At 41.7% G+C, this 253,107-nt stretch overlaps 1 protein-coding gene across 1 annotated transcript; it reads left to right on the top strand.

Moving 5' to 3' along the window:
* The first annotated feature begins 111,617 nt into the window (after positions 1 to 111,617).
* GLCE (glucuronic acid epimerase) lies at positions 111,618 to 235,978 on the top strand. Its single transcript, XM_036842880.1, has 4 exons — positions 111,618 to 111,824; positions 217,397 to 217,992; positions 221,242 to 221,487; positions 232,005 to 235,978. Exons 2-4 carry the CDS (start codon positions 217,410 to 217,412, stop codon positions 233,027 to 233,029), a joined length of 1,854 nt encoding a protein of 617 aa, XP_036698775.1. The 5' UTR covers positions 111,618 to 111,824; positions 217,397 to 217,409; the 3' UTR covers positions 233,030 to 235,978.
* Positions 235,979 to 253,107: the final 17,129 nt, after the last annotated feature.

The following is a 253,107-nucleotide window of genomic DNA, read 5'->3' as shown; positions in this document are numbered from 1 at the left end:
GGTCTTAGAGCCCAGGAAGCTGCTTTTGGTGACCTGACGGCCTTGGACCTACAGTTAGCTTGTTTTTGCCATTTTGTTGATTTTTTTTTTCTCTTTTCTCTACTCTTTTTTATTTGTCTCATTTTTCTCTCTACAGTTAGCATAGTCAGTATTGTTGGTATAGTTAGCACAGCTGGTATAGTTAATAGTTTATTAGCATAGTTAGTGTAGTTAGTACTAGTTAGCGCTGTTGGCATAGTGAGTATTGTTGGTATAGTTAATAGTTTATTAGCATAGTTAGTGTAGTTAGTACTAGTTAGCGCTGTTGGTACAGTTAGCATTGTTAGTTAGTGTTGCTAGGTAGTGCTGTCAGTCAGTGTAGTTAGCAGATCACCATGATGCCGGGCCTCACAGCCAACTCTGCTGACGAGGAGATTCATATTGATGACTTCGAGACCCTCCGCACCATTGGTGAAGGCACCTTTGGTAAAGTGAAGTTGGCCTGGCACATTCTGACCGGGACAGAGGTGGCTCTCAAGGTCGTTAAAAAAAGGTATCAGAGCTTCTCAAGTGCCCAGGCACTTTTCCGGGACGTGTACGGTCTGAAGGCTCTCGATCACCCCAATATTGTCAAACTGCTGGGGGTGATTGACACAGAGAAGACATTTTTCGTGGTGATGGAGTACCTCAGTGGGGGGAACATGTACCGCTATTTGAAGACCCATGGCCGTATGACAGAGTTGGAGGCCCGAGGCCTGTTCCGGCAGCTGCTCTCCGCCCTGCAGCACTGCCACCAGAGGGGCATCGTGCACCGGGACCTGAAGCCAATGAACCTCCTCTTTGATTCCCACATGAATATCAAACTTACAGACTTTGGCCTCAGCAGCAAGTGTGATGACACTGGCCAACTGGACATGCGCTGCGGCACAGCCCCTTATGCTGCCCCGGAACTCTTGCTGGGGCAGAGGCACAGCGGCCCTGCGATGGACGTGTGGAGCCTGGGAGTAGTGCTCTACGCCATGGTAACTGGGTCCCAGCCCTTTGTGGGAAAAGACTTCCAGGAGCTGCTGAAGCAAATGCTACGAGGGCGATACCCCATCCCACCTTATCTGTCTTTGGAGATAAGGGATCTATTACAAAAAATGATTGTCCTCAACCCCAGTGACAGAGGCACCTTACCTGACCTCATGAGGCATCCATGGGTCAACATGGGCCAGAAGGAGCCACTCCAGCCACCCTGTGCAGAGGACCGGGAGGTGACAACGGTGAGGACTCCGGGCTTGACTTGCGACCAGATCCAGGACACTGGGACAGGCAGTGTGAGCTCCAAGAAACCCAAGGTGGAGGTCTCCATCATAACTCTGAAGGCCTTCTCTTGCGGGAACCTCTGTGGCAGTGAACGTGAGCCTTCTCCAAGCCCTGTGGTGTCCTCCCTGCAAACCAGGTGGCTCTACCAGAGAAAAAATGTGCAGCTGCAGGAAGACCAGCAGGCAGGGCAGAAGACCGGTGAGTCTGCCTGTCCCCCACCCAGCCTGGAGTCGAGGACTGCCACCCCCAGCCCAGCCCCCCAGTGTGGCACTGGGACATCCACCTCCAGCAGCAGCAGGATTGGAGCCCCAGAGGGAACCAGCTGCCCCCTGGGTGTGTCCAACACTGGAAGGTCCTCCCACACTGGGCAGCCTGAGAGTGTGTCCTCATCCACTCTCTCTGGCCACAGCCAGAAAAAGCAAGGGGTGGCTGGGAGAATCTGGAACTTTATTTTGAAACATCTTTGTTGCAAGCTGCCCAGCATGAGGCGTCATAATAAAGTGAGCCCATGTGAACCCCATGGATGACCGAGGCAGGAAGGTCAGGCCGCCGCGCTCCCTGGGGCCCAGTCCAGTGGAAGATGAGTGTGTTCTCTGCACGGCCTTCAGAAGCATCGTATCCAAGACCCTGGCCAGCTCAGAGGATGGATGGTCCGGAGCAGCCCGGGCGACCGAAAGCGAGGCCGCCGTGGCTGCAGGTCTGCCCCTTAACCCCCACCTGGGTGAAACTTCAGAGACTGGGCTGTCATTCCCGGGGCACGTCTCCCCTCCCCTACTCTTCTGTCTTCCGTGTTGGTGGGGGAGGGGGATAGTTCTTGTTCCAAGAACTCTTTGGTTCTTCCAATTCTAGTTAATAAATTTGATGCTCCAGAAAGATGTATCACACTCTGCTTTGCGTCGTCCCTGCACAGAATTGGGGCTGTGCATTTTCCAGTTAGACAAGTGTGTAGCCATGTAGTGCCTGGAGTTAATCAGAACAACTGGTTCCCTGGTTCAATAAGCCCTTGAACACACGGGTGACTGTAGGGCCCGGGAAGGTACATTTTAACCTGATTCTAAGATGATTTGTAGTCACACTTTTTTTTTTTTAAGTTTTTTTGAGGGATAATTTACATACAATAAAATTCATCAATTTAAGTGTCCAATAAATACAATGGCATTTTGACAAGTGTGTCCAGTTGTATAACCATCACCATAATCAAAACATGGGACATTTCTATTACCCCCAAAATCTCCCTCATCTCACTTTGCATCAATACCCTCTCTCCACTTGCAGCTCCTGGCAACCACTGATCTGCTTTTGATCACTATAGTTTTTCCTTTTCTAGAATTTCATAAAAATGGAATCATAGAATATGTATGTAGTCTTTTCTAACCTCTTTTACTAAACATAATACTTTTAGATTTATCCATGCTGTTGCATGTTTCAGTAAGTACTTAATTCCTTTTTGTTGCTGAGAAGTGTTCCATTTTCTGGATATACCAAATCTGTTTTTCCACTCAGTTGCTGATGGATGTTAGAGTTATTTCCACTTTTTAGCCATTTTTGACTATGAAAGTCTCTGTGTGGACATATGTTTCCTCTTCTCTTGGGTAAAGACTTAGAATTGGGATTGCTGGGTAGTATGGTATGTGCTAAGTTTTATAAACTGTCGAATTATTTTTCCCAAATGACTGTACCACTTTGTATTTCCATCAGCAGTGGAGTTCCAGTTGCTCCACAACCTCATCAACGTTTTTTTCTTTACGTCTTTATTGGAGTATAATTGCTTTACAATGTTGTATTAGTTTCTGCTGCATAACAAAGTGAATCAGCTATACATATACATATATCCCCATATTCCCTCCCTCTTGAGCCTCCCTCCCACCCTCCCTATCCCATCCCTCTAGGTGGTCACAAAGCACCAAGTCATCAACACTTGATGTTGGCAGTCTTTTTAATTTTAACCATTCTAGTGGGTGTATAGGGATATCTCAATATGCTCTTAATTTGCAGTTCCCTAATTAATTATGATGTTGAAGATATTTTCATGGTCTTATTTGCTGTTTGTATGCCTTCTTTGTAAAGTGTCTGTTCAAATATTTTGTCTGCTCTTTAAATCCAGATAGTTTTCTTCTTTTTATTAAATTATAAGAGTTCTTCATATATTCTGGAAACAGGTCCATTACCAGGTGTACATTTTATAAATATATTCTCCCAGTCTGTGGTTTGTCTTTTCATTTACTTAAACTGTCTTTTGAAGAACAAAATTTTGAAATTTTAATGATGTCCAATTTATCAGATTTCTTTCTCTTATTCTTCATGCTTTTTGTGTCCTAACTAAAACCTTTGCCTCACCTAAAGTCACGAGTATTTACTCTTATGTTTTCTCCCGGAAGTTTTATAGTTCTAGCTCTTTATTTAGATCAGTCTCATGGTGAGTTCAACAAGGTCCAGGTTATAAGGTCAATATGCAAAAGTCAATTCTATTTCTATTTACAAACAACAAATAATTAGTATTTGAAAACCTTTAAATAGAATTTTAAGAACCATGAAATACTTAAGGATAAATTTAGCAAAATGTGGGCAAGATCTGTATACTAAAAACTACAAAACATTTCTGAGAAACAGTTTTTTTATATTTCTTGTACTTGAAGTTCATCAAACTTCTTAGACATCTGGGCTTATAGTTACCATCAAATTTGGATAAATTTCAGCCATTCTCTCTTCACATATTTTTTTTCTGTCTCCACTTCTCCTTCCTGTCACTTCAATTACACAGATCTTAGACTGTTTGATATCTCACAGGTTATTGTGAGCATGGTTGTTGTTGGTTTTTCCTCTCAATCTGTGCCTCATTTCAGATAGTTTCTATTGCTATGTCTTCAAGTTCACTCATCTTTTCTTCTGCAGTAACTTATCTATCCTTCCCATCCTAATAAAAGTCCCAGCAGGTTTTTAAAAATAGATATCAAGAAGCTTATTCTAAAATTTATAGGGAAAAACCAAAGGACCTAGAATAGCTATTAATCCTATCCATTGTAGTTTTCATTTCTCTTATTGTGTTGTTCTTCTCTAGAAGTTCCATTTGGGTATCTTTTATGCCTTCCATTCCTCTTCTCATCATAGCTGCTTTGTTTTGTTTTTACACTCTCAAGCACATTTATAATGTTTGCTGTAACATCTTTGTCTAAGTCCATCATCTCTGTCATTTCTGGGTCTGTTTCTAATTACTAATTTTCTCCTAGTTATGAATCATATGTTCCTGTTTCTTTACATGCTTGATAATCTTTTACTGGGTGGCAGGTACTGTGAATTGCATGTTGTGTTCTGGATTTTGTGGTATTTCTTTAAATAGTACTGTACTTTGCTCTGGTGCACAGTGACATTGTTTAGGATGATTTGGATACTTGCAAGACTTGCTTTTAACTTCTGTTAGGGTGAGTCCAGAGCAGCCTTTATTGTGGGGCTAATTCAGCCCCAGGGCTAAGGTGCTGCACCTCTGAGGACTCATCCTACTGCCTTGTATATTAGAAGGTCTCTGCACTCTTGATGGTGGAACACAAACTATTGCCAGCTCTGTTTGAGCTCCAGGTACTGTGAAGCCTCATGTTTTCTGGTAATTTTCTTTCACATGTGTACAGATTAACACTCAGCCAAAGACTGAGGGGGAACTTTATGCAGATTTCCAGAGCTAGTGAGCCCTCATCCTCCCTTCCTCTTTCTCTTCTTCCTTCAGTCTCTCTTCCTCTCTGCAGTTGCCCTTTTTCTAGTTTTGTGCCTGGCACGTTCTAGCTGTCCTGGCTCCCTGATCTCCAATTCCCATCTCCTCAATTCAGTGAGGCTGACACCAGGCAATTGTAAGGCTCACATCAGTGTTTCCTCCCTCAGTAATGACAGTCCTACATGACCTGTTGACCAACGTCTGGAAACCATTGTTTTATATATCTTGCTTATATTTCTAGTTGTTCAAGGTGAGAGAGTAATATGGTCCCTTTTACTCAAGCATAGATTTTTAACAGACGTAATCTGTAAGTAGAAACGAACATGTGAACAAACATATATATTTATTGGGGGGTGTGTGCTCAATATGTTTCCTGATGAGGTAGCAATCAAAAAGTTTAGAAAGTGGTCTAAGATAAAGATTATACAGCTTGGCATGTATGAATTCTTTTGCTGATGGTCCCTTCTTTTATGCGTTCGTTAAATTGGAATGTTTAAACCTCCTCCCCCCAGTCCCTGCAGTCTCCCCTCCCCACCCAGCAAGTGTTGTCTCCTACATTTTTTACTAAGCATTGCATGATAACATGTTTCTCTGGGTTATTTACTAGTCCTCATGGGACATCTCTGTGGAATACTGAGGTTTTGTACTATGTTTAAAGTTAATCTGTTAGTCATTATTTTGTTTTGTTATGTTTTACTTGCGGAAGATCTTATATAAGGAGGAATACCTCTAGATATGTTTCTAACTTCAAGAGAATTGGTGAGGTTTTTTTCTACTGTTGAGTTCACTGGAACTAGATCTTATTTGGCTGGTTAATTATCACAAGGTTGCCATGAGTAAATTCAAATTCCTATGCTAAACATAGTTTATAAGTTCAAGTAATCAGGACACAGTTTTCTACAAAAACATTCAAACACATATAGTTTACTATAAGAAACATCCAAAGGCCTTAAAGCACCAGTCAACAGTCTTTGGAAGAGAACAATTAAACCTAGATGTTGTAGTAAAGCTTCTTGCCCTTTCTGTAAATAACGATTAAAGCAAATATTATATAGCATTGACTTTGTTCTAAATGCTTTTAAGTAGATTAATTCATAAGAAACTTGCTTTTATGATGACAGCCTAAGGGAAAAGTTTAGATTTAATTTAAAGTTTCTAGTTACTGGTATATAAATATTTGCTGTTTGCTTCTTCCTAATCTGTGTAAGCAAAGGGTAACAGCTAACCCACTGCTTTGCCTTCTCAAAGCCACTTGAGTCAACAACTCTGTTACCTCAAATTTCTTCCAAGGTTTCTCATTGCAGCTGAAGCACACGGCCTCTGATTTCAACTTTAATCGTATCCCGAGGTTTGAGTTAAAGAATTTGTGGTTTATAATTTTTAATTTCTATAGCTTAAGCTTCAATTGTGCTGTTTGAGTTGAGTCTTTTACTCTATCCCATAATAGCTATAGAACCTTGGGCACATTGCTTTGCTTCTATCTCCTCATCTGAAAAATATGGATACTACTAAGTGCCTACCTCATAGGATTGTTGTGAGGATTGGGTGAGAGATCATCTGTACAGCACTTAGAACAAGGGCTGGAGCTTAATAACTGCTCAGTAAATTTAGCAGTAGTAGAAGTTGTACTAATAGTAGTAGACGTGGTAGTAGTGGTAGCAGTAGTAACTGCTCAATAAATTTCATAGTAGTAGCAGAAGTAGTAATAGTAGTAGTAGTAATTGCACCATAAATTTAATAGTAGTAGTAGTACCAGTACTAGTAGTATTTAATGGCTACGTAATGCATGGTACAGTGGTTTGCCGTAAATTATCTAACCATGCCCCTACTACCGGACATTTTGTTTATTCCCAATTCTCCACTATCATAAGTAAAGCCGCAATTAATATGCATGAGCACATAGTTTTGTTTTCCCCTTCCTTTGGATGATTTCCTTAAGAGAGTGTCCCAGAAATGGGAGGACTGTCTGGAACACGCTGTCTTGGAGAGAGCGAAAACCTCCACAGTGCCTCCTTCTCCCTCCCACTCTGATGTCTCGTTCTCTCCTTTCTTACCCCTGTGTGGGGGAAGGGGGGGGGGGCAGTGACTCTGAGGAAGAAGGGCCAGGGCTCTCTCAGGTGGGCATCCCTTACGGAACCTCTCCTTCCCTCCTGCACCACCACACTACTCAAGTTCAGTGATGTGTGAAATAAAATGTGGTGTCCCTCCTAGGGCCATTTGCATTTTAACAGTGGCTGAGATCTTGAGCCAAAGGAAAAGTGGGCTAATTGTGGCATATGAAACAATAGAGAACAAGCTGGGATGGCCTGAATCCTTTAGGGACAGAGAATCCTTTAAGGATAAAGGATTGTCAGCTCATGAATCCAACATGGTAGATGAGGCCCCGCCGTTTCTGGCCTGCATTGTGGCAGGGGTGTGGGGCAGAGCTGGCCAGTCTTCTCCCCATCACGGCACACCGGGAAAATGACAACATTTTTTTGCCACCTCTGGGAGAATGGAGGAAACTTCTTGAGCACAGAGGTGCCCACCTGGATGTACCAATTGCCCTAGAGCTGGCGGGATCAGTATCTCACAAACCTGTCCCATTGCAGGCACAGAGCTGTGGACGCTCAGGCCTCATGGGTCTCCTAGATGCCAGTCTCTGCCCTGTCCCTTCAGTCCTCTGACTCCCCTCCCTGAAATGCTCTTTTCATCTCATCATGCCCTGCTCCAGTACCCTCTCCCTGCCCCCATTCCCTAGCTGGGCATTCCAGATTCTTCACATTCTGGCCTCAGTGCGTATCCAGTCCTACCCGCTGTTGCACCCATTCAAGGATGCTCTGCTCCAGCCGGGCAGTCACATCATGCCCCACAAACTCCAGCCTCCCACCTTTGTCTCATGCTACTCCCTTCTTAGGGTGACTTCCTTCACCTCCCCTTTGAGTCTCACCCCTCTTCCAAGACCTCGCCCAATCCCCACCGTCCCAGGAAGTGGCTCCGTGTGCTCCAGCCTTCCCTGTGTATCAGTAGCATTTGCCATCTGATCCACTCACTCAACCCTTGACTCTTTGGTCTCAGTGGTCTTTCCATGTGTGCATGGCTTGTGTCCCCAACTAGGCTGAGCAGACACCGTGAGGCACAGAAGGGCGTGAGTTCAGAGACCAAGGACAGCCATGCTGCCCTGGGATTCATTTACCTTCTGTAAAGATAAGGTCCAGCTCCTGGGGTGGTTGTGAGACTTACATTAGACGATGGCTATACGATAACTCGTCTATGCCGTGCACAGGGCCTACCCAGCTCGAGCAGCTCAAGATAGCCATCTTTCCTGTCTACGGCGCTGGTCAGATGGAGGTACTGGGTGAATACGGCTGGCTGACAGTGTGAGTGCCCCTTCAAGCCCCGGGACAAGGTGGCTGGCACCCTGCCCTGTCCCCATCGTGGGCGCTGGCCCCTCAACCCTGCCCTCTCCTCTGCTCGAGTCTGGGATTGTAGATTGCACCTTTCTTTTCTGTGGGTTGGAAGTACTTGGCGTAGAACAAGGTAAAGAAGCTGGTGACAACCATGATGGTGACACCCGTTATAAAGGGCTGGGCATCCAAGGGGGAGGGCGGCTGGGATGCAGCCGGTGAGGGGAGTGCAGAGGACGAGCAGAGAGGGCCCTTGGAGTCATCTTGCGGATGACAATGAAACAAAGTCGGTGGCAGAAGTTCTCTTCAAAAAGAAGCAGCAAGCAAAGGGGATGGTGGATGAGGATGTTGAAGTGCATCTTGGGGCAGAGGGTGCAACGCAGAGTGAGGACTGAGACAGAGAAAAGACGGGACACAGGACGTCGTATTCAGGATGTGGGAGGAGCAGGGGGAAGAATACAAGAGGAAGAGTGGGACCCAGCTGTCAGCTCTGGGGTGAAGGAGGCAACCACGTGCCGTATGGAGGGCAGGAGGACGGAGAACTGGGCTCAGGGAGCCTCTCCTGGGGCTGGGAGCCAGCATATCTGGGAGGCCTTGGGTTGGGGCACTTGTGCATGATCGTGTTTAATTTCCAACCAGCCTGGGATAGGCGCCCAACTCACGTGGAGAAACTCAGACCAAGAGAAGTTGTTACCAGCTTAACTGGCAACACTCTTGGAACCCATTTCCTCCTGTTGAGTGTGTGTTTTCCCCTCGTAATCAGACTTGGGAAGGCTTGGAAAAACAAAAACAAGCACAAGAACAAAACACAACTGTCACTCTATGGAGGGTAGAGAGAGGTAAGCTAAGGGGTCCTGATGGGCTGGGGTATCTAAAGAGGATATAGCAAAGTCACGGGGGGAGTTGGCAGGGCAGAGTCTGTTTAGCACAGGACTTCACACACACACACACACACACACACGAGTCACCATTATTTCACATTTCGCCCCGTCTCTGTCCACACTGCCCTAAAACACTGGTGCCCCCGTCCTCAGTCCCTCGCTCTCTCTTTACAGGCTTCTACCGGTCTCCCACTCCTCTATACAAACAGCCAACTGTTCATTTAGAACCTTATCTTCCAAAGGGCATGGAAGCACGTGGAGGAACTTGAACCTCTATTCTAAAATGCCTGAAGGATCCACACGTGTGACTTGTAACCACGTGTGGCGAAGGCTTTCTCTCCAGACATATTCTGCTTGCCCACTGGAGGGCACTGCGGAACCAGCGATATCGGGAGGTTTTGTTTTGCTGGGAGGGACACTGGTTGCTGAATGGTAGTGAATCAGGAAGAGCCAGGGAAGACCGTGCCCCACCCCAAAGCTCCCGGCCCCAGGCAACATCTCCAGCCCCAGACTCAAGCAGCACCGTGAAGTCCAGAGACTTCGTTTTCTAGATCAGAGTTTCTCTAGCCGCCAGCCCCTTACCCCAACACACAAATGCACGCACAACCCTTGCCTCCCAACCCCCTGCCCCCATACACACACACACACACACACACACACACACACACACACCCCTCCCATCCCTGTACCCAGTGTCCGGGTTCTGGGCTTCCCTCTTTTCTGTCTGCAAGGTCAGAACAGGCCTGGCTTGGCTGGAGGGATGGAGTTTGTTGGTCCAGGCTCTGCCACCTCACATTATCATAGGTGGCAGGATCAAATATGTGGGTATACAGATTACTCAGGCCGTCCGTCTGGATGTTTCCTAGATGCCCAGATGGGGGCCCATCCTGCCATCAACCAGAAACAAACGCATCCCGATGGCTGGCTGACTTTTCTCCTTCCACCCAGATGTTGGCAATGCTGTAGGCACATCTGGGCCCAAGATGGCCAAGGTCGACACACACACACACACACACACACACACACACACACACACACACACACATACACACACAGAACAGAGAGGGAACACAGGCGAACTGCAGATCAGCGGTGGGGTTATCAGCGGTGGGGCTATCAGGGTGTGTGCCGCCCTCCTCCACCAAGCTGTGAGCTCCTGGGGGTCAGGCCTGTGGCCCCATAGCCTCCTGTAGAGGGAGGGGCAAGAGTCCTAACCGGCTACCAGCTCCCACCAGGGCAAGGAGTTACTTAAATGGAATCATCCTCGGGAAGGGTCTTCTGCCTGTAACTGTCACTTGTAATCTGGGGAACAAAAGCGCAGGCACAAGCCCACTGAACGAATCGCTTTGCCAGGAGGCTCCACGACGCTGTTCTGCTGTGATGACAGCTCTGGCAGAGACAGCAGTGTTAGTGAAACAAACCGTTAGGCCCCGCCCCGGCCAAGCCGCACAAGTGCAGTCCGTTAATACACTGCGAGGCAGCAGCGCTGTGGTGACGGGGCCGGGGGGGGGGGGGGGGGGGGACACGTGGGCGGGATGGAGAAGTGTCACCGCCTGGCAGACAAGGTGGAGGTTAGGGAGGGATTAGCCACACCAGCTGAGACTGGCTCTGGGCAAACTCCCTGGAGATGTGCCGTGGAAAGGCCTTTGCCCTCTGAAGTTGGGGCTCCCGGCTCTGCATTTGCTTCTGCCCCAGTCAGCTGTGTGACCTTGGATCTGCCCTGTGACCTCTCCGAGCTCTCACTTCCTCAATGAACAGATAAAGGATGTGTGTTTAAACGCCTGTACATGCAGAGTCATTTCCAGAAAGATACACAAAAATATATTTTATCTGTTTGCTCTGGGGAGTGGGAATGAAGAGAAAGGAAGGACAGGCTTTTCTTTTTTGGGTTTTAGGGTTCTTTCTTACTTTTTATTTTCTACTCCTCTATCGATTTTGAAGTTTCTATGATAAACATATATTAGTTTTATAGCTTTATTTTTAAAAAGAAACCCAAAGTAGAATGTTAGTTTAAAAAAAAAATTCAAGTACCAAGTTTTGATATGTTTCTATTCCATCTAACAAAACCCAAACAGTGTATGTGTATCATGCAGGAGACAAATAGATAGAAATGTATTGGAAGACATTGAGAAGGATGGACACCAAACAGTTCACAGTGGTCAAGTGTGGAGAAGGCAAAAGCACTTTTGTGGTGTTCTCTGTTCTGTTTCACGTGTTTATGTGTTACCCATGTAATGTTTCACAGCATAGAATTTTTATACCATGCACTTCATATATTACTCGTTTTTTATCTCCATGCTTATGGCCTATGTCATTTTTTAAAGAATGAAACAAAATGGAGAGATTGTCTGAGGTGTCTTCTAAAGATCCCTCCTATTGATTAGTTCTCGAATGGAAGTGTTTGGGGCATGGCTGGGACTGAGGGAGCCGTCCCTCCAGCTTGGGGGGGCCTCTCCCGGCCTCTTCTGCAGAGTGTGACTGCTACAGTGCCCGTATTCAGAATGCAAAGCTGCCGGCCCTAGATGCTCTAAGTATTCAAATAAAAGGCCCCTTCCAGGCCCAAGGTTGGTCCAGAAAGGCTGCCTCGGGTGCGCTGTCTCTGCTAAACAAATACTCATATTAACCAGTCTTCCTGACAGACTGATGCGCCTTTTTATGATCTGTCTTTACAATATGATGACTTTCTCCTTTTAAAAATAAGATTAATTCAGACAAGACATTTATTTTATGGGGAAATCCATCCCAGGGGGAAGAAGACTCCAGCTGAAAGGCAGAGATGGCTAGAGAAAGACTCGACTCTCCAGGAAGCTTCCCGCTCCCAACCTCAGCCACGTGGCAGTGGCCCCAAATGAGCTGCCCTGATCCTACCCCGGGACAAATGGGGCCACCTGGAATCATCCCAGTTGTGTGAGTGTCACCTCCTGGAGAAAACAAAATAAAATAGGGAGGGAGTTTCAGTGTGGTGGAGGGGAAAGGGTGCATTATTCTTCTGGTAAAAGAAAAAAGTTCTGAGATTCCCCCAAACTTGGTTGGATGTCTGTGTATACAGATTCAGCTTGTCTTTAAAAAACCGTGAAGTACGTCCAAGGGACATGAATTATTTGTCTCTGTGTCTCTGTGCCTGGAATAGCGCTACCATCTAATAGGTGCTCGGCAGTTGTGCGTGAATGTTTCTGTGCTATGATCCCTGTCTCAGCTGGTGGCCTATGAGGTGCCCTTGACTCCTCTATCTCCCCATCCTCAGCCTTCAGCCAGCCACCAAGCACTGTCAACATGTTCCTCAAATCCATCCCCTCCTGCATCGGCCCGGCCTTGGTTCAGTCCTTCAATCGCCTCTCGCCTGGACTATTACATCCACCTCCTGGCTGTCTTCCTTTCTCCAGTCTCTCCGGGTCTGGTCCATCCTCTGCACTGTTGCAGATCTGATTACACCCCTTCCTGTTGGATAACTGTCCTATCGCAGTCCTAGAACTCCTGAGACCGGCACACGGGCCTCCCCGCGTGAGCACTCGATTAAGATCTGCAGCCGGTATCGTGACTGGCCCTTCCTCCTGTGTCTTGCCAACATCCCTCTCACCTTCATACTCTCAAAACGCCATATAACTCAGGGTTTCCCCGACCACCGTGCAATTTCACACCTTTAAGCCTTCGCTTCTGCGGCGCCTAACATTTGGAGCCTGCTTCCCCGCCTTCAGATTGAGATCCCAGAACACTTTATCAGCTCATCTGTGAAGACTTCCTTGCTGGTCCCTCTCAGCGCAGAAGAATAGCCTCCTCTGTGTGATTGCATGGGACCTACTTCCACGAGAGCATCTGTCGCGGGCCTTGGCTTCACCTATGCATGTCTGTGAACTCCTTGAGAGCAGGAACAGGGTTTATGCATCTTTGCATCACACCCGTGCCTAGCACATAGTAGGTGATCAAGCGTTGGTGTTGGTGAGCTGACATAACTCACTTGAACGAACCCCCGTGTCTCCTTCCTTTCCCTACCTGCTCTGCCTGTGCCCCCTCAAGGATGAGCAAACTGCAATATCCCTGCAGGCAGACTGGACCAGCCTTACATGTGGATAGAGTGGGCAGCTGCCTTCAAGGTGCAACTTCAGGGGCCCTAGAAAGATCCCTGCCTCCCCCACCTCCCATCCCTCCCACACTTGCTTCTCTTCTACAAGCGGAGCTCAGGATTAATATAGAAATCCTAACGGCAGAGGTGGGCTCCACCTCCAGCTCCCCCTGTAGAATGAGGAGGTGGGGCTCAGGGTCCCGTGTGCCTCTGGGACACGTCCTTCTCTTCCTCATTCTTCTTTCTTCCTCTAACTCAAAAGAGATGAATGACTTAGAGCCGATGAATCAGAAATAGGGAAAGAAAAAAAAAAAAGAGAGAGAGAGAGAGAGAGTAATTTTGCCAAGTTATTATTCAAAGGAGCTCTCTGGGACCAGGAGCAGAGTAGCCCCATCAATCACCCCGCAGAGCTCTGGGGGCCGGCGGGGAGAGATGGCCGCGCTGCGTGTGGATGGCTCAGTGCATGAGTGAGTGGCCCAGCCGGGAGCCTGAGGCCCTCTGCCAGGCACCACGGGAGGGAGGGAGGGAGGCCAGAGGGACACTGAAAGGGGACAGTCAGCCCGAAGCCTGGGGACAAGTCTTACTGACCTGCTTTTCTCGACAGGCCACAGCCCTGGAGCCTGCACTCTGGGCTGGGCCAGCTCTGGGGAAAGCGCCCCTTGGAGCAGAGCAGAGATAGATGGAGGGGGCAGACCTCAAGCCTGGAGCCTGCTCTCCTCAGCTGCTCTCCCCAAGCCTTTGCTTCCCTGAGGGAGGCAGCCACGACCTCACCCACCGGAAGGGGGACCTACATCACATTCATCCCTGCACCCCAGGGCTTAGCTCAATGCATGCTCCTTGGATAAGTGAATGGATGGATGGATGGGTGGATGGATGGATGGATGGATGGATGGATGACAAACTTGTTACAGCACATTGTTTGCTTCTCTTTGTGTTTTTTATTACTTTACTGGAATTTTTCTGCGTAGGTTATTGCTGCTTATTACACTGTAATTATAACCCACTTGGGGGCAGAAGGGAAATCTGATTCCTCTCTGTGCACATGTTCTACATATAGGAAGCCCTTGAAAAATAAGTTTAGAAGGAAAGAGGGCAGGAGGGAGGGGCAGAGCCTCTTGAATGGCATCAGAGCCTCCGTGCATCTCCAAGGTCCCACTACATCATCATCTGGGAGATTGTTGGCCCCCAGGCTCCACATTAGAGCGCATTTTGGTGCTGTTTAGTGGATGAGTTTGTTGAATTCCTGCCGTTCTGGGTGCTGGAGTTGAACGGTGGACAAAAGAGTCAAAGTCCCAGCTCTCGGTTTCCTCATCTGTAAAATGGGAACACCAAGAATAATGGTACCTATTAGATAGAGAAATGGTAACATGATTAAATAAATAAATGTGCACGAGGTGCTTAAGACAGTGCTCGGCAGGTAGTAAGTTTTAACAGATGCTGGTTATTTCTGTCTTAGTCCGTTGGGACTACTATAGCATGATACCATAGAATGGGGGGCTCATAAACAACAGGATTTATTTCTCACAGTTCAGGAGGCTGCAGTCTGAGATCGGGGGGGCCAGTGTGGTCGGCTCCTAGTGAGGACTCTCTTCCAAGTTGCCCCTCTGCCATCAGAAGGGGTCTGCAGCCCTTCGTCTTCAGGTCCTTTATGACCAGACATATGTGGGGGCCTGATAAATGCCCTCCCCTCCCAGGAAGGACCACCCGGCTCCCAGGAGTCCCCAGACATCGCCCTGACACGTCCCCGGGGAAGCCCTGGCTAGCTGTGTAGACATCACTGCATCCTTTCCCAAACTGGCTAATCCTGGGCTGCAGGAGACACGGGAAAGATGGGAAGATCAAATCACAGGCGCTCCAGCTTGTTAGGGCTGCATTGTGAACTCGGGGGATAACGTAGGTTCTTTTCTCCCCTGATTGCTTCTGACATCTCCTGCCTGTTTCTCAGATCTGAGTGCTTCGTCGCACTCTGCTCTTGGGCTCTGTCTGTGTGCCTCTTCTCCAGAAGAGGAAAACAGAGAAGTGCTCCTGGGGAATTTCTGTTCAGTGTTGAGGTCAAGAAGGCCAGTTTCAGTGAGGCTGTCCCCGCATCACCAGGGGAGCAGGCAGGTGGGGTGGTCTTTAAGGGCAGGAGGCAGGAGGGCCTCAAGAAACAACCTGACTCCCTCGTCCAGGCTAGACCAAGGCTAATCTCCCAGGAAGGAAAGCCCCCTCCTCACACCCAAATCTCCCAACAAAATCCTATCAAGTCGGCTGAGGTTTATTATTAGAGAATCACTCACTCATTCATTCATTCATTCATTCATCCACCCCACAAGCACCGTGCCAGGTGACAAGGACACAAAGTGTGGTGCTAACACAATGAAGTAGATGCCTGCACAGGGTCTCATGAACTGCTGTCATGGCCAAAGGAGAGGGGAATCAAGGTCAGGGTGGGGGTGAGATGTCCCCTGACCTTGACCTTGGAGGAGACATGGGAAGCAGGGGTGGAGGGTTTATTTGTACGCACGAGTCTGGGCATGTGCAAAGGCACAGAGGTGTGACTGTCTAATCTCAGGGTGGCTGGAGGGCAGGTCAGGAACCTAGCCAGGGAGGGAGTGCCCGGTGGAGACAGGCCTGGAGGCTGAGCTATGAGGGGCCAAAGATGTAAAGCAAGGGCATGGCAGGGTCATGTTGGAAAGACCACTGTCCACAGTGTGGACAGTGAAATGAAGGGGAGAGCAAACGCAGGGGGAGCACCTGGTGGAAGGGCACCTGGACTAAGGCAGAGGCGGGGGATGGATTGGGGAACGGGTAAGAGGGGGAGGCAGGGATGAGGGGTGAGGACAAAGCCTTCCCACACCGTACCATTCAAGCCGAGACGCAAAACCTGTTCAAAGCAGCCCTAGTAAAAGGAATGTTGATGGTCAGGATGGAAGGGGCAACACCAACTCCAGTTCAGGATGGACCCAAGTCAGGAGTGAGACTGCCCTTTCCTTTTTTTTTTTTTTTTTAACTTTTTTTGACGTGAACCATTTTTTAAAAGTCTTTATTGAATTTGTTACAATATTGCTTCTGTTTTATGTTTTGGTCACGAGGCATGTGGGATCTTAGCTCCCCGACCAGGGATCAAACCCACACCCACTGCATTGGAAGGTGAAGTCTTTTTTTTTTTTTTTTTAATTAATAGCTACTTTATTTATTTATTTATTTTTTTAGCTGTGTTGGGTCTTCGTTTCATGCGAGGGCTTTCTCTAGTTGCGGCAAGCGGGGGCCACTCTTCATCGCGGTGCGCGGGCCTCTCACTATCGCAGCCCCTCCTGTTGCGGGGCACAGGCTCCAGACGCGCAGGCTCAGCAGTTGTGGCTCACGGGCCCAGTTGCTCCGCGGCATGTGGGATCTTCCCAGACCAGGGCTCGAACCCGTGTCCCCTGCATTAGCAGGCAGATTCTCAACCACTGCGCCACCAGGGAAGCCCCCGGAAGGTGAGGTCTTAACCACTGGACCGCCAGGGAAGTCCCTGCCCTTCCCTTCTTGAGGTCCTTTGTGGTCTCTTGACACGTCCTGCTGGGTGTCAGGACTTCTCACCCTGGGCAGTAATCTCTGCATCTCTTACTTCAGATTCTCAAGAGGGAACATCTGAGTGGCTCAGCTCACATGTCCCTGCTGCCAGGCAGTGGATTGGCTGCCTTGGGCTCAGGGTCCACGTCTGGTCCCATCAGCCATGGCTGGGGTTGGGGAAGGGCCTGGACATCATAGGACTACATGATTAGGAGCTGTGACAGGTTCCCCAGAAGGGGTGTGGGCAGGGCAGGCAGTGATCGTGCTTCCTACCGTGACAGCATTTACTTGTGCCTCTATTCGATACTGTGCATTCAGATCCAACCAAAGCCTTTTCACTCTCTTGTGGTCCCAGGTTGTTTCGTCTGTGTGGTTGTCATCTCCAGCTAGCCTGAAAGCTCCCTGAGGCTGGATCCTTTCTCTCCCACCCCTCCCATTTCCTACAGAGCACTTGGAAAAGAGCTTAGTAAACAGCAGTAAATAAAGACTTTTTGCCTGATCTTGGATTGCATCCAATGTCATTTTTAATGGTTTTACTATTTACTTAAGATTTGCAATAGGATATTTGTCCCTTTGTCAGGGCCTCGCCCTGTGAACAGCAAGGAACAAGACAACCTGACCCCGACATCCTTCCCTCTTCTCTGCAAACTGACCCCTGATGTTGTTCTGGGCAACCCCAGGTGAAAATAATGACCAGATTAATTCGTCCTGAGCACTCATGTAGCCATGTGCCTGTTCTCCCCAGTGATGATGAGAATCTGCTGGGGGTTTTGGGAAAGTTTTCATTTTCCTGATAAAAGGAACAGGAGAGGCTGGTGCCCCCTCTATCTCCTGCTTCCTGTCTTGGCCGAGAGGAATCTCGATTCCTGGACATCCGAGGGATCCTATGACCAGAAGGCAGAAAGCAATACACAGGGTGAATGGAGGACAAAGGTAGAGAGCCCTGGGCACTCCAGGCAGTGTCAAGCCTCTGCCCTCACCCACTGCCTTCTTGCTCTAGGACAGGAAGTTTGCTTTCCTCTGCTGTGTCCCCAACTCCTAGAACAGTGCTGGGCGTGAGGTCACCTCTCAGTAGTTCTCTGTGGATTGAGGGAATGTCTTTATTTTTATAGGCCACTGTTAGGAGTTGTGTTACTTACAACTAAACATAGTCCTAACTGATTCAGTATCTGTAAAAATCTGTGTATGCTAAGATTATCAATGGAGTAGGCTGGGTGGACCCACAATCTCAGGTGGCACCCTAAAATTTGAAAAAAGATGCTGTGATGAGCCAGCTGCCTCCCTGGCCCTCAACCTTTCTCTGCCTAGAGTGGGGACCACTTACCCCTCTCCCCCCTCCAACCTGCACTTGCACCCCTCCTTTTCTTCAAGGGAAGGGCAGTCACTCATTTTTTTGTGAGTCAGTGTCTTGGTGCTACACATCACCTTCTGGCCTTGTCCTGACCCCCAGAGCTGAGGAGGCAGACAGGACCCAGCCTTTCCCAGGCAGGAGACCTCAAAGCCCCACCAAACATTAGAGTGGAGGGAAGCAAAGTGGGGGGAGAATTTAAAGTCATTTCCTGCCCCATGGCTCCAGCCTTGCATTATCCCCGATGTGAGCCATTAACCTGCTAATTACCAACCAATTAGCTCTGGTGACGTTGCTGCTTCCACAGTCTTTATACTCGCCTATGTGCCCTCTTCTTGCCCAAACTAAGTTCCTGAGGGTGGTTTCTCCGTATCTCTCACAGTGAGACACCATGGTGTAGTACAGAGTGAAGGTTCAAGAATATCGCTGATTGCTTCAATCATCTATTGCTGTGTAATTCACTGCTCCGAAAGTTAATGGCTTAGGCAACCATTTTATTGTCTCATGAGTTTGCAGGTTGATTGGGATCGCAGGGTAGTTCCGTTGCCTATGATATCGGCTGGGACTGCAGCCATCTGGGGGCTGGACTGGGCTGGGGCATCCAAGATGGGTCACTCACGTGGCTGGTGCCTTGGAGGTGAGAAATGGAATGTTGCCTGCCACGTCAGTAAAGAAAGGATGTTACAGTCATCAGAGATTGCATGAGCTTGTGAGCCCTGAGGGAACTCAGGGAGGAAACACAGAATACCTGCCATCTAGCAGCCATCAAACTGCCGTCACTCCCCACGGTCAGCCTTGAGGAAACTCAGGATATGAAAACACAGGACACTGGCCCCAGATAGCTGAGGTGCATATCAAAGGAATGATTTCCACGAGCCCAGACTCTTGTATCTTCCCATGCATAGAAAAGTGCTAAATTTCTTAACTTGAGATATCTGGTTTTCTTTAATTAACAATAACCTTTTGATATTCAGACTACCTGCCTTTTGTCGCAAAACTCCTATATAACCTGGCTCCCCCCCTCACCTCCTCGGAGCAGTTCTCTCAGGGTTATTTCAGATGCCGCCTATGTGGCTCGAAGTCCTAAAAATTTCCTCCAAGTAAAACATAACTCTCAACTTTTATGTTGTGCATATTTTTTCAGTTGACAGAGGGGTGGCTGGAAGGCTGGCCTCAGTTGGGACCGCTGGGCCTCTCTCTCTCTCTCTCTCTCTCTTCCTCTCTTTCTTTCTCTCCTCCCATAGATTCTCAGGGTCTCTCCTTTTCCACCAGCTCTCTCTATACTGTCTCTGTAATGGAGCAGGACCCAATGGGGCCTTCCCGGGACAGGCCTTCCCCCATATCCTCTGCTTTAGCTCCTCTCCAGGTACTTCAGTACCTAGATAACAGTATTTAATGTACATTTCCTGAGTTGTTTTACAGATGTGAAGAATGCCCACTAAATGGAAAATGTTAACTACTTGATGGCCCAGGCCTCCTGGAACCTAAGGATTGATAATGTTAACCCCTGTGACAGCGCCCTGTTACCTCACCATCAACCAATCAGAGAATTGTGCATGAGCTGATCACATACCTTGCAACGCCCCTCCCTCACCTGGCCTTTAAAAATGCTTTGCCGGAACCCCTTAGGGGAGCCTCTTTTGGGAGCTTAGGGTTTTTGGGGGCCTGAGCTGCCCGGAGCATGAGCCACCCATCTCCTTGCATGGCCCTGCAATAAACCTTTCTCTGCTCCAAATTGCAGCATTTTGGTTTGTTTGGCCTAACATCTCTACAGTACAGAGAGACCAAATTTCTTATACATTGGCTCAAGGCCTCCCCCAGAGCACAAAGGTGGAAGCTTCCAGTGCTTCTTAAGGCTTAGGCCTAGTGTCACTTCCACCATATTTTATTGTTCAAAGCAAGTCACAGACCAGCCCAGATCCAATGTGGAAGGACACCACACAGGGCGTGACCATGGGGAGGCCTGGTTCACCGGGAGGTGTCTTCTACACTCTGCCTGCTGACGGAATGCCCAAGGGCATTTCATCGAGGCGGGGTTCTGGTTTTCTAAAGCACCAAGATTGCTACAAAAGACTCAGCTCTCTCTCCCTCAGACTGTCTTTTTATCAAGAATAAGAAACACACGCACACACACAGAGCTCTGGGAGCATTGCCATCCTAACCTGTAAAAATAAAAATCTCTAAGAGGGTGAAGTTGTATGTTATGAAGGAGAGATTAAACACTATCATTTTTAGCTGCCTATTTATGAGGTGTCTTAAATATATTCTTTCATTCGATCCTGATCTTCATCCCCATTTTAGAGATGAAGAAACTGAGGCTCAGAAGTGTTAGGTCATCTGGTCACAGTGGTGGAGCTACGTCTGTCTAACCCCAAGACCCTTCCATCATACCAAACAGAATCATTAGAGAATGGTGTAATGCTTCTAGTCTGCAGAAACAAGACCCTGAAAGGTGAAATTGGCCAGGGTCCCTCAACCAGGATCCTGATCCCCGCCTTGGAAGAAAACAGATGCAAAAGCAAGCACAGAGCCTGGTACATAGATAGTAGTTGTCAAGTAAACGCAGGGCCTGGCACACAGTATGTTTTCAGTAACATGTGAGTGCCACCTCTCCACCCCAAACCTATTTCTTCCACAGCTCGCCATCATGGGTCCCCAGCAGCAGCCACGATGCTGAGTTGTTGGCATAATTGCAGGCATAACTGATTCACTCTCTGATTAGATGTGAAGTCGGATGGCCGGCTCGGAAGGGCTCTGTCCACTCCACCTCACTCCTTTCCCCGCTTGCATTTCACCCAACAGTCCTGTGCTTTTTGAGCAGTCTGTCCCTGGAAAGCAGAGAAAAGTAACAGATTGACTGTGTGTGGCCAAGTGATTTATTTTTAATGTGACTAAACAAGACACACACCTGCCTATGGAAACGCAATCACACTGAATCATCAGAGACTCAGATGGCCATTTAGGCAAGAAAAAGACAGGAGACAGAGGAGAGAAGGAGAGAGGGGAGCAGAAGAGAGGAGGGGAGGAGAGGAGAGGAGAGGAGGTCGGGGCCATCTCCTAAAAGTTATGATTTCAACAGCATCAGTGAAGCACCTCCAATTGGGCCAGGTGTCCCCATTTAGCTTGACTGATGCCAAAACTTTCATAATTAGACTTTCATTCCTCTGGTTTAATCAAACACAGGATGTCCCCCACTGAAGTGTAAATGTAACAGGATCAGTGCATAAAACCACACCAACTATTTCTCAGTGAGAAAGATCTTTTACGAAAGCAGGGCTGTTGTTTTTTTCGGTTTTTTTCCTAGGCGGGGATGGGCATTAATGCAAAGTTTACGGGAGTCACCAGTGAGGGAACGAAAGGTCACAGAGAGGAAATTTGGGGGTCCTGGAGACTTCATGGAAGGGTTCTCTCCTTCATGGCTTTTAAAAAAAATTGAAGTATAGTTGATTTACAATGTTGTGTTAGCTTCAGGGGTACAGCAAAGTGATTCAGATATATATATGTATAGATATACATATATATTCTTTTGCAGATTCTTTTCCCTTATAGGTTATTACAAAATATTGAGTATAGTTCCCTGTGCTATACAGTAGGTCCTTGCTGGTTATCTATTTTATATATAATAGTGTGTATATATTAATCCCAAACTCCTAATTTATCCCTCCCCCTGATTCCCCCTTTGGTAACCATAAGTTTGTTTGCTATGTCTGTGAGTCTATTTCTGTTTTGTAAATAAGTTCATTTGTATAATTTTTTTAGATTCGACATATAAGTGATATCATATGATCTTTCACGGCTTTTCTTAATTGTAGCAGCTGCCCGAACCAAGCCTTTGCTACGCAGGTGCCGTGGGCACAATCTCACACACGTGTTATTTCATTCAGTCTTCCCAGCAGCCCTCTCACTCTGCAGGCGAGGGATCCGTGGCCCAGCCTGGCTTGTCCATCTCAGCACTCTAAAGGTAAGCTCTGGATACGGCGGAGTTTCTCATGGGACTCCCAGCACCGCCGACAGTGCCTGGCTCTCAGGAGGCACTCAGTGCGTCCCTATCCACAGAGTGAAGGGCCAGGCATGGAACGTGATGCAGGCACTCTAAATCCAGAGCCCATGCTCTTCGCCTTTTGCCGTAACTTTCCCCCAGGTAACCCACTCCCTCCTCCCCACTTCTGGCCAGAGTAGCATGAGAAATTCGTGAACCACGGCCCGGGGGTGGGGGAGGCTAATGTCCTCCATCATAGCTCCCTCCCCGAGGTCCCTGGGTCAGCCCCGATAACTGGACAGCCAGACCCTTCCACTTGGCACAGCTAGTTGTCTCTTTCCGGGTGCTTCCTCTCCCCAGTTCGGCTGTAATGCCTTTGAGGGCAGGCACAGCATCTCCGCGGAGACTTTTTTGGTGATGGATGTGTACTTTTAGAGTTGTATGAGGAGAGCAACATTGTATCTTTGTGTTTTCTGTTAACCCAGATTGTGGTGGGTTGTCTGATCAGTACGCCTCCTCTTGTTTCTAGCATTGGGTCCAGCAGCAAAGGAGGGAGCTGATAAAGTCGTAAGAAAAGGGGGGAGTCCATCAGATTGGTAAATTTTTAAAGATTGATAATACTGTGTGTGGGCAAGGATGGGGGAATGGATACTCATATACTGTTGGTGAGGCCTTTTTAGAAGGCAAATCATCAGTAAACAACAGTGGCTTAAACAAGACAGAAGTTTTATTTTTCTCTCAAAAATCTAAGCTGGTAGGAAGTCCTGAGAAGAAGGGTGGCTTGGCTGCATGGGGTTATCCAGACGCCCAGGTTCTTTCTGTACATCACCCCACCATCCCCAAAAGTACTGTCTTCAACACCTGGTGGAAGCTGGTTCTTACTGCCACCACCTCTGATCTCCAAACAGCCTTCTCCATGGAGAAAGAGGAAGCAGGCTGACAGCTTCTTTTAAGAGCGTGACCCAGAAATTTCACACAATACTTCCCATTGGCCAGAACTTAGTTACCTGTCCCCATGCAGCAAGGGAGCCTGGGAAATCCATTCTCAAGCTGTGCCCAGCTAAAACTCAGGAGATTCATTGCTAAAGGAAGAAGCGAGAAAATATTTACTGGGGGAAAATAAGCAGTTTTGACACATACAGGAATTACCCAAATTAAAAGTCTACGTATCACCTGATCTGGCAATTCTAGTTCAAAAAAATCTATTCTAAGGAAATATTCACACAAGTACATAAAGATTATGTATAAGGATAGGACTGAGGGCTTTCAAATATGTTTGCAAACTCTTTGACACTCCTTCCTTCAAAAGGGCTGGACTTGGTGACTCACTTCTGATGAACAGAATGTGGCAGAGGTAACAGTGTGTGACTTCTGAGGCTAGGTCCTAAAGGGCATTGCTGCTTCTGCTTGCTCCCTCTTGAATAACTCACTCTGGGGGAAACCTGCCACCATGTTGTGAGGACACTCAATCAGCCTCATGGAGAGGGCTTCATGGGGAACTAGGAACTAGGGCTCTGCACCATCAGCTATCATCCGCTTGCCAGCCCTGGAGCGAGTACACCCTCCAGCCTAGTCAAACCTCAGTGACTGTAGCCCTAGCCAACCTTCTGACTGCAACCCAGTGAAAAACACTGAGCCGGAAGCCATCCAGCCAAGCAGTGCCCAAATTCCTGTCTGGCAAAAACTGTGAGCCATATTAAATATTTATTATTGTTTTAACCCACAAAGTTTTGGGGTAATGTGTTAGGCAGCAGTAAATAACTAATACAATAGACATTATTTCCTTGCTTGTAACAGCAAAAGAAGTTAGAAATACCAGAAATGTCTATGATGAGAGGTCAGGGAGGGTGCTTGGAGGCCCCAGATGCACTCCCTGTGGTACACAGTTGTGTATATGTATTGTGTACCCAAAATTCCTTTGTGGAAACATAGTATGTACACAGTTGTGTATATGCATTGTGTACCCAAAGTGCCTTTTGTGGACACTTAGTATATACACAGTTGTATATATATGCATTGAGTACCCACAGTTCCTTTGTGGACACATATTATACACACAGTTGTGTACATAGGTGCTGTCCTCCTTGGGAGGGTGCCTGGGCTGATTCAATCAGCCCCTTGGATCATGTGACTCCTATTGTTAAATCAGTCCCCGTAAATCAGGTGACTCCCCATTGATTCAATCAGCATGCTTGTATCACATGACACCCATATATTAAACTGGCCCCCTAAATCACATAACTCCCCTTGATTAAATCAGCCCTGTTAAATATCCTGACCCCCATTAAATCAATCATCCTTCTTAAATCTCCTGACACCCATTATACCAATCAAACCCCTTACTTTTCCTGACCCCCATTAAATCAATCTGCCTTCTTAACTCTCCAGACACCCATTAAGTCATTCTATCTTCTTTTTTTTTTTTTGGCTGCATTGGGTCTTTGTTGCTGCACGCGGGCTTTCTTCTGGTTGTGGCGGGGGGGGGGGGCTACTCTTCCTTGTGGTGCGCAGGCTTCTCATTGTAGTGGCTTCTCTTGTTGTGGAGCATGGGCTCTAGGCGCGTAAGCTTCAGTAGTTGTGGCATGAGGGCTCAGTAGTTGTGGCTTGTGGGCTTAGTTGCTCCACGGCATGTGGGATCTTCCCAGACCAGGGCTCCAACCCGTGTCCCCTGCATTGGCAGGGAGATTCTTAACCACTGAGCCACCAGGGAAGTCCCCATTCTGCCTTCTTAATTCTCCTGTACCCCATTAAATCAATGGTCCTTCTTAATCTCCTGACCACCCTTAAAACAATAAGCTCCCTTAAATCACATGATTGCCTTTGATTCAATCAGTCCCCTTAAATCAGCCCGGGAAGGGTGCTGTCCCCCGTCCCGGATGCTTGGGTGGAGTATAGTTGATTAACAATGTCATGTTAGTTTCAGCTGTACAGCAAAGTGATTCAGTGATACATATACATGTATCTGTTCTTTTTCAAATTCTTTTCCCATTTAGGTTATTACAGAATAGTGAGCAGAGTTCCCTGTGCTGTACAGTAGGTCCTTGTTGGTTATCTGTTTTAAATATTGTAGTGTGTATATGTCAATCCCAAACTCCCAATTTATCTTTCCCTTTGGTTAACCTTTGGTAACCATATGTTTGTTTTTGGAGTCTGTGGGTCTGAGTCTGTTTCTGTTTTGTAAATAGGTTCACTTGTATCTTTTTTTTTTTGATTCCCCATGTAAGTGCTATCATATGATATTTGTCTTTCTCTGTCTGACTTACTTCACTTAGTATGCCAATTTCCAGGTCCATCCATGTTGCTGCAAATGGCATTATTTCATTCTTTTTAATGGCTGAGTAATATTCCATTTTATGTATGTACCACATCTTCTTTATCCATTCACCTGTCAATGGACATTTAGGTTGCTTCCATGACTTGGCTATTGTAAACAGCACTGCAATGAACATTGGGTGCATGTATCCTATCAAACCACGGTTTTCTCTGGATACATGCCCAGGCATGGGATTGCTGCATCCTATGGTAGCTCTATTTTTAGTTTTTTTAAGGAACCTCCATACTGTTCTCCATAGTGGCTGTACCAATTAACATTCCCACCAACAGTGTAGGAGGGTTCCCTTTTCTCCACACCCTCTCCAGCATTTATTGTTTGTAGACTGAGGGCTATTCTGACCAGTGCAAGGTGATATCTCATTGTAATTTTGATTTGCATTTCTCTAATAACTAGCAATGTTAAGAATCTTTTCACGTGCTTCTTGGCCATTTGTATGCCTTCTTTGGAGACGTATTTATGCCTTCTGCCCATTTTTTTTTAAATAAATTTATTTATTTTATTTATTTATTTTTGGCTGCACTGGGTCTTCATTGCTGCTCGCGGGCTTTCTCTAGTTGCAGCAAGCGGGGGCTACTCTTCGTTGTGGTGCGTGGGCTTCTCCTTGCGGTGGCTTCTCTTGTTGCAGAGCACGGGCTCTAGGCACCTGGGCTTCTGTAGTTGTGGCACGTGGGCTCAGTAGTTGTGGTTCGCAGGCTCCAGAGTGCAGGCTCAGCAGCTGTGGCTCACGGGCTTAGTTGCTCCACGGCATGTGGGATCTTCCCGGACTAGGGCTCGAACCCACGTCCCCTGCATTGGCAGGCAGGCTCTCAATCACTGCGCCACCAGGGAAGTGGTGGCACAGTGATTGAGAGCCCGCCTGCCAATCACCCTAACCCTAACCCTAATTTCCACCAGGAAATGCACCCTGCCCATTTTTTGATTGGGTTGTTTTTTGTTGTTGAGTTGTATGAGCTGTTTTTATATTTTGGAAATTAAGCCCTTGTTGGTCGCATCATTTGCAAATATTTCTCCCCATTCTGTGGGTTGTCTTTTCATTTTGTTTATGGTTTCCTTTGATGTGCAAAAGCTTTTCAGTTTAATTAGGCCCCATTTGTTTATTTTTGTTGTTTTTTCCATTACTCTAGGAGAGTAAAGATATTGCTGCAATTTATGTCAAAGAGTGTTCTGCTTATGTTTTCCTCTAAGAGTTTTATAGTATCAGGTCTTACATGTAGCTCTTTAATCCATTTTGAGTTTGTTTTTGTGAGTGGTGTAAGATAGGAATCCAATTTCATTCCTCTACATGTGTTTATCCAGTTTTTCCCAACACCATTTATTGAAGAAACTATCTTTTCCACATTGAGTGCTCTTGGCTCTCTTGTTGAATATAAGTTGACAGTATAAGCTGGGGTTAATTCTGGGCTCTTTATTCTGTTCTTGGTCTATGCGTCTATTTTTGTGCCAGTACCGTACTGTTTTTATTACTGTAGCTTTGTAGTACAGTTTGAAATCAGGAAGTGTGTGACACCTCCAGCTTTGTTCTTTTTCCTCAGGATTACTTTGGCTATTTGGGGGGTCTTCTGTGGTTCCATATAAATTTTAGGATTTTTTTTTTCTATTTCTGTGAAGAATACTATTGATGTTTTGATGGTGATTGCACTGAATCTATAGATGGTCTTGAGTATTACAGACATTTTAGCAATATTAATTCTTCTGATCCATGAGCACAGATATTTTTCCATTTGTTTTGTTTTGTTTGATTTCTTTCAGAAGTCTTATAGTTTTTGTTGTACAGATCTTTCACTTCCTTGGTTAAATTTATTCCTAAGCATTTTATTGTTTTGATGCTGTTGTGAATGGGATATTTTTATTTCTTTTTCATATGTTTTATCCTTAGTGTATAGAAACACAACTAATTTCTGTATGTTGATATTGTATCCTGCAACTTTACTGACATCACTGATTAGTTCCAACAGTTTTTTGGTAGAGTCTTTGGGGTGTTCTATATACAGGATCATATCACCTGCATTTCTATATACAGGAAGAACAAGTTTTACTTACTCTTCCCCAATTTGGATGCCTATTATTTCTTTGTCTTGCCTAATTACTCTAACTAGGGCTTCCAATACTATATTGAATAAAAATGGTGAGAGTGGAAATCCTTGTCTTATTTCTGATCTTAAAAGAAAAGCTTTCAATCTTTCTCCATTGAGTATAATGTTAGCTGTGCATTTGTTATACATGACGTTTATCATGTTTAGGTATATTCCTTCTATACCCAATCTGCTAAGGGTTTTTATCATGAAACGATGTTGTATTTTGTCAAATGGTTTTTCTGCATCTATTGAGATGATCATGTGATTTTTATCTTTCATTTTGTTAATATGTACTGCATTTATTGATTTGCATATGTTGAACCATCCTTGCATACAAGGTATAAATCCCACTTGGTCGTGGTGTATAATCCTTCTTAAGTGTTCTTGAATTCAGTTTGCTGCTACTTTGTTGAGACTTTTTGTTCCTATATTCATCAGGGATATTGATCTATAGTTTTCATTTCTTGTGGTGTCCTTACGTGGCTTTGGTTTCAGGGTAACGCTGGTCTCATAGAATGAGTTTGGAAGTATTCCCTTCTCCTCAAATTTTTGTAAGAGTTTGAGGAGGATTGATGTTGAGACATCAGAGAACTCTCTCTTTTGCACACATTGAGGAAAGGCCATATGAGGACATAGCGACAAGGCAGCCATCTGCAAGCCAGGAAGAGAGTGCTCACTAGAAACCAAATTGGCTGAACCTTGATCTTGGACTTTCAGTTTCCATAACTATGGGAAAATAAATGTCTGTTGTTCAACTTGCCCAGTCTATGGTATTTTGTTATGGCAGCCCCAGAAGACTATTATAGGTAATACTCGCATTTCTTCTCTGTCACCCTCTCTGCACTGAGAGGTCTCAGAAGGCAGAGAGACTTGGTTTTGCTTTAAGTTATGTCCCCAGAACCTAGGGCAGGGCCTGACACAACACTGTGCCCAAATAAATATATAAACATTTGAAATTAGCTATTCATACCTAGCAAAACATACAGTACAAAGTAAAACTGCATAGTTTATTCTGGCCTGTGCAATTAATTCATTTATTGCTTCACATTATTCAGCTTGTCAATGTTTACTGAACTCCTCCCATGTGCCAGACAGATAACGGTCAATATATGTTAAGTTTCCTCATGCTAAAATGGACTTGGTGTCCACCTAACTTTGCTGGAACCCTAAAGGAAACCAATTATCCTGCCCTCTGCCCAGGTGTCTGATTGAACTCAGCGTGTCCGTCATAGCCATAGAAATATCACTAGCAGGCAATGCCAGCAGGATTAGATCTGCAAAGTGTTTAAAGTTTAGCAAGAAAGCTTTCTGCAAATGTCAACACTACCACTCTGTTCCCAGCAAACCAGCATCCCAATCAGCAGGGCCGCCATTTCCGGCTCATTGAGCAATGCTGTAGAAAAGTCCCAACACAATCAAGTTCTCTAGACAAGAAACACCAGAAGGCAGAAGGGAGGGAAGAGCCATCACAGCTGCCTACTATGTGCAATGTGCGGGACGTGTGGCTTCAGTTATGTCGCCTCCGATCCTCACGATGACACTGACGGATGGAGAGCTGAGGCTCACAGGGGTCACACAGCTCCAGCTGAGGCAGTTGGGGGTCTTCCCTTCAACTTCTTTGAGCAGGAGGGGCTTCAGAGGCCAGTCACAGGAAAAGAGGAGAGCCGTGCTCCTCGTGCCCAGGTGTCCTAGGACCCTAATCTTCTCTTCTTCTTCTTCAATTCTCCTGAGTCCACATGTAGGGATGTAACGATTTTGGAAATTTTGAGCTGAAGGAGGACAATCTTTTCTTTTCTTTTAAAGGGGGAGCCGTTAGGGTGTTTGCCTATTGGGATGCTGGGATAGCACCTGGTAACTTGATGGGATTTCAAAATGAAGTTACTAATAGAAATTACACACTGGGAATGACACAATTTCCAGAGAAATTGCTAATAGAGAGTGGCTTGTGCTGGGAGATTGGAAATGTTGTTCCAGATTGTCACAGCTGTGCGCAGAAGGTATTGAGGCCAGGCACGGCGAAATGGTACAGGAGGGGTCCCCTTGCAGACTTGGCTCTGCACAGGAAGTAGAGGCAAGGAGGAGCCAAGGTGAAAGTATAAAACCAGATGCAAAAGACACCATCCCCGCGCCAGCTATCAGTCTGTCCCTGGGTGGAGATCCGAAGACATTTCGTCTTGGACACAGGCAGGCAGCCGTAAGCTAGAGCCCAATTCCTGATTCCTGGGCAGGGGGGGGATAGCCTGAGGGCAGCAAGTTCCTAATTTTGATCTCCACACATCCCTCCCTGAGACAGTGTGGAGGATTGCAGGAGAGACACTACCGCAGAGGGAGCGGCATGTGCGGGGAGGTCTGGAGTATGGCTGGGGTGAGAGCCCACGTGCTGGAAGGTGGGAGGTGAGGCTAGAGCGGGCAGCAAGCGCTACATTGTGACCCGCCTTATAAGTGACCTTAGTCTCGGGTTACATCTGTCCCACCTCCTTTCAACCTCAGAAGTGCCCTGTTGGGCAGTAGGTTCTATTGTTGCCCTACTAATAAGCCATTTTGAGACGCTCTTTATCCTGACAGCGGTGAGAATGATGGCAGGGTTTTAAATGAGGAGAGTAACACAATCAGATTTGTGAATGTGTGCGTGTGTGTGTTGGGGGGTTGTGAGGATTGCTTAATGATAATTTTTTTGAAGAGCTGACATGTTCATACAGGTCAAAATGTTAAAAGACTGAGAATTCTCCCTTCCACCCCTGCCCTCCTCCCATCCACCCACCCACTGGCCCCTACGACCTAATTTCCCTCCCTAGAAGCAAACCATGTTACCAATTCCTTGTGTGTCTTTTCAGAGATATTTAATGCACATACAAATAGATCTTCTTTGTCTTTTGTTTCTATCATTTTCTCTCTAATCCTTTTTTTATTTTCATTTAATTTTCTGACTTCCCTTATTTCTCTTGCTTTCTCCTTCTGAATTTCTATTTCTTCTCCTTCAGATTTTAGACTTCATTTTAAGAATGAAGGTTAAACAGTTCTCTTTTTTTCTTCCACTTCTTCCCTGAGCCCTGCCAACTCAGGATTCATTTCCTCCTATTATTTCACGACCTCTTCCCTGAGGTCTCTTCACTATGTTTTCTTAATTTTCTGGTTAGAATTTTCATATGTTCCGTGGCAACATTTTTTTGATGCGCCTTTGCCTGCTGTTGCTTTTTTTTTTTTCCCCTCCTTTTTTCTTGTCAAATCTCTGTATAGATGATTCATCATTGAAGCTGGTGATTTATTTTTTTCCTTGCCCGTGGACCTCCTGTATGAGAGTGGCCAAGGTTGCCTTCCAGGTGGTCTAAATTTTCCTTATGACCCAGGGTTAATAAAAGCTCACTTAGCCTTGAGTTGTCTCCAGCCATTGGTGATGCTTTTTCCAGTGCAAAGTCTCTCCTCCTCTGTTGCCACAGAGACAGACCACTTCCTACAAATATGGCTTGTCTGGGTGATGCCTCATTTAGTCCTGGTCCAGCAGAACTCATGCCACCAGCATGTGTGCCTGCTTCCTGCTATTGTAAACAAGGGCTTTCTGTATTGCACCTCCAGGTGTGCCCCTCACCCTGTGGTGAGCGTTTTGCAGGTTGTCCCTGAGACTCTGCAGTAAATTGTCCTCACTCCACCTTCCTCCTATGAGTGCCTCTGCTTTTTTTTTTTTTTTTCTCCCTGCGGTGCTTGGCTTGCAGGATCCCAGTTCCCCAACCAGGGATTGAATCCACTGAAAGCATAGAGTCCTAACCACTGGACTGCCAGGGAATTCCCTGAGTGCCTCTGCTTTGGAGGCAACTCTTCTACCTATTTTGTGTTTTAAGCATCTCCTACTTTCACTAAAAATGGAGTTTTTAATGACTCAATTCCTTTTCAGTTTTAGATTATTTCCAGTAAAAGAAAAGGGGATTGCTAACTTTACGCCATCTTCAAATGAGAAGTTCTCAGCTTAGAAAGACCATGTTGGCTGTGGCAATGAGACAGACTGAGCCAGAAAGATGGCAGGCTGGTAGACCAGAGAGGAGATTGCTCCTGCATTGGGAGTTGATGTTGGGGAGGAAGAGAAAGTGGACCCAAGACAGACTTAGGAGGTGCGTTGATAACTTTGACTGGCTGATTAGATGTTTGAGTGAGGGTAGGGGGTGTGTATCAGGAGGAGGTGGACTATTTTAGGGCAGGCTGCTGGAAGCTGCTTGTGATGTAACATGGAGCTGGGCTTCCTCTTCTGCAGCTTCCTGCCGAGTTCCAAGCCAACTCTGTTTAGGCTGGGCCCTCTGGGAAGAGAGTAGGAGAGTCCTAATGGGACAATGAGCTTCCCACCCGTTCCCTGGAAGGTCCCCTGCAGATATCTGTATGAAACTCTGATGGAGACCTCCGAGAAGACCTGAGGCAATCAGAAGCAGAGTTCCTTGCCATTCCAAAATTTCTGTCCTATTAACCCAGTCTCCCTGATGATGAGACCTGAAAATAGGGTTTGCAAGATTTTAAAAATACCTGGGCATAAAATGCTCTGTAAAATTATTGATATCCCAGTGTTTCCGGCCAAGCTCTGACTAAGGAACATAGGTTCCTAACTTCCAGTGGGTGAGGGTGGGAGCCAATTAGAGGTCCTATAGCCCACCCCGTCTCCTGCCTCCAGAAATGCTTTCTCGGTTATCGAAACTGGAAAACATGAACAGAGAGCATTGTCTTTCTCTAGGATTCTCCAGAGCAAAAAGATCAGATTTTTTTCTTTAATCAGAATGTGATAAGTCCTGAGAATTTCCTTTGCTTTTTTCCCTTCATGTGGTCAGGGTTGAGAACCAAGAGCTACACAGTCTCAGAGATGGTCAGAGTTCATTCAAAGTTAGGAATTTGCTGGCCCCAGGCCTGTCCACTCCTATCCAGTAACACAGCTGTCTGCCTGTGTCCGAGATGAAATGTCTCCAGTTCTACTCCCTGGGGACAGATTGATGGCTGTTGACACAATCACCCAGGTAATGTGTCTTTTGTATCTGTTTTTGTTTTTGTGTTTTAGGCTTTTACCTTGGCTCCACCTAGGGTATGTTTCTTGACCTGGCTCACGTGTTACAGCAGGGCTGGCGTCAACACTTTCTGCACACAGTTCAATAACTTAGAGCCTCATTCCCAACCTTAAAAGGCTGTTGCCTGTTAGCAATTTCTTTGGAAAGTCTTCAGCAGTTCCTAAGCTAGTTATTAAGCCTCATAAGGATTTACTTTAGCAAGAATAATCCTGGAACATTGACTTTCTGCCCCTAAAAATCCCAGGCTGTGCTCTGCTCTACAATGGAATGTTATACAATCATTTAAAATGGGGCTTATATATGACAAGGTGTTTAGGGAGGGTTTTAAAACTTGAGAGAATGCTTACCATATTGTGAAAAAAAGCAGGCTACAAAATTGTATAATTTCAAGTATGTTAAAAATTATGTGTGATAGGGTGAAAAGAGGCTTCTCACCCCGCCCTCCCCGCTACCCCACACCCACCCCTATTTCCTTTCCAAGCAATTAAAGCCATATGCTTTTTTGTCGAGTTAATGAAGGATATCTTGTCATCTAACCTTGATAGAGAGGGGGTAAATGTTCTTTCCACCAATAAGGTCAGGGTGTTTGCTCACAGGAAATAGAGTTACAAGTACAGTAGTAGGAAGAATATTAATTTCTTATGTGGGTCAAATATTATTTGTATGGTTGTGGGGTTTTTTTTCCCCCTGGAAGAAATTACTCTTGGGGTAGCAAGGTAGGTTCTGTTTTAGATGCGCTGTTGGGTGAAGCAGCTGCCATTTACGTGGAAGACACCCCCCATTCCCCGCCTCCCACATCTGTACCCCAGAGCACAGTGCTTCCCCTTCCTCCCCTGCACCCCACCTCCGCAGAAAAGCTGCTTCTCCTCCGCTGGAGCAGGGGCAGCCGGCAGCATAGGAAAAAGACATGGCCATTCAAAGCCAGAGGCTGGGAATGCGGGAGGTATAGGAGTCGTTTCAAGAATTCCTCATTTAAAGTGAGAGAGTGGCATGGACATATATACACTACCAAACGTAAACTAGATAGCTAGTGGGAAGCAACCGCGTAGCACAGGGAGATCAGCTCTGTGCTTTGTGACCACCTAGAGGGGTGGGATAGGGAGGGAGACGCAAGAGGGAAGAGATATGGGGACATATGTATATGTATAACTGATTCACTTGTTATAAAGCAGAAACTAACACACCATTGTAAAACAATTATACTCCAATAAAGATGTTAAAAAAAAAAAGAATTCCTCATCTGTTTGAGGGAGAGAGGTCGTTCCCAGAAGGGGGTGAGCTGGATTTCTGAGCAGAAAGAGGTGAAGAGTCAGAGGGGCAACTGGAAGAGAGGAGACGGGGCAAGAGATCCCAGTAGGAGACCTTGGGGAGGTTCACGCAACAGCCTACTCCACCTTCCCTCCCATCCCCGCCAAATAGGACCGCAGATCTGTTCTCCTTCAGTGCAGAACTGAAATCTTTCTTCAGGTCCCAGGGGCACCTCGGAGAAAGGTTGTCCAAGCCCCTGCCAGGTCGGGGGGCTGAAGCAGCATGGGTCATGCACAGCATACGCCCACTGGGGACACGCAGAGGTAGCAAGTCGGTCTCTTGACACCCTCTCCCCAGAAGACCCCAGAAAGAAGGCTTTCACAGGAGTCACAATTACACAAAAGGAAATAGGCTTAAATGCTAACCATGGTTCCCTCTGAATATCTGGATTATGGCTAGCATATCTTCCTGTTTATTTAAGCTTTTCTGAATTTGTCTTTTTTTTTTTTTTTTGGTAATGAGATAAATGCTATTTTTACAATCAGGAGGGAAAAAATGTCATGGCCATTTGCCCAGGGAGGTCTCAAGGCTGGAAGTTTCAGAGTAAGAGGCCTGAGGCAGCTTTGCAGGGGTGGGGATATGGCGGTTATGACCATGTTAGACTGGAAAGAATATTGAGAAGTCATCCAGTCCATTCCCCTGCCTCTGAGATGAAGTTCCTGAACAAGACACAATAGCTGAACCTCTTCCCCATGTCAGAAACTGCCCCTTGCCCCCCTCATCCTTCCGCTCCAGCAGAACACCCAAAGAGGTTCAACTTCATGGTAAATGTCTTTATCACTCTCACGTTTCCAGCGTTCTCCTAGATAGAAAATAGGGCATGATCTTCCTGCAGAGTCTTTGCTCCCACGTGGCTCTAGGACCTGCCTGTGGGCAGTGTCCTCTGAGAAGACCCAGTCACCCGAGGGGCAAGTGGAGTCAAGCTGGGCCCCAGGGCAGGGGGAGCTCAGGTGAGGAGGGAGGGAGCACGGTTTGCCCAGGACTCAGCAAGGAGAGCTGCTGGGCCTGGGCGAAGCAGCTGCTTCCCTCGCTTCCTTTTTTACTTCCTTCCTTCCTTTTCTCTGCAATCGCATGAGGTGCTGTGCCAGGCATGTTGAATGGACTCCAACAACAACGGAAGCCTGGGTCTTGGCCCCTGGCTTCCAGGAGGTTATAACCTGGTTAGGAGGGAAGACCCACGCGGGAGTGTTAATTTCCTAGCACAGGTGCCTGATTTCCATAAGCTGTTCCTGGGCCCTATGGCGGGGAGGCAAATACGAAACACACATGGCGATGTGACAGGCCTTGAAGAGCAAGGATGTCGCCTTTTAGGTGGGGTTGCAAGAAGAGGTCTGTGATGAGGCTTAGGTCACACGAAGTGTAGAGCGTTCTAGAGTTCCAGAGATGGAGGGATGGCTATGCTTTTTCTTTGGAGCCATACTATTGCCCCTCCCTCCCACCCCCTCCTCCGATTCTTCCCTGAATAATGCACCCCTCACACACACACCCCCACACACACAGATTCCCTGTCCTAATGCCTGGAATTTGTGAATATGTGATTAAATTAAAGATTTTGAGATGGGGAGATTATCCTGGATGATCTGGATAGGCCCAATGCAAGGATAGGCATCCTTATAAGAGGGAATCAGGAGGCTCAGACAGAGAAAAGATGTGAGGGTGGAAGCAGAGGCCAGAGAGGGAAGAAGATGCTGCACTGCTGGGTTTGAAGGTGGAGGAAGGGACCATGAGCCAAGGTGATCCCTGGAAGCTGGAAGGGGTGAGGGAGTGGATTCTCCGCACCACCCCCAAAGCCTCAGGGAGGAATGCAGCCCCGCCAACCCGCCTTAGACGACCAACCTCCTGAACTGTAAGATAGTACATTTGATTTGTTTTAAGCCACTAAGTTTGTGGAGGTTTGTTACTGCAGCAATAGAAAACCAATACAGCCCCTGCAGTCCCTGTGAGGCAATCGTTTGACCTACCTCTAGAAACAAGAAATGCCAGCATATATTTGAAATTAAACAGTAAAAAACAAGGAAAACATATTTGGAACCCATAAAGTTGACCAAGAACTGATTAATATATAAGGAGTTTGATAAGAAAAAGATCCTAAACCAGATTTCTCAAAGAGCAAAGAATATGATGAATGCTATGTGTTCAAGGAAAAGGAAGGTAGATGGCTTTGTGCTGAAATGGAAAGATTCTCTCAAATGTGTTATTGGGTGAAAAAGAATAAGCTGCAGGACTATCATACGACCCCATTTGTGTGAAAAACAAAACTGAGTCATCCATATCATATTACATATGTTCTTTTTTACTGGAAGGAATCCCAAGGAAATGTTAGAAAGATTGCCTTTAGGAGAGGAATAGAGGGGAGTGGCACTTAATTTTTTAAATTTCCTGCTGTTTGAATTTTCTAAATTTAAATTATTTTCCAGTTTTATTGAGATATAATTGACATATAACATTGTATTCATTTTAGGTATATAACATGATGATTTGATACATGTATATATTATAAAATGATGAAATAAGTATAGTTAATAATTTTTTTAATGTCAACAAAGGCTAATTTGACCAAGGAGATTATAACTCATGTTTGGTTTGTTTCTTGGTACCTCTTTGCACTTAAAAAAAAAAATCCAGCATAGGAGAGGGTGTGGAGAAAAGGGAACCCTTTTGCACTGTTGGTGGGAATGTAAATTTATACAGCCACTATGGAGAACAGTATGGAGGTTCCTTAAAAAACTAAAAATAGAACTACCATACCACCCAGCAATCCCACTACTGGGCATATACCCTGAGAAAACCATAATTCAAAAAGTGTCATGTACCACAATGTTCATTGAAACACTATTTACAATAGCCAGGACATGGAAGCAACCTAAGTGTCCATCAACAGATGACTGGATAAAGAAGATGTGGCACATATATACAATGGAATATTACTCAGCCATAAAAAGAAATGAAATTGAATTTTTTGTAGTGAGGTGGATGGACCTAGAGTCTGTCATACAGAGTGAAGTAAGTCAGAAAGAGAAAAACAAATACCGTATGCTAACACATACATATGGAATCTAAAAAAATAAAATGGTTCTGAAGAACCTAGGAGCAGGACAGGAATAAAGATGCAGACGTAGAGAATAGACTTGAGGACATGGGGAGGGGGAAGGGTAAACTGGGACGAAGTGAGAGAGTGGCATGGGCATATATACACTACCAAATGTAAAATAGCTAGCTAGTGGGAAGCAGCCACGTAACACAGGGAAATCAGCTCTGTGCTTTGTGACCACCTAGAGTGGGATAGGGAGGGTGGGAGGCAGACGCAAGAGGGAGGGGATATAGGGATATATGTATACGTATAGTTGCTTCACTTTGTTATACAGCAGAAACTAACAGAACATTGTAAAGCAATTAAACCCCAATAAAGATGTTAAAAAAAAAAACAAACCCAGCACAATAAAAGGTGGACCACATAGGGAGAAATCTGACAGAGAATCTAGTATGGTATATACTGGGTTGGCCAAAATGTTCGTTCGGGTTTTTCCATAACAGCTTACAGAAAAACCCAAACGAACTTTTTGTTTTTGGCCAACCCAATATGTATTACTTTCTTACAAACAGGAAGCACTGGGCTGTTCTATAAGGTTTGCTACTCAGGCTTTTCCTTGGGGGACAGTCAAAAGAAGTGTGATAAATCCCCAGGACCTGGGTTACCAAGGCCCTCAGATCTAAACATGATTGTGTTGTCAGCCTGGTGCCTCTAGAGCTGTGGGGAAAACAGATTTGCATTCATGTCCCGGTGTTGCCACTCCCTAATCCTTCAACCTCTGGGTAAGTCAGAGGTCTTCTCTGGGCCTTTGTCTCTTCATCTGTAAAATCAGGATGACGAGGATGTTCGTTTTCGGGGTTTCTATGAGGCTTAAATAAGACAATGTTTGGGAGAGCCCAGCACAGCGACCAGCCCAGGCAGGAACAGAAGAAAACCAAGTTTTCTTCTCCTTCCTTACCTTTCTTTCCAAGCCTGTCGAGGGCTGAAGGACGCCTTGTTTAACAAGAGAGGTAAGAGCAAGTCTCTGCCTATAAAAGTACAGCAACCTCATAGAGAAAACCAAGTCACGAAGCCACATACCTATTTCCACATTTGTGTGTCCGCCACCAGCTCGCCGTCTTTGCCAAGTCACAGAAGGTTAATAAACTTTGTGAGTTGTTTAGAGCCAAGCAGGCACATTTTGCCTCCTCCCTGACACAACTTTAACGTTGCTGCAGCAGCTGAAATCCCAGGTGTCGTTGGCCCACATGCCCACCACCCGTGACTAGGGTGGGACCGAAACAAGCACACTTAGTTCCCAGGGCCCCTGTAGAGATGCTAGTTTTCTGGTGAATTTGAACAAGAAATGGAGAAATTCAACTTACAGCTGCTCCAAGAGGTAACTGGGACCAACTGTACTGAGCTGATGGGAAAAGCTGAACTCTTGGAATCCCAGGATCTGGAGATTTGAAGGGTCTTCAGGAATCCTCTGCTTGGGTGGCCACCTCTCACCAGAGGCCTCTCTGCAACGCCCTGCCCATGGGGGGCAACCCTCCGCATGATGAGCATGGGTAAGGGGTGTCCAAATGCTGGAGGCTGCACAGCTTGTCGGTCAGAATCCCCTCCTGTTGTCCAGGCCTACAGGGAGGTTGACTCTTTCTCCTAAGAAGAGTTCCCTCACCTTTTTCTCTATCATTCATCCATTTATTTGTTCTATCCACACATTTTGGTGGAAACCTTTAAGTCCTGGGCTCTGGTCAGTGCAGCAGTGACCATGACACAGACCCTGCCCTCAGGACAAAGTCACAAGGTGTCAACTGAAAGAAAACTGCACAACCTAAGAGTGGAGAGTTATGTTTTATTCAGAAGACAAAACTGAGGACTTAAGCCTGGGACACAGCATCTCAGATAATTCTGAGGGACGGCTCTGAAGAGGCAAGCAGCGAGCCAGGATACATAGGGGTTTTTGCAACAGGGACCACGTAGTCAGAACATCAAAGAATGACTGTTAATTAAGAGAAACCAGATATCTCAAGTTAAGGAATTTAGCGCTTTTCTATGTACGGGAAGATGCAAGAGTCTGGGCTCACTGACATCATTCCTCTGATGTGCACCTCAGCTATCTGGGGCCGGGGTCCTGTGCTTTCTCATCCTGAGTCCCCTCAGGGGGCACCGTCAGGGCAGCTGTAATGTGATGGCTTGATGGCTGCAAGATCCTTTGTTTACTGATATGGTAGACAATATTTTTCATTCACAAAGGGGACGGAGGGAGCAGTGAGAAGGTCCTGCAGCATGGGGGATGGCGCCTTGGCTAAAATAGAGACCAGTGGTCACCCAGGACTTCCTGAGCACCTAACATGAGCAAGGCGGTAGGGCTAGAAAGAAGGAGGTGGAGTCCAGAGAGATTTATGGCCGGGCGCTTGATTAAATTTGGGGCGTGAGGGAGGGAAGGAGTCAGGGATGATCCAGCTCAGTGGTGATGGTGAGAACGAGGCAGGAGATAGATGGGCCCCAGGCTGAACAGCTGGAGTCTGTCCCCTGTGGACAGTACTCCAAGATGAAGAGGAGGAAGAGCTGAGCGCTGCCCAGATAAGAGACCACACATTTCTTATTCTCAAGGTCAAGGAGACCCTCCCGACTACACATGCACAGAAAGGCTCCTTGGAGGTCAAAAGGGAGGCGGCATCACCTCATAGTACGTGATGTCAACCTACCCATAGGCCTCTTCGCTGGAATCCATCTTGGCTAAGATTTGCGTGTGCACACATGGGAGGACCCCGAGATATACCAAATACAGACTCAGAACCAGGCAAAGCAAGATGATTGGCCAAAGGAAACCCAGAAGAAATGCCCCATATAAATGATTCAAACTACCAAAGCAAGATGATTGGCCAAAGGAAACCCAGAAGAAATGCCCCATATAAATGATTCAATCTACCATGAGGCCGAGACTCTCTCTCTGAGCTCCCCCCCCCTTGTGTCTAGCCACACGTACTCTTTTTCCTCCTAATAAACACTGTGCTTGTTTCACTACTTTCCATCTTTGTGGGAATTCATTTCTGCAAAGCTGACGGGCCAGGGCCTTGTCACCGGCCACTGGTCTAGTGACTAGGATTCAGTGCTCTCATTGCTGCAGCCTGACTTCAGTCTCTGGCTGGGAACCGAAATCCTGCTTCAAGCCGCTGCAGGCAGAGACCACCCGAGATGAAGCACACAAACAGGGAATCAGGTTGGGCGCCGCGGGGCTGGGGGAAGTGAGAATGAGTTGGGTTTTAGACATGTGGGGTTCTGGGCCACCTCCAAGTGGACAGGCCCAGAAGCAGCTGGAGCTACGGTTTCATGGCACAGGAGTGACATCTGGACTGGCCATGGGGATTCAGTAGTCATCAATAAATGGTTGGTCAGGGAAGGCGGAAGAGACAGCTTGGGAGAGAGAAGACCTAAGACAGCACTGTGAGGCCCCTATCCTTGAAGGATGGGAGCCCCAGAGTCTGAGAGGAGGGGGCATGGAAAGTAAGGAGGACACACGGAGGAGGTGATATCATGGTGGCCCCATGTCCATATCCCACTTCTTGAGGGCAGTTTCCTTTGAGAAGCTGCCCTTCCTCCTTTGTCTTTCATGTGGTTTGAGTGATTGGGGTGGAAGGGGCTTGGTCCTTAGGCAACTGTGTATCCCAGCCCCGCCCCCTTTGATTGGTTTAGGGATGGTGTATAAGCTCTCAGTGCCAACAGCAAGGAGGCATGGGGGAAAGGCAGGCTTTGGGGGAAAGAGGAATTCTTCTACCAGAAGAGAGACTCCTCCTTGGCTTGGAAAGAGTAGGGTAAGGATGTGAAGTCAGGCCCCAATGCAGCCATTTAAAATTGTGAGGGGAAAGCCTGGAGCTGCTGGAGGACCTCTAAGTGAGGCCTGAGTTTGAAGCCTAAATTGTAGGTGGCAGGACAGAGAAAGACCAGGTCTTAGATGACATTTTTTGAGCCACTAGATCAAGCTTCACCTGAAGCTAGCCTACTTCTAGGCTTTTCAGTTATGCAAGTCAATCACTTCCCTTTACTGTTTAAGTCAGTTTGAGCAGAGTTTTGTTTCTTTTGCTGCTTGCAAAGCAGAGTCCTAATTAATACACAAGCTGAGGAATAGACCTCCTCAGGTCAGCGGGTGGATCATGGGATGGGAGGGGAGGTGTCAGGATTTCAGAAATTTTGACACTTCTGTGTCCTTGAATCAGTATCACCTACAGAGCCACATCAGTGGATTTTCTATTTTGCAATCTCTTTACGGTTTTTTTCCCCTCTCCTGCTGTATCACCTCCCTGACAGTACAATTAACATGATTCTAAAGTTGCTTACTCACTAAAAATGAGGTGTTGTTGGAAAATAGGTTAGACTCCCCTTCTCTGTATGTTGCCTGCCCAGATACTGAAGTGCCATCCTCATCAACCAGGGTCAATGGTGTGCAATGGCACGTCCTTGAGTCTCTCCCCAGTCACATCCATCCTCCACACTGTGGCCGAGTGGGCTCTCTAAAATACACATCCCTGCCTAAAAGACACCAGTACCTCCCATGGCCTGCTGGAATAAATTGCAAACCCCTTAGCATGGTGCATGTGGTCACGTACATGGTCTAGATGGTAGGTCCCTTCCTTCTTTGGCTACCTTCACGTGATTCCAGCACTGCACCCACTGTTTGTCATCAAACTGTTTGAACATGCCATGCCTTTCCATGCCTGTGCGCCTGCATGCCCGTTTCCCTCTGCCTGGAGAGATCGTTAATAACACTAGTTCACGTTTGGGGGGCACTTTCCATGGACCAGGCACAGCACGAAATGCTGCACATGGATTGTCTCATTGAATCCTCACAACTTCCCAACGTATAGTGCTATTATCACACCCCCATCGCTCCCAGAGTGTCACCCCTGTCTCCGTGATTCAGACATGGGGGAAGATGCTGGAAAAGCAGACATGGATTCTGGACTGAGGTCAACCCTGGAGTTAGGGAATGGGTGGAGGGTCAATGAGGAAGGTTAGACAAAATATGACTGTCCAGAGGCCAGGTAAGAGTTTGAACATGAAGTGGGGAGAAACAGGTGAGGAGCCAGGGGTGATCTCGGGTGCGAGAAACTCCATCTCATTGGACACTGGGGCTCCTCCCCACTCAAGCAAGTGTCTCAAGGGACCTAGAGAATCCATATTGGTCAGGCTAGGTCCTCTGGTCTATGTTCTACCCTGGAAGCCACAGGTAATGGCTGTGTCCAGATTTCCTAGACCCTGAAGACTGGAATCTCTAGGATGTCCCTGCCAAGCGTGTGTGTGTCTGTGTGTGTGTGTGTGTGTGTGTGTGTGTGTGTGTGTGTGTGTGTATAGGGGACTATTTGCACCTTTGCGAAGGTTGGGAGCCTGCGTGACAAGTAGGGTGCCCGAAGGCCACTCCTGTCCAAGGTCCCCCCAAGGCACAGTCCCCAGCTCCCAAACCTGCCCCCTTTTCTGGTTGGGAGAAGCTCCCCAATTCTCTACTCCAGCTGCTTCCATCTTGCCACCTCCCAGCCCTCCCTCTCTCAGACAATGCAGCATAATTCCTCCGAAAATGTGTTTTCACAAAACAAAAGCCAGGAAGGGGAGGGGTGTCTTCTGGGTGCTTGGCAACAGCAGCCTGCAGCTCAGGTTCACCCAGCAACACAAAGGCCTCTGGGAACAGAACTCGCCAACGCTGGGCTTCCTCCTGTGCTGGGGGCAGTGTCTGCCGCGGGGAGAGCAAGCTCGTGTGAATATCTCCACCATCCCTTCCATTCCTGATTACGTAGTCACTTGATTAATGACCGTCTCCCGTGTTCACCACTTGAGCCTAACCTGCGTGAAGGCAGGATTTTTGTGTCTATTGTGTTCACTTTGGTCCTAGCGCAGGGCCTGGCACACAGTAGGTGCTCAGTAAGTGTGGCAGAAAGGAAGGGAGGGAGGGAGGAAGGTGACGATGTAGAGCCTGAGGGAGGTTATAGGCAGGATAAGAGGAATAGTGCCTGTGATTTCACCTTTATCCCCCCCTTTACTCAGAGCCCCTCTGATTTGGTGTCTGTAATCCCTCACCTGGAAGGGAGAGCGTGGGTTTCCTGCATGTGGAAGACCTTGGACAGCTGCCCTCTCTGGCTCCCCTAATGAGAAGCTGCCTGGCTTAGGGGGAAAGTGCACTGGGCAGTCAGGCAGGCTGGCTGTAGATTCCAGCTTAGTGACCTTGGGCAAGTTAAGTAAACTGAAACTACTTACTGTATTAAATGAGCTGCTAGTATGTAAATGTGCCTGACTCCTGCTAGAGGCTCAAGAAATGGAGCTATTATTATTTACATGGCATTTTGAACTTCATTCATTCAACTCATTCTAATGAGCACCTACAGGCCCTCCTCTCACAGAGCTTACTTTCAGGAAGTTCTACATGTCTCTTACTTTCTGCTGGGCAAATCTGGGGCACTTCCTTTGCTAAGGGCCAGGGATGTGGGCATGAAGAAGATGGAGTCCTGTCCACTGAGGGGATCACATCTTCCCCCAAGACATTCTGGCCCCTGGTTTTTCCTTCTCATCTCCTTCTCCAGTGCCCCCCTGGGTGCAGTACACTGTCCCTCTGGAAAGAAAAGGTGCTTCAGTCTCCCCCAGTCCCCTGCCAGGTGTCCTGAGCCTGGAAGCTCCTGCTGTCCTCCCACATCTCCTCACTCAGAGGCAGATGCTCACCACTTTTGTTGTTTGTTTGTTTTGTTTTGTTTGTTTCTTTGGCCGTGTGTGGAAAGAGATGCCCCCTGCTGTGCCCCCTGCTGTGGAAGCGCAGAGTCTTAACCACTGGACCTCTAGGGAAGTCCCTCTTTTGTTTGTTTGGTTTTTTTTTTTGATGCTCACCACGTATTAGTGCCCAGAAGGCGGAGGGAGAGGTCAAACTCTTCCCCGGGGTTCCTCTCCCCTGCTGTGAAAACTCCAGATCTTCACTCCTGGCTCCTCTCTGTGTACCCTCTTTTGTATTTCAGTTTCTCCCAGCTGAGAGAAGGCTGAGAAGAGCAAGGGAAATGCAGCGTCACTGAGGAGGCCTCTTTCTGGAAGGGCTTCCCAAGCCCAGACGGGAGAAAGCAATTTGGTACCACACAGGTATTGGTGATGCTGGGCCCCATCCCTCCTCACCCCCACCTTTCCCCCACCCCTCCTTTGGGGGTATTTGAATCTCAAAAAAAAAAAAAGGAGCAATGGGATCTGACAAAAGACTTGTATACAGAATATATAAAGAGCTCCTACAAATCAATAAGGCAAAAAACCCCAGTAAATATATAGGTAAAAAACTTAGAGTAGCCACTTCACAAAGGAGGATCTCCAAATGGTTAATAAGCATGAAAAGACACTCAGCCTCATTAGCCATCAGGGAAATTCCAATTAGAACTGCATCCAAATGGCGAAAATTAAAAAGAATGACAATGTCAGGTGTTGGTAAGGATGTGGATCAACTGGAACTCTCCTATGCTGCTGGTGAAAGGGTAAATTAGTACAGCCCCTTTGGAAAACAGTTCAGAAATGTCACTAAAGATGGATGTATTCATAGTTACCCCAGAAATCCAGAACCTAGATATGTATCTAACAGAAATTTGTTTATAAAGCACCAAAAGTCGTGCACAAGAATGTTTATTGCAGAGCTATTTGTAACAGTCGCAAACTTGAAACTACCCAAACTACCCTTAGCAGTGAATGGATAAATTAAATCTAGTAATGTAGACAGTGGACGTGTATGGAACAATGAGAATGAATGAACTCCTGTTACCTGTAACAACGTATGTGAATCTCACAAACACAAGGTTGAGTGAAAGAAGCCAGACACATAAGAGTATGTACTATATGATTCCATTAATTTAAAGTTCAGAAACAAGCAAGCCTTAAGTCTATAGTGTCAGAAGTCAGGACAGTGGTTCCCTTTGGGAAGGAGTGGAGGACAAAGGGAGTCTGGGGGTGCTGGTAAAATTGTTTCCTGATCTGGGTGACAGTTATAAGCTAGGTGCACTTTGCAAAGATTTGAGTTGTACATACTTCATCAAGTTTTGCACCTTTTGGCAAAAGAGTTTACTCGAAAAAGAGGTGGGAGTGAGGGAAGAGAAGTATGGAAAGACAACATGCCGCCCAAAGTGGTGAGCGGTGGACCCTGAGATGGAGTTGAGTGGTGTTGGTGAGCAGAGCCTTCCTTGGGGAGGGTCCTTGGGCTCCACGCCAGTGGGAGGGAGTGAAGGAAGGGGACGGGGCAGAGGGAAAGGTCAGGCTGAGGTTCAGCCCACGACGGCCTCAGCTGACCCCTCGGAGAAGCCCTGGAGCTTTGATCCACCCCTCAGCGTTTTCCTGACTTGGACTGCAATGGCCAGAACTTTACACTCTGTCAGTAGCTGGATGTGGGCCATGGGGGGAAAGGAGGGATCTTGGGCAGGTTTCCCTCTGCAGCTGAGGCTCTCCTGAAGGGGCTGAGAGCTGGGGCTGCTACAACCCTCCTGGCAGGTCCCTCACTGAAGGGGTATCTGGGCAGCCTCCACAGGCAGCCTGCCGCCTGGGTCGAAAGGATCTTTCGGCCCAGAAAGATTTTCTGAGGCTCTTCAGCTCCAGCACGCCCAGTTTGGTTGAATTCTTCCAGGGCCGCTGCTCGCTCACAGGACGTGCCTGGCACTGCAGCCCGAGGCAGGCTTCCCACACAAGCCCCGAGGCCTGGAGGCACTGCAGGGTCTTTGCAGTTCCCCTCTCACAACTCAGCAAAACCCTCTCCTTGGCCTGGGTGCCCTCACCCCGGACTCACTTGGTGAAATTCAGCTGTCCTTTAAGACGCAGGAGTCACCTCTTCCAGGAAGCTCTCTGGGATCCCACCCTTTTTCTAGGAAGAGTGGGCCCTTGCCCTTCTGAGCCCCCTCCAAGCATCCTGCCTTTTGTAAACCTCTGATGTGGAGGAAGGTGTTTGAGATGGGGAGATGCCTTACTGATGGCTGTACAGCGGTGACAGTAGTTCTGATGGCTGCCGTTGGCCAGTTCCTCTGATGGGCCTGGCACGGCGCTGTGCACTCACACAGCTGGATTTACTTCATCCAAACAACCCTGTGAGGGAAGAGTAGCTGCCCTGTAAAAGAGAGGCCACCACGCCCACAATCACATAATTGCTAAAAATCAGAGTTGGTACACAGACGGGAGTCAGTTTCAAGCCTTGGAGTCCTCTGGAAATGGCAGTTAGGGAAGGAGAAGGGAAGGGAAGGGTGGAGGAAGGAGAGAAGAGGAGAGATAGGAAGGGAGGGAGGGAAGGAAGGAAAGGAGGGGAGTCCTCTGTCTATGCCCCTGGGGGCGGCCCACTGGCTGCCTGTTTCCCCGAGCTGTGGAGTCCCCACCCCCTCCCGCAAGCCCCTTCCCTCTCAGCCCCTGGGATCCTGGCCTGGGGAAAATTCAGTCAGCGGTGGAGTTCGCTGGGCCAGGGCTGGAGCAGGAGCGGAGTGAGTGCACAGGTTTAATCCTGATGTTTACTTTCTTGCTGTTCATGCCCAGTTGCTCCCTTTGAAGAACTGCCTTGGGGTTTGTGTTGCAGCATCAAACAGGGACGGAAGATGCAGCTCGCATTAGCAGTTGGGAGCCTCTAAAGCAGCTTAAGTCCCTGGGGGTGCCTGGCACACAGAATCCTGCACTGAGCCTGGAGCACAGCAAGGGGCGAGGGGAGGGACTCACAGCCAGACTGGGAGCAGCAGACAGACAGACAGGCCACAGGCACAGACACACAGGCCACAGGCACAGACACACAGATACGGTCGTGCAGATGTGCCTGAGCGCACACCGCTGCTCACACACAGGGGCGCGTACATGGCCCCCAAAGTGCATCCAGACAGCATCCTCACATGCAGGCGTGCATGTATGTGACAGACATGTCGATAGACATACACGTGCACACGCAATCACTACAGAGACACACTCGGAGGTTTCTGGCAAGGAACGTAATTTTGTCCTTAGCCTCCTGCCAATGAGAGTCTACTGATTCCATCTCCGAAATGTCTCTCCTAATTGTCCCTCTTTCCCACCCTGCCACAGCCCTAGTCCTTTTAACCCCATCCTGGCTGGATCCCTGCCCCTATTCTGGTCCAGCCTTCAGTCCATCCTACACACAAGAGCAGGGGTGGCCTGGGTATCAGCAAATCTGTCCACATCACTCCCTGCTTAAAACCCTTCAGAGGGCTCCCCTTTCCTACCAGATATAATTCAAATCATTTGGCATCTCATATAAGGCCCTTTGCAATCTAGCTTCAGCTCTTGGCTTGGTGTCCCAGGCACTCAGGCTCCAGCCGGGGAACTCCAGGGAGAAGCTGCCCATGCCGGCTCTCCACATGAGAGCTACAGTATGCACTGTAGCTTCTCTGAGCTCAGCCTCCATGGCGGTGAAAGGACCCACGAACGCCTCCAGGCAGAGCTGACAGTATTGGCTGCAGAGATGCATGGAGAGAACTTTGCAGAGTGGCTAATACGCGGTGGGTGCTCCACAAATGATAACTGTGGCTGCCGTTTTTAATTTCTATTTTTATTTTCACTGACGTCCTTCCACTAGTGTTTTCTGATTTTCCATCCCTCTCACTGCCTACCCAGTTTGGTGCTGGGCTCCCAGAAGTGACTCACTGAAGGTTTGTTGTTGGATTGATCGACTACATGGCTTCTGAAGGCTTGTTTCCAGTCTGAGAATTCAGAGCTGAGGGATGGTCTTCCTCCCTGCCAGCCTTCCCTGAGCCCGGAAACCAAGAACTGTACAAAGTACATTCCTCTGCCTGTCTTCCCAAGCTGCACAGATGCTCTGTTTGCAGTTCTGTGAATTGAGCTGAGTCGGGACCTAGTGGGAGGGGAAGAGCTGGGCCTTTCTGCTCCAAAAGGCAGAATCATTGCAGCCAACCCCTCAGCATCTGCAGGCACCCCCAGGATATTGCACAAGTAGCTGGGCTTCCCATAGCAACCTCTGTGTGGGCCTGCTGTCCCTACTTCACCACAGGTCCTCCTGGACTTGTGGGAGAGGTTAGGAAGAGGATGGGGGATGAGGGCCAGACTGCCAGGAAGGTGGCATCACTTTGACATGCAAACACTTCAAGTCCTTTAATCCTCAAAATAACCCTGAGAGGAGCATGCTATTATTGTTCTCATTTTACTGACATGGAAGTAGAGGTCCAGGTTCACCCACCAACAAACAAGAGAACTGGTCTGCAGTTGTATCAGTTTGTACTGATGCACTCAGCATGGGTCAGCACAAGTCAGGATCTCTGGCTGCAAGCAACAGAAACTTTTGTAAACAGAAAAGAATGTATGGAGGGACTGTGGTGCGGTGTCAGAAAAAAGGAAAAGTGAGACACGTGATTGGAAAGAACAGGAAGCAGGGCAGCTTCAAGGGTCTGGGTGGGGGGAATGAACAGTCATTTCATCAGAATGAATAAACTTCTGTTTTTAAATCTTTTTGGCTCTCCATTTAGGACTCAGGTTCAGAAGGCCCTGGGTCCAGTGCCACCTGTTGACTGGGAGAGGGCAGGGGCTGTGATTGACAGGCCTACCAAGCCTATATCCAGTGGGGTAGGGAGAGGTCCCCCAAAAAACTTGGGATGCTGTTTCCAGAAGAAAGGGGAATGAATGCCAGGCAGGCCAAAACCCAAACTCACCTGACTGTACTACACCATGCTGGGGCAAACAATGTTATCCACGCTGTTAAGTGACCTTCCACACCCAATACACACACACACACACACACACCCCACACACTCCTATTCTCCTTAGCTTTTAGCCTTGGTTGTTAGAAAGAGCCCTAGTAAACTTCTAACATTCTATATGATTTCCTTATTATGTTTTTATGTTAGTTGTTTATTGCCTGCCTCTCCTGTCCCCTCTAGTGTATAAGACCCAGGAGAGCAGCAGTTTTCTCCTATTTGTTCACTGCTGTGTCCTCAGTGCATAAAAGAGTGCCTGGCACATAGTAGGTGCTCAGTAAATGCTGAATGAGTGTGGAAGTACCAAGCATTCCAATAGGCACTCGGGGTGCAGTAGTGAACTGAAAGCAGGATCCTGACCTCACAGAGCTTTAGTCTAGTAACACAGAAACAACAATGCAAATATATAGCAAAAGAATAAAACTAAACTAATGAAAAATTGTAATACATGCTTTAGAGTAAACACATAGTGTTAAAAAAAAAAGAAGGTGGAAAATTACTTAAGATATGGCAGTCATGGAAGGACAGAAGGCCTCTCTCAAGCAACATTTAAACAGAAGGCTTCCCTGCTGGCACAATGCTTGAGAATCTTCCTGCCAATACAGGGGACACGGGTTCGAGCCCTGGTCCAGGAAGACCCCACATGCCGTGGAGCAACTAAGCCCATGTGCCATGACTACTGAGCCTGAGCTCTAGAGCCTGCAAGCCACAACTACTGAGCCCACATACCACAACTACTGGAGCCCGTGCACCTGGAGCCCGTGCTCCGCAACAGGAGAAGCCACTGCAATGAGAGGCCCGTGCACCGCAACGAAGAGTAGCCCCCACTCGCCGCAACTAGAGAAAGCCCATGCACAGCAATGAAGAGCCAATGCAGCCAAAAAAACAAAAAAAAAACCCATTTAAACAGAGACCTGAAGGGTGAGAAGGGGCTGATGGTGAAACGTGTGAAGGCAAATTCTTCCAAGCAATGGAAAGAGCACATGCAAAGGCCCTGAGGCTGGAAAGAATTTGGTATGTTTGGGGCACTGGAATGATAAGACCAGTGTGGCTGGAGCTTAGTAAGCAAGGGCTAGGGGGGATACAGTTTGATGCTGGGGTATGTGCCAGGCACCAGGCCCCCTGGGGCCTCGTGGGACATGACAAGGATTACCCATTGCATTCTGGGGAATCAGTGCTTGACCCCATTTATGATTCAAAGTGATCCCTCTGGCTGCCGGGTGAAGAACACACTAAATCAAGGAGCAATGGACCCGTCAGTAGGCGATGTGGTGGTCCAGACGGGGGCTGAATACAGGTGGCCAAGGACAGAGGACGGTGGGACAACTTTAAGCCACCTCGCAGTTAAATTGGGTGCTACAGTCAGTCTATATGTCACCCTCCGGGACCCATGCAGTCACCACCCACCCACAGTTCACTCCCAGTCTGTGGGCGATGGATGGTTCCACTGACGATCTGGCTGGGTCCCATGCCTAAGTGACGGGTGACGGATGGGGTTGGAACTGAGTGTTCTGAGCCATGTGGCCAAAGCACTGTGCCAAGGAGGCCTTCGGAGCCAGGAGTTAATTTAAAGAAAGGAGTGGGGGAGCTCAATAATGCTTCCTCCACTGCTCAATTAGCGGAGAGGGCTGTAGGGAGCTGGAGTTTTCAAGATCCCCTTAATCATCTTCTGTCTGCCTGGCAGTGTGCAGGAGTGTGGCAGGGATAATTGCACCTACCCATTGACAAATGCAATTAAGGCTCTGGGGACTCTAGCACCCCCTTCTCCAATTAAACAGCAGATGAGGGGTCCATGGGGGTGGCCTTTGAGATGAATCACTTGCAGCTGAAAACTGAGAGGCAGGAAGTCTAGACAGAGAGGTGATTAGAGTCGATAAAATGATGATGGGGAAGGAGAGACCCTTGTCCAGTCCCCGCCTGCCCCTGCTTGAAGCCCTCCCTGCAGTTGGATGGATAGACTTTAGGACAAATTAGAAGTTCTGCTTTACCCATAGGAGAGTCCGTATTTGGAACCCACCGACCACCACCTCCAGCCAGCTGCTTCCTCTTTGCCAAAGACATACCCACAGAGTGTTTAGATTCTGGTGAATTCCTGGATAATTAATTTTGTGGGAAACAAGGCTGTCTGGCGTGTCATTGGCTGTGGAGGCGAGGGGGCGGGGAGGGGGCGGCGTGCTTGGGGGGCGGGGTGCTGGGAGGGCGTGCTGCTATCCTGTGAAGGGGGTGGGATGGAGGGAAGGGAACTTCCTTTCCCGGCCTCTGCAATATGCCAGGTCTTGTGATCCCTCCTGTCCTGTAGGCCATCTCCTTTAATTTAATCCAAATCCCACAGCCTCAGAGGGAGGCCATGTTCTCTCTGTTACAGAAGATGGAACAGAAGCTCGGGGAGTTCAAGTGCTTTGTCTAAGATCACAGAACTCGTAGGCGGTGGAGCTGGGATTTGAACCCTGGCCTATCTGACTTCCAAGTCTTCGCTCCTGCCACTATGCCAGGCCACTTTGAAATCTCGACCGCCAAGATCTTGCCCCTGTGTCCCTTCGTGCCCCATGGGATGGACTCAGGGGGACATTTCAGATGTTATTCCCAACTCTCTCCCCCTTCCCCCACCCCGGTGAATCCGCTGAGCCTCTGTGGTTCCTGACGGGGCCGAGGTAGGACTTGACAGGTGATGAGTCCTGAGGCTGACCACCAAGCTCATTTCAAGCTGAAAAAAAACAAAAGAAATCCCCCCCCCTGCCTGAACTGCCTCTCCCAATTCTCTTTATGTGCCTCACCAATTACAACTGCTCTGAATCGTTATGCATGTGCCGATGGCCATTTTCATTTAGCGTCTCCACTGAAGCTCTGGGGCCGAGGGCATAATTGAAAAGCTCCACATTTGAGTTTGCACAGAGGAGGCTCTGCTCCGCTTGACCATCCTGGTGTAAGGGTCCCCTCTGCAGGGGCCCAGATGAAGGCCAGGAGGGGACAGCCTGCATCTGCCCAGGGAGCTGGCCGCCCCAGGTGAGTGCTGCCATAGTTCTGCTTCTGCCCAGGGGAGCTCAGGGGGTGAGTGATGTTTCCTAATCCCCAACTGCCCCATCTTATTTCCCTGGGAACTTTCCTTTAGTTTCTGGTTTGCTTTGGATTTTCTCTGTGGCTTCGGTGAGGAGCTGATTCTAGACAGCAACCAAAGTCACTGGGTTGAAATAGTCACCAGGCTGTGTCAACAGGGAAGCCACCTGCCAGTTGCCCTTCCTTTGAGAACTTCCCTAATAACGCCAAGACACCTGCTGCTTTCTGGGGCCTCGAGTCTTCCTGAGCTTAGCACTCTCCCAGGTCTGCCTCATTCACTCCTGACTCAAGGGCAGGGGCCCCAGCTGCAGCCTGGCCCAGGTGAGCAGCCCCTTGCCCTTTTCAGCAGCATCCGGGCACGGGCTGACTGCTCTGCAGAGGGAGGGCTTTTGCAGCTCTCGCCCCGCCTAGGACATTGCTGCGGGTTTAGAAGGGCAACCCGATCCTCTCCCCTCCCCTCCCTTTACCTTCCCAAACGTCTACCAAATGTCCACCATGAGTCTGGCCGAGTTCCAGGAGCTGAGGACCAAGTGATAAATAAGCCAATTCTTTGTCCTGCTGGAGGGACACGCAGGTAAGCAACATATAATAAGAAGTAGAGAGTAAGCAGAAGCAGGGGGCAAAGGCCTCCCTCTGAGAGCAGAGGCGGGGATAATTGATTCCGCTGGGGGAGGTTGGCATTTGCATTCAGTCTTTTTTTTTTTTAACATCTTTATTGGAGTATAATTGCTTTACAATGGTGTGTTAGTTTCTGCTTTATAACAAAGTGAATCAGTTATACATATACATACGTTCCCATATCTCTTCCCTCTTGCATCTCCCTCCCTATCCCACCCTCCCTATCCCACCCCTCTAGGTGGTCCCAATGCACCGAGCTGATCTCCCTGTGCTATGCGGCTGCTTCCCACTAGCTATCTCTTTTACATTTGGTAGCGTATATATGTCCATGGCACTCTCACTTTGTCACAAGGCTGACTAGGGCAGGGTAGCACAGGTTTTCCAGAAAGAGGGGAAGCCTGCGCCAAGGCAAGAAAGACACAAAAGATGGCCTGTTGCTGCCATTCTGACTCCTGCTGCCTCCAAGGCCCCAGAATCATCCGGGTTTCACAGAGCCAGCCCCAAAGTGGAGGAATGGCCAGGCCTCTCCGACGGCAGCCCCCAAGCCAGGTGGGCCCGGCGTGCCGTGCCCCCATCTCCTCTCCATAAATTGGAGCTGGGTGGGGAGGCCCCAGACACCTGCGCTGGGGCCAGACTCCAGATTCAGGGAGAGCCCTCAGTCCACACACCTTGGGTAGGAATAGTCTGGCCAAGATTTCTCTAAGCCAGAGGGAGCACACACATGCATGCACAAACACACACACACACACACAATGCTGCGTGGGCCTGGCTCCCTGGATCCTCTCACTGCTCACCCGCCTCCCCCGATCCTCTCACTGCTCACCCGCCTCCCCTTCCATGAGCAGATTCCCCTTCACACCAAGCTGAGCATCACCAATCGCCTGATGCCAAACAGATGGCGGGAAAGAGCGCTTGTTTCAAGGGGGGATGGGCAGCAAGGTCACTGCTGACAGTGAGGGCTGGGCTGCAGGGCAGTGGAAAGATAACGAGTGGCTTCCCTGTCATCCTGGTGGCTCAGGGCCCTCCTGCCCTGCCACATATGTTCAGCTGGGAAGCAGAACCCACACGGTTTAGTCTCCCCACACCCACCTTCACAGTTTCCTTCTCTTTCCTCTTTTCACTTTCTTAAATTTGAACCTTCTGCATGCTTCCTTCTCCCCGCTACTCTGTCTTCTTTTTCCTTTGCGGGTGGTGGAGGAGGAGGATGGGGGATGGGGAGTGGCAAGAAGGCACGGGGAGCGAGAAAGGAAAAACCCGGCAGCCCTGACATTTCAGAAGCTGGCCTGATGCTCACAGCTAAGCCGGGTTTTACTCCTGTTAGGTTTAAATGATTTCACAGAACGCCAACCTCAGACAAGCTTACTCTGAGACCAAGATAAAATGACGTGAAGCAAGGCCACTTCACAATGTTGTCTAAGACAAAAACAGTCGCTCAGCCACCCACCAGATACCTCCTGTCTTGGCCAAAATGAGTGACTGCTACTTCTTTCCCAAGTTCAACTTTCTTTATTCTAGTCTCCCCTCCCCATAGGTGAGATTTACTGAAATAGTCATAGACGTGCCCCACTTTCTGAAGCCATCCGATCTAGAGCAACCTCATTTCCTGAGACCCTCCGCCAAGTCACCCCATCAAAGCTCAGTGCCGTGATGGGTTCTTTCTAAGACCCTCTAGTCGGCAGAACACCCCCAAGATTCCCCACGGGGACGCTCTCCCTCTCCACAGTGAAGAACGAATTCAGCTGGTTTAACTATAGATGTCTTCCTGGTGGTCTTTGGCTGAAGGGCATCGACAGAATTGGAGGTTCCACCAAGATCCAGTTGAGACCCTCACCACCTTAGACCAGGACCCTCACTCAATGCAGTAACTGCACAAATCTTTCGGGGGGTGGGAGGGTCTCCAGGTCCTGGTATTTTTTAAAGCTCCCCAGGTGATTATAATGTGCGTCCTGGATTTTGAGCAACTGGGTGACAAGTCACTTCAGGGGACCATAGTGGGCTCAGAAAAGCAATGCCTGTAAAGCACTGAGCTCAGGCCTTGCACTTGGTACTCAGTTCCCGGGAGCTTCATGTGTTTGCTTCTGTGCCTTATTCATTTTGCTATCCCTCTCAAGTTTTTTAACTTCCCTGAGCCTCAATTTCTTCACGTGCATAATGGGGATAATCTCATAGAGTTACGGTGAGGATGAAATGAGATAGTCACACATGTAGAATGCCTCACACAGGACCTGGCAGAAACAATTGATATTATCTTTGTAATAACAACTGTTTTTATTACTAGGTCGAAATCTCCCAGAGCAGGCATCTCAATTGCAGTGTGCACACAGATCACCTGGGCATCTTGTTAAAATCCAGGTATGATTCAGGAGGTCTGGGGGGGGGGGGCCTGAGAGCCTGCATTTCTGACAAGCTCCCAGATGGTACGTTGCTGCTGGTCCTGGGACCACACTTGGAATAGCAACGTTCTAGAGGGCAGGGCTTGTGTCTTGGATAACAGTATCTCTCTCGCAGAATCTGGCATGGTTTCCTGCACAGCATAGGGGCCTCATCATTTTTTAAAATGAATGCATCCTCAAGGTGGTGGTAGAAAAGATACTGCGCATAACAGCCTTCCTTGCTCAGAAGATTACACACACACCCACCCCACGCCAGTGAATCTAACCTGGCGTAGGACTGAGATTTCCCAGGGGCCCAACTGCTGTGTTTCAGAAATCAGTGCTCTGAGATGGAACGGCTGTGTGCTAACCTTATAGCCCTGATTAATTCCCTCCCTTTGTTTGCCTCATTATCGTGATTAGGTTCTGCCCGTAGCATAGCAACAGCTAATTGTAGGCTGGTTGCAGAGTGCATAATTCCCCGCTATTAAAATTTTATCGAGGCTTAATTGTGCTCCTTTTTGCCGCAGCGAAGCTTCAAAATTTCAGAAAAGAGGGGATGTGGTTAGTGGGAGCTGATGATTTTTTAATCTTAGCAAGCTCTGTGAAGCCCTGCTCTGAACTAGCATTGACCTTGAGATGGTTTCCCGTGGCCAGAGAGAAGCCCATCATTTATTTATTAACCCTCCAGAAGGTCTGCAAACAATCCCTTGTGGCCAGGCAGAAAGCATATTATGGGTCAAATGCCATTACAGAAAGCCCCAAAGGGTGGGCCGACCGAATGGTTTGGCCACGTGGGCAGTTGGGCGGGAGAGCAGAAGTTTGCATGTGCAAGTGGTACAACGTGTCGCTCCGCAAATGTCGCGTGGCCGCCCAGCGGCCTTCCAAAGCCAGCAGCAGAACCGAGAGGCTCTGAAAGCAGTTTTTCCAGGAATTCAAGTGCCAAACTGCCCCAGCCTGTGTGTAGTGGGAGGTGGAAAGAGGTGACCCCATTAGCAGGTACTTTCTACAAAGGGTTTTCAAACCCACGTGGTCACCAGCATCACCGGGAGCTCCTTAGAGCTGCACACTTCTGGGCTCCAGCCCAGATGTATTGATTGGGAATGGGGAGGCGGGCTGGAAATCACTCCACAGGTAGTGCCCATGCTGAGTCACTTTGGGAGTCACTTGCCTGCAGCTACAAGGGACTTTGGAAAATGTAAAAAAAAAGCAGCAGAACCAGCTGCCACTTGCGTGGGGGGGTGGGTCCACTTACTCTACTTAGCTCAGACTGGAACCATGAAGTCTAATGGTGTGGCATGGCTCTAAGTCAGCGGTTCTGCGACTACAGCATGTATCAGAGCTACCTGGAAGGCTGTTTAAAACACAGATTGCTGGGCCCTGCATCCTAGAGTGTATGATCCGTCAGGTCAGGGGTGGGACCGAGCCTTTGCATTTTTAACAAGCTTGGTGGTGAAGCTGCTCTAAGGACCGCACTTTGAGAACCACTAGCCTCAGTGATTCTCCAAGTTTGGACCCAATGTGTCTCTGAAAAGGACTCAGTTGTGTTTCTTGGTCCTAATGTTATAGACTGTAGCTTTACATGATGACCGTGCTTGTGTCTTGGACATCTATCTATAACCCAGAAACAGTGGTATTTGTAATCAAGCTTTGGCCTGAGGCATTATGAAGGAGGAGTTGAATCCAGGGTCCTGGATTTAAACACGTGGAATCTAGATGAATCCATACTGTTCTACCATTATTAAGTCAAGCAAGGCTTTTAAAAGGAGGTGAGATTTTTGACACTGCTTAAACGGAAGGCAAGGAATTATTTGATGAGCTGACTTCAATCTGGGAAAGGCTTTCCATAGGGTGCAAGAATGGAATTGTGGTGAATGAGTGAAAAATAACAATGTGCACGTTTTACAGAGGGGAGATAAATGGGGGGAGGGGCAGTGGTAATGGTAAAAAAGAGTAGGTTTAAAGCAGGGGTTGCAGGACTTCCCTGGTGGTCCAGTGGTAAAGAATCTGCCTTCCAGTGCAGGGGATGTGGGTTCGATCCCTGGTCAGGGAACTAAGATCCCACGTGTCGTGGGGCAACTAAGCTCGTGTGCCACAACTACTGAGCTCGTGCACCTCAACGAGAGAGCCCGCGTGTTGCAATGAAAGATCCCGCATGCCGCAACTAAGACACGATGCAGCCAAAAATAAATAAAATAAATAAATAATAAAGCAGGGGTTGCAACTCAAAAACCTTCAGAGGCCAGACGGATAACAGAAATGAGTGAGGCAGACAAGTCAAATTAGAATCTGTGATTCCGATTTGAATAAGAACATGGAGTGGCAGGGGGACATGGTGAACTGGGAAGACCTGGCCCTTCTAGAAGGGGAGCCCGTTGTTCCCCTTCAGCTCTGCTCTTGCTGTTGTTGCCAGGGAAGAATGTAGGCCCAGGAATGGTTTGCTGTTTTGAATTTCAAGAGAAGCTGGGAGTCTGAATTCTAATATGAAATTTCCCAACTTTAAAAAACTGAGCCCCAGTCAAAACACGCCTGTGGGCTATCAATTTATAACACTAGTTTAAAGAGTTCAGATTCTACTTCCTAGATCCCAATTCATTGGAATGCTTCTGCAGGAACTTGGCACATTTTTTGCTTTTTTAGGGTGAGGGTTAGCTATAAGGAGAGGAAAAGGAAAAGAGTAAGAAGGGGAAGAAAGATGAAGATCAGGGAAAACATTGTAAAAAGAAGGAATCTACTATTAGAAGTGACCTGGGGGTTTATATGGTCCTATCCTCTACATAAAGAATATATCACTTCTACAACATCCCTGGTGTGGTAGACTGTTAATTTGGTGGCCCTTGTGGAGTCCCCTCCCATAGTGACTCTGGGCTTGGCCAATGGGTCATTAGCGAGCATGACGCCGCAAAGCCTTGATAAGTCCTTGCACAGTGGAATGCTTATTCTTGGGATCCAGCTGCCATGTGAAGGCTAGCCATATGGAAAGACCATGTAGGGAGAAAAAGAGATCCCCACCCTTCAGCCGTCCCTGCCAAGGTGCCAGGCATGTGAATGAAGCCATCTTGGACTGTCTGACTGCAACCACATGAGACCCCAAGAGAGACCAACAGATGGGCTCAACCATCCAGCTGAGCCCCAGGCAACCCAGAGTCATGAGAAATAATAAAATGGTTGTTGTTCTAAGCCACTAAGTTTTGGAGTAAAGATCTTCCTTGACTTATGATGGATTAAGCATCCTGATACACCCATCATAAATTGAGAAGATCATAAATTGAAAATGTGTTTTAAATATATCTAACCTACAAACATCATAGCTTAACCTAGCCTACCTTAAAATTGCTCCGAACACTCACATTAGCCAACAGTTGGGCAAAATCATCTAACACAAAGCCTATTTATAAGAGTGTTGAATATCTCATGTAGTTCGTTGAATACTGTTCTGAGAGTGAAAAACGGAATGGTTGTCTGGGTACAGAATGGTTGTAAGTGTACTGGTTGTTTACCCTCGGGATCTTGGGGCTCACTGGGAGCTGTGGCTCACTGCCACTGCCCAGCTTCACCAGAGAATATCCTACCGTATATCACTAGCCCTGAAAATGATCAGAATTCAAAATGCTAATTAGGTTTCTACTGAATGCGTATCACTCTCCCACCATGGTAAAAGTCGAACCATCATAAGTCAGGGACCATCTGTACTTTGTTATTCAGTGAAAATTAATGGAGACACCTAGTGAGTAGTTGGCCTATGAATCAGATATGATTCTGTGGTAGAATAAAAAATAAATATTTAGTTTTTGTCCCTGGTTCATAGTATAGAACTCCGAAAACCCTTGGAATCCCCTGAATGATAATGTCTTTTGTATGCTAATGAGATGACTGGTAGCTGGGGTCTCAGCATAGCTTCAGGTTGGAGGCTGCTCACCAGGAAGACCAAGGCATGATTAGAAGGTTGGAACTTAGAACCCTAACCCACCCAGCCTCCAAGGAAGGGAGAGGGGCTGGAGACTGAGTTTAATCACCAACGGCCAATGATTTTAGTCAGTTGTGTCTACACACACACCCATACCTAACCCCACGCATCTCTTCCACTTGGCAGTTCCTGAATTCTGTCTTTTCTAATAAACAGGTAAACATGAAGTGAAGTGTTTTCCTGAGTCCTGTGAGGTGTTCTAGCAAATCATCAAACCTGAGGAGGGGGTCGTGAGAACCCCCAGTAGCTCATTGGTCAGAAGTACAGGTGGCCCAGGACTCATGATTGGCATCTAAAGTGGGCACAGTCACGTGGGACTGAGCCCTTAACTCGTGGGGTCTGACGCTAACTCCAAGTAAGAGTGTCAGACTTGAACTGTTGGACGCCCAGTTGAGGATTTGAGAATTGTAGAGATTCCGTTTGGCTGGAAGTAGCAGAACATCTGATAAACAGTGGCCTAAGCAAGTAAGAGATTTATCATGCTCATGTCAGGAGAAATAACCTGTTAATCATTGGTCAGAATCAGCTGCACCAAGGGGGACTAGGGAAGTGCAATTAGCTAGGTGCATTCACATCCCCAGTGAAATGGGGTTTTGACTAGTAAGGAGGAAGGAGGAACGGGTATATATTTTGCAGTGTTGGCCGCAGCCAGCTTCTGCTGGAAAAAGAAATGTGTATTTCACGATTTTCCCCTTCTCTACCAAATGTAGCCATTAAACCAGCCCAGCAGCCTGTACACCCAGCACACATCTATCCCATGCTCCAAGGATGAGGTCTCTATTAATTTAATGGCTCAGCATTTCATATTTGTCTGTCTGTGTTTTGTTTGGGGAGTGGCAAATTAAGCTTAGGGACTGGTTTGTCTTTGCCGGCAATTTATTTAACACAGGTTCACTGTGGGAATTATAATAATTTCACAAGCCGATAACATCCAGGATAATGTCTCTTAATAAGCCAACAAAGAAATAACACATTCCAAACAAATGATAGATTAATCACACTATTGTTCCAGGCAAGGGGAGATGACAGAAAGAAAGTCCAAATTTAGTTCAAGGTGTACCTTTTCTATGAGCTGTGGTTTCTAGGGAGAGCTGGCTTTGTCAGCTGAGAGCTGACATCCAGCTACCAGGGCAAAAATAAAAGTCTCTTGCTGCTAGAGCACGTTACTAGGGAACGGAGGTGCACCAGTGTTGACGGGCAGGCTAGGCTGCTCCAAGGGTTATCACTCCAGGGACTGTGGCAGGGTTTGCACCACTGCTTAGAAGGAGTACCTCCCTGAGGCAGGAACGGATGTCCCTTCTCTTCCTGAGACTGCCACACGGTTTAACACCTCTGCCGACCAAGAGCAGCCTGGCCACGCAGGAATGAGTGTTTCAGGATCTTTGGAGAGCTAGGTCAGCAAATGGTGGCTTTGCCCAGACTTAAACTCCCCAATACAACACTTGCTATTTATATTCTAAATGTCCCCTTGCCATAGCTGCTTCTCCACTTGTTCTTACTGATAAGCCCCCAGCAGTGCCCCTCAGCAGCTGAGCTACTAAGTGCTTTATCCACTGACAACAGATGAGATGATGACATCCTGCTACAGCTTACTTCATTCTTACATCGAAACCATTTTACTTCTAAAACCAACTTTTTTTTTTGTCTTTGTCATAAATGGATTAAAACAATTTCACTTAAGTCGTAAACAAGTGGATTGGAAATGATATCAAACCAATACACAACAGTCTGGTTCCAGGTTCGTTTGGTAAGAAGCTGATTGATCTTGAACTTGATTTAGTCCATTGACAACATCATTACTGATAAAAGATCTCAGGGCAGTCAACTTTAGATTTGAAGCAATGGCCATGAGCAGACATTTTCAAATGGGCAGACCTTCTGCAAACCTTAGCTGACTTTCAGGATGTGTGGCACAAACGAAGAGGCCATAGAAGGAGCTAAAAATAAAGTCTGTAGTTCACATAGTTAGCCTGTGGCCATTTCGTGAGTTACAAGTGGCTTGGTGGGAGTGGGAGAAAAGCAATAAAAGAAAATGAGATTGGAACTCACTCATTTTCTTTCTTTTCAGCAACTTCTTGGAGGGAGGAAATGGAGATGAATAAGACATAAAAATCACAGAACTTAGACTTGGCAATACTCTTAGAAATAAATTATCTAACCTTTCACCCAATTGCAAATAGTAATAGCTAACATTTATTTACTACATGCCAAATGTTATACAAAATAATTTACTTGATTTTTATTTATTACTTTAGTTTTACCCTTACCACGTCTCTAAAAGGTGGCATGATTTTAATGTCTGTCTTCCAGGCATCAAGTTAAGCAACTTATTCAAGGCCACAGTGAATAAATGGCTGGACCAGAATTCCTGAATATGTACTGCCTTCTCCTTAGTTCTTTCTCTCCCATCCCCTGACAACTCCAGGCTCTTCTAGCTCTCCACTCCTCCAGAGACTGGTTTGTCTTTGCCAGCATTTCTCCTCATTCCTACTTGGAAAGCTTGGTTTCTCAAACATTCCTCCACATATTAAGCTGACATCTGCTTTTCTGGAACTTGCGTCATCTGTCTGCCCACCAAAGTAACACATAAGCCAGTCTCTCTGTCCTCTGACAGTCCTTCCAATATCTGCCATTCCAGAATCATGCATCCTCTGAGCCTTTTCTTCTCCAGGCTAAATATCTACAGCTACTGTAACCCTGCCCCGTAAGACCTTCCTACATGCTGTGCTTCTTCCTCTGTGTATACTGCACTCAGACTGCAAATTCAAACTTCTACAGACACCAGACTAGTAATGAAAATAAATAGAGCAGGCCAGGTACAGTAAAATCACATGGGCTTCTCCTTCTTTTATTTTCCCACTTTTCATAGAGACACGGATCCTGAAAAGTTTGTCTCTGCAAATTTAACCATCAAAGGCAACTAGCCCTCAGTCTCGCTATTTGGGGACGACAGGGGGTGGTGAGCACTGTGGCAAACTGCGAAGCGAGTGCATGACCGAAAGAAAGCAGACAGTGTTCACTTCTAGCTGGTGCCATCATAAAGGTGGTGCCAGAGTTTCTGAACTCTTCAAAAGCTGCCAGAAACCTGGGTTTCTACTGGAAAACTTTTGATTTTTATCAGATCAGTTTTCTCTTTCTTTTTTGTTTTTCCTGCAGCGTGCTATAAGCCAAACAAAGTGTGTCTGCAGGCTGGATCCAGCGCCTGGGCTGCTGGTCTACAACTGCTCTTGAGGACAATGGGACCCTCACTTCGCTTGACCTAAACACCATGCTTCTGGGAATGCAGACTAAATTTGCAGGAGCTTTCCTAGCAGCTGTATCACATTATACTTTAAGTTCGCAAGGAACTCGTGGCTAAGTGAGTAACTTCAAGTCTTCATGTACAGGGCTGTCCAGCCTGCCTCTCCAGCCATCTTGTGCAGATTTTTTTTTTTAATTTATTTATTTTATTTATTTATTTTGGCCATTTCTGTGCGGGGGCTTTCTCTAGTTGTGGCAAGTGGGGGCCACTCTTCATCGCGGTGCGCGGGCCTCTCACTATCGCGGCCTCTCTTGTTGCGGAGCACAAGCTCCAGACGCGCAGGCTCAGTAGTTGTGGCTCACGGGCCCAGTTGCCCCGCGGCATGTGAGATCTTCCCAGACCAGGGCTCGAACCCGTGTCCCCTGCATTGGCAGGCAGACTCTCAACCACTGCACCACCAGGGAAGCCCTGCAATGATATTTTGAACCTCACTGTCTGACTTTGCGTTCCTCCCTGTTGGTCCCCATTCTGTCTTGGAGAGTTTTGTCTATTTCTCCCTGCCTTTGTATGCAGCTTTGACCAATGCTCCTTCCACGAAATCACCAGCTGGACCCAATACCCGGATGAATTCTGACCCATCTTAAGGGCATTAATTAAAATGTCGGCTAGAAATATGGAGCTCCAAGGCACCCCAAATGTCGCCAATGCGCTAATAACACCCCTTAGCTTCAGAATGGAAGGAAACTAGCCTGTGTTTGGCACCTACTCTGAGCTCAAGCCGGCCAGCTCCCTCCATCCTCACTTCCCACCCACTGTAGAGACCCCTTCTGCAGCTCTGCCCCTGTGGCCAAGGAAGAACCCCCAGGCTTCACCCCATATCACTAAGTCTGAACTCTCAGCTCTGGTCTACAATTCCCAGATTGGTTCCTGATCGAACTGTGTATTTGGCTCTGGGTCTCAGTCTCAGCTCCGGATGTCAGCCCTCGCCTGGCCGCCCAAGGATCAGTGTGGCCCCTGCTCAGCACCCATCCCAGGCACCCAGCCCTTTGCCTGTGCCTGAGACTGAACTCCTGCTTGGCCAGGGGGACACACAGTGTGCCAGGCACTGTCCTTGGCATGGCAGCATGCATGATCTCACTTAATGGTGAATCCGCATGCTCCCACTGCCATCTGGCCCACATTTTTCAGTTGGCCCTTTTTGATTATCAGGGAATTTGTATTATTCATGCTCTTCCTGCCTCCTCATTATTGTCAGTAATTGCGAGCAGGGCACCGAGCTGTTCACCAGCCTGCACAAAGCCAGCAGTACATGCTCCCTCACATTCCTTCTCTTTTTGTGAAATAGCTCACAATTCTCATCTATAACATGGGGGTGTTTTTGAGGGATCTATTAATTGATGTTAAGCATTTATAACAGAGCCAGGCATGTCGTGGGCACTCATGAATGTTAGCTTGAAGTAGCAGCAGTTGGAGAACTCATGCTGGTCACCTCCTGATCTAGCCCCCAGGCGCCAAAGAGGGGGCACTCCCTTCCCTAAGGAAATGTCACTAATTCCCTGCCGCCACCAAGCTCAGCAGCAGGCACCCCAAGCTGGTTTTCTGATGAAAGGAAAGGATTGGTTCAAGCCATCCACATGGCCCAGGGGACGGCCTCTGGAAGGCACAGGCCTAACTCCTGCCTCTGCCACTTACTTGTTGGGTAACTCGGGACCAGTAGTTTACTCCCTCTGAGCACAGGTACTCTATCTGTCAAAAGTGGGCACTAATATGTAGCTTGCAACATTATGGCGGGTGGTCGAATGAGATTTGTAGTGAAATACTAGGCACATAGTAGGCACTTGATATGGTGATGATGACACAGATACTGAGGCAGACATTGTCTTTGGCCCTTCCCAGCAAGAAAGAGCAGCCTTCCTTTTTTCCTGCCAGGTTTGCAAAAACTGAATTACAAACTTATTGCTTGGTTGTGGTAAAAAAAAAAAAAATCAAACTAACAATACAGGCATTTATAAAATAAAAAGTTGGCATCTTCTGCACTCCAATTCTACTCTCCTGAGAGAGCCACTGTTAACTGTTTAGGTTGTGCCCCTGCTGACATTTTTCTATAGACACACACATACACACATACATTATTTTTAAAGCAACGTCAGGATCATACCATACATGCTCTTCTGCAACCTACTTCTTTCTCTAAGCAGAATTTCATGGCCACTTTTCCAAGTCAGAGTACATGGAGCTAGTCCAGTGTTACAAACTTAATTATGTCTCCCAAAATTCATATATTGAAGCCTTAGCCCTCAGTGCCTCAAGATGTGACTGTATTTGGAGATAAGGCCTTTAACGATGTAGTTAAGTTAAAATGGGTCATTAGTGTGGGCCCTAATCCAATACGACTAGTGTCCTTTTAAGAAGAGGAGATTAGGACACAGACAGAGGCATCAGGCACCTGTACACGTAGGGAGAAGGCAGCCGTCTGCAAGCCAAGGAGAGAAGCTTCAGAAGAAACCACCCTGCTGACACCTTAATCTTGGACTGCTAGTCTCCAGAACTTTGAGAAAATAAATTTCTGTGGTTTAAGCCACCCATTCTGTGGCATTTGTTATGGCAGCACTAGCAAACTTATACATCCAGGCTTTCATAAAATACATAGTATTCCATTTTATAGATGGTACAAAAAATGTGTTTGTTGATGGACTTTCAGGTTGTTTACAGTTTTATGGTATTACTAAGAGTGCTTCAGTTAATATCCTAGCAATATGCTTTGTGCACATACGTGAGGATATTTGTAGGCTCTGTTCCCATATGAGGAATGACCAGGTTGGAGAATATGCACATCTCAAGCAACGTACGAATCAGTTGTACCAACTGAAACTCCAATACGTAGGCAAATTAATGCTTTCCTTTTTACCCCCAAAGCACAATTTCAAGGACTTACATTCTGTGGCCATAAAACATAACTAAACTGACAGTCAATAAAATATGACAACTTTGACCTTGGCTTTGCTCATGCTGACCACTTCTGCCTATGCCAGGGCCTTGGCCCCATCAACCACCTGCAGAAACACACAATTTTCCTGAATGGACAAAGTTCTCACCAGACTTTATAGTCTCTTCATTGTGAAGTCAAACTCGCTAAGAACAAATGGCCATACTAGAAACAGAAGCACTGATTTTAATTTTTTAAGAGTATAATTAGATTTGAATCACACATGGTATATTGGATTTAGGGAGAAAATATTTCATGACAAGCTGCCAATGTATTTGTTTCTCATCTTTCACCAAATAGAACTGGGGGTTGAAGGCTGCAGAAATGGACACAGGTTGGCTAATGCCATTCCGATAGGCAGTAATTTCGATCTGAGTTGATGTGTCTGACTGGCCTTTTGTTTGGAAAAAAATAAAAAATAGGAACCATCTTCGTAGTGAAGGTGAACTTGGAGGTGTGACAGTCCAGGTTCTTTTTGGAGAGTGTATTGGAATTTACTCAAATTGCAGGGGGTTTGCCTTCCCTCTTTTTGCTCTTACTTTTCCATACAAGCAGATGTGCAAAAGAACTGAGCATTAAAAGAACATTTGTTTTGTGAATGAGTAAATAAATAGCTGTTAGTACACTTTTTCTATTTCTAATTATTATTAATTTTCTCAATATGTCATGCATACATATCGTTCAAAATTCTGGGCTGGCCATCTCGTTGTCCGTGCTCCCTGCTTCTTTTGGTCTCGTTCTGGGCAGGGCTTGTGTTCAGAGCCAACTAAGAGTAACAGCTGCAGTTCATTGGATGCTTACTGGGCACTAGGCATTATATCTGGTACCTAATCCCACTTAATCCTCTTTTGGGGAGGGATTAATAGTGCATTTACAGTTGAAGAAACTGAGGTCAGAGTGGTTAAGTAATTTACTTGCCCAAGGTTACACAGTAAGAATCAAAAGCAAGATTCTTTTCCTGGTCTGTTACCAGAATCTGGACTTGTAATCACTGTACACTTAACCTCTCTGTGCCTCAGTTTCCTCAATCATAGCCTAGAGATAATAATAGGGATTATTTCATAAAGTTGTTTTGAGGGTGGGAGAGGAGGCAGTAAGGAGTAGAATGGATCCAAGACCGTTGCGAAAAGAAGTTGAGGCAGGTCACGGTGAATGTTTAGGGATGAATAGTGTTTCTCAAAGTGTCATCAAGAGCCACCCAGATTAGCATCACTTCAGGTGCTTATTTCACATGCAGATTTTAGGGCCCCTTCCTAGATGTCTTCAAGAGTGGAGTCTGGGAATCTGCATTTTTAAACTAGCATCCAGATTATTCTGATGCACATTGAGATTTGAGAATTTCAGGCCCTAGGCTGTGTGTGTGTGTGTGTGTGTGTGTGTGTGTGTGTGTGTTGTTGTTACTTGTAGCTCCATCCAGATAGCACTATTGTAGCTCTATACTAAACCCCTCCTCACCTTGCCTCTGTACTCCCCATGTACAAGTCATGTTTTTCTCATCACCAGCATAGTCAGTAATCCATCCAAAAGAGATTCTGAGATTCCAAACCCAGAAATCTGTGTGTGTTTCTGACTTCTTTTTGCTGTAAAAAAAAAAAAAAAAAAAAAATTTGTGATAGATGGCCCACGAATGATGTGAATCTGTGGTCGGGTGTCTTAAATGTATAGGAACCCATCTAGCCCCTGGTGTGAAGATCACTCCAATGCCCTGTGTTCCTACAGTCATTCTGGTCCCCTGAATTTTGGGGCTAGCTCTGATGAGCCAATACCTTCTACAGACTAAGTAGGTGATGAAAATTTAAGTAAACAATACTCATTAACGTTATGATCATGTGTGGCATCTTCTATTACTAAATGATCCCGGTACACAGATATTATTCACTTAAATAGTCAATCACTGTCAACAAATTGCAAGATGCAGAGAATGAAATTAGCAAAATGAACTATGGATGTAAAGTTCATTTGAAATTCAATTTAGTGACAGCATTAGCTTTCAACAAGTCTGCCCAACTGTTTGAACACCTTCCTTTCGCAAAGAGTTTTTTAGTAATAAATGCAATTAACCTTTTTACTGTTCAATTGCTGTTGGCCGTAACAATATTATTACATGGCACCTACGGTCTGGGAGTGAAATAATTAAACGATGATGTGGGATGAGGACATCAGGGCAGTTCTAGGGCTTTTTCTGGAGCTTCTACTCATGACTTAGGGGTGGGGCAAAAAGAGGGGTCCAGGAGGCGGGGATGGGTGTGCATTTGCACTGAGCCTTCCCCAGGGAGCATCTGATATTGATGCATTGTGTCTGGAGTCGAAGAGAAACCTTCTCAAGACCCATCTCACCCATCTCCAGATTCCTCATTCCCTATTCCACACACAGCAGTGTGCATTCTGCATTTCCGGCCAATTGCCCTGAAAAGCCAGCCCCTCCCCCACTACCTCATTGCCTTTCATGATTCTATGACTCCTTTTATCCAGTCACTCTAGCTGGAGAGTAGGAGTCACCTCGGACTCCTGTCTCCCCCTCCGCTCCCACAGGGCAGTGAGTCACGTCACCCCTTCAAGCCTTCTTCCCTTGGAAGCTGCCTCTCTCTCCTGCTGTCTGTGCCTGCGGCTGCCACAAGCAATCTGGGTCCCCATCTCCACTCGGTTCTCACCTCTGCATGGCTACATCCTGGCCGCCACCCCACAGTCCACCCTGCATGCCCCTCTCTGCCAAGGTGAACAGACAAGCCCCGACTCAAGATCCTGCAACCACTCCCCACTGCCCCCATGATCAAGCCCGAGCCTCCCGTCCGTCAGTCCTCGGCCGCCCTCACCACCCGCGATGGCCTGGTGGGCACGGCTTCCCCTACCTCCCCTGCGTCTGCTCCCCGCCGGTACCCAGATTGCCCTTCAAATTGCCTCTTCCTCACCTCCTAACATGCTCTGCGCTTTCCTGCCCTCACACCTTGCTCCTACCAACCACTCCATCCGAAAGAAAACAAAAACCTTTTCCATTTCTCTCTCTCAGTAAAATCCTTCTTTCCCAAGGCCCAGCCCAAACCCCACATCTGCCATTAAGCCTTCCCATCTGCACCCCACCCTCCAGAGATCCGTCTCCTTCAAACAGCTCAAGTGCTTATTGTATGGGGCGCTCCTTTTGATCCTTAATAACTTGCTTTGTGATGTCTCTCCACGCTCTCAGCTGTGTAGTACATTCCCTTGAAAACAAAGACATGCCTTGTGGTCCCTGCTTCTTGCTTAATGAATGAAGCCATCTCTAAGCCTTCCCTGAAAAAGGATGACACCTGTTTCTTTTGTGTCCTGTTTTCAGGGCTGTCTTGAGGTGGACAATTCAGATGTGCTGAGAGCGGGAAGCCCCGCCTTGGAACGGCGTGTGGCAGGCGGGCTGATGGGATTTCGGGGATACAGGCAGAGGACGTGCCCATCTGTGGGCACGGTGCTTGGCCTGGAAAGCTGTCTCTTGTCAACTGTGCCTGAGATATTCTTAGTTCTGAACCACATCCCTGGCTGTTCCAGATCACCCCGTTATTACTCCAGAGCTGCCCCACTGCTGAGGTAGGTGGGGAGTGGGCAGTGGCTCCTCCCATCCTCCCTTCACAAGGAGCTGCGGGGAAATAAGTCACATTTAGACATTAGGAAACCTCTGTCCTCTAGCAACTGAGAGCAAAATTCTTCAGAAATCTATGGAGAATCTCCATGAATTCTTAGGATTCTTCTCCAAGAATCCTGAAGGGGGTGGCCCAGATGCTGAGCTTGTCCTTTCTCAGGTCTGAGGGTAGAAAGAAACAGTCTTACTTATCTCTGAGCTATGGCTTTCCTCCCCTTGCTTCCAAAAGCCAAACCGATTGTCTCTCTATTAGCTGGCTGCCACTCATGAAGTTACCATTTATGTGCCCAGCGCTCCGCAGTTTACCCCACCTAAGTCTCATGGCAAATCGCTGAAGAAAGTTTGTTCCCATTTTAGAGATGGTAAGTCTGAGGCTGGGAGAAGTTAGCCAACACAGCTGGTAAGCAGAGCCAGGTTAGAAACCAAGCTGAGTCCAAATCCCCCTTTCTAAGCACTACCCTGACCTGACTCCCAACCCAGCATTTCTGAAACCCTTTTTCCTCTGGGAAGCCCCCCCGCCCCCAGCCAAGCTGCCTAAATCATGAGATGGCCCCAATTATCCCTCACTTGTCTCTTTACAGCCTGTTTGAAATGATGGCATCTGGTGCTCCTCCTGACATGTATGGTTATGAATTGTGTGGATTTGGTGATCACAGAACCATGTTCCCTGTGAGCTGGCCCAGCATCTGGGCTGGAGTCAGGTTGTTTACCTCCCAAGGATGAGGCATGAAATGACAGTCTAAGTGGGTTTCAGGTCACTTTGGCCACTGAGCTACCTTCTCCCCCAGCCCGCAAATTTTGGGGGATACTCTTTGAGATAAAGCCAGCAAGGCAGGTTCCTCCCGGGCCCTTTCTTGGTTTGAAGTTTTGGCTTAACACGTGCTGGGTGCCTCGGTCAAGGAGTTTAATCTCTCATGCCTTGGTTTCCTCCTCTGTAAAATGAAGACATCCTTCCCTACGACATTGTTTGATGTGTAAATGAAATCAAGTATGTTCAACACTTAGCAAAGTATCTAGGACATTGCAGGGTTTCTGCAAATGTTGGTTTCCTTCAGATCCCAAAGAAATAACCTGGGAGCCTCAGACTTCCCATCTCTAAAATGGGAACAAACTTTCTTCAGCGATTTGCCGTGGGAGTTAGTTGAGTTATAACTGTGCTTGGGAGAATATGGTCTGAATACTGACCACATCTCAGGCAGCTCTGGCCTGACCTCTGATGAGCAGGATCTCGGCTCTGATCTCAGTTCTTAGCCTCCGTTCCCTACTGCCCCCACCCTGTCTGACCATCCGCACCCCTCATCTGCCCCAGCCTCGACACAGCTCTTCCTGGGAGGCAGAGAGAGAAATGGGAAAAGGAAGACAGGATTAGCCTCCCCACCAGCACCTTGAAGGACACAAAGCCCCCCAGTCCAGAGGATGCCCCCAAACCTCCCTTCCCAGCTCATCTCGCACACTTCTGCTCACACCGATGCAAACAACTTTGTGCTTTGCAGAGAAATGGAGCAGTAATCGGGGAGGCGGGGGCAGTGGGGTCAAGGGAGGGCTTTTTACAAGATGGGAGGTACGATTTTACATTCACTGATGGAAATGGTCAAATAGAGAAAAATTGATGGAGGAGAGTCTTCCACTGAGTCTGGTTTTGCAGTATTATCTGGTTTCCTTCACTCCCCTTAAATTTTAGATTAAAGTTCCCTTTTTCATGTCAGTGACTCCCTTATACTCAATAGAGATGACATGGTCCAGTGGGAAGAGCTTTGGAATTTGGGTTCAAATCTCACTTCTACCACTTATTGGCTGGGTGGCCTCTCTAGGCCTCCACTTCCTCCTTTCTAAAATGGGAAGAAGAATAATACTTACCTCTCGAATTTGGTGTAAGGATTAAAGGAATAGTGTTTGGCCTGGAGCAGTGTTTAGTAAGAACTCAAAAATGGCCATTGCTGTTGTTACCATTCTCTTACCAAAAAGGCTCTTCCATGTCTTCCTGAGATGCACTGAGTCCCTTGCTATGAGGTAACCATTTCTTTGGCATCAGTCATGGGTCAAAGTACCAGATCCCGAGATCTGACTGTGTAATTGGAGAGAGAGCTAAAGATAAATCTAGATCTGGAGTTACATTCTCACTCTACGTATTTATCCAGCGGTTCCCTTCTCACAACCACTTTTCTGAAGTTTCAAGCTTCAGCTGGAAGAAGTCACAAAAGCATAACTGGTGTTCCCAGGCCTTTAGAACGCCTCTGCTTGAAACTCCAGACTCACCAGGGGCCCACTTTAGTTTTCCTCGAACCCTGGCTCATTTGATGGGCAACAGGAGCAAGCAATGGGTGAACGCCTGCAAAGCTCTATCGGAGCGCCCATGGTCCATCTAGAACAGTGGCTCTCAAACTCTGCTACATACTGGCACCACCTGAGGAGTCCCTACCCCAGAATTCTGATTGACTGGCAGGGGCCAGGGCATAGGGACTTTTAGAACCTCTCCAGATGATTCCATTGTGCAACAGAGTTGAGAACCACTGGACTAGGAAGCTCGCAAGCCTCCTAAATGGGATGATCTGCCGTCACCTGTGCCACATCCAGACTAAGCCAGCCCTTCACTGGGGGTCAGGAGACTGGCTTCTTCATTCATTTATTCAAGTATTACCACCTCTGACGATGCATCCAGGGCTCTGTCCCTGCCCACGTGGGTGAGCTGCCCTCATCTAACACCCCTAGTCCTTGCACTCTTGTACTTGCCCTTCATGGCATTTATCCCTCTGTGAATCACTTGTTTTTCTTCTCCACATCTGTGAATTTCTTGAGTGTAAAGACTAGGTCTTCCTTTCTTACTCCCAGTGCCTAAAATGTTTAAGTGAGGGAATGCATGTAGGAATGAATGAATGAGTGAATGAATAAATGAACAAACTATGGGAATCCAACCTTAGTAGGGAGGCATTATAAGAGAGAGCATGGCATCTGGGGAAGATAGATTTCAACTCGGATCCCAGCTCTGCTACTTAGTAGCTGTGCTGCTTTAGGCAGTTTCCTCAATCTCTCTGAACCCCACTTTCCTTATCAGGGGATAAGGATAGTAAATGAGGATAGTAAATTTCTGATAGCGCTGTTGTAAGGAGTAAATTATGTAATCCATCTAATGTGCTTTGCCTGGAACATAGTAAAAGCCCAATAAATGTGAGCTCTTATTAGAATGGGGGGGCGGGGCTGCTATTTGCACCTTCATGGGCATTTAGACGCTGCCCTCATTACCTAATTTCTCTTGATCCTGGGTTTCCTACCCCGTTAAGGAGAGTGTTCCTGGGACAGCCTGGGTGAGCAGGAAGCTCCTTCCTCTGCCCTCTGTGTGTCAGCTCCCCCAGCCTTGGGTGGGGAGCCCCGAGGGGAGCAGTTGCTCTGCCTTTTAACCTCCTTGCTGCTTTGTGTTGATTACAGGGCAGGTGGAAGCAGCTGCTGTGCCCGGACAGCATCTGCTGTGGCCTGTCAGCCCCCGTCAGACTCACCCTGAGGGCAAATAGGGCTCCAGCTGATGAAAAGCTTAGTTGCAGCCTCCGAAGCAGCCCCGCAGCTGCGGTCCTGGCCTTTCCTCTTGTTTCCCATGTGCTTCGGCAGTTCCAGCCCTCCGCACGACCAGGGCTAGAATCCCGGCACTGAGGTGCCCTTCTCCAAAGATCAAGTGACTGGGCACACGCTACGGCTCCACCTTGAAGCACATCAAAGGCTTGAGCAAAAGCAGGCTGCCCAGGGATGCGGAGGCAGCTGTCTACTTGATATGATTCCAGGGTCGCTGGAAAAAATCCCTGGAGCCCCACATATTTTCCTGCTAGAAAGTTGAAACTCCACCATTAGATACCCAATCTTATGATTTAAAGCAGCGGTTCTCAAAGTGTGGTTCCCCCTCTACCCCAGCAGCAGCAGCACCTGAGAGCTCATTAGAAATGCAAATTCTGGGGCTTCCCTGATGGTCCAATGGGTAAGAGTCTTCACTCCCAATGCAGGGGGCCCGGGGTTCGATCCCTGTTCAGGGAACTAGATCCCACATGCCACAACTAAAAGATCCTGCATGCCACAACTAAGACCTGGCATAGCCAAATAAATAAATATTTTTAAAAAGGCAAATTCTTAGGTTCCACCCCAGACTCTGAAATCAGGATCTGGGGGAGGGACTATCTGTGTTTAGACTCGGGACAGACTCTTAGCACTGCCTTCAAGCTCTGTGGGCAAATTACTCAATCTCTTCAGCTTTCGTTTGCACCATTATAAAATTCAGATTGTACAGCCAATTCAAAGGGCCGAAGACGAAATAAGATACATGAAGTACTTGCACATACTAAGTGCTTAATGAGTGCTCATATCCTCTCCTCACCCCACCTCACCTCATTTCTCATAGAGAAGTCTAGGTCAAGTGCCACGGTAGGGGAGAGGATCACACAGATGGGGATTTGTGAATCGCAATGGTGTGGACCAGGAGAGAAAGCCTATAGAGGTGGATGGGATGCTGAGACAGGGAAGGAGGAACAGAAGGCAGAATAAGGAGCTCTCCTCAGACTTCACCCTTCTGGTGCCCTCTGTTTTACAGGGGCTGGCCCTTCGGGGCAGGGTCCACCTCCAGTGGCCCAGTCTCACCACCATCCTTCCCAGATGCTGGGTGGGGAGGATTCTTTGCTCACCTTTCCCCTACTTGATTCTAACCTCTTTCAGGCACATGACTTACAGATCTAAAGGTTTCCTGCAGGGAGATGACTGGTGGAAATATAAAAATGGGGAACTTTCCTATAACTCTGGGTCATCGGGGTTAAGCAGAGAGCCAGCAGTTGATACAGAGGCCACCCTGGGGACCTGACTCTTGCACAGACACTGCCAGGGTCTCCCAAGGAGCCAAAAGGCAAGCAGCTGAGAGCATCTGAAGAGAGGCAGATGTGGCCCTGGAGAAACAGATGTATGTGTCCCAGAGCAGCCTGCTTCCCTTTCTTTTAAAGTCTTCCCATTGCCTCTTGAGCCTTTGATGGGAAGACAAATTAAGATCTCAGTCTCACTAGGCAGGCTCACGTGACGTGGTTCTGGGGTAATGATACCCCAATTTCCCTAGCTTCCCATTGCCAGGAATTCCAGAGCCAATGTTTCATCATTAATTTAAGGCATCCCTATTAGAACTTGCATCTCCATTAAGCTATGTTCTGGCTTGGGTGAGTCAGCCTCTATTCAAACCCCAGCTCTACCATTTGTCAGTAATTATGTTCTGGGTTAAATATTTAACCTCGTCAAGCCTCACTTTCTGCCTTTGTGAAATGGGAACAGTGATTATATATATATAAGTGTATGCATATACTTATAATAATTTCAAGGGTTAAAAATATGCAGTGCTGTTTGGGTTTCTCATGCGTGTATCTCTTTAAAGTTTCAAAAAGAGTGTAGGGAGTAAGGACCGAAGAGAATGGTTGAGACCGGGAATGGCTAGCAGATCTCACATGGGTGAACTTGCAGGCGCCAGCGGAACACTGTTCTATCAGGGCTGTGAAGGATTCCAAGGCGACCCCAGTCTCTGCAGACAGAGTGCGTGACTGAGTGGAAGTATCTGCTCCAATCTGGGCAAGGGACCCAGTCGCACGTGCAACCCACATTTGCCATCTCTGCTCTAGTTGCCCCCTCCCTGAAGGCAAAAAGACAGGCTGTGACTCTTGCAGATACCTGCAGTAGAATTATAGAAGCCATGACCTGGGATCTTCAAAGGCTCACACAGAAAGAGTAACTCAGCCTCTTAATTGAACACCGTCCCCCGGTATCATTTTGGAATGGTGGAGCTGTCCCCAGTCACAGCGCACCTCCTCTTGATCTTTGTGATAAAAGTCCTTGATGTCAACTCGCCAGGAAAGAAAGAGGAGTGCTCTCTCTGTAGCGGCGTTAGGCAGATGTTTGTTGAAGCTGGTTTTGTCAGGGTGGGGTGGGAAGGTGGAGACTAAGAGGTGGGTGAGCATCCCAGGGGAACTCAAACTCCAGCCCCTTGGCTATTTGTCAGATCAACTGTGGCTTTTGTGTGTTTCACAGCTGGCGGTCTGTAAGGCGCACAGGTGTTTTACATTATTAATCAGCTAGATCTTTTTTTCCTTCCTAATAATCTCATCTCCCTCCAAAGCTGTGGAAGCACTTTGAAAAGCTGGGCTGCGGTGTATCCGTGCACAGTGTTTAAGGCAAGGCAGCAGGGTGGGCCCATGGTCCCTTGGGACAGCAGGCACTGTGCCTGGGGCCCATGGGAATTTGAGGGGCCATAAAAAGGTTTTGATTTTAAAATCAGAAGAAAAAATGAATATAATAATAATGAATATAGAATAATGAATCCCACCAGGATTATATTTGTCTTAATATTTTTTATGGGAGAAGAAGTCCACAAAAACATAAGTGCCTAGGGTCCAGGGGGATCATAAAATGCAGCCCGGAGTATGGGGTATGGAAGAGATTTGAATGGGGTTTGGAGACAAAGCTGTGGTCCCACCTCAGACCTGCTGACCCCATGGCCTTGAGCAAATCATTCACCTGGGGTTGCAGTTTTCTCCTGGTTCAGTGCCTACAAGTGCAGGAGAGGACTGAGGGCCCCTCTTCTCCCCTTCCTCTCAGTCCCACCTCTAGGAGATAAGCGTGAACTGTGTGAACATGTGTAAACAGGCACTGGGTATATAAAAGATCAGAATTCTCATTACCTAGAAGGAAGGTGGGCATCCCCTGCCTGCTCCGGGGATGAACAGCTCCAGAGGACAGGTGAGTGTTTTCACGACACCCTGACGTCCTCCCATCTACCAGGCGTCACCATCTGTCCCGTTCCTGGGAAAAAACAAGTTAGGGAGACGCTGGAGGAGTAAGCTGGGTCTTGCAGTGGTCGTGGGGACTCAGGGAGACAGAAGCCTTCAGGGAACCACACAACTCTGGGCGGAGTGCTGAGCTGGCTTCTGGAATAACCCGGGGAACAGTGGGGGATGGAGAGGGAGGCAGGAGGGCCTCCAGGTGTGAGGGGCTCGGCCAACCTGCAGACCAGGGGTCGTCCTGCTCGTGCTCTGCGGGGTACCTAAGCTGAGATGAAGATCCGAAGCATCTGGAAATCGAAGGGATTTTTCAAAGATAGACTTTGGGAGAGTTAGGCGAGAGGAAAATGGGAAAGTTTGATTAGGGCCTGCTGTTCTGAGGTGTGACACAACCTGTTCCTTCTCCCCAGGGAATCACCATAAAATCCGCATGGCTCACCCCAGTGCTGGGGGTTGAGTTGTGTGTTTTGACGATATCACTAACTGCCAGACAGACCCGGCCTGGGTTCCCATAATCCGTCTGCCTCATTGCTTTTGCTCTTTTCTCCTTCCTTCCTCTCTCCCCCATATCTTTCTTCGCTTTTTCTCCCCTCTCCCCTCCCCTCCCTCTCTCCCTCCCTCCCCTCCGCCCACTGGAGAGCTCCCAGCTGTGGGAACCCCAAGCGGGAGGGTCAGGAAGCCTCCCTGAGAACAGTGGAACCCATCTTCTTTCTGAGGAGTGGAGCTCTAAATGGCTTAGTCTGACTGCAAAGTTAACCTGACTCCTGCTGGTGGCATTACTAATTTAAATACCGTTTCTTTCCTTCTCCTTACAGGTAAGTGTTTTTTCCTTATCTGTGAGAACAGGCCTCTCCCCAGTGAATGGTGGAGAGGACAGACAGCTGGACGCTAGCCCGCCAGCCCGCAGGACAGGGTTGGCAGGCTGGGGGGCCTAGCAATGCCAGAGCTTTCATCCGCAGGGGCAAACCAAGCCTGGCCTCGAGAAGGAAACCCCTTATTCCTCCTCTGCCCATGCCCTGGGGAGAGAAGAAGAAGGGGATGGCTTAGAAACAGAGGAAGTCCAGGCCTTCCCCAGGGCTGTGTGGGGAGGGGATGGTGGGCTGGGCAAAGGAGGAGGCTGGCAGAGTCCTCTCCACCTCTGAGACCTCCTCACCCAGGGCTGCTCATATACATAGTTTCAAAGCTGCTGTAATTAAGAATCAAAGAGATGGATGTTCAAATCATCAAAGGCCATTTTGAAAGCCTATCTGATGGGCAAAATCGTAAAAGTTTTTTGAAGAGTTTGCCTACTACACAGATGCTCTCAGATCCTCCTGGAAGGAAATGTGCAAGCTTTCTGGAGACAAAATTTGGAAATGTGTCACCCAAAATATACCCTTTGATCCAGGCATTTCACTTCTAAATGTATCCTAAGTACATGTATCCTAAATGTATCCTAAGAAACCCATAAATGTCATCAAGAATTACTCACAAAAATGGCCATTGCAATTTTTATTATAGTAGTGAAAAATTTGAGACTTAGAAGAGTGATTAGCTAATTTGTGGCACATTTATTCAATGAAATTCTGAATATCTATTAAAAATGATTATAGATATGGATTTAATGACATGGAAGATATTCACGATATACTATTTAAATGAAAAAGTTGTTTTCTAAGCTGTATGTATATTATGATCTTATCTTTTAACGAAAAAATATAGCATTTACAAGTGTATTAATTATCTATTGATGCATAACAAATTACTCCCAAAACTTTGTGCCTTAAAATAATAAGCATGTGTTGCCTCACAGTTTCTGTGAGTCAGGAATTCAGAAGTGGCTGCTGGTTCATAGTCCCTCATGAGGTTATAGTCAAAATGTCAGCTGGTGCTACGGTCACCTGAAGTCTTTATGCAGGTAGAGGATGCTTCCAGGATGGCTCATTCACATGGCTGTTGCCAGGAGAACTCAGTTTCTCACCCCACGGATCTCTCCATAGGACAGCTTGAGTATCCTCATGGCATGGGAGCTGGCTTCCCCCAGAGCAGGGGATCCTAGAGAATAGGACAAAGGTCACAATGTCTTTCATACGTACCTCAGTAGTCCCACCTTGTCACCTCTGCAATATTCTATTGATTATGCAAATTAGCCCTATGCAATGTGGGAAGGGACTACACAACAGCATGAATACTAGGAGGCAGGGATCATTGGGTCATCTTGGAGGGCCGTCTACCGCAATGTTTGTACTCATTCAATACATAGTTTTTCCAGGACATGGAAGCAACATAAGTGTTCATCGACAGATGAATGGATAAAGATGTGGCACATATATACAATGGAATATTACTCAGTCATAAAAGGAAAAGAAATTGAGTTATTTGTAGTGAGGTGGATGGACCTAGAGTCTGTCATACAGAGTGAAGTAAGTCAGAAAGAGAATAACAAATACCATATGCTAATACATATATATGGAATCTAAAAAAAAAAAATGGTCATGAAGAACCTAGGGGCAAGACGAGAATAAAGACACAGACCTACTAGAGAAAGGACTTGAGGACACAGGGAGGGGGAAGGGTAAGCTGGGACAAAGTGAGAGAGTGGCATGGACATATATACACTACCAAATGTAAAATAGATAGCTAGTGGGAAGCAGCTGCATAGCACAGGGAGATCAGCTCCGTGCTTTGTAACCACCTAGAGGGGTGGGATAGGGAGCGTGGGAGGGAGGGAGACGCAAGAGGGAAGAGATATGGTGATATATGTATATGTATAACTGATTCACTTTTTTGTGAAGCAGAAACTAACACACCATTGTAAAGCAATTATACTCCAATAAAGATGTTAAAAAAATAAAATAACATCTACCTAAATAAATAAATAAATAGTTTTTGAGTACCTGCTGAGTATCAGACCCTACTGCCTCTGCACTGAGGGTGCACACACAAAAAGAGAGACAAGGTGTCTGTTTCCCTGGAGATCACATTCTAGGGGAGGAGGAGGGAAGAGATCATAAAGAAGTAAGTAAGGTCATTATAAACAGTGACGAGTGAGCAAAGAGGAGTGTGGAGGAGGGGATGTCAGAGAAGCAGGCAGGGGCAGATAAAGAAGAACCTTGTAGGTCATGTACAAATTTAGCTTTCATTCTAAGTTTGATGTAAAGGATGGTTTTAAGCAGAGCAATGACATGATCTGATTTATATTTAAGAATATCCCTCTGGCTTAGTGCAGAGAATGAATTGAGGGGCAAAAGTGGAAGCAGAGAGACCAGTTAAGAGTCTGTAAGAGTACTCTGGTGATGGTTGCTTGGATGATGACACAAGTAATCTCCATGGTACAGTGGGCTTCTGGAGGGTTGGAGAGTAAGACAGGGAGGTACAGAGGTAAAGATAGTGAGATGGAACTGCTTTGGAGAAGTATCATGGGGGAGGGAAATGGAGATGGAGTAGACGCAGGAGGGCTGTAGAGGTTGTGTGGGTTGAATTGTGTCCCCTCTGGAAGTTATGTTGAAGTCCTAACCCCTAGTACCTGTGACTGTTATTTTGTAATTTAAATCCTAAGTTGTAAATTAAGATGAGGTCATGCTGGAGTAGGGTGGGCCCTTAATACAAAACGATTGGTGTCCTTTTAAGAGAGGAGAAGAGACTCAGAAACACCCAGGGAGAATGCCACATGAGGACAGAGGTAGAAACTGGAGAGGCAGCTGCAAGCCAAGGAACGTAAAAGATTGCTAGCCACTACCAGGAGCTAGGAAGAGGCAAGGAAGGATTCTCACCTACAGATTTCGGAGGGAACGTGGCCCTGCCAACACCTTGATTTTGGACTTCTAGGCTCCAAAATTATGAGACAATACATTTCTGTTGTTTTAAGCCACCCAGTCTCTGGTTTTGTTACAGCAGCCATAGGAAATGAATACAGTGGTCTGGGAGGAGATATTTATCTATTTATTTATTATTGAAGTAGAGTTGATTTACAATGTTGTGTTCGTTTCTGGTGTACAGCAAAGTGATTCAGTCTATATATATACATACATATATATATATTCTTTTTCAGATTCTTTCTGTTATGGTTTATTACAAGATATTGAATATAGTTCCCTGTGCTATACAGTAGGACCTTGTTTTTTATCTGTTTTATATATAGTAGTTTGTATCTGCTGATCTCAAACTCCTAATTTATCCTTTCCCCTTTCCCCTTTGGTAACCATAAGTTTGTTTTCTATGTCTGTGAGTATGTTTCTGTTTTGTAAATGAGTTCATTTGTATCATTTTTTAGATTTCACATAGAAGTGATATCATATGATATTTGTCTTTGTCTGACTTCACTTAGTATGATAATCTCTAGGTCCATCCATGTTGCTGCCAATGGCATTATTTTGTTCTTTTTTAAGGCTGAGTAGTACTCTGTTGTATAATATGTATGTACCACATCTTCTTTATCCATTCATCTGTCAATGGACACTTAGGTTGCTTCCATATCCTGGCTATTGTGAATAGTGCTGCTGTGAACATTGGGGTGCATGTATCTTTTTGAATTAGAGTTTTCTCCAGATATATGCCCAAGAGTGGGATTGCTGGATCATATAGTAGTTCTATTTTTAGTTTTTTAAGGAACCTCCATATTGTTTTCCATAGTGGCCGCGCCAATTTACATTCCATGAGGGGATTTTTAAACAGGGGAGAGGTTGTATGCTACTGGGAATGATGGAGAGAATGAGACCCTGAGGATGCAGGAGTGCTGGGTAATGGCCAGAGTGGAGTCACCAGGAGGAGAGAGAGGATGGCATCCAGTGCCTCAGTGGCTGGAGGGATTGGTTTTTGACAAGAGCAAGTCCACTTCCTCTGAAATAGGAGGGAAGGTGAGGGTGTGTGTACAGATGGAGAGGAAGTTCACAGGCCTGGTGGTGAGAGGATAAGAGAGTTTATGTCTGAGGGAGGGCTTCTATTTGCTCAAAGAAACATGAGGTGAGAAATGTGGGAAAGTGAATTTGCTAAAGAAATAAGGTAGGATTTCATTTGGATAGAAAAATGTTTGGAAGAATATCTCATTAAAATGAGATTTGGGGTGATTTTTCCTCTTTCTTTATTTCTAATATATAATTCCTAATTTTCTTCCAGTGAGCCTAGATTAAATATCCAGTAAAAATAATCTTTCAGTTTGCAAAAATTAATGTCCTGGTGCTGAGTTTAAAGCATCAGTCGGCTGTTAATGGGTATATATGCACTTTGGAGATGGGAGATGGGGTGAAAGGGACAAGCTGTCTCCTCACTGGCTGTGTGACTTGACACCAGTGGAAGGCCTCTCAGCTGACCCCTTACACCTGCTAATGCTCCACATGCCAAGTGTTTCCTAAATGCTCATGATCGGCCAGTTGGTTTCACTTCTGCCAGCCTTTCCTGCAGCCACGTTGAGATGTTCTGTTCCATGGCTCTCAGCCCGGCAATATCTGGACATTCCATTCTATTCTGTTCCTTGCACACAGGGCTGCCCAGCTGAGCAGCTGGAATGCTGTGCTGTCCCTCGCGGGGTGGGAGGCCTCAGCGTCTGGTCACGGCTGATGAGCTTTCATCGTATTTACCATGAGACTCGGGGCTCCCTGGGGAGGAAGAAGTTGCCTTGAGATCCTCCCTTGTAAGCTCTTCGATGAGTAGCTGCTTTTCTCTAAGCTCCTCGGATGAGAACTGTCAGGGGAGATTTCCTAGCTGAAATCTTTTACTCGCTCTGAAGCACAGCCCAGACACTCCCACACCCGCCTAGCAACTCTGACATCCTTTCCTTCCCAGCCAAGCATTTCACTTACTAGCCATGGGCCCTCAGGGAAATCTCCTCACCCCTTGAGCCTTGGTACCTTCATCTATGAAACTGGGGTAGCAACATCTGAGTTGCAGGTTGCTATTCAGCTGGTACACACCAGTGGAGGTGTTCTGCTTATTAGAACATTCAGATGCATCTGTAGCAGTTGGTGAAAAACCACTGCCCTAAGCCCCTGGATTTCCCTCACTCCCAAACACTCCAGCCACCCGCTTCTGGGACCCTCAGACGTCCATAGCATCAGTAGCCTGAAGGCCATGTCCGACACAACAGGAGCTTCGGACCCGGTTCCAGAGCTGTGGGCAGGGTCAGTTCTGAGAGTTTGGTGTCTGCGCCTTCCTGACTGTTAAATATTTTACTTATACTCTTGGCTGTGGTGATGCAAGGTAATGCACGTGTAGCACCCAGCACATTGTTTCCTGGGGCACCAGAGAAATGGTTATTTTTATAATCCTCATACTTCGCAACACTGGGCCTCCCAAGTTTGTGTTCCTCAGTCAAATCCCAGCCAAAATTTATCCTCTTTCATGCTTTCACACCACCTTTTTGTCTTCTGTTTCTTTCCCCCATTGCCTTAAAAAAGAAAAAAACACATGTATCTGAAAGAGAGAAACTTCCACTCTGTCCTTTTCCACAGATGTCAGCGAACTAGAAATTAAAGATCCAGGGGGAAGGTGACTTAAGTTGTGGGGTTCCTTGGGTCTTCCAGTCATTGGAATTTCCTCTACCCGTCCAACTGCAGTAAGGCCTCGACTGACTCTAATCCCAAATAACCCTGCTTTGGGTTCCAGGAAACTCGTGCCATTTGTCTACCTTAGCCATGGCTCTGTCACTAACTCATTGCATAACCTTGGACTGGTCACCTAACCCCACTAATCCTTACCTTCCCCAATTGTTAAATGAGGAAGTTCATTTTGTGTTTCTTAGCATTGACGATGGAAACTCCAGACATTTGGATAGCAGGCCACAAAGGGGCATCAGTGACCTGCTACCTGGTGACAGCATACCTAGATTACAGATATATTACCCAGGAAGGATGAAATAGCCTGACGAACCCAATCCACAAATACAAGTGAGGAACCCCAATTAAAAGAAAACAGAATTATCAGGAGGGTTTGCTTAGCATTTAATTTGTCCCTATCCTAATGATTTCAGGAAACCAGGTGAAAAAAAGGCAAGACTTGACCAACAAGCTCAAGAGCCATATGCTTAGATAGCTGTGGTCCACTCATCCATCCATCCATCCATTTATTGTATACCTCATCTTCTTCCAAAAATTATTTGAGGCAGATGTAACAAAACTAAAAGCTATTACTTTGTTACCGTAAGACATACAATACCTTTTACTGTGTTGGAGAGAGGGGAGGGCAGAGGAGGGTAAAAAGAAGAGGAAAGAGAAGATAAAATGACTGACAAGTAGCTAAGAGGAAAAAAAAATACCATCCCCATCCAACAAAGGTCCATTTACTAAGCAAACAACGCTTTCTATTTCTCTTTGGCTCTGTTCTAAAAAGGCCTCTGCTGAGCAGTATCGATTGGGCAACTAGGTCCCAGTCCCCCTGCCAGGCAGAATCCATCAAGGCTGCACCAGTACTCACTACTCAGGGAGCAGAGTACTGCCCTGATAGAACAGGAGCCCAGCAGGATCTTTGCTGGAGCCAGTTTGAGCCTAAGTGTGTCCCCAAGGAGAGGGGAAACCAAAGTAAGATCAAAGGAACTAGGGTGGAGTTGACATTCGCTTCCTTTGGATGCTGTGGCCCAGGACCAGGCCCCCCTCCCTTGTGAGCTGGCCCCGGGGCCTTGCGCCAGGCTCACTGGAAGGACTGTCAGTCAGCCAGCCAATCACCCGACCAATAGCTCTGTCTGTGTTGAGCACTTCTCAAGGTGTTCTGGGGAACACAATCCAACTGAAGTGCTTGATCACTGCCTTGAGGCCTTCGTTAGAGAGAAAATGTTGTCACGTGTTCTAAAAAGTGAGCCACTCTTGAAAGCTGCCCAGTGACTTTAAATATTAAAGGAAGGAAAGAGGAACAGGGTGTGAGTGTCTACACTGACAGACCTTGTTAGCAGAGCTGACTCAGTGGTAGGAAGTAAAATTCAAGGGTTCTGAAATAAAAATTTTGGAAAGCAAACTCTTCTTCTTCATGAAAAACAGAAGGAAACCAACAGTGCAAGGCCATGCCCGAGAGTGGCCCCTGAGGAAGGCAGAATTGGTGTGCTTAAGATTTCTGAGAAAGGAAAGCCCTCTATCAACAGGGGTCAACAGGGGCCACTCAAAGGGGAGGTGGGATGGAGAAGACGACGGAGGCTCTGGCATATGTGAGGGCAGAGCCGGAAGTATAAAGCATGCTTGGGGCACAGAGTTGTGGCCCACTCTGACTGGAGCCAAGCCTGCTCCATGTTTTGGGCCTGGGAAAAGTTAAGAGTGGGGGCTGTAGGCATGGAATGCTATTAGCTCACATTTGTATGGTGCTGAATATGTGTATATAGTGTATTAACTGGTGAATTCTCACAATAGTCCTATAAGGGAGGTACCATTCTTCTTCCCTTTTTACAGATAGGGAAGCCAAGGTACAGAGAGGTTAACTAGCCCAAGGTCACCCGGCAAATAAATGGTAGAGCTGACATGTGAACCCAGCATCCTGGGTCCCAGACCCTGAGTTCTTATACACTATGTGATCCTGGCTCCATCAGTATGATCAAGAAAGGGAGCCAGTGTATGAGAAGGTTGATGCTTCCAGGTTGGGACCTGTTGCTTTGAGGTGGAAGCATCCACCTGGCAATTGATGATGCCTCTTGGGGCTTCTGAGAGTGAGGGCTACTGCAGAGAGGGGGGCACCTGAGAAGGCGTTCTGGGCTATCTGCCCACCCTCTCCCTATTCTGGGGGAGGGAAGAGTAGACAGTGGAAAGTGACTGTTTTGTTTGATTGGTTGGTTTCTAAGCAGGTCTCCAGGACAAGGTTAAATATATGTATATATGAAAACAAGATGGGAGATAGAGATAGAAGACAGATATGGATGGAGGATGGAGATATATACCTATAGTCAGCAGCATATAATCCCTCCTCTCTTGGCTAATACAAAGGCAGAAGTCTTTATGCTGAGCCGATCAATGACCAGTTAGGCCATTCTTTTCATCCACGAAAAAAATCAATTAGTCAGTCTGAACCAACAAAGAGGAGCAACAGGACAGCCCAAGTGATGAAATCCAGTTCTGGGAAAGCTTATACTGTGTAGTTATTCGTTTAACCTTCAAAACAACCCCGTGATGTAGCTACTACTGTCATATCCATTTCGATAGGCTGACACATTTCCCATTGTCAAAAGCCTTTTAGGTAAGAGAAGAGTCAGGACACCGGGCTTATACATCCCACTTTGCTGCTGATGAGTGTGTGATGTCGAGTCTCAGTCTTTTCCCCTGTAAAATGGGAGTGGGGGTTGAAGTGCGGCCTTGCTAAAGCTCCTTGTGCTAAGGCTCTGTGATTCCGGTACTGCCCTCAGGGCCTTGTCTTTCCACTGGCTTCCTGGGCCCAGGCTGGCTGCACAGCTCCTGCCCTCAGCTGCCCTTCTCTCAGCAGGCACAGGGTTGTGGCTTCTGCCCAAGCTGTGCCCTCTCACCACACGCCAGGGCCTTCGGTGTGCATCTGTCGTTGCTTTCTGCTTCTTGGCGTGAAGTTGGGAGGGGCTGGCACCCTGTGGTGCCTGGCCAAAAGGCAGGGCTCTTTCCGAGCTGGCTGAGGAGCAGGAAGGAGCATGGCAGATGGCGAGCAGAGCTGCCCCTGCCCCCGGGCCCTGGGTGGCTGTCATCTGCCACCCTCACTCTGGCTGCGGTCTGGGCTGGCAACACCCACCCTGCAGCCCAGCGAGTGGGCCAAGAGCACTGAGACTTGGTTTTCTACTTCGCATCGCTTTTGATTTTTGAGTTGGCATTTTTCATCTTGTTGAATGAGGAAATTCAGATTCTCTTCTGCTTCCGACGCTCCCTGGCACTGAATCAGGATCCAGAGAGGCTCACTGTCTCTCTGCCCTGCTCCCAGGTGTTGGAAGGCCTGTGTGGCAGGGCAGAGTCCACTCCAGGGAGGAGGGGAGACTTGCCACCCGACACGGGTATTGACAGGGCCAGAGGCCTGCCCTTTGGACCTGGGTCAGCCTTTTCCTGCCCCTCTCGGAGATCAGAATGTGAAATGGGGGTGAGACGAAGTAGGTGACCTCAGGAGCTCTTTCCAGGTCTCAAACCTGTTCCTCTACATCCGAGTTGGCATATCACAGCCCATGGGCCAAACCCAACCAGCTGTCTGTTTTTTGCAAATAAAGTTTTATTGGAACACAGCCATGCCCATTTGTGGTAGCTGCTTTCATGCTAGAGTTGAACAGTTACAACAGAGACCATATGTGTCCTACCAGGACTAAAATATTCACTATCTGGCCCTTTACAGAAAAAAGTCTGCCGAGCCTTGCTCTACATAGCAATTGTCGCAGTCATAGGGGTTAGTCGTTGGAAATGCCCGCTGCTCTCCCTTTAGACAAGGCTGTATAATCATACAGGTGTAATAATAGAGGTCTCTTGTGGCCAGAGGTGTTTCAGACCTCAGAACTGTTCAGAGTTTGGTATATGAATACATACTCTGTAGTGTATTATATATCGCCCTGTGGGGTCTGAGGCAGCATGCCATAATCAAACACATTAATGTTTTTCTGTAGTGAAATATATGACTATTCCCACTACGTGGGATAAATAAGATCATCCACAGGTTCCCATCAATTCAGGCTAGGTTCTACCACTCAGTACATCAAGTCAGGTCAGATGTAGCTGCCAAATGACTTACAAAAATCACTTTGGGTTCTCAGAGCCTTAGGGATATCAGAATTGCTGCTAAGGGATTGTGCTGTAATTCTGACACTTTACTGGGCACATGTTGGGGGACAGGGGGTGGCCAGGACCACCATCCTAGGAGGGCATATGATTATCCTATTTGGTAGATTAGGAGACTGAGACACAGAGAAGGCATGTGGTCAAGGTTACCCAGCTAGTGAGGGACAGAGCCCAGCCCAGATTTGTCTCTGAATTCTAATCCTAGCCTCTTTTAAGACCCAGATTTAATCCTCCCACCCCCTGCCACCTTTCATGAGGCCTTCCCTGACAAGGCAGGTTTACATTTACCTCTGACTTTACAAATCTTTTCTTTTCTTTTTTTTTTTTTTTGTTTGCCTCAAAATCCAGCATGTTATTCTCTGCTGCGTGGTGTGGTTGTGCCTGGTGATGAGATGAGACTCGCCTCATCTCTCGGAGGGCAGAGTCTGTGAATTCTATCTTTTCTTGTCTTCTCCATGGTGATCAACCCTGGGCTGAGCGCTCAGTACATCTGTGATGATCCACTGTTATTGAAGAAAGTAGCCGACCTGGGCTGTAACTCCACTTCCTGCCCCCAGAGTGGCGTGGAATAGGGGAAGGGGGGAATTTGCTGCTGTGTGTCACGGAGCAGGGCAAACACAAGAGCATACCCTAATGCCTCTCGTGGAACCTTAACACTCCTTAATTGAAGTGGCTAGACTTGGAGATACATAAATGTCGAATTGAAGCATGTGTGTGTCGTGCTTTGTTAACCTGGAAACTGTCACAGGAAAGCTTCAGGCAGAAAATCCAGCTACTGCACACAGACACCTTGATGGTCAAGAACAGCAGGGAGTCAAAGGTGACCGGCCACCGTGGTCGGAGTCAGCAAGGAGGACAAAGACAGAGTCTGCATTTAGGAAAAGCATTTGGGTGAATCTCCTGGCAGACTGCTCCTGTGGGGCTTGGATAATGCTGATGAATATGTGCGTTTTGAAACGATCAGGAGTTAGTCTGATAATCTATCACATATAAAGATGCCTTTGGGGGCAACTAACCCTTTCTCTACTCCTGTGAAGTCCATCCCTTTATGAGGAGGGGGACCTGGTCCATATCCCCACAGTCTTTATCATTGCCAGCCATCATCGTTGCCAGGGTGAGTTACTGAAATGCCTGCTGACGTGTGGAGCTTGGATAAAACTCTGTCTGGGATAAGACCCAAATCCTCATCACCGCCTTCAATGGTCTTGTGGTCCATCCCATTTCAACCTAAGCACTAAGAGACATGGTGGACAAAGCATGGCTTCTGGTGTCTAGTAAACCTGTGCGTGGATCCTGACTATGCCCTTGGTAGCTGTCTGGCTTTAAACAAATCACTTACCTTTTCTGAGTTTTAGATTCTCATCTGTAAAAGGGATTATTAGTAGTATCTCTTTCTCAGGGTTGTTGTGAGATATAATGAGATATTCTCTGTGAAAATATTTTGTATAATCAAATCTCAAGTCCCTTCCCTTCCTGTCCACTCATTACCCTCCTAAGGCAAACAGTAACCTAGATCAGGGAGGGCCTACATTTGGCACATGTGATGCCCCTGCCCTTCCAGTGCATGTGGCAGGCATCAATAATCAATCACTGCACTGGGCTCTGTAGGCCTTGAATCCTCAACCCACCATTCCAGTCTGCATAACGAGTTAGGACCTAGACCACTTCCTGTACAACTAATATGGTTCATTCCTTGATGGTGGGGCAGTCCCAGTTTTGTGGGTATTGGGAGACCCACTAGGGCTCTATTTACATGAGGAACCAAGGAGTCTCCTGGAAAATAGTTTATCCTAAGAGAAGAGAGAAGGGAGACACAGAAGTTAGATTTAAGAATAACGGCCCAGGGTGTGGGGAGTGGGGATGTGGATTCTGCCACTCAGAATGACTTATACCCAGGTCCACTGGTCTAATGTCTGAGCCCTTTTCTGTAGGAAGAGCTACCACAAAATTATAAAAGAACAGCCTTATAATGACAGTCATAGGTGCTAATGGTCTCAGATAGCTGCTGCTTTGGGGCCAGCAACTGCTGCCGCAGTGGGAAGAGAAGGAGTGTCTCCAGCCTGGTCACCTATGCTGGGTGTTGGATATAGGCAAGTGAGGAGCATGGGCAGGTTTGGGACATGAGTGGCTTCAATACAAGTACCAGAGAGCGCCAGCAACAGCAGCAGGGCCCTTGGTGGTGCCCCCGGTGCGCCAGGTTTTGGCAGGCACCCTCTGTGGCTGCTGCACAAGGTGACTGAAGGTTTCGGCTCAGCAAGGCAGGGCCTATGAGCAGGCTGGTGTCAGGTGCCCTGAGACCCCCATAAACATAGTGTGTCACCCATTGATAACCCTCAGAACTACATGGGAAGAAATTTGAGGTGCCTGAGAATACGCAGGCAGCCAGACAAACATTTTAAAAATAGTATTCCTAGAGCTTGCCTCCAATCCGGCCCCTGGTGATTTAGCAAACTACAGAGCTGGTGTGTGATCTTGAGCCATCATGCATCTTATATTATTTTCTAGCAGTATTCTTTTTATGAGCCTCTGATATAGACGCTAGAAACAGTAGCTGGATTTTATGCCTCGTGGTGTCTCAGGTAGTCTCAAGAATAAGCTGGAGTGATAGGAGGCCCTTTAAAAAGGCTGCTCAAGGGAATGAATAAAGGAATCATGGAATGAATTGATGGATGGATGGATGGAGCACCTGGAAGCCAGTATTGGTGGTCCCCTATTACTGATCTTTATTTGCAATTTTTTCCTCCCCACCTCTCTCTCCTTTCCTTCTGCCAATATGTTTCTTACTTCCTTAGTTTTCATCTCCTCCATCTTTGTTTCCATTGTGAGCTTCCTTTCTTATAGTTTCACCCTCCTGAGAGCAGAATGAAAGGCCGGGTCAATTTCCCATCAATTAATTAATTAATTAATTAATTGAGTCAATAGCTGTTTACTGAGCTCCAGCTGTTCCCTCGTCCATTCATGCAGGCACTTGACAAGATGTTTATTGAGCACCAGTGGTGTGTGTGAAGTGGAGCCAGGAGCTAACTGGTGGGGGAGCAGGAAGATCTAAATAAGATCCCTGCTCTCTGGGGATCAACAAACTAAAGACAAAACCAACGGAAACCGGAAGCCACTGAGCTCTGCTGTCCCATCACTCCCACCCTAACTAGTTCCCCACACTCAGGTTGTGAGGGGCAGTCCACTGGTCATGCTGCTTTGCTTCTTGCCCACTTGCTAGTTGGTCTAACAGCGCTGCCTGCAGTGACCACGGGATGAATGAGGCATTTACAGAGGCAGCCAGACCCTCTCTGCTCATTACCCCCCTTCACCCTGCTCCTCTCATTTTCCCAGCGGTCTTGTCTTCAGTCCCTCCTGCTCCTTCTTTGATTTGAATCCTCAGATCTCAGAATTAAAAGAGATCTCGGATGCATGTGTTTTCCCCTTGCGCCTCCCGAGGCCGTTCCCTCTGAGTGATGGGCCTCCTGTCCCAGCTCCACTGTGGCAGATTCATATGTTGAGCGCAAGCTGACCCACTTTGTCTGGACTGCAGAAGTTAGAGCTCAGGATAATCCTGATTCACCTTTTGAGCTGCAGCCCGTCAGATATTGGAATTATAGCTATTCCGTGCCTTTTCAGGGTTTTCTTCCTGAGAATAAATATTTCCAGTTTTCTCAACTTTTCCAAATTCAAATATGAGGTCTCACAATCCTGAAGAGCTTTCTCTGGGCAGACTCTAGTTTTCTTATAGACCCCTCAAAATGTGCCCTTTCCCCTCAAATTGACTGCTATAAAGAGGTCTGCCCAGCAACTGAGGTCAGCTGGGCTACTGCCTTGTCTTAAGTGACCACTATATTCCTACTGTCAACTACTATTTGCATCCTACTGGCTCTTATTGAACTTACACCCAACTAAAACTACCAAGTCTTCTTCTTTTTTTTTTTTTTTAAATTTATTTATTTATTTATTTATTTATGGCTGCATTGTGTCTTCGTTGCTGCACGCAGGCTTTCTCTAGTTGTGGCGAGCGGGGGCTACTCTTCGTTGCGGTGCATGGGCTTCTCATTGCAGTGGCTTCTCTTGTAGCAGAGCACGGGCTCTAGGTGGGCGGGCTCAGTAGTTGTGGCTCACGGGCTCTAGAGCGCAGGCCCAGTAGTTGCAGCACATGGGCTTAGTTGCTCCATGACATGTGGGATCTTCCCGGACCAGGGCTCGAGCCCATGTCCCCTGCATTGGCAGGCAGATTCTTAACCACTGCGCCACCAGGGAAGCCCTACCAAGTCTTCCTGACTTGATAAAATGAGAGAGTTATATGTTAAAGTTAATATAAACCATAAGAATTATCTAGTAGTCCAAGCCACTAATTTTATAGGAAAGGAAACTGAGGTCCAGAGAGGTTAAGTGACTCACAGCTTATGTAGAGTGAGGACAGAATAGGGACTGCTACTGGTCAGGTACTCTTTCTCTTACGTGAGGCTGCCTTCTGATTGCTTGACATTTCAAAAAGGAAGTGGAAAGCATCTTCTGCTTTTAAGTCAGTTTTTCTCATTCAATATTTTGTGCCCTTGGGTTTTGGAACTCAGTGCATGACCTTGCGTTTAGTTCTTTTGGATTTCATCCTACTCATTTCATTCGATCTGTAAAGATAATTTCCGGCCTTGATTTGGTGTTGCATTGCTGTGGCAGGTCTTCCCAGCCTGGTGCTGGAACTTCCCATAGCTCTGGATGCCCTTCGTTCTGTACCTTCTGCCAGCCTGTTCTATTGGAAGCTTGGCAGAAAGACGCATTGCCTGAAGCCAGACTCACCATGAGCTTCCTTCTCCCCTCACCCATCTGCTTGGCTGTTGCCTTCCACAGTGAGTCTCTCTCCTCCTACTTGCCTGTCACTCTGCTATTAGGAGCCCCACAAACCCATTTCAGATTCTACTTCCAGTATGGAATTTGGGGGGAAAGCCACAAGCAGCATTTGTTGTATTTTGGGAACTAGCCTTTCCTGAGAGTCTATATGCTGTAGTGAGAAAAATCCCTGGGCCAGGCACTGGTTCCAACACGTTATGGGCTCAAATTATTTCTCTCTCCTCAGTTGGCACATCTATATAATGAGAGGCAAAGGAAACTCACAGCTAGTGAGCATCTGCTCTGTGCCATCAGCTACGCTAGGGACTTTGTTTACAATTTGCATTTCATTTAATTGTTACCACAAGCCCGCACAGCAGGCAATATCCCCACTTCAAAGAAGGGAAAGCTGAGGTCAGAGAAGTTAATCTGACAAGGCACATCCAGTTAGTAAGTGGCAGAACTTCTTCACCCCTGTTCTCTCTCTTGCTCAGTAATTGTAAAAATCAAATAATTTAGTAATGAATGTAAAGCTGCTTTGAAAAGTATAAAGCAGCTCCCAGGAGCTGTTAAATGTAAATGTTAGGGGTATTGTTAAAATGCTACTTTTCCTCACTTGCTCTCTCTCCTTCCCCTTTTCTGTCACTTCCCTAAAGTATAAGCAGCTGCCTTTGGTCCAGACCTATCAAAGAAATGTCATAAAACCATTTTTCAGAATGTCAAAGGCTTGTGTACTTTAGCCCACAGTAATTAAACCTTTTTATTTTCTCCAAGTCACAATGTAGAACCCTGGGAGCTTCTAGAATGTGCCCTTTCTCCTCCATCCTGAACTGATGGAAATCAAGGCTGAAGGCTGAGCTTGCAGGGGAGTCCACGAGAGCCCTTCAGTGCCACAGAGGCCTGGCCTGACTTTGGCGGGTCTCCAGCCTTGACTACAGAATGCTAAATAATAACAAGGTTGAATTATTTATCCAGGTGCCAAAGACTCATGATGGTGTGGTCCACTGCCAGCAGAGTGCCAGAGGCCCAAGGTCACAGATGAGTGGATGCCAGAGGCAGGACTGCAATCCTGGTCTCTAGACCACCACCCCCAGCCCCACCCTCACCCCCACGTCCACCCGTACACACCTCCTAATCAACCCACCTCGTGCACAGCAGGTAGAGAAAGAGCTCAGTGCCCGGAGGGCAACTAACATGTCAATGACATTATAGGGTGTTTACACTGAGCTAGATATTTGTGCGTACATTTTCCCATTTCATCTCCACAGCAATGCTTATTTTCTCTATTTTTCCTAATAAAGACATTGACGCTCATTCTCCAGGTCACACAGTTGACCAGGGGTAGAGCCAGAATGAGAGCCCAGGTCTGATATTTCTAGGATACCATGTGGACTTCCTCTTAGAATTCCTCTTACCTGACAATTAGCTTTATTATTTTTTATTTTTTTTAATTTTTAATTTTTTGGCTGTGCCATGCAGCATGCGAGATCTTAGTTCCCTGGCCAGGGATCGAACCCGCGCCCCCTGCAGTGGAAGCGTGGAGTCCGAATCACTGGACCACCAGGGTAGTCCTGATAATTCGTTTTAAAAGCACAGTCTAAGATGCTCGGGTGGTTCCAAGCACAGTCTTGGGGAGCAATAGATTTTTAGCATGGATTTTAAAGTCCTCCATGACCTAGTCTCATTCTAGCTGCTTCTTATTGTAGACACAGTGCTTTCCATCATCAGAATCACCTGAAAGCTTTAAAATACAGATTCCCGGATCCCATGTCTGGTTTACTGTCATCATAATATTTGTTGCTGGGACCCAGGAATCTGTTTTTAAGCCTCCCAATTGATTATGATGATAAGTTGGGAATCATCATCTTACAAAAGACTTCTCGGGCTTCCCTGGTGGCGCAGTGGTTGAGAATCTGCCTGCCAGTGCAGGGGACACGGGTTTGAGCCCTGGTCTGGGAAGATCCCACATGCCGCGGAGCAACTAGGCCCGTGAGCCACAACTACTGAGCCTGCGCGTCTGGAGCCTGTGCTCCTCAACAAGAGAGGCCGCGACAGTTAGAGGCCCACGCACCGCGATGAAGAGTGGCCCCCGCTTGCCACAACTGGAGAAAGCCCTCGCACAGAAACAAAGACCCAACACAGCCAAAAATAAATTAATTAATTAATTAATTAAAAAAAAAAAAAGACTTCTCTTTAGTCCCTTTCCAAATTACCATCTATACTCCCATTTCTGTGACTTGGCTCATTGACATGAACCTCACTTAGGCATGCTATTCTCTATTTCTACCCATCATTCTTTTTTTTTTAAATTAATTAATTAATTTATTTATTTTTGGCTGTGTTGGGTCTTCGTTTCTGTGCATGGGCTTTCTCTAGTTGCGGCGAGCGGGGGCCACTCTTCATCGCGGTGCGCGGGCCTCTCACTATCGCGGCCTCTCCCGTTGCGGAGCACAAGCTCCAGACGCGCAGGCTCAGTAGTTGTGGCTCACGGGTTTAGTTGCTCCGCGGCATGTGGGATCCTCCCAGACCAGGGCTCGAACCCATGTCCCCTGCATTGGCAGGCAGACTCTCAACCACTGCGCCACCAGGGAAGCCCTACCCATCATTCTTTTAACCCAGCTCACGCTCCATCTATAAGGATCTTGACCATCACGGCTTCCAGGAATGGCCCTCTCATCTGTATTCCATGAACACCTTTGGCCCTCAGCTGGCAAATATATTAGGATGTGAGTTTAGAAGCTGTAACAGAGACCCAAAATAACAGTTTTGCCTCATTTAACACCTAGAAATATGCTTGTATTCTGTAACAGTGCAAGAATAATCAGTCCAGTGGTGTCTCCAGGGCACCAGGACCCAGACTTCTGCTATCGTCTTGCTCATCCCTAGGATAGTGCCTTTGTTCACGCGGTCCAAGATGGCTCAGCACCACGTCCACATCCCAGTCAGTGGGAAAATGAGATAAGGGAGAGCAGTGACCTAGGAGTTGCACAGAACAATTCTGAGAACATTGCCCTGTCCACAACTTGATCCCATGGCCACACTTAGCTGCAACAAAGGTTGAGAGATTCAACTTCATTCTGCATGAATACATGCTCAGTTAAAACTGGGGATTCTATGAATTGTGTGAGTGAAAGGGGAGAATAGATGTTGGGGAAGAACCTAGCTGGTTGGTAGTTTTCTGTTTGTGTCTGTGTTCCCAGCTAGACTCTGAACTCCATAAAAACTGGGCCCCTGACTTATCCCTGCTTGTGATCCTTCTGGATGTCTAGCACATGGAAGGCACTAGATGAGTGCCTGTGATTGGCAAGTTAGACTAGCGGGATAGGCAAAGAGCTGGAATTTAAGTCAGATTTTTATTCTAGTCTGTGTTCTCCATAATTTAGGGACAGTTTCTTAAACTTTCTGGGCTTCAGTTTCATAGAATCATAAAATTTAGTTGGAAGGCACTTAAGATATTACCTAGTCGAACTGTCTCATTTTATAGATGAAAAAGCTGAAAACCAGAAAGGGTAGTGACTTGTCGAGGACACAAAGATTTGTAAATAGAAGAACCAGAGCTCAGGTCTCCTAGCACTCAACCCAGGCACAGCACTAAGGTATCTCCCCATATTTGGAAAATGGGTGCAAGTGACAAGGAGACCTCTAAGTGTCCTTCCAACTCAGAAACTCTGATGCACATACGCACTCACATTTCTACTCCTCAATCAAATTAAATACAAAACTAGCCCTGAACCACTGCATCCTGCTGAATCTCGCTATGTGCTCCAGCAGCATATACAGTCATTTAAGAGGCAGAAAAGTTCAGAGCTTTGGGTTCTGAGGTCATCTAAGAAGCAAAACTAACTGAGGAAAGCAAGGGAGAGGGACTTGGATGGCCCTACCACTTGGGCAATATTCCCTGTGATCTTCTTCCGAGAGGACACTGCTCTGGGTGCCAGGCAGCAGCTGGCCTCAGGGAATTTGGAATCCAGTTTACACACAGTTAAATAGCAGTGGAAGAGGATGTATGTAACATTCCACAGAAGAAATGTCACAAGGCCAACCGGCCATAATAACAATAACAGCTTCCATTTATTGCTCAACTGCAGCATGTGCCCCACTCTGTGATAGGTATTTATTTTATAGGCTTGATCTCATTAAATTCTCACGACAAGCTTCTGGGATTACTGAAGGTCAGGCAGCTGGTAAGTGGTGATTATCAGGGGAGTGGTATGAAGACAATAAAATATGGAGCAGTTCAGGAGAGAAGCCTGTGGATAGAGGATACTGGGAAGGCTCTGTGGGGGAGGAGAGAGCTAAACTGGACCCTGAAGATGGGTGTGACTTGTGGAAGAAGAGAAAAGGGGGAAAGTGAGTGCGGGTGGCAAGGCAACAGAAGCACAAAGAACACTGAGTAAACAAGTTCCTAGGGAAGGTGTGGGAATAAGTAAACACAAGGGCAAACAACTGAACCGTGGAACCTTGGGGCTAGGAGTCATGGGGCAGAATGACACACCCAGTGATCATTCTTGGAGAAGGGGTACAAAGTCAGGCTGAAGTCCCATAGCTCACACATGGCCCACTGCGTAAGAAAAGAGAAAATAAGGTGACTGGAAGAGTGTAAAGGCAATTTGTGTTGAGTGCCTTATAAAAAAGTATAGATCTTTTCCTCCACAAATCTCACTTCTAGGACTAAACATAAAGAAAATTTCAGAGACAGTGTGAAAGCTGGAAACAACTAGACAGATGTCTAATAATAGGGGAACTGTTGAATATACTATGGTACACGTATATGACTAAATGTGATGTGGCTTCTACAAAACATACTTTTGTAGGATGTGAAATGATCTCACATAATGTCAAATAAAAAAGCAGAATGCAAAGCTGTAATGCAAAACTCTTAATTTAAAATTATATATATATACCTATAACATAAAATCGTGTGTGTGTGTGAATGTGTGTGTACACATACTCACAGAAAAAAAGACTGGAAGGAAAGACACCCAGCATGTTTACTGTGATTATCATTGCTGAGTGAGAGTATGGGTGATTTAATTTTTCTTTAGACTTTCTATATTTACTGAGTTTTATTCAGTGAACATGCACTTTTATAGTAATAAAAATGCTTGTTTCTAATCTTTTTAAAATTTAAAATCCCAGTACTCTGCCATGAAACACTATAATAAACATCTTGCTTTGTCTTTAAAGATAATTCATTATCTCTTCTTCGAGTATGCTGACACTAATATTCCAACCAAATGATTGTTCAGTGATTACTACATCCATAGATTTTTTGAAAGTTCATTGAAACCTGATATTCCCTGGTTCCCATGTAAAGCTTCCAGCTCCATGGCTCCCACTGGATCAGAAACACTAAAGTTTTCCATTAATGTTCTCTGTAGTCATTTAGATAAATAGCCTTCCCCGGAGCCATAAATCCTAAATGAATGACACCCTTATTTCAGGGGACAGGCACAAAAGCCTTTTTCAGACTCAATGATTTATGAATCTGTGGCTTTCAGAATGTCAGGGGTGCTTCATCAATACCTCTAGGGCCTTCCCAGGTAGAGGAACATATCACATCAGATGGAAAGACATTACTGTACTTGGGTCAATAGTTTTCACCTTTATCCTTTCTGCTTGGTTTGGTTTGGGGGTTTGTTTTTTGTTTTTTGTTTTTTCCTTCCGTTGAAATAGTTGGGATATTTGCTGAGTAAGAGAGGCAGTGCATTAAGTATAACTTGATCAGAATCCCAGCCTGCCTTTGCCCTCACTGCTACTGGGGCAACATAAAGGTTAATAACCGAGAGAGGCTCCCATGCACTCAACCACAGGGCAGCACCCCATCACCAAGTGACAATGAGGAACTCTCCCTGAATGCCAATGACAGGTGATCAGAGCTTCACCCAAACCAGGCAGACCTCTGCACGAGCTCAGATCTCCACTCATCACCAAGCTGACAGCCTGCAGAGCTCTGCGTGGAACATGCAGCTTGGTCTTTCTGTTTTACCCAACGGAATGATCTATGCTACCAGGACTGAGTGGGAGAGGAGCAGGGAAGGGATAAGGGGAATAAAGTAGGCTTGTCTTTGGCATGTTTGGGCAACAGCTCAAAGTGTCTGTTGGAGACTTGTAAAGAAATATCACGCAATGATCTTGCTTGTCCCTGCTTGCAACTTTCTGGCTCTCAGACACGGATGGTCCTACCTGAAATAGTTTTCTTTTTGGAGGCGGCGTGACAAATTGGAGCAAGCACATAGCCAGTGTGTGACTTTGGACGAGTCACTCTAGACCTGTTTTCTCATCCATAGAATGAATGGGTTGGATGAGAAGGGTGGTTTTCAAACTGGGTTCCTCAAGGTCTTATCGTTCCATAGTGGTGTTTCTGAACCTACAAGGGCAGGGAGATGGGGAGGTTAGTGAGGCCAGGCACAGCTGCTTCACATCAGGTTATTGAATTTTATTTTATTTTATTTTTAAATTTTATTTATTTTTGGCCGCGTTGTGTCTTCTTTGCTGCGCGCGGGCTTTCTCTAGTTGAGCGGGGGCTACTCTTCCTTGTGGTGCGTGGGCTTCTCATTGCGGTGGCTTCCCTTGTTGCGGAGCATGGGATCTAGGCGCATGGGCTTCAGTAGTTGTGGCACGCGGGCTCAGTAGTTGTAGCTCGCGGGCTCTAGAGCACAGGCTCAGTAGTTGTGGCCCACGGGCTTAGTTGCTCCACGGCATGTGGGATCTTCCCAGACCAGGGATCGAACCCATGCCCCCTGCATCCGCAGGCAGGTTCTTAACCACTGAGCCACCAGGAAAGTCCCACTTATTGAATTTTATTGTAGGCTATTTTTAACTGTGCAGAGCATGGTCTTACATACTAATCTCACTTGATCTTCGCAACGTTGTAAGGTAGTCAGGAGAGACATTACCATCTCTTCCAGTTCCTATTGCTGTATAACAAGCCACCCCAAAATTGGATGGCATAAGACAACCATTTTATTATGTTCAGGGATTCTTTGGGTCAGAATTTCAGACAGGCACAGCAGGAAATGCTTTCTCAGTTCCATGAGGTCCAGGACCTCAGCTGGGAAGACTCAAAGGCTGGAGATGACTGAATGGCCAAGGGCTAGACTCCCCTGGATGTGTCTCCACTCACAGGTCTGTCTGTTGACTGGGACACCTATATATGGCCTTTCTCTGTGGTCTTGTCACATGGTCTAGTTTGTGCTTCCTCATATAATGGCAGCTGAGTTCAAAGAGCTGCTGTTCCACAAGCAAGGCAGAACTGCATTGCTTTTTTATAATTCAGACTCAGAAGTCACACAGTGCTGCTTCTGCTATATTCTATTGGTTGAAGCAGTCCCATGATCAAGGGAAAGAACAAGATGGGACAAGAATCATTATCACACTGTAAGAAGAGATTGTGGAATGAGAGCTAGTGTTGTGGCCATGATTAGAGAATATAGTCTGTCAAGCCCTTTTCATTTGAGAGGTGAAGAGATAGACAAAGAATCGGTACCCTTCTACTAAGGGCAGAGCTGGAACTAGAACCAAGTCCTTCAGATTTGAGCTCCTTCTACTTTCCCATGATGCTTTTGGATCTGGGTTTTATCTTTCTGAATTAACAGGTCATTAATTTAGTGAATAGACTGATTCAAACATGAATCCTCATCATGATGGTGCATGACCAGCCAAGGAGAACAATATATTTTAGTGGATGGAACATTTTGGTCTTGTCTCTTCTGAGAAAATTGAAGTGTTATTGTGGTGATCATTCTGCAACATATAGAAATATTGACTCATTTTGTTGTACACCTGAGACTAATATAATGTTGTCATCAATTACACCTCAAAAAAAAAAAAGAAAATTGGAATGGAAAATGTATATAAATTCCATTAAAATTGAGGTAAAAGGCTGTTTTCCAGTCCAGCATCAGGACCATAATCGGTACTTAGAAAAGGGTTGTTTGGTTGTTTTTTTTTTGAAAAGAATCAGCATTTTGTTTTAAATCCTTTCCAGAGTCAAGGCCATATAAACAATTCTTTTAGGTTGCTTTGATGCTTTGATTGTTCCTACTTGGAGTCTACTTCTCTCTTCATCCATTCTCACAACACCTAAGTATATTTACTTCCAATTCACCAATGAGAAAAATGAGAGCTGAGAGACCAAGGGAGAGCTTAGGACACAGGGTAGAGGCTGAGGAAAGAGTTGGACTTTGGGAGAAGTTGTGAAGTAGAAAACTTTTTACCGATCAAGTAACCATTGATTGGGAAGTGGCAATGCCTGGTCCTGTGTTGGACACAGGATCCAGAAACAAGTTAACAACAGTCCCTGCCATTGAGGGCTTCACAGCCCAGAGGAGAAGATATCTAACATAACTAGTGCTAAAGGACCAAAGTGCTGATAGAACACAGAGGAAGCAGCAACAGGCACTGCCTGAGAGATTGGCTGGCTTCTCAGGGGAGATAACATTTAACCTGGACTTGGAGAGTAAGAGCTGTCCAGGAAGAGACTGCGTGGTGGAAGAAGTCCCAAGCATGGGGAATACACATGGGAGGCAGAGAAGAAAGGTTACGATGTGTCTTGAGAAAGGCAGACACCTGTCAGTGTTGGAGGATAGGTGTGAAAGGTGAGTAGACAAGCAGGGGAGGAGACTGGAGCAGTAAGTTGAGGTCACCTTGTAAAGGAGTACCAGTAGCATCCCTAGCTATACCCTGTCTGTGAGCTTCCCCTTCCTTATAGTCCCACTTTGCTCCCACTTCTTTGACCCTGTTCTCTGCCTCTCCACAATTAAAATCTACTCTGGAAAGTGTCTGATATCAGTCATTTACACCATAGTGTAAATGAGATTATTCATAGCCTATAAGAAGTGAGTTCTTTCTTGGAGAGTTTTATGATTATTAGAAATTTGATTTCAGCTTATAAAATAAAAGGCTGTGTCCCTCTTGTTTGAAAGAATGTTGTGGAGATCCTTCCTGTGACCAATGAACTCTCAGCCCACAGTGAGTGTCTTGTGGGGAAACATCTACCACTCTTCACCAGAGTCAGAATCCTGTGTTCAACTAGCCATTGGTCCAACTCAATGTGCCTGTACCATTCCTGGTCATTTTGAGCTCCCCTGTTCTCTGGATGAGAGCTTAATTATCCCAAGAGAAGCTAACCACGTCTCCCAATAAAATACAGTCCAACTCATAACGATCAACCTGCAGAACCTGTATCCTTCACATACAGCAAGCCAAACTCCTAGGCATGGGGCAGAATGTAAATGTTAACAGTCTCATAGCTCATTGCCTAACAAAACTCTTGTATGAGTGTCTAACAGGTGATTGTCCAGTGCCTGCAGTTAGAGTGATAATTCCACCTCCTACCAGCTGAATGAGATGAGTGCTGATTCTTTGTGTGAGAACATGTGGGTTATAGTGATGTTTGGGGAAAGCCAGACCTTACCAGTGCATTGACACAGTTCGTTCACAGTGCTGCAAGGGAGGAATGAGGATGCTTCCTTGCGATGACTGGTTTCCTTTCCTTGTTGATTGGTGTCAGGTACAGCCTGACTTCCTGGCTCATCAGTGCCCCTTCTCATAGCCCACCTGTTGCCATCCTTGAAGTCTACTTGACCTGGCATTAGAAGGCAATTGACTGATCATTAAGCTCCATTCTTGCTGCTTTTTCTTGGATTACTCTTTTAACCTCTTATTGTCACCATCTCTCAGCTCCTGACTCCATAGATGGTCTCCTGACTCTTGTCTCACTTCCTGAGCTCTGATTTCCTGATTGCCCACTGTGTGATGGGTTTTTCTCCATGCTCTGCTGTCCTCTGTTGTTGCCAAGGCCACTTTGTACGCTCCTATAAGTACAACTCGACCAGATCGCTCCCTGAGTATTATTAACCCAGGAGACTGACATTGAGTCAGCCATGCTGTAGCTGCCACTTTTGTTCCTCTGACATGTCCCTGGGCCTGGGAAGAAGTTCTTATCTTGTTCTCCCGTGTCCAACCCTCTGCATTGTGCTGCAATCCCAGTCACCAGGTCTGTGTCTTATCCTTTTGCTCAAACCCCTGCCCTGCCTGATTCCTTCCTAAATGCTTCACTTCATTCCTTTGAAATGTAGGCCCTGTCTTACCCTTACTGTGCAAACTGTGCCCTCAAGGGCTGAAGTCCAGTGGGAGCCCCAGTCCTTGGATCCCAAGACTCTCTCTTGTCATGCTCAGCTAATGTCAAGCTATGGCTGCTAATACCACCTTGAAGACCATGATCTGGACTCTGACCATTTTCCTGTCCATTTCACCTCTGGTCACTGCACTTTGTTTCCCTACACAGAGTTTCTGCTGCCATCTGTTGCTGGTTCTGCCCAGAAACCTGCCATATCTCATCCATTAGGCCAGCTGCTGTGACAACCCCAAATGTCAGTAGCTTAACACATAACAGGGTTATTCCTCACTCACATCAGTTCAAGTGTATGACAGTCTACCACACAGTGATTCAGGACCCTCTCCTTCCATCCAGTGGTCCCTCCATCTTCTAGGACCTTGGAATCCTTCACTGGTTCCTCCGTATCCAGCCAGCCAGTAGATGAGGGAGGAGAGATAGCAAAGGATATCTCAGGACATTTTAGGGCCCGGCCAAGAAGTAGTATTCATTGCTTCTGCTCTGATGAGGCAGCAATGATGAGTTCATTGCTTCTGCTAGAACTAGTGCTTGGCCGTATCTAGAAAATGAAATCTTCCTATGTGCTGGGAGAAAATAGAATTGTTTGGTGTACAAGTAGCATTGTCTCTGCTACACAGTAGACGCATCTGTCTTCTAAGAGCCCATCGTTCCCACCCCACCCCCAGTTTATCATTCTGTTCAAAGCCTAGAAAGGACTGGACTCCTGAGAAGACATCTCAGCAGTGACAGATATGTAGACCAGGGCTTTTGCCTTCCCATCACCTGAGTAGAAGGTGGATCCCAGTGGGAGGCGGTGGGGCGGTCTACAGAGAACCTCAGGCCCTACATAATCTCACAAATTGGGCTCTTCTAGACAAGTGTCAGCCTTTCATTTCTTCCAAGAAATATTCTCTTTTCCCTCCTGGGGACTTGTTCAGAGAAGAGATACTCAAGTGATAGGTGCTTTACAAATACCTAGATGGAGAGAAAAAAATGGCATGAAGAATAATTTAGACAAAACAATGTAGATTGCCATGGAAACAATCTTTAGAACACACTAGGGAGAAGGAATCATTGTTAACATGGTTCATATTTTACAGAGATACCCAATCACCGAACTCAATTCCAGACCCTTCAATCATGCTACTTTCAAAATGCTGGGGTTGTTATAACCACAGAGCACATGCTGGTTTTCAGGGATCCCTTTTCCTATTTATCTAATAATCTTTAATGAAGATAATGCTTTAATTAAGGCAACTTACTGTTTCCCCATTGGTTAATTTAAAAGCAGTGAAAGGTCAAGTTACCAAGTAACACGGTGAGTTTACTGAGCTATTCCAGAAGTATTTTAATTCTGACAGCAGAGGCTTATACGGCGAAAATACATATTTAATTGAAACGTGCGCAAGGAAAATGGAATGTGTATATTTTGTATTGCGTGGAAAGAAAAAGAGAAACCATCCTTAACTACTCAAAAGCAGTTTTTCTTAGATTTTTCTGTCCCAACTAAAGCCCATAGGTGTGGATGACTCTTGGTCAGTAATAATGATTCAATATGTCTGTTTAAACAAAACCTCTGGGGGTTGCTAACGAACAGTTTGTTCCAGGTGCTACTAAAGAAATGTCAGAAGAAGGGCAGTGGTTTTTGAGAGCAAGGCCTCAGAGATGTAGCGTCCCACAGGCCAGATGCTGGGTCTCAACCTTGCAGGCACAGAAATGCAATGTCTGCCATGGTTTTCTGCCCACTATTCTCACAGGGCTCCATCCCTGCCCATTTCCCAGGCTCCTCACCTTCCTGGGGAAAATTTGGATGTCTTCCTCATTGGAAGACAAACCCATTGTCTTACCTTGTGGTCCCAGGAACCAACTGAATCACAACTCATGCTCCATGTACCCCGAGGACTTCCGGAGGATGTATTTGTGCTCTCTCCTCTCCTTTCCTTGCCCCTGGTCTTCCTAATACATGACATGTGTGGGATCAGGGAGAAAAGAGCCAATTTGCTTGCCCAAAATAGATGCCAAGTCTTGATAAAACTATGAGATTTCTTTCTTCCTTTCCTCCATTTCTGCCTACAAGTATTTGTTGAGCACGTACTACGTGCTAGGTATTCTCTCTGGTGCCTCCAGTGTTTCTTTCGTGTATCCCTTTCCCCTCTCTGTGACTGCTTTCTGTATCAGATTTCCTCCTTTCCTCCACCTCTCTGTGACCTCAAAACCTGTTCTCAGGGCAGTTGAGCTATCAGTCGTTTGCACCTTAGTGCTCCTCTTGCTGGAGAAATCAGCATTTGACATTTGATTTTCCATTTGTTGTATCAAATATTCCATGTTCAATAAATTTTAGACATCAGTTTGCAAGCAGGAGAGATAGTTTCAAAGTAGAGGAACTTCTCCAAAACCTTAGGTCCCACCAACTGGTGACCACCCACTTAGAATATGCACGAGGTTGGTGCCTTCATTGGCTCCTTTTTGTGATCACATCAGAGAATGGAATTGACCAATCTCAGAAAAACATGCTAACATTGCTCTTAGGATAAAGCTCCAAATCCTTTTCCTAGCACATAAGACCTTGCCTAATCCAGCCTCCTACTTAACTCTTTAGACTCTTTCTGCACCATTGGAGGAAAGCCACATTGGAATTTTGTCAGATCTTTGTTAGAAATACCATCTAATATTAGCATGCTTCTGCTTGGAGTGTACTGCTCATCAACCCCTTTCACCATAATAACTCCTATTCCTGCTTCAGGTCTCATTTTTTTAAAAAATAAATTTATTTATTTATTTATTATTTTTGGCTGTGTTGGGTCTTTGTTGCTGCATGCGGGCTTTCTCTATTTGCAGTGAGCGGGGGCTACTCTTCGTTGTGGTGCGTGGCCTTCTCATTGCAGTGGCTTCTCTTGTTGCGGAGCACGGGCTGTAGGCGTGCAGGCTTCAGTAGTTGTGGCATGCGGGCTCAGTAGTTGTGGCTCACAGGCTCTAGAGTGCAGGCTCAGTAGTTGTGGTGCACAGGCTTAGTTGCTCCGCGTCATGTGGGATCTTCCCAGACCAGGGATTGAACCCATGTCCCCGGCATTGGCAGGCAGATTCTTAACCACTGCACCACCAGGGAAGTCCCCAGGTCTCATTTTAAATGTTTCTTCTTCTGGGGGGGGGGGCCTTCCTTGACTCATAGTGAGGCTGGGATTAGGTTCCCTGATACATGATCTCATAGTACCCAGTAATTTTCAGAGCACTTATCATGGTTGTGTTCAGTTATTTGTTTCATGGATGTATACCTCATCAACATGACTTCACAGCTGTCGTGTTTATTATTATGTACGAAGCATCTGGCAGAGTGCTGGGCTCATAGTAAATATCTGTAGAACGTACCCACGACCAATCATAAGTACTGTACAGGTACTAATTGTAAGTACTTATTAATCTTAAGTACTGTGTCTCTAAGTCAAAACTTCATCAAGAGTTTGCTTACTATTTGGTAATTTAAAAACTGGTTAGGGACTTCCCTGTTGGTCCAGTGGTAAAGAATCCACCTTCCAATGCAAGGGACGCAGGTTGGATCCCTGGTCGGGAACAAAGATTCCACATGTCGCAGGGCAACTAGGCCCTTGCACCACAACTACTGAGCTCGTGGGCCTCAACTAGAGAGAGAAAACCCGCACGCCACAACTAGAGAGAAGCCTGGCACCACAATGAAGAGCCCGCGTGCCACAACTAAGACCCAACACAGCCAAAAAAAACCCAAAAAAACAAAACAGAAAAAGTGATTAGCTCTGCCTTGCTGAGTGGTTACCTACTGTTTAGGTCCTCTTGTCTTGGGCAGACTCTGTACTTGGATTCTGCCCTCATTGTCTCACACTTGAGCTTTCCCCATTTCAGTCCACCCTGTGAGATCCTACTGGATTAACATTTCCCAAACACTGATTTGACCAGGTGACTCTTCTGCTTAAAAGAGTTGGCTACTGAATAAACTCAGACTTCACCTGACCTTCAAGTCCATCTTTAATCTGATTCTGACCTAAATTTCTGTATTTACTTACTCTCTAAGGTAAATTGTTTGTTCCACCAGATATTTTTATCCACTGACTGTAAGCTTTTGTTTACATTATTTACTCCCCCCAGAAGTGCCACCTTCTCTTCTGTTACCAAACTTCTATCCGACCTAAGAGTACAGCTTATATCCCATGTTCTCTGTAAAACAGTCCCTAGCCACCTGTGTTAGAACCTTTCAGCTGTAAATGATGAGGCCAATCTCAAATTGGTTTAGGTAAAAAACAGAATTTATTGGTTCATGTAATTGATAAGTTCAGAGATAGAGTTTAAATACGACTTTAGGTAAAATATCATCAGTAATCCTTCTCTCCCTTCTGATTCTTCTGATTCTTTTGATCTGCTGATTTCATTCTGAGTTAGTTTTACCAGGGAGTGGGTGACAATATGTTTCACGCAGTAGCTCCATACACTCAAGGCTAAAATCCTGCCTGCTTAGCAACCTCAGGAAAAGTGAACTTCTCTTTCTTTAAATTTCCAGCAAAAGTCATAGAGAAGGATGGGTCACATGCCCATCCTGAGCCCATTGCTATGGTGCTCTGATTAACCAGGTGTGGGTCATATGTCCACTCCTGGAAACTATGGGTGGAGTAAACCTCTCAAAACTGCTTTAATGGACAGTGGGAGTTGGGTGGCTCCCCAAAGGAAAATTTAGATTCTTTTACCAGAAGGGGAACTGGATGGACACCAGGCAGGCAAAAACAACATATATCCATTCTACCACTCCAGATGTAATTGGGCTCTCCTGGCTCTGAATTCCTGTTGCTCTTTTTTGTCTACACTATTTATTTATCACTTAACATCATGGCCTTATTTCCCCATAGTCACTAGACCGTAACCACAGCCTCAAACACCAGTATTCCAAGCAGAAAGAAGAAGGGAGCAGGTGGAGAGAGGACTTTCCTACAAAAAGGAAAGCTTCCCTAGAGACCATTCAGGAAACTTGGATCACCTGGTGAGGAGGCAGGGAAAGCGAGTATCTGGCAAAGGGGAACGGAAGAGCTGAGATTGGATTAGCTCAAACGAGGTTCATTCCTGGAGCTGAGAACAAAAGCAGGGCTCTGTTAGAAAAACGGAAGGGGTGGTGTTCTTGCTGTTGCCTAGGTAGCCAAGAGTAACTGCCCAGGATGCTTTTTCATCAACTTACCTGCTAGCAATTGAGTACTACATGCAAGGCACAGCATGTTTTAGATTCTCATCTCGTTCATATGATTTTTTTTTTTTAATGACAGAAACAGTGGCTTATACTCTGCATTATCACAATGCCTTGCACTTAGTAGCTATTCAATAAGTATTTGCTGATTAAAAAAATTTGATGGTGAGGGATCGAGAGAAAGGTATAGAATTCAGAGTCTTTCTAGGGCCTTGTTGTTCAAAGACTTAATTTTTGCCCTCACTGCTGCAGGAAATGAAAGATCCCACATCTGTGTTGTGGTCGTTTGAATCATGGACCTGCAAATGAACCTCAAGTATATCTTCTTAGTTCTAAGTTATTTTCTGGTTAACTTGTAAAGTATTTGACTCTTTGTATATATGGCCCATCTAGATGGTTCTTACAGATGTAAGATGAATTTAGACAGGCAATGTATGTAACTCAGTTAACTGGTCTCCTTTTTATGTCTTTTCCTCATTTTTTACTTAATAGGGAAATTGCTCTCCCACTGAATCCTAATTCACAATGTTAAGACTTCAGAAATATAGTTTTATATGCAAGAAAGAATTTCAATATTCTTGCTGTCAAACATACTCTGCTCTCACATGGGCACTAATGGTGTCAGGATGTCAATTTCATTTTGACAGAATTCCTATAGATGGAATCTTCAACTTTTTATTCTTGGTTAATATGGATGGATAAGAGGATGTTTGAGGTTTTTTCCACCTTTCTTTTCATGGAAATATATACTTTCCCATAAACTTGGATGACAGTAGTATGTTTGTGAAGCACTCTAAGCTTTTGAGGGTGAAAAGTTTCCTACTGCTCAAGACCTACTATTAACTGCCTCCAAATGGCTCCACGATTGTTGCAATCTCCAATTTGCTCTGATGCTCTTAATAGTCTGAAGGCCTTGGAATCTTTGTTCCCACCAAGAAATGATTTCTTCTACATTCTTTCGGTGCAGCATCGCTTGAATTTTAGATGTAGCCATTATAGCTACAAATCTGTTGTTCCTTGCTCTTTAGGTAATGTTAGTGCCTGATGTGAGTTTTTAGATATCTGCCCAGGAGTAGGAGTAGACTAAACTACTCTCAACACTTTTGTATTAGCTATCTATTGCTGCATAACAAGTGATGCCAAAAGGAAATGGCTTAAAACAATAGACGAGTAACCTTAAACTAACACAACATTGTATATCAACTATACTTCAATAAAAGAAAAAAAAAAACCAGACAGGTATTATCTCACACAGTTTCTGTGTGGAATTTGGGAGAGGCTTAGCTGGGTGGTCCCGGCTCATGAAGTTATGTCAAGGTGTTGGCCTGGGGCTGTAGGCATCTGAAGGCTTAACTGGAGCTGGACTGAGGTTTCCAAGATGGCTCACTCACACAGCTGTTAGCTGGAGGCCTAAGTTTCTTGCCATGTGGGCCTCTGCTTGAACGTCCTTAAGGCATGGCAGCTGGCTTTGTCCAGAGTAAGTGATCAAAGAGAGAAACTAAGGAGGAAGCTGCAATACCTCTTATGACCTAGTCTTAGAAGTCATACACTGTCACTTCTGCCATATTCTCTTTGCTAGAAGTGAATCACTCACTAGGTCAATCCCATACTCAAGGGGAAGAGAATTAAGCTCCACCTCTTGAAGGGAGATGTATCAAAAGTTTTGTGGACATATATATAAACCACTACAACCCTCTTGATTTCCCCCTTTTGTAACTGGGTATCTTCAAAATAAACGAAACTCAGAGGTTTAGCATGTGGTCAGCAAATGGACAGATGAATACTGTTCCCTCAATCTTGGGGTAATTCATGCAGAATTTCAGCCTTCTAACCTAACCAAATAGGTGCTCCTCCAAAACTTGAAAAGGGTGGAGTGGAGGTTGGGTCTGAGAGAGCCAGATTTCTTCTTGCAGATTCTCCAACGATACTGTTTTCTATGCCCCTCATGAATATGCAGCGGCCAGGAGGAAGCTTTCCCCAGCACATGCTCAGAGAGGGGGACACCAGTAAGGATGGAAGGGCTAGAAAGGAACAGGGATAGAAGCGTTGGATTGTACTTACCTGGACTAACAGGTTAGACACAGGCAGCAGATGGTAAGACCTGAATAAGAAGTTAGCTGGTTCTGTTCTGCTGCTGGTTGGCGAAGACCAGCCACAGATGCTGAGTGAGAGTGTGGCTATGTGTAGATGTCGGTCCTGGGATTAAGGAAGCGTCAGAGCCTCCTGCTGAAATCATCTGCAGCACCACTGAGAGATGTACAGGATCCACGGGCAGAATTCTAGGCTTGGATCCTGAAAACAGAAACCATGGTAGTTCTGGCTCCTTGGCAGCTCTTAACATACAATGTGCTGAAGGGTGTACTTGGTACCAGATGGAGAGGTTGCGAGGACAGAGCATGACTGTCAGGCCACAGAGTGAAGCGTCGTGCCATAAAGACAGATGGTGAGAGGGGTGCCCCCGTCTGTCGTGGCTTACTGCCTTTTTGGTACTCTTCCTGCCTGTGTACTCTTCACATTGGGCCTCTTCAGGAGCTTCTATTTCCAAAGCATTTTAATTTAGAAGTCAAATGTGAGTGTTCCAACCTCCAGTCCAGGCTAAGAGTGCTTCATAGCTTTTCTGTTTTCTCACATTTAGAGACACCCAGGTTTCTAATACACTGATTAATAAGGGAGTCATAGAATAGTATAATTTGTGAAACCGGGCATTGGAGAGGAGTTGCCACATAAGGAGAGAGTGGAGTCAAGAATAGAGTTTTCTTTCCAGTACATTCCTGCCATTAAGATACCAGTGCAAGAGGAGAGGAGGTGGGAAACAGAAAATACACAGATTTATATTTCAAGCTATAGATCTACTATATATGTCATTACCCTACTAAAGACATTCAGGGGCTCTGCTGCTACCTGCTACCACCTTAGATGCAGGTGAGAAGGGCTTACCTTTAAGGGGCTCTGCTCTGGCCCTTTTCCAGCTGCACTCCTACGTGGGACGGGAATCCATCAAACCAAAGGAATATGCCCACCTGAAGCTGACTTCACCCCTTCAGACCTTGCTCCAGGTATTGAAAGCCAAAATTCTTTACCCCAGTGACCATGAGCCCACTTCCAGGGCCTTTGTGGGCTTCCCCCCTAGAGCCTGAAATATAAATTCCTGGACTTGTGGAGTGGCTAAGAAATTATAGTTTTGTAGAGGGAAAAGTGGGAATGGAGCTTGGACATGTGGGCTGGGGTACCCATAGAGTGGGGGGTGAACTGGCTGTGGGAAGAAAAGGGCGGAAGACTGCTCTGTGTGTGGGCCAGCTCTCTCTGTTCCAAGCAGGGAACTCTGAAAAGTCCCAGAACCCTAAGTTCGAACCTGGCCTTCCAAGTTGTTAGGAAAATTTGTCAAAGCGAAAGGATATATTATTTAACTTCACAGTTTGTTAGCTTGTTTTATAACTTTTACATAATATTTAGACATTTGATATGTGGAACTCCATGTGTAGCCTTTTGTGGGCCCTACAAATGCTAGGGTTGGCTCTGGCTTCCCGTTTGATACAGAATCAAGTTGAATCAACTTGGCCTGGTTTTTAAGGCCTTTTACTATGGGTTCTTCTCTAAACTTACCTTTTACTGCTCTTCTGCAGGAATCCTCTGTAGACCAATCTGGTGAATCCATAGCCAGGCTCGGCCTACATCCTTTCCTCTGTGCTCAGGTTCACTCTATTTTTTTTCTCTGAAAAGCCTCTGTTTCTGCTCTGCATTTGTATGGGCCAACTACTGTTTTAAGACCCAGCCTCATAATCATGTCTCCTCCCTCTGGATTCTTCTAACAGCTTTGTCTGAGCAACTTATTGACACTCAAAGTGTGGAACCATGTGTGGAAACCATTTTTCTTATTACGCACAAGGCATGGCTATAAGATAAGGAGATGCCAATATGCAACAGTTTTCGAATGAGGAAAGAGGATTAAAAAAAAAAAAAAATCAGAAGAGTAGCTAGAGAATCTGGAGAAAGCAGTTAGGCAGGTACCAAAGGAGGAGATGGCTGGCATTGTCAAAAGGCTGCAATATGGTCATTGGGAAAGATCCCCCAAAATAGAAAGAGGAAAGAGGTCTTTTGTGATCACTGAGAGATCAGCCCGTTGTGTGGGTGTAAGCAGCATTGCAGTGGGGAAAATAAGAGATGAGAAAGTAAAGACAGCAAATACAGTTTCATGTCTCTTAAGCACTGATTCTGAGAAGAAAGGAGGTAGAGTAGTTTGAAAGAGTGGAGGAGGTTAGTTGTTTTGTTCTGTTCAAAGCATGGAGGAGACTGTGTTTGTGGGAGAAAAGAGCTAGATTAGAGGGGAAAATTGATAACAAGGAAACGATAGTTGATTCATCAAAATCTGGGAATGGCTGTGATCCAGTGCACAGGTGCAGGGATTAACCTTGATGAGGAGAAAGGACACTTCTTGCTGTGGGACAAGGAACGAATGAAGGCTATAGGGTAGGCATAATAATGAAGAGACTGGGCTTAAGGGTGAAAAAAGTTGGCTGTCATTGTACAGGAAAGGCTAGGAAAGCCCGAATTTTCTGGAGTGGGTTCAGATTTCATACATAGTTGGCCACCATATCTGTGGATTCAACCAATCATGGTATTCAGGAAAAAAAATTCCAGAAAGTTCTAAAAAGTTGCACCAGCAACTATTTACATAGTATTTACATTGTATTAGGTATTATAAATAATCCAGAGATGACTTAAAGGATATGGGAGGTAGGTTATATGCAAATACTACAGCCATTTTACATAAGGGAATTGAGCATCCACTATTTTAGTATCTGCAGGGGTCCTGGAACCACCCCAGGATACTGAGAGAGGACTGCATTTAAATATCACATTCTTCAGTCATTCCTTTTACATTTATTCAGTGCCCTGCGTGTGCCAGACACTGGGGTCCACAGAGATACAACTTTTCATTTAATTTCGGAATTTGTTATAATGGTGACTGAGATTTACTTTTTACTCTTCTAGAAGGCTTTCAGTAGAAATAAACACGAGTCAGAAGGGTGTCCTTTGTCAGACCAGACGTCCCTAGTAGGGGTTGGGAAAACACTGGCATCTCAACAATGGCGCCCTGTTTGAGGTGGAGAGGGAGGAGAGGCCCCGATGGGGGTAAAACAGGTTTAGACCTGGGTAACCCGAGGAGGGTGCGCCTTCAACCAGGAAGAGGCGAACCTCTTGAGCACTTCAGGCCACGCGGTAACCGAGGGTAACAGCGCCCCAGTCCACGGCGGTGTGAAAACCACCTTCTTCCCTAACCAGGTATATCTACGGAGGCTGACCAGAACCAGACACAAGCCAAAACTCTCCATCCAAGATACCTTCCCTCTGCCCCTGACTACTTAACGTCACTGCTCCTTTTGCCTAGTTTATTGATGAGGGGCGACGGAAAAGAGAAGCGGTAGGCGAATCACCTTTCCTATTTTACGATTGGTAATATTAGGCTCCAAGTCCCGCCTCCTGCCCTGCCGCAGACAGGCTCTCGCGGTTGTCACTCGATCCTCTGCAGCCGCCCCTCGCCGTGGCCCCGCCCCTCGCTGTGGCTGGGATCTCGCGGGAAGAGCGGTGGGCACGGCTGAGGCTCCGTCTCCCGGCTGCGCGCGGAGCGGGAGGGCTCTCCTCACAGAAGCGCTTCCTCGCGGAGGGGTTGGAGCTGCGGCAGACGCAGGCCTGGGCAGCCCCTTCTCTGCCGCCTCCTTCTCTTCCTGAGGGCTCCCCGGTCCTCTTGCCCTCAGACGCTACCCAGGTGAGGAAGCCCGGAGCTCGTCTTCGCTGAGGAGCGGTCGGGGAGCGGGGACACGGAGCAGCCGGGGCAGGCGGGCTCCCGACGGGGGCGGCTCCGCGGGCAGCGCGGCGCTGCCTGGTGGGCGCGAGGCTTGGAGGGGTTCGTGAGTGCGGGGGTCGAGGAGGCGGTGGGGTGGGATCCGGGTGCGGGCGCCCAAGGGCGGTGTAGCGGGTGCCAGGGCTCCTCGGGGTGAGGAGGAGGTTTAATGGGGGTCCGGGGTTTTTTCCGGCTTGGGGGGGGTGGTGATGGCTGGTAGCGTATTGGGTCCCGGGTCTTCGGGGTCGAAGGAGACTTATCAGGATCCTTCGGTTCCTTGAGGTGGTATAGCGCGGTTCCGGGACAAGGGGTCCTTTTATCGCGGTCTCAGGCTCTTTGGGGGCAGAGGATTCAGTTTAGCAAGGTCCTAGGTCTCTGAAGGGGCAGATCCATGGGGTCTTGGGGGTCCTTTGAGCGAGAGTGGGCGTCTCGTTTCGCCTTCCTGGGATAAAGAAGCAGTGTATTGGGGTTCCGTCTGTTTATCGGGGTCTGCGGGCGAGAGGGCGATGTATCTGCGTCCTGCAGGGGCCGGGACCGCCTTGGTGGGCTGCTGGGGGCGGAAGGGTTTACAGCGGAGACCAGCGTCTTTATTGGGGTTTCTGCTTTGCCCAGAGGGGGGCGGTAACTTGGCACGGCCTCCAGTCTTTTCGGGGGCGACTGGGCGAGTTAGCGGGTCCCCGGGAGATCTCGAAGGGAGGGCGCGGCTCTGCAGGCGCTGGGTCGGCTCGGGGCGGGAAGGGGACTCTGGTGACATCCCGAGCCAGCCTAGTACACAGTCTGTGGCTGGTCAGCATCCTGGAACAAATGTCTTTCTAGATGAGATTTACTCAATGCTCAGTTGAAGGATTGATCCGTGTTGTTGCCTAGTTGGAGAAATAGTGGGTTTGTTCTGCAGTTTTCTTCTCTCTGTCCCGGGATCCCTGTGGAGGCGTGCTGGTCTCCCTGCGCTGGGCGCGGGAGAGTGGCAGGCAGCACCTTAAGTGGGCATGTAGACTGTAGATTCTTAAGGAGGCGAGTGTCCTCCGCGTCAGCGTGGAAGCCGCTGAGGATAGGGAAGGCTGTGAGGTTTTGGCTTCCTTTCCTAGGTGGTCTGCTTTGCTGATCCTGCATTATTAGGTCTGTCCTGAAGTCTTGCCCGAGTGTTAGGCAGTCAAGCAGTGCTGGGAAGTGTGTTCTGGCTTCTCTCTGCCCTTTGAAAAGCATTTGTGGAGAGAGGTAACTTCAAGTTCAGCTTCCAAATAACGCATTGGAATTCGAAGTTCCAAAGCTAGAGCTCTGCAGAAGCTTCATTTGAGACCTGTAAGCATGGCTAACAGCTCTTTTAGAGAATCCTGCTTAACAGTTTTATTGTAAAGGTACAGTTAGTCTTGACTCCTATGCAGAGTCGTTGGTAACTAGCCCAGACGTAGGTGGAATTCAAATAAAATGACCTGTGTATATGTGTATGTGGGGGTTTTTTTGTTTTTGTTTTTTTATGTTTAAGTCAGAAAGTCTGTTCCTTTGCTTGACAGTTCTCCTGGTTAGATAGCTCCTTTATCACAGAGGCCTGTAAATGAAGTCTGATGTGGCAGGCAGTGGAACCTGTACTCACAGTAATCTGTAATTTGGGATAAACAGACAAATTTGAGTGTGCCGAAGCAGAGAACTTTGCCTGCCTCATTCTTTTTCTTAGTGACGGTTTTTTTTTTTTTAATGACATTTCTTTTGATCTTAGAACCAGAAACATTAGTGATAATCTACTTAATACTTGACTTTTGTAATCATTTTAAAAAACAAGGGAATTTTGCATAGCAATGCATAACTCTCTGAAAAGCTTAAGTTTTTTTGGTTTTTGTTTTGGTTATAAATTCCTGATCAAACCAAAATGCCTGATTGACTTTTATAAGATAGTTTTGACTATCAAAACTGATCAGTTGAGCAGACATTTGATTGGAACCACAGCCAAAAAAACTCTAAGCAGATCTTTTTTCCTTATTATTTTTGAAAGCCAATGAAAAATTAAGCAGATGTCAGTAACTTTTTAAAAAGCAGCTTTCATAATTTCTAAGTAAACATACTGATCAGTCAAAAAATATTTGATTGTCTGCTAAGTGTCACAGCATGGAGGCACAATGATTCCAGCTCTCATGAAACCTATATCAAGAGAGAGAGAAAGACAACAAGTAAATAAAATAAATACATAAAATAATTGAGATGCTGATAAGGAAGAAATAAACAGGATAGTTGGGGTTTTGCTCACTTAAAAAAAAATAACCTCTGAATGATAATGTAATTGATGTCTGTCATGTTAACCAGAAACCAGGCAAGATAACGATCTACCTTCTGAATTAATAAAGATTAAATTATGATCAGTAAAGTTTGAGTGTTAAATATATTTTGACTCTGAGGATTAGCACCTTCTGTAATATAAGCATAAAAAAAGTCTGTAAGGATAAATATCAGACTTTTAAGTGTTCGGGGGATTCTTCAGGAGAGAGTTGCAAAGGCATGGAAGAGAGTTATTAATTATTAATATATGCTTTTATACTATTTGAATTTATTTCGGTGAGCAGACATTACTTAAGGGTAAATTAGAGAAGTCTAAAAATTAAAATTTTGGTCACTATGCAAATTTGTGAAATGTACTGTATTTATAAGGCATTTTGTCAGTGTTGCCACTTCTACTGTGTGTACTAGTGAAGGAAAAATGTATTTCAAGTATGCAAAATTATAGGAATGGGGTGGGGAGAGGAGCACAACAGAATAAGTAAAAGACTGAGGCCCAAGTTAAATCTTAGAACATGGTAAAGATGTTGGATCTTTAATTATACAAAGATAAATTAATCTTAGGCCTTTCTTATTTCAAATTTGTTTCCCGAGTTTGAAAAAGGAAGTTTTTAGACTCCCTAGAGAAGAATAGGTTGTGTTTTTGTGGCGGGGCAGGAGGTGTTTTTATTGTGGCACAGATTTCAGGATGGGATTTCTTTTTGTCAGACATATGGACACCTAATAGTTGTTTTTCTTGTGAGGCATATGAAACAAAAATAGTTTTATAGTTCATTATTACACTGCTGAAAATGACAATACCAGTGTCTTTTGGATTATCATTCAAAATTCTGAAATTATAAATGTGACGTACTAAGCCAGTTTCTAGAAAGGAAATCATAAGACATGAATTCCAGTCTTAACTGTGCTGCTAACCATCTGACCTTGGATGATTCCTTAGTCTCTCAGGGCCTCAGTTTCCGTATATATAAAATTAAAGAAAGAGAAGTCCCTGTCAGTAATCAATATAAACTCCAATTCCAAGGTTTTTATTACATAGGTTTTTATGTTGCAGATCTACAGTATTATATGTACAAAAAGGGATAGATGCCATAAGAGTAGCTAGTTCTCAGGGTACAACTAGTTCCATGTAATTTTTATATATCATACCTAATTGTAGAGCCTCTTCTATTTTAAGATATATAGGAAATATTTAATTCAAGAATATACATTCATGAAGGTAAATGATTTCCTTTTGGCAATTTAGCTTTATCTGTTAAAGCATTATTATTTTTGCTTCTGATCCCTGGTTCTGTAATAGAGTATCTATATGATAATGTAATGTCCTTATTTAACTCTGTGTGTAGAATGAGGTCTCTAGTGGTTGACCCCCTTTAATCTATCCTTTACACTGCTGCCAATGTGATTTTTCTAAAATGCAAATATGTTCAGTGCTTTTTTCTTAAAACCCATACTTCTCCCTTACCTACAGTATTTAGTTCTATGGTTACAAGGCCCTTCATCATCGGGCTCATCTCCTGCATTTCTCCCACCATACGTCTCAAGCTCCAACTGTACTAGTAACATCAGTTTACTGAAAGAGCCATACTTTTTCCTGACTCAGAGCCTTCTTATATATTCTCCCTGCTGCTTAGAATGCCTTTCCTTCTCCTGTCTTACTGACAGAGTCTAGTGATTTTTCAAAATACAACTTAAGCGCTATCTGCTTTTTGAATCTTCTGTGTGCTCTGGTCCTCGCTCTTCCAGCCCCACTAGGTTATTCACTCTCTGTATCTTGTTCATTCATTCTCTTATGTTCGTTAGTATGCTGTAATTATGTATGTCTCTCTCTTCCTGGACTCAAAAGCTGATGTATATTTGTCTTATTACTTATTGAATATCTATTGCTTATACAATTGGCTCTCATTACAGATTTGAACTCTCAGTGCCAAGATTAATACCTTCATAATGTCTCAGTTAAGCCCAAATCTCAGTCTTGTCCTATTTTTCTAAAACGCTGGGCTTTCTAAATTATCTTATTCTCTTGCCCCTATGACCACAAACTGACATTAGCTCTGTAGTTCTTATCCTCATGTTTAAGAAAAGAGACTATGAGCACTGTAGGAGTTAGGGGTTACTCTGTTAAACTTGCAGAAAAGTCATGCAGAATTTTGAGGCAACCACTAATCCCTGTATCTAAAGTTGTTAGCAGAGTTATGAACTAGTTTGAGTATTTCAGATCTTAGACATCAGTGATTTGGTAGATATTTTACCTTGGCTGCTTTCTGTATGGGAAATGATTGTTGCCAGTGTGTATGGGATTTTATCTTGGCTTAATAGTTGCTTTACATACATTACCTTTAATTCTCGAAACAAATCCTGCAAATATAGTAACTTTCTCAGGGTTTTTTATCTACTAAGAAGCAGGCTATGTAGATCCAGGTCTGTCTTACTCCAGAGTCTATGCTTTTTCAAAATACTACACTGCTTTCTGAATATGAGTTCTTATTCAGTGTATTTAAAATTATTAATAGATATTTTATTCATTTTATAAATTGAAGAAGTAGGTTGTGAGGTTTATCCATTCAGCTTTTTCAGAAAAAACTAAAGTAGAGGATTTGAGATTGATTGGACTTTAGAGACCACTTAATCCAACTCCTACATTTAGCATATGAGGGAACTGACATACACAAGAATAGTTACATGACTTGCTCAAGATCATACAGCTTTGTAGTTGGTTAAGATTTGTTGTTGTTATTAAGCTAGTTATGACCATTGGTGTTGTAAAACCATTATTTGAAAGGAAACCAGGTGCCTGATGTTCCCCCCAGGAAAAAAGCCTAGAGTGGCTTTTAGAAAAGTGATGTTGAGGATCTCAGAGTCTTAAGGACATGGCTCAGAGAAAATCCAGACTCTGGATCATGACACATGGAGACGCCTCAGTGCCTCTTCACTCACGTAGCTCCCTAGTCTTGGTTTCTTTCCTTCCTCTTTTTTCTTTTTAAAAATCTATTCACAGTTTACTAATCTTCTGCCTGCTAAAGTTATTAGCAGCAGCCTGACCAGTAACCATTTACATGCCAACCATGGACTAACTAACAGGGATACAAAAAAGCATAAAATCTAGTCACTGCCCTGAAGAGGCTCAGTTTATTGGGAGTGGGAGGCAGTAAGTATTTAATTGCAAGGCAGTATATAAAGATGCTATGAGTGATGCAGCTCCAGGAGCTCAGAAGATAAAGGTAAATGTGGACTGGGCTAGTGGCTGCAGAAGTTTCTATGTAGAAAAGGTTTGATTTAAGTTAGTCTTTAAATGAGGAATTGGAAGGAAAGACTGGGGAAAAGAATATCTGGCCGTGTGTGTGTGTGTGTGTGTGTGTGTGTGTGTGTGTATTTTTTTTTTAATCTAACCCTTGTTCACTTCCCTTTAGCCGCAGTGGCCTCCTTGCTGTTTTAGAAGGCCTGGAACATGTTCTTCCAGATATCTGTATGTCTCCCTCCCGTCCTTCTTTCAGTTCTGAATTAAAGTATCACCCCTTTCTGAAAGGCCTTTACTGATACCTTGTTTAAAATTACAGCATCCCTCCTATACATACTCTTCCTATCCCTCTTCCCTGCTTTGTTTCTTTTTTTGTGCTTTTCTGCAGTCCAACACACTGCTTTTATTATCTTTCTAACCCTACTATAATGTAAGATCCATGAGAGCAGGGATTTTTACCCATTTTATTCAGTGCTGTATCCCCAGCACCCAGGGGATACAAAGTATGTGCTCACATTTTACCTTTTACAAAGTAGGTACTCACATTTTTGTTAAATGAATAAGACAATCGAACTTTAAAACAGAAACTTGAAGATTGTTTGATCTAACCTCTCTCCTTCCTTCCTTCCTTGCTGGCTGGCATGGAGGACGAGGAACTTTCTCTTCTATTTAAAAAAAATTTTGTTTCTAGGACTTAAATTGTATACAGTACAGAAATCATAAACAGCTCAATGAATTTCTACATATGTAAGCATGTGATCACCAACCACACCAAGATATAGAACACTTCTAGGACCTCAGCATCCTTCCTTACTCTCTGCTAGTCAGTACTTCCCAAAGGTAACCACTATTCTGACCGCCATCACAGTAGATTAGTTTTGCTTTTTCTTAAACTTCATATATTGGGTTGGCCAAAAGTTTCGTTCAGTTTTTTCCATAAGATGGCTCTAGTAGCACTTAGCTGTCTTTAACTTCATTTGAAACAATTTTGTTAGATTTTATGTGACAGCTGTATATCAGCATGCCTTTAAATAAAGACATCAAGATTGGTGAATTTTTGTGTAACCATTTTAATACTGAAGATGGAAGAAAAAAAAGCCAACATTTTTGGCCTATTATGCTTTATTATTTCAAGAAAGGTAAAAACACAACTGAAACACAAAAAAAAGATTTGTGCAGTGTATGGAGAAGGTGCTGTGACTGATCGAACATGTCAGAAGTGGTTTGTGAAGTTTTGTGCTGGAGATTTCTCACTGGACGATGCTCCACGATCAGGTAGACCAGTTGAAGTTGATAGCGATCAAATTGAGACATTAATTGAGAACAGTCAACGTTATCCCACGCGGGAGATAGCCAACGTACTCAAAATATCCAAATCAAGTATTGAAAATCACTGCACCAGCTTGGTTATGTTCATCGCTTTGATGTTTGGGATCCACATAAGTTAAGCAAAGAAAACCTTCTTGACTGTATTTCCACATACGGTTCTCTACTTAATGAAAACGTTCTGTTTTTAAAACAAATTGTGATGGGCAATGAAAAGTGGATACTGTACAATAATGTGGAATGGAAGAGATAGTGGGACAAGCGAAATGAACCACCACCAACGACACCAAAGGCCGGTTTTCATCCAGAGAAGGTGATGTTGTATATTTGGTGGGATTGGAAGGGAGTCCTCTATTATGAGCTCCTTCCGGAAAACCAAACGATTAATTCCAACAAGTACTGCTCCCAGTTAGACCAACTGAAAGCAGCACTCGATGAAAAGCGTCCAGAATTAGTCAACAGAAAAGGCATAATCTTCCATCAGCATAATACAAGACTGCATGTTGCTTTGATGACCAGGCAAAAACTGTTACAGCTTGGCTGGGAAGTTCTGATTTATCCGCTGTATTCACCAGACATTGCACCTTCGGATTTCCATTTATTTCAGTCTTTACAAAATTCTCTTAATGGAAAAAATTTCAATTCCCTGGAAGACTGTAAAAGCCACCTGGAACAGTTCTTTGCTCAAAAAGCTGGAAAGTTTTGGGAAGATGGAATTATGAAGTTGCCTGAAAAATGGCAGAAGGTAGTGGAACAAAAGGATGAATAGGTTGTTCTATAAAGTTCTTGGTGAAAATGTAAAATGTGTCTTTTAGTTTTACTTAAAAACTGAAGGCACTTTTTGGCCAACCCAATAAATGGAATCAAATCAATTTTTAAGTTAGCAGAAGTTCATTCTTTTTTATTGCTGTATAGTATTCCATTGTGTGAGTATATATTTTTTATTGTACTATTTATAGATATTTGGGCCATTTCCAGGTTTTAGCTCTTAGGAACAAAGCTGCTAAGAACAATTTTGCAGCTTACTTTTTTTTTTTTTTTTTTTAAACTTTGGGTTTATTTATTTAACTTATTTATTTATTTATGGCTGTGTTGGGTCCTCGTTTCTGTGCTAGGGCTTTCTCTAGTTGCGGCAAGCGGGGGCCACTCTTCATCGCGGTGCGTGGGCCTCTCACTATCGCGGCCTCTCTTGTTGTGGAGCACAGGCTCCAGATGCGCAGGCTCAGTAGCTGTGGCTCACGTGCTTAGTTGCTCCGCGGCATGTGGGATCTTCCCAGACCAGGGCTCGAACCCGTGTGCCCTGCACTGGCAGGCAGACTCTCAACCACTGCGCCACCAGGGAAGCCCTAAGAACAATTTTGTACCTGTCTTTTCGTGGGCATAAAGATTCATTTCTTGGCTAAAAAACTAGAAGTTAACCTCATCTTCATATAGATATAGATATATAGATACATATACATAATTCTTAATTCCATGTGGTCCTTAGCACATGATAGATGATCATTAAATGATTGAAGATAAATTATTAACTAATCATGTACTGTGAGATTATCTCAAACTTATTAAAAATATTGGAGAACAGCTTCTGGTCCGTGCTTTTGTTCTTATATCTGACTTAAAACATGTAGCACTTAACTTTATCCAGGCTATACACATTTCTCTTTCCTCTTGATTAGCCTCTTTTTTTAAAATCATGTTCTTTATTAGTTGGTGCCCCTTCTCCAGAAGATGGGAGAAATATGTCCAGAAAAGAGGAAATTCAAATTAATTAAGGTGTGAATTTCAGAACTGGTTGGCTATTTTTCTATATTTTCCCAACTTAAAAAAGTCATTTCTTTTTGACAGTTTGGTTCTACTGTACATTATATATATTTTTTACTATTCTGTACAGTTTGAAATCATTTATACCAATGCATAAGTTATGTTTTGGGATATGTCAAGCAAAGGCTTTCTTTGATGGTCTTAAGAAATTTTAGAAATGGCTTTAGTTGGTGAAGAATGCAAATGAGAACCCCTACAATGATAGAAGAAATCATGAGAAATATTTTTCTAATTCTGGAAAAGTTTTCAGTTCCCTTTTGAAGTGATTTCTAAGCTAAGACTTGAAAGATGAGTAGGAAACAAGGTGGATGAGATGCCCGGTAGGGAATGGGGTAAAAGCACTGTAGGTGGGGAGCTGTCTTTGCAGAGAGAGAGCAGGGCAGATTTGGGAATCTGCAGGCAATTCAGGAGGGCTAGAGCAGTGGTTTTCAAGCTGTAATGTGAATATGAATCTCCCGGTAGGAGTGGGGCTCATGAGTTTGGAGTTCTAACGTGTTCATAGGTGGTAGAGATGTCGCTGGTTCAAGGATCACACTTTGCAAACCACTGGGCCAGAGCATAGGAAGCAAGTGAGAAGGAAGGAGTGGGGAGTGAAAGCAAGAACCATATCAGGGAGGATCTTACAACTAATGTAAGGAATTTGGATTTAAGGCAGTGGTAACCCACTGAAGGGTGCTAAGCAGAATAGTGACCTTGTGAGATTTGTGATTTTCGAGGGGGCAGTAGTGGTGGAAATAATCTTTAGGGGTAAACTCCATCTACATTTGAAACTGTACCGATTAATGTCTGAGCAATGATAGTTTACCCATTCATTAATAATTATTGTTTTTCCCAGTGGCAGATTCAGTTCATTTAAAGGAAAAGTTTGGTTATGTTTATTAATTTAGATGTTATGTGTTAGTTTAATCTTTTTTTTCTTCCAGGGATATTATTGCTTATTATATAATAAGTATTATTACAATTTAACTCATAATTACATTTAAAAAAAATTTTTTATTTTTGGCTGTGTTGGGTCTTCGTTTCCGTGTGAGGGCTTTTTTCTCTAGTTGCGGCGAGCGGGGCCACTGTTCATCGCGGTGCGCGGGCCTCTCACTGTCGCGGCCTCTCTTGTTGCGGAGCACAAGCTCCAGACACGCAGGCTTAGTAGTTGTGGCCCACGGGCCTAGTTGCTCCGCGGCATGTGGGATCTTCCCAGACCAGGGCTCGAACCCGCGTCACCTGCATTGGCAGGCAGATTCTCAACCACTGTGCCACCAGAGAAGCCCCCATAGTTACATTTTTAACCCTGTTTGATGGGATTTAATTTTTGTCCATGTTGTACCATATGATAGTTCAAAGTCTTCTTTTTTATTGTATTGATTAAAAAATAAGCTAGCTGGTAGTGCTTATTATACAGTAGGAATGATCTTTTTTTTTTTTAATTTTATTTATTTATTTATTTATGGCTGTGTTGGGTCTTCGTTTCTGTGCGAGGGCTCTCTCCAGCTGCGGCAAGCGGGGGGCCACTCCCCATCGCGGTGCGCGGGCCTCTCACTATCGCGGCCTCTCCTGTTGCGGAGCACAGGCTCCAGACGCGCAGGCTCAGTAATTGTAGCTCACGGGCTTAGTTGGCCCAGTTGCTCCGCGGCATGTGGGATCCTCCCAGACCAGGGCTCGAACCCGTGTCCCCTGCACTGGCAGGCAGACTCCCAACCACTGCGCCACCAGGGAAGCCCCAGTAGGGATGATCTTAATGATACATAATAATTTGAGTTAGTTTGTCACCAGCTTTTGTAAATGTTATTGATTAGAAGGCTTTAATTTATTTCAGCTGTTTAAATATCACATCAGTTTTCCAATATTATAAACTTAGGAATGTGTGTGTAGCTTGTTTTCCCCCCTTATTTTATAAGTTCTAGGAACTCATTTTAAATACGTGGAGAAATACTAAAGACAAAGATCTAATGCCTCAGCTCAAATATAAGCATTGCTAACATTATGGTACACATTCTTCCTCCTTCCATGAATATATTTATTCATTTGTATACTGTTTATTCTCCCACCATGAATTTATATCATAAAGATTTTCGTACTTTGTCAAAATTGTTTCAAAACCGAATTTTTAATAGCAGCATAATATTCTGTTGAACGGATGTGTAATGATTTAACCATTCCCAATTACTGAATATTTTTTTCCTCTGCAGGTAACACTTGAAGAAAATCTTTGTGCATAAATATTTCTCCATACTTGATTATTTTCTTAGGATAGGAATAAAAATGTTGAGTCAAAAGGTAAGATCTTAAAAAAGTTAGGTATTGCCACATTACTTTCTAGAAAGGTTATGCCACTTTACATGCCAATATCAGTATTAGTTTTAAAAACCTTTTCTAGGGAATTCCCTGGTTATCCAGTGGTTAAGCCTCCACGCTTCCACTGCAGTGGGCACGGGTTTGATCCCTGGTCGAACTAAGATCCTGCATGCAGTGCGGCACAATCAAAAAAATTAATTAAAAAATTTTAAAAAGGACCCTTTTCTAATTTAATAAGCAAAAATGATCTGACTTTAATTTGTATTTCTTTGATTATAACTGAAGAGCATTGCAAAAATTTTTTTAAAAGTTACATATTAAAAGAAAAGAGTTTTAAAAGAATACCATATGCATTATGTAATAAGGTAAAATGTTTTAACTGGAACTAATGTTTTATTATTGTAGTTTTTTCTTTTAATAGATAAATTAATTTCTTAAATAGTTATTAAAAAAACTGACAAAATTCAAAGACCCAAACAGTTGCCCTAGAGGCAACTACTGTTACCAGTTTCTTATATGTACTTCCAAAGATATTGTAAATCATGTGTGTGTGTGCCAAAACATTAGATGAATTATGGAGAACATTCATTAAAATACTGTCTAGTTCAGTTGTGGCATTGTGTACTAAACTGTGTACTAAAAATTGGAAAGGGTCTAAAAATGATTAGTATCTGGCTACTGGCCCAGAAGGAAGAAAGCAGGGTCTGGCAGCATTTGGCAGTAATTTTCTATAAGACAAGTGGCCTTAGCTCTTTTTATTATTGGATCGATTCTTTGACAATAGCACTTCTGTTTATAGTACGGATTCTGTAGTTCTATTCCAAAAAGGAAAGCCAAGTTTTTGAAAATTAGTTGATGCCTGAAAGAAACTCTTTAAAGTACAAAAGCTATTTGGAGGTATTTAGGAACAAGATACTTTCTTCTTAGGTATTTTAGGATTTCTTTGGCAAGTACAGTTGTATCAGAATTTTCATGACTTTGTTGCTTAACAGAGAAAGTTTGAGCTTGAATAATTATAAATGAAATTCATCATTTCCCTAAAGTCTTGTTTACCTAATTCAAAAACCAATCAGCCATGATATAAAATATTTTAAAACATATTTTTAAAAGATTTTCATGCTAATAGTATAGTAGTAACTTGTCTCATACAATCAAAGATCTTTTTGAGCTTGACTTGGAGGCCACTGCTAAATAAGTAATTTGAACAGTAAGAGTCAGAGGTTTTAATTGGATTCTACAGAGCTTTAATGCTTTAGGGAAAAGATATTTGCTTTGGGGATAGATTTTTTTTTTTTAAGCCCATGTTTCCAAAGATAAAATTTGGGGATGACTATTGTTTACTGAATACTAACTCTGTGTGGCCCAGGATAAGTTAGGGGTATTATGAGAGTTCCTATTTGCTGGAATTCATGTCTCCTATTCCAGATTAATTATAGGGCTGTAAAGGCTGCTAAAGAATTTGCACCTAATAGTGGTTGGTAATATATGAGTAGTTTTAAGAAAGAATTTACCAGAGGTGGGAAAAGATCCTCTTGACTTTAAAAAAACATTTAATTTTGAAATAGTTATATATTTATAGGAGAATTGCAAAGTACAAAGAATTCCCATATGCCTTTCACCCAGCTTCTCCTAATGTTAACATCTTATATAACCATGGCAAATTTATCAAAACTAAGAAATTAATCCTGATTTTTTTAAAGGGGAATTCAGCAAACTTTTTTTTTTGAACACATATTATGTGTAACAGAGTGTTTTAGCTGCTGATACACAATGTTGGAAAAGAAGTAAAGGTTGCAGATAATAATAATAAAATGGTGAGCTTGGTGTTATTCCTGAACAAACTGTCAGATTATTGAACACATATATTTTTGGTACCCCAAAAAGAAGACAGTAATCACTAGGAGCCAGCATGGGTTCACAGAGGACAAGTCATGCCACACTAGCCTCACTTTTTTTCTTATAGGATATGTAAACTGGTAGGTACATCAGGAGATGCTCTGGCCATAATATATCTAGAATTATAGCTACATTTATTGGATTTTAAATTTTGTGCTGGGTACTGGGTTAAACACTTTACATAGATTGCCTCATTTAGTCCTGTTTTACAAATGAGGAAAGGGGCCCCAAAGGTTATACAGGTAGCATTTGATAGCCTTTTATTATATCTTTGTAGAAAATATATAGAAATGTAGTTAATAATTGCATAGGCAGGTGGATTTGTAATTGATTAATGAATGGGCTGATGTTAAAATTGAACTGCAGTTCATTCTTAGTGGTGAGCCTCAAGATGCTATCTTCCCCCATGTCCTTTTAAGATGTTTATCATAAGTTATTCTCAAAATTGTGAGGGAGTGATAGTATGTTATGTGACAGAATCAGGATCCTCCCCAGCCCACTTTATTTTTAATAATTAGAATGGTGGACTGTATCTAAGAAAATATTTGTTATAATAATTTTATTTATTTATTTATTTATTTTTACACTTTAAAAAAAATTAATTTATTTTATTAATTTATTTTTAGCTGTGTTGGGTCTTTGTTGCTGCGCACAGGCCCTCTCTAGTTGTGGTGAGTGGGGGCTACTCTTTGTTGCGGTGCACAGGCTTCTCATTGCGGTGGCCTCTCTTGTTGTGGAGCACAGGCTCTAGGCACGCAGGCTTCAGTAGTTGTGGCTCATGGTCTCTAGAGGGCAGGCTCAGTAGTTGTGGTGCATGGGCTTAGTTGCTCCGCGGCTTGTGGGATCTTCCCGGACCAGGGCTCGAACCCGTGTCCCCTGCATTGGCAGGCGGATTCCTAACCACTGCGCCGCCAGGGAAGCCCCAGTGGTAACATTTTAAATAACTATAGTACAATATCAAAACCAGGAAATCGACTTTAGTACAATCCACAGATGTTATTCCTTTTTCACCAGTTTTACATGTGTTCCTTTGTGTGTGTAATTCTTTGCAGTTTTATCAAGTGTAGATTTGTGTAATCACCATCACAATTGAGATACAGTACTATTCCATCACCAGAAAGATCCCCTAACCTCTGGCAACCACTAATCTGTTCTCCATTACTGCTTTGTCATTTCCAGATATTATATAAATGGAATTATACAGTATGTAACCTTTGAGACTGGCTTTTTAAAAACTCTGCATAATTCCCTTGAAATCCATCCAAGTTGTTACATGTATCAATAGTTCCTTTTTATTGCTGAACAGTATCCCATGGTATAAATGTATGAGAGTTTGTTTAATCTTCACCCACTGACGGATAGTTGAGCAGTTTCATTTTTGGCTATTACAAATACAGCTGCTATCAACATTTGTATACAAGTTTTTGTGTGCACATGAGTTTTCATTTCTCTGGAATGAGTGTCTCAGAGTGTAAATTCCAGGGTAGTATGGTAAATATATTTAGGAAAGTGTTAAGTGTATTTTAAGAAACTATCAAACCATTTTCCAGAGTGTTGTACCAATTTATGTTCCTATCAGCATTGTATTAGAGGTCTAGTTTTTCTCTCTTCGTTATTAGCATTTGGTATTGTCACTGTTTTTTATTTTAGGTGTTCTAATAGATATGTAGTGGTATCTCATTATGGTTTTAATTTTCATTTCCTGTTGACTAATGATGTTGAACTTATCATATTTGCCATCTGTATATCCATTTTGGTGAAATGTCTCTTCATGTTTTCTGCTCATTTTTACTTGAATCTTTGGTTTTTTACTCTTGAATTTTGAGAGTTATTTATATATTCTAGATATGAGTTCTTTGTCATATAGGTGGTTTGCAAATATTTGTCTATTTTATCTAAGTTGTCAGATTTATTGGCATAAAGTTGTTTATCATGGTTTGTTATCCTTTTAGTATCTGTAGAATCTGTAATGATGTCTCTTCTTTCATTCCTGATATTGGTTATTTGTGTATTTCTCTTTTTCCTGATCATTCTGGTTAGAGGCTTACTAATTTTATTACTCTTCTCAAGAACCAGCTGTCGAGTTCATTGATTTTCTCTATTATTTCTATTTTCTGTTTTGTTGATTTCAGCTCTGATCTTTATTATTTCCTTTCTTCTGTTTACTTTGGGTTTACTTTGCTATTATTTTTCTAGTTTCTAAAAGGTAGAAGCAAGCATTCATTGCTGTCAATTTCTCCTTAAATACCTTTTTAGCACAATCCCACAAATTCTGATGTGTTTTGCTTTTCTTTTCATTCAGTTAATAATTCCTTTTAGTTTCCCCCCCCCCTTTTTTTTAAACCCATAAATTATTTAGAAGGGTATTCTTTAATTTCCAGATATTTGAGGATTTGCCTATAATCTTTTTGCTATTGTTATCTAATTTGATTACACTGTGGTCAGAGAACATACTTTGTACGACTTGAATCATTTTTTAATTTATTTAGCTTTGTTTTATTTCTTAGAATATGGTCTCTCTTCATAAGGTCTCTGTGTACTCTTGAGAAATATGTGTATTCTTCTGCTATTGGGTAGTAGTGTGTTTTAGAAATGTCAATCAGATAAAGTTCATTGATAGTGTTGTCAAATCTACTATATCCATGCTTTCATTTCTAGTTTTTGTCTTTTTGCCTATTTGTTACATGTTTTTGAGAGAGAAGTATTGGATAATTGTGGATTTGTCTATTTTCTTATGCAGTTCTATCAGTTTTTGCTTCATGTATTTTGAAGCTCTGTTATTAGGGGCATAAACATTTAGGATTATTATGTTTTTATGATGAAATGACTCACCTATCATTATGAAATGACTGTCTTTATTCCTGGTTATAGTCTTTACTCTAAGAATTTGTCTTACATTTATATAACCACTACAGCTTTTTTCTGGTATATCTTTTCCCATCCTTTTATTTTTAACCTACTTGTGTCTTTATATTTAAAGAGTTTATTGTAGGCAGCTTCTAGTTGGGTCATGCTTTTAATCCAGTCTGATAATATCTATCTTTTAAATGGAGTGTATAGACCATTTACATTTAATATGATCATTGATGTGATTGTTTGAGTCTGTCATCTTGCTATTTGTTTTTTATTTGTCCTATTTGTTCTTTGTTCCTTCATTCCTCTTTTTCCTGTTCTCTTTTGTATTAGTTGAGTATTTTCTACGATTCTGTTTGATCACATCAGTTACCTTATTAGCTATAACTACTTATTTGGTTATTTTAGCGTTTGCTTAGGGTTTATAGTACATAAATGTTTATAGTATACATCTTTATCTGCTTTCAAAGAATATTATACCACTTCATATATAGTATTGAACCTTAGAAAAGTATACTTCCATTTCTCTTTTGTTAGTCTTTATGCTATTGTTATGATACATTTTACTTTTAAATATGTTATAAACCCTCAGTACATTGTTATTTAAGCGGTCAGTTATTTTTAAAGAGATTTAAATATTAATATATATTTATCTTTGAAATCACCATATCTAGTGTTCTTCATTCCTTTATGTAGATCCATATTTGTATCAAGATTTTTCTTCTGTCTGAAGGATTTCATTTAACATTTTTGGTAATGTGGGTCTGCTTGTGATGAATTCTTTTCGTTTTTGAATGTCTGAAAATGTCTTTATTTTGCCTTCATTTTTGTTTGTTTGTTTTTCTCTTTTTTTTTAAATTAATTGTTATTGGTGTATGGTTACTTTACTTTTGCCTTCATTTTTGAAAGATAATTTTTCTGGGTATAGAATTCTATGTTGATTTTTTTTTTCTTTCAGTACTTTAAAGATGTTGCTCCAGTGTCTTCTCACTTACATTGTTTCTGTGAATCTGGTGTTGTCCGTATTCTTATGCCTTTGTACGTAACATGTCTTTTTTCCTCTAGCTACTTTTAAGATTTTCTCTTTATTAGTAGTTTTGGGCAATTTGATTATGATGTATGTTGATGCAGTTTTGTTGATTTGTGTGTGTGTGTGGTTGGGTTTTGTTGAGCTTGTTTATAAGGCCCTTCTTGGCCTTTATGCTATTGTTATTATGAATTTTATTTTTATATATGCTATAAAACCCTGGCTAGCTTTATAATTTTCATTAAGTTTGAGAAGTTTTGCCATTATTTCTGCAAATTTAAAATATATTTTCCTCCTCCCTTTTGGGGACTCCAGTTACCCATATATTTGGTCACTTGAAGTTCAGTGGTTTACCTATGTTTTTTTTTTTTTAATTCCTTTTTTCTCTTTCTTTCTTTTAGATAGTTTCTGTTCCTGTGCCTTCAAGTTCACTAATCTTTTCTTCTGTATTGTCTATTCTGTGCTAATCTCATCTAGTGTATTATTATCTTAATCACTGTACTTATCATTTCTAAAATTTCTATTTAAAAAATATCTTCCATGTCTCTGCTAAACTTTTTGTACACATGGAATGTGGTTATAACGATGATTTTAGTGTCCTTCTATCTTAATTCTAATATCTGTGGCAGTTCTGGGTCTTTCAAAAAATCATTGTGGTAAAATACACATAACAAAATTTACAATTGTAATAATTTTAAATGTACAAATCAGTGAAAGTTAATACACTAACAGTGTTGTGCAGCCATCACCATTATCTAGTCCCAGTCATTTTATAACTTCAAAAAGAAGCTTTGTACCCTTTAAACAATCATTCCCCATGCCCCCTATCCCCTCAGCCCCTGTCAACCATTAATCTACTTTCTGTCTCCATGGATTTGCCAATTCTGGATATTTCATATAATAGAATAATGCAACATGTGTCCTTTTATGTCTTCTTTCGCTTATCACATTGTTTTCGAGGTTTATCCATTTTATACCACGTATCACCATGTCATTCCTTTATATGGCTGAACAATACTTCCATGTATGGATATAACACATGTTGTTTATCTGTTTGTTCATTGATGGATATTTGAGTTATTTCCACCTTTTGGGTATGGTGAATACTGCTGTTACAAACTTTTTTTGTAAATTTTTTTGTTTAAACACCTATTTTCAATTTTTGGCTGTATTTAGTTAGGAATGAAACTGCTGTGTAATATGAAATTATGATTACCTTATTGAGGAATTACTACACCGTTTTCCATAGCAACTATAACATTTTATCTTCTCACCAGTAATGTATGAAGATTTCACTTTCTCTACATCCTAGCTGTTATTTTTGTTTTTGAAATTATAGCCATCCTAGTGGGTATAAAGTGCTGGCTTACTGGTGGGCGGAGGCAGGGTCCTGAAGACTCCGGAGCTGTTGCGCACCCACTGGCAGGTGAAGCCAGGTCCTGGGGTTAGTGCTGGAGTCTGGCTGCAGAGCCCAGGGGTCCCAGAGTTCATTTCAGATTGTTGGGGCAGGGGTCCTGACACAGTTGAGTTTGGGGTCTGGGGTGTCCCGAAGCTTGAGTTGGCCTGCAAGTGGACAGGGCCCAACTGGTTCCAGGGTAGAGTCTGGCCTGCTATGGGTGGGCTGGGTCCACAGGCTGTGGGATCTTAGTTTTCTTGCATCTGTTGTCTGCCCCCTGGTGGGTGAGGTGGGTCTAGAGGTTGGTGCAGGCTTCCTGGAGGGAAGGGACAGTGTCTGCCCACTGATGGGTGGAGCTCGGTCTTGGTCCTCTGGTGGGCAGGGCTGTGTCTAGGGGCATTTCTAGAGGTGGCTGTGAGCTCAGAAAGTCTTTAGGCAGCCTGTCTGCTGATGGGTGGGGCTGGGTCCCTGCCCAGTTACTTGTTTGGCCTGAAGCATCCCAGCACTGGCACCTATAGGCTGTTGGGTGGGGTGAGGTCTTAGCAATAATGAGCCAAGATGGCAGCGTTCATGTGGTAGAATGTTCCGAAATATGACTGCCACCAGTGTCTATGTCCCCAGGGTGAGCCACAGCCATCTCCCACTTTTCCAGGAAATTTGCCAAGACCCGGAGGTAGGTCTGGCTCAGGCTCCTATTAAATAACTGCTTTTGCCCTGGGTCCTGGTGCATATGAGATTTTGTGTAGGCCCTTTAAAAGTGAAGTCTCTTATTTCCCCTAGTCCTGTGGGGCTCCTGAAATTAAAGCCCTGCTGGCCTTCAAAGCCAAATATTCTGGGGGCTCGTCTTCCCAGTGCAGGACCCCTGGGCTGGGGAGCCTGCTATGGGGCTCAGAACTCTCCTGTGGGAGAACCTCTGCAATAGAATTATCCTCCAGTTTGTGTGTTGCCCACCTGAGGGGTATGGAATTGATTATATTGTGAGTTCACCCCTCCTACCCACCTGTCTCATTGTGGTTCCTTCTTTATGTCTTAAGTTGTAGAAGACCTTTTCTGGTAGGTTCCATTCTTTTTCATCAATGGTTGTTTTGCAGATAGTTGTGATTTTGGTGTGCTTGTGAGAGGAGGTGAGCTCAGGGTCTTTCTACTCAGCCATCTTTGTCACTCTCCTGTTGGGAGGTCTTTGGTTACTGATTCAATCTCTTGTTATAGTTCTGTTCAGATTTTCTATTTCTTTTTGAGTAAATTTTGGTAGATCATGTCTTTCTAGGAATCCATCCATTTCATCTAGGTTGTCTAATTTGTTCACAATCAGTTGTTCACAGTATTCTCTTATAATCCTCTTTATTTCTTTAAGGTCAGTAGTAATGCCCCATAATAATTTCTAATTTTCATAGTTTGAGTCTTCTCTCTTATTTTCTTAGTTAGTCTAGCTAGAAGTTTGTCGATTTTGTTGATCTTTTCAAGAACCAACTTTTGGTTTTGTTGATTCGCTCTATTGTGTTTCTATCCTGGAAAATGTTCCCCATGGATTTGAGACGAGTATTCCAGAATGCACTATTCTGCTGTTGTTGAGTGTTCTGTATGTGTCTGTTAGGTCTAGTTGGTTTATTGTGTTGTTCAACAAGTCTTCTATTTTCTTATTGGTTATCTGCCTGGTTTTTCTTTTTGAAAGTGGGATATTTTTTAAAGTTTCCAGCTATTATTATAGAACATTTCTCTCATCTATTTTGTTAATTTTTGCTTCATATATTTTGGAGATATATTGTTAGGTTCACATGTTTACGTTTGACATATTTTCACGTTGGATTTACCCTTTTATCAATGTATGATGTCCTTATTTGTCTCATAACTATTTTTGACTTAAAGTTTATTTTGTCAGATATGAGTATAGCTACCCCAGCTCTCTTCTGGTTACTGTTTGCATGGACTGTCTTTTTCCATCTTTTCACTATCAACCTATTTATGTCTTTGGATCCAGAGTGAGTCCCTTGTAGACAGTATATAATTGGATCACTTTTTAAAATCTATTCTACCAATCTCTGCTTTTTGATTGAAGAATTAAAATTAAATAAAATAGTTATTTAAAATAACTATTCATAGGTAAGGTCTTCTTTTTAATAAAAAAAACATATCTTTTTTGTTCTTCATTTCCTCCATTACGGCCCTCTTTTGTGTTTAGTTTATTTTTTCTAGTGTCCTATTTTGATTCCCTCTCATTTTATTTTTTGTATATTTTTTAGTTCTTTTCCTTAACCCTGAGGATTAAGGCTATATTGATCTCAAACTTATAAGAAACTAGTTTGGATTCATAACAACATAGCTTCAGTAGTATTCAAAAACTATTCCTATATAGCTCCAACCTCCCTCTTATTGTTATTGTCAAAAATTACTTATTTATACATTGTGTGTCCATTGACCTAGAGTTATAATTATTTTATACATTTGTCTTTTAAATTATATAGGGAAAAAAGGAGTTAAAAATCACAAATACAACAATACTGGCTTTTTTATTTATCTATGTAGTTATTTTTACTAGAGTTCTTTTTTGTATGGCTTTGAGTTACTGTCTAGTGTCCTTTCATTTCAGCCTGAAGGACTCTGTTTAACATTTCTCATAAGGCAGGTCTACTGGTGATGCTTTTATTTACCTGAGTATGTGTTAGTTTCTTCTTCTTTTTCTGTTTTTTTTGGCTGCACCACGTGGCTTGTGGGATTTAAGTTCCCTGACCAGGGATCGAACCTGGGCCCCAGCAGTGAAAGTGCTGAGTCGTAACCACTGGACTGCCAGGGAATTCCCAGTTTCTTCATTTTTTGAAGGAGAGCTTTGCTGAATATAAAATTTTTCATTGATAGAGTTTTTTGAAAAGCACTTTATATCATCCCACCATGGGTTCTGATGAGAAATTAACTGTTATCTTATTGAGGATCCCTTGTATGCGACGTGTTGCGTCTCTCTTACTGCTTTCAAGATTGTCTTTTTGTCTTTAACTTTGGACAGATTATATTGGGTTGGCAGTATGAGGATCTCTTTGAGTTTATCCTGCTTGGAGTTCTTTAAACTTCTTGAATATGTAGATTTACAGCTTTTATAAAATTAGGCAAGTTTTTGGTTAGTATTTTTTCCTGTATTCTTACTGACCCTTTGCCTTTTTTTTCCCCCCCTCAGAACTCCCTTTATGTATACATTGGTATGTAAGATGATATCCCACTGGTTCTGTTCATTTTTCTTCAAAGTTATTGAACGTTTCAGCTCCAGAATTTTTATTTGGTTCTTTTTTATAATTTATATCTCCTTATTAGTGTTCTCTAGTTGATGAGATCTCATTCCCTTGGTTTCCTTTAGTTCCTTGTCTGTGATTTCCTTTCATTCTTTGAGCATATTTGAGACAGTTGATTTAAAGTCAGTTAGTCTTAAGGCAATGTACAGATTCAAGGCAATCCCTATCAGAATACCAACGGCATTTTTCACAGAACTAGAACAAAAAATTTTTAAATTTGTATGGAAGCACAAAACACCTTGAATAACTAAAACAATCTGGAGAAAGAAGAACAGAGCTGGAGGAATCATGCTCCCTGACTTCAGGCTATACTCCAAAGCTACAGTAAGTGTGGTACTGGCATAAAATCAGACACATAGATGAGTGTAACAGGATAGAGAGCCCAGAAATAAACCCACACACTTATGGTTAATTAATCCACAACAAAGGAGGCAAGAATATACAATGGAGAAAAGACAGTCTCTTCAGTAAGTGGTGCTGGGAAAACTGGACAGCTACATGTAAAAGAATGAAATTAAAACATTCTCTAACACTACATACAAAAATGAACTCAAAATGGATTAAAGACCTAAATGTAAGACTAGATACTATAAAACTCCTTGAGGAAAACATAGGTAGAACACTCTTTGATGTAAATTATAGCAATATTTTTTTTGGATCTGTCTCCTAAAGTAAATGAAATAACAGGAAAAATAAACAAATGGGACCTAGTTAAACTTAGAAGCTTTTGCACAGAAAAGGAAACCATTGACAAAACGAAAAGACAACCTACTGAATGGGAAAAAAATATTTACAAATTATGTGACTGATAAGGGATTAATATCCAACATATATAAGCAGCTCAATACAACTCAACATAAAAAAACAAACAACCCGATTTAAAAATGGGCAGAAGAAGAGGAAATGTAGATGGGTGACAGGCATTTGAAGACTCTCAACATTGCTAATCATCAGGGAAATGCAAATCAAAACCACAATGATATATCACCACACACCTGTCAGAATGGCTGTCAACAAATGTTGGCAAGGATGTGGAGAAAAGGGAACCCTCATACACTGTTGGTGGGAATGTCAATTGGTGCAGCCACTGTGGGAAAACAGTATGGAGGATGCTCGAAAAACTAAAAATAGAACTACCATATGACTCAGCAATTCCACTCCTGGGTTTATATCTGAAAAAAACAGCAACAGTAATTCAAAAAGATATATGCACCCCATTGTTCATAGCAGCATTATTTACAATTGCCAAGATATGGCAACAACCTAAGTGTCTATCAACTGATGAATGGATAAAGAAGACGTGGTGTATATGTACAGTGGAATACTACTCAGCCATAAGAAAGAAAGAAGTTTTGCCATTTGCAGCAACATGGATGGACTGGGAGGGCGTTATGCGAAGTGAAATTAAGTCAGACAGAGAAAGATAAATACTGTATGATACCACTTATATGTGGAATCTAAAAAGTACAACAAACTAGTGAATATAACAAAAAAGAAGCAGACTCACAGATATAGAGAACAAACTAATGGTTACCAGGGAAAAAGGGAGAGGCAATATAGGGGTGGAGGAGTGGGAGGTACAAACTGTTGGGTGTAATATAGGCTCAAGGATATATTGCACAAGATGGGGAATATAGCCAATATTTTGTAATTACTGTAAATGGAAAGTAACCTTTAAAAAATTAAAAATTAAAAAAGTCAGTTAGTCTAATATGTCTGTCTAATGTTAGCCTTCCTTAAGGACAGTTTCTATTTTTTCCTTTCCTGTGAGTAGACCATACTTTCTTGTTACTTTGCATGCCTCATAATTTTTTGTTGAAAACTGGATATTTTTAATATATGGACATTTTTAATAATGTGGTAATTTTAGAGAACAAAGTCTCCCACCACCCCAGTATTTATTGTTGCTGCTTGTTATGGGTTGTAGTTTTTTGTTTTTTAGTTATTTTTCTAAACTATTTTTGCAAAGAGTATTCTTTGTTGTGTATGGTCATTGACATCTCTGTTCCATTAGCTTAATGGTCAGCTAGTGATTTGACAGATTTCTCTAAACACCTGGAGCCAAAAAGAAAACAAAAACAATATCCAAACAAACAAAAACTTTTCTTCTGGACTTTGTAGACTGACTTTGAGTTGGGGGTGCTCCTTCAGTGCTTAGTGAGGCTGTTTACATTTCCTCACTTTTTGCTTACATGGAGCCTAAAAATGAGCAAGAGGTGAAAGCTTAGGATCTTTTTAGCTATATTCTGACATGCATCTAGCCCTGGACATGTGTTGGCCTTCTAGATTCCCCAGTTCATAGGAGAGCTTTTCACAGCTCTGTCTCCTTCCCTGCCGTCTTCCTAGGCTTCTTGCTCTGTTGGCTGCTTAACCCCTCTGTTGCCCCAGGTAACCACGGATACGCCTTTAAATGTTTTCAACAGATGCTGTATGGGAGGCCACCTCAGCTCTGAGAGAGTTCCAAGGGTGTGCAAAACACAGACAAGCCCCTGAGCCATTCCTTCAGGAAGCCACCAGACACGTTAAAACCCACAACTATACTTTTTGAGAACAAGGTTTTATTGCCCCATCTGGCACCAGCAAGTCACACCAGTAATGTGGGCTGCTATCCACAAGTCTACCTCTGAGCTGGAGAATGGGGGATGGTAGGCTGCTAAACCAAAATGCCACAGTGCTTTTGAACTTTTGAATGTCTTATTGAACTATGTAAACTTTTTTCTTCATAAGCACTCCTGTGGTTGTTGTACGTTTTTGATTAATTTCCAGAGTTTAAAAAAGTTGATTCTAACAGTTTTCGCCAGTTTACTTGTTGCCTTAGAGGAGGGATGGATCCTTGAGCTGTCTACTCGTCCATTTTCAGTAATACCACTCCTTCTGGGTCAGTTTTGATTATTCTTCTAATGACAGATCATCTTTTTCTATCTTATTTTATGCCTGCTAGTCTTTGGATGGCAGAAAGTGTGAATTTTTCTTTTTTGATGCTGGATAGTTTCATGTTAACATATTTTTGTTAGGTTACTTTCTGTCAAGTAACTTGAAAACAGTTTGAGGCTTTCAGTTCTTGCCTTTGTGATTTGTTAGATGGGCCTGGAGCAGTGCTCAAACAAGAGGCAGTATTCTCCACTGCTGAGTCAAGACTTTCATGAGTAATCCACCCAATCCATGACTTAGGAGTTTTTCCAGTCTGGCTGGTGGGTACAGACACTGTTCCTGACCCCATGTGTGTGCTGGGACTGTTTTGTCTAATCCTTTCAGATGGTTCTTTCCTCATCTTCCAGTAGTTTCCTCACATGCAAGCACTGCTTAGTACTCTGCTGAATGCTTGAGAAGAATCCTTTGCAGATACCTGATGTTTTCTCTGTACTCACTGTGTACTTCTCTAGTACTCTGTTCTGTTAACTCTAGTTGCCTTGGTCTTTTAGACTTTCAGCTCCTTCTTAACTCAAAGAGTGTGCTGTGCTCTGCCTCAGTTCTCCCTCCCTGCACCATGGGTTGGAAACTCTCTCAAGGCAGGAAGGGAAGGATGGGGCTAATAATAGGGCTCATCCTTAATTGTTTCTCACTTCAGGGATCACTGCCCTACATAGCCTGACAGCCAATGTCTTGAAACTATTTAATGTATTTTTTTCTCTATTTTCAGACTAGAGAGTAAATTTGGTCCCTGTTACTCTATTTTGGTTAGAAATGGTAGATTTTAGTTGTAATTTTTTTAACTGTGTCAATACATTTTGACAAGGCAATGAGCCTGACCCCATGTGAACTGAAAATGTGTTTGTACGTATATGTTGTTTACTTGTTTGCTGGTAATGAATTCTATTTCAGGGGCTATACATGGACCTGGATTAAATAAAATAGTAGTTCAGAGTTGCAGTTTTGCTAAATAATGAGACATTTACAAAAAGGCCTACTATATATAAAAAAAGTTGTTCTGAAATTTGCTCAAAATGAGTTACTCTGCTATGTTTATAATATGTTAATTGTATCCCTTGGGTGTAACACGTTTGAGTATGTTTTTTAAATTATAGCTAAAATAAAGAAGTGAAATTCAAAGTAGATCTTTGCAAAACACCTGAAGTACTTCCATAGAATAGTTTAGAAACCACTGATAATGTAGTTTGAACTTTTTATTTTGCATGTGGAGAAAACAATACCTAGGGAGACTGTTGAGTTGCACAAAGTCATACAACTGTAACAAGAACCCAGTTTTCCCAAATACTTTGTTACTGTTTTTCTGATAAACTATAAGAAAGTTCAGTAACAGTTTTCAGTAATGAATGTCCTGATCAAAGGAGTGGGTATGCTAAATTATTCTATCTTAAAAATCCAACATGTTTCAACAGTGATTAAAATCTAACAGTTTATCTTTAATTTTGAAAAACCTCAGTGAAAATTCCTTTTATTAAAGAAACAGATTATTTTTTGCCTGTGAATTTTGGAGATCGAAAAGACTGAACTTTACAACCTATGTAATGATGTATCTGCAGTAAATGTGAATGAAGTAAAAGTGCTCCTTTTGAGGAACTTGTTAAAGGACTGATTTTGAGACCAGTGTGTTTTACTTTATTGAGGAGCCCTAAATTTCTTAATTGAATAAATCTATGCAGCTAAAGTAAATAGCTTTGATTCATGAGAGAATGCTACTATATCTCTGCTCTATTTTTTTTTTTTTTTTTGAAATTCACGTTCTTTATTTATTTATGACTGTGTTGAGTCTTCGTTTCTGTGTGAGGGCTTTCTCTAGTTGCGGCAAGTGGGGACCACTCTTCATCGCGGTGCGCGGGCCTCTCACTATCGCGGCCTCTCTTATTGCGGAGCACAGGCTCCAGACGCGCAGGCTCAGTAATTGTGGCTCACGGGCCCAGTTGCTCCGTGGCATGTGGGATCTTCCCAGACCAGGGCTCGAACCCGTGTCCCCTGCATTGGCAGGCAGATTCTCAACCACTGCGCCACCAGGGAAGCCCTCTGCTCTATTTTTAAAATCTGTCTTTAGATCTTTGAATAACATTGGTCTTGCAGAAGCTTTGAATCTTTTTCCTGCTGTTGGTTCTTCTGCTCCTACCTTTCATAAATACACCTCTGTAACAAAAGGATAACTTCAAAACATTTTATACCTGTATTAGTTCTTACTTTATAGTACTGATTAATAAGTCTATTACATTGAATAGTTGCTAGATGCATTGATACACTCATGCCATGGAATTTTTTTAGGTGTATTAGGAAGCATGAAATTCTCTTAAGAATGTTGTAATAGAGTATGTATGTATATACTTCTCTTATGAATGGGAATGTTATCATTTATTAGTGATAATAGGCAAAACATACCAAAAAAAGACTAGGAACAAAATTAAAACAAAAGAAAAGAATTTTGGGCTTCCCTGGTGGCGCAGTGGTTGAGAGTCTGCCTGCCAATGCAGGGGACGCGGGTTCGAGCCCTGGTCTGGGAGGATCCCACGTGCCGCGGAGCGGCTGGGCCCGTGAGCCACAGCTGCTGAGCCTGCGCGTCTGGAGCCTGTGCTCCGCAACGGGAGAGGCCGCGACGGTGAGAGGCCCGCGCACCGCAATGAGGAGTGGCCCCCGCTCACCGCAACTGGAGAAGGCCCTCGCACAGAAACGAGGACCCAACACAGCCAAAAATAAAATAAATAAATAAATTAATTAATAAAAAAAAAAAAAAAAAAAAAAAAGAATTTTATCATTTAAGGGGAAGGAAAAGTTTTTTTTTCAAAATTAGTTTTTAGAATGTAGAAGCATTTGTGTGAATACTAACTATATAACATTTAAATAACCACACAACATCTGCATGCAATTGAATTAAAGTATTTACATTTTGCCTACTATAACCTCACTTGTTTTTTGCAGTGTTAATCTTATTATCAGTTTACTAGAATATATTTGTAGGACACAAAAATCAGCTGGGGACTTCCCTGGTGGCACAGTGGTTAAGAATCCACCTGCCAATGCAGGGGACATGGGTTCGAGCCCTGGTCTGGGAAGATCCCACATGCCGTGGAGCAACTAAGCCCGTGTGCCACAACTACTGAGCCTGCGCTCTAGAGCCCGCAAGCCACAACTACTGAGCCCACATGCCACAACTACTGAAACCCACGCGCCTAGAGCCCATGCTCTGCAACTAGAGAAGCCACCGCAATGAGAAGCCTGCACACCGCAACAAAGAGCAGCCCCCACTCACTGCAACTAGAGAAAGCCCACATGCAGCAATGAAGACCCAATGCAGCCAAAACTAAATAAATAAAATAAACAATTAAAAGAAAAAATCAGCTGTATTTCCTGCCTCCAAAACCAACCACTGTTTACTCTTGGGTTTGTTTTCTTCTATTATTTTTCCTGTGCACTGTTTTTTATCTGTGCATTTAAACAAACAAAAGTATTATTATGCATGTATAATTTTTTATCCTGCTTTTTACCAGTATTCATGAACATTTTTGCATGTGATAAAACATTTTTGAAAACAAGTTTTTTTTGATGTTTGTCCAATATTCCATTGTCTAAATTTATAGTAAATAAGCCATTTCCCTGCTGTTGAACGAGCAATCTCACCAGTGACCAAGGACTGAAAATAAAATATAGCTGTGCTTCCATGGGGGACATTCAACTAAAGTGAACGATTGTAACTTCTTTCTTTCCTCCTGGTTCCATATGCTCTCTGTCTTTGCTTCTTTCTGCATGCCTGCTTCATTCTTCTTTTTTTCTGCAATGTAGGTCCCTCTGTATACTCATAGTATCTGTTACTTCATAACTCTGGGTTGTACATGGTTTGATTTGCCATGGCATTAACTCCAACTCTGAATATATTTCCTCTTACTTCCAAGATCACTGTATTTAACTTAGTCATTCTCTTTGTGTCATTTTCCAAATTATAGGGAGAGAGACTGTAGCTCATTGGTTTAGGTGAACCAGGTGACTTGGCACATAGGGCTCTACCATCCAGGGGTTGAGCAGGGTGGGTTCTCTAATATGGGAGTGTAAGCTAAGGGGCAATTATTGGTATATTAACTATAGTCTTTTAAGAAAGGCTGACTATATGCTCCTTGAGGGTAGATTCAGTACCTTGCACTTAGTAAGATCTCTGTAAAAAGATTTAAGGGGGCATTTTTGCTTTGTATCTGGTGGTATAGGGATTTTGCATAGTACTTTATTAATATGGGACTTTAGGTGTATAAGAAGTTACTCTTTAAACTTGATTATTAAGTTTGTTTCATATAGCTATCTGTGAAAGTTGTGACAGGTATATTAGTTACTACTGTTATAGCCATATAGTTCTGCTTGCTATTGTGACCTTTGGTGTCTGTGTCAATTGACAAGTAAAGTGAACAATGGGAAATGGCTTATTTACTATAAATTTAGACAATGGAATAAGCAGAACCACCAGGCGATATATTTAAGTACATAGTATATTAACGTGTGTGTATAGTCTATGTAGTAGATATACCAGATTGTGTGTGTGTGTGTGTGTGTGTGTGTAGTGTAGCGTATAGTGTATGTATTGTATATGCTTATTTTATGAATTTTTTGTGTCAGAGATATATGTACTAGGTATCATTTTATGTTGTGGACACCTACAGTACTTTATATTCCTCTTACTGCATGCTACAGACTGAATGTTTGTGTCTCCCCAAATTTCATATGTTGAAACCTAATCCCCAGGGTGAGGATATTTGGAGGTGGGGCATTTCGGAGGTGATTGGATCATGAGGGCAGAACCCTCATGAATGGCATTAGTGTCCTTATAGAAGAGACCTCTGAGAGATCCCTCACCCCTGTCTGTCATGTGATGGCAAAAGACCATCAGTGAACCAGGAATCAGACCCTCACCAGACATAGAATCTGCTGGTGCCTTAATCTTGGTCTTCCCACCCTCCTGAACTGTGAGAAATAAATACTTGCTGTTTAAGCTACCCAGTCTGTGGTAGTTTGTTATAGCAACCCGAACAGACCAAGACACTGAATTTAACATATGATTTGTATTTTAAGATGTATGAAACCACTAATTGTTATCCCTCCATTTAAGCTTCATCATGGCAGGGACTATGATTTATTCATTAAAAAAAATCCTCCCATTTCTTTAGGTACATTTAGGAATTTGTCGGATGAATATTCAAAGATTATTTTGTTGGGTCGTTGGTATCCTTTGTATTTAAATCAAAACAAAACAAATTTAAAAACCTTTATTTTCCCTTTTAGGAAACCTAAGGCTTATAATCTGTTTTGTAAAGTTTTTTTAAAAGGTAAAATGCAAACTTGTGTGAACTTCATTTTGCTTTTATTTCTGTTGTTAAATTGCCTTGAATGCATTTTACTAAACATTTACGGTTCTCAGTCCAAACCACCTTCCTAGGAGCAAATCTTTTCTTAAGGAAAAATGTCAGGCTAGGGTCAGATAATAATTGTCTTTCCTTTTCTAAACAGCATTAATATCTGTGATGCCATATGTTGTAGTCTGGAAAATGTGGTATTGATGTTGAACTATGATTTTAAATGATATAATTACATATTATAGAATTTACTATTTTAGAAACAAGGTAAATCAATGTGGCAGTTCTTAGGTGGAGTGCTATAGTTAGCCATCTGATTAGTCATGGGATTATGAAGAACTATAAAATTTAAATTGTAGTGAAATGTGTTCTGGAGTCATTCATTAAATTTTTTAAAAGTGCTGATTCAGTCAGTACTACATTAGAAAATAATAGAAAGTGTAACTTTAGAATGCTTTCCTTAAAAAGTTTGCTTGCAATCACTTTCTTCATAGACTTCTTTGAGAATATTTTAAAAGTTGCAACCCAGAAGGAAATTTTATGTATAATATCAGGGAGTTCACATATTCCCCAAATCCTTTACTTGGACCCCAAGTTAAACACTCATATTGTAGGTTTTAGGTCTATAACTTGTCTATGAATATAATCTGCTAAATCAGTCACGGTCTCTGGTTCTTGGGCCTCAGTATTGTCATGAGCAAAAAAGAATAGTTTGCTTCCTAGCACTTGTTTCTGTTTGACTTTCTTACATATTCATTTCAACAAATATTTTGAGACTCTACTGAGAATAAATTACTGTGCTAAATGCTAAAGGTATTAAGATGGAGAAGATGGAGTCCTTGTATGTAAAGAGTAGATAGGCTGATGGGGAGATAATAAAGATATACAAACAATCCTGAACAAAGAACAGAACTTGGCAAATACCAAAAGGCAGAACATATTTATTGCTTTGAGAGCTCAGGGTGATCAAAGATTAGAAAAGAGGGATCGGAAAAATCTTTATGGAAACAGCATTAGTATAGTTATTAGTTGAACTAGCTATAGTTCTAATCCTGCATAAACCAGCTGCTAACTAACTAGATATGTTTAAAATAAGGAAGTTGGGAGAGAGATTTTCATTGGCCCCTTTCAATATAATCTTGATACTGTGGATAATTCGATATCATCCTTGAAGGAGGGAAATGATTTCATTCACTTAGCAAATGTTTGTATGACCACTTTATGCCAGGCACTCCTGTAGGCCCTGGAAATACATCAGTGAACGAAACAGATAAAATTCCCTACCCTCATAAAACTTACATTTTAGATGGGATGATAAAAAAAGATAAGTAAATATACAGCATGTCAGATGATAAATAATAAAGAGAAAAAATAAAGCAGGGAAGGTGGAGTAGAGCATGGGAGGAGTTGCACTTCAAAGTATGGCTAGGAAAATTCACTGCTGAAGGTGACATTTAAATGACAACATGAAGGCAGTCTGTGAATGAGGTATGCAGACCAACGCAAAGATTCTAGGTCCAGGGAAATAGCAAATGCCAAGTCCTTGAGGCTGGGGCATGCCTGAGGTAGTGACATTCCAAGAAGTCTGTTTGGTGTGGAGTAAAGGAGTAAATGGAGGATGAAGTCAGAGGGTGGTGGTGGTGGGTGGATGGTGGTTAGACCAAGCAGGGTCTTATATGATATTTTAAGGACCTATGCTTTTAGTTTAAGTGGTATGTGATATAGAAGGACAGTGGGTGGATTTGAACAGAATAGTGATGTGATTAGACTTTCCTTTTAAAGAATCATTCTGGCTACTGTCTTGAGAATAGACTGAAGAAGGACAAGGGCAGAAACTGTAAAGCCACTTAAGAGGCTTTTGCAATAATCTAGGTGAGAGATGGCAACTTAGACCAAAATGGTAGCAGTGGAAATGGTAAGTAATTGGTATTTTGAAGGTAGAGTCAACAGGAGTTGTTGCGAGGGGGAGAAAGAGGGAGACAGAGTGAAGGAAGGAAGGAGGTTAAGGATGGTACAGAGTGCTTGGCTTGAGCACCTAGAAGAACGGAGCCATTTGCTGTGATGGGTAAAACTGGAGAAAAAGATTTGGGGGGAGAAAAGTTTCACTTTGGACAAGGTAAATGTGAGATATCCAGTAGGTGTCTAAGTGGAGAGACTGCTGAATGTATGAGTGTAGAGTTCAAGGGAGATGTATGGGCTAAAGATTTAAGTTTGGGGATTATGTCTAGATGGTGTTTAAAGAAATCAGACCAGATGGCTTCACCAAAGGAGTAAGGATAAATAGGCAAAGGTCCCAGGACAGGTATTTGGGGCACTACAATGTTTAGCCGGTTGAGCTGGTGAAGATCATCCCAAATAGAGGCATAGAAGGTACTAATTTTGGAGAACAGCAAAAATTATAGTGCAGTTTTGGAATTTGAGTTTTACCCCTGTTTGATGTCTTTGTAGCCTTATCCCTTTTCGTAGTACTTAGAATTTACAAGCATTCTCTGTATTTCAGCATCCAGAAAATTTCAGCCCCAAGACTGAAATCAGCAGGGCCTTGGTTTAATATTTCCTAGGACTCATCCTGAACCATTAACAACGATTTTTGTTGAAGCTTCCCAACCACCTCCTCAATTTAGTCATAGCTCTGGGCATGCAGTGCAGAATAATGACACCTCCTTGGTGAACCCTGCATCCCTCCAAGTTTTTCAGGACTATCCAAATCAGAGAAAAATTATAATTATAAAAAATAAGCATAGAGTTTCCACTTCTTTTCCAGTTCTATAATTTGTTTTATCTATTTTATATTACTACATCTAAATTACCTACTAATAACAGTGTTCTTAAAATCTTTTTAAAAATTCAAGAGCTCATCTTGGTTCTTAGGTATCTTTTGTAGTCCATCAGCTAGGTGTATTAATTTCAATGTCTGTTTCAGTCAGGCTTCTTTCAGCTCTAAGTATCAGAAAGCCCAGTTCAAACAGCTTCACACAATAAGGAAATTTATAGGTTAATGTTAACTGGAAGTCCAGAAGCACAGTTGGCTTCAGAATTAGTTGGTCAGTACCTTAATGAAGACACCAAAGATTCAGATTCTTTCCATTGTTCCACTCTGCACTCCTTAATGCTGGCTTTATACCAAGCAGGATTCTCTTTGTAGTTGTCTTATGGTTGCCAGGAAGGAACCATATGTTCTACAAATAAGAAACAATCTGGCCTCCTCTTATCAGAAAGGACAAACTTAACCAGAAGCTGCCAGAAAACTTCTTTTCATATCTTATTGGCACAATTTCTCCTCACGTCTGAATCAGTTTCTGGCAGTGGGATAGGCCCATCTTTGAGCTGAAGTCAATTCTCCAGGTTGCTGCCACTTAGAGTCGAATGGCATTGGAATGGATATTGGAGCAGTCACAGTGTCTGCTTTGGTTGTGTCCTAGTGCTCTGAGATTTTTTAATCCATTCTTTTTCTGTTGTACTCCTATAATGAGTCAAAATATGCTAAGTCATCTTTATGGGTATAATTGCCCATGTTAGAGCTTTCTATCACATAAAGCAATATGGCAGTATTAAGCATTTCTGTCTGTAAAAAGAGAAAAAAAAGAGTAGTGAAAAGACTGAAGATAGTTGGCAAATTTGAATCTGTATCTCCTTGTAACCCATAATATTTAACCTCTTTTACTTCCAGGTAATTGACATAGTTACCATTTACATAGAGACTTTAGTGATTTGATTTGCATCTCCTTTCTCTCTTCAAAAGTTGCCTGGAGCATTGTGTTAAAGTAGAAAGTGAACTGGGTCATGATTAAGGTTCTATTTAATTCTAGCTTCACAACTTTCCAGTTATGTGATTATGGACAAATCACTTCATCTCTCAGACCTTCAACTGCCTTCTCTATAAGCTGAGATAATAGTACCTATCTTCTCACCAAGTTGTTCTTATGGGAGTTAAATAAAGTGATGTGATTTTCAGTTCAAGGAATTGAAAAGTATAGAGTAGCATACAATTTTAAATGTCTTAATTATTACATTAATGAAAAAGGGTTAAGGGGAGGAGAACTAAATAACACAGGAGATTCTGGTCCTAAAAAGTAAATAATTGATCTTAGATTCTGCGTGTTCAAGATGTATCAGTAGATGATAAGGGATGTGTGTAGCTTTTTTCACATTAGATGCTTAGTGAATAAAATAGGTTTATCATAGAACAGGTATTTGGATACTTGATTCTAGCTAGTGTATCCTACCAGCTACTTTTCAGGTAAGTGTTCCCCAGAATTGTTTACTTCAAATATTTGCTGTGGTTTTTTTTTTGGTTAAAGATGTTTTTGAAGATATCAACTATGGAGTAAATTGTAAACTAAAGTGCTTTATGTGGCTTGGAGGGTATGATGGATACATTTATTTATTCCAGTTATCGGCTGTTTTCTCATATGCACTTTGTTGTCTTCCTTTTTGGAACATTATTCTTTATAAGAACCCTGAGGTTTCACACAGAAATGTGGGTGGAGTTTTGTTGTTATTACTAAACTGAGAACTCTAAAAAGCAAAACTTTGTATTTAGAGTTGAATGAAATTAAGATGATGATAAGGAATTTGACTTTTAAAATACTAATTATTTATCATGTCTTAGGTTAATGTACATACTGAACCTGAATGTGTTAATAAACTATAGAGTATTACATAGTTTCTCTTTGTATCTTACTACTATTGGTGAAACAGCATTTGTGCTTCTTCAGTTGATAGCATTCAACTTTTTGTTTTGAGGTAGTTGCTGTTATCATATTAAATTTGGGGCAGTACCCTTTTCTAAACGAGAAGACCAACCTTACAGTATGTCTTCTTTTACATGGGAGATAATGTGTATTGGCTTACACACATAAGAAGGGAACTAACAAATGTTGACCTTGTTACTATGCACAAGCATACCAAGTACATAACATTTATGTCTCCCAATTTTGTGGATGTTTTTTAGAATTGGTATTATTTTGTCCTTAAATTTATGGTAGAATTCACCAATGAAGCCAGTTGGGCCTAGATTTCCTTTATGGGAAGATTTAAAACTATAATTTCAAATTCTTTAGTAGATAAAGCATTATTTACTTATCTTTTTCTACCTAAGTGAGCTTTGGTAGTTTGTCTTCAAGGAATTTGTCTATTTCATCCGCGTTATTAAATTTATTGACATAAAGTTGTTCATAACAGTCCCTCTTTTTACGTCTGTGATTTCTCTCTCTCATTTCTGATACTGATATTTTGTCCTGCCCGCCCACACCCCACCCACCCCTCCCCAGCTGCAGGTTTATCAATTTTACTGATCATAAAGAACCAGCTTTTGGTTTCATTGACTTTTTAATTTTTAATTTACTTTAATTTTTTTTTATACAGCAGGTTCTTATTAGTCATCTACTTTATACACATCAGTGTATACATGTCAATCCCAATCTCCCAATTCATCACACCACCACCCCAGCCCCCCGCCGCTTTCCCCCCTTGGTGTCCGTATGTTTTTTCTCTACTTCTGTGTCTCAATTTCTGCCCTGCAAACCGGTTCATCTGTACCATTTTCTAGGTTCCACATATATGCATTAATATACGATATTTGTTTTTCTCTTTCTGACTTCACTGTGTATGACAGTCTCTAGATGCATCCACGTCTCTACAAATGACCCAGTTTCGTTCCTTTCTATGGCTGAATAACATTCCATTGTATATATGTACCACATCTTCTTTATCCATTCATCTGTCAATGGGCATTTAGGTTGCTTCCATGACCTGGCTATTGTAAATAGTGCTGCAGTGAACATTGGGGTGCATGTGTCTTTTTGAATTATGGTTTTCTCTGGGTATATGCACAGTAGTGGGATTGCTGAATCATATGGTAATTCTATTTTTAGTTTTTTAAGGAACCTCCATACTGTTCCCCATAGTGGCTCTATCAATTTACATTCCCACCAACAGTGCAAGAGAGAGCACCCACCCTCTCCAGCATTTGTTGTTTGTAGATTTTCTGATGATGCCCATTCTAACTGGTGTGAGGTGATACCTCATTGTAGTTTTGATTTGCATTTCTCTAATAATCAGTGATGTTGAGCAGCTTTTCATGTGCTTCATGGCCATCTGTATGTCTTCTTTGGAGAAATGTCTATTTAGGTCTTCTGCCCATTTTTGGATTGGGTTGTTTGTTTTTTTCAAATTGAGCTGCATGAGCTGTTTATATATTTTGGAGGTAATCCTTTGTCCGTTGATTCGTTTGCAAATATTTTCTCCCATTCTGAGGGCTGTCTTTTCATCTTGTTTATGGTTTCCTTTGCTGTGCAAAAGCTTTGAAGTTTCATTAGGTCCCATTTGTTTATTTTTGGTTTTATTCCCAGTACTCTAGGAGGTGGATCAAAAAAGATCTTGCTGTGATTTATGTCAAAGAGTGTTCTTCCTATGTTTTTCTCTGAGAGTTTTATAGTGTCCAGTCTTACATTTAGGTCTCGAATCCATTTTGAGTTTATTTTTGTGTATGGTGTTAGGGAGTGTTCTAATTTCATTCTTTCACATGTAGCTGTCCAGTTTTCCCAGCACCACTTATTGAAGAGACTGTCTTTTCTCCATTGTATATCCTTGCCTCCTTTGTCATAGGTTAGTTGACCATAGGTGTGTGGGTTTATCTCTGGGCTTTCTATCCTGTTCCATTGATCTATATTTCTGTTTTTGTGCCAGTACCATATTGTCCTGATGACTGTAGCTTTGTAGTATAGTCTGAACTCAGGGAGTCTGATTCCTCCAGCTCCGTTTTTTTCCCTCAAGACTGCTTTGGCTATTCGAGGTCTTTTGTGTCTCCATACAAATTTTAAGATTTTGTTCTAGTTCTGTAAAAAATGCCACTGGTAATTTGCTAGGGATTGCATTGAATCTGTAGATTGCTTTGGGTAGTATAGTCATTTTCACAATATTGATTCTTCCAATCCAAGAACATGGTATATCTCTCCATCTGTTGGTATCATCTTTAATTTCTTTCAGCATTGTCTTATAGTTTTCTGCATATAGGTCTTTTGTCTCCCTAGGTAGGTTTATTCCTAGGTATTTTATTCTTTTTGTTGCAGTGGTAAATGGGAGTGTTTCCTTAATTTCTCTTTCAGATTTTTCATCATTAGTGTATAGGAATGCAAGAGATTTCTATGCATTAATTTTGTATCCTGTAACTTTACCAAATTCATTGATTAGCTGTAGTAGTTTTCTGGTGGCATCTTTAGGATTCTCTATTTATAGTATCATGTCATCTGCAAACAGTGACAGTTTTACTTCTTTTCCAATTTGTGTTCCTTTTATTTCTTTTTCTTCTCTGGTTGCCGTGGCTAGGACTTCCAAAACTATGTTGAATAATAGTGGTGAGAGTGGACATCCTTGTCTTGTTCCTGATCTTAGAGGAAATGCTTTCAGTTTTTCACCATTGAGAATGGTGTTTGCTGTGGGTTTGTCATATATGGCCTTTAATATGTTGAGGTAGGTTCCCTCTATGCCCACTATATGGAGAGTTTTTATCATAAATGGGTGTTGAATTTTGTCAAAAGCTTTTTCTGCATCTGTTGAGATGATCACATGGTTTTTATTCTTCAATTTGTTAATATGGTGTATCACATTGATTGATTTGCGTATATTGAAGAATCCTTGCATCTCTGGGATAAATGCCACTTGATCATGGTGTATGATCCTTTTAATATGTTGTTGGATTCTGCGTGCTAGTATTTTGTTGAGGATTTTTGCATCTATATTCATCAGTGATATTGGTCTGCAATTTTCTTTTTTTGTAGTATCTTTGTCTGGTTTTGGTATCAGGGTGATGGTGGCCTCATAGAATGAGTTTGGGAGTGTTCCTTCCTCTGCAATTTTTTGAAAGAGTTTGAGAAGGATGGGTGTTAGCTCTTCTCTAAATGTTTGATAGACTTCACCTGTGAAGCCATCTGGTCCTGGACTTTTGTTTGTTGGAAGGTTTTTAATCACAGTTTCAATTTCATTACTTGTGATTGGTCTGTTCATATTTTCTGTTTCTTCCTGGTTCAGTCTTGGAAGGTTATACCTTTCTAAGAATTTGTCCATTTCTTCCAGGTTGTCCATTTTATTGGCATAGAGTTGCTTGTAGTAGTCGCTTAGGATGCTTTGTATTTCTGCAGTGTCCGTTGTAAGTTCTTTTTCATTTCTAATTTTATTGATTTGAATTCTTTCCCCCTTTTTCTTGATGAGTCTGGCTAATGGTTTATCAATTTTGTTTATCTTCTCAAAGAATCAGCTTTTAGTTTTATTGATCTTTGCTATTGTTTTCTTTGTTTCTATTTCATTTATTTCTGCTTTGATGTTTATGATTTCTTTCCTTCTGCTAACTTTGGGTTTTGTTTGTTCTTCTTTCTCTAGTTCCTTTAGGTGTAAGGTTAGATTGTTTATTTGAGATGATTGTTGTTTCTTGAGGTAGGATTGTATAGCTATAAACTTTCCTCTTAGAAGTGCTTTTGCTGCATCCCATAGGTTTTGGATCGTCGTGTTTTCATTGTCATTTGTCTCTAGGTATTTTTTGATTTCTTCAATGATCTCTTGGTTATTTAGTAATGTATTGTTTAGCCTCCATGTGTTTGTGTTTTTTACGTGTTTTTCCCTGTAATTGATTTCTAATCTCATCGCATTGTGGTCAGAAGAGATACTTGATATGATTTCAGTTTTCTTAAATTAATGAGGCTTGATTTGTGACCCAAGATGTGATGTATCCTGGAGAATGTTCCTTGCGCACTTGAGGAGAAAGTGTAATCTGCTGTTTTTGGATGGAATGTCCTATAAATATCAATTAAATCTATCTGGACTATTGTGTCATTTAAAGCTTCTGTTTCCTTATTTATTTTCATTTTGGATGATCTGTCCATTGGTGTAAGTGAGGTGTTAAAGTCCCCTTCTATTATTGTGTTACTGTCAATTTCCTCTTTTATAGCTGTTAGCAGTTGCCTTATGTATTGAGGTGCTCCTATGTTTGGTGTATATATATTTATAATTGTTATATCTTCTTGGATTGATCCCTTGATCATTATGTACTGTCCTTCCTTGTCTCTTGTAATATTCTTCATTTTAAAGTTTATTTTATCTGGTATGAGTATTGCTACTCCAGCTTTCTTTTGATTTCCATTTGCATGGAATATCTTGTTCCAACCCCTCACTTTCAGTCTCTATGTGTCCCTAGGTCTGAAGTGGGTCTCTTGTAGACAGCATATATATGGGTCTTGTTTTTGTATCCAATCCGCAAGCCTGTGTCTTTTGCTTGGAGCATTTAATCCATTCACGTTTAAGGTAAGTATCGATTTGTATGTTCCTATTACCATTTTCTTAATTGTTTTGGGTTTGTTTTTGTAGGTCCGTTTCTTCTCTTGTGTTTCCCACTTAGAGAAGTTCCTTTAGCATTCGTTGTAGAGCTGGTTTGGTGGTGCTGAATTCTCTTAGCTTTGGCTTGTGTGTAAAGCTTTTGATTTCTCCATTGAATCTGAATGACATCCTTGCCAGGTAGAGTAATCTTGGTTGTAGGTTCTTCCTTTTCATCACTTTAAGTATATCATGCCACTCCCTTCTGGCTTGTAGAGTTTCTGCTGAGAAATCAGCTGTTAACCTTATGGGAGTTCCCTTGTATGTTATTTGTCATTTTTCCCTTGCTGCTTTCAATAATTTTTCTTTGTCTTTAATTTTTGCCAATTTGATTGAAGTGTCTGTGTGTCTCGGCATGTTTCTCCTTGGGTTTCTTCTGTATGGGACTTGCTGCGCTTCCTGGACTTGGGTGGCTATTTCCTTTCCCATGTTAGGGAAGTTTTCGACTACAATTTCTTCAAATATTTTCTCAGGTCCTTTCTCTCTCTCTTCTCCTTCTGGGACCCCTATAATGCGAATGTTGTTGCGTTTAATGTTGTCTCTTGAGGTCTCTTAGGCTGTCTTCATTTCTTTTCATTCTTTTTTCTTTATTCTGTTCTGCAGCTGTGAATTCCACCATTCTGTCTTCCAGGTCACCTATCCGTTCTTCTGCCTCAGTTATTCTGCTATTGATTCCTTCTAGTGTAGTTTTCATTTCAGTTATTGTATTGTTCATCTCTGTTTGTTTGTTCTTTAGTTCTTATAGATCTTTGTTAAACATTTCTTGCATCTTCTCGATCTTTGCCTCCATTGTTTTTCCGAGGTCCTGGATCATCTTCACTATCATTATTCTGAATTCTTTTTCTGGAAGATTGCCTGTCTCCACTTCATTTAGTTGTTTTTCTGGGGTTTTATCTTGTTCCTTCATCTGGTACATAGCCCTCTGCCTTTTCATCCTGTCTGTCTTTCTGTGAATGTGGTTTTTGTTCCACAGGCTGCAGGATTGTAGTTCTTCTTGCTTCTGCTGTGTGCCCTCTGGTGGATGAGGCTATCTAAGAGGATTGTGGAAGTTTCCTGATGGGAGGGACTGGTGGTCTCATTGACTTCTTAAAACTTTTTTTAAATAGACTTTATTTTTTTAGAGCTTTTTAGTTTTAAGTTCACAGCAAAGTTGAATGTAAAGTACAGAGTTCCCATATACATACCTCCTGCTCCCACACATGCACAGCTTCCCCCACTACCAGCATTCCTCACCAGAGTGCTATATCTATTACAATCAATGAAACTACATAATGTGACACATCGTGATAAAACTACACTGGCATATCATTATCAGTCAAAGTCCATAGTTTACAGTAGGGTTCACTCTTGGTGTTGTACATTCTGTGGGTTTGGACAAGTGTGTAATGACATGTACTTACCATCATACAGAGTAGCTTCACTACCTTAAAAATCCTGTGCTCTGCCTATTCATCTCTCTCTCCCCCCTAAGCCCTGGCAACCACTGATCTTTACTGTCTTCATAGTTTTGCCTTTTCCACAATGTCATAGAGCTGGAATCACAATACGTAGCCGTTGCACTTTGGCTTCCTTTACTTAGTAATATGCATTTAAGTTTCCTCCATGTCTTTTCATAGCTTGATAGCTCATTTCTTTTTAGCGATGGATAATATTCCATTGTATGGATGTACTACAGCTTATCCATTCACCTACTGAAGGACATCTTGGTTGTTTTCAAGTTTTGACAATTATGAATAAGTCTGCTATAAACATCTATGTGCAGGTTTTTGTGTAGACATAAATTTTCAACTCATTTGGGTCGATACCAGGTAGCATGATTGCTGGATTACATGGTAAGAATATGTTTAATTTTATAAAGAAACTGCCAAACTGTCTTCTAGAATGTCTTTACCATTTTGCATTTTACTGATCTCGAAGAACTAGCTTTTGGTCCTAATGACATTTTTCTGTTTTCTAGTTTGTTGTCCTTATGTCTTTATCTTTCCTCCTCCTCCCCAGCTCTTTTTTTTTTTCCTCTCTTTTTTTTCTTCTGCTTACTTTTCTTACAGAAAAGGAGGGAACACTTTACTTACTTAGGTTTAATTTGTTCTCCTCTTTCTAGTTTCTGAAGGTAGAAGTTTAGGTCATTGATTTCAGACTTTTCTTCTTATCTAAGATTTAGAAGTGTATCATTTATTTTGCAGATGTTTGGGGATTTTTTAGATGTTGTTCTTATTTTAATTTCTAATTTAATTCCATTGTGGTCAGAGAATATACTTTGTATGACTTGAAATCTTTAAAATGTATTGAGAACGGTTTTATGGCTCAGAATATAGTCTATCTTGAGTAATAGTTCTTTGTATAGTTGAAAAGAATGTGTATTCTGCTGTTGTTGGGTGAAATGTTCTATAAATGTCAGATAGATCAAGTTGGTTGGTAGTATTATTCAAGTCTGCTATATCCTTACTAATTTTCTGTTCTGTCAGTTATTGAGAGAGGAATGTTGAAATCTCTGACAATAATTGTGGATTTGTCTATTCTTCCTTGCAATTCTGTCAGTTTTTTCTTTATGTATTTTGAAGCTGTTATTAGTTTCAGATTCTTTTATCCACTTGATGAATTGATTCCTTTTTCATGAAATGACCCTATTTATGCTTGGTAGTAGACTTTGCTGTGAAATATGCTTTATCTGATATTAATGTAATTACCCTGCTCTCTTTTTTTTTTTGATGTGAACCATTTTTAAAGTCTTTATTGAATTTGTTACAATATTGCTTCTGTTTTGGTTTTTTGGCTGCGAGGCATGTGAGATCTTAGCTCCCTGACTGGGGATCAAACCCGCACCCCCTGTATTGGAAGGTGAAGTCTTAACCACTGGACCGCCAGGGAAGTCCCACTCTGATCTCTTTTGATTAGTATTAGCCTACAGGATTAGTTACAATCCTTTAATTTTAACCTTTTTATATTTAAGGTGGGTTTCTTGTAGACAGCATTTTTATCCAATCCGACAATCTCTCTCTTTCAAACAGGAGTTCAGACCGCTTACATTTAATGTGATTACTGATGTGATTGGGCTTATGTCTGCTATATTGCTATTTGTTTTCTATTTGTCCCATCTGTTCTTTGCATTTTTTTGTCTTTTCCTGCCTTCTTTTGGATTGAGTACATTTTGGTATTCCATTTTACCTCCATTATTGCTTTATTAACTGTACCTTTTTTTCTTTTCTTTCTTTTTTTAGTGATTGCTGTAGGGTTATAATATGCATCTTTAATTCATCATAGTGTTCCCACAAATAATATTATACCACTTCATGTGTAATGTGTGAGTTTAAGCACAGTATATTTTCATTTCCCTTATCCCATCCTTTGTCCAAATGTTGTCATACATTTTACTTCTGTATATGTTACAAACTCATAATAGATGATTATTATTTTTACTTTAAATAGTTTTCTTTCAAAAACCTTTAAAAATAAGAAAATGTACATTATTCCACAAATTTTCTCATTTAAGTGCTCTTCATTCTTTTGTATAGATTCACATTTTTGTCCAGTATCATTTTTCTTCTGCAAAAATTCTTCCACAACATTTTTTATTGTGTAGGTCTGCTGGTGACACATTCTCTCAGCTTTTATTTGTCTGAAAAAGTATTTCATCAACCTTTCAGAAAGATGTTTTTGCTAGGTACTGAATTTTAGCGTGTCAAGAGTCTCCGGGACCGCCTTCAGATTTGGTCATTCACTAGGAGGACTCTCAGGATTGAGCATATAGTTGTACTCAAGATTTATTACAGCAAAAGGATGCAAAGCCAAATTAGCAAAGGAAAAAAGTGCATGGTTAAAGTCTGGAGGAAACAAAGCACAAGCTTCCAGGAGAGTTCTCCCAGTAGAGTCACAGGGAACATGTTTAATTCCTCCAGCAATGAATTGTGACAGCACTTGCGAAATGTTGTCTAACAGGGAAACTCATTAGAGACTCAGTGCCCAAGGTTTTTATTGAGGACCAGTCACACAGGCATCCTTTCCCTTGCAAGTACCAAAATTCCAGACTCCAGAAGCAAAACTGGTATTTAGCATAAATCATATTGTTATTGTTTGCACAAACACTTTAGGCACAGAAAACGACCCTTATTAGTTAGAGAATGTTGGTAATCTTCCCAAAATCCCAGTTCACAGGCACCAGCCAGGGGCTAACCTTGCAGGCAGCCTTGAGACTGCTATGTTGACTCTTTTCTGCATCCTAGGTTGCCTTTTTGTTGTTTGTTTGTTTGCACTTTAGAGATTTTATTTTGTTGTCTTCTGGCTTGCAGACCTTCTGGGGGAAATCTGTGATGATTCTTATCTCTATTCCATTGTATGTGAAGTACCATTTTTCCTCTGACTGCTTTTAAGATTTTTCTTTATCACTGTTTTCAGTAATTTGTTTATGATGTGCCTTACCTGCATGTATGAATGTATGTTTGTGTTTATCCTGCTTTGGATTCCTTGAACTTCTTGGAAATGTGAGTTTGTGGTTTTCACAAATTGAAATTTTCTCAGCCATTTTTTTTTCCAGCACTGCCCCACCTCTTTTGTTTTCATGCTTCAGTTAAACATGTTAGATTGCTTATGGTCACACAGGTTACTGAGACTGTTCATTTGAGGGAAGGGGACATCTTTTTTTACCCTTTATCTCCTCTTTTGAATAGTTTTTTTTCCTGAGTCTTTGGGTTTACTAATCTTTTGCAGTAGCTAATCTGCTATAAATCCTATCCAGTGATATTTTTATTTCAGATAGTGTATTTTTCACCTCTAGAAGTTCCATTTAATTCTTTTTGTATATGGTTCCTTGTCTCATTATGTTCAGGTTTTCTGTTATGTCACTGAGCAAACATATTTATTATAGCTGTTTTAACATCTTCATCTTCTAATTTGATCATCTCTTTCATTTCTGGTTCCATTAATGTTGACTGTTTTTCTAGTTCCTGGGTCACATTTCATTACTTATTCATAGGTCTAATATTTTTTGGTTGTATGCTCATGATTGTGAATTTTGTGGTGTTTGCTGGATTTTGTTGTATTATCTTTAAAGAATGTTGGATTTTTTTCTGGTAAGCTGCTTAGTTACTTGCAGGTAAATTTGATCCTTTTGTGGTTTATTTTTAAGAGTTTTAGGGCAAACCTATAGTAGTCTTTATGGCTAATTTAACCTCACTTCTAAGGCATGGCCCTTCTGGGGTCACTGTTGGCTTCTGTATTCAGCAAGATTTTTCTGCTTTGGATAGTGGGAACTTTAACAGTTCCTGGCCTTTTGTGAGCTCTGACAATTGTTTATCTTATAGTCTCCTGGTACAGTTGTCCCTTGGTATCTGTGTGCAATTGGTTTCTTGATCCCCGCCAATGCCAATACCATGGATGCTCAAGTTCCTTGTATAAAATAGTATAATTGAAGGAGAGAAACCATATGATCATCTCAATAGATGCAGAGAAAGCTTTTGACAAAATTCAACACCCATTTATGATAAAAGCCCTGCAGAAAGTAGGCATAGAGGGAACTTTCCTCAACATAATAAAGGCCATATATGGCAAACTCACAGCCAACATCATCCTCAATGGTGAAAAACTGAAACCATTTCCACTAAGATCAGGAACAAGACAAGGTTGCCCACTCTCACCACTATTATTCAACATAGTTTTGGAAGTTTTAGCCACAGCAATCAGAGAAGAAAAAGAAATAAAAGGAATCCAAATCGGAAAAGAAGAAGTAAAGCTGTCACTGTTTGCAGATGACATGATACTATACATAGAGAATCCTAAAGATGCTACCAGAAAACTACTAGAGCTAATCAATGAATTTGGTAAAGTAGCAGGATACAAAATTAATGCATAGAAATCTCTTGCATTCCTATACACTAATGATGAAAAATCTGAAAGTGAAATTAAGAAAACACTCCCATTTACTATTGCAACAAAAAGAATAAAATACCTAGGAATAAACCTACCTAAGGAGACAAAAGACCTGTATGCAGAAAATTATAAGACACTGATGAAAGAAATTAAAGATGATACAAATAGATGGAGAGATATACCATGTTCTTGGATTGGAAGAATCAACATTGTGAAAATGACTCTACTACCCAAAGCAATCTACAGATTCAATGCAATCCCTATCAAACTACCAATGGCATTTTTCACAGAACTAGAACAAAAAATTTCACAATTTGTATGGAGACACAAAAGACCCTGAATAGCCAAAGCAATCTTGAGAACGAAAAATGGAGCTGGAGGATTCAGGCTCCCTGACTTCAGACTATACTACAAAGCTACAGTAATCAAGACAGTATGGTACTGGCACAAAAACAGAAACAGAGATCAATGGAACAGGATAGAAAGCCCAGAGATAAACCCACGCACATATGGTCACCTTATCTTTGATAAAGGAGGCAAGCATATACAGTGGAGAAAAGACAGCCTCTTCAATAAGTGATGCTGGGAAAACTGGACAGGTACATGTAAAAGTATGAAATTAGAACACTCCCTAACACCATACACAAAAATAAACTCAAAATGGATTCGAGACCTAAATGTAAGGCCAGACACTATCAAACTCTTAGAGGAAAACATAGGCAGAACACTCTATGACATAAATCACAGCAAGATCCTTTTTGACCCAGCTCCTAGAGAAATGGAAATAAAAACAAAAATAAACAAATGGGACCTAATGAAACTTAAAAGCTTTTGCACAGCAAAGGAAACCATAAACAAGACCAAAAGACAACCCTCAGAATGGGAGAAAGTATTTGCAAATGAAGCAACTGACAAACGATTAATCTCCAAAATTTACAAGCAGCTCATGCAGCTCAATAACAAAAAAACAAACAACCCAATCCAAAACTGGGCTGAAGACCTAAATAGACATTTCTCCAAAGAAGATATGCAGATTGCCAACAAACACATGAAAGAATGCTCAACATCATTAATCATTAGAGCAATGCAAATCAAAACTACAATGAGATATCATCTCACACCGGTCAGAATGGCCATCATCAAAAAATCTAGAAACAATAAATGCTGGAGAGGGTGTGGAGAAAAGGGAACCCTCTTGCACTGTTGGTGGGAATGTAAATTGATACAGCCACTATGGAGAACAGTATGGAAGTTCCTTAAAAAACTAAAAATAGAACTACCATACAACCCAGCAATCCCACTCCTGGGCATATACCCTGAGAAAACCATAATTCAAAAATAGTCATGTACCAAAATGTTCATTGCAGCTCTGTTTACAATAGCCAGGACATGGAAGCAACCTAAGTGTCCATCATCGGATGAATGGATAAAGAAGATGTGGCACATATATATAATGGAATATTACTCAGCCATAAAAAGAAACGAAATTGAGTTATTTGTAGTAAGGTGGATGGAGTTAGAGTCTGTCATACAGAGTGAAATAAGTCAGAAAGAGAAAAACAAATATAGTATGCTAACACATATATATGGAGTCTAAGGGAAAAAAAAAAAAGGTCATGAAGAACCTAGTGGCAAGACGGGAATAAAGACACAGACCTACTAGAGAATGGACTTGAGGATATTGGGAGGGGGAAGGGTAAGATGTGACAAAGTGAGAGAGTGGCATGGACATATATACACTACCAAACGTAAAATAGATAGCCAGTGGGAAGCAACCGTATAGCACAGGGAGATCAGCTCTGTGCTTTGTGACCACCTAGAGGGATGGGATAGGGAGGGATGGAGGGTGGGAGGGAGGGAGATGCAAGAGGGAAGAGATATGGGAACATATGTATATGTATAACTGATTCACTTTGTTATAAAGCAGAAACTAACACACCATTGTAAAGCAATTATACTCCAATAAAGATGTTAAAAAAATAAAATAAAATATTTAAAATAAATAAATAAATTTTAAAAAAATAGCATAGAGTTTGCATATAACCTACGCATTTCTTCCCATATACTTTATAAATCATCTCGAGATTACTTGTAATACCTAATACAATATAAATAGTAGTAAATACAATAGAAATGCTATGTAAATAGTTACCAGTGCAGGAAATTCAAGTTTTGCTTTTTGGAACTTTCTGGAATTTTTTCCCCCACGTATTTTTGATCTGCAGTTCATTGAATTCATGGATGCAGGACCCACAGATACAGAGGGCCGACGGTAATTTTCTTTCCCTAGAGGTTGATTTTGATTTTGCCCTGCCTCTTGGGGTTTCATTCTCCACGTGCGAAAGTTGTTTTGAATCTCTTTCTTTGTGTAGATCTCTCCTCTCAGCTATTCTGCCCCCCCAGTTCTACTCACCTTGGCCTCCCCAAACTCTGATATGTGTCTTTTCAACTCAGAAAGGTTAGTGGGTTCTTTGGAGGTTACCCTTCTCTACTGTTGTCTGGAAATTACCTCTAGGCATAAAGCTGGAGGGCTGTCTCATTTATTGCACTTTTAGGGCAATAATCTGGGATCACAGTATTGTGCTGCCTTTGTTCAGCATCAGAAAATAGTTGTTTCCTATATTTTTTCTAATTTTTAGTTGTTTACACAGAAGGGTAATTCCAGACCCTCTTTGTTCTTCACATTCAAAGTGGAAATCTCCCTATAAGCACTATACTTCCATTTTCACTATAAACTTCCTTTTTCTAAGGCAACTTTATTTCAGAATACATGTAAAAATGTCAAGCGTCTCCTATTCTTTTTTTAACTGTGTTCAGAAGATAGCCATGATGAATGTGGTCAGGATCTTAGACTTCAAATTCTGCTCAGGTTCTTGCTGTGGCCATAAAATCTGCTATGCCTTTGAGGGATATATATATCTCATAGTGGATCAGGGCTCTAAATAGGGTGAGGCAAGTGGGGCATTTAGGGTACAAAATTTAAGGAGGTGCTCACTCTCAGGTGCCAGTCCTGCACTTGATCAGCCTTTGGAGTCAGTGCCTCCTTAAATTTTTTTCTCCTACGTACTACCTTGCTTGCCTCACTTTATTTTAGGCTTTGCAGGGGATATTCTAGACAAAGATCATTTTCACTACCTAGGACATTGGTTCCAAATCACTATTAACTCTAGATCATGTATTTCCTTTAGCATAGGTTTAAGTCTTTTTTTTTTTTTTTTTTTTTTTTTTTACCTTCATAGTTAAATTACTTTAACTTCTCTCCAACCACTTATTTTCTTGAAGGAACTGTAATAAAATCTGATGTAACATGTTAGTCCCTTGGTATTGGCTGAGAAATGGAAGAAAGAAAAGAGTATCTGAGGTGGCAAATACTGTTCCACAGAGCCAAACCATGTGTACTGAAGCCTTATCTATTTTTAGGTTAGTCTGTCCTGGCCCTAGAAATGAATGGCTCTCCCCACCTGGGCTAGATTCTGTTAATTCCATGTGTGCTCTTACCTACTGGGCTTGCAGCCTTATTTGCAGTTTGAGAGTCCCAAGTAAGCCTGACTTGGCTTCAGAAATGAGTCTTGATTTCTACTAGGAGAAATTTTAATATGGGTCAGAGCCACAGTTATGCTCTGATGATGAGAAAATTGAAGCTTTTGATCTCACATGGAATGTACTCTTTTTGAGTTCTTTTGACTCTTGACCCACAGTTGGATTGCTTTAGGGTGCAGCTGGAATGAAAAAGAAATCCCTCTTTCTTCATCTTAGAATATTAGAGAAGACCAGGAAGAAATACAGATGAAATGAGTCATGGAGCCATTTGTTTATCTGAAACTGAGCTAAGCCTTGGAGAGAAGGGCAGAAAACATTCATTCTTATATTTTCAGTCCAGATTTCCAGGGTTATTCAGATAGGAATCTAGTGTGAGTTCTAGTGGTAATAAGTGATTTTACCTGGAATGCTTCTGTTAAATGTCTTCCTCTGTCTGGGTGCAGTGGTATTAGGCATCTGTTTGACAGTTCAGAGGTTCTAAAACATTGATCTTGTATGCAGAGAATAAACATTAATCTCATGTTACTACTGCTTTGGATCCTAAATTTTCTTTACTTGATTTTTATTGACTTCTTGGGCTTTTTTTTCCTTTTTTTTCTCTAAGAATATTAGCACATTTGTACCATCTTCAAAGCATTTTTATAATAGATTGGAATGTAAAAATCCCCAGTGTTGAAGGAAGATGCTTTTACAGTCAAGTCTTTGTAGACTTATGCAATGGTACCTTTCTTTAATCACTGAGTGAGATAATAGGTCATTATGATAGAAAACAGTGGACTTAGGTTTGGAAGAACTCAGTTATAGTCAAGGTTGAACCACTTAACAGCTTTGTGACCTTGAGCAACTCAGTTAATCTCTTCGAGACTGAAAATTTTTTCCATCTGTAAAGTGTAAGTATGTGGGAGGTAGGGGAGGTTGTGATAATATCTGTCTGCTTATTGTACTTGTCAGTATGAAGATCATAAATAAAGATGTGAAAGCACTTTGGAAAATGTATAAAACACTGAATAAAAATGTAAAACTATATTTTTAAAATTTCTTTATCTCAGTTCAGTTAAGTCCTCTTCTTTGAGAGACTGTGTAAATATAGTTTCATCTAAATAGTTTATTTCTTTTATCACTGATAGTTTAGAAAAAGGAAGATGAAGAAGATGTAGGTTAAAAAATGGATGGAAATATATGATGGTGTCTTAGGCAAAGGTTATAAGTTACCTATGAGAAAATTTGTAAAATCTCCTTAAAAGGTTTTTGGTTTTTTGGTACTAATAAAATTTGATTGAAATTTTTACTTATCCTCTTTTCTAGTCCTATGTTTTGTAAATCCTTAACAGTTAGATTCTGTGGAATGTTGCGTGTGGATTTTCCAACTTTGGATTATCTATGGAAAGTTATTTTTTTAAATCAGTCTAATTGTTCATTTTGTCTAGGATGATTCTGGACTACTCTTCCCTTCCTAATTAATATGTAGTGAGGGCAATTCATACTAATTTAATATAAGCCCAGTGTGAGTATAATTAGAGAGTTAAATTCTGTCAGAACGTAATCACAATCAATGTAATATTTTGGTACCTTTGAAATTATTCAAATTACTCCCCTGTATTAGAATGGATCAGTGAGAGAATCCCCTTGGTTGGTTTAATCTTTCATTAAACAAATAGGAATACAGTGCCTATTATTGCCAGGTACTGTTCTACAACACTATCCAACAGTAAACAAAATAGACAGAAATTCCTGCCCTTATCGAGCTTACATTCTAGTGAAGGGAGACAGATAATAGCAGATTAAATACATAGTATGTCAGATAGCAATAAGTACTGTAGAGAAAAATAAAGCTGGGGTAGGGAATAGGGAGTGTTGGGAGGCGTGGGGATCAGAGGAGCACAGGCCATAGAAAGATGATAACATTTGACCCTAGGCCTGAAGGAGCAATCTATACAGATGAATATCTCAAGGAGGAGCATTCCTGTTTTGAGGTGAAGCAAGTGTGTGGCCCTAAGTGTGTGCCTAGTGTGCTCATGGGTCAAGGAGGAGGCCAGTGTGACTAAAGTGGAGTGAGCTTAGGGGAGAGTAGATGAAGTCAGAGGGGTAATGGCATCTAGTTAATGGAACTTTATGAGGACTTTGACTTTTAATCTGAAAAGGGAAGCCATTGGAGACTTTCGAGCAGAACGATCACATAGCCTGTCTTATTTATTTATTTTTTTAAAGATTACCATTGGTGGGCAAATGGGGGTTTGAGGCAGAAATAGATCATTTAGGAGACTAAATGTGAGCTTGGTAGCAGTGGCGATGGTAATAAATGGTTGGATTCTATATTAAAAGTAAAGCCAACAGGTGTTGCTGATAGATGAGGGATAAGAGGGAGAAGGAGAGAGGAAACAGGGCTAACAGATGATTTTTGGTCTGAGCGACTAGCAGCTTAGAGTTGTCATTCGCTAAGATGGGAAAGACTGTGGGAGAGGAGCAGGTTTGCGGGTGGCGTTGTGGTGAGGTTAATTGGGAGTTCGGTTTTGAAAAGAAATGTTAAGAAATGTCCAAGTAAAAAATGTTGAGTAGGTAGTTGGTTGTACTAGAGGACAATTATGGAGCGAGGAACTGTTTATCTATCTATAAATAATTTTGGGAGTCATCAGTTTGTAGGTGGTACTTAAAGACCTCAGACTGGAGGAGACCACACAGGGAGTAGGTGTAAATGGAAGTACTTTCTGCACCCAATTTCATACTGTGGCTTTTTCCCCACACCAAGCAATTCTTGGACACCAGCTGGGGGTCCTGCAGTTCAGCTCAGGCTTTACTGTCTATCTGGAGATAGTATCAGATTCCGCAGGTTAAGGGCTCAGTTCTACAGGACTAACCTTGCTCCCACTTTAGATGCCAGTCGCAAGCCCACGTAGTCACCTGTGTTTCTGACCCACCAGCTATAGATCAGGGGTTCCAACACCCTCCTCCTTGGGTTTGGTTAATTTGCTAGTGTGGCTCACAGAATTCAGAGAAACTTTTCACTTACTAGATTACTGGTTTATTACAAAAGGATAGAACTCAGGAACAGCCAGATGGAAGTGATGCATAGAGCAAGGTACAGGGAAAGGGCACGGAGCTTCCATGTCCCCTCAGAGCATGCCAGTTTCCCCAAATCTCCACGTGTTCACCAATCTGGAAGTTCTCTGAAACACTTCCTGTTGGGTTTTTATAGAGGCTTCATTACATAGGCACAATCGATTAAATTATTGACGGCTGGCGATTGGTTCAACCTCCAGTGCCTCTTCCCTCCCTGGAGGTCAGGGGATAGGACTGAAAATTCTAATCCTCTAATCACATGGTTTGTTCTCCTGGCAACTAGCCCCCATCTTTAGTGCTTTCCAAGTCACCTTACCTCATTAACATAACAAAAGACACCTTTTATAGCTCTCATCTGTTAGGAAATTCCAAAATTCCAAGAGTTTTAAGAGCTCTGTGTCAGAAACAGGGACCAATACCAAATAAAAATATATATAATATTATTATAAGTCAGAGTATCACAAAAGAGACAGGAGGTCCAAGGACTGAGATCTAGAACACTCTAGAGGGTAGAGAAATGAGGAATCAGCAAAAGAAAATGAATGAGAAAGATGAACACCAGGAGAATGCGGTGTTCTGGGAGCCGTGTATTTCAAGGCAGGAGTTATTGTTTGTGTCAGCTGCTGGTCATAGGTAAAGTAAGAGGAAGACCGAAAATCGGTCATTGTATTTAGCAATGCGGAAGTCAATTGGTGACTTTAATAAGGGCGAGTTTGGCAGATAGGTAGAGGAAAAAAGCCTGGTTGTTGTGTATACAAGAGAAAATGGGAGGAGATGTGGAGATGGTGAGTACTGACAACACTTGTGAGTTTTATTATAAAGGGGAAGCTATGCATACATGGCATATAGAGTTAAGGGAAGGGCTTTTTTGCTTGTTTAAAATATGAGATGGGAATGACCCAGTAGAGAGGGGATATTTGACAGTGCAGTAGAGAGAAGAGATCATTGCTGGAGCAATTTCCTTGAATAGGTGGGAGAGAATTGGGATCTAGTATACGGGTAGAAGGGTTGGCCCTGGTCAGATCCTATGTTGGAGCATGGACCAGTTTATTCCTAATCAGTGATACAATTCCATAATAAAATGATGATCTGTAATCTAGTGTAGGTTAGGAGTCTACTATACTGATATAACTAAAATTATACTATACACAGTGCTAGAGACCTCTTTGACTCTTATGCTACCTGTAAATGTTTGTACACTTTTGAAGTTGGAAGATGAATAATCATCTCTTCCCTCTATGTTCCAGTCTTACTGGATTACCTATAGTTTCCCAAGCTGACCATTATATTTCCTACTTTTATGCTTATAACTCACATTCCTCTCCTTTAAAGAACTTCAGTGCCTGTGCCCTTCCCGACACAAACCCTTTCTTATGTCCCCACATACCCTCACATGTGTACTTCTGTCAAACAGCCTAAAACACTTTATTACATTTATTTACATGTCTCTCACCCATTACTAGATTATCGTTACCTTGAAACTACTTATTACTCAACTCCTGGTTTCTTCAGTACAGTGTTTTTATTCATTGCTACATGCCTATCTTAGTTACCTATTGCTGCATAATAAATTACATCAAAACTTAGCACAAAATGACATTTATTATCTCACAGTGGGCCAGGAATGCAGGAATGGCCTAGGTGGGTCTATTACAAGGCAAAAATCAATGTGTTGGCTGAGCTTGCATTATTCTAAAAGCTTGCTGTGGAAGGATCCACTTCCCAGCTCACTTACATGGTTGTTGGCAGAATTCATTTCCCCGATGGGCTGTTGGCCAGAGGCTTCCTGTGGTTCCTTGCCACATGGACCTCTCCATAGAGCATCTCCCTCCAAGCAAGTACACAAGAGGGCAAAAAAGAGTGCCAGTAAAAAAGAATGCTAGCAAGAAGGACATCACAATTTTATAACTTAATCGCAGACATGACATCCCATCACTTTTGCCATATTCTATTCTTTAGAAGGAAATCACTAGACCGATCCCACACTCAAAGGAATAGGGAATTACACAAGCATATGAATAACAGGACGCAGGGATCACTGGAGGTGCATCTTAGAAGTCTGCCGCTCAGTCCTCAGCTCCTGGTACTATAAAATGCTTAATGTGTTGAGTGAATTAACCTTTTCCCAAGCACCCTCATAACAGGTAGCATACATTTGTAAGAGGGCTGGCCAAGGGTGAGAATTCAGTTTGAGACTATCAAACAATAACTTGCTACTCAGGGATTCTTTTATCCCATGTTCCTGGTGTCATTAATGATGTACTTTTATGAAATAAATTAATATTTAGTGAAAAGGTAAAATCGTTTTATATTTATGAAACCAGAAATTCTATTTAAGAAAATCAGAATATGTGCAGTATATAATTTAATGGGAAGTCAAGAAATAGTCTAATAGCAAGCTACATTTGGAGATGATTCAAGCTTCTCAGTCATTGCCAACACACATGTCATTTTATGACCTGGATAGACATAATGATACATCAAAGTCTGTGGGATTAAAGTATAGTTAAATTTGAAACCTACTATAAAATAATCTTTCCTTACAAAAATAAGCTCCTAATAGATTGGAATAAATATCAGATCATGGGTTTTGATTTTTTTTTTTTTGCATAGTTTAAATGTTGAAGCAATTTAATCTTTAGAAGAGAACTAAAGAACCTCATCCGAGATTCATAACATGTTAGATATTAGAAATGAATTTTCCTACCTTAACTTTTTTTTTTTTTAATTAATTAATTATTTATTTATTTATTTTTGGCTGTGTTGGGTCTTCATTTCTGTGCCAGGGCTTTCTCTAGTTGCGGCAAGTGGGGGCCGCTCTTCATCGCGGTGCGCGGGCCTCTCACTATCGCGGCCTCTCTTGTTGCGGAGCACAGGCTCCAGACGCGCAGGCTCAGCAATTGTGGCTCATGGGCCTAGTTGCTCCGAGGCATGTGGGATTTTCCCAGGCCAGGGCTCGAACCCGTGTCCCCTGCATTGGCAGGCAGATTCCCAACCACTGCGCCACCAGGGAAGCCCCTTAACTTTTTACAGATGAAGAAATGGGTACCCAGTGATGTGCCCAAGTTTGCTGGTAGCAGAGCCAATGCCAGATCCCAGACCTACTGATTCCATTCAGTGCATTGTACCATGCCACATTGCCAATAATAAATCATACTGGAACCACTTAGGGAATCTTTAAAAATACTTATGCCTGTCCCATCCCCAGACATTTTGAGTTAATTGGTATGAGGTGGAACTTGATCCACCTCATTTTTTAAAAGCTCCAAGTTTGGGAACTGTTCCATAAGGAATTAGTGTGCTTAAGCACTTGAAACCAGAGTGAAATCAATAGTATAGACTTCCGTCCATTCTGATTCCTTAATTATATATTTGGCTAGGTTTTATCTGGGCAGTAAGAGAAGTCTTTACATTGAGAAATAGCCAAGAGTTCTGCTAAACAAAGGCTTTCTTAATAAAGCTGTTTTTTTTCACTCACTAGTGTATATTTTGTAAATGAGATAGCCTGTGATAAAATTATTCTTAATCATGAATAGGAGAACAGTTTTTTGACACTGATCAGGCAAGGAGAAAGTCTTCTGCCATCTGTGTTGTGGCATGCTCTGCTGTTGTTTTAACTAGATAAAATTCTAATTACTGCTAAACAGATTGTTTATGAGGTTGTCTTTAATATTTTAGAGCAAGTGTATAAATATCAAGAGGCAAAGAAATGGTTCCAGATTTGAAACACAAAAGACTTCCTTTGAAGTAAGTTAGTCAGGATTTGACACACTGCGTAGTTTAATAATACATTTCTGTGTATGTCCTTCGTATTGCATGTTGTAAGGAATGTGAAATGTGCAGTCTGGTTATAATCATTCTGTGGGGCTATCATGTACTCTTTGGTATAATGTTGACCAAACGTAACTAGAAAATACTAATTCATGCTGGATAAATGACATTTGTTTCAAAATATCCTTTTTTTTAAACAAGATCTTTCCTTCATAATGACAGGTATGAGAATATGGAGTAGAAGAGTTAAGAATAGGAGATTGTGATCAGATTGAAGCATTTAAGAATTTTAGATCTTTTATTGAAGTTGTGTCAGGGTGATGGCAAGAGGCTGTATATTTGGGTTGCTAGAGTAGAGATTAAAGGGGATATATTAGCTTTCTATCACTACCATAGTGAATCACTACAAATTTAGTGGTTTAAACAACAGAAATGTATTATCTTACAGTTCTGTAGGTCGGTAGGACAACACCGGGATCCCACTGGGCTAAAATCAAGATTTCAGCAGGGCGGTGCTCCTTTCTGGAGGCTGTAGGGCAGGTTTCTTTTCCTTGCAGTGGGGGTTTACATGCTAGTTGCCTTGCTGGCTGTTAGATGAGCGCCCTTCCCAGCTCCTAGAGACCACCCTCATTCCTCGGCTTGTGGCCTTCCTTCCTCCACTTTCAAAGCCAGCAACAGCAGGTCAGGTCTCTTTCACACTTCCACTATCTCCTCCTCTTTCTTCAGTCTTATCTCTCTGACCCACCTTCTGTCTTTCTCTTCAACTTCAAAGGACTCATGTGATTAGATTAGACCCACTTGGATAATTCAGGATAATCTCCCCATCTCAATGTCCTTAACCTTAATTATAACTGGAAGTCCTTTTTGCCAAGTAAGGAAAGCTTGGCTGAGGGTGGGAGAGGAAAAGGCAAAGACATCTTTGGAGGACCACTATTCTGCCTGTCAGAAGGGACTAGGTCACTGAAATCAAGGAAGCCAAGTAACAGTATTGACATAGCTGTTGAAAGTCTTCATTTATCCAAAAAATAATTTTTGAATTATTTGTGCTAGGCATCGCAATAGGCACTGGGCTTATTGTGGTGAATGGACAAGACATGACACAGTCCCTGCCTGCCCTTATGTATATAGCAGTATACTTACAAAAACAAGCAAAACAGATATAGCAGTGTTTTATAAAGGATTCTTCACATATTTCATAGTTACATAAAGTCTTTGAAAGCAGGTACTAGTGTTCTTTGTTTTGGCCCTTTCCTCACCCTACCACTACAATAGTGTTTTACATGCTCAACAGGTGTTTTTCACAGAGGCTTTCTTTGTTTTTCCTTTGCATTGTTAGGAACTTGACTTGTCTCTCTTTTCTACTATTTTCTACTCCAAAAGAAGAGAGGAGTTTTGAGTTCAGCAATCCAGACTCAGATGATAATGTAAGATTTAATCAGATACCTACTGAAGAATTTTTAAAAAGGCATTAAGTATTATCTTGTACTCCATTTTCCTTTTCTTAGTAAAAACACTAAAGTGCTAAAGGCAGCTTTACAAATGTTATCATCGTATTAAGTGGCAAACTTTTGCCTCCCGCCCCCACCCCCCGATTCAACAGCCAGAAAGTAGTTATTTACCTAATTTTTTAAAAAATCAGCAGTTGCTCTAAACCAGTATTCATCAATAAATAGTGAAGAATTGACAACCCAGAAGCACATTAAAGTAAACTTTTCAATATGGCTTTTTTGTGGATGGATAGACTTTTAAAATAACAAAAAAGATGTACTGTCTGTTATTTACTATTCTTAGAGCTCTCTTCCTCATATACAGTTCCCTGTTATGCTCCCACTATGTGCTGGGTGTCAGTTTACTCTTTATGGAAAACCACAGGATTCTTATCAGTTGTTCAGAGACTTCTGAGGACAGTTATTTTTAATTTTTTCAGTGATGGTCAAGGTTACAATTCTGTGTAATGTAGTTTCTGGAAGCAGCAGTGGGGCGCTTTAGTAATAGTGACGGGTTGGAGTAAGTGTATGTGAGATTTATGGATAATATACCCAGGCAGTAATTTCAAAGGAGACCATCACAGAACTTTTTTATCAGAACTATTGGTAAGTGGCTAAATATATTTGTTACCCAAGTCTGAGCTACAGAGTGTAAATATCACATGGGGTCTTAGCATACTTTCTAAATTGCAATACATACCAAGCTCTCTATCCAAAATTCCTCCATGATTCTTTAGCAGTTTAACATTATTTATGGATAATTTCTTATCAACATGACTATCCAAACAAATAGCCTAAATATATTTATATAAGATTTCATTCCTGGTCAAAGAAATTTTGGAGTGGTAGATGGAAAATTCATTTGACTTGCCTATATAAAGATGGCTATTATATTACATTTGGGTGATATTAACTTGAGTAAAGGAAGGTGATAGCTAGTTTTATTTTATTGAGGTGGTTTAATGTACTGTAATCTATAAAAGTTTAATGTACTAGATAATGTTGATTTCTGTGGACTTTTTTTTTTTGATGCCTCAGTGTCTAGGAATGTGTATCCTGTTGGATTTAGTTCATATGTAAAACTTTTTATTAAATAGAAACTTTTGAAGAAAGCTGGAAGTATAACAGTGAATCGTGCAATAATAAAAATGACTGGCGTTCTCTTGATTATTTTACAAAGAGAGGGAAAAAATCCTCCATGGTTTTCAACATTTAAGTATAAGAGTGACTTAAATGTATGCAATGCCATGATAGATGAAATTTACTGGCTTTCTGAAAGCTTTTGACAGGTCCATTGCATCTTTAGAAGTCAGGTTTGAATGATTAAAGTAGCCTTTGTTTAGTACATTGAACAGCTACTGAGAAGATTACATGGAGGAATAAGCATACAGATTTACAGTAGGCATTGTTTTAATGGATGTCAAAACTTAAATGGCCTCACTGAACCATTATAGTGACTGCACACAAATGGCTTCAGTTAGAAAGGGTATGATTCTAGGTGTAAATCATATATTTTTCCAAATGTGTTTCTGGGGAAAATAAAGCTAAATTCTTAAAGCAGGTCATTTCACTTCTAGTTAAATGTAATATTAGAAAAACAAAGGCCTTAAGGCAAAAACTGTTCCTCATAGAGGTTTTTGTTTTCAATTTGAAATTAGCATGATTGCAGATTGACTTTTTAAAAAAATCCCTGTTTCTTTTCAATAAAGTATAACAATGTGAAATTGTTGCTAAATTTACTAGCATAACTGAGAACAATTATATCCCTAAAAACAAGTAATCATTGTTTCATTTAAATACAAGTAGTTGGCTAAATATGATTTTTTAAAATAACACCTAAGATAAACTTAGGAATCAAATAGATAATATGATAAAGATGTTCAAGAGAGGCAGTACCTTTGTACTTAGATTTTTAAAATTCCTGTATTATGTAGGTTTGAATGTTTTGTGCCATCTGTATGTATAATATAATGGAAGCTTATAGTACTACTATATTAGTTGATGTCAGACAAACTCTTGCAGATGAGTAGAATTAATTCTGAAATATTATGTTATCTGAGATTTATATCATTGCTTCACTTTATCCTACTTATTCAAATAAAACAATTTTTTCCCTGATAATAAAGGTGGAAACAAATGATTGACCTTTTCATTTTTAAGAATGCTGTCTTTGCAATTGAAGTGGAACTAATCACATTTTTTCTCTCCCTGGAATTCTCTGACTATAAATCAGTATTCTTAAAAAAAAAAAACTTTAATGAAAGTTTTTTATGATGCCATTAAGTAGATGTTAGGATTTACTCTTCAATTAGGTGGGATTATGATTGTTAGCTGATTAGACTCCTTTGCAGGTGATGCACTGCCTAGAGTAACTGACGTTTAGGCTATTGCTTCCCCAGTGATTCTACATGTCAGGACTGAGCCGAGAAATTTGTCACTTGCTATCTTAAAAGTAGCCAAAATAAACAAGAGGATTTTTACAGACTATAAAAAGCCAAACTAAATATCCTGGAAAAACTTTGATGACTTGAAGTTTATTTGTTTAAGTATCAGAAATTTATGTTTTTAAATAAACATGCAGTAAAACTGACTTTTTTCTGTGTACAGTTGATGAATTTTAACATGTGTGTGGATTCATGTAACCATCATCACAGTCAGTATCCAGACACTTCCATTAGTTCATAAAACTCCCTGTGCTATCCCTTTGTAGTTGTACCATCCCACACACATTACCCGTGGCAACCACCCTGTCATTTTAGTTTTGTCTTCTGAAAAATAGCTATTAAATGGGATCATACAGAATGTAGCCATTTGAGACTATTACACATGCATATACTCAGCATAATGCCTTAAGATTTATCTAAGTTGTTTTGTGTAACAGTATTTCCTTCTTTTTCATTGCTGAGTGGTATTCAGTTGTGTGGTTGTAACACAGTTTGTTTATCCATTCATTTATTGAGGACTTTGAGTTGTTTCGAGTTTTTAGCTCTTTTGCATAGAGATGTTATAAACATTGGTGTACAGGCTTTTGTGTGAATGTGAGTTTTCATTTCTCTTGGGTAAATATATAGTGGTGGGACTGTTGGATCATATGGTAAGTATATAATTTAACTTTATAAGAAATTGCCAAACTTTTCTAAGGTGGCTGTACCATTTTGTATTTTCATCAGCAATGTATGTTAGTTCTAGTTGTTCTGTCTACTTGTCGGCACTTGGTATGGTCAGTCTTTTTAATTTTAGCCATTCTAATACGTTTAGAATGATATCTGATAATAGTTTTAATTTACATTTTCCTAATAGCTAATGATTTTGAATATCTTGCCATGTGCTTTTTTGCTATACACATATTCTCTTTGGTTCAAGTCTTTTGTCCATTTTTTAAAATAATAGAAACTTTATTTGGAATAACTAGATTTACAGAAAAGTTGCAAAGATAATACAGATAGTTCCTGTATATCTCTCATCCAGCTTCCCATGATAACATTTTACAAAACTAAAACCAAGTGCATTTATCAAAACCAAGAAACCAGCATTGGTACATTAGTCAAATTCTAAATTCTAAACTCATATTTGGCAGATTTTCCACTAGTCTCCTTTTTCTGTTCAGGATCCAGTCCAGGATTCCACATTGCAACTTCCATGTCTGTTTAGTCTCCTATGGTCTGTGGCAGTTTCTCAGTCTTTCCTTGTTTTTCATGACCTTGATAGTTTTGAGTACTAGTACTAGGCAGGTAGGATGTCCCTCAATTTGTGTTTGTCTGATTTTTTTCTTATGATTAGACTGAAGTTAAGGGTTTTAAGGAAGAATATCAGAGGTGACAGTGACGTGAAATGCCCTTCCCATCACATTATATCAGGGAGTACATGATTACATAGTGTTTGCTAGGTTTCTCCACTGTAAAGTTATTTTTTTTGCCTTTCCATCTTCTGTTCTTTGGAAGTGAGTCACTAATTCCAAACTGCATTCAAGGGGTTGGGGTGATTAAGCTTCATTTTATGGATGGGAGTGTATTTACATGTATTATTAGGAATTCTTCTGTAAGGAAGTTTGTCCTTTCTCTTCCATTCATTCAGTCATTCATTGAATCATTTATTTCAATATGTGTACTTATTTTATACATTGACTTATAATCCAATACCATGTTATTTATTTTGTTGCTAAAATTTTTCCAGAGTTAACCCTCATGTCTCTTAAACTGTCCCCATCCTTTTTCTTTTTTGAGTACTTTCTTGATTTCTGGTACTGCAGGATGTTCCAGGCTCATCCTGTATTTTCTGTGCCCTGCTCTTAGAGTCAGTCATTTCTCTGAGCTCTGGTTTCTTCTACTAGAGAACTCCGTTTAGAGACTGATGTTTGGGTTATGAGTTTACTCCTTGCTATTGGGTCATCACTGTTTCTAGGGCTTCTCAGAGGACAGAGCTAGGAATTATTCATCTGTATACTAATCCATGTATCTGTACATATCTGTAGTTGTTTCTGTATTTATCCATCTGTATTACGTAATAAGCAGTATATATGTTTAAGTTCATAACAATGTCTGTGACTAATCCACTACCACAGGGTTTACTCTAGCCTTCTCCCCTTTGTTTATCTGTAACTTCTCTGACAGTGAGAAACCTGGCTCCAGTCATCCATTTACTTATTTGTTCGACCCCAATATACATGTAGTGCAAGTTCAGAATTGTTAACTAGTACCCCCATGAGAAATAAATTTACCAACTAGAGTACGGTGTTAATATACAGGTTCTTTTTTTTTTTTTTTTTTAATTTTTATTTATTTATTTATGGCTGTGTTGGATCTTCGTTTCTGTGCGAGGGCTTTCTCTACTTGTGGCAAGCGGGGGCCACTCTTCATCGCGGTGCGCGGGCCTCTCGCTATCGCGGCCTCTCTTGCTGCGGAGCACAGGCTCCAGACGCGCAGGCTCAGTAATTGTGGCTCACGGGCCTAGTCGCTCCGCGGCATGTGGGATCTTCCCAGACCAGGGCTCGAACCCGTGTCGCCTGCATTGGCAGGCAGATTCTCAACCACTGCGCCACCAGGGAAGCCTTTTTTTTTTTTTTTTTTTTTAATCAGGTTCTTTTGTAGTTAGCTTTAAAGTTTCCATTCAAAACACTGTTTCACAAGGTTACTTAACGTCAGCTCATTTTTCCCCTACCTTGGAAGCATTTATGGGAACCAAGAACACAAGCCCAAATATTATAACAAAGGATGCTCCCATTGCTCTTATTGCTCAGGAAATTCCAAGAGTTTTACCACAGATGAAGACCGAATATATATGAGAAATATATTTTAGTCATCTGAATAACCAAATGTGTATATTTCTTATCAATCACAATATTGCACGTGTGCCTCCACTTTGTAGTCAGCCATTCCCGAATTCCCCAATCCCTGACAATCCCTAATCTCTTTTCATATAGTTTTGCCTTTTCCAGTGTGTCATATGAATGCAGGCATATAATATGTAGCATTTGGATCTGACTTCTTTCAGTTAGCAAAATGCATTAAGATTTATCCATGTCACTGCATGAATCAAATAGTTAATTTATGCAGAGTATTCCATTGTATGGGTGTACCCAGTTGGTTTATCCATTCACCTTGTTGAAATAACTTTCTAGGCCCAAGATGGAGCTGCTCCTGCCCTGGGTGCCACATCAGCAAACTGAAACTTCTCAAGTCCCCTATAAATGCTCCACTTGACCAGAAGGGGTATATCCAGTCAGCCAATCCCCAAACACCAAGCCAACTCTGGGCCTTCTCACCCCAAACAAACTTGACTTTGTGGCCCAAGCCAATCAGGTATTTTCTACTTTTCTCTTCCTTGTTCTTTATTCTTTATCCTATAAAAGCTTCCTGCCTTCCACCCCATTTTGCAGTTCTAGGAGTAGAGACTGTCTACCTCATGAAGTGTTAAATGTTTGTTTGTATCACCTAAATTGTTTTCTTTAATCATTTTTTCTAACAACCTTTGGATTTCATTAGTGAAACCATCTGGGCCTGGAGAATTCCTTTTTTTTGAAAGTCTTTCACTACAGATTCAATTTATTTGATAGTTATGGGACTATGCGGCTTATCCATATCGTTGTAGGTAAGTGTTGGCAGTTTGTGGTTTCAAGGAATTGGTCCATTTAATCTAAGTTGTTGAATTTATGTGCATAGAGTTGTTCACAGTGTTTCCTTATTATTCTTTAAATGCATGTAGGGTCTATTTTGAAATCTCATTTATACTGATATTGAGAATTTGTGTCTTGTCCCTTTTTGTCCTTGTCAGTTGCTTGTATTGCTTTTTTCAAAGAACCAATTTTGGGTTTATTGCTTTTCTATATTACTTTGTTCTTATCAATTTCATTGATTTTCTGCTCTTTATTATTTCCTTTCTCCTACTTGCTTTTTAATTTGCTTTTCTTTTTCTAGTCTTTTAAAATGAAAGTTTAGATTATTAATTTTAGACTTTTTTCTAATATAAGCATTTTAGTGCTATAACTTATCCTCTAAGTACTGCTTTAGGTGCATCCCACAAATTTTGCTAAGTTGTCTTATTTTTTTTGTTCAGTTCAAAATATTTTCTGTTTCCCCCTGAGACTTCCTCTTTGACCCATGGATTACTTATAAGTGTGTTTTAAAATTTCATGCTGCTTAGAGATTATCCTATTATCTTTCTGTTATTAATATCTAGTTTAATTTTATTATGGTCCAATAACATCCTTTGTATGATTTAAGTTTGTGAAGGTTTGTTTTATGATCCAGTGTATTTGTTTTCTATCAGTGCTGTAACAAATTACCATGAACAGTGGCTTAAACAAATGTATTATCTTACTGTTTGGAGGTCAGAAGTTTGAGTCCAGTTTCACTGAGCTGGATTGCAGGTGTCAGCAAGACCACATTCCTTTCTGGATGCTCTATGGGAGAATTTGTTTCCTTGTTCTTCCCACTTTTTAGAGGTACTCATTTTCCTTGGTTCATGGTTCCTTTCAGCAATGACCTCACTACCTATGGTATTATATTTAAAGAATGTTTCTTTCTACTATTCTTTTTTGACTTTTAATTGGTGTGTTTAGATCTTTTACATTGAATGTAATTATTGATATATTTGGATGTATGTCATCATTTTCTTTTTCCATTTGTTGCCTGTTTTTTTGTTTCTGTTTTCCCTTTCCTGCCTTCTTTTGGATTATTTGAATTTGTTTGTTTTTTGGTTCAGTATTTCATTATAATTTATTGATTGTGTTTTTTACTGTATCTTTGTATAGTTTTGTGTGTGTGTATGTGTGGGTTTGTTTTTTTGTTTTTTTGTTTTTTAGTGGTTGCTCTAGGGATTACAGTGTACTTAACTTTTCACAGTCTACTTCTAATCACTATTTTACTGCTTCAGTTGGCACATAGAAACTGTGCCACCATACAAGTCCTTTTACTCCTCCTTTATGTAGTAGTTGTTTTATATATATTGTATATAAATTACATATATGTTACAGTATACATATTGTATATGTATAAAGCTCCATCAGATAGTGGTTATACATTTTGCTTTCAATTATCAAAAATTTTCAAAGAACTGAAGAGGATAAGAATAGTCTATTATATTTTCTCAGATGTTTAACAGTTGTGTTGCTCTCTCTTCATTTCTGATGTTTCAGAGTTTCCTTATGGTGTCTTTACCATCTTTCGGAAGAACTTCCTTTAGCAATGCTTTCAAAGCACTTATACTGTCAACACAGTTCTCTTAGTTTTCCTTTATGTCTTTATTTCATCTTTATCTCTGAAGAATATTTTTGCTGGATATAGAATTCTGGGTTGATGGTTTTTTTTCTTTCAGAACTTTAAAAATGTTTCACTTAAGAGAAATCCATAGTCATTTGAGCAATTTTTAGGGGTATAGGTCATGTTAAATTTTTCTGGTTGCTTTCAGAATTTTATCTTCAGTTTTCTAAAGTTTTATTAGTGTGTATCTGGTCATGGATTTCTTTGTATTTATTCTGTTTGGGGGTTTGCTTCTAGAATCTGTAAGTTTATGTCTAAAATTCGGAAACTATTTTCTTAAAATGTTTTATTACACCGAACTCTTCTTTCTTGTTGGGATTCTAGTGTCACAAATGCTGGACCTGAGGTACTCTTCATTTTTTGTTTTCAATCTTCTTCTCTCTGCTGTTCACATTGGATAATTTCTATTCATGTATATTGAGTTCACTTTTTCTTTTGTCATCTCCAATCTACTATTGAGCTCATCTAGTGAGCTTTTAATTTTGGTTGTTATTTTTTTCACTTCTGAGATTTACATTTGGTTCTTTTTTTATATCTTCTATTTCTTTTGCAAGCCTTTCTATTTTTCCATTTGCTTCAAGAATGTTTGCTCTTACTTGGTGAAGCATTCTATAATAGTTGCTTTAATATTTTCCTCAGATAATTCCAGCATCTGTGTTTTCTTGGTGTAGGCATCTTTTCCAATGCAAGTTGAGATTTTCCTGGGTCTTCAAATGCCAAGTAGTTTTCAATTATACCCTGAACATTTTGACTATTATGTTATGAGACTTTAGGTCTTGTTTAAGTCCTATGCAGAATGTTGATATATTTGTTTTAGTGAGCAATCAACCCAGTTAGGTTCAGATTGCAAGTTCCTGTGGGTCGTGATTACAACACTGGTTCAATTTTCAAAGCCTTTGCTGTGCTATTTGGATATGTCCTAAATGTGCACCATTGGCCAGTCGGAACTTGGGTAGTGGTCTATCCCATAGTTCAAGTCTCAAAGTCTGTGTATGCTTTTTTGGGTCAAATCTACACATGTGCTGCTGAAGGGTGAGCCCAGGAGTTCATAAACAACTTTGAAACATTGTTTTCGGATTTCCTGGGGCTCCCCTTTACATTCTCTGACCAGAAAGGTAGGGCTTTATTTATCCCTTTCTAATGTGCATTCACTACAACTGTGCCCATAGCCAGGGCCAAGTAGCAGGAGGAAAGATAAAAGAAAAAAAAGCATCAGGGATTCACCACATCCTCTTGGGAACACAGCTCCTCTTATCAAAGAGGAAGGTGTTCCCCTGCCTCAGACATTTAGGTTCATGATGGCCTCCATTGCCACAGGAGGGTAAGCTTGAGAGAATCGAGAAAAAAGGGGGAGAGGGATTTCCATACTTTCTTATAAGTGTTGGAAGATCCCTTTCCTTCTGCTAGTACCAGAACTAGAGGGCTTCTCCTGAATAAGAATTCTTTTTTAAATAATGGATGATATAAGTGGGTATTGCTAAAGCTTTTTACCTCTAGCAAGATCATATCTTAAGACATTTTTTTTTTAAAGCTTCCCTAATTTATGTTTCAGTGTGGTACTTAAAAGTAGAAGAAGGAGAAATAAGCTTATAGAAAAGTTCACATTTTGATATTTTTCTTCCATATAATTTTCTATACAAATTTAGATTATTTAGATTTTTCTAGGTCAACATAAAATATTTCATTTTAAAAATCAAATACTGAGTCATTGCTAGTTTGACAGTATCATTGAAATTAGATATGTGTGTGTTGAAGACAGGGGCAGAATTTCTTCAAGTTGAATATGCATGTCTTTTAGAGTATATATGGCTGGATAAGAAAGGGCTTAGATGGTTTTGTTTTGGAATTTTTTCTGTTCATATCTTCGAAGGTATTCAGACTAAAAAAGAATGTTAATGTCTTATTCCATTTGGGCTGCTATAACAACATAAACTGGGTAGCTTATAAACAATAGAAATTTAGTTCTCACAGTTCTGGAGGCTGGGAAGTTTAAGATGAAGGTGCTGGCAGATTTAGGGTCTAGTGAGGACTTGCTTTCTGGTTCATAGATGACTGTCTTTTTGCTGTGTTCTTACATGAAGGGGTAGGGGAGCTCTCTGGGGCCTCTTTTATAAGGGCACTAATCCCATTCATGAGGGCTCTGCAGTGATGACCTAATCACCTCCCAAAGGCCCTACCTTCAAATACCATCACATTGGCGGTTAGGATTTCAACATGAATTTTGAGGTGACACAAACATTCAGTCTATAGCAATCAACTTTTTAATTTTGTAGACCCTGATCAATGTTATTATATAGCCTTTAGGGCAATAAAGAAACTAGTTTGGAAATGAACCTCCAAAGTTTATACTCACAAGAGATAATGTAAAAATATCTTATTTTAGTTGACCGTTATGGGATTTTTCTTAAAGAAACTTTAATGTATTTTATAAGGCTTTTTTTCAACACAGTCATTTTATTTTCTACCAAATATGTTTTAGAGGGAAAAAACAATTTTATTCATAGAATTTGCTGTCAAGAAAGGTATATACACATTTGAAAGAGAGGAATCAAGGCTATTTTTCTTTTAAAGCTTCCTTTTTTTTTTTTTAATAAATAAAGGGGTACTTTTTTTTTTTTTTAAAGGAACTCCTTTCTTTCTTTCTTTCTTTCTTTCTTTCTTTCTTTCTTTCTTTATTTTTGGCTGTGTTGGGTCTTCGTTTCTGTGCGAGGGCTTTCTCTAGTTGTGGCGAGCGGGGGCCACTCTTCATCGCGGTGCGCGGGCCTCTCACTATCGCGGCCTCTCTTGTTGCGGAGCACAGGCTCCAGACGCGCAGGCTCAGTAGTTGTGGCTCATGGGCCTAGTTGCTCCGCGGCATGTGGGATCTTCCCAGACCAGGGCTCGAACCCGTGTCCCCTGCATTGACAGGCAGATTCTCAACCACTGCGCCACCAGGGAAGCCCAAAAGCTTCCTTTTTTTTAATAATTAATAGAAGTTGTATTTTATTTTATTTATTTTATTTATTTATTTTTAACCCCACGTTTGTTTATTTTCATTTACTTATTTTTTTGGCTGTGTTGGGTCTTCATTTCTGTGCGAGGGCTTTCTCTAGTTGTGGCAAGCGGGGACCACTCTTCATCGCGGTGCGCGGGACTCTCACTATCGCGGCCTCTCTTGTTGCGGAGCACAGGCTCCAGACGCGCAGGCTCAGCAGTTGTGGCTCACGGGCCTAGTTGCTCCGCGGCATGTGGGATCCTCCCAGACCAGGGCTCGAACCCGTGTCCCTTGCATTAGCAGGCAGATTCTCAACCACTGCGCCACCAGGGAAGCCCTAAAGCTTCCTTTTTTTAACAACTTGTTATTTTGGAATAATTTTAATAATACAGATAAGTTCTAAAGATAACACAGAGTTTTTGTATATTCTTCACTCAGCTTTCCCTAGTATTAACATCTTATATAACCTTGGTACAATGATCAAAACGAAAGAATCAGCATTGACTACTAAATATAGACTATTAGAATTTCACTGATTTTTTCTACTAATGTCCTTTTCTAGGATCCCACTTTACATTTCTATCCTTCGTCTCCTCTAATTTCTGACAGTTCCCCAGTCTTTCCTTGTCTTTCATCACCTTCACACTTTGGAAAGACAGTTGGTCAGGTATTTTGTAGAATATCATTCAGTTTGGTCTTCTCATAGTTAGGCTGAACTTACAGCTTTTGGGAAAGAATACCAGAGAGGTAATATGTCCTTCTCAGTGCATCGTATCAGGGATTATATGATGTCAATATGTCTCATTACTGGTGATGTTATTAACCATGATCACTTGATTATGGTGATGTCTGCCAGATTTCTCCACTGTAAAGTTACTATTTTTCCCTTAATTATTTTTCCCTTAATTTGAGGGAAAATACTTTGAGGTTACACGAATATTCTATTTCTCCTTAAATTTTTGGCCACTAATTTTAGCATTAATTGGTGGATCTTGCCTGCAGCAATTAATACTCTGATGTTCTGATGGTGATTTTCTATTCCAGTCCTTCCTTCTACATTTATTAATTATAATTCTTCTGTAAGACAGAGTTTTCCCCCTTCATATTTATTTATTTAATCATTTATATCAGTGTACACTCTTGGATTTTTATTTCATTCTCTGGATTGGAATCAGTACTGTTGTTATTTATTTTGTTGCTCAAATTGTTCCCCTGGGAGCCTTTGAAGTTTGCTTCTGTGTCCTTTCAACACGTCTTCTCTCTTTTTTTTAAAGCAATTTCTTACTTTCTGGCTCCACAAGATACTCCAGGCTCATCTTGTTTTCCCTGACCCAGGCCTGGAATCACCCACTTCTCCAAGGAGCCCAGGTCCATCTTATTGGAGAAAAGTATTTAGAGACCAACATCTGGGCGCTAGATTGCTACTGAAGGGTCACTACTTCTACGCCTTTCAGAGGTCAGAGCTAGGAAGTGTATGCATGTATACACACATCTATGTTTATTTCTGTATATACTATCTATCTGTATATACATGAAACAAATTAGTTCATATTGATACCTCCAATTCCAGTCTAACATTGTAGGGACTATTCTAGCATTCTGCTTTTGCTTATTTGTAATTTCTTTCCCTCACAGTGAGAAACCTGACTCTTATTATCTACAACATATTTATGTATTTGCTATACAAGTATAATAGTTTCAGAATTGCTAACCCATACTCCTGTGAGAAACAAATTTATCAAATAGAATACAGTATTTGTATACAATCTTTTAATCTTTATTCTCACACTACCTAGCTCTTTTCCAAAGTTAGTTAAGTCAGGTCTTTTCTTCCATATCTCCTTCAGTCTGCTATGTCATTCATTTGTAATGCAGTTAGATTCATTTGTCACAGTTTGTATTCCATTTTTGGTTCCCTGACACCCTTGTTTTGTTTTTTTTTTTTTAATGTATATCCAGTAAAATTCACTCTTTGTGTTATACAGTTCTCTGGGTTTTGAGAAATGCATAGAGTCATGTATCTACCAACAACAGTTCATCACTTCACAGATTCCCTTGTGTTGTGAGTCCCTTTGTAGTCAACTCCTCTTACTACCCCAAACCCTGGCAACCACTGATGTGTTTCCTGTGCCTTCAGTTAGCCTTAATATGTAGCTTCTTAGGACTGGCTTTTTTCACTTAAAAATGCATTTAATATTCATCCATCTGTTGCATAAATCATTGGTTTGTTCTCTTTTTATTGCCAAGTAGCATTCTTTTATATTACCACAATTTGTTTATCCATTTACCTATTGAGGGACATCTGGTTGTTTTCAGCTTTGGGCAGTTGTGAGTAAAGGTACTACAGACATTTACATAAAGGTTTTTTTGTGTTTGATTTTTTTTGTCATTGTTGTTTTTTCACTTGGGTAAATATCTAGGAGTGGGCTTATGGACCTTATTTTAAATATGTACTTAACTTTATAAGCCACTTGCCAACCTTTTTTCCAAGTGGCTGTACAGTTTTGCATTCTACCACCAGTGTATGAAATTTTCTACTCTGCATCTTTGTCATCACTTTGGTATTGTCAGTTTGTTTTTGTCTGTTCTAATATTGTGTTGTGGTATCTCGTGGTTTTAATTTTCATTTCCCCAGTGACTAATGATGTTGATATGCCATCCATATGTTTGTGGATGGGCAGCTGGTCTCTCTTATTTCTCTTGGTTTTCTCCTTTTATGATCAACTGGGTGGATAGTATCTTTTCCAATATATATTTTTTTAATTAATTTATTTATTTTTGGTCCAATATATTTTTTATTGTACTGGTTGCCATCATTTCTGAATATTTGGCTATATTTTATAATATGCACATTTCCATATACGAGTTTTGGTTTTCTGTACTTATTACAATGGAATGAATGTATAGTTTTTGTATAGCTGAATACTTGAATGATAATTTCATTGTTGTCCAAAGCTAGATTACTTTATAAGAATGCATTCATAGATTACATCTGTGGCTAAAAAGACTTGTAGGGCAAGGTAAAGTGCAATAAACTCTGCTAGTGCTAATGATTGGCTTTGGATTGACAAATGTCACTTTAGAAAAAGAAATATTAGAGTATTAGGTGAGATCTTTTCCCCTTTGACTATCAAATAAACAAACAAACCTGATATTTTCTTGGACTGTCTGTCAATATGTGAAACTTTTGGTATATTCTCAAAACTAATCAGTTAGTGTTAGGTGACAGAGATTAGAAATGCAGGTTTTACAGAAATATAGATCAGTGGAACAGGATAGAAAGCCCAGAGATGAACCCACGCACCTATGGTCAACTAATCTATGACAAAGGAGGCAAAAATATACAATGGAGAAAAGACAGTCTCTTCAGTAAGTGGTGCTGGGAAAACTGGACAGCTACATGTAAAAGAATGAAGTTGGAACACTCCCTAACACCATACACAAAAATAAACTCAAAATGTATTAAAGACCTAAATGTAAGGCCAGACACTATAAAACTCTTAGAGGAAAACATAGACAGAACACTCTTTGACATAAATCATAGCAACATCTTTTTTGACCCACCTCCTAGGGTAATGAAAATAAAAACAAAAATAAACAAATGGGACCTAATTAAACTTAAAAGCTTTTGCACAGCAAGGGAAACCATAAATAAGACCCCTCAGAATGGGAGAAGATATTTACAAACGAAGCAACTGACAAAGGATTAATTTCCAAAATATACAAGCAGCTGGTATAGCTTAATATCAGAAAAACAAACAACCCAGTCAAAAAATGGGCAGAAGATCTAAGTAGACATTTCTCCAAAGAAGACATACAGATGGCCAACAAACACATGAAAATATGCTCAACATCACTAATTATTAGAGAATTGCAAATCAGAACTACAATGAGGTATCACCTCACACCAGTTAGAATGGGCATCATCAGAAAATCTACAAACAACAAATGCTGGAGAGAGTGTGGAGAAAAGGGAACCCTATACTGTTGATAGGAATGTAAATTGATTCAGCCACTATGGAAAACAGTATGGAGGTTCTTCAAAAAACTAAAAATAGAACTACCATATGACCCAACAATCCCACTACTGGGCATATACCCAGAGAAAACCATAATTCAAAAAAACCATGGACCCCCCAATGTTCATAGCAGCACTATTTACAATAGCCAGGACATGGAAGCAACCTAAATGTCCATCAACAGAGGAATGGATAAAGAAGATGTGGTACATGTATACAGTGGAATATTACTCAGCCATAAAAATGAATGAAATTGGGTCATTTGTAGAGATGTGGATGGACCTAGAGAGTGTCATACAGAGTGAAATAAGTCAGAAAGAGAAAAGCAAATATCGTATAATAACGCATTTATGTGGAATCTAGAAAAATGGTACAGATGATCTTATTTGCAAAGCAGAAATAGAGACACAGACATAGAGAACAAATGTTTGGATACCAAGGGGGCATGAGGTGGGGTGGGAGGAATTGGGAGACTGGGATTGACACATATACATTATTGATACTATTTATAAAGTAGACAACTGATGGAAACATACTGTATAGCACAGGGACCTCTACCTAATGCACTGTGGTAACCTAAATGGGAGGGAAGTCCAAAAGGGAGGGGATATCTGTGTGTGTATGGCTGATTCATTTTGTTGAGCAGTGGAGGCTAACACAACATTGTAAGGCAACCATACTCCAATAGAAATTAATTTTAAAAAAATGCATGTTTTAAACTTGGGCCACTTTACATAAACATTTATATTGACTGACAGCTTAAAAATACATTAATATATTGCTTCATTGATCTGAATTAATAAAAATATGTGGAATACTCATAACCTACTTTCTGTCATTTCAAAGACTACTGCTGAAAAACCTGAAATTCAGTAACTGAGTTCTTGGCTTACATTTAGCTTTTATCAGAATGGAATAAAGTCATATCAAGTTTTAATTTTTAAACTTGAGTGAGTGATTTTTTAGCTTTAGTGAGTGATTTTTACCCTATTTGAGTTTTATATTTACTCTTTCTGTTTTGTAAAGACCTATACTTGATCTTTTAGAATATGTGCAGGGACACCATATTGTTTAAATAGATTTTTCTGTTTGCTGTTTAAACTCCTCTTAAGAACTTAATATATTGCATAAAATATATGCTTAAATTTGGAAAATGCTATATGCCTTAAAGGATAGCATTTCTGTCACATTGTTTGGGTAATTATGATTGATTCTCTTGATACAGATTCTAGTTAACTGAGTAAGTTATCCCGTATTCCAGTAGGAGAAAGCCAGCCAAGCAGTATTTTATTTACATAGATTCTGAAAATGATGTTAGGATTAGAAGTTATTACAAATGAGAGGATGACTTCCTTGTATGCTTTAGAATGAGCACATCTCTTTAAATATGGTATTTGACAGTATGATTACATCACTGATATTTCTAGTGGCTAAACCAGGGTGGTTGTTGTTCTTATGATGATGACAGTCTTTGAATTTAAACCTGCAAGTTTTAAATTGGAAAGTGCAGATCTTTCTATGGTGGCTGCTCTGATCACTGTACATAACCTATATTCTTGTATCTTCAAGGCTCTCTTTGTAAATAAGATACAAATAAGACAAACAGTGTTTTCCTAGCCCTGTGAAAGGGGAAAAAAGTACTATTGTGATTTGTAGGAAAATTTCTCACCACAATTCCTGGCTCACAGCTCCCAAAACCCTTGGAATTTCCTGAGCAATAAGAGCGGGATAATATTTGGTCTCCTGTCCTCAGTTCCTGAAAACACTTCAGGGAAGGTGACTTTTGGTTCTCACCCAAGGATGAAGACTGGTTGCCAGTAGAACCAACCATGTGATTAGAGGGTTGGAACTTTCAGTCTCACCCCTGACCTCCAGGGAGAGGGGCTGGAGGTTGAATCAGTCACCAATGGCCAATGATTTAATCAAGCATGCCTATGTAATGAAGCCTCCATAAAAACCCAAAAGGAGAGAGTTCAGAGAGCTTCCAAGTTGGTGAACATGTGGAGATTTAGAGGGAGTGGTGAGCTCAGAGAGAGCATGGAAGCTCTACCCCCTTTCCCCATACCTTGCGCTACTCATCCTTTCCATCTGAATGTTTATCTGTATCCTTCATCATATCCTTTTGTAATAAACTGGCAATCCAGGAAGTAAAGTGTTTCTTTGAGTTCAGTGAGCCATCCTAGCAAATTAATCAAACCTGAGGAAGGGGTTGTGTGAACCTCTGATTTATAGCCAGTCAGTCAGAAGTACAGGTAACAACCTGGACTTGATTGGCCTCTGAAGTAGAGGGCCATCTTGTGGGACTGAGCCCATCTGTGGAATTTTATTCTGTCTCCAGGTAGATAGTCGGAATTGAGTTGAATTCTTGGATGCCCTGCTGGTCCTGAGAATTGCCTGGTTGTATGTGGGGGAACCCCCCCCCCCTCTCTCTCTCTCTCTCTCTCTCTCTCTCTCTCTCTCTCTCTGTCTCTCTCTCTCTCTCACACACACACACACACACTGGAATTGGTCTCAGAACACCAGAAGAGTTTATATATATATATACATATTTTTTTTTTTTAGGGGTTTGATGGCAGCCTACTTCCTTATTATATTTAGAAGGCTAGGAAGGTGAACTTTGTGACTTCAGTTGAGTATACTTTAGAGTCTGAGACTATTAAGTAGCAACTACAAGTAGTTGTGCTTGTGTGTCAGTTGACAATATCAGTTTTACCTTCCAGTGTTGAAATCAGCATTCCAAAATTGCAAAATTGAGGAAGGATGGAGTTTAGCTTCTTCTGAGCAGCTGTTCTTTGGTTGACTCCAAGTCAGGCACTTGTTTTCCATATTATTTAATTTAATCCTCACAGTTAGCCTACATGGTATGTCCACATTTCACAAATAGAGAAAATTTATCCAAGGTAACACAGCTAGTAGTGGCACAGTTAGAATCTGAACTTTTGTTTTCTGGCCTAAAAATCTACACGCTTGTCCACTACACTATACTGCTTCTCCTAAGATTAGAAAAGTAATGCAAATTATTAGAAAATCTTTCTAAACTTTTAAGCCTCTGGGAGGGAAACTAATAATTAGATAAGACTGAGATTATCTCAACCTTATATAGTGTTTTCTTCAACCTCAAGGGGCTTCACTTTTGGAAAGCCTATTTTACACGTTATATGAAAGAACCGCCAGCATAATACTCATTAATGCTAATCATATGACTGAGTCGCCAATTGATGTCTCAGGAAGGATTCTTTAATGATATTAATGATAATAGCTTTCTTGAAAATAAAAATCATCTATAAATCAAACAACACATGCCTGCAGTGGTGTTAGCAGTAAAAATATTCATCTCAAAAATTCAAGACTGGGCTTCCCTGGTGGCGCAGTGGTTAAGAATCCTCCTGCCAATGCAGGGGACACGGGTTCGAGCCCTGGTCTGGGAAGATCCCACATGCCGCAGAGCAACTAAGCCCGTGAGGCACAACTACTGAGCCTGCGCGTCTAGAGCCCGTGATCTGCAACAAGAGAGGCCGCGATAGTGAGAGGCCCATGCACCGCGATGAAGAGTAGCCCCCGCTCGCCGCAACTAGAGAAAGCCCGTGCACAGAAACAAAAACCCAACACAGCCAAAAATAAATACATAAATAAATTAATTTATTTAAAAAAAAAATTCAAGACATTTGCAGTAACTTTTTCTTTTTTAATTAATTAATTTATTTATGTATTTATTTTTGGCTGCGTTGGGTCTTTGCTGCTGCGCACGGGCTTTCTCTAGCTGCGGTGAGTGGGGGCTACTCTTCGTTGCGGTGTGCGGGCTTCTCATTGCAGTGGCCTCTCTTGTTGCAGAGCACGGGCTCTAGGCGTGCAGGCTTCAGTACTTGTGGCACATGGACTTAAGTAGTTGTGGCTCGCAGGCTGTAAAGCACAGGCTCAGTAGTTGCGGCGTGCAGGCTTAGTTGCTCCACGACATGTGGGATCTTCCTGGACCAGGGCGCGAACCCGTGTCCCCTGCATTGGCAGGCGGATTCTTAACCACTGCGCCACCAGGGAAGTCCCTGCAGTAACTTTTTAATAGTCTAATTAAACGCTTAGAAAAATGATTCGTAGTATAACATTTGCAATCAAAGTGTTGTATAGCTGCAAATAATGCTTTAAACTATTTTGTCAATAAGCTCATTTTATGGTAGATCAATAAATTCCATTTGCACATTGATTAAACTGTCTTTATCTTAATGGTATTTTACCCTTGTAGTAATGTCATGCTGTCAGAATTAACAACTATATGTAGAATTGCTGTAAGAGTTTTCCTTAACATTTTTGCTACGTTAGTGGTCTTATTGTACACTTAATGTAAATTTATATATAGGCAAGTCACTAGTTATTTAGTATTTATTTCTAGCATATTAAAATTCTCAATAAATATAGAAAACATTTCAAGTATGATAAAACTGCATGGAAAATTGTTTCAATATATATATTCTCAGCTCTAGGATTCTTACATCAGAAATTATGTCAGTACTAAACCTAACTTAAAAGGTATAGTTGGTCTACTTTTCTTTTCTGGCTCTTAACTGATAAATACTGATTTTCATTTCGTATTTTGTTTTTAGAATGGGCAGCCCAACACAACTATGCTGATGAAGTTTGGTGCTTAAAGTACTATATATACCTATAGTAGTACACCATATGTAAAAAGTATGATTCTTACCACTAGAAGTAAAAGACTACATTAGTCAAATATATTTTAAGCTTTTTTTTTTTTCAGGATGGTAGGGAAGGGTTAGACTATTTAGTTCTCTCTAGGACTTGGCATAATGCAGAGTAAACCCTGAGTTATGGGAATGCCTGCAGTACACTAGGCATCCCTACATCAGCTCTCATGGAATTCCCTGTCTTCTTAGTCAGGATTTATGTTCTTTACCACAGAGTTTAGCACTTAATTATATATGGTCTTATATTCTAAATAATTTGTTTGTTAATGCTGATTATAAGGTTTTAAGGGGCAGTTGTTATGCCTCTTGCTTTTACATCCCAGTGCCTAATAAATGTTCAATAAATATTTATTGATCAGGTCATCATATATAAAGCATAATATTATTTTGTGGAGTAGTGAAGGTTTTGAAACTTGGGTAGACATTAGGTTGAAAGTGTGTGGCTTCCTGTGAAGTATGTTTAAATTTTGAACTTTGACTTACGTTTTTTATTATTAAAGACTCTTTCTCTCACTTTTTAGAAATTTAGTATGATTATTTTGTATGTGCCTGGCATTGATCGAAACACTTTACATACATTAACTCATTTAATCCTACCCTATGAAGTAGTTATTCTTTAAATCCATATGGTATATGAGGAAACTGAGATGTAAGCAAGTTAAATAACTTTCTTAGAGACACAGTAAGTGATAGAGCTGAGACTCAAACTGAGAAAGAACAGTTAAAAGCCTACATCCTTAACTATGCTATACAGCTTCCCAGTATTATATATGTGAATTTTCAGATTTTGTCTAACTTAAGGCTCTAAATTCATCAAACTTCAGCCTCCTGCAAACACATACACACACACACCCTATTTCAATTCCTTGTTATTAGGGAGAGTAATAGACTATCTTGTGGTCATGGCATTTTCTATCACTAACATGCTTATCGTTAGTTGAGTTGGATAAAGATGTGTCTTTTGTTCCAAACTATTGACATTTTAGAACCATTCCATGAGTAATAAACATGATTTTGGCAAAGTTCCAAACACTGCTGTTGTTGGAAGTGTCATGCTAGATAGAATTATGAGTACTGTATTAAGGTAGACATTGCAAATAGAGTATTTTTGCAAATATCTCATAAACCTCCTGGTCTGTATAAGCCTTGCCTGTCTCACAAATGTACAGTTGCAGAAGTTGGGAAAATCTGAGGCAATAATATAGTCAATCGGTCACTGTTTAAATGTAGCATTTTTACTTTTTTGTCCATAGTGTTTATTGCAAAACAGCATAGGAACAATGGGTCTTCAGGGTAAAGCTAAATGCCAGCAGGAAAGTTTATACTAAAATAAATCCCAACTCCTTAGTGAAAATCAAAATATGGCTATATAGAAACATTATAAGGACTTCATGTTCATGCATATTCCTAATCTGTAAATCAGGACTCTTAATATAGATTTCTGTCTATGGCCAGAGTAAGCCTGCTAAGTAATTAGTATTTTCTTGAGTAGATTTCAGTAGACAAATATATATATATATATAAAATTTTTATTTTATAAATACATAAATATATATACATATATATCAATACATACATACACATACATGTATACAATTATTGCCTACTTAAGTCAGTGGTGACTAATTGTTTAAATATAATTTGAGTCATTGGACCCTATGTGAGCAAGAAATAAATTTGTTTTGCTAAGTCACTAAGAGTGTAGGGAATATTTGTTACTGTCCCAGGCCTTGAATATCCTGACTAAGCTAATTCATATGTTCTATACTAAGGGTATCCAATTAATCATTAGAGACCCCTATTTATATAAAATGATACTTTGGAGAGAGAACACAGAATTAGTGAAGCCCTATAACACACCAAGTCACTAGTCATTGACTGCTCATTGTAGAGTTGATGCTAGAGTAGGTATGTCAGTGGAAGCTTCTGAAAACACAACATTCACTAGAATGAACTCTTAGATAATCAAATCAGGGGAGTCATCAACTTATTTTTTCATGACAGTAGAAAAAAAAACCAGTGTAATCTTTTTTAAGCAAAAGCTTTGGGCCAAACATAAGCCCTGCAAGAAGCATTCTTCTACAAAGAATGTAGAAGGCAGAAAATAAAAGTTAGAGACAAAATTAATAAAGTAAAAACAAAAGTACAAAAGAGAGTATCAACAAAATCAGTACTTCTAATAAAAGTGATAACCCTCTGGAGGACTAATGAAGAAAAAAAGAAAAAAGGCATAAATTTCCAATTTCAAGAATGAGAAAGGGACATCTTAGCAGGTCCTACAGACATTAAAAAAGATAATAAGAGAATTTAAAAAGTAACTTTATGCTAGAAGATGTGAAAATTTAGATGAAATGGACAAATTCTTAGAAATGGACAAAATTTAGATGAAATGGACAAATTTAGATGAAATGGGCAAATTAACAGTTTGCTAAAACTTTACAGAAAATTAAAAATTTGAATAGTTCCATATTTATTAGTGAAATTGAGTCTGTAATTTGGAACTTTCCCACAAAGAAATTTTTAGGTCCAGGTGGCTTCACAAATACATTTTTCCAAGAAATTTTCAGAAAAAAATAACATCAATATTACTAAAACTCAGAGAATAAGAAGAAAATATTTCCCAACCTGTTTTGAGGCTTAGATAACCTTAATATCAACACCTGATAAAGACATCATAAGAAAGGAAAATTTCAAGTCCACTTCTCTTGGGAACATGGGTGAACAAATTCTAAAAATATTAGCAAATCAAATCTAGATAGATAGATAAAGAAATAGATGTCATGACCAAGTTGAATTTACTATAGGAGCGTAAGTTTGTTATAACATTCAGAACTCAATGAATGTAACTGACTAAATTAATAGAAAAAGAGAGAGAGAATTACATCATCTCAATTGGTTTTGTCAAATAGTATTTGATAAAATTTACCCACTTATGATTTTTTTAAATGCTTATAGCAAACTACTCCTTCCTTAATCTGATAGGGTGTTTTATTCGCCTCCCCTGCAAACCTCCAGCAAGTATCACATATAGTGGCAAAACGTTTAAGGCATTTATATTGCAATCAGGAATAAAACAAAGATCCCTGCCATAACCACATGTATCACCATTATATTGGAGATCCTAGACCTGGGCTATCCAGTACCATATTTGGCAATTTAAATTTTAATTAGTAAAAATTATAGATCATCAGTCACACTGGCCACCTGTCAGGTTCTCAGTAGGCACATGTGACTAGTGGCTACTATATACCACAAATATAGAACACTTCCATTATCACAGAAAGTTCTATTGGATAGTGCTGACCTAGGCAGTACAGTAAGGGAGGAAGCATAATGATTAGAAAGAGAGAAATAAAACTGCAATTATTTACAGATGACATGATTGTTACAAAGAAAATTCGAAAGAATCTATAAACTGATAGAATTAAAAAGTGAATTTTAATATTTCAAGGTTGCCAGATACATGATTGGTATACAAAATCAATTTTAGGCCTGTATACTAACAATAAACAAAAAGTAAAAAATTTTAAATAATACCATATTAGTATACAAAAACATCAAATACACAAAATTAATCAAACAAAAGACCTCTATACTGAAAAATTTAAGACATTATTAGGAAAAATTAAGACAAAAAAATAGAAGAAGATATCAGTTCATGGATTGAAAGAGTTAGTGTTGTGTGATTTCAGTTCTCCTCACATAGATTCAGTGTAGTCTCAAGCAAAATCCCTGAAGATTTGTTTGTTAGGATTTGAAATTGACAAGCTGATTCTTAAATTATAAAAATGCAAAGGGCCAAGAATAGCCAAGATAGTCTTGAAGAATAACAAAACTGGAGGATTTTTACTACAGGATATCAAGACCTTTTATAAAGCTACAATAGTAAAGACAGCATGGTTCTGGCACGAGAAAAGACAAATAAGCCAGTGAAACAAAATGGAGCCAACGGATGCACAGATATATAGTGACTTGATTTATATCAAAGATAACATTGCAGTGCAGAGAGAAAGGGACATTCTTTTCAATAAATTGTACTAGGTCAATTAGATACCCATGTGGGGGAAAAAAAGATGAATCTTGACCTCAAATCATATAAAGAATCAAAAGATAAATTATAGATATGCAAAGTAAAACAATAAAGCTTCTGGAAGAAAACCTTATCTTTGTGACCCTGAAGTAGGCAAAGAATCTTAAACTGAATACATATAGCATTAACAATAAAAGGAAAAAATGATACATTGAACTGCATTAAAATTAAGAAAGTCTGTTCATTAAAAGACACCATTAAGAATGAAAAGGCAAGCCACAGAGTGGGAAAGGGTATTTGCAATTTGCATTACATATACCTGATTAAAAGACTGACGATACCAAATGTTGGTGAGATTATGTTGCATCTGCAACACATTTTCCAGAATTGGTGGGAATATAAATTGCTTTAACCACTCTGGTTAATACCTTTAAAAATTGTTTTTTTACTAAAGCTTAACTTACTCATACTCAAAACCACTTGACCTTACAATTTCACTCGTAGGTGTATACCCAGTAGAAATGCTAATATATGTTCACTAAAACACATGTATAAGAGTGTTCATAGAACAGTAGTCACGTAGCCAAAAACTGGAAATAATCTAGGTGTTCAACAACAACAAACTGGATAACTAAATAGTGGTACATTTGTACAATGGAATACTATACAACAATGAGAAGAAATGAAGTATTGCAGTACACAACTATGTGGATGAATCTCAGGGACATGATGATCCGTGGAAAAACCCAGTCACAAGAGTATACATTTTATATCATTCCAGTTATATAAAGTTTAAAAACAGGAAAAAATGATTTATTGTGTTAGAAGACAGGAGAGTTGTTACTTTAGGAAGAAGGGTTTTGACAGGGGAATAACACGAGGCAATCTTCTCTGTAGCTGGTTAAGGAAGTTCTGTTCTACTGATAGTTTGCTATAAATATTTAATAAATTCATCACTGGATAAATCTTATTAAATGCTTCTATTTGATAAAATCTATTGAGATGATATGGTTTTTCTCTCTTTTTTCTGTTAATTTGAATTCCGAGTATTAAACCAACCTTGTGTTCTTATAGTATATTTCTTGATCTGGATATGGTTACATGGGTGCATTCACTTTATGAAAATTAATCAATGTGTATTACATTGTATGTATTACATTGTGATTAAAAGCTTATTTTAAAAGTTTAATATTTAAAAAATTAAAAGTATATTTGGAGTGATGACCAAAGTTTTCATGTTGTTTATAGCACAAGAAGAGACAAAGAAAAATTTACATTTCCATGGAAGATTATCCTTTTCAGTCATGCTTGAGTTAAATGTACTCTTTAGAAGAACTATATTTTATGAGGTAGTTGAGTAATTAACACTTGCCCCTGTGAAGTCAGCTACAAATGAAGTGAAGCTTTTTAAGTTGCAGCAAAACAATGGCATAATAATTAAATGAAACTTATTAGTGGTAAGAACTGACTTCTCAATTTTACTTCTCCTTTCCTAGTTGTTGTTTTTCAGATATTAGGTAAAAGTCAATCCAGGATAATGATCTCTGAGAGAAGAGAAATGAGGTGATCCTACAGTGTTTCCAAGCCACAGTGCAGAGAGAGGGAACCTTAACAGCCCAGGAGTCTCATAGAATTGAGTTTGGGGTTCAGCTATGTGGCAAGAAAGTTAAAGGAGAGGCCTGCAGAAATGTAGAGTTCCAGAGACCTATAGAGGGCCCCTTCAAGTCTTTGGCTAAATATCAATCTGTGCATACATGTGAAATAACTACGAAACACCAGGAAAAGAACCACTGGAAAGAGTAGGAAGAAGAATCCTCAGAGATTACAGAGGGTAAGGTGGCCCTACCAGCCAGAGTGGAAAGACCTCCTAATAGACAGGCATTGGGTAAAGTTGTAAGGGTATTGCCCTAGACTAGAAGCTACTCTGGCCCTACCTAACAAAGTTTAAAAGTAAGCCTTGAAATGATCAAACCATATCCAAGTAACTTAACTACACACAGGACAAAGCTCAAAAACACTTAAAAGAATGCAAAAAAATCCATACCATGTAATGCAATCCCATTTCTGGGTATTTATCCAAAATCATTGAAATCAGGATCTTGAAGAGATGTTTACACTTCTATGTTAATTGAAGCATTATTCAATAGCCAAGAGGTGGAAGCAACCCAAATGTTCATCAGTAGATGAATGAATAAAGAAAATGGTGGTATATACGTACAGTGGGATATTACTTAGCCTCAAAAAAGAAGGAATTCTGTCATGCAACAACATGGGAGAACCTTGAGGACGTTATGCTAAGTGAAATAAGCCAGTCACAGAAGGACAAATACTGCATGATTCCACTTGTGTGAGGTATCTAAAATAGTCAAACTCATAGAAGCAGAAAGTAGAATAGTGGTTGCCAGGGGCAGGAGGGAAGAGGAAATAGGGAGTTGCTGTTCAATGAGTATAAATTTCAGTTATGAAAGATGAAAAAGTTCTAGAGATCACCTGTACAACATTAAGCTTGTAGTTAACAGTGCTGTACACTTAAAAATTTGTTGAGGGTAAATAAATAATTAAATAAATTGCACAGATTCATTTGTTCATTCATTTTTGCTATAAATACTGTTTTCTGCTTTTTAAAAATATGCTACATATCCATATAGTGAAGCACAAAAGATAAATATATCCATAACAAATCTGAAAAAAATATCCAATACCCAACAATACAAAATAATGTCTTTATCCTAAAAAATTTACCAGACATGCAAAGAAGCAGGAAAGTATGACCCATAACTGGGACAAAATCAACCAATAAGAAGAGAGAAAGAAATGACACATATGATTGAATTAGCAGGCAAGGATATTAAAGCAGCAATTATAAGTATACTCCATATGTTCAGGAAGGTAGAGGGAAACATGAACATGCCAAGAAGAGACATGGAAGTTATTTTTAAAAAGAGAAACCCAAATAGAACTTCTAGAGATGAAAAATACAATATCTGAAATGAAAAATACAGCAGACTGCAGGAGAACAGGATTAGTTAAAACCCAAAGACATAGCAATAGCAATTATCTAAAATGAAACACCAAGAGAAAAAAATACTTGGGGGAAAAAGAAAAGAAGAAAACTGACAGTACCAATGAGCTATGGGACAGTATCAAGCAGTTTAACGTAAGTGTAACAAGTTTCAGAAGGAGATAGGGAGACAGAAAGACTATTTCAAGAAGTAATGGGCAAATATTTACCAAGTTTGTTGAAAACTATAAACCCAAAGATTGTAGAAGTTCACAAATCTCTAAGCAGAAGAACCAGGCACAAAAATTGTTGAAACTAATGACAAAAATCTTGAAAAAATCCTTAAAAACAGTCAGGGGTGGGGGGTGGGGAATCACCTTAAATAACAGACAAGCAAATATATAAAAATTACTGCAGGCTTCTTGTCAGAAACGAAACATGCCAGAAGTGGCATCCTTAACGTGCTGGAAATAAAAATTTTAAAAACAAACAAAAAACCCCACTCATCCTAGAACTCTGTACCTGACAAAAAAGATTTTCCCAAAATGAAGGCAAAATAAAGACTTTTGGGGATAAACAAAGCTTAGAGAATTTGTCACCAACACACCTGCACCGTAAGAAATGTTAAAAGTAGTTCTTCAGGAAGAAAGAAAATGATATCAAATGGAAATTTACATCTATGAAAAGAAATGAGGAGCCCTGTAAAGAGTAAACATGTAGGTGGATGTAAAAGCCTCTTCCCCCTCATTTAAGAAATTTTTTTCTTAAAGATAATTGTTTAAATCAAGAATAACAATATATTGTGGTATTTACAATGTAAGTGGAAGAAAAAAAGAGGTATGGCTGATAAGTCAGTGGTAGAGAAAATGGAATCATAAAAAATACTCAGAAAATGGCAGGAAAAAAAGAAAAGCAAGGCCCACTGGCCTTCAAAGCCAAATGGTCTGAGGGCTCATCTTCCTGGTACAGGACCCCAGGCCTGGGGATCCCAACATGGACCTCTCAGGAGACCCAGAGGGCTGTGGGAAGTAGAGACTCCACTCTTAAAGAGTGTACACAAAGATCTCACACACTCCGGGACCCAAGGCAGAAGTAATTTTAAAGGAGCCTGGGTCAGACCCACGTGCTGATCTTGGAGAGTTTCCCACAGAGGCAGGAGGCAGCTGGAGCTCATCCTAAGGACATAGACACTGGTGGCTGCCATTTTTGGAAGCTTGTTCTACCATAGGGGCACTGGTGCTAATGAGCACCATTTTGTAATCCTCTCTCTAACTTATTAGGCTCAAGACCTAGCCCCATCCCTGCTCACCAGCCTGTAGGTACCAGTACTGGGACACCTCAAGCCAAGCAACTAGCTGAGCACAGCCATGCCCACCAGCAGGCAGGCTGCCTTAAGATCCCCTGAGCCCAGAGCTGCCCCTGACATGGCCCTGTACACCAGAGGGCCCAGGACCTGGCCCCACAGACCAGTGCACAGGCAGTAGACCCAGGACCCCCAAAGCCCTGCAGCCAGAGACCCCAGGACCCAGCTCTGCCCACCAGTGGACAGGCATAGCCCCAGAACCCCCTTGGCCTTGGCCCTGCCCACCAGTGGGTAGATACCAGCCCCAGGACCACTGAAGCCTGCTGTGGCAGGACCCAGCCTATCTACCAGTAGGCCAACACCAGCTCTGAGATACTTTGGCCCCCTCAGCCAGCTGCCCCAGGATCCAGCCCCCCTCACTAGCAGGCCAACACAAGCTTCAGGACACCCCGGACCCCATAGCCAGCTGTGTCAGGAACTGGCCCCATCCACCAGCAGTCCAGCACCAGCTTTGGGACCCCTGGGCCCTGCAGCCAGAGACCCTAGGACCCAGCTCTGCTGACCAGTGGGCCGGCACTATCCCCAAGACCCAGGTTCACCCACTGGTGGGCAGGCACCAGCCCTGGGATCTCCTGGACCCCAGCTCTGCCCACCAGCAGGCTGACACTGGCCCCGGGACCACTGCCCTATAGTCTGCCTTGTCAGAACCCTGCCAACACATCAGGAGGCCGGCACCAACTCTGAGAGACCTCCTAGGTCCCAGCCCTGCCCACCAGCAGGCCAACTCCAGCTTTGGGACACCTTGGGCCCCTTAGCCAGCAGCTCAAGGATACAGCTCCACCCACAAGCAAACTGACACCAGTGTTTGGAACCCTAGGGCCCTGCTCCACTCACCAACGAGCTGGCAGTAGCCCAGGAACACCCAGGCCGCAGCCCTGCCTACCAGTAGTCAGACACCAGCTCTGAGATACCTTGGACCAACCGACCCAAGATCCAGCCTCACTCACCAGCAGGCCAGCATGAGCTTTGAGACACCCTGGAATCTGCAACCACCCACCCAGGGACCTGGCTCTGCCTACCAGTGAGCCAGCACTGACCCTCGGGCACCCTGGAAAACAGCCTCCTTGTGACCCAGCCCTGCCAACCAACAGCCAGCAGCCTCTGTTCAAGGCAGGACCTGGCAGCCAACCAGACCAGGGGCCAGCCATGCATACCAGACTGCCCACAGTAGTCAGCCCATTACAACAGAAGGACCCACGTAGCCCACATAGGGGGCACGCCTAGAGCATATAGCCCTGGTGACCAGAGGGGAGTATGCTGCTGGGATGCATAGGACATCTCCTAAAAAGACCACTTCTCCAAGATTGGGAAACATAACCAACCTACCAGATACATAGAAATAAAAACAGAAAATTAGGCAAAATGAGGCAACAGAGGAACATGTTCCAAATGAAGGAACAAGATAAAACCCCAGAAGAACTGAGTGAAGTGGAGATAGGCAGTGTACCCAATGAAGAATTCAAGGTAATGATCATAAAGATGACCAATAAACACAGGAGAAGAATGTACGAACAGAGTGAGGAGTTAGAAGTTTTTAACAAAGAGTTAGAAGATATAAAGAGGAGGATGAAGAACACAATAACTGAAATAAAAATTACATTAGAAGGAATCAACAGTAGATTAAATGATGCAGAGGAACAGGTCAGCAAACTGGAAGAAGGAGTAGTGGAAATCACTGAAGCTGAACAGAAAAAGAGTAAAAAGAAATGAGGAGAGTTTAAGAGACCTCTGAAATAACATCAAATGTACTAACATTTGCATTAGAGGGGTCCCACAAGAAGAGAGAGAAAAAGGGACAGAGAATATAAAGACATAATAGCTGAAAACTTCCCTAACCTGGGAAAGGAAACAGACATCCATGCCTAGGAAGCACAGAGTTGATCCAAACAGGATCAACCTAAAGAGGACCACACCAAGACACATTATAATTTAAATGGTAAAAATTAAAGAGAGAATATTAAAAGCAGCAGGGAAAAAACAAGTCTTGTACAAGGGAACTCCTATAAGGCTATCAGCTGACTTTTCAGCAGAAACTCTACAGACCAGAAGGAGTGGCACAATATATTTAAAGTGATGAAAGGGAAGATCCTACAGCCAAGAATACTCTACCCAAGAAGGCTTTCATTCAGATTTACTGGAGAGATCAGAAATTTTACAGACAAAGCAAAAGCTAAAAGAGTTCAGCACCACCAAACGAACTTTACAAGAAATGTTAAAGGGGCTTCTCTAAGCAAAAAAGAAAAGGCCACAACTAGAAAGTTGAAAGGTAAAAGCTCATCAGTAAAAGCAAATACATGGTGAAGATAGTAAATCAACCACATACAAAGCTAGTAGGAAGGTTAAAAGACAAAAGTAGTAAATGTATATCTGTAATAAGTAGTTAAGGATACACAAAACAAAGAGATGTAAAATATGTCAAAAATAATAATTGGGCGGGGAGGGGAGTAAAAATGCAGAGTTGTCTAAATACCTTTGAATTTAAGAGATTAGCAACTAAAATAATCACATAGATAGCTATATATAAACCTCATGGTAACCAAACACCAAAAATCTATGATAGATACACACACAAAAAAAAAAAATAGAAAAGAATCCAAATATAATACTAAAGAGAGTCATCAAATAACAAGGGAAGAGAACAAAAGAAGAAGAAAAGAACAAAAAGAACTACAGAAACAACCCCAAAACAATTTACAAAATGGCAATAAGTACATATATATCTATCAGTAATTACTTTAAATGTAAATGAACTAAATGCTCCAATCAAAAGACCTAGACTGGCTGAATGGATTCAAAAACAAGGTCCAACTAGATGCTGCCTCCAGGAGACTCATCTCAGTTCTAAATACAAACACAGGTTCAAAGTGAAGGGATGGAAGGTGATACTGTAAGTAAATGGCAGGCAAAAGAAAGTGAATGTAGCCATAGTCATATCAGACACCATAGACTTCAAGCCATAAAAGGTAACAGGAGACAAAGATGGGCATAATATAATGATAAAGGGAACAATCCATAAAGAAGACACCTAACATAGGAGCACCAAAATATATAAAGCAATTATTAACAAACCAAAAGGGAGAAATTGACAGTAAGGCAATAGTAGGGGACTATAACACCCCACTTACATCAGTAGATAGCTCATCCAGACAGAACGTCAATAAGGAAACACTGGCCTAAATGACACATTAACAAAGTAGAGGACAAAAATCATATCATCTCAGTAGATGCAGAAAAAGCATTTGACAGAATTCAACACCCATTTATGATATATATCTTTATATATGCTTATGAGCTTTTCCCATTTAGGATATATATGTGTTTCATTTTTTCATATACACCTTTGGATGGAGTAAAACAGAATATTGTCTGAGTGATCATAGTTTCCTTCTATTTGCAGGAAAATAACGTATTTCTAATTATTTAAGCTAGAGGACAACTTCCTGTATGTAGCTAGTATGTTGATGGGTCAAGACAATAGTTTCAGTCCGGTAGAATATGGTTGAATATAGTCATTAGCAGCTCTGGACTGATCCAGCTGTAATATTATATTCTAAATAATCAGTGATACTTCTAGGTAACAGCACGTTAAATGAAATACATAATATTATGTTATATTACAAAATGTTTTTCCAGGAAAACAGATCTTGATTTGTCACTTGGTACAATGGGGTTTGTGTAACTACATAAATCCTCTTTGTGTGTGCGTGTTTGTGTGTATATGTGTACACTCATGTGCCCATTTTCCTTCCTTCCTCCTAGGTTTATTTGTAGTGAAAATAGAAATTGCTGTACTTGTATCTTATTCTGCCATTTGTCTTAAAGATTTCAAATACTTAACAAAAAAAAATTGAAGCATTGCTCTCTAAATGTTTTTAATTGTTGCAGAGCTTGGGATCCTTTGCACTTCCCAAACTAGCTACTTCTCCTTACAGGGAAAAAATAACTCCATGTCTAGGCTAGCAAAGTAGAATGTGGGGTGGGAATTATATCCATAGAAATGTATTCAAATGTATTCCAAGAATAATTAGACCATTATATGGAAAGAAAAAAACCAAAAAACAAAAACCCAGTATTGTCCTAGGCACTTCAGGAGGGGGAAAAAAATCCATTTACACATGGTTTCTCTCCTTAAGGAGTTTATTTTCTGATATAAATGCAACAGCGAGGGCATATAAAATTCATCCCGAGAGAGTTAAAAGCTTTAGATTAGTCTAAAATCATAGACTAATTGTTAGTGTTTCTGTTTGAGTAGAGTACTATTTGGGGAGGCAGAGCAGACAGTAAGGAATGAGGCAGAGAATATACAAATGAGTAATAATTTCCTAATAATGTAAAGAAATAATTTATTTGGCATTATTAAATATTGTAGAATATCCATATTTAGGTATTTTAGGGTAATTTCTCATTTTCCTGGAAAGGCTGAAGGAAGTTATACTGGCTTAGAATTTGATGAGTCACCTTAAGGGGTTCCTTATAGAAAAGGAGTTCCTTATGTTCAAGTTGGGCATATTTAACTTTAGGGTACTCTATAACCTCCAAGAGTTTTAGTTTCTAAAATATATGAAAAACATGTAAAAGATTCCATATGACCCCCAAAAATCTTGAAACCACCAAATTCCTATGACCTCTGTAGTTACTTCTTATGACTAAAGTGGAGAATGAGAAATGAAAGTTTCACGGACTTTATGTTTGTTTTTAGTTTATAAACAAAGTCCCTTTGTTTGATTTTTGCATTCAGACTGTAAATTTACACCAAGAAACTGCTAGAAGAATTTAGTTTTCAGTCAAGAAATAGACATCAATAACTTGCTTGAACACCCTTCCCCTTACTTTCTCCAGGTGATAGTAAAGAGGTAGAAAACATTGGTGCCATGTCTTCAAATTTAGTGTATAATGTTAAGCTTCTTTTTAAATTCACTCTGCTTCCTAGAGATGGAGTTTTAGCACTAACAAAAAAGAATGCTCTCTATCCTTATTATAAATGTGCGTCACAGAAAAGCTCGATTTATAACCCAGATTCCTATTGGATTGTTTGGAGGCCGTAGCTGCTTTGTTTTCGACTTTATAGAGATGGGAAGATTTGTGTGTCATCTTAATTTCTTATTCCTTAATCGATACTTGCCACATTTTGAAACCTAAAGCTTATGAGATGTGGGATAATACTTTAAATTCTGTTTTAAAGGAGCAATTTTTTAAAAATATGAAGCAGTGTATGGGCTATATGATGGGGCTTGTTGCAGGAACAATGTATGTATATATATATGAAGTATACATGATATACACCTACATATGTGCAGGAAAAGATTTTGATTTGGGAAGAAAAACAGAAGATACAATTTTATCTTTGCCAAATATTTATAATTCAAGTTTCACCTTTGTAAATAATTCTAGTGCCAAGGTCTGAGACTGTTTATTTAAATGTCACTGAAAACTTAGTTTCAACCCTTAGTAAATGTATAGAAATGTATTTCTACACATTAAAAAATTCTATTTTCTATACATTTTATTTCTACTTCAGTCACCTTATTTATTTAGGTAAGTGGAATTTCTGTGTAATTCACATTCATCTCAAATTTTAAAACCCACAGTGTATCTGTACCCCTTGCTTAGCATGCAGAAGGGTCTTAAGTACGAGTTAAATGAAAGTTCCTACGGTGCTGAAGTTAATTTAATTTGGTAACCTTCCTATTTGCTTAGAAAATTGTATATCTGGGAAATCTTAGCTTAAATCTTATTTAATTCACATTTATTGCTGATAAAATTTATGTTCCTTACCAATATATCATTCTGTGGAAAGGCAGATTGTATTGTTTCATTCATTCATTCATTCTTTCATTTATAGCTGCACTGGGTCTTCGTTGCTGCGTGCGTGGGCCTTCTTCAGTTTTGGAGAACAGGGGCCACTCCTCGTTGCAGTGCGTGGGTTTCTCATTGCGGTGGCTTCTCTAGTTGCAGAGCATGGGCTCTAGGCGCGTGGGCTTCAGTAGTTGTGGCACGCGGGCTTCAGTAGTTGTGGCTCGTGGGCTCTAGAGCTCAGGCTCAGTAGTTGTGGCACACGGGCTTAGTTGCTCTGCGGCATGTGGGATCTTCCCGGACCAGGGCTCGAAACCATGTCCTCTGCATTGGCAGGCGGATTCACAGCCACTGCGCCACCAGGGAAGCCCTGTACTGTTTCTTGATTGCTGTTCTTATCAACTTTTCTGAGATGATAAAAATTACAGAAGCTTAGAGAAAGTTGTTCTTTTCAGGGGACACATGTACTTCTCTTTTTTTGAGATTGCTTATTTGAGAAAATGTTAATATACCATATAATAGATATTTAACAAATATGTGTTGATTAAATGGACTGATACAGATAGATGAAGATTACTCTTTATTGACTTAAAAAGAGAAATACCACTTCATCCATAGACATTTTCCTTTGTTTGCCTACTATGTGGTAGGAACCAAATTGTTCAATTAATCTTACAACTACTTTATGAAGTAGAAGGTATTATCTCAGCTTTACAGATGAGAAAATTGAGATTTGGAAAGCTTACCTAAGTAGTCCAGCGTTGTCTAGCTTACCAGTATTCAAATTTAGGCCTATCAGGCTCAAAATTTCAGAATTTTTCCAAAATATACTATCTCTTTTTGCTTATTTGACCTATTTTATTAGCTTCTTCTATATTTTCATAACATTTATTGCTCAAAAAACCAATGGCAATGCATTTATTCTTGACTAATTTTACAGGTTGTTTTAAAAGTCAGACTTATTGAGGTATAATTTACATACAATAAAATGCACCCCTTTTAAATATTTATTTATTTATTTATTTATTTATTTATCTGTGGCTGCTCCGCATGCTTCTTAGTTGCGGCATGCGGTGTGTGGACTCTTAGTTGCAGCATGCATGTGGGATCTCGTTCCCTGACCAGGGGTCAAACCCGGGCCCCCTGCATTGGGAGCGCAGAGTCTTACCCACTGGACCACCAGGGAAGTCCCTAAAATGCACCCCCTTTTTTTTTTAATTTTTATTTATTTATTTATTTATGGCTGTGTTGGGTCTTCGTTTCTGTGCGAGGGCTTTCTCCAGTTGCGGCAAGCGGGGGCCACTCTTCATCGTGGTGCGCGGGCCTCTCACTATCGCGGCCTCTCTTGTTGCGGAGCACAGGCTCCAGATGCGCAGGCTCAGTAATTGTGGCTCACGGGCCTAGCTGCTCTGCGGCATGTGGGATCTTCCCAGACCAGGGGTCGAACCCGGGCCCCCTGCATTGGGAGCGCAGAGTCTTACCCACTGGACCACCAGGGAAGTCCCTAAAATGCACCCCTTTTAAAGTGTACAGTTAGATGAGTTGACAGATGTATATACTCATGTATATATAGCAATCAAAATCTAGAACATTTCCATTACCCCCCAAAAGTCCCTCATGCCCCTTTATAGTCATTCCCTTTCTGCCACTACTGATCTTTTATCCCTATAACTTTTTTTTCCAGAATGTCGTATAAATTGAATCATATTAAGTAACCTTTTGTGTCTGGCTTCTTACTCTTTGCAAATGCTTTTAAGGTTCATCAATGTTGCTGCCGATATCAGGTTTCAGTGTATTGCTGAGTTGTATTCCATTGTATAGATGAACCACAGTTTATTTGCCCAGTCATCAGTTGATGAACATTTGGTTTGTTTCCGGTTTGGGATTATTGTGAATAAACTGCTATACATTCATGTTTATAACCTGTTTAGTTTTAGAATATCTGGGTTAATATGGCATTATCTTGAGGACATGGCATTCTGTTGAGTGACTAGTTCATGGATTCCTTAGTCTTAAATAATCTAAAATATGAGCCCTCTATTAGAAATTAGGAATGAAGAAACTTGTTGATTATTTTCAATGAAAATTTGGAGGGTAGTATGTGACATTTGGGACATACTTTTTTTGTTGTTTAATTTAGCATGCTGTAGTAGTAGAAAGATAAATAATACAAAGTGGAGTACAATGAAAATGTAGTGTAGTGGCAAACACTGGACTAAGAGTTTAAAAATTGGGTTCTAGTGATTTAATCTGGTTTCAATCTCCAGTTTTATCTCTTATTAGACTTCTAACACTTTGTGACTTTGAGCAAATTAGTAACATCTCTGCAAGAAAAATGGGGCTAACATTTCCACATTTTTAAGTATATACATTATCTCATTTAGTCCTAAAGATCACCATATGAGGTACCTATGAGGTATATAGTACTAGTGGTATTTTACTGGTGAGTAAACTGTGATTCACAGAAGTGAAGCAACTGGCAATGGTGGTTGAGTCAACATTTGACTCCTTATGGTTTCCTTCTGGAAAATGGAGATAATACTCACTTTGTAGTTAATGAGAATCAAATGTGATTATATTAATAAGACTCAAAACTGCCAGTCTCTTGCTTTCCCTGCCCCGCCCCTTTTAAATTGAAGTATAGTTGATTTACAGTGTTGTGTTTCTGGTGTACAGCAAGGTGATTCACTTATACATATGTATAGATTCTTTTCCATTATGGTTTATTACAGGATATTGAATATATTTCCCTGTGCTATACAGTAGGACTTTGTTGTTTATTTATTTTATATATAGTAGTTTGTATGTTCTCCTTCCCTTTTTATAAAGGTCCCCCTTTCCTTGTCTCCTGCCCAGCTAGTCTGTTATTTATTAAGAGAATTTAAAACGTGGGAGCTAACCTTACCATGTTTTTTCTTTTAATTGCAAAAGATTATACAATGTCAGCGGGCTGGTATATTAGATTTTTCTTTTTATCATAAACGTTAGAAAAACATTAAGTTGACTAGCAAATAGAATTTCACCATATAGTCTAACAACCTGACAGATTGTTCTCACATGATTCCGGTTAGCACGTTCTCCAATCATTTTTTCCAATATGATGCTTTGTGATTGCTTTGTGCAGTAGCTCAAAACTGCATTCTACTACTTCTGTGTCAACAGTCAGCCCAGTAATTACTCATATTTGAAAATCAGCTTGGGCACTGATTTCTTCCACATACAGCTTCTTCTGCATGGCCAAGACTCTTATCTTTATGACCTATGATTGTTTAAAATTACTGTAAGCAAGCAACTTGATGAACCTTTCCCCTTGGTCATTCCTGTTTTGCAGGATTGCACCAATCTTGATAAAAACTTATTATCAGCAGCTATTCTGTAGAACCTCTTAGGATAGTTCTACCAATTTGTGCTGTAAAGTCCTCCTATGCATGAGCCATGAAGAGTAAACACATCATTAGGTTTTCTTTCTCTTGGCTTTCTTAATGAGGGGAGAAATCTTACACAGCTGAAGAAGCCTGGGATTCCTTTCTGAACTGATATATTTACATAGCATATGCTTAGTTTGACACTTGCTTAGAAGAAGCAGAGAGCTTTTTTAGTTAAGTACTGTATAATACTTCAAAGAACATTTTAGCTACGCTGTAGCTGTTCAGCTTTTCTGGATACAAAGCTGCTCTCTGCTCTTTAAAAAACATTCCTATCCTAGTTCTTTATATTATTGCTTTCAGTGCTAGAGAGAATTAAGCTGAATACATTTGGAAGCTCTTTTCAGAAACAAATTTTAGTTTCAGAAGCTGCTGCATAATGCTAGTAGTTTAAAATGTCTGCACAAATCAAGGGCAACTCATTCTGCTCTTATCTAGTTGGTGAGAAAATAAATACTGATTTGGAGCCAGATAATATGCTGTTGTGGCCTGATATAAAGAACCTACACTTGGAAGCCAGATAAATCTAGGTTTAAATCCCATTATGTGGTTGCTAACAATTTTTCTTCAGCAGAGTTAAATTTTCTTCGGCACTGTTTCCTCAACTGTATGGTAGTGATAAGAAGAGCTCCTTCTTAGGGTTTGATTTCAGTAACTGAAAGTATGTATAGCACCTGGCAGATGGTAAGACACTCTAAATATTTCCTTTCCCTGTAATCTTTCCCCTACACCCTCAGAAAAAGAATAACTTCCTTTATCACTCAAATGTGACTTGTTGTTGCTAACCTAAATATGTCTCCTGAAGGTTTGAGATAGATGAAGATAGCAGAGTTGACCTACTCATGGAGTGCTGGTAATGATTTTCAGCACAAACTCTGGACTATGGGAAGACTAGGTTAGTTTGAAAATGTACATGGCTATAAACACTGTGACTAGATACAGACCTCCCGCGTGACTAACGCACATTCCAATTTAATATTTATGGAGTACCTACTACAGTGGATGTGGATAAGATATTGTACTGAGAGATGTGCTCGTTTGCCCTTCTGTCTTTCCTCTTCTTTCTGGACTACAACACAGACATGACGGCTGAAGCTTCAGTACCTTTCTTGGGCCATAGTGTGATGTAGAAAGATAGAAAGTGCCTAGGTCCTTGACCATGTAGCTGTATATTAGCTCTAGACTGCCTAATTCCGGGTTTCTTTTGCATAAGTGAAAAATATCAATGGGTGGAACATATATGGGTTTGTTTCTGGTGTCTGTTACTAGCAGCAGAACCTAATCCAAACTGATTCAGATAGCAGTCTGGATACAGGCATCTGACTCCTTCTAAACCCACCTCTAGTCACCACTAAAATATCTAAAAATAGTACACCAGCACTTAAAACATAGAAGAGGCACGTTCATATACCTGAAATATAGAAATGTCAAGAAATTTCTATTATAAATAACCTAGATATTCCCACTGAAAGCAACTAGAGCTCTTTGAAGAATGGCTGTTTCAGGTCTTTGGTAGAAAGTGTACGTGATGAACCTGGGATACCTTTTCATAGAAGGAAGCTCTCAGAAACTACTTGGGTTGTGTCAAAAGGACTTAGGAATCAACCTGAAGAGATTTGCAGTGGCTAAAGATGGGATAATTTGAGCATCAAGAAGTAGTAACTGTGGTGTATTGAAACATATCAAGTATGTTTAAAATTAATGAATTCAGATGTTACCTTTAAAAAGTCATTGTTTATTTTTGGAGGTTATTAGGGAGTCAATTCATTATTTCAAAAATTGGTAAAGGAAAGATTCAAGCATTAATTCTGGCTTTCCTGTACAAACTGTATAGGGATAACCAAATAGCTGCTAAGGGCAAGATTTTCTTTAACAGAAATATTTCAGCTACTACATTAAGAAAGGCCGATAGAATTATAATATCACCATTTTGCAGCCCCCCTAATGAAAGAATTATCAGTGGTTGCTAAAACCATTTGATGGATTGCTAATGCAGAACTTTATAATGACGAGATCAGGCTGACAACACCTGAACATACAGATTAATCCTAACAGAAAAAAAAAAAAAAAGAGACTACCAGACATATATTTCCTGATGAAAGTTCACACCTCTACCATAAAGTATTCTTGCTGAAAAATCAAACCCTACTTTTGTCAAGCTGTGGAATCAGCTACTGGTTTATAGGAAGTACCCAGGGTTGGAATCAGAGTTAATACATTACAGCCACTAAAAGAGAGGAAGGTAGCACTCAATACGAGGCAAAAGCATACTCTTGATATCACAGGTTATTTCAATAACAAGGAAATTTTAGAAATTGGTTTTTATGCTTGGAAATTTAAAAAAATTGTGGAGTCTTTGGATTAAGACATGGAAAATGAGTTTACAAGACAGTAGACTGAGGTGAATAGGAGAAAATATTTGCAAATCATATATCTGATAAGGGATTAAAATCCAGAATATATAGAGAACTACTAAAACTCAACATTAAAAAAAATATATTCGAAAATGGGGGACTTCCCTGGTGGTCCCTGGTGGCTAAGGCTCTGTGCTGGCTTCCACTGCAGGGGGTGTGGGTCCGATCCCTGGTCGGGGAATTAGAATCTTGCATGCCGGCACAGCCCGGATTAAAAAAAAAAAGCCAAAGATGGGCAAGGGACTTGAAAAAACATTTCTTCAAAGAAGATATACAAATAGCCAATAAGCACATGAAAAGATGCCCAACATCACTAATCATTAGGGACATGCAAATCAAAACTACAATGAGATACTCACACACATTAGGATGGTTTTATTTAAAAAAATAAAATAAAAAATAACAAGTGTTGGCGAGGATGTGGAGAAATTGGAACCCTGTGCACTTTTGGTGAGGATGTTAATATGTTACAATCTCTGTGGAAAACAGTATGGAGATTCCTGAAAAACTTAAAAATGGACTTTCCATATGATCCAGCAATTCCATTTTAGGATTTATGTCCAAAAGAATTGAAAACAGGGTCTCAAAAAGATATTTGTACACCCATGTTCATAGTAGCATTATTCACAGCAGCAACCGAAGTGCCCATCAACTGATGAATGAATAAGCAAAATGTGGTATATACCTATAATGAAATATTATTCGGCCTTAAAAAGGAAGGAAATTTGACATATGCTACAACATGGATGAAACTTGGGTTCATTATGCTAAGTGAAATAGGTCAGTCACAAAAAGACAAATACTATATGATTCCACTTATATGAGATACTTAGACTAGTCAAAAATCATAGATGCAGAAAGTGTGGTTGCCAGGGGCTGGTGGGGAGAGAGGAATAGGGAAATGTTATTGTTTAATGGGTATGAGTTTCAGTTTTACAAGATGGGAAGAGTTATGGTGATGAATGGTAGTGATGGCCACACAACATTGTGAATGTATTTAATACCACGTAACTGTACACTTAAAAATGGTTAAGGTAGTAAATTTTATGTTACTTGCATTTTACCACCCAAGAAAAAAAATTGGAAAAAAAATGTGCACTTCTACACTCTGGGCTAATAGAAGACTCCAGGTGGTCTCAGGTCTCCTTGCAAATAGAGCACAGACAGAACCACAAGTATACCTTCCGCTAACTCCTGAGTTCTATTTTGAGTTTTTATTTATACAATTAACATATTCTTCATTAGATGGTTCTCCTTTTAAAAAATTTTTTTTATTGAAGTATAGTTGATTTATAATGTGTTAAATGCTGCTGTATACATGGTTCTCCTTTATCTCTATAGTTTGAAGTTTTTCTTTTTTGTTTTGTTTTTTCCTTTCATGACAATGGAAATGTTTATAAGAGAATGGAAAGCAGAAGTATTGGTTTAAGTTGCTTCTAAGCAGATTTGTGTTGAGTAACCAAGCAGATAAATTTGAGCTTTGATGTCTTGGTTAATTTTCATTCTGAGAGTTATTACAAATAATCTATATCAAAGATTCTATGTTCTTATCAGAAATCAAGCTAAGTAGAAAAAAAAAATTAAAGCATTTATATTCCGGGTTTTTCTTTGTTTCTCTTTTCTTCCCCCCCACCCCCACAGCTAATAAAAATGCAATCATGGAATAAAAAATTTTTATCTTAAGATTTCTACTTTCTTATACCTGAACTAATGTTAGTTACTAATTTTAGTTTAGTAATTAGTCCTTATACTAATGTTAGTTACTCTTATAAATACTGCCACTGTGGGGTTTTTAGGACACCAGTACATTATTTTCAAAGCCTCAGATTAACATGGACTGATGAAACTGTTATTAAGCTCCATTTTTATCTCTGGAGAAAGGTTTTGCTTCAACAAGCTCTCCCAGAACATCATTATAATTATTGGCAAAATGAAGCGTTGTAATGAATTTGTAAGCTGTTGCTAGATTTGTAGGGCCAATGGGAATCCTATTTTCAAGAGCTTAATTATTCTAATCCACCTGCAGACCAGGTAGCTTTACTGGGCTATGTATACATAAATATCATAATTATGACTTCCCTTTCTATTCTTTTCTGATAGTAACATGGTTTGTAATTATACTGTTAGATTTGAAGAAAATTCAAAAATAACAGTAGCTTCATTTAGAAATGCTAATACGCTGTTAAAATAACTAGATAACATTTTCTAAAATTGTACTCTACCTATGTAAACTGTTGATTCAAGGTCACAATTCAGCTTTATCTAGAATAAGATCTGTTAATGTCTGAGTTCAATTCACAATCTGGTAACCTGCTATAAATTAGAGTATCTCCTGGGAAAGGGTGGTATTCAGCTTCTGAAATAAAATATATATCAGCTCAAAGATACCCTGTGAACGTCAGAGCACAGGGTTTGGAGTTCAAATCTCTAGTGAACCATCAAATAATCACATGACCTAGGGTAAATTACTTAACATCACAGAGCCTCAGTTTCATCATCTGTAAAATAGAAATATAATTTTAAATCTTAAATTCTCAGCTATCTTGGCTTTGTCCTTGTCCTCTGTTTTAATGAATCCCTTGTGGGCTATTATACCTTAGTCTCTTCATCTGTAAAATGTGAATAATATAATATACTATAAACCCCCTGCTCAGTTTCTTTGGGATGTTTGCCTAGGAATATAATCTCATTTGAAGCATTGTGAGCCACTTGTATCAAAGATTATTTTAACTTTGTTTTTTTTTTTTTAATGGACTAGCAGAATTACCTTTTCATTTTGTCCTTTATTTTCAGTAGTTGCTAGGGAATACTACTTGCTTGCATTACTGGAAGAGTCCTGACCACCATAAGTATTAGGCAGTTCTCCTTTGAGTTGGAGCTATCACAGAATACTTAAACATTTGACTGTGTAATTTAAATCTTGGTCTATCAAGCAGTAAACGGAACATTACTAACAGCAGTACTTAAATTATAAATCCGTTTTAAAGAGTTGGCCAATATACAGCATCACAATCCATATTCTGTTATGTCAGTTATGTTCATTTTTATTTGGATTATGATTTCAGAATACCCAAGTATGGGGAAGGAAACAAAATTGTCTATTTCAAATGTCTGTTATTTTTTAAAATTGCATGCTTAACAGTGTTCATTCATTAAATATTTATTGAATGCCTACTTGAACCAGGCACATTTCTAGGCATTGGGGATGCCGCAATGACCCGGAGAAGCAAAATCGCAACCCTTGTGGAACTTACATTCTAGTGGATTGGAGAGGGCTTATAATCTGAATATGTATAATATCAAGTAGTGATAAATGCTATGAAGAAAAATAAAGCCAAGTAAGGACCTAGAGAATGATGGGGTGAGAGCTGCTATTTAGGATAGGGTGGTCAGAGAGGGCCTCTCTAATAAACTGACCCTTAAGCAGTGACCTGAAGAAGTAAGGGAGCAAGCCAAGTGGATACTGGGGAAACAGGTTGCCAAGCAGAGGGAATGGCAAATGCAAACACCCTGATTTCGGAGCATGCTTGACTGTAAGTCTACTCATTCCACCTGGAAGCTTTCACTTAAAACGTTACTGGGTTTCATAACACATTCTACATAACTTTTTTTTTTTTTTTTTTTTTTACAGTTTGTGTATCATTGCAGTATTGTTTCTTATGCCCATGTTTCCTACCAATCTGGCCTTTAGGGACAGGGATTGTGCCTTACCTGCCACATGTTAGCTGCCGAATAGATACTGATTGAACCAGTCAGTTTGATTTTCTATTGAGCAACTACTATTCCTTCTATTTAGTTGCTACCAAAGGATTATAAGAATATAAATTGTTAGATATATAAATAAAAAAGAGAAAATAATGGGCAAGCAGGCATTGGTCTACATTATTCAGAGGAAAGAAAAAGCCAATAATTTCTTTCACTGAAATCTATTACAAATTTATTTGAAGGTTGTTCTTAACTGAAATATGACCTTCATATTTTAAAAACTCATGGTGATATCCACAGTTTTAATGTTTACTGAATTACTCAGGAAAATGAATTTGAAAAGTAAGGTATCAGGAAAATTTCTTTGAATTGCACATCATTTTAGAAGAGAACAGTTTGCTCTCCCAAAGGAAAACTAAGCTATATTTTGCTTTACTTAATTTTTAACTGTTTGTGCAAAGAACTTATTCCACAGTTTCTTTATGATGTTTACTGAATGTTATTTCTGTTGTAGATCTCTAAAGTTACTAAAACTAAATTTTATTGGATTATGTTTCTAATGAAATAAATCTTTAGGATCAGCAATACATGAGCTTTCAAGGTTTTTGAATTTATTTATTTACTTTTTTTTTTTTTTTTACTTTAACTTGAAAGGTTAATCTAGTTCATGGATGTAGCAAAAGCTTTAAAATGAGTAGGAAGCTTATCACCACTCAGCAGAAAACCCTGGTTTTACCTTTTAAAGTTACTATCATTTATACTTAGCAAAATGTCAATGTAATTTACTTTTTGAAATTTGAAAGTTTCTATAGTCAGTTTTCTATAATATGAGAAACATAATAAAATTATTGTACTTACCTTTAGATAAGCCTGTTTGGTAGTTTGTACTGCATGTCAATACTCAGAGTTTTCTTTCTCTCCATCCTCCCCTCCAAAAAATGTCAGTGCCTATTTTGAAAACTAAGAATTTTAACTAAAAATTTATATTTCTTTCTTTAAATATTTTAACAAAAGTGACTTTGACCTTCTTAATTTTCTTTTTTTATGGTTTAAAAACACATTAAACATATTCATGGAAAATTAGAAAATCATACTATATGTGCTGTTCTGTAACCTCCTTTTTTCAGTTAACAACCTCCATATGTCCTTCCATCTTTCCTTCTTACCAAGTCCATAGTCAGATTTCCCAGCTTAGGACCAAGTCTCACATCTGGTTGTTATATTTCTTAAGTCTCTTTTCAAAAAGTCTAACCGAGTCTCCTTTTTCTTTTCATACCACTAATTTATTAAGGAGATGGGGCCAACTCTCCTGCAGGATGTCTCACCTTCTTGATGTACTGGTTGCATCTGCACTTAACTTGTTCCTCTTTCCCTTGTATTTCCTGTTAACTAGAAATTAAATCATAGGGCCAGAGAGATCCAAGTTAAACATTTTTGGCTGGGATATACAATAGGTTATGTACTTTTTATTTTAACTCATCAAGAGACACAACATCTGCATGAGTCATCATTAATGAGACTGAATTTGACCACTGAATTAGGGTGCTGACTGATCCCTTCATTGTAGAGTTTCACCTTTTTCTCCTTGTGACTAGGAAATAATGTATTTGGTGTTACTTTGCACAGTATGAATCACTAAATCCCTGTCAAACATATGCCTGAATATAACACTTGCCTAAATTAGTAATTTCATGAGGAATTGCATAATACTAATTTTCTGATTTTAATTTTTTTCTTCCACATTATTAGCCACCCTTTTTCTGTAAAATAGAATTCTTTGTCATCTGGGGCTATTGGTGTGTTCTCCGGCAAAGATAGATAAATAAATTCTTTCATTTAGTTACCAATTTTCGTCAGAAGATGATTTAAGTATTTTTTCTGGCTATCTCCTTTTTTGAATATCATTATAGACTCATGGATCTTTATTGATTCAGTGTGTTTCAGTCAACGTCAGTCATAATTCTCACAGCTTTGACTTAATGGGGAAAGGGACCTTTCAGACTGATTTCTCTAAGAAACCCTGATTGCTTTTATTATTTTTTTTTCCGATTGCTTTTAGTAAGGAATGGTATCAGATAACAAAATCTGGACATAAAGGTTATTGAAAGTTTTTAATTTTGACTTTTCTTTATTTTCCCATCACATGCCTCATCATAATGGTAGCCTACTAGTTCCATAAGCAGGTTTACTCTCTTTTGGGTCATGGAGGAAGGGCATGTCTCAAAGGGGGGACAAAAGCTTTATATTTCTGTTTTAACTGGTCTAAATGTTAGTATAGCTGATGGATGATTCAAATGTTGGCACATAAATGTTTTTAACGGAGGGCTTTTTTTGTTTGTTTGTGTAAACATCACTTAGGGGCTTCCTTGGTGGCGCAGTGGTTAAGAATCCGCCTGCCAATGCAGGGAACACGGGTTCGAGCCCTGGTCCGGGAAGATCCCACATGCCGCGGAGCAACTAAGCCCGTGCGCCACAACTACTGAGCCTATGCTCTAGAGCCCGCAAGCCACAACTGCTGAGCCCGAGCGCCACAACTACTGAAGCCTGCGTGCCTAGAGCCCATGCTCTGCAACAAGAGAAGCCACCCAATGAGAAGCCTGCGCACCGCAATGAAGAGTAGCCTTTGCTCACCGCAACTAGAGAAAAGCCCGCGCGCAGCAACAAAGACCCAACGCAGCCAAAAATAAAAATAAATAAATAAAATTAAAACAAAGAACATCACTTAGTATTATCAGTTTGCCCATGCTACTATATAAGGAAATCCTCAATTTATAAATATATGACTTCTGAAGGTTTGCTTGTACCACACTTTTTTTTTTTTTAGTGTTCAACACATTTTCTCATAGTAATAATGCAGATGATAAAATATATTATTGGATTCCAGCTCTTACAATCTGTGTATGATTTCCAAGTTGTACCAGACCCATATCTTTGCCTACCTTCCCTCCTGATGCCCCACTGAAATAAAATATATAGAAATAAGAAATGAAGAAGCCGATAACAATAAATAGGAAGATTACCATAGGGTGATAATTAAACAGATTTCCGGATCTCTGTTCCAGTACTAGAAGGCATGGCTGTACCCTCTCCTTCCTTCCCCTTATCTCTCTCACCCCTGCACTTGAACTATAGATAGCTGGCGTGAACCCCAGCCAAAACACCAGCCAGATTTTCTTTAGAGAAATTGGGAAAAGCGAAGGCTTCTAAGAGTACGAGTTATGTCCCCAGGACAAAAGAAAAAGTCATCTTCATTCTGGTATTTAGAGGGCCTGCTGGCTACCCACCCACACACCCTAAAGGAACACTGTCACTCTGCCTGTACCCAACTCACACAGAGCCCCTCTCAGGAGAACAATCTAGCCAAAAATCAGGCCATCTTCACAATAACAGAGGAAATCTGTGTTGGCTAATGAGTCATTCAAGCCTAAAGATGAATGAGTAAACAAATATCACAGGCGTGTGAAGAAAGCTAACACCATGGAAGAGACTAAAATAACCAGAAAAATGACCACTAAAGAAAACAGAGATAATCAGAGAGAACTTTACAAAAACAGAACTCTAACATACTCAGAGCTGCAAGAAGATACTACATCCATTAAACAAGAATAAGAGAACACAAGGTTTCAGGTTGAAAGGGCACACCAAGTGCTGAAATAGTGAATCAGATACCATACTGTAACACATTCTTGCAAAACTGCAGAATTCCTAGGGTAAACACAAGATCCAGAGGGAAGTCATGTACAAAATGACAAGTATCAGACTGAAGTCAAATCTCTCATCAGTAGCCCGTAATGCTTTAAGAAAGTAAAACATTGCCTACAGCATTTAGAAAGAAAATAATATGCAGCCCAAGGATTCTATATCCTGCCAAACTATTAATCAAAGGTGAGAGCAGAATAAAGTTGCTTTCAGACATGCAAGGACTCAGGGTTTACCTCCTCTTGGAATTAAAAGAAATGAGCTTTTAATTGAAAAACACCATCAGCTTTCTTGAAAAACAGAAAATCATTGTGTAATTTTTCATTAAACGTTTTCATTTTACGGTTTGATTTTTTAAAATCTCATTGCTGCCAGAAGGGTTTATTGAGAGGAAAAGGGGGAAGAAGGATTACAACCATAAAATAAGTAGTTTTGAATTTACACCATAAAATAAATTACAGAGCTACTGTAGCAAACAGCAGTAAGCCTACTCTCTTTACTCTCAGTGGGCAGAGATATTCCATACGTTGCACATATAACTAACCCATAATTTTCCATGTTTCCCACCCCAGCAGCAAGCATTCCAGGACTACCTACAGTACAATCACAACTGGTTGGTACACCACATGGCCAGTAGGGACAACAGCATCAAATTCTTCTCCCATCATGACTGGAAAGACAGGATCTGGCTTATATTTAAAAGCATCATTCTGACTGCTATGTTGAGAATAGACTTTCGGGTAGAATAGTAGAGCAAGGGTAAAAGCAGGGAGAGCAGGTTAGACATCACTGTAACATTCCAGGTGAAATATGGCAGTGGCTCTGATGTGTTGGTAACTTGTGTAGTTGGTGAAAAGTGATTAGATTCTGGGTATAATTTGAAGGTAGGGACAACAGGATTTCCTGACTGGTTGGATATGGGGTGAACAAGAAAGGAGTCAATATTTCTGGTCTGAGTGGTAAAGGAGGAACAGATTGAAGGGAAGGATTAGGGATTAAATTTTGAATGTTATGTTTCAGAAGTCCATTTGACCTTCAAATAAAGATGTCAGTTATTGATACTTGGATTGGCACATAGGTATATGTGCCTGCAGTTCTGAAGAAAGGTCTGGCCTGGAGATAGAATTTTGGGAAAAGTCAACATATAAATTGTATTTAAAGCCATGAGATTGGGTGAGATCACCTGGGAGTGAATACAGATACGGAAGAGGTCTGAGGACTGGGACCCTAAGGCATTTCAACGTTAAGGTTCAGAGAGATGAGAAGGAATGATCAAAGATGACTAGGAGGAGCATCCAGTTGGGGTATAAGGAGAACCAAGAAAGAATGGTGCCCTGGAAGTCCTGGGAAGAAAGTGTTTCAGGAAGGAAAGAGTCGTTTACTATTTTATGCTGCTGAGAAGTAACATAGGATGAGCACTAAAAATTCATTGTTGGATTTGGCAACATGGATGTCAGTGTTGACCTTGACATGACCTGTTATATTTTTTTCAAACAGCTACTCAGTTGTTAGGACAAAAATATGTATTAAGTTGTTTGAGCCCAACTACTTCACAAATGGAAGTAATAGGTTTTTTTTTGACCTAGGGGCTTCATGTAAAAATTATTAAGAATCCAAGGGAGCGACAAACAGAGAAAGATTGGGAATCTTTGCTTTAGAGGATCGTGCTAACTGAGCATTTTAAGAGGGGGAAGCACCTCTTGCCTTTTCTTTGTCTCTGCTGGAAAGTTTGAGTTAGCAATTTTAAATCTGATCAGATTACATGCAGTTAATAAAATTGCCCTAATGTGGTGGTTCAGTATACAAAAGTAAATCTTACCCTATAAAATGTCAGTAAGTACATCTTTGTGTGAATTTTTCTTCTTGCCTCCATAGGTATGGTCTGAATATGCGTTGCTTGGCAGCTCGGGTCAACTATAAGACTTTGATTGTCATCTGCGCACTGTTCACTTTGGTCACAGTACTTTTGTGGAATAAGTGTTCCAGCGACAAAGCGATCCAGTTTCCACGGCACTCGAGTAGTGGCTTCAGAGTGGATGCGTTAGAAAAAAGAGCAGCAGCGTCTGAGAGCAACAACTATGTGAACCACATGGCCAAGCACTCTGAGGAAGCATTCCCTCAGGAACAGCAGAAAGCGCCCCCTGTTGTTGGGGGCTTCAATAGCAATGGGGGAAGCAAGGTGTTAGGGCTCAAATATGAAGAAATTGACTGTCTCATAAATGATGAACACACAATTAAAGGGAGACGAGAGGGGAATGAAGTCTTTCTTCCATTCACCTGGGTAGAGAAATATTTTGACGTTTACGGAAAGGTGGTTCAGTATGATGGCTATGATCGGTTTGAATTCTCTCATAGCTATTCCAAAGTCTATGCACAGAGAGCCCCTTATCACCCTGATGGTGTATTTATGTCCTTTGAAGGCTACAATGTGGAAGTCCGAGACAGAGTCAAGTGCATAAGTGGGGTTGAAGGTTGGTATCCATCTACTCCACTGCATTTTTCTGTCCTGATTGTGTTGAGGAATAAGAGACTGTGTTAATTATATAGCAAGTACTTACATAGCTTACTATCAAGAGACCTTTCATCACTCTGACTTAGCAGGGAGGAACAGGTTAAACCTGAACTTTCTAGATGGTGTGATTTAAGGGCTACAATAAGATCATACCTGATTAAATAGGATTATGCCATTAACCTGCCCCAGAAACTAAAATTATCATCAGTAAAGTCAAGGCACAGCATCTCCAGAAATTTTGCATTAAAATATACAGTTATTATCCTGTACGGTTATTATCATATCCTATGAGAGGAGATGAGAAAGGGAGACAGACCATCCAGTGGACCCATCAATGTACCAAGTCTTATTACCAGATTAGCCAGGTATCATCCCTGGATGGAGGTTTACAGTTCTCAGAACAAGATAATACATAATACCATTTTCTCTGAACTTCATGAACTCCTATAGTCTATTACATATTGTCTTTCATTGTCTTTAAAACCTGGGGGTTCCTTATGGGTATAATTAATACATTTTGGAATTTGTATTTCAAACCTAGGATTGATCAGAAAGCCATATTGAATTTGACTTTAAAGTATATCATTTAATCAGAGGAAAGAACTTAGTGTGTTTTAAGATTGCTTAGTTTGGGTTTTATTTCATTTTTCTCATTTTGTTATAGAAAGTGATTTTAATATCTTAATATTTTAATTTTTGTAATATCTTTACTGAATGTTTAGAAGAAGGAAGGGGGCAAATTCACTTATATTCTTACCATTCAAGATAATTATTACCATTTTTGTATATTCTCAGAAGGTCTTTATACCTAGGTATATGTTTTAACATAGTTATAATGATATTTATTATGCAGTGTTCAGGAGGGTAATAGTTTTTTAGAGGCTTGAAAGATATCCATCGCCAAACCTTTTTTTTTTCCAGTAATTTTTAGAAGTGTATAAGCTTAATAGGTGCTTAGATGCTAAAGAAAAAGTAAAAAGCAACCATAACCACTGTTAATGTTTTGATGTCTTTTCCAATCTTTTTGTTGTTTTTGTAGGTATACATTTTTAAACAAATTAGAATCATGCTGTATAGTCAATTTTGTATTCTTTTTTCGTTCAACATATTATGATTATTTCCTCTTGTTATTGAATATTTTAATCACTAATATTCATAATAAGGACATGCCATAATAATGTATGGAACCTTTCTCTTTAGTTGGACATTTAGGTCATTTCCACTTTTTTGCCATTATACATAATGGTATAGATATTCATAGTTAATCATTTGCTGTTTTAATTGTATTCTCAGAGTAGTTCCCTAGGAAATAAATTACCATGTCAAATAGTATCAGTTGATCTATTTTACCAAACTACTTTCCAAGAAGGTTGACCCTAATCACGCTTCCAATAGCAGAGTATAAGGGTGCTTCTGTCACCCAACTCCTGCCATCATGAAAGTTTATTTTTTAATCTATTGTTTACAAGGGGATCTCATAATTTGCTTTCTGTAGCAATTAGTGAGGTCAGATATCTTTTTCATATGCTTTTAACCGTTATAGAATGGGCTTGATGTTCTTTCCCCCTTTTTCAATGTGATTAATGTTGTTTTTCAGAAAAATATATTTGTGAGACCTTTTATATATATAGCAAGGGGGGTAGCACCTTGTTGCATTTGTTAAAGATATTTTCTTTAATTTGGCTGTCTCCATTTTATTTATGATTTGTTAGTTTTAGAAATTTTTAGTTCTGTTTACTAAACTTAGGGGTTTTTTTTAAAATTCTTCCTTTTATGCTTAGAAAATCATTTGCCATGCCATGATCAGCTGTTCAGCTGTATCTTCTCTAATAGTTTTATGGGGTTTTTTTAATATTTAACTTTTTAGTCCAGCTAAACTGATTTATATTTTGACAAATGGTACAAGGTCAGGGCCTAATTTTAGATTTTTTTTCCCTTAACGTTTATTGAATAATCTCTTTTCCCCGCTGATCAATGATTCAATCTTTATCGTTATACTAAAATATTTTGAAACTAGAGTATGTTTCTAAATCTTTACCAGAGTATGTTTCTGGCCTACTATTCTGTTCCATCGATCAGTCTATCACTTCTTAGGCCAATTGCACATTACTGTAGTTATTACCCATCAAATGAGATAGTGTAAACCTTCCTTTTATTAAGTGAAAATAATTCTGTTTGAATTTTGAAAAAAAAAAAATCTACCCTTGGAGAAAGAATATTGAAGTTAAAAAGCTTATCTGTAGCCTAGGTTTCTTAGCCTATATGGTCTCTAATTCCTTAAACTATTTTGAAACTACATCAAAACACATATAGTTTTGTAGGTTCCCAGTTTCTGCCATGCCCATCTGTTGCTTGTTAATTTATTTTAGGACTACAAATAGGAGTTTATCTCTCAACACATACACCATGATGCAATAATACAGTATTCTGTACAGTGTGGTATTATTGTATTTCCCATGTAGGAAATTACTAAAATAAACACTAATGCCAAACATTTAAAAGTTTTGCTTAGAACTTTACAAGAGGTAATCCATTAATGAATTTATCAAGAATCTATGGTTAAATATACAACTTTAATTCATTCTTTAAAAAAAGCACTCTTTGTTCTCAAGAGTTACATTTTGATGTGAAGGATATAAAAAAGAATTGCAAACTGTGTTTATACTTTAAGTTGCCTAGTCATAGCTGGCTTCTTAAGCAAATACTTTTAACCATCAGATGATAAAGTTACTAGACCACATCTTGACACCGGAGGGAAAGATTAGTATGTAATTAACTTGACTGTTAAGTACAGATGTTAAGAAAATTTCAGGTTTAATATTCTAGAATAAAGCTGGTAACATTAACTATATGTATTTAAATTGTGTAAAACTTGAATGTATGAAACAGAATTATGAAATATGACATCTGTAGCTATGAGCAAAAGTAGCACACATTAACAATTAGTCCTTAAAAAGATGATCTACAACATTGCATTGCTGTCTGTCAACAAATAATGAATGAGAGTGAATGAGCATTTAGTTCTGTTTTTCATTTCTGGTTAATTTGGTACTCGTTTTTAGTAATTATGAAAACAGTGTAATAAGGAAGCTTAAAAGTTGCTGATAACCCTATAACTCCCCCAGAAGTAAAACAGTGAAGAGTGGTATTCAGAATAGGATTATGAATGTCTGCAGATAGTTATTTATTTTGTTTCTCTGTTTTATAGGTGTACCTCTATCTACACAATGGGGACCTCAAGGCTATTTCTACCCAATCCAGATTGCACAGTATGGGTTAAGTCATTACAGCAAGAATCTAACTGAGAAACCCCCTCACATAGAGGTATATGAAACAGCAGAAGACAGGGGCAAAAATAGCAAGCCCAATGACTGGACCGTGCCAAAGGGCTGCTTTATGGCCAGTGTGGCTGATAAGTCTAGATTCACCAATGTTAAACAGTTCACTGCTCCAGGTGAGTGATGTGTTTTTATATGTGTTTGCTAATTTTATGTCGATTTATGGCACCTGATACTCCCTTAAAACTGTTTTTATGGTTTTTAAAAAACACATTAGCAGACGCTTGATATTTACATATATGAAGAAACAAATAGTGTCATCCAAGTGAGATCTAAAAAAGGATCAGCTAAAAAATTTAAGGTTATATAAGGAATATTTACTGCATGAAGAGCCAAGCCACAAGAACCAGGTTACTGCATGATGTCTTTCTCCTTCCAGGGAACCAGATCCCACAGGAATAAAGTTTCTCAGTTTATTTTAATGTTTCAGCACAGTACTCATCCTTTAATTTTTAAACTATTTTGCATTAAGGTAGAAATTTTTCTTTATAGCGAGAGCCATCCTTTCCTTTGCCTATTTTTTACCAGTAGCTTTTTATTTTTTCAAAGTAATATAGCATTACCAACCAGGCCTGCTTTCTATATTGAATTTTGTTAATGTACTAGATTGTTTCGAACTTCATATAAAGCCATTTCATTAATAAAATCTTTTATAAAATCAAATTAACTTTATGCAACATTTCCCCTTTTACTAAGACGGTCCCATTAATTGGGATGTAATGTATTTCTCTCCACTAATCAATATCCATGAGAATTAATGAGTTCATTACTTAAAAAGACAATAGAATAATTTTAGTTAGCACCTCAGGCTTAATTTTCGGCTGGGGAAATGTTGTCAAGAACAGAACTCATCCTCCCTCCCACCAACCTTGCCAGTTGGTAAATAAAAAGAAAAGGTTATAAGACCTTTTCTGTATTCTGTCCTTGTCCTTTACTGATAACTGTGTAATTCACAGACCTTGAAAACAGCAGTACAAATCTACTCATTCTAGATGGCCTTAAGTAATGGATTTATGAGGGCTTAATGCAATGCAAATAATGGGTGGTGACCTTTACTTTTTATTCTGTGACTAAAACTTCTTTTATCCTATGGCATTCTGTGATATTCCAGTACATAGAGCATCTTTGCTTATTGTAAAACAACAGGCTTGGCTGGGTGAGAAAGTACATAGAGATGTTTAAGAATATTTAGCTTATGATTTATAGCAGGAAATTATTAGGCTAAAAAGGACATTTGATTTTGGTTGCATCTAGAGGGCTTATCTTCACACTGATTAATAATGTAGTCTGGATTAGGGTGGAAAACAGCAGCCCTCATCTCGATCTCCTCAAGTGCTGGGAGGTTTTCTAGAACCATCTCTTGAACTCTGCCCTATTCAGAGCAATAGATTTCATTGTGCACTTTTGGGTACCCTGGTTAATACAAACAATAGGTCTCCTCATACTAAGTGAAGGGCCTTCACTTTAGCCCTTCATTCTGCAGCCAGCAACCGGAGATGAAACTACTTCCCAAGGTGGGTTTAAGCATATGGAGGAGAGAACTGTCTGTGACAGACATTCAGCCAGTGGCACACTAGCTACTCACAATTGGAACTCTCTGTTGGTAGGAGTGTGCTACCTAAGAATGTGGTGCTTGTTTTGATATCTTGGATGTGTCTGGAGTTGCATTTGATACAAGTATATGAGGGAGAGTTAGTTGGAGTTGTTGCTCAGAGCAGGAGAAGGAAATCAAAAAGGTGAGACGTTTATTGAAACGTAGGAATGGGAAATGAGGCTTTTTAGATGATATAGTCTTCTTGGGAGATAAATTCAGAGAATCATTGATGAGAAGAAATTGGAACTTGTGCATAAAAGCATAGGCCTAAGTGAAGTGAGGCTCTGGAAGACCGGAGGCTACATGCTGTTGGTCTTTTTGCTTTTTGGCCTTGAATTTTTTTCCCTGAAAGGAAATAAGATTATCTAGAGGGAAAAACCATAACATGGGTCTGCAGCATATTTTTTATTGTTTTGTTTGTTGAAGAATGTTCTTTTTCCTTCTACCTAATTTTAAAATTGAATGAATTGAAACTTTATACCTGTCCTGCTTTATTAAATTAGCTTTCCCTTTCCCAAGCACTCTCTTCACTTCATTTCCATGACCTCACTTTCCCCTCTCTGTGTAGCCATTCCTTCTGAGGCTTCTTATGAACTTTTCTTCTGCCTGACCCTTGTCTCTCTGTTCCTTGAGGTTCTGAGTAAGGCCTCTTCTCACTCCACATAGTAAACCTGTTGATTAATAACAGTTCATGTTATGTGTGGAAACATTAATTTAAAGACTATTCTTAAGTGTTTATCATCCTTTGTTGCCTAAAATACATTTATATGTACCACATATACCAAAAATAGACACTTATAGTGACTCCTGGGAATAACCGGTCAGAGAGAGGAGTCATGGATTTCAAGCGACAGGAAGCTCGAAACTTTCTATTAGTAGATTTAAAGCACAGGTCTCCAGATAGCTTAGGACTCTCCAGTAGAGCTCAAAATTTTGCCTGGTATATTTCCAAAGTGGTTGCCACAACCACAGTCATGTCCCAGTTGCTACCATTCAGACCCTTCTGAGTGACGTAGACAGGATATTTAACCTCTCTGTACATCTATAAAATAGGAATTAAAAGACCTGTCTCATATGATTGTGGATTGGTTTAAATTGGGGATTGCGACATCTTTGTCACTTCTCCTCTGTGGCTCAATAACCCCCTCTGGTGGTGTTAAATGACATCATTCATTACTGAGTTCTTTGAACTACGTAATCTGTTACATTGAAACATAAGGTGATTGATCGAACTATATCATTTCATTAGATTTGTATACATAAAGTAAAAACTAGAATGGAATTCTGAGAAGAAAATATAATTCTTCAACTTTCTCCCATTTGGACTTCTGAAGATGGTGGTGAGAATGGATGCCATAGTTAACAGTGTTGTCTGATTAATGAGGCATTACCATAAGAATAAAAAAATAAGTAGCACTCAAGATAGCCTCTGCTGAATATAATTTAATCTTGAGTAATTCATAAGTCAATTCAGAATCCTGCGAAACATCCTGAAACATCAAGTACGTTGTACTGAGCATCAGATTCCATTTACTATAGATACAGGAAAATGCCAGCTAAGAGAGAGGTTGCATGTTGACATTTCTCCAGATAAAATGGATTTTTACTGTGTTAGAAATATACTTCTGAAATCACTTTTTAAAAAGTCACTCAAAGCATCATACATCTAGCAAGATGTTCTCATTCTCAGTACAACTTCCGTAATTGTCTATTCCATCAAATGAAGTAATTAAGAGCCTTGGGTCAGTTATATCCACACTGGTAGAGTCCAGTGTTGGAAGAGTTAAATGACCAGCTCAACATGGTGATAATACTGTCCAAGCTAATCACACTGTATACACTATCATCAGTTCACATTCCCAATCATTGCTCCAATAAGGAGCACCCAAGATTTCCTCAAGGATGCCTTAAAGTAGATCTGATTCTATAGCTATGTTTAAGAGAAATAATTCTTCCACTGGTTATTCTCATGAGGATGGTATTTCCAATACCATGTCTTTTTCACAATCTTTGAGCTTAGACCCAGGAACCCTGGTTTCTAGTCCCTGCTCTACCACTAGTTAGCATTCGGCTTTGGGCAAACCTTTTACCCTTGCAAAGCCTCCATATCTTCATCTCTAAAATGGAAGCAGTAATTCCTGCTCTACCAGCCTCAGAAGATTATTGTAAGGAACAAATGAGATAATACATGTGAATGTGTTTTTAAGATTTAAGCTCTGATGGTGCAATGGTTAAGAATCTGCCTGCCAATGCAGGGGACACGGGTTCGAGCCCTGTTCCGGGAAGATCCCACATACCACTGAGCAACTAAGCCTGTGTGCCACAACTACTGAGCGCATGTGCCGCAACTACTGAAGCCCACGCGCCTAGAGCCCATGCTCCACAACAAGAGAAGCCACTGCAATGGAGAAAAAAGCCCGCGCACCGCAACGAAGAGTAGCCCCCGCTCATCGCAACTAGAGAAAGCCCACGTGCAGCAATGAAGGCCAACGCAGCCCAAATAAATAAATTAATTAAATAAATTTTAAAAAGATTTAAATAACTACTGCAGAGCAGAATAAAGAAAAAAGAATGAAAAGAACTGAGGACAGTCTCAGAGACCTCTGGGACAACATTAAACGCACCAACATTCGAATTATAGGGGTCCCAGAAGAAGAAGAGAAAAAGAAAGGGACTGAGAAAATATTTGAAGAGATTATAGTTGAAAACTTCCCTAATATGGGAAAGGAAATAGTTAATCAAGTCCTGGAAGCACAGAGAGTCCCATACAGGATAAATCCAAGGAGAAACACGCCAAGACACATATTAATCAAACTATCAAAAATTAAATATAAAGAAAACATATTAAAAGCAGCAAGGGAAAAACAACAAATAACACACAAGGGAATCCCCATAAGGTTAACAGCTGATCTTTCAGCAGAAACTCTGCAAGCCAGAAAGGAGTGGCAGGATATACTTAAAGTCATGAAGGAGAAAAACCTACAACCAAGGTTACTCTACCCAGCAAGGATTTCATTCAGATTTGATGGAGAAATTAAAACCTTTACAGAAAAGCAAAAGCTGAGAGAGTTCAGCACCACCAAACCAGCTTTACAACAAATGCTAAAGGAACTTCTCTAGGCAAGAAACACAAGAGAAGGAAAACACCTACAATAACAAACACAAAATATTTAAGAAAATGGGAATAGGAACATACATATCGATAATTACCTTAAATGTAAATGGATTAAATGCTCCCACCAAAAGACACAGACTGGCTGAATGGATACAAAAGCAAGACCCATATATATGCTGTCTACAAGAGACCCACTTCAGACCTAGAGACACATACAGACTGAAAGTGAGGGGATGGAAAAAGATATTCCATGCAAATGGAAATCAAAAGAAAGCTGGAGTAGCAATTCTCGTATCAGACAAAATAGACTTTAAAATAAAGACTATTACAAGAGACAAAGAAGGACACTATATAATGATCAAGGGATCGATCCAAGAGGAAGGTATAACAATTGTAAATATTTATGCACCTAACATAGGAGCACCTCAATACATAAGGCAGATACTAACAGCCATAAAAGGGGAAATCGACAGTAACAATCATAGTAGGGGACTTTAACACCCCACTTTCACCAATGGACAGATCATCCAAAATGAAAATAAATAAGGAAACACAAGCTTTAAATGATACATTAAACAAGATGGACTTAATTGATATTTATAGGACATTCCACCCAAACACAACAGAATACACATTTTTCTCAGGTGCTCATGGAACATTCTCCAGGATAGATCATATCTTGGGTCACAAATCAAGCCTTGGTAAATTTAAGAAAATTGAAATCGTATCAAGTATCTTTTCCAACCACAACGCTATGAGACTAGATATCAATTACAGGAAAAGATCTGTAAAAAATACAAACACATGGAGGCTACACAATACACTACTTAATAATGAAGTGATCACTGAAGAAGTCAAAGGGGAAATCAAAAAATACCTAGAAACAAATGACAATGGAGACACGACGACCCAAAACCTATGGGATGCAGCAAAAGCAGTGCTAAGAGGGAAGTTTATAGCAATACAAGCCTACATCAAGAAACAGGAAACATCTCGAATAAACAACCTAACCTTGCACCTAAAGCAATTAGAGAAAGAAGAGCAAAAAAACCCCAAAGCTAGCAGAAGGAAAGAAATCATAAAGATCAGATCAGAAATAAATGAAAAAGAAATGAAGGAAACAATAGCAAAAATCAATGAAACTAAAAGCTGGTTCTTTGAGAAGATAAACAAAATTGATAAACCATTAGCCAGACTCATCAAGAGAAAAAGGGAGAAGACTCAAATCAATAGAATTAGAACTGAAAAAGGAGAAGTAACCACTGACACTGCAGAAATACAAACGATCATGAGAGATTACTACAAGCAACTCTATGCCAATAAAATGGACAACCTGGAAGAAATGGACAGATTCTTAGAAATGCACAACCTACCGAGACTGAACCAGGAAGAAATAGAAAATATGAACAGACCAATCACAAGCACTGAAATTGAAACTGTGATTAAAAATCTTCCAACAAACAAAAGCCCAGGACCAGATGGCTTCACAGGCGAATTCTATCAAACACTTAGAGAAGAGCTAACACCTATCCTTCTCAAACTCTTCCAAAATATTGCAGAGGGAGGAACACTCTCCAACTCATTCTACGAGGCCACCATCACCCTGATACCAAAACCAGACAAAGATGTCACAAACAAAGAAAACTACAGGCCAATATCACTGATGAACATAGATGCAAAAATCCTCAACAAAATACTCGCAAACAGAATCCAACAGCACATTAAAAGGATTATACACCATGATCAAGTGGGGTTTATTCCAGGAATGCAAGGATTCTTCAATATACGCAAATCAATCAACGTGATAAATCATATTAACAAATTGAAGGAGAAAATCCATATGATCATCTCAATAGATGCAGAGAAAGCTTTCGACAAAATTCAACACCCATTTATGATAAAAGCCCTGCAGAAAGTAGGCATAGAGGGAACTTTCCTCAACATAATAAAGGCCATATATGACAAACCCACAGCCAACATTGTCCTCAATGGTGAAAAACTGAAACCATTTCCACAAAGATCAGGAACAAGACAAGGCTGCCCACTCTCACCACTATTATTCAACATAGTTTTGGAAGTGTTAGCCACAGCAATCAGAGAAGAAAAAGAAATAAAAGGAATCCAAATCGGAAAAGAAGAAGTAAAGCTGTCACTGTTTGCAGATGACATGATACTATACATAGAGAATCCTAAAACTGCCACCAGAAAACTACAAGAGCTAATCAATGAATTTGGTAAAGTAGCAGGATACAAAATTAATGCACAGAAATCTCTTGCATTCCTATATACTAATGATGAAAAATCTGAAAGTGAAATTAAAAAAACACTCCCGTTTACCATTGCAACAAAAAGAATAAAATATCTAGGAATAAACCTACCTAAGGAGACAAAAGACCTGTATGCAGAAAATTATAGGACACTGATGAAAGAAATTAAAGATGATACAAATAGATGGAGAGATATACCATGTTCTTGGATTGGAAGAATCAACATTGTGAAAATGACTCTACTACCCAAAGCAATCTACAGATTCAATGCAATCCCTATCAAACTACCATTGGCATTTTTCACAGAACTAGAACAAAAAATTTCACAATTTGTATGGAGACACAAAAGACCCCGAATAGCCAAAGCAATCTTGAGAACGAAAAATGGAGCTGGAGGATTCAGGCTCCCTGACTTCAGACTATATTACAAAGCTACAGTAATCAAGACAGTTTGGTACTGGCACAAAAACAGAAATATAGATCAATGGAACAGGATAGAAAGCCCAGCGATAAACCCACGCACATATGGTCACCTTATCTTTGATAAAGGAGGCAAGCATATACAGTGGAGAAAAGACAGCCTCTTCAATAAGTGGTGCTGGGAAAATTGGACAGATACATGTAAAAGTATGAAATTAGAACACTCCCTGACACCATACACAAAAATAAACTCAAAATGGATTAAAGACCTAAGTGTAAAGCCAGACACTATCAAACTCTTAGAGGAAAACATAGGCAGAACACTCTATGACATAAATCACAGCAAGATCCTTTTTGACCCAGCTCCTAGAGAAATGGAAATAAAAACACAAATAAACAAATGGGACCTAATGAAACTTAAAAGCTTTTGCACAGCAAAGGAAACCATAAACAAGACCAAAAGACAACCCTCAGAATGGGAGAAAATATTTGCAAATGAAGCAACTGACAAAGGATTAATCTCCAAGATTTACAAGCAGCTCATGCAGCTCAATAACAAAAAAACAAACAACCCAATCCAAAAATGGGCAGAAGACCTAAATAGACATTTCTCCAAAGAAGATATACAGATGGCCAACAGACACATGAAAGAATGCTCAACATCATTAATCATTAGAGAAATGCACATCAAAACTACAATGAGATATCATCTCACACCGGTCAGAATGGCCATCATCAAAAAATCTACAAACAATAAATGCTGGAGAGGGTGTGGAGAAAAGGGAACACTCTTGCACTGTTGGTGGGAATGTAAATTGATACAGCCACTATGGAGAACAGTATGGAGGTTCCTTAAAAAACTAAAAATAGAACTACCATATGACCCAGCAATCCCACTCCTGGGCATATACCCTGAGAAAACCATAGTTCAAAAAGAGTCATGTACCAAAATGTTCATTGCAGCTCTATTGACAATAGCCAGGACATGGAAGCAACCTAAGTGTCCATCATCGGATGAATGGATAAAGAAGATGTGGCACATATACACAATGGAATATTACTCAGCCATAAAAAGAAATGAAATGGAGGTATTTGTAATGAGGTGGATGGAGTTAGAGTCTGTGATACAGAGTGAAGTAAGTCAGAAAGAGAAAAACAAATACAGTATGCTAACACATATATATGGAATCTAAGGAAAAAAAAAAAAAGGTCATGAAGAACCTAATGGCAAGATGGGAATAAAGACACAGACCTACTAAAGAATGGACTTGAGGATATGGGGAGGGTGAGGGGTGAGATGTGACAGGGTGAGAGAGTGTCATGGACATATATACACTACCAAATGTAAAATAGATAGCTAGTGGGAAGCAGCCGCATAGCACAGGGAGATCAGCTCAGTGCTTTGTGACCGCCTGGGGGGGTGGGATGGGGAGGGTGGGAGGGAGGGAGATGCGGGAGGGAGGAAAAAAAAAAAAAGAAAAAAAAAAAAGATTTAAGCTCTGTATAGACCAAGATATTCACATTTACCTTTAATGTTATAAAATTTGTGCTACATATATTTTTGTTGTTTTTCTTTCTCTTTTTCTTCTTCTTCCTCTTCCTCTTCATCTTCCTGCTGCTGCTACTGTTTGGTTTTAATATGCTCAGTTTCTTTTCTTGGTAGAAGTCAGCTTTCTGAGAGTCAGCCATCATCGTACTGTAGACATGCAAGAGAAATTTCCTATTTGACGATCTGCCAAATAAAACAGCTCTGCTATTTTATCAGCCTCTGAAACCATTGGCTTCAGAATCATCATCATCATCATCATCATCATCATTTTATACTATGTTCCAAGCCACTATCCTTTTTTTTTAATCCTCACAGTTACCTTGCAAAGTAATATTATTTCTACTTAACACGTGAAGAAACTGAGGCTCAAATAGGTGTATCTTGTTGAACATCTCAAAGCTAGTAAGTGATGAAGTGAGAATCCAAACAAAGTTTGTTTAACTCCAGAGCCTCCCCCAGTATTCCTCACTTTTTGCTGACTACATGAGCCGATTGCTTAATTTCCAGAATTTATTCACAATTCCAATGAATATCTGAAAACAAACCTATCATTTTCAACATCGATTGGTGATTCAGAGCATGTATCATACAGCCAGACTAGACAACCTGTGTTCAACTCTTTGTACCTTAGGCAAGTTACTTAACTTCTGTGTCTCTGTTCATCATTCATAAAGTAAGAGTAATAATAGCACTACTCTTGTAAGTGTTATAATGACTAAATGAGTTAATATGTGTAAAGCACTTAGAACATAGTAAATACTTACTAAATATTAAGTAAATAAAAATTTTTTAGGGAATTCCCTGGTGGTCCAGTGGTTAGGACTCCATGCTTCCACAGCTGGTGGCCCAGGTTCTATTCCTGGTTGGTGAGCTAAGATCCCGCAAGCCACGCAGCACAGCCAAAAAAAAAAAAAAAAAATTTTTTTTTTAATTCATGTCTAACTGTTCTTTTCTTCTAGGCTCTTTCTTGTAATATTATGTGCTGAGCCAGCTTTTGGCTATATTTCTTCTTTTTGTAGAATGGGTATACTAGACAGCCATTGATTATTGGTCAGCCAGTATTTGATCTAGAAAAGGCAGTTTGACCACAGTACCTTAGCTATCTGCTAAGGCCATTAACCCCTCTAATGTAAACTAGACAGGCCAAAAGGTAAGAGCTTTGCCCTGATGCTCACAAGCCATCACGGACTCAACAGTTGTCATCTGTTTATGGTTAACTTAGTAAAAATAAAAATTTTTTTAAAAATCTGACATATAAAATATTGAAGTGGGCTTCCCTGGTGGCGCAGTGGTTGAGAATCTGCCTGCCAATGCAGGGGACACGGGTTCGAGCCCTGGCCTGGGAAGATCCCACATGCCGCGGAGCAACTGGGCCTGTGAGCCACAATTGCTGAGCCTGCGCGTCTGGAGCCTGTGCTCCGCAACAAGAGAGGCCGCGATAGTGAGAGGCCCGCGCACCGCGATGAAGAGTGGCCCCCGCTCGCCGCAACTAGAGAAAGCCCTCGCACAGAAACGAAGACCCAACACAGCCATAAATAAATAAATAAATAAAGCTAGGCTAAAAAAAAAAAAAATTGAAGTATTAATTTTGTATGGTCAGTGATTGTCAAGGATGAATTGCAAGTAACTTTTAAATACAAAGAGCTTCTATTCTAACCAGTCTTTTTTGGTATATTTTCCCCCTACAGAAACCAGTGATGGTGTATCCTTGCAACTGGGGAACACAAAAGATTTTATTATTTCATTTGACCTCAAGTTCTTAACAAACGGAAGTGTGTCTGTGGTTTTGGAGACCACAGAAAAGAATCAGCTCTTCACTGTACATTATGTCTCAAATACCCAGCTAATTGCTTTTAAAGAAAGAGACATATACTATGGCATTGGGCCCAGAACTTCATGGAGCACGGTTACCAGGGACCTGGTCACTGACCTCCGGAAAGGAGTGGGTCTTTCCAATACAAAAGCTGTCAAGCCAACCAAAATAATGCCCAAGAAGGTAGTTAGGTTGATTGCAAAAGGGAAAGGCTTCCTCGACAACATTACCATCTCTACCACAGCCCACATGGCCGCATTCTTTGCTGCCAGTGATTGGTTGGTGAGGAACCAGGATGAGAAAGGTGGCTGGCCAATTATGGTGACCCGTAAGTTAGGGGAAGGGTTCAAGTCTTTAGAGCCAGGGTGGTACTCTGCCATGGCCCAAGGGCAAGCCATTTCTACATTAGTCAGGGCCTATCTCTTAACAAAAGACCATGTATTCCTCAATTCAGCTTTAAGGGCAACAGCCCCTTACAAATTTCTATCAGAGCAGCATGGAGTTAAAGCTGTGTTTATGAATAAACATGACTGGTATGAAGAATATCCAACCACACCTAGCTCTTTTGTTTTAAATGGCTTTATGTATTCTTTAATTGGGCTGTATGACTTAAAAGAAACTGCAGGGGAAAAACTCGGGAAAGAAGCGAGGTCCTTGTATGAGCGTGGCATGGAATCCCTTAAAGCCATGCTCCCCTTGTACGACACTGGCTCAGGAACCATCTATGACCTCCGGCACTTCATGCTTGGCATTGCCCCCAACCTGGCCCGCTGGGACTATCACACCACCCACATCAATCAACTGCAGCTACTCAGCACCATTGATGAGTCCCCAGTCTTCAAAGAATTTGTCAAGAGGTGGAAAAGCTACCTTAAAGGCAGCAGGGCAAAGCACAACTAGAGCTCAGAACCAAAATCATATTTCAGCCTCTGCTGTACACAAAAACTACGGGCTCTCTGTCAGCAGAGCATAGGCACATTTTAAAAGGTTGTATACTAGGTTTTTGTGGATTACATCAAAGTGATAAATGATCCTTAAAACCAGTCTTCTGAGATAATTGCATTCCATGAGTTGGGTGTTTAGAAATGGAGGTGGCATTTGGAGCAGAAAAGTGTTTAGTCAATGGGTGAATGAAAATGTTTAACTTGGCCTTGCTTATCACCCTATACAGATAGTTCCACAGATAGTCCAGTCCTCTCGGTTTGGGAAAGACAATGGTAAGTAGCTCTTACTGGCCAACTGTCCAGCACTTGCCTGCAAACTTAGTATGGGGCTCTTTTAAAATGTGGTTATTTATGTTTATGTTGAAAGCAGACTTTAAAAATATAATGTGCTGTAATACAGTAAATATGTACTTGTAGCCTGAATAGTGGACTGTGCAACTTTAAAAATGTTTCTTTTCTATATATTAATTTTTTGGGAGTGAATGAACATTTGTTGGATTTGTTCAATTTGTTATATATGGAGAATATTTTGAATTTATGGTTTTCTTGAAACGTGTAAATTAAAAACACAACCAGTGTTCAGGCTTCACAGTTATATAATGTAAGCACAACTAAAATGAAACTTGTTGACTGCACAAGAAATTACAGAAATGTTATCTGTTTTATGAAACTTGATCTACAATCAGTAAAGGTTTGATAATCATTCTATCCCTCCTCTACCCCCATTGTGGTGGTTTCTTTTTGTCACTATCTAGAATTTTGTATTTCATTTCAGACTATGCTAGAGAGTTTTTTCTATGTTGGGGGGACATTTGGGAATTTTTATTATAAACCTAAATTTGGAGAGGAGGTAGTAATTTTGATAAGTCCACTACCACTGTCTTTTTAAGATTTTTTTTCCCCTTTAAAGAAAATTACTAGGTCAGATATTATAAGGTTTTGTAGCAGGTTTTTTTTTTTTTCTACTTAGATCATTCTTGGTCGACAACTTTCCAAACTATTGCCTTTTGTGCATCAGTGTTTTTCCTTTGCAATTTTAACTTTAAATTATTTCAGCTATTGGATAAAAGTGATGCTACTGCATTAGCTGTACATGTGTAATCAGACCTTTATTTTGGTTTTATACCTCACATAAATAGGTATCATAGCCCTCTACCCTGGGTAGTGTCTGCTATAAGACTTCAGGCAGTAGGTCAGAACTGAAGGAGGCTGATTTTGCTGTCTTTGTTTTAGTGTATGACAATACACTAAATCAATACAATAACTTATACAGAATGGAAACATGAGACCCCATATTTTCAGGGGACTGAGTCTGACACACACCGTGCAGTTTGTGTGTGACCTGTATGAAATGCACATCAAGAGCCAGGTGGGCACCTGCCTGCACACTACATCTTGATTGAACTCAGCCTACCAACACCACTTAGAAACCAGACAATACATACGTATCTATGTACAAAATATATGTATCAGTGGCAAAGGGGGCAGGAACGAAGATCTACAACTGAAGACAATATTAAACTGGCCATGGAAAAGTAAGTTTAAACTCCCAATTTATGTGACCACAAGTCGATTTTGCCCACAACAAAACAGTTGTGGGTTATTAGGTTTCCCCCTAGCCGTTGACCTTTGTAGTTCTTATACATTAGATGTCTCAACAAGAATATCTGGACTCCTGCTTTTTTTATTTCAGAGCTCAAAAATAAACCTTCTCCAATCTGGAAATCGTTTTTACTCCATCGTATTTGTTATTATTTAGAGCAGTCCAGACTTCTGCCTTGTGTTTGCATACTGGTACTTCAGATTGAGGGAATCAATGAAAACAGTATGGTACTGCTTCTGTGACAAATATCAGTGCCTTAACAATGTGGCTGTCTTTTTCCACTGAAAAAAGAAAGACATTTTGATCTAGAAATGGCATTGCTGTTTCAATGCTGTTGGTTTCACACTGCCTTCCACGTTGCAACAGCAACTCGATTTTTCCTGTGATCCCAGAATTTTCAAAGAGGGTGAGTTGACCCTGTAGCAGCACTGGCTGTACAAACCAGTGGTTCTCAAACTAATGCCTCAGAATCACCTGGGAGCTCTCTGAAATAGAGATTCCAGATATTCAGTAAATCTGCCTGTGAAGCGTAAGTGTTCAGGTAATTCTGATGCAAGTGAACCGGGGGATATATGTGGAGAAACACTGCCCAAGACCATCCATCACACTTTTCTTCCTAAACACCTGTGGAGTTTTCTAGGATTTTAAATCATGCAAAATGTTTATTTAGTCTGAGCTTTGCGAGAATGGGGAAGGTATTTTAAAGTTTTGTTTTATTTCTTTAAATTTTTCTTTGTTCCAAGAATGTGGGTATTAGTTGTTTACACTTACCCTGAGTTAGCTTTGATATTAAATTAAACCTATTGCCACTTCAGTTATAAAACCAGCCAAAAGTTTCCAGATGAAGGTCAGGTTTGACCCTTTCAGAGTTATTGTACATAAAGGCTTCATCCAAAAACCATCCAGTGTATGTGAGCAAGTACAAAAATGACACACAAGCACAACTCTACAGATGTGGCAGACCTTTTTCTTTGTCTGTGTGCAAACTTTCACTGAAAGCTGCTATTTTCATCCTCCTTTTAATTGTTTTTCTTGTTTCTCTTCCATTGTACATGTGGGTTATAGACCATGTGTTAAATATGCAATAAAGTGTTTACTGGATGCCCTTCTGAAGGGTAGTCCTTTGTAAAGCTGTACAGACTTTGCAGTTTAAGCACAATGTGCACATGTTAGTTTTATATACAGCAAAACTTGATTTTTTGCAGATGAAAAGGTATTTTGTTTCTATACAAAGTAAATCGATTGTTTGTGCTTAATGTAAAGCAGCTTTATATAATTGTAAAATAAAGTTTTTATCTTAAAAGGAACATACCTGGATGTTTCTCTTTCTTCTCTGATTATTCTAAGATTACTTGAGCCCAGCAAGCATATTTCTGACCATTTTCTGTTCAGCTGGTGACAACTAGTCAGGCAACAAATGTTCATTAAAGGTGTGTCAGGCCCTTCAAGACAAAGTGGGGAATATCATATGGGCCTTCATCCTAAGGAGGTTTAGTCTATAGGGGGAACACAATGTCCACAAAACAGTTTCAGAAAAATAAAATGCCAAATTGTGTGGTCAGTCAGGGTAGGTGTTACAGAGGAGATAGCCTAAGCAGGGGCTTCAGGCCTGGGTACCAGGTGGAAGAAGAAGGGGTAACGTGAGCAAAAGCAAGGTGCTGTGACAGTTGTGAGGATGCCCTTTCCCATGCTAATTCAGGCTGGTAACCACTTTTGTCTGATTCCGATTTATTTGAAAGTTTGTTCTTGCTGTATTTCCCATACATAACCTCTTCTCCAGAACAAAAAGCATTATTTAATCTCCGCCCCCTCTTCCTCTCAGAAAGTAATGATTTTACTTTCCCTAATATGTATGAAACCAGAGACTAGTCTGGCTTCCTGTTATGTTTCATTGCACATTATTTTTTAGATTATAAACATTCTGCACCATTTCTATAATGGAATTCCAATTGATCACCAATCAACTTTTTCTACCTGATGAGTGCACATACTTTGACAGGCTGCTAATCAACATTGTTGTCATCTCTTCTTTCTCTCATCCTCAGTTGGGAAACAGCCATAAGACTGCAAGCAGTCCTTGGTCTGAATGAGGTCTTGCACTGCTCTTGCCTTAATTTTGCTATCTGTAGCCAAACTGTTAATACATCGGCCATTCTGCTTTAGCACACTGAGCATCACATATTTGCCTCCCCATTGCCCTTGAGAGGAGACAGACCGTCCATGCTGCACAGGACTTATTCCATAGTCTGGTGAGCTCCTTTCCTGAGAACGCCTCCTTTGTCTCCACAGGGCTTTTTTATTTTTATTTTTATTTATTTTTGGCTGCGTTGGGTCTTTGTTGCTGCACGCAGGCTTTCTCTAGTTGCGGCGAGCGGGGGCTACTCTTCGTTGTAGTGCATGGGCTTCTCGTTGCAGTGGCTTCTCTTGTTGCGGAGCACGGGCTCTAGGCCTGTGGGCTTCAGCAGTTGTGGCTTGCGGGCTCTAGAGCGCAGACTCAGTAGTTGTGGCGCACGGGCTTAGTTGCTCCGCGGCATGTGGAATCTTCCCGGACCAGGGCTCGAACCCGTGTGCCCTGCATTGGCAGGTGGATTCTTAACCACTGTGCCACCAGGGAAGCCCTCCACAGGGCTGTGAGGGCCATGGTGTGCCATGTGACTCTGCCTCCCTCTAACAGTCATTTCTAACATGACTCTTAGACCAGGGGTGAGTCCCTCACTCAAGCTGGGCCAATCATTCTCTCCCCCAGGAATTGGAAATTGGGATGGATTTAAAAAACAAAACAAAACAAAACTGAAGCAGATACACAATGAAAAGCAGAGATGATAACAGAATCTTGACAATGCTCCAGGCCCTGGGTCCAATGCATTTCTTTTTTTTTTTTTTTAATAAATTTATTTATTTATTTTTGGCTGCATTGGGTCTTTGTTGCGGTGCGTGGGCTTCTCATTGTGCTGGCTTCTGTTGTTGCGGAGCACGGGCTCTAGGTGCACAGGTTTCAGTAGTTGTGGCATGCGGGCTCAGTAGTTGTGGCTCGTGGGCTTGTAGAGCTCAGGCTCAGTAGTTGTGGCGCATGGGCTTAGTTGCTCCACGGCATGTGAGATCTTCCCGGACCAGGGCTCAAACCCGTGTCCCGTGCATTGGCAGGTGGATTCTTAACCACTGCGCCACCAGGGAAGTCCCTCCAATGCATTTCTGAGGCCATCAGCATTCCACTCCGGTTCCATGAGATTCCACTGTATCCTTAGGATAAATGAGCCCTACTTAATAACATAGTGTCTCTATTATAAAGAAAAGTATAATGTGAGTTCTACATTTTCCTTCAGTCTGGACCACTGTATTTGCTAGGGTTGCCATTAAAAAAAAAAAAAAAAGCCACAGACTGTGTGGCTTAAATAGTGGAAATTTATTTTCTCGCAATTCTGGAAGGTAAAAGTCCAAAATCAAGGTGTCACCAGGGATGGTTTCTTCTGCGGCCTCTTTCCTTGGCATGCAGAATGCTGCCTTCTTGCTGTGTGCTCACATATGGTCATCCCTCTGTGTGTTGTCTGTGTCCTAGCCAGTCATATTGAATCAGGGCCCATTAATTCAGAAACCTCATTTTACCTTAATTACCTCTTTAAAGGTCTTTTCTCCAAACACAGTCACAATCTGAGGTCCTAGTGGTTAGGACTTCAACATGGATTTTGGGTGGGACACAATTCAGCCCATTAGCAACCATTCTTCACTCATTCAGTGCACGGAAACCAAACTAGCCAGGCTTGCCATTTAATTTATTGACAACCAGCTAAGGCCAAAACTCAGAGATCTTTGGGGAGTGTTAGGTGGACTGAAATCTAGACCGGGGACTCGGGAGGCAAGGCTCTCTGGCTCTGCTGTTATCACATCAGGAACTTACTCCACCCCCGTGGGCTTCAGTTGCCTCCTAACACAAGTCCAATAAGAGAGAACTAGTTGATCTTAAAGTTTTTTTAGGGAAATAGTTGATCAAAAAGTAACCACTAAGCTTAAGCACTGGTGCTAAAAAAGTATATAGACACCATCATCAGCTGCAAGATTTTTATTCTTCCTGCCATGTGCCATTTCCATTAGCCCATTCTGAATATAGAACTCTGAAGTATTGAAAAAATATATTTAGATACAGAGTATATCAGAATTGTAGGTTGTGGTGAGATTTTGTTTCATGACAATTTAAAAAATATCAAGTCTGCATTATTGTAGCATTATTGTTACAAATAGTTAACAATATAGGGATAAAATACTGATTTTCATTATACCAACTCATTAAGGATGTCACATTGAAAATGGATGTGAATTTAAATGTGTTGGTGATGAGTTTCAATGTTTGCGGCTCACTTTCTAGTGAAAAGATACAGTTACCATCTGGTAAGTATGATTGGTAACTTGTGTGTGGATGCTGCATTTCCTGAATGTTAAGTAGCAGCAACACTGTGTAATTTTTCTAATCCTTTTCCAGAAGTAAGATTTTGTGAAATGACAGGACTGCAAAGCAAACCATCGAGCGGTAGCCAAGAGAACAGCGAAAGAGGAAGAAAAAAGTCCTGGGAAGGATCAGAAGTAGAGCAGCCCACGAACTGCTGGTAAACACACGGTTTAGGGAGGATATTATTAGGCAACCCCACCCACATTGCCTCTAGTGCACCTGGAAGAGCCAGTGCCTTCCTGGGATTTTGCTCAGTTCTCATCAGCACCTAGTGAAATCCCCGAGATAAGAATGGCTGTTCCATTTCAGTTTAGAAAAACTAGTAGAGTAGTAATCTCTTTGGGCATTAGAGAAGGAAGTAAATCCCTGAGGTCTGGTGGGGGTGGAGGGTTCTTGGCAAAAGCACAGGAGCTTAATTTAATGCCTGTTACTCTGTCTTTTCTTTTTTAACACCGGTGAGATTAAATCTCTGCAATTCAATCGAATACAGAGTGGGAGGCCCCAAACTAATTCCCAAATCCCATCAATGGTGTGGCAAGGTAATCAGGAGGAGGAGAGTGCATCTTCTCCACTCCTGCAGGCAACAAAGAGGGTACTGTCTCCATCTGGAAATACCCACCAGGAGGTGTCACCCAGGCATCTTCTTGTCAGCTTGAGTAAACATTCAGAGCTCTGAGTATCAGGGTACAGCAAAGTACAGCCAACAATGGCTCTGGATTGGTGTTTCTTTTTCTTTTTTTTAAAGTAGAATGATAGAAAGTTTTTTTTTTTAAGATTTATTTATTATTTATTTTATTTTATTTTATTTATTTTTGACTGCGTCGGGTCTTAGTTGCAGCATGCGGGATCTTTCGTTGCGGCACATGAGATCTTCATTGCAGAGCGCAGGCTTCTCTCCAGTTGTGGCGCACAGGCTCCAGGGTACGTGGGCTCTAGTTGATTGAGGTGCTCAAGCTCAGTAGTTGTGGCGCGCGGGCTTAGTTGCCCTGCGGCACATGGGATCTCAGTTCCCCAGCCAGGGATTGAACCCGCATCCCTTGTGCTGCAAGGTGGATTCTTTACCACTGGACCACCAGGGAAGTCCCTGGATTGGTGTTTCTTGTTCTTTGTTTAGGAATAAGGAGAGGGAATAAGCACCATTGTAGGTGCCTCCCAAGCTCAACCTCATTTACCACTCAGCCTGACTCGGGTGGTAGATGAGAAAACAAAACACTGTTTAAGCAGCTTGCTCAAGGTCATGCAGTTCCTTTCATGTGCTAGCTGCCAGGACAGCAAAGGTAAGAAAATGCCGTGCCTGCCCTGAGCCACAGCCGGGAGCGCTCTTCCAATGGTAGGCTTTGGGTAACCTCCCCCACCCAAATCAAAGCCAAGTAGTAGTGGGAATATGGGCAGCTCAGGTGTCTGCGTGCACACAGTCGGGCTCTGGCAAAAGGACTCCACATGTACTCCTAATTCTTTTGACAGTCTTGGGAGGAAGTACTATGTGAACTTCACAGATGAAAAAACAAACCTGGAGAAGTCAAACGACTCGCCAGAAGTCATTCAGTAATTTGACAGCCAAGGTCTGGAAGCCAGGTATGTCCGCCCCCAGATTCCATGTTCCCAGCCATCATCCCCAAGCAATAACCATGACCCACTAGCTCCTGACTCCACCCCAGGGGGCTCAAGTAGGGGTGCAGATCTCAGCCCCAGTGCTGGCCCACAGATGGGAAAATGAGCCCATTTCCTCTGTGGACTCTATGAGATCTGCTGAAATTGATACTTGCTCCACTAAATGATTAGAAGAGCCTGGAAACAGGAGGTTGTTTCAGCGGTCAAGTCTCCTTGGTATGTGCCCCGTTTCTTCTGCATCCCTGGACCATCTGTATACATTAGATCTTGGATGACCCAGCATCACAGCCCCTCCGGCACCCTCCTGCTGTTTACCGTCTTCCGTAATGGACTTTCAAAAGCTCTGTATGTTACAGAGTAAGATGTAAGGAGAGTGTGTTTGTGTGTGCAAATGCACACACACGTATGTAAATGCACAAGAAACATCTGGAAGGATTCAGCGGGCGGTTACCAGGCAGCCTGCCAGCAGCTGGAGAGGCAGTGATGAGTAAGAATGGGTCCCTGCCGTCTATAATCTGCAAAAGTAACAGATTCAGGAGGCATACGTTTTTTATTCTTTGCTATGAAAACAAAACATTTAAAAATATTACAAATTCCAAATTTGAGTTGGAATTAATGAGATTCTAAAGAACTTTCCTACATTAAACTTTTTAACATCCTTCCATTAGTTTAGTTTATCCTCAGGGTGGTCCTAGGGGACCAATGGAGTGGGCATCCACTTTAATGGCAGAGTGCAGGCCTCCCTACAGCTGTTCATTTTCTCCATCCCCCAGAACAAACCGGTTCCCTGGAGTTCTCAGCACAGAGTTCTCTGGGAGATGGGTCAGGGTCACGGTAAGCCCCAGACCCATGTGTGTGAGCACGCTCACACACACACACACACACACACACACACACACACAGTGCAGCCTGCCCACCCCCTTGGGAAATTCAGAACTCAGCCCAGGCCTGGTGGGCCCAGCAGATCCTGAGAGCAAAAACTACAGAGAGGTAGGATTAACAGAAAACCCAGAGAAGTCAGGGAAATCACACACAGCTGCTGTCTTTTCAGTGGGAAGGAGAGTCTTTGCCCACACTGGAACCACCCAGAAGAAATGCCGCAGCTGTCCTTGCAGCTCAAAGAACAATTCCAATTCTCAGTTGAGGAAAAGGGCTTTGAGTCTGAGGACGGGACCCCTGCCCCTTCCCCCAATCCCCACCTCACAGACCCCTCCCCAAAGTTATCCTCCACCCTTATCTCGCCCCCAGCAAGCTACCCGTGAAATCAGAGACTCTTGGGCTAAAACATGATTACAGTCAAAATGCGAACCTAATTGTAGGCTGCTTCATCATGTACACCTTGGTGTAAATGGAGTGACCAGATCCTTTGTGAGAGTGGTTTGCTGGGAGGTGGCACAGCCAGCGGGCCCTGGGGCCAGGGGGATGAGGAGGATGAGGGAGACCACTCGTGGACCACACCACCATCGCCCGTGTCCTCCCTGGCTGACTGGCACCTCCAAGCTGCGATTCTTGTCTTGCCTCTGGCTCTGTGTCCTGCAAAGGGGCCTCTTAACTGGTGGAAGAAATCTTTAACTGAAGGCTTTCTCTCTGGTTCACAAAGTTTGCCCAGACATCTTAAATCAATGCGCCCAGGCCTCTGGTGACCGCCGCAACGCCTGCCCGTGATCTAAGCAGATCCCACAGTGCATTCATATTTTTAATTACTAACTGAATTAAACTAGGCTAAGAGGAAAAGGTGAACAGAAGTCAGCCCTGAGTCTCTCCTTTGCTGATTGCACAAAATTTCTCCAGGGACCTGCGAAGACCTCTGCCCCACCTAGCTAGGCCTTTTTCAGGAGAGAAGGGCAGACCCTTTGGAGAGTTCTATGAAAACCAGAGACTCTCTCACCAGAAAAATGCCCAGAAAAGTTTAGATACATTTTTGGGCCCCATGGTCTCAGCCGATTATTGAGCCTCCTGATGCCCTGAATTTTACCCAAAGATCTGGAAAGTATCTATGAACCCCCAAGTGAAAAGTCACTATATTGTTTATATTTAAAGATGTAAACTTACAAGCCTTCAGAAACCTGGCAAGTGAAATAATTGTAAAAGAATAATTGGGTCAGTGAGTGATAAAGAATAGTGGGGACTGTGGCTAAAACAAAGCATTTAAAATCATGTCAAAAATTAAATTATTACTAGATGAACCAAATAAAATGCATCTTGAGACTAGATTTTAACTCATGGGTAACCTAAGTATTGTCTAAGGATTTCCTAGGTATTTACACATTCCCCACCCTCCAATTGATAATGAGACCTACCCATTATCTAACCCCCATCATTCCTACTGGAGCATAAGCGTTTCTCCTCAATCTTACGTCATAAGAGTTCTCTCAATTCTTCTCCTCCATGTTGTTGACAGTTCTTGCAGGGCTCTGCTCAGCTCCAAGGCCCGAATTAAAACAGCACTTCAGCCATGAAGCATCCCTGACAGCCAGACCTGCATCCCTGCATCTCTCTCCCCTCCAGCTCCTATGGGCGTTCTGGGGTGCCCACGATGAGCTACACTGTGATCCCTGAGCCCTTTGACTCAGTTGTCAACACCCATTGCCTAAACCAGTGGTTCTCACTAGGGCAATGTCTGCCGCCTAGGAGACATTTGGCAGTGTCTGGAGATATTTTGATGGTTATGATCTGGGGGAGGCACCTAGTGAGTGGAGGCCAGGGGTGTTGCTGAACATCCTACAATGCACAGGACAGCTGCCCACACAAAAAAGTATCTAGCCCAAATGTCAGTAGTGCTGAGGTTGAGAAACCCTGTCCTGGGCTGGCCCTGAATGAGTTCCTTGAGGGCGGGCTGTGTCTTGTTTAATGCTGTGCCCCAGGCTCTGTGACCTAGGGGCTGGCACACAGGAGGTACTCAAATGTTGATGAGGTGGAATGGTTAGGGGGCGGGTCTAAAGAGAAAGCCAATCTTGGCCCCAGTAGTGCACAGCTGAGTCAGGGAGGGGACCACATGCACACCGGCTCTCCTCCACACAGACAACTCAACCGAGACAGGACGACCGACCATGAGGTGGATTGCTGAGAGGGGCTTCACGAGTGTGGATAGAGGCCCTTAGAATTGTTTGTTTACTTGGGCTCTTAAGGTAGCAAGAACAGAAACCCAGGGCTCCTTGCGAGATGGAACGTTCACTGTAAAGAGATATGTGAATGGAAACCAGGCCTTAGGAAAAGCAGAGCAGCTGAAGGAAGGCTGGGCTGGGAGCTGTCACCCTGGCAACTTCCATTAAGAAGGTGAAGGTAAAGCCCTGTCTCTTCCTTCCATCCGGCCCCACCCTACGCCCAGGTTCATTCAGACTTTCCTGCTTACCCTTGGCCTGGGCCCCTTCCAGGGCCAACTTATCCATTAGTCACAGCACCTAAGGCCCTCAGTGCTTTTTAGGAGCCCACAAAAGTGTTTTAATTTTAATTTCTTTTAAAATCAGAAGAAAAAATGAATATAATAATGGCGAATAGAAAACAATGAATCCAGCCTGGATTATATTTGTCGTAATACCAATGCAGTCATATAATTCTAGTACATTTTTAAGGAGAGAGGAGCCCACCTACAAAGACCCTGCCCACACCCTCCCCAGCCCCTCTACACCGCGACCTTTCAGGTGCAACCACCATGAACCACCTCTTGTTTCTTAATGAAAATTCCACAGAGAATCCACTGGAGACATTTTGAATATAAAGATATAACTAGGAAGTATGCTGACTCTGATGAATTTTCCTTGGGAAAGGGCTTTCCAGAATGGACTCCATTAAGTCAATTTAATTCCTTGATCAATTTTCTATAAAGCCCAGTTAAGCCATTTCCAATTTTTTCACTTTTTCATTTCGAGTTGACTAAAACTATTTTCATGGGGACCAATTCTTTTTCACTTAAGTTTTAGGTTAGAAATTTGGTTCATAGATCACATTTTGGTCAGTCCCAGATTTCACTGATGATAGTTTCTGTCATGGCAAGTTCTCTTTTGTGAGCTTTATTTCTACCAAGTCCATTTTCTAGGGTCAAATTTTGTTCTAAATTTGGTCAGGATCGTTTGATTCTTTCGTAATTGTAGTAGATAACAGCCCGTCTAATTTAGCCATCTCAGTTTTTCTCTGCATTAGATAAAAGATGAGTCTGTAACAATTTCCTAGCTCATACCACAAGAAAATTGAGACTTTATGAGCATTTATGAGCTAGAGAGATGGGGTGGGGCAGGAGGGCCCGCAGAGTAGACAGAAGTTTAGCAGCACTCCTGAGTTGCTGAGTACACACAGGATGTCCTGGGGAAAGGGGTGGGGTCGATGGGAAGGTGGAAATATTCTCCGTTCCAGCTCATCTTTGTCTACTCTTATGTCATAGGTCACTTGACCACCCTTTGGTCAACCAGGGGGAAGAGGACGGCTGTGGTATAAAATATGATGGCCTAGAACTGCCAGTGAGTCAACAGCTGGGGCAAGCCAGTGTCCTTTACAAAGGAGGTAAGGCATGAAGCCAGGGGTCTTGGGCCAGACAACCTGGAGAGTTGTCTCCGTGTCAGGAAGCACTTCCACATGTACTATGTCCTGGGAATTCTAAATGGTGCTGGGAGGCAGGCCGTGTCACCTCGGATTCATGGACGAGGAAGGAAAATAAGTCCAGTAAGGTGGGTCTTCTTGTTCCATACTCACTGATTCTCCATTATGCCTCACAGCCTCTCTGAAGAAGGGTCTTCGGGTGGTCTCCTGACATTTCTGGGGCCTGGAACAAGAGTACAAATGGAGACCCACCAACCACATGACTAAATATTTCAAAGTTCTTAATCAGGCTTACAAGCCCTTTAAAGAAAGTTGTTTTCTCCTCCTACCTTAACAGATATACCTTAATAATGACAAAATTGAAAATAGTGTTTTTCATGTGACTGAAAACTGGCTTTTATATGCCTGAAAGTTAGTAAGATATCAAAGATGGCTGAATTTAATCATTACTATGTATGTCTGAGTGTTCTGTTGGTGGGCTAGTGATGTTTGAAAGACTAATAAAATAAAAACAGGTAAGTTATACATTATTCATTTAGTGCATCTCTTCCTTTATTTCAACAAAATCACATTGTTGTTAAGTAATTGGTAACAAAACTTTGTTCTACTGCCAGAAATGCCAAGTTAGACAACCTTTCTTGAGTTCTTAGTTTTTCTTTAAATTCTGTATGGAAAAACTTCAATATTCTGAGACAGTAGCAACTGGAATTAGTCATATATTCCTTAAAGTGGTCCATAGGTTCAGAAGTGAATCATAAATTTTACATGTTCAAATAGTGTAATAAGCTTATATAGAATAACTCATCATTATCACAGGAAACATTACATAATATTCTAATTGTCCCCTAGGAATTTCTCTCATTATAGATTTCAACATCTCGTGAAGCAGTATCTAGCTTGGTGGTACCCCAAACGCCAAACCATAAAATATTTGTTGCAGGTCTGTGATGAGGCAGGGTGGCTGTGACAGACTGTACCCCCGCAAGCACACTCTTTAATTCAGCTGGTATTTTTTCATAGCAGGACTTTCCAGATAAAGGAAGCAGTGTGTTAATTTATATTCCTTGATTAGCATGAAGAATCCATGTAGCATTTCTTAAGTTCTTTCACATTTTTCAACATTGGGGCATTATAAAGAAAACCCCAAATACCAGTATTTTGCTCATTTGTTCAAATCTCTCAATTGAGATTCTGCCTTAATCTAGGCAGAAATGGCTAGAAAATAGTCTCTATAAACTGGACTATGTGAATGTGAATCTTCTCCTTTACGGTCATATGAGCGTTTTATTTCTGCTTTCTAGTTTCCTTACATTTTATTGGAATATTACTTTTACTGCATATTATATATGAAGGTTCTTTCTACTTATAAAAACTTTTTTCTCTAAACATTTAAAAATATTTTTAGTCCTTTAAAAAATGACACAGCCAACTTAGATTTGTGTGTTTTTTAAAAATAACCCTTTGCTAACATTATTAGTGGCAAGCAAATAATTAACACACTTTTAAAGATACTTTCATTTTCTGCCAAAGTCCATGGTTTGCTCTTTGAGGATCATCTGCTGTTTCATTGAACTCTTCTAGTGCTACTGTATCTTGTCCAAATTATCTCTGATCCCTTTAAGACCATTTTGTTGGGGATTTCCCTGGTGGTCCAGTGGGTAAGACTCTGCGCTCCCAGTGCAGGGGGCCCAGGTTCGATCCCTGGTCGGATCCAGCATGCGTGCTGCAACTAAGAAGCCTGCCTGCTGCAACTAAAAAGTCCCCCATGCCACAGTGAAGATCCCGCTTGCCACAACTAAGACCTGGCTTGGCCAAAATAAATAAATAAATAAAAATAAAATCTTAAAAAAAAAAAAAATCTCATCAACGTTCCCTATTATCTTTATTGAAGACTATCCACCATTGGCGGTTTATTCAGCTCCTTTTTCATTTCTAGTAATCATATAAGTGGGGCTTTTGACGGGGAGGGGTACAGTGAAAGCTGCTCACTTGTTGTTGGCAATTTTTAAAATTTTAAGCAGACTGTCTCTTTCAAGATTTTCTGTTTCTTTGTGCCTTTTTTTGTCTGAGTTCCACTTCCATAATTGCTCTTTCTATCATCATGTCTATTTGCACTCATTCTCAATGATCCAAGGGATTAAAAATAAAATGAATTACATCCAGAGTATAAAATTTGAATACATTTTCATCATAGAAATGTAAATTAAATCAGTTATAAAAATTAACTTTTTTGAAAAGTTATGTATGTGAAAAAAATTTTATTTTTTCTAAAATATTAAAACATATCTATTAAACTTTAAAGACCAAATACAAATGATAAGTAATGGATATCAAAACGTAAAATCAAAATTTTACTTAAACCTGGAATTCTCAATTTAATTTTTTGAAATTATAATTAAATCTTCTTAAATATTTTCTAAAAATAAAACCACTTGTGATTCTAGCGTTCAATATCCATCTAGTTGGCAATACAATCTTTCTTGACGCTTTGACACATCACGTTTGCTGAATAACAATAATTGCTAACATTTATTAAGTGCTTATTAGGTGTTCTGATGGCCCTATGAAAGAGGACGGATCATTCACTCTTTTGGGTGGGAAAACGGAGAAACTAAGGACATGCCCGGGTGTCCTCAGGCAGTGAGGGGAAGAACTAAGATCTGTACCAGGTTTTTCTGAGTCACCACACACTGAGCGCCACCCTTGGAAAGGCCCACAGGGCGGGGCACCTGAACTGTTTTGGGCAGGTGGGCGGCCCCCAAACCCAGGGTTTTTCTCCGTCTTCACATTGATGCCACAGCAGCTACTTCTGGCTCACTCAGGCCTGAGGCCTGAGGTCCTGCAACCCCTAGCCTGAGGCCCTGCGGGCACAGGGTGGGAACCAGACTCTGGCTGCCCGTTCGAGCAGCTGCAGTGCTGGGTGAAGTCCAAGCCACCTCCTGGGCCGGCTCAAGGGCACCACCTGCAGGGCAGCGAGGCCCTTCTCCAGCAAATTGCCTGCATCAAAGTCAGACCCCAGCCTGGAGAGGCCCAGCTGGGTCCCTCAGGGAAGGAAGGAAGTCTGGACAGGCACAACCAGGAAAGACCCACGCTACTCCCTGCACCATGAACTCAGTTATCCCTTTTCACTTCTTCCTCTGTCAGAGGGAAAGTTATTCCCAACGTCTAACCTCAGTCCCTCAGACTGCAATGGAAGCCCTTTTCACCGAAGGGAAACAGAGAATAGGACAAACCCCAGGCAGTCTTTGTAGCTGCTTCCCAGGGTTTGCAGAGATACAGCTCCCTGGAAATCCATCAAGAATTCCTGTCCCACACAGTTGGTGGGAATGTAAATTGGTGCAGCCACTATGGAAAACAGTATGGAGGTTCCTTAAAAAACTAAAACTAGAGCTACCACATGCTCCAGCAATCCCACTCCTGGGCATGTATCTAGAGAAAACTCTAATTTGAAAAGAGACGTGCACCCCAGTGTTCATTGCAGCACTATTTACAATAGCCAATATATGGAAGCAACCTAAGTGTCCATTGACAGATGGATGGATAAAGAAGATGTAGTACATATATACAATGGAATGTTACTCAGCCATAAAAAAGAATGAAATAGTGCCATTTGCAGCAACATGGATGGGCCTAGAGATTATCATACTAAATGAAGCAAGTCAGAGAAGGACAAAGATCATAGGATATCATTTATATGTGAAACTTTCAAAAATGATACAAATGAACTTATTTACAAAACAGAAATAGACTCACAGACAGAAAACAAACTGTGTTACCAAAGGGGATGGGATGAGGGGAGAGATAAATTAGGAGTTTAGGATTAACATACATGCACTACTATCGATATATATAAAATAGGTAAACAACAAGGACCTATTGTATAGCACAGGGAACTATACTCAATATCTTGTAAACCAACACATGTAAATTAACTATACTTCCATTTTTAAATACATAAAAAATGCATTAAAAAAAGAATACCTCTCCCATTCAAGCCAACCCCATCCCTCCACCCAAAACTGTCGCTCAGACCCATCTCCTTGCCTTACAGAACTCCTCAGTTTGTTCGTGTGTGTGTCTAGAATCCTGCTACCAAGTTACACCTCCGCAGCCTCACAACAACCCAGTGAGGTCAGGGTTGTTACTGCCATTTTCAGATGTTGAAACTGAGGCCCAGGGAGATGGTGTAACTTCTTCCTGAGAGTCAGGGGCAGGCTGGAAACAGAGTAGAGATCTGATCCCGAGCCTAGGGCGCTCCTTGCCAAGCATGGTCTCCCCTTGTGTGGGAGTGTGGTGCAAAGGCAAATTCCTGTGTCCTTGCTGTGTGTAAATGGGGATGTGCCGGCCCCAGGGTGCACACTCACGCGCTTTGTACGAGTGCATGAATGATTAGGACAATTCAACATGTATTTGCAAGACAAAAAAAAGCAAAAAGACCACATACTCCACATCTTATACAAAATTTACTCCACATCTTACACAAAAATTAACTCCAAAAAGGATCATAGTTCTAAATGTAAAATGCAAACCTATAGAACTTCTAGAAGATACAAGAGAAAATATTCGTGACTTTGGGTTAGGCAAAGAGCTCTTAGATATCAAAAGCATAATCTTTAAAAGAAAAAAATTAATAATAAATTGGACTTCATCGATATTAAAAACTTCTGCTCTGCAAAGGACACTGGAAATGAAAACCCAGACTGGGAGAAAATATTTACAAATCACATCTGTGACAAAGGACTTATACTCAGAATATATAAAGGACTCAAAAATAGGAAAAGAAATAACCCAATCCAAAAATAAGCAAAAGATTTCAACAGACACTTTGCAAAAGAAGAAATAAGGCAAATAAACACATGAAAGATGCTGAGCATCATTTGCCTTAAGGTAATTCGAATTAAAACCACAATGCAACAGCTTAAATACTCAAAAACAAGGGTACGGTTAAATTACAGTGCATTTGTGCAAAAGTGTATTATCTACCCTTCAAAATTATATTTTGCTCTCCAAAATAACATGAAAAATACTTATGGAACAATGTATTAAGTAAAAGAAACAGGATATAAACATATAAACAGTCTTATCCCAATCTGAAGGAAAATTTTATGTATTACATACATGTATTCAATAAAGATGGAAATGCATATAAATGTAAATAGGGCTCATTTCTGGGTATGACGATGATAAAAGATTTCAGTTTTCTTACTTCTCAGAATTCTCCAAAATATTTCCCAACATACACATATTGCTTTTACAAATTGTCTAAGTCAAGAGAGAAGAAAAATGGATGCATAGTAGCTGAGCCCTTAAGTCCTCCCTAATCATTCAGTCCTTCACCTAGGAGATGCCACCCCAGCTCCCAATAGCAGGAGCTATGTGCTGAAGTTTTCCCTCCCTATAGCCTCATCCGGAAGCCCCTTCTGGCCCTCTGCGCTCTTGGCACTGCAGACCTTCCTTCCTGAATACCCTCTCCCCTGGCTGTCTCCTCGCTCTCCCCTCTCCTCCAGCTGCTCCTCCTCCATTGTGGATACTCCTGCGGCCCTCTCCTATGATGGGGTCCTCCGGGACCCCTTCCAGCCCCTTTTCCTTCCTGATCTTCATTCTGTCCCCCTGGGATTTCATTCACTCTGTGGCATCAGCAAGGGCACCCGGGACACCCACATTACGATGTCTGGCCTAAACTGTTCCTGCAAGCTCCAAACCCTTGCTCATTCACCTGTCCTAACAGCAGATGTTTATCGAGTATCTATTGCCAGGCCCTGTTCTAACAGCAACGGCAGAGGTGCTGCTTTCACAGACCTGACATTCTAAAGAGAGTTCAGGCAATTAACATGGCAACAAACAAATGAACAAATTAACTTCAGAACCAGCATGTTAACAAGGTCCCCAGGACAGTTGAATGCACATTAGAACTTGAGAACCGCTGTTGTACGTCAGCGGCAAAGTGTGGTTCCCCAGCTGGCGCCTCAGCATCTCCTGGGAGCTTGTCAGAGTGCAAACTCTCACCACGCCCCAGGTCTACTGAAACAGGAACTCTGTGGGTAGGGCCCAGAATCTGTGTTTAACAAGCCCTCAGGGGATTCTGCACGGGCCTCATAAGGGGCTCCTCAAGGTTAGGAACCACATCTCATTTATCTTCATATCTGTATTAGTTTCCTAGTACAGCTATAACAAATTGTCACAAACACAGCGGCTTAAAACAATACAAATTTATTATCTTATGGTTCTGGAGATCAGAAGTCCAAAATCAGTTTCCCTGGGCTAAAATCAAGGTGTTAGTACAGATGTGTTCCTTCTGGAGACTCTGGGGAGAATCCATTTCCTTGGCTTTTCCAGCTTCCAGAAGCTGCTCACATTCTCTGGCTTGTGGCTGCATTCCTCTGACCTCTAGTTCCATCATCACACTCTTTCTCTGACCTCTGACCCTCCCGCCTCCCTCTCGTAAGAACCCTTGTGATTACAAGGGGCCCACTCTGATAATCCAGGACAATCTTCCCATCTTGAGCTCCTTAACTTAATCACATCTGCAAAATCCTTTTCACCATGTATGGTAACATATTCACAGGATCTGGGATCAAGACGTGAACATCTTTGAGGGGCCATTATTCAGCTTCTGTCACAGAGCAGATTCTCAGCAAGGAGCTGAAGAAAGAATGAATGAGTGAGTGAATGAAGAAAGAAATCAGAGACAGAGGAAGCTTCACCCTCCCTACCCTGTGAGCCCTAGCCCACCTGTGAGCATCTGACCTGGTCCCCGGGGTGATGGGATCCTGCAGTGCTTCTCAGCACATCGATCCTTCAATGCAAGTGACTAGGTGCAGTGTATGTTGGGCAGGTGAGGCTCAAAACTGAGGCTCTACCAGCCAGGACGGAGCCTGGCAGGCGGCCCTCACCAAGCGCTGGGGCAGGCAGACCCGCCATCGGAAGTTGGGCTGTGAGGGGAAGACTGGGGTGCCAGATGGAGAGCTTGGTGTCTGGAGAACACACATTTTGGGGTCAAGTCCTTACTCAGCCATTTGCCAAGTGCACGAGCTTGCACAAGCCACCTCACCACTCTGCGCCTCCCCAGTGACTTTGTCTGCAATGTGGGATGGCAACGCCAGCCTCACAAGGTTGTCAGGTTGTCGTGAGAACCAGAGATAAGGCATGAAGTACCTGGCCCTGGAAGGATGAATGAGGGCAGGGATGGAGGGTGCAAAATGGGGAGCTGCAGCCAGGGCCTGGGCTGCGGTGGTGGGGCGGGTGCTGACTCTGCCTGGTTGCCTGGCAATTACCCAGAGGCCCCTGGCCCCCAGCCCTGGCAGTCCTGGGCGAGAGTGAGGCAGTCCATGGCCCTTTCTCTCTGTGCAATTTGCTGACTCGCTTTACTCATTCATTACAGAGAACTGAACTCAGAGCGGGGAGGAGCCATAGGGGCCCCAGTGGTCCAGAGGGCCTCCCTGTGGGCCCCAAGGTAGGGCAGAAAATACTCAGGATCTGGGTGAGGACACCTGGGTTTGGTCAGCTTTGCTGACCCTTTAAGCCTCAGTTTCCCCATCTGTAAGCAGAGATGATGCAATCCATCCCACCCCTCCTTTGGCCCTGGGTGGTGAGGACATGCCAGGGAGGTGAAGGGTAACACGGGAGCGGACTGGGAGGACAGAGGGAACAGAGCGTGCAAGTAATAGAAAGAGGCTCTGCCTGGAGTCTTCTGACCCGGGGTTTGAAGTGAGCTTGAGAAAGGGCTGTTTGTCGTTAGTTAGACTGGGGAATATTATGATAAAGACATCAATGTTCTGTAATTAAGGATACTAGCTTGGGGCTAAATTAAATATTTACACAACCCTCAATTATCTTCTCCCTCTCT

Source organism: Balaenoptera musculus, chromosome 2 (assembly GCF_009873245.2).
Source record: "Balaenoptera musculus isolate JJ_BM4_2016_0621 chromosome 2, mBalMus1.pri.v3, whole genome shotgun sequence".
NCBI lineage: Eukaryota > Metazoa > Chordata > Mammalia > Artiodactyla > Balaenopteridae > Balaenoptera > Balaenoptera musculus.
The sequence above is the reverse complement of the archived record's forward strand: the minus strand, read 5'-3'. Positions and strand labels throughout refer to the sequence as shown.

Excerpts from the sequence above, each read along its gene's own strand:
- GLCE (XM_036842880.1), top strand. The coding sequence starts at position 217,410 with ATGCGTTGCTTGGCAGCTCGGGTCAACTATAAGACTTTGATTGTCATC. Across the intron at positions 217,993-221,241 it reads GTGCATAAGTGGGGTTGAAG|GTGTACCTCTATCTACACAA; the intron begins GTTGGTATCCAT and ends TCTGTTTTATAG. Across the intron at positions 221,488-232,004 it reads TAAACAGTTCACTGCTCCAG|AAACCAGTGATGGTGTATCC; the intron begins GTGAGTGATGTG and ends TTCCCCCTACAG.